The sequence below is a fragment of the Ochotona curzoniae genome, unplaced genomic scaffold (genome assembly GCF_017591425.1).
Source record: "Ochotona curzoniae isolate NIBS_2020 unplaced genomic scaffold, NIBS_Ocur_1.0 contig_1274, whole genome shotgun sequence".
NCBI classification, from domain to species: Eukaryota; Metazoa; Chordata; class Mammalia; order Lagomorpha; family Ochotonidae; genus Ochotona; species Ochotona curzoniae.
The window spans coordinates 2,892,926-3,140,260 of NW_024465023.1; the positions used below are offsets into that span (position 1 = coordinate 2,892,926).

General features: G+C 42.2%; 1 protein-coding gene across 1 annotated transcript; it reads left to right on the forward strand.

The window, feature by feature from the left end:
• The first annotated feature begins 55,089 nt into the window (after nt 1-55,089).
• CDKL5 (cyclin dependent kinase like 5) lies at nt 55,090-236,306 on the forward strand. Its single transcript, XM_040997668.1, has 18 exons — nt 55,090-55,202; nt 114,775-114,976; nt 117,136-117,170; nt 169,285-169,330; nt 182,830-182,966; nt 188,539-188,659; nt 191,326-191,385; nt 194,035-194,125; nt 197,715-197,904; nt 204,470-204,550; nt 209,502-209,653; nt 212,296-213,262; nt 216,851-216,952; nt 217,240-217,345; nt 220,920-221,043; nt 228,260-228,359; nt 233,207-233,326; nt 235,920-236,306. The coding sequence occupies exons 2-18, from the start codon at nt 114,913-114,915 to the stop codon at nt 236,304-236,306; spliced, it is 2,883 nt and encodes a 960-aa protein (XP_040853602.1). The 5' UTR covers nt 55,090-55,202; nt 114,775-114,912.
• The last annotated feature ends 11,029 nt before the right edge of the window (nt 236,307-247,335 follow it).

Sequence of the window (247,335 nt, forward strand, 5' to 3'; positions counted from 1 at the left end):
TCCATCCATTGGTTCATTCCCTAGATGGCCACTACTGCCAGGACTGCGGCAGGGCAAAGCCAGGAGCCAGGAACTTCATCCGGTCTCCCTTGTTGGTGCAGGAGCCCAAACATTTGTGCCATATTCTGCTGTTTTACCCAGGCCATTAGCAGGGAGCTGGATCGTTCGTGGAGCAGGCAGGACATGAACTGGTTAGGATGCCGGTGTGGTAGCAGCTTTATCTGCCATGTCACAACACCAGCCCCCACAACAGAATTGTTAACCTCAGCTGGTAGCCACTGTTCCAACTGGTTGAGTGACTTCTGCAACTCTGAAAAGTATAGAAGTATGTAAATTGAAAACTGATTTAATGTTTTCCTGTCGATTCAAGGGCACAGAATGGCACTGGTTTAATGACAAGCATACAGATCAACTGAAAAACAGAGTCCTGAAAAACCTGCATACATGCTCAACAGATTTTCAACAAAAGTACCAAGCTAGTTTAGAGAAAGAATGGCACCATGGCATAGTAGGCTAAGCTTCAGCTTGCATCAATAACATCCCATATGGGCACCAGTTTGAGTACCAGCTGCTCCACTTCCAATCCAGCTCCCTAATCATGGCCTGGGAAAGCAGCAGAGGATGACCAATGCCTTGGATCCCTTCAACCAGCTGGGAGACCTGGAAGACTCCTGGTTTCTAGCTTCAGATAGGCCCAACCCTGGCCATTTTAGGAGTGAAGCAGCAAATGGAAGATATCTAGATAGATAGATGGATAGATAGAAAATAGATATACATCTCCCTCTCTCTCAATAACTGCCTTTCAAATAAAAATAATACAGGGCCTAGTATAATAGCGTACTGGCTTAAGTGCTTGCCTTGCATGTGCGAGGATCCCATATGGAAACCGGTTCTAATCCTCACAGCTCCACTTCCCATCCTGCTCCCTGCTTGTGGCCTGGGAAAGCAGTCGAGGATGGACCAAAGCCTTAGGGCCCTGCACCCGTGGGAGACATCTAAGAAGCTTCTGGCTCCTAGCTTCACATTGGCTCTGCTCCAGCCACTGCGGCCACTTGAGGAGTAAATCAGTGGATGGAAGATCTTCCTGTCTCTTCTATCTGTAAATCTGACTTTTCAGTAAAAATAAACAAATCTTTAAAAATAAAATTAAAATAATAATAAAATAAATCTTTAAAAAAAAGTACTTTGAACTTATAGCTAAATGTGCAAACACATTTGTATAAATCAAACACACTTCAGCTCTAAACTTATCTTTGACAAACAGAAGCTCTGTCTTTTAACTATGATGCTGTTTTCATAAATGCTTATTATCTTAGGACTAAAAAAAAGTATAAATCTTCATTATACAGCTATCTTGTTGGTATGATTTACCATGTTAAAATTTCACATGTCTACTCAATTCACACAAGTGAATTATCAATGTCTGATTTTCTAACATAGCTATAAAACTAATCAGGAAAAAAAATAACCTGCAATGTTGCATTTACATTTAAATAGGATCCCAGGACAGGTATTTGGCCTCAGGTTAAGATGCTAGTCAGGAACTAATTGACATGGTCCATAATGTTGTAAATTGTTGTTGATGTTATGTTGGGGCTTTTAATTGATCGGGATGATATTCTGCCAGGTCTACCTTCAGACCAGAGATGGTCTCCCCAAGAAACCGTTGAATTTATCTGGACAATAAGATTCTGGACTCTATGCTTGGTATATGCTTGCAATGAAAGAATATTGACTGAATTTGAACTGTAATACTGCAACAAGGTGGAGGAATCCACCATGTGGGGAGGGTATGGGGGAATCCCACAGCCTATGAAACTGTGTCACATAATGCAATATAATTAATAAAAAAAAAAAAAAAGGAAAAAAAAAAAGCTGCCAGTCAGGATGTCCTCACTCTGTATTAGGAGGCCTGGGTTTGATTCTGGGTTCTGCTACTGGATTCCAGCTTCCTGAAACTTTGTGTCCTTGGAGGCAGCAGGTAATGGTTCAAGTACTTGGGTCTTTACTATGCCCGCAGGGCACCCTAGATTATCCCAATCCAGGTTCCTGGCTTTGGGCTTGGCCCAGCCGTGGCTATTGCAGGCATTTGAGGAAATGATCCAACACAGGGAAGAACTCTCTCTGTCTCCCCTCTCAAAATTTTAAAACAATCTTAAAATAATAGCGGCCAGCACTATGGCATAGCAGGTTCAAGCAATTGCTTGTAATACTGCCATTCCAAGTCAGAGTTGCTGATCTGAATCCTGGCTGCTCCGCTTCTGCTGGTCTAGCTTTCCTGCTAATGCACCTGGTAAAACAGCGGATGATGTCCCAAGCACTTGGGTCCCAATCACCCTCATGGGAGACTGAGACAACGTTCTTGGTTCCTGAGGAATAAATTCGCAGATGGAAGCTCTCTCTGACATTTGATTTTCCACTAAATAAATCTCTACAAAAAATTAAAAATAGCAATAAGAATCATCTCTGAATTGCAACTAATATTAATACAGAACATTTTGGTAGCAAGGTTTTATCAAATCAAGCCTTCTGGAGAAAATTAAAATGTGTAGAAAAATGACTTTAATTATACTTTAATAAAGTCTACCGCAATAAATGAGAAATTAATCTCTCCCTATGCCAAAACAAATGCAATAAGACAACTATTTTCAAGGATTTTCAAGTTATCTAAAAATTATAACCTACAAGTTAAAATAATCACTTGCAATCTTTTTTTTTAAAGATTTATTTTTATTATTTTTTATTGGAAAGGCAGATATACAGAGAGGAGAGACAGAGAGGAAGATCTTCTGTCCGATGATTCACTCCCTAAGTGAGCGCAACGGCCGATGCTATGCCAATCCGAAGCCAGGAGCCTCTTCCGGGTCTCCCACACGGGTGCAGGGGCCCAAACCTTTGGGCCGTCCTCGACTGCTTTCCCAGGCCACAGGCAGGGAGCTGGAAAGGAAGCGGGGCTGCTGGGATAGAACCGGAGCCCATATGGGATCCTGGGGCGTGCAAGGTGAGGACTTAACCACTTGCGCCACAGCGCCAGGCCCAATCACTTGAATCTTTAAATAATTTACGTGAAAGCTCTACCTGTACTTAAAAAAAAAGTCAGGAAAAGAGATAAATGAAAGACAAGTAAAAGGTTGCCAAAATTCCAGTTTACAATTACAAATTCCTAAGGTTCTAAAGCACAGCCTCAGGCTAATTGTCCACAGACCTGCTGCCATGGACATTTGTGGAAGACTGCAGTTAATGGCAGGGCATGTCAATTTACTACAGGCAGCTCATGGTGAGACATTATGACAAAAGAACTGGATCAAGTTACAGCCTGCTCCTATTATCATTAGAGTCTAGATTTATGGTTTCTAACACCAGTCCTACAAGAAATAATGGAAATGATGACAACAGCAATCCCCTTGAGACAACAGACTACAGAAAAGCAAGCAATAAACCACAATCTAAAGTGACCAGAAAACTAAACATCCCTAACAATACTTCAAACATGAGGCAGGTGTCAGCAAATTATTCATTTAAATACTTCTACAACTTCTCACAAACTCAACACCATAACAAAATCTCAAATTAGAGTTTCTAAGGAAATCTAAATCCAAAGAGCATATAAATGTACTTATTGTTAATATCTCAATTCTTTTAATGACCAAAACATTTTCATTTGAACAGATTTATGAAACTCTACAAAGTTAGCTGAAAATTAAATAAAACTGGTTACATTCCTCTTCAAATTTCAAAATAAGCATTTTTTTCCCTCAAAATAAGCATGTTTTCAAAAGAGAAAAAAAGGACAGCAGTTTCACAGCAAAGGGTGCCTCTTTCCCTCAGAGAGGGAAATGAACCAAAGAAACACACACGATTCAATGCTTAATTTCAAAATAAATAAATAATCAAAACCTTAAACCAGCTACAATTAATGAAAGACAGGAAAAGTAACCTAATGTTAACAGAAAACAAGGATTTTTGTCAATATGCCTTAAAAACTATGAGCTGTCTGCAAGGTCCATGACAAGTAAGTGTTAGCTGTCTATGTCTGGAGTTCAGCACTGGATTTACATCCTTACTGAGAAACAGAGGCTGGGAAAAATCAAATGTGCATCCTAAAGACTAGCAGCGAAGAGGACCCACCAACTTTTCCCTGAGGAAATAAACTATCCTCAGCATGTGCCCTAAAATTGCAATATATCTGTCCCTTCTAAAGTTTACAATGGCATGTTACCACAGAAGATGGGCACTTTGTTTCCGCTCTTCCTACAATTTGCTCCTATAAACTTAGGAAGGGGCAGAGCCACAGCCATAAATGCAGGTCACAGGTTGTAGCTAGTCAAATGCTCTGCACGTTCAAATGTTTCCTACTTCTTCACTAATACAAAAACTCAACAAGCTTACCCTGCATTTCCTTTTTTTTTTTTTCTTTTTAACTCTTTAAATAATTCTTCTAGCTTAGGACAAAAGATCGTGAAATTAAAATGAACAGCACCATCATCTATATTATTGTTAGAACCTCAAATCTTTCACTTTTCACACAATAAGATATCCCATCCATTATGTCAAAACCTTCCCATCATTGGGTCAAAAAGTAAAACAGAATGGTTTAGACACTTGTGTTCAATAGAAACCAGTTAATATAAAAACGTTGGGTGCTTACATTTGTATTAGACACACAAATAAGAAACAACCACAAAAGCCTTATTCATGAAAATTGAAAACAAAAGCTCACTTCAAATCATAAATGATTTCTGAAATTTTTGCAAGTTATTCCACTTTAAGAACTGCCCCATTTGCTATTATATCAGACATTGCCATAGTCTCATTTAACAGTAAATAATGAAGGTATTTTCTCTGCTTTGAGCAACCAAAGCCCAAGATGGTTAGAGACTGAAAAACATACATATCACTAAGTTATATTAGCATTGTACTATGGTATAAGTGAATTCTACCATTTTTGCCTAAGATAAACACAGCATGTTCTTTCATCTATTCATATTTCTTAGATGACAAACGAATCACGAATACTAAGGTTCCAACCCAGGGAAATGCAAACACTTTCTTAAAATCACCAATATTCACAATTTTTAAAATGTATAGGTTTTCAGTTATTGAAAGCAGCAATCACATTAAGTTCCAAGATACTATGTAGTAATTCTCAAGTATTAATAATAATACTCAGGGGTACCTGATTTTCTCATTCCAAACCACAAAACATCTCTTAGCAACGTCAGATCAATCTCCACACAATTCACGGCTCTAACATGGACAGCAGGCAGGGCTCACTTTGTTTGGCTCTGACATATCCTTAAAAACAAGAATATGACTATCTGGAGACTCCAAGAGTCTCAGAGAACAGAGCTAAGAGAACGAGGACCTTAGATTTCCTTCCACAGCTGGCATCAAGGAAAAAACAGCAGCGGACAGGGTAAGCTGGCATAAACAGACTAGAGGTAACTAATCAAACAGCAAAACATCCCTTGCATCCACCAGAGCTCCAGTTAGTAAAAGTGCAATAGTCATTTCTATGAACCCAAAGAGGGGCAGCATATCTTCAACTGAAATTTCCCTCTCCCACCAGCCCCTCTCAAGAATTCTACCTAAAATTGAGATTTGGATCTTCCTTAAATGGAGCAAGGGGCTACATCATTTTCATCTTAAAAATCTTGTATTTGCTCGGCCTTTTGCAGGCACTTTCCCATCATCAATTATTTCTCAGTGAGACAGCAAAGGATTACCCTGACCACTCCACTGATGCGGAAACAGACACTAGCAGCAAGGAGAACAGGCCGGGCAGGAACGGGGGCAATAGGAAGCATCTGGGAGGCAGGCAGCTAAGAAGGAGCAAACCCAAAAGAAAATGGGAGTCACTTCTAGCTCACAGCTAACCAGAGTACCCCTTATTTGTTATTTTTGAGATTTCCGAAACCTATTTTGAGATAACCTGCATTAAAATCAATAAAAACTAGGTACAGCCTCGACCACATAGTCATAGAAGTGAAGTTGCTTAGCATTTAAAAACATCTGCAGAGCACATAATGATTTGAATGTATAGCACTAACTCACAATCACTCAATCCTAACCAGAGCATTATTTACTTAACCAGGGAAATAAACTCTCATAAAAATGTAGAGCTTTATATAATAACAAAAAACTCACAAACTTAGTACCACATAAATCAGAAATAATTCAGCTGTATCAACAAATTTCTTTAGAGAACTATGATAAAAGTGCTGACTCTTGGATTTGCCCTTCAAATAAAAGGAATATTTGCGTTGCATCTATATCGATCTTCTTAGCCACAACCTCGTAATTCTTAGGAAGCCTTAACTACCTCCAGAAAGCAGCACACACAGCAGGCTCTGAATAAATGTACATTTAGCTGAACTGCACACTAAAGGCAGCAAAAGTAGTTTGAAAAGATGTTTGATTGACCAAATAAATCAAAGACTGACCAAATGCTTCATGGGAAAAAAACCACTAAAGCCTCTTCAAGACTAAATCCAACATTCTTTGGACACATGGTGACATCATTAACCTGTACAAATCCTCACACATAATGCATTATAGCCACATTAATTCTTTTTTCAAACTATCAATTTCAAAACAAATCGGTTTGTCTGGGGTAAGTAGGTACACACTTTTAAGCTTATAAAGTTGCATGAACATATTAAGTTTATTCAAAAGTTTCAGTCACCTTAAATAGTGTTTTTTTAATTAGAAGATTTAATGAGAAGGTTTTAATTAGATAAAACTAGAGTAGAATAAATGCCAGGCAACAGGTGAACACTCATAAGGTCACTCCTTTCTCAAAACCTCAATTTGACTAATTTCCAAAAAGCTTATTTTCACACTCCTCCATTCAAATATACAAAACCACAAATAACTTGGAAGAACATTTACTAGTCCTTACTGGATAATTAAGAAAAGCAATAGCAAGGAAGGCCAAACTATCATTGTTGTAACACATGCTCAAGCAACTGCTTTAAAGAATTAAATCAGAATCTATGAACTATTGTTGCAACACAAATATTCAACCTGGGAAGGTATGCTCCATAAATGCTTAAGTGCTACAATATCCTTCCCTCAAAGCAGAAATGGGAATAGCTGTGGAGGCATTAAAAATGCAGCAGCTTCTCAGAAACTTTGTAACTCATACCCTCATAAGCAAGACACTTAACGCCCTGCTTCATCTTCCCCGTTCCAACCATCCACATTGTAGACACACTCTAAAATCACCCCACAAGTAAATCATAAACGCTGGTTCTTCCAAGCATAGGCAAACTTTATACTGTAATCACACTTGGTAATGTATTACAAATATTTAACAACCTTAAAAAAGAAAAAAAAGAAAGAAAAAGAAACCAACAGTCTTAAACGGGAACCTGTAAGTATCAACGCCATGCAAAACATCTGGGGGAAAGGGGCGGAGCGGGAATTACAGTTCAGCCATTAAATCTACGTAAAGTTCAAAGCGCAAAATCGATCAAATTCGCCTGGATCAGCTGGGCCTCTGGCTTTTCCCACTTGGACGGCGCATCCAGGTGGAAGATGCGAGAAGGGCACAAAACCATCTCGGAATGCTTCTAACTGAAAGCAGTAGTAGTCCCTAGACTCAAGCAGCTAGCTGAACGGCGAACCCACCATCTTCTCTGCCGCCCCCGGACCCGCCGAGCCCTCCCATCTGCTTCACCCCAGTGTGAACCAGCAGCGACCCCCGCCCTAGCCAGAAGCCCCCATGACATAGAGTTGGCACCGACACCCAAGGGCACGCCTCGGGCGCATCGTTCAAGGCGGACAGTTCCTTCCCAAACTCCAAGAGTTCCCTTCCCAAGTCCCCAGACGAGGGCCGACCCTTCTCAGCCCAGCCCACGAAAAACCATCCCCGCAAGCCCATTCCTCAAATTCCCCAGGCCCCGGTGGGGCTCCACCCACCGCGGAGAGGCTAAGGTGGAGGGCGCTGTCCGCGCTGCGGAGCGGCGACGTTTGGAGGGCGCAGTCCAACGCCCGGTGACATAGAGCCCGCGGCCCGACGAAGGGGCCCTGGGGGAGTCCCCTGGAGGAGAGTGATGAAAACAGTTAAGGAGAGTCTGAGAAGGGCGCCAAGTTAGGCAGGAGAGCGCTCGCCCCGGGGCTGAGCCGCCTGGGATGGACAATCAGAGTAAAGAAGCAAAGTGAGACCAGAAGTGAGCAGGACAGTGAGGGGGCGTTCCGCGAACGGACACGCCACCGAGGGCTCCCTCGCCGCACGCCCGCCCGACGGACAATGCTCACGGCGCGGCCGCCACACTTTCGCCTCTCCGCTCTTCACAGGGCCAGAAGTCACCACCTACCCTGGTACCTTTCGGCGCCAGCAACGAAATCGGTCACAGCAGTCCCGCTAACCGGCAGCGAGCTTCACACCGCCGCCGCCGCTGCCGCCGCCGCCATTTTTGAGAAGCCGCGCGCGGAGCCGCGCATGCCCCGCAACCGCCACCGCGGCCCCGCCCCCTCCGCGCCGCTCCGCGTGCAGTGCGGCGGCCGCGGGTACCCGCTGCAACCGCCGCGGCGTGCAAGCGGGAATCGGGGCCGTTACCGCCAGCGAGCGTGAGCGCAGGCTTGGGCGGCCAGCGGTTGCACTGCGAGACGCAGCAAACCCGATTAAAAAAAAAAGTTAGCTGTTTTCTCTCACCCTCCCTTCCCCAACCAAAGAAAACCAATCACAGCCCCTGCAACCCAGGCCCTGTTGAGTCCCTAAGTGGGACCCCAGGATTCGCGTGAAGTTGCTTCCACTCCTGGAACTTACCCCCCACTTAGCCAAGGCCCTTCATTGCGCACCACCACCCACCCTGGCCACGCACCCAAAAAAAGTAGGCACTTTTCTTAGGAATTCGAGCAAGCTCGTGGAGCGCAGCACGGGAGAGGCGACTCGTTCAAAGCCACTCCTACTCCGACTGCAGCGAAGTGCTTGAAACAGCTTCCTTCCCTCATCTCCCTCCCCTCAATCCTGGGTTTTTGCCACGCATTCCTCTCCCGGCTCCAAGTTCCGGATTCAGACGTTACCCTAATTCCAGGTTTCCACTAACGGGAGCAGATTAATCCGAAGGAAGAAATCCTGTGCGCACCGAGTTGAGAGCTCTCAGTGTCATCCCTGAGAGTGATTTCTTGCGGTTCTCTCAGCCTGATCCCCCTCACCCTGGAGCCAGTCCCAGGTGAGGTCGAACCTCCAAAGAGCTTAAAACGAACCATGAACCTCCCCGCACAAAATGCAGTGAAACAAAAAGCAGAAATTTGCAGGCCCTTCCTGGCGAAGTTGGCTGTACACAGATTTAGATTTCAAACCTTGGTTAGTCCTGTTTGCAAATTGATGCAGTGTGCTACCTTACCATGCTTTCTCTCACTACAGTTCTTTACAAAGCTGAGCTAAGGTTTTGCACCTATTACATTTGTGCGCCTTTTAACTTACTGCACATAGCATGATATACTTCTTCAAAGGATTTGTTTATTTTTATTAGAAAGTCATGTATACAGAGAGAAGGAGAGAGAGAAAGAAATGTCTGCCATCTGATTCAGTCCCCAAGTGGCCACAACACCCAGTGCTGCACCAATCAGAAGCCAGGATCCAGGAGCTTCCTCCAAGTCTCCCACACAGGTGCGGGATCCCAAGGCTTTGGGCCGCCCTCAGCTGCTTTCCCAGGCCACAGGCAGGGAGCTGGATGGGAAGCAGGGCTACCACGATTAGAATTGGCACCCAAATGGGATCCTGGCATGTGCAAGGTGAGGATTTTAGTTACTAGGCTACCCAGTGTATCACTGGGCCCTTTTAGAAGATACACTTTTAGAATCTAATTTAAAAATTAACAGTCTGGGGCCAACATTATGCATCAGTGAGCTAAGCTGTCACCAGCAACACTGGCAACCGTTATGGATTCCCGTTTGCTTGACTTGGGATCCAGCTCCATAGTAACTCATCAGAAAAGCAGAAAAGGGGCCCGGCGCGATAGTGCAGTGGTTAACGTCCTCGCCTTGCACGCCCCAGGATCCCATATGGGCGCCGGTTCTATCCTGGCAGCCCAGCTTCCCATCCAGCTCCCTGCCTGTGGCCTGGAAAAGCAGGCTTTGGGACCCTGCACCCCTGTCGGATAGGCATAGCATGGGCCTGTATGGCCGCTTGGGGAGTGAATCATCGGACGGAAGATCTTCCTCTCTGTCTCTCTGCCTTTCCAATAAAAATAAAAAATAAGTCTTTTAAAAAAAGAAAAGAAAAGCAGAAAAAGCTAGTAGCCCAAATGCCTAGGCTCATGCGCCCACGTGGGTGCCGTTCCAGCCTCGAATCTTCGAGCTGGTCCTGCCCTGTCCATTGCAGTTATTTGGAGAATAAGCCATCCATGGAAGAGCTGTCTCACAATGTCTGGTTGGAGCTCCCTCTTTCCATATGTAAATATTTAAAAGGAAGAGAAAAGTCAACAACCCCCACATAAAAAAATACTGAATATATATTTTTCTATAATATAGACCTAATGGGTTGCATTAAAAAGTGCTTTAAATGTTTTTAAATCCCTTAAAAATGAAAACCTAAGTGTTAATGCACAATTCAAAGAAACTTTAATGTGAAAGTAGAAAAGTTAGATCAATGATACACAAATACCAAAGATAGATTTGGTCATATCAATTGTAAATGATATAACACATTGGTGCAAAAATATTTTTAAGGATGCAAATAGACCTTTAACATAAACAAATCAATTTTTTAAGATTTATTTATTTTTATTGCAAAGTCAGATATACAGAGAAGGAGAGACAGAAAAGAAGATCTTCCATCTAATGTTCACTCCCCAAGTAGCTGCAACTGCTGGAGATGAGCTAACCCAAAGCCAGCAGCCAAGAGCTTCTTCCAGGTCTCCCACCCTGGTGCAGGGTCCCAAGGTTTTGAACCATCCTCAACACTTTCCCAGGGCACAAGGAAGGAGCTGGATAGGAAGCAGGTCCGCCAGGATTAGAACCGGTGCCCATATGGGATGCCGGCATGTGCAAGGTGAGGACTATAGCCGCTAGGCTACCGTGCCAAGCCCAGAAACAAATAGAAGTTTAACCCAAACAAACCCTTGGCATTAGGCAACAGCAGAGCTCAAAGGATGGAATTTAATTTTTTAAGATTTCTTTTCTTTTTATTGGAAAGGAAGATTTTATAGAAAGAAAGAGAGAGAGCTCTCATCTAATGGTTCACTCCCCAGCTGGCTCCAGTAGTTGGAACTAGGTTGCTCTGAAGCTGGGAACCATGACCTAGATGGGCACAGGATCCCAAGGCTTTGGGCCATCCTCGACTGCTTTCCCAGGCCACAAACAGGGAGCAGGATGGGAAGTGGAGCAGCCAGAACATGAACCAGCACCCATATGGGAACCTGTTGCTGCAGGCAGAGGCTTAGCCTGCTCTGTCACCGCACAGTCCCAAGATTTACATTTTTTAACAGCCATTACCTTTCTAATCCTCATGCAATGGAAATACTTGAAATTCACCTCTACATCTTACATGCAAAAGATGTAGTTCATCAATTACACCTTAGTTACAGGTATGTGCCTTTGATTACATCGAAGAAACACTACTCTGATTTCTAAATTGTCTCTCACTGATGCTTCATTTACTTCCCATATTTCTATTTTTAACATGACATGACTAAAGCCCTTATCCTAAAAAATGTGGCTTGCATTATGGATATCAGAACAAGCTCTCAATGACTAGGCCCACCAACAGTCTTATAGATACTATGTAAAGTTAACCAAGCTACCAATAATAACACTGGCTACTACTTAATGGCCACCTACTCCATACTGACAACCCTGCTGGTCTCTTCAAATACAAACTTCCAATATTCACAGTATTCTTTCACAATTCCCCTGAGATAAGTACTCTCAGTCCCATTTAAAAAATGAGGACAATGAATATAGCAACAAAATAGCATTTAACTTCTGAACATATATTTGGACATTTTATAACCCTTTCACTCTTATCATTAATCATATGCTTTTATCGTGTACTATGTATATAAACTTTCAATAATTATTTACTTACCTATTCCCTACTCTTCTCCTTTGCCAAAATAAATTTGAGACTGCTTTTCAATAATCTTAATAACACATGTCAGAATAGCACTATTTCTTTTTTTAAAGATTTATTTATTTTTATTGGAAAGGCAGATATACAGAGAAGAGAGACAGAGAGGAAGATCTTCCATCTGATGGTTCACTCTCCAGGCGACTGCAATGACTGGAGCTGAGCCAATCCGAAGCCCGGAGCCCAGAGCTTCCTGGTCTCCCAGGATGCAGGTCTCCCACGCAGGTGCAGGGTCCCAAGGCTCTGGGCCATCCTCAACTGCTTTCCCAGGTCTTAAATAGGGAGCTGGATGGGAAGTGGAGCAGCTAGAATGCTAGCATAGCAGGCATAAGATTAGCTTGCTATGCCACCGCACCAGCCCCTAATATGCAGATAGGGTTTTATGAGCAGATAGGATTTCTCATGAAAGTAATGGAGAAAGCAAGAAAGTCTTGGGACCTGCGATTAAAGTAGGCTCTGCTCTTTTCTGGGACTGTAACTGACTCTTAGTGCAGTGGACTCCACAAGTGAGTGGGAAACAGCCTGATCAGACAGCACAGCACCCTCTCTGTCCCCATCTCACTCTGTGCCAGACCAGTCAACTGAAGCCAGCATCTGACATTGGAATGTGTCTGCATGATAACTGGGTACATTTATTCTTCATTCAGACAGGAAGTGCTAACTGAACTGGTTGCCTCAACCAGGTACTGCACTAGATGCCTACAGCCAGTCTGCAGACAAATAAGTGACTTATCCAAGAAACGGATTCCTGGATAAAGTTAGCACATCGCTAATTGGCACAACTAGGTATCCACTTGCTGACAAAACAGACTCTAGCATGTTTAGGTAAACAAATAAAAATAGCCCTTCATGGAAAATCCTGCACGCTTTGAATAAAGAAGACAGTGATATTGAGACAGCGAACATGAGGCTTACACTGAAAACATTTTCCTCCACTTTAAGGAGTTATTCAGTTCCTGGCTTGGGGAAATTTCCAAGGAATCCTCCTTCACGCATTCCCAGGAAGTTATCTTCCCAAAACTTGTCTCTAGGCATCCAGACACACAGAATCAGGCAGTCACATGGCTGGGAGAGCTGGCTGCAGGAGGCCCAGACTGCCCAGTGCTCTCCACGACTCTGGCTTTGCTTCTCCAGTGGTTCCAGTGGCCCAAGTGTCTGAGAAAAGAAGATGGAAATCTGCGGCTTTGTGGGAGGCTTTGTGGAAACCCACTTTATTGTTATTGTTGTTGTTATTATATAGTGTCAGCCAGGAAAGGGAAAGAAAAATAGAGCAAGCCTAAATCTGCGGACTTGCAAAGCACACTACATTCAAGGTTAAAGTCTTAAACAATCAGGTTCTTGTCCTGGCAGCACAGTTGCTAGCACAGTTTCTACAGGTAGCAGGCAAGCACTAAAGCCTCCTAAGATGTTTTTGGCAGTGCAGGATGGGCCAGCGTTCTGGCAGTCACGCGAAAAAAATTGACTCCAAATGCCTTTTAGTGTGAACAGCCTCAAGTATTTTAAATCCTTGGTAAATAGACTTGCCAACAATGGCAAATATGTTTTGCCTTCTCTGAATTAGACAGTCAGGATTATTTTGGGGATGAATTTTTTTTAATAGACGAAGTAGCCTATTTCCCTTGATTAAATGTTCATGACTTTGGAAAACTTAGCAAATGAGAAACAAACTTTAGAAGCCAAATCAAGAAGCTGAGGTAAATAAAAATTTCCTAGAAAGCGTATTATAAGACAACATGCCTTTGTGGAGGCGCCCAGTCATCACATTCACCCACAGCCTTTATTATATGACAATGCTGCTCATTTCTACATCAAAGGTTTGAGAAATCAACATGACCTACTAGACTAAAACGGTTCTACAGTGCTTTCAGCAAGTCATCATGAAAGATGCCCTAAACACAACTTTCAATGTTAGCCATTAGCCACGTGAGGCTATTTGAATTTACATGCAAATTACCTGAAAGGAAATATTAAAATTCTAGTCCCTCCATCATGCAAGCTTCATTTCAAGTGCATCAAAACTACATGTGGCTGGCATTGACTGCCATCTCAAAGAAATTTCTACTGTACCAGATGGTCTCAAATCCTTGCAACTCAAAAGGTGGATAAGCAGTTTCGGCATCATCTGGAAACTTGTTAGAAATGGAGCTCTCAGGCCCTGCACCAAACCTACTAAATCAGACTCTGTATTTGTACAACTGGCCCACACTATCTGTGTGCATATTAAAATTTGAGAGGCAGGGGTCTAAATGAGTGTTTGCTAATCTGGCATGACCATGGAAACATCTAACAAGTAAAGGCCAAGTACCACTTGGGACACCTGCATCCTGACTCCTGCTCCCTGCCAAGGCACACCCTGGGTCCCTGTCATCACGCGGGAGACCTGGCTCCTGGCCTTGGCCCTGTGTTTGGGAAAGTAGATCATAGGATAGGGAACTCTCAGTTTCATTCAGTCTCTCTCAAGTAAGTATAAGCTGAAATAAATTATTTTAAATAACTCAATGAAAACAATCACCTACCATCCTCATTACTCATGCAGTATCCAGTGGTAAACCTATTAAATTTGATTCTGTAATTCAGGAACTTGGGTACCAATACTTAACACATACCAGTTGATTCTTACTACTCGGATAGCTAATACTTAAAACAAAACAAAACTCCCAGGGTTCTGAGGGGCAGCCAAGATTAAGAACCACTGCTGTAAATGATACTGATCTCAAACTACTTCTAGTATTAAATATGGATACCAAGATTGTTAAGCATAGACAAAATAAAATGGCAATAAAAATAAATCTAATAATCTAGGCAGCTAAGACACACAGTTAAGATTCCCTCACTCTTAGTCGAGCCAGGTTTGGTTGCGACACATACCAGTACACATTAAGGAATGCCAAGGTGAGATGAGCCATACCAGATGTGGTTGCAGTGCCCAAACAGCACATGTGATAATCAGGGTGAGGAGGCAAAGCCGGCAGGGGAATGTGGGCTCCCCTGCTGGACAACTACTTCCATTGGAAAGCATGAGTCGGGAAGGGGGCAGATCAGATTAGGCAGGGCTATAACGCCTGTGGGCCTCATGTGAGCTCGATAAGGGAAGGGCCACGGTGGGCTGACTGTTCTGACCGGTGCAAGCAAAAATTAGAGTAGGTGAGGGATGGTTGGGCTTAGCTGCAGCATTAGTTGGCAGAGGCTGGTACTGGGAGCTAATTCTGTCAAGTCAAATGCCAGAACCACCTGGAGAGTGGATAATCTGGGAGTGGTGTGGCCTAGAAGGGAAATAGTGGGCACCTCCTTCGGGGTTACCACTCTCTACTGGACAGCACGAAAACCAGGACAGAGGCAGGGGTGGCTAGAGAGAAAGGCACCTGCCAATAGGTGTATGGGCTGGATAATAGGTTGGTTGGGTTGAACCAGGCTTCAATATCCAGTGACGTGTGTGAGAGCTAAATGGAATGTGGGACAGACTGGACAAGCCTGCGGTACATACTGGCATGCATGGGAACCAGGGTAGGGGGCAAAACTGGTGGGGATTATGGGGAGTCGCCCCTACTAGGCTGCAGCTCCCAATGGTTTGCGTGAGGGTCGAGTATGAAGTTGGTATGATTGAGCTGGACTACAACACCCATTGGTTCACGAGGAAGACAGGACTGGAAACAGACCCAGTAATTGCAACGACTGGATGTGCATAAGCTGATTGGTGTGATGGACGGTGTTGGACTCTGTACTAGCAAACTCACTCAAGAATCAGGTCTGGGATCATCTCAGATGAAGTTTCTTTGGAGATCCCTCCGACTGAACTGCTGATCTTAGAACCCCAACCATGAAGAGACTGTCAGCCAGTGGACTCTGAATAGGTTTCATTGCATTTGGAACTGCAAGATTGGCAGCAATCCAGAACTGGTGAACTATCAAAACTGTTTGAGCAGGACCCTCAGAGAGAGCCTCCCGTTGGGGATCTGGGATGGGTGGGAGGTTGGGTGGGGCTTTTCCCTTTGTTACTCCCCTAACCTCAGATACAGGAAAAAATGATAATAGTGTGGAAACAATGGTCTTACTCTCTTTCACCCTGTAGCCCTTGACCCTTTGTACCCTAATCAACTAAGTAAGATTATTAAAAAATAATTTTAAAAAAAGATTCCCTCACTCTTCTGGTGGGGCTCAGATCACAGGACCTGAGCCCTTGTGCCCACCTGCTGCTAGGTGGGTGCCGGATTCATGAGCTCTGGGGGTGGGGAATCTGGAGAGACTCGGGTCAACTGGCCCAGGTCTCTTGGACTGCCTGTGAAGTGGGTGCTAGATTCATGAGCCCCAGGGGCAGGGGATCCAGTGGGGCTCGGGTAGACTGGCCCAGGTCCTTTGACTTGCCTGCAAGAATATGCCCTCCTCAGTGAAAAAAGTGAAGCAATGGACACAGAACTTGATGCACATGGAGACTATGGCAGCCCATTTGCTAGCATAGCAGAAGGAGAACAGAGCAAATTGGATGAGCACTCCAGGCAAACGATGACAGCAAAAAAACTTGAATTAATGGAGACTTGAGGTTGACCCTGTCAGCCAATGGACAGTGGGAGGGTTACACCATCCTTGGATAAGCAAAATCTACAGCATTTCAGAACTATCCAAATCACTTGGGCAGAACCCTCAGAACATGCACACACTGGGACCCTGGGTGGGTATTGGGTGATAGTTCCCCATCCCTTGGTACTGGGACATTTGGGAATCTGGGTGTGGCTCCCTCCTTTATCTCTCCCCTTCCCCCCCCGAAACAAGAAGAAATAACAAATTTAGAAATAATGATTTTACCCATTTATCCCTAACCTTCAATCCTTTTCATCCTGATTAACTATGTAATTACCATGAAAAAATCAATGAGGAAATGTTAATTCTCTAATCTAAAATGAGTAAGTATAAATTAGATAATTATCTCCCTTTTAAATATTAGTAAAACTCATAAACATATCTTCACTAGTTTTTGGTTTCAAAAAAAAGATCCCCTCACTCTATTCCACAAGCTGAAACAAAAAGTATGAATCTAAGTTGTTCACTGAGTCTTTTCCCCATGTTTGTATTATATAAACAGACACAATAACTGCGTAAGTTATTTTGTTATGTTTTCTCTGTTGTTAATGTCTTGGCTTTCTGGACAAATTGATTCGTTCCTTGAGGATGAGAATGAGGTTTCCTAATTTTCTTTTTAAAATATTTCTTTAGTTAACTGGAAAAGCAGATTTTATAGAGAGGAGAAACAGAGAGAGATCTTTCGTTCACTGGTTCACTCACTCCCCAAACAGCTGCTAACAGCTGAAATTGAGCTTATCTGAAGCCAGGAGCTGCCTCCAGGTCTCCCACGTGGCTGCAGGAGTCCAAAGACTTAAGCCATTCTCCGCTACCTTCCTAGGATACAAGCAAGGGAGCTGGATCAGAACTGGAGTAGCCTGGAAATGAATCAGTTCCGATATGGGATGCTGGCACTGCAAGGTGGAGGATTAGCCTGCTGCCCTACTGCACCACTGAACCAGCCCTGAGGTTTTCTAACTTTTTAAAAAAGGTTTATTCATTTTTATTGAAAATGCAGATTTATACAGAAAAGGAGAGACAGAAAGGTCTTCCCTCACTCTCCAACTAGCTGCAATGACCAGAGCCGGGCTGATCTGAAGCCAGGTGCCAGGATGGATGGATGGATGGATGAATGGATGGATAGACAACAGGTAAACAGAGAAACACTGTAGTAGTGGAGGAAATAGGGAGAGGGACTAGTTATATAAGTAGATAAGGAGAGAGAGAGAGAGAGCAACAGAGTGGGTATAAAGGATCATGAATGAACCAATAAGAGTATTCATGAATCAAGGATTATAATTATCCAAATCCATGTATCTAAGTTCCATTAAAAGTACCTCTTGCATATCAAAGATTCTGTAGTTAAAGTGAAAAATTAAGAACCCACATACGCAGCATGAACTTTTGGACATGTTTCTGGGAAAGTGTGCACCCGTTATGTGCACGCCAGTGGAACAGAATCAAATTTCAAATGTTTTAGTGAACTTTGTTTTTCTGCTGGCTTTGCTTTTAATGACAACACTATAATAAATCCTTCTGTAAGGTAAATCATCACTGCTCTGTGCACGTAGTTGTCTCTTAATCTGCATATTTAGAGTGTTTCTCTTGTCAGCTACCCTCTGACCTCTTTGTCTACATAATAAATGTCTCTTTGACATACACAGAGGGTACTTCTCTTGTGGTCTAGGTTTGGACTCAATGTTTTTTTCCTAGGTTCTCGCCTCTGAATAAACATTGTAAGCACAAGCACTGACACGATTTGAACAAGTGGTAAGGTTTACTCCAAGGGTGAGGAATACAGGCATACAGAGGCCATGTTCGGGGGAGTGAGCCTGGAAGCAAAAGAGTAAGGGAGAGTGATTCCTACCTCTATCCTTGGGGTCTGTCCACAGAAAGCAAAAGAGCAAGAGGGTACCCGAAAGGCCAAGAGCCAGAGTGCACGAGCTGAAGTGGTAGCAAGGAAGCACCCAAACCACAGAGCAAGCCCCTCCCAGCAAGGGCATTTACAGGGGCTTGCGAGGGAAACTGTTACTCAACAACGCAACACCACCCCTCTGAGGTCCCAGGTAATGACGGGTACGTGTCCTTTGACACACAGGTGGACAAAAAGTATTACACAGGCAGAGGAGGTATGGCTACTGAACTCATGACCCTCAACCCAACTGTCCAAGACTCATACCACTTCAACAGACTCATGAAAAAAAAGGAATTAAAAGGTTAGTATACTTTGGGTGCAAAACAAATTAAAATTCATGCATAGTTTTTCATCATATGCCTTTTTAAAAAAGATTTATTTATTTATTGGAAAGTCAGATATACAGAGAGGAGGAGAGACAGAGAGGAAGATCTTCCGTCCAATGATTCATTCCTCAAGTGAGCGCAATGGCCAGTGCTATGCCAGTCCGAAGCCAGAAGCCAGGAACTTCTTCTGGGTATCCCACACAGGTGCAGGGTCCCAAAGCTTTGGGCTGTCCTCAACTGCTTTCCCAGGCCACAAGCAGGGAGCTGGATGGGAAGTGGAGCTGCCAGGATTAGAACCGGCGCCCATATGGGATCCCGGTGCGTTCAAGGCGAGGACCTTAGCCGCTAGGCCACGCCACCGGGCCCCAACATATGCCTTTTGCATGAACTTTTTGAAGACATCCTATCTCTGATTGTTCTCCAATGCTATGCACCTAAGTTCCAACCACCACACCCCCATTCTTTACTGTTTCACTCTGAAAATCTAGGCCGAATTGTCACATGTTTATCTGACACTTTTGCTGAATTACGATAGGAGGTGAACAAGATAAAGGTTAGGCCCTAGGAATTTTGCAGAGCAGAGCAAGAGATGACACACATACAGCAGAAATAATCACAGTGGCTCAGTGGCTAAATCCTCCCTTGCACGTGCCAGGATCCTATATGGGTGCCAGTTCGTGTCCCAGTTGCTCTACTTCCCATCCAGCTCCCTGCTTGTGGCCTGGGAAAACAGCAGAGGACGGCCCAAAGCCTTGGGACCCTGCACCCGCGTGGGAGACCTGGAGGAAGCTCCTGGTTTCTGGCTTCAGATTGGCTCAGCTCCAGCTGTTGTGACCACATGGGGAGTGAACCAGTGAACAGAAGATCTTTCTCTCTGTTTCTTCTTCTCTGTGAAAATCTGCCTTTCCAATATAAACAAACAAACAAACAAACAAACAGAAATTACCAAAGAAAGGAAGGTGGGACAGGAAGGAAGGAAGAATTGGTTACCAGCAGCCAATCTTTGTACTCTACGTTCCTCTATGATATTCTGCTCCCTCCCACTCCCTTACTATTGTAACTCCTTGACTCAACTGCTCATGGCATGTCTCCAGACTCCAAATCTTGCCCACACCTGTGAAATCAACTCTACCATAGGTGGCAGGAGTAGTCTAACTAGGGTAGGGCGCTAAGGTAGGGAGCATCTCTCAGACTCCAGTCGCTTGAAGGCCCACGGAATCAGCCAGCTCACCTTCATCATCATTTGACCCTTCTGTAGGGCCTTAGTTCTTATCTCCAGGATTCTTTTTTTTAAAAAAATTTATTTAGTTATTTATCTGAAAGCCAGAGATAATAGAGAGCCAGGGGCAAAGAAAGAGAGAGAATGTCCATCTACTGGTTCACTCCCCAAATGGCTGCAATGGCTAGAGCTGAGCCATTCCGAAGCCAGGAGCTGGGAGCCTGTTCCAGTCTCCCACATGAGTGCAGAGTCCAAAAGACTTCGATCATCCTCCACTGCTTTCCCAGACCATAAGCAGGAAGTTGGATCAGAAGTAGAGCAGCAACTGGTGCCCTTACGGTATGCCAGCATTGCAGGCTACTGCTTAACCCAATATATCATAATGCTGGCCCAAGGTCTGATAATTTTTACACTTTCTTTGGCCTGTTGCCCTTGTGAGAACTGGGGAAACTGTCCACAAATTACAGCAACTAAATGGCACCTTGTTCATTCTTTTTAAAAACAACTTCATCGAGGAAAATCTGACATACAAAGAACTATGCACATTTGATGGATCTGCAACATACACAAACACCTGTGATAGCATCTCATAATTCAGGTAACAGACCTGTCTGGTATGTTATAGGTGAAGTTCTGTGGGTTTTCTTCAGCTTAGTATAGAAATAAAAAGCCAGGAAGCACATGCATGTTGAAACAGAGTCTTTATTCAAAACAAAGCGATAAGAAAGCGCTCCCCCACGGAGGGGTAGGGAGTGGGAGTGGAGTTTCTGACTGGGCACTGGTTTCAAGAAAAACAGATGGCCTTTTTTAAGGTTGTTTTCCTTTCTTCTCATAATCATGAACATAGGCAGGGGTAGCGGGGGACCCACATATCTGGGCTGATAGAGAGGTGTCTTGAATGAGAGTGTTCAAGTGACTATCTTGGCCTGTCCTGGGAGCATGGCCTAGGTCTCCCAAGGTCTGGGCAGAGAAGCAAAAGGGAAACTCCCTTCACCTTGGTTGTCTTGGCAACTCCAAGGTCTTGTTTTGCCCAGCCAACCTATCTGCTATGTGCAGACAGTGAACTGTTAGATGGGATTTAGGAAATGGGCATCCCTTCCTCTTCCAAGGCCCTGGACCTGGCCTCAAATACAGTATTAACTATAGGCAACCGGTCATTCTTCTTTTTAAAAATATTTATTAGTTTATATACAAGGCAGAGCTCCATTCACTCTGCCCCTCATCCCCCAGTGCTTGCATCAGCCAGATCTGGGCCAGACCAAAGTCAGAATGCCGTCCAAGGTGCCTGCCACGTGAGTGGCAGGGACGCCACAACTTGAGCCATCACCTGGTGTATATGAGCAGGAAGCTACAATGGTCAGGATGCAGGTGTCCCAATCCAGGGTTCTCCCACTAGGCCAAGCGCCCAGCCTATGCCATTCTTTCTGGTGATACTTGCAAATGCTACAGACCTGTCGTCCTTCCAAATGCCAGCTTCCTGGAATTCTCGTGACTAACCAAGGATGCTGGCTAGTTCATCCTGGGTCCTGCATGCTGTTTCTGTGATCAATGGTAATTTCCCCTTAGACTTTGAGCCCCCTCGTGTGTCTGAATCATCTTTCTAGCTTCTCACTGCAAGCTATGTACGAATTAAGGAGGGAGCAGTCCCAGGAATCTCCTCCAAGCTAGCCAAGTTGTCATGGTCTTGCCCCTACTGAATGTTGGGCTGTGACTGCAGAGGCCAGAAAAGGTGTTGGTAACATGTTGGAAGAGTTAAGTGAGTGAAGAAGAACTTCTTTTCTGGGCAAGGGGGTGCATTTGGGAACATTTATATGTGGAGAAGCTTCAAAAGACTTTTTCAGGCAAATCACAAAGGTGAAGAAATTTGAGAAATACAGAGGAAACAGCAAATCATTCCATTTGGCAGGAGCCAAGAGCAGAGAGCTGAGTGGTTTGGATAAAATACGATGAATCCCAAGAGCGATCCTGACAACCGCTTAACAGAAGGTCATATGCACAGAGCAGGGGGGTACCCCAGAATGGAGCAGATGGACAGGGGGAGGCTTGTATCACAACCCTGGAGACTCCCAGATCCCCATCTAAGACTATCAGTATGAGCACCAAGGGCTATATCCCAACTGCCAAGGAGACCACTGAGAATTGGACTGCCCTCGTAGGCCAAGAACTCTGAGGTCATCCACTCCATTTCAGATCTCCCACAAGGGATGGAAAGATGCCCAGATCCTTCCTCACAGGAGCTAATGTGATCGAAACAACAGCCAGGAGCCCTGAGCGATCCTCAGAAACAGAAGACCAGTAAACCTCCTTTGGGACTCTTGTCTTTCTGAGAAAGACAAGATTAACCATTTCTTTCTCTCTTCCTGGCTTGCTTGGGGATTCCACCATGACACACTATGTGACTTGCAAGCCAATTTTGTGGTGTGCTGAAGTAGAGGAGAAAAATTGGAGCCAGTTCACAACTGATATGCTAACCTTCAATCTTCGAAAAAGACAATGGTGGAGACAGCAATCTGGAAGGGATGGGTTCACGGCACATTTATAAATGAGAGATAGAAAGAGGTGGATTGTCAAAATCAGAATTGGGAAACAGGAATGTCCAACCAGTGATTGCAAATTGGTTGTTACCCAGGCAATGGGGTGATTAAAGAGGAACAAAGGAAGCATTTAGATCTTTTGAGGGGTCCCTACCCCCCCCCCCCCCGCAAGGCTGAGATGCTGACGGTGGAGGAGGAACCAGTATGGAAGCATCTCTGCGGAGCCCGCAGCCGGCAGCAGCAGCGGCTTGCAAGACGCGGCAGGCCCAGCAGTAAATCGAAGAAACAAACACGCAAACAGGAAGCCGAAATAACACAGAGAGCCCCCGTCCAAGGCCAGAACGTGGCTGGTAGCTTTCACCTCCACTGCTGCAAGGCAGGCGACTTGAGGGGCGGGTTTGGATCCCGCAGTAGGTGTGTTAATGACTAGACATTGCCTTTGTGTGCACTTAAGAGGATGGGGAAAAAAGCAAACTAGATAAGGAATTGCAAGCACAAGGCTTTAGCCACCAAAGTCCAAGAAAAGCCCCAATCTACTCCCAAAATGATTGGGGCAAAATGAAGTTAAAAGGGAATGGGGGCGGTGCTCACAGGTGCATAGCTGAGAGAATAAGATGCAGATTGGAGGCTCTGAGTTCCTTCCAGATTCCACCTCCCGGCTCAGCCGGTACCCTGGGAGACAGCACCTTGTGTCATCAAATGATGACACAAGCCCTTGGGGCCCTGCCACCTGCCAGCCACCCAGGTTGCCTTCCTGAAATGCCCTTTGACTGTCAGGGAATCCCCAAAAATAATTCTAGAGCAAGGACTTAAATCCAAACACAATTAGGCAAGCAATGAAAGAAATGCACCATGTAGAAGAAATATCCCTAATTGACTTTAGATGTTGTAATCTGAATAAATGTTGGCATATGTAATAAGCAAATTTTAAAAAAAAAAAACTTATTTTGTTTGAAGAAACAAGTAAATTATAAAATATATCCTCTCCAAATGACATAGCAAATAATAACAAGCCAAAGAGAATCTCCAGAAACGGAAAATATGACAATGAAAATGAAAAACTCAGATTGGACAATGAGTGTACATAGTGAGATTTATTGGGTAGGGGCTGACTGTGGCATAGTAGGTAAAGCTGCCATATGGCATCCCATATTGCTTCCAGTTCAAGTCCCGATGCTCCATTTTCTTTCTTTCTTTCTTTTTAAAGTTATTTACTTGCTGTTGGAAAGACAAACTTTTACAGGATAAGGGGGAAGAGAGAGAAAGACTCCATTCCCTGGCTCACTCCTCAAGCAGCTGCAGTGGCCAGAGCTGATCCAAAGCCAGGAGCCAGGAATCTCCCTTGGGTCTCCCACACGGGTGCAGGGTCCCAAGGCTTGGGCCATCCTCTGCTGCCCTCCCAGGACACAAGCAAGGAGCTGAATGGAAACTGGAGCAGCCAGAACATGAACCAGCACCCACATGGGATCTGGTGTTTGCAAAGGGAGGACTAGCCAGTTGAGCTATCGTGCTGGGCCTAATTGTTCCACTTTCAATCCAACTCCCTGTTAACGCACCTGGGAAAGCAAGAGAGGATGGTCCAAGTGTTTGGGACCCTATTAACAATATTGAGACCCCAGAGAAGCTCCTGGCTCCTGGCTTCAGTCTGACGCAACTGCAAAAGTTGCAGCCATGTGGGAGTGAACTAATGGATGGAAGATTCTCTCCCTCTCCCTCTCTACCTGTAACTCTCCCTTTCAAATAAATAAATCCTTATTTTAAAAAAATTATTGGAAGCAACAGCAATTGGTAAACAACAGCCTGCAGGCAAATATGTACCCCCTGCTCATTTTCCTAAATAAAATTATATTGTAACACTCATATATGTATACTCACTCATTTACTTGTAGTCACGACTAAGTGTGTCCTACAATAACAGAGCTAAAAAGTCGTGACAGACATCATCATGTTATACTCTGAAAGGCCTGAAGTATTAAATGTTTGATTTTTTTTTTCAGAACAAAGAAATGCTTATCTATGGGCTAGAATACACATCAGAAGAATTTATCCTGAATTTATTATGGATAGACAAAAAGAGTGGAAAACGTGGAAGAAAGTTTGAGACAAGTGGAGAACTAGGTAAGAGAAACATACACTTCATTATACTAGTGAAGACTGCAGTGGAGGTATTATTTTAAAAATACTTGCTAAAAAATCACCCATTTCTATTGCATGATACCAACCCACAGATTTTAGACTTTCTGTGTCTCCTAAGCAGGATAAATAAAAAGAAATGGAAACCAGCCACATCACAGCAAAACTCAAGAAAACCAAAGACAAAGAGGAAATCTGAAAAGCAACTAAAAGAAAAAAAGATTGATCATATTAAAGGAGACCTGGCTAGACTGACATAACTTTTTGACAAACTGGATGCCAGATATTTGCATGTGCTGAGATTAAAAACAAAAACAAAACAAAACGAACAAGCAAAACCCACAAAACCCTGCCATACTTAAATCCTATTCCCACTGGAAAAATATTCTTCGAAGATTGAAGAACAAAACTGAGAACAATTCCATTGAGGAAATGGTCATGTGCAGAAAATCAGAAATTCCAGAAGGACTGCAGATGAAAACTAGGTGGATCAATCTAAACAGATACTGACTGCATGAAAAAAAAAAAATGAGGTCTTGCAGGAGAACATAGAGTTCATGGCAAAATGGGATTCTCTGGGTAGAGAAAGCAAGCTCCTCTTAGGGTTAGGCAGACAGCCGTGGTGGGGGCAATCTGGTGTTGGAGGGTGGCCTCTGGTTACTAAGCAACACAAGGGTATGCCCTGAGAGACAGGCTTTGGACAAACTAAGGAACTTAAAAAGTGAAGGCCTGGGGACTATAAATTAACTGGGTAGGAGAAGAAACTGATTGCAAGCTAAGGAGCCCAAGGCCAGGAACAGCAAGATTTGGTGGGGAGGGGGAGTGAGGCTCAGGGGATTGGCTACCCACAGATAGTGCACCTGGGACCACTGCCTGTTTAAGTGGGCAGAGTGGGAGATAAGTGGGAGATAAGAAGGTAGCAGAACTCACCACTGAATGTTTGCTTTTCTTAAAGGACCTTGGACAAACCTCCAGATCACTTTCTTTCAACAGATGTTTGTTGTTTTTTTTTTTTTTTTCCTGAGAAAAGCCTCCTCCCCGCAAGTTTCCGGGCAGTCTGCTCTCTGCTTTTTTCTGTTTTAAAAGTTCGCTCTTCTGCACAGCCACTTGGCTTCAAGTCAATACAGCTTTGCGGAAAACTGTCTTCTCATTTGCTCCCCCGCGTCAAACTTCATCATGGGTGGAAGTTCCTGGGAGTCACTGTCAGCTAAAACAATGAAAAGATGCATTTGGCGGCAGCATTTGGTCTAGTCATTAGCAGGTCAGTTGGAATGGTTACATACTGCATCGAAGTCCCTAGTGCAAGTCCTGGCTCCACTCTTGATAATAGCACCTTGAGGCACAGTTGTGAGACTCAAATAATGGGGCTCCTGTCACCCACTTGGAGATCCAGCTTCCACTGGACCAGTCCTGCCAGTTTCCTATATTTGGACAGTAAAGTGGCAGATGGCAGTGAGCTCTCCCTGCCCCACTCCCCCCCCCCAAAAGGATAAGTAAATAAAAACATTTTTAAAACACTTTAAATAAAAGAGAAGTTTTTTGTGCAAAAGACTTGTTGAAATTCATGTATTGGCCAGGCACAGTAGCCTAGTGGCTAAATCCTTGCCTTGTGTGCACAAGCATCCCATATAGGCACCAGTTCATGTCTTGGCAGCTCCACTTCCATCCAGCTCCCTGCCTGTGGCCTGGGTAAACAGCAGAGGACTGCCCAAATCCTTGGGACTCTGCACCAATGTGGGAGACCTGGAAGAGGCTCCTGGCTTCAGACCAGCTCAGCTCCAGCTGTTGGGGCCACTTGGGGACTGACCCAGCGCATGGAAAATCTTCCTCTTTGTCTCTCCTCTCTCTGACAAAATTGACTTTCTAATAAAAACAAAAAAAGAAAAATTTTTAATTAATGTGAAATAATTTCATAATATGCATTTTTCATGAACTTTTTGAAGACCTCTTGTATGCATGGAGTTTAAAAACTTTTTGTGGCAAAATAACTTTTCAGTCTCACTTATATGAACTTTTTGAAATGCTCTCACATGTACAAGTGTAAATGTATCTTCTTCCACTGCAAAAATGATTCTCACAGTTCTGATTTTAAGTATAAACCTAGTTGTGGGCCCAGCACAGTAGTCTAGCAGCTACCAGTACAGCTACAGTAGTCTAGCACGCACCAGCATCCCATATGGGCACTGGTGCTAATCCCGGCAGCCCTGCTTCCCATCCAGCTCCCTGCTTGTGGCCTGAGAAAGCAGTTGAGGACTGCCCAAAGCCTTGGGACCCTGCACCCGCGTGGGAGACCTCGAAGAAGCTCCTGGCTCCTGGCTTTGGATTGAGTCATCTATAGCCACTGTGGCACCTTGGGGAGTGAATCAATAGACAGAAGATCTTTCTCATTCCTCCTCTCTGTATATCTGACTTTCCAATAAAAACAAAATAATATAAATCTTATATATATATGTTTATATATATATATTTGGACAGTAAATATATATACGTATATATACTATGTTTATACATATATATCTGACTTTCCAATAAAAATAAAATAAATCTTAAATATATTTTTATATATGAACAGTAAATATATATATGTACATATATATAAACCATGTTTATACATATATATGTAAAAAACATAGCTGTGATTAACCTCATGAACACTCTGAGAAACACAAGTTAAAGCAACAGTGGGGCACCACTTACAAACCAACTGGATTGGCGAAAATTTTCATTTGTGGTCTTTTAAAAAATATATCAGCTATACCCACCTGACAATATCAGATTTTGATAGCAGTGTGGAGATTGGTGCCTTCAAGCACTGCTGGTGGGAGGGCAAACTAGTACAAGCTTCTTTGGAAAGCAGTTTGGCTTCTCTTAGCAAAGCTGCAGAGAAACAACCTCCAGTGCAGCCATTATGCCCCAGGCATACACCCTGGAGAAACTTGGGTGTATGTGTTGTGTGGCGAGATAAGCTTTTAAGAATGTTCTTAGTGGAACACCAGCATGCTATGTGGGCACCATTCAAGACCCAGATGCTTCAGTTCCTATTCAGTTCCTTGCTAAGGCAACAAAGAAAGCAGCAGAGGATGGCCCCAGGGTCCTGCCATCTCTGTGGGAGACTGGGAAGAAGCTCCTGGCTCCTGGCTTTGGTCTAGCTGTTCCGGCCATTTGGGGAGGCATTGGCAGCTGGAAGATCTCTCTCTTTTTCTGTATCCCTCTCTCTCCATAACTCCACCTTTCAAAAAGAATATTTATAGCAGCACAACTTATAAGATCCCCAAGTCCATCTGTATGAAGACACAAATATGTATGTCGTATGTTCCATGGAATGGACATCTGCAGCAATGAAAACACACAGCTGCACGTTCTTCTGTGGCACCGCATTGCCACGCTTATCTTTATCAGGAATTAGGACTTACTTTTGGAGGGTGAGCTTCATAATTAAGGCAAGTACGTGTGGGAGACTCTTGCATTGTTCTGGTTGGCTGACGTGGATGACAGTCAAACCAGATTGGGATTTTTTCTTTTGAATCAAAAAGCATACACTCGTTATATACTTAATGCTTCCCTATGTAGGCCATATTACATAACTTAAAAAAAAATAATTATGGGGCCTGGCATGGTAACCTAGAGGCTAACGTCCTTACCTTGCACATGCCAGGATCACATATGGCCGCCAGTTCTAATCCTGGTAGCCCCATTTCACAGCCAGCTCCCTGCTTGTGGCCTGGGAAAGCAGTTGAGGACGGCCCAAAGGCTTGGGACCCTGCACCCGCGTGGGAGACCTGGAGGGGGCTCCGGGCACCTGGCTTAAGTTCAGTTCAGCTCCAGCTGTTGCACTCACTTGGGGAGTGAATCACTGGATGAAGATCTTCCTCTCTGTCTCTCCTCCTGTCTGCCTTTCCAATAAAAATAAATCTTTGAACAAACCCTTTATTAGACTTCCTGTCTGTTCTTTTACCTCTTTTCCTATGCAGATAAACCCATTTGGGGGGCTGATAATTTGCTGCTTACAACACATCCCATATCAGCGTGCTGGGTCAAGTTCAGCTGCTCTGCTTCCCTTTCAATCCCTTGCTGATGTGCCTGGTAAGGAAGAGGAAAATGGCCCAAACACTTGGGCCCCTGCCCACGTGGCGGCACTCGGATGGGTTTCTGGCTCCTGGTCTGGGCCTGGTCTAGCCCTGTGTGTTGGAGCCGTGCAGAAAGTGGGTCAGTGAATAGAAGAGCTCTTCCTTTCTGTCACCTTGCCTTTTGACTAAATTAAAAAATACGTAAAGAGAAATACTCATTTTACAGCTTACTTTTTTACAAAATTGGGATTGTACTGTAGAATATATAAAGATGAAAGCATTTGTTCTCTTTATTAATTATTCACCCTGATCTCATGGCAGCTCTTTGAAAGCCCCTATCACACAGTGGCAGGCAGAAGATGCTGTGCCCGGCGCCGGACAGGTGCGGGCTGGAGACCTTGGAGCTCTGCAGACATTTGAAACTCACAACATCCTCCAAAACAAGAACAGGCCACACCCAGTGAGTCTCCAGGTTAACTAGGACGTAGATGGCTGCCTTAATCATTAACCCAGCAAACAGACTGGCCGCCTGGGACAGTTGGAGATCAGTGAAAAGTTAATTGAAGAAGGAAGTGAGGGCCTGGCACTGTGGCCTAGTGACTAAAGTCCTCGCCTTGCACGCCCGGGATCCCATATGGGCGCCGGTTCTAATCCTGGCAGCTCCACTTCCCATCCAGCTCCCTGCCTGTGGCCCGGGAAAGCAGTTGAGGACGGCCCAAAGCCTTGGGACCCTGCACCCGTGTGGGAGACCTGGAAGAGGTTCCTGGCTCCCGGCTTCGGATCGGTGCAGCACTGGCCATTGCGCTCACTTGGGGACGGAAGATCTTCCTCTCTATCTCTCCTCCTCTTTGTATATCTGACTTTGTAATAAAAAATAATAGTAATAAAATCAATCTTTAAAAGAAAAAAAGAAGGAAGTGGCAGAAAATTAATCTGAAGTGGCTAACTCAGGGGAATCAGAAGTTGAGCTGAGACTGGAACCCAGGCCCTCCAACACGGGGTGCTGGCATCCAAAGTGGCATTTAGTCACTAGCTCAAGCACCTTTCCTCTATCACTGCTTGCATTGGGAAAGCAGTATATTGGTATAATTATAAGACAAGCAGAAGAACAAATTCCACAAAAACAAATGCTGTGTTTTTAGAGTTTAAGCAGAGATGCTCACCTGCAAGCATCCAGACCCACGCTGTACAATCGAGACATTGAAGGGGCTGGTGCAGGACAGGGGGCGGGCCTGGGGGGGCTACTGCAGGTCACTCCAACTAGGCTGCAGCTCCCACTGGCTTGCTTGAGGGCCGAGTGTGATTTAGCCACTGAGCCATTGTGCCGGATCTACAAACTCATTAAAAAAAAAAAAATTAGGAGTCTGTATGGTAGCTCAACAGATTAAATCTCAGCCTGTGGTGCTGGCATCTCATATGGAGGTCTGCTCATAGTAAATAATAAACATGTTTATTATTTATTTTTATCGGAAAGGCAGATATTTTACAGAGAGAAGGAGAAACAGAGAAAGAGCTTCCATCCACTGGTTCACTCCCCAAGTGGCCGCAATGGCTTGAGAGGAGCTGATCTGAAGCCAGGAGTCAGGAGCTTCCTCCGGGTCTCCCACACAAGTGCAGAGTCCCCAAGGCTTTGGGCCATCCTTGATTGCTTTCCCAGGTCACAAGCAGGGAGCTGGATGGGAAGTGGAGCGGCCAGGATTAGAACTGGTACCCAAGTGGAATCCTGGCATGTGCAAGGCGAGGACTTTAGCCACTAGGCTACCATGCCGGGCCTTTTCTTTTTTAAAGATTTATTTATTTTTATTAGAAAGGCAAATTTACAGAAAGAAACAGAGACAGAAAGAAAGATCTTCCATCCAAAGAATCATTTCCCAAGTGGCCACAGCAGCTGGAGCTGAGCTGATCCAAAGCCAGGAGCCAAGAGCTTCTTCTGGGTCTCCCACATGGGTGCAGGGTCCCAACCCAAGTGACTCCACCCTCCAGCCCATACTCATGCCAGCAGGTGCCACTGCCTGTCCAACCATGCCTACCCCCAGTCCTGGTTCTCATAGTCACCAGTGGGAGTTTCGCCACATCAGAGAGGAGCCCACAACCCCTCCACTGGACCCACTCCCCGCCCCAGATCTCACATTCTCCAGGTGGTTTTGTGGCCTAGCTTAATAGGACTTGCCCCTAGCTCCAGCATTTGCCAGCTGATGCTGCGGCAAAGCCCAACCCACACTCCTTATTCTGGTTCATGCCTACACCAGTGGATACAATCGGTTACCCCAGCCTGGCTCTCCTCCTAACCCAGTTCACATGAGGGTGTTGTAACTCTGCCCAGCCTGGTCTGGGCTCTCATGCTCACCAGCATGAGTGATGGCCCAGCATCGGAGTCCCCTCTACTTCCCTACCAGGCTCATCCCCCTGTCTTGGTCTTGCATGTACTGGTGAGTGCTGTTGTGCAGTTTGGTGAGGCTTGTCTCACCTCAGCATTTGCTAGTGGATGCTGTACCCTGGACAGGCTTGGTCTGCCCCTGTTCCAGCTCATACTGGCTAGAATTTCTGCCCAACCTGGCACAGTCAGCCCGAAGTCTTGGCCCTAATGTGAACTGGCTGTTGATGTGGCCAGACCCAATCTGCCCTTCACTCCATCCTGGTCCTCAGATCTGCCCATGGGTGTTATGGACTGGCTTAGCCTGGCCTGCCCTTATACCTGAGCTTCACATTTGCTGGCAGGTACTGTAATCTGGTCTGCTCTGGGTTGCTCCTTGCTTTGGTTCTTGCAATGATTTGCAGGGACTATGCCCCAACAAAGGAGTCCCCCAGTCTCCTCTATTGGGTCCCCTCTCAGTAGCAGATCTCACACACACCGGTGGGTCCTTGGTCCAGGTTGACTTAGTCCACCTCCTGTCCTGGTAGGAATAGAAACTTTGCAAAACTGGCTCATACCCAACCAGGTTCTTATTGTTGGGTGCTACAGCCCAGCCACAACTATTCTATGCCCTGATGCAGCTCTTACACGACCCAGTGGGAGCGGAAACCTAGCCCAACCTATCCTACACTCACTCTGGCTCTCATGAGCACCAGCGGATGCTGGAGTCTAGCCTAGTATGGCACACCCCAGAGCCTGTCCACCCCATGCCAAGGGACACTGCAGCCATGTCCAGCCCAGACCACCACCATTCTGGCGCTCATGCTCACCAGTGGGAACCACAACCTAGCTGGGGCGTTCCCTAAGTCCCCAACCAGGCCTGTTTCCAGCCCCAGATCTTGAGTATGCCAGTGGTTGCTCTGATCCAGCTCTGCACAGCCCATTCCCTGTCTTAACCTTTGCCATCAGATACTGCAGCCTGGCCTGTCCCGGCCTGCACCCAGTCCCAACTCTTGCAGGTGAGTGTTACAGTCTGGCCATGCTCAGTCCACTCCCATCCACGACTCATGCAAACCAGCAGGTGTGATAACCTAACCAGGCATGCCCCACTTTGCAGCCTGGCTCTTGCACTTAGCAGTAAGCTAAGGTTGGCCTGACCCTGACCGCTCTATCCCCTTCTAAAACCACATGTGAACATGTGTGCAGATAGGTGGAATTACCCTGCCCAATCTGATCAACACCCAGGCCTGAGTTGCATGTTCATGAGCAGGAGCAACGGCCCATTAGGGAGTTGCCCTATTTCCCTCCCAGACCCACTCTGAGACCCATAGCTCACCCATGTCAGTGGGTGCTAGGCCCTTACCAGTCATAGGCTAACACCTCTGTCCTGCATAGTATGAGCAGTAGATGTTGTGGCCCTATTCTTGATATGGCCAAGATACCATATTCTTAAATGTGTCTGCAGGTGCTACAGCCTGGACCACCCCAGCTTGTACCCAACCCCAGTACCCATGAGTGTTGGTGGTTCCATGGTCATGTCTAGCTCGACCTGTCACCACCCCCAGCACCAAGCAAACCAGCTGAAATTTCAGATCACAGGAGTGGGTCCACACACCCCCACAGAATCTTTCCCCAGACCCAGTTCTCTTGTGTACTGGTTAGTGTCATGGCCCAGCCTAACATTTATTACCCATCCCCTGTTTCAACTCTCATTGGTGAGTACTGTGATCTAGCCCTGCTAGGTAGGCCCCCAGCCCTAGCTTTAGTTTGCCCCAAAGAGTGGTATTCAGCATTGGTTATTACTAACTACCCCAGTTCTACTATCCCTCTAGGGCTGCTATGACAGTCTGAATCTTAAAGGTTCATGCTTTCCCTCTCAAGATCCCACCGCTGGGTGGCTGGGTGCCAAAGGTTTTGGGCGAAGCCCATGGACCACCTAGTCTGAGCCCTGCCACCTGGGAGCTCAGAACTGGAGTTAGCTTCCCCCTTCTGGCTCCAAGCAGCTAGCAGGCTGATTGGCCCAGGTCTCCTTCCAGATTCAATCCCCGCCCCTGGGTTTAAACTGACCCACTTACTGTGAGCACATGGTGAGCCGATGGGTCCAGATCTCCCTCTGGACCCAAGCCACGACCAGAGGCAATCCACCTACCTGGCTCCAAGTTCTTGGCTAGCCCAGGGGCCTGGGCCCCCCATCCCAAGCCCTGCCTCCTGGGAGCTCAGAGCCAGGGAGCTATTAATGATCATTTGAGAATATATTCTCGTATATCTGAAACCAACAGCTTCCTCCATTAATTGTGTTGGAGTTTTCTAATAAATATTGGGTCACATGGCAAATTCATGTCCTGCCTCTTGGGCAAGCAGTGTGGTAGAGCAGAAGGACTTGGTTGGCATCAAGTACACCCGACTCCTTCTCTGACCTTGAGCGGCCAGGTGTACTGAAATATAATTTGATTTCCTGTTCAGAATAAAGTGAACATAAACCAAAAAGCAGAGCTAGCCACAAACGATAAATACTATTTGAGCTCATATGTACTTGATCACATGAACAGACATAACAAGCGCTAAGTGTTTAGCCTGATGTTGAAGACACCGACATATGATATTAGGTACCCAGGTGTGATAGCCGGCCCCAGCTGCCAGCCCCGGTAGGCAGCAGCTGTGGTTCAGGACTTGGCATTTCTGCTTGGCCCAGTCCTGGCATTTAGGGAGACTTGGGTAGTAAATGAGTGGATAGCAGATCGCTCTTATCTGTCTCTGGTTCTTTGTCTTTCAAATAATTCAAATAAGCAAGCAAAAAGAATCTTCAGGGCCTGGTGCAATGGCTCAGTGGCTAAATCCTCACCTTCCTTGTGCCGCCAGGATCCCATACAGGTGTTGGTCTGGGTCCCGGCAGCTCCGCTTCCCATCCAGCTCCCTGCCTGTGGCCTGGGAAAGCAGTGGAGGACGGCCCACAGCCTCAGGACGTTGCTCCCACGCAGGGCTCCGGCTTCGGACTGGCTCAGGCCTGGCCATTGAGGCCACTTGGGGAGTGAACAGTGGATGCAAGATCTTTATCTCCCCCTCTCTCTGTAAATGTGCCTTTCCAATAAAAATAAATAAATCTTAAAAAAATAAATAAATAAAAAGAATTTCCAGATGGTGAAAAATCATGATGTGTGATCTGATGCCTACAACGTGCTCACATTCCAGTCTCCCCGCCCGCCATGACGGTATGGACAAGCCACCTGAATGTGGGCACCCGGCCTGAGGCTTTCCCCTCGCTTCTGTCTGCTGCAGCTTCTGCTAGCTTTAAGTCTGTCCTGCAATCACTCCTTTGTCATCATGTCACACGCTCCTGTCAGTTTTAAAGGTGCTTAATTGCTGTGAAATCGGGATTTCTAAGCTCTGGCCGTTTTGACATTTGCTGCATTGTGATGTTGTCAGTAGGAAGCCATAGCAGGAAAGCTGGAAGGAGCGGCCACAGTCCGGAGCGGACCAAGCAGCTCTCCTGTGTGCAGCTGGCCCTCCCTCGGCTGCTCCGAGGTCTTCTGCTACAGCCAGCGCGCCCAGCCCGCGCCTAAGCCGGGCACTGAACCACCTGACCGTAGATCTCAGTCTGCCAAGCTGTAAACTGGGTAACCAAAACTGAAACCAAAGCCCCGAGCAGAGCAGCCATCATCAGATCTACCTTCAGAATAACAAGGAGTGTAGAGGGCCACCAAGAAGGAGTTTTTAATTAGCAGGAACTTGCAATGAATATGAAATGGAATGGAATTCACACAAGAATTCAGCCTGCAGAGAAGGTATCCAGTGGGAACTGGCGCTGGAGGAGTTGATTTTAATTACACTCCTGGAACGGAGCTTTGCACATGGGCTTTGAATAGAAGACTTAGAGGAATCTTAGTCTGCAAATTTTTCTCGCAAATTCTCAGCGACAACAGTAAGTTGATGAAGAAGCTTTTTAAAGCGGACTCTCAGAAAAGAGCTCCACAGCAGTGGGTGCCACAATGCTTACGTCATTGGCAGCAAAATAAGCCGGATTACCATTCAAACAGTATCTTTTTTCTACTCTCAAGAATCTTCAGTCCAAAATTTCCAACAAGGGGCCACGCAGTGGCAAAGTTGGTAAAGCTGTTGCCTATAGTGCCAACATCCCATATGGGAGCTGATTCTAGTCCTGGCTGTTCCACTTCCCTTCCAGCTCCCTGCCTGTGGCCTGGGAAAGCAGTCAAAGACAGCCCAAAGCCTTGGGACCCTGCACCCGCGTGGGAGACCCTGAAAGAAGTTCCTGGCTCCTGGCTTCAGATCAGCACAGCAGTGGCCACTGTGGTCACTTGGGGAATGAAACATCGGATGGAAGATCTTCCTCTCTGTCTCTCCTCCTCTCTGTATATCTGACTTTCCAACAAAAATAAATAAATGTTTAAAAAATTCTGATTGAAAGATGATGCAGAGGTCACATTTCAGATTTCAGATTTTAACCATCTGTTTGCGATTTGTGTTAGAAGCATTGTGTTGCTTGGTTTCTTAAAATTTTTGAACAATATTGAATTGGATATTAAGTGTTAAAACAAGATCCAATAAATGAATATATTCTGTAATGCTAAAAAAGAATGAAAGAAAGAAAGCAAGCAAGTAAGCAAGCAAATGCAAGGGGCTGGTGCAGTCGTGTTGAAGGGTACTTCTCTACCTGCAGCACTAACATCCTGTATAGACACCAGTTCTAGTTCTGCGCCTCCCCTGGGAAAGCACTGGAAGGTGGCCAAAGTTCTTGGGTTTCTGCACCCACGTGGGAGACCTGGAAGGAGCTCCTGGCTTCAGATGGGCACAGCTCTGGCTGTTGTGGCCACTTGGGGAGTGAATTAGCAGGTGGAAGATCTCTTTATCTCTTCTTTTCTCTGTAAACCTGCTCTCCAATAAAAATCTTTTAAAAAGAAAGATATTGCAAATGCTATGTGAATTTCTGTAGCCTCCTCAAATGAACAACAACAACAGTCAACAGTTGGTGCGATTCATCTAGTGAGAAGGACCAGTCTATTCATGCATGGTTATTTAAGCCTAATCAATGCCCTCATTATCCAGATGTGAAAACTGAGTTTTAGAGAGGGAACTTGTCCATGAGCACATCTGGCACAAAAGCTCAATCTCAGACAAGAAAGATGAGAACCAGGAACAACTGAAGATGTCTGCTAATTCCACTGGAGTACGGCAGCAGAGCGCAGGGTCTGAGTGGTGCTGGCCCTCAGGCCACCTGGCAGTGTCCTCAGGCAGCTGAGCAGTTTGCCAGGGACCTTCCCACAGCACAGCACAAAGCCCCTGGGCACTGTAGCCTGGCCCGGCCCAGGCCCCAGGCCTCCTAAGCTCAGGAAGAAAAGCCCAAACCAATGAAAAAAAATCAAAGGCAAAACTTCAGATCATGAAAATGTACAAGGAAGCTCTAAAACCCTCTTTGACTTCTCCTAGGGAACTTTTAGCCTTTTATAACGATTCTGAACTACAGAAGTTTATTAACATTATGGGCAAAGCCAATCAAGGAAGTGAATATAATCTCACTTTCCTTAAAAAAAAATATAAAATAAAATAAAAAAATAATAATGGGGGAATAACTTGCCTCTGGAGTTTACTACTTTGAGCCATTAGATGGCACTGTGGCACTACCAAAAAACCTCTACCTGCAGCTTGCAGGAAGACAGGGAACAATTTTTTTTCTTTTAGAGATAACATATTTTAAATTTCTGTTATAGTCAGAGGCTTAATGCTCCACTAAATAAAGAGCTCATCAAGTAAAAAGTAAAAAGATCCCAGGTGTTCAGCAGAGAGTTAGGCAAGAGTTAAATACAATCAAATGGGAAGATAGTTTCACTCAGACACAATACATTTCAAAATTAATTACAGATCAACAAGCACAGCTTTGTGCTTGAGCTGGGCCTACTTGAAATTTACATCTGTAAGGTCAGAAAAAAAATTAAATTATCTTCTGAGGCCCACTGCGATGACTCAGTGCCTAAATCCTTGCCTTGCATACCACCAGGATCTCATACGGGTGCCAGTTCTAATCCTGGCATCCCGGCTGCCCATCCAGCTCCCTGCTTGTGGCCTGGGACCACATGTGGGAGACCTGGAAGATGCTCAGGGCTCCTGGCTTCAGGTCAGCTCAGCTCCAGCTGTTGCATCCACTTGGGGAATGAGCTCCCAGTGGATGGAAGATCTTTCTCCCCGTTTCTCCTTCTTTCTGTAAATCTGACTTTCCAGTAAGGATAAACACATTTTCAAAAAATCTTCTGAGCCATGTAAGATAAAAGAAATTAAAAAAATAAAAAGCTTGGTGAAAAAAGAGAAAATGTTGTTTCAGTGTAAGTGCTAACTGTCCAAATGCTTCGGTAGTGGAAACATGGAGCCGGAGTCTGTGCAGTGCCCTGCGAACGTGGGGAAAAACCAAACCTGTCTCCAGGAGGGTTGTCCTGGACAAATCCCAGTCCCAGCGTGCACAGTTAAGGTCTTGCCCTCCTCAGCTGCTGAAATGTGGCGTCGGCTCAGCACTACGGGCTTCATTGAGGGTTTGTTAGTATTGCAGATTCCAGGTTCAGATTCCCAGGAACTGGGCCGCCAGGTTCGACTTTAAGCTTTTGTAAAGCTTTCCGCTAGGTAGAACTGCAGAAGTTTACCCTTCTTGGCAAACAAAGAAAAGGAAAACCGTCTGAGACAAATAGTTCCCATCCCTTTAAAGGAAACAAAACAAAATAAAACAAAAGGCTCTTGTAGAATACAGTGAATTAACTTGCTAGCGCCTGCCGCTTTCAGCCAGCAGATGGTGCTGTGAGACAACTGTATTTTCCGCAGCTGGGCCGCAGCCAGGGAAGCACACTTCAACTTTTTATTTTTATTTTTTTTAATTGAAAAGGCAGATTTACAGAGAGAAGGCGAGACAGGGACAAAGGTTTTCCGTCCTCTGGTTCACTCCTCAAGTGGCCGCAGGGCCAGAGCTGAGCCGATCTGAAGCCAGGAACCAGGAACTTCTTCTGGGTCTCCCACACAGGTGCAGGGTTCCAAGGTTTTGGGCCGTCCTCGATTGCTTTCCCAGGCCACAGGCAGGGAGCTGGATGGGAAGTGGAGCAACTGAAACAGGAACCAGCGCCCATATGGCATCCCAGCAGCAGGTGCAAGGCGAGGATTCAGCAACTAGGCTAACGCACTGGGCCCAACATTTTCCTTTTTAAAACACTCCAAGGTTAGCAGATGAGAAAGTTTTCTAGATGAGGAAAAATAAAATTAGATCTGCAGAACTCAAACCATGTTGGACATATTATTTCAGGAATACCCCTAGGAGAATTTTCAGATTTATCAAACCAAACCGAACCAACCAAACCCATGTCAGGACATTCTATTTGATTTTCCCATAAACTATAAATTATTTTTAGCATAATATATCTCATGCAATAGTTAGGAAAGACTTATGCTTTAAAAATGTGAAACTAATCTAAAATGAAAATTTAGCTGTTTACCAGTCTGTATTTCATCTGCCAAACTTATGGCTGCAGAAATCCACAGATGGAGGTAGGGGTGACCGGGTGCCTGGGTGGCTGGAAGCGGCCTTCCCCAGGGAGCAGCTCCTTCCAATGACATCACACACTTGGGCAGAGACTTTCTGCTTCTCCAGTCAAAGCAAGCAGCACAAAGCAGGAGTACCTCTGCCAGGTGCTTGAGGACTGTCGCCAGTGGGCAGGGTCCTGTCAGTCTCCTGGGTGCATGGCAGGGTGAGGAGGGACTGGGTGTATGTCTGAGAAAGACAATAGAGACCGCTGGGCATAACGGTTCTATTGTATCTCATTGCATGAACAAAGTTCCATTATTTGTCCATTTTGTCACATGATAATTTGATCAGAAGAAGCTTCATATAGCACATTGTCCAACACAAGGGGAGACCGGAGTGATGAGAGGTCGGCTAACAAGCAGTGCGAGAACTCTGGCGAATGTGGGATGGGCTGAGAGGGGTAGCTACCACTCCTGGGCACAGCCCTGCCAATCCAGGGCTCTGACCTGGAGCTCCTAGGGAACGGAGGGCCTGGCTCTCTGAGCTACAGAGAGATCTCCAAGGGGTTGCCCTATGGAATTTACTAGAAATCTGTGCTGTGGACTTCGCTGGGAAGCTTCCCTGTAGGCTTACAAGGCAGGAATTTGGATGCCAGGAACCCTTTGGCCAAGGAAAGCTCATGGAAAGTGCAATGAAAAGAAGATATTCAGGAGGCCTGAGGCCTACTTGGGGTCCTCAGGCCTTACGCTCTCTGCTGAGTCCAGTTTCCTGCCGAGCTGCAGCCCCAGAGGCACCGAGCCAGGGCTCAGCTAGCTTGGTGCCTGCTCCCTCCTGAGACACCTGCCTTCAGTCCCAGCTGCCAGCTTTCGCCTGGCCATTACAGCCATTCAGGGAGTAAACATTCACGGGGAAGGACTCCCCCCTTGCCGATCTGTCCCTCTTGTTCTGTCTCTTCACCTCTTGATTAAATTTTAAGATGAAATTTATTTTGGTTCCAAAGAAATTAAAAATCAATGCATCGGATTTTCATCGTGCGCGTTTTCCACGGAAGTTTTGAATTCCCTCCCATGCAGGGAGCTGGGCACTGCCAAGCTATGTGCTGCCACAGGATGCCCAGCAGTGACAGCCTTGCCTCCTGGGCCAATGTCACAGCCAGGCTAACGGCAACACTGAACCAGCTGGCCAGGACCAAGTGTTTCAAAAGCCTGGGCCCATTTTCAGAGCTGGCAATGCAGAAGGACTCAAGAACTAAAATGATGAACCCAAAAGCCTCCTAATACTCCAGTGGCTGCAGGGGCACTCAGCCCTCGCCGAGGCTCCCGACACCCCAACCCCACCTCCGGAAGCAGCCCCTTGCTGTGACCTGTCTGCAGTTAACTTTCTGCTCAGTTAGCTCTTCTCAGTGCAGCAAACTAGTGATTTGGGAGGACTGACCCTTACATGACAGCTACAGGGAGGCTCAACGGAGGCCAGGGACGGGCTGCAGGCCCTGGGGAGGTGATGGGGGTGCGGGTAACTGGGCCGCGCTGCTGGATGGAAGGGGATTGGGATTACACACTAGCGGAACTTGACGAAACCTAGGGCACCTGCCGTGTGGCTCAGGAAGGAGAATCTATTGGAACCTGACTCGGTTAGACCCAATGCTTGTCCACATCCGGGTCCTTCTACTCAGGCTTTTGTGTGTCAAGCAAAGAGCAGCCTTTGAAAAGGCCCCAGGGTCCCCAGAGGAGCCTAGATCTTTCTTTGCCACGCATAGGCAGTCATGGAGCATTTTTCAGCTAAGCAGTGACACGATCCAAGCAGTGATCTAGGCAGATTAGTTTGGCAATCTCACGTGGGATGGGCTGCAGGGGAGAGACCTGGAGAGGGCATGTGCCTACTGTTCGGAGGCCAAGGCCATCACTGGTAGATGTGTGGAGGCAATGGCCAGAACCCGGGAGTGAAAACAAAGATAAGGAATGGAACCAAACCGGGGTGCTGAAGATAGAGGTCAGAAATGATTATAGCCCCAAGATGAAGAAACCAGAGGAACCCAAGGCTTGGGCAAATCCTGGGGGTCGTTAAGGACACCACGCTGTATTTAGGGAGCAGGCAGGTGGGCTAGTTCACCTGTACACAGTTTGAACCTAAAATGACTTTTGGGTGGCCTGTTAAGGAGACTTGAGCTTAGTCGTTTAGGTGGCAAGTCAGAGCTGCCCAATAGAAGTCAGTGGATCGCCTGGGCTTTTGGACAGAAAAGTTGGAGCACACCCAAGGCCTTTACTTGAATAACAAAAGAATAAGAAGGTACAAGGACCAGGGAAAGGAGAAAGGGGGCCTGCCAGGGGCCCCTGCCTAGCAGCAACAGGAGCCAGGCGAGTTGCCCTGGGCCTTGGCAGCTGCTTGCCCACAGGGAGCAGCACGTCCCCAGGCGCGCCCAGAGGGCTCTGACTTTTTCTGCACCTGCCAAATCACAAGTGCTTGGCTGGACCTGGAATCCAATCAGCCAAGGGTCATTTGGCCAGCCCCTCCCCCTACCTTCCTCATCTGTCTGCAAATTCAAACGTCTTCCGCTGCAACCTCAGCACACCGTGAGCCCCACCCTGGGTTTCAACCTGGGCTCCTGGGATTACTATGTATGACTTTGAGCTAATGACGTTTGTTCCTCAGCGGATTCAACTTGTGTCTCCCAGAAGCTTAGCACAGAGAAGAACAAACTCATACTTACTGAATTGGAGGAAATTAAAAAAAAAAGTCTCTGGCACCGTGTGTCTTTCTGTGTGACTTCCCTCCTTTCATTCTGTCCTCCCTGAGAGCTTTTCATAAAACCAACGGCCATCTCAGAGCTCTAGAGGTGGCAAGGCAAGAACAGAGAAAAGCGACTGGAAATCAGAGGAGCTGCTGAAAGGGCGGCAAGATTTGCATACAACTGGCGGATGGAAGGACCAGCTGATGCAGGTTCAACTGTTGCAAATGGAAGGAACTTGGTAGGGCTGATGGGTAGAAGGCAGTGGGAAAGGTTTGAGTACCAATGCAAGGTGTTTGCTTCCTCCCTCCTTGGAGGGTCAGCAATCCTAGCTAGCAATTATTAGTAATTAATTGAGGAAACCACTATGCCAAGTGTATCATTACTTAGACTGATCCTTCCCTGGTATCGTACAAAAAGTGCATCTGACTCTACTCTTTCCGTCCAGAACTTTTATTTATGAGGACCTTTTTAAATAGTTTTTATTTTCATTTTTATTTGAAAGTATGTGTGTGAGAGAGATAGATAAATATATAGAGAGAGAGAGTCTTGCATTTGGTGATTCTTTCCCTAAGTACCTGCAATAGCCAGAGCTGGGCCAGGCTGAAGCCGGGAGCTGAGCGCTCGATCCAGTTCTCCCAAGTGGGTGAGATGCCCCTAAGCTCTCGAGCTGTCACCTGCTGCCTCCCGGCGTGTGAGTTAGCAGGAAGATAGATCAGAAGTAGAGTAAGTGGGGCTTGAACCAGAGCTTTCAAATACATTTTTTTAAATTAAAAAATGCTAAAATAAAGGGAAGTATTGTGAGTCCTGGCGTTCTCTCAGCATCTCAAGGGAAGTGTAGTTATGTAGACTGGTGACATGGTTGCTGTCTTTGATGTGCTCACTGCTGGAGGGAGATGTGGTTTGGGTTCTGCGCATGAGTGACACAGTTCTGTGGTTCAAGTGACTGAAGAACAGACATCACTCCAACTGGCTGTTGCCACTGGCCGAAATGTAAAGCAGAGCCCAAGAAGACAAAATAAACACCAGACAGAGGAGTCCCCAGACAGTGTCAGCTTGTCATCATTTTCCCCTCAAATTGTTAGACTCTCTTTTCTTCAATTTGATGTCCTCAAAGAAATCTTTTGGAACTGTATTTAACCTGCAATAGACACAAAGAACTCTGTGGGATGGTGTGTGTAACTATGGGATAGAACAAGGAACAATTATGAGGAAAGCAAGACTCAGGGCAGTGCAGGGTCTTGTGCAACTTTATCCTGCGGGGGAGGAGCAGAGGTAGTGGCCAAGCTGATGGGACCATGCGCTGTTGTGCCAGTGTCGCTCACTGTAGGTTCTCCCCCCTTAGAGCTCCACTGCTCGCAGCAAGCCTGGGGAGCCAGCGGCAGCAGGGAGCTGCGAGTGCACAGAGATGCTCCTGGCCCGCGTTGTGGCTCCTTAGCTGTACCTGACCACGGTCCGCCTGCTTCCTGCCACTTGCCTTCTTCCCTGGTCCATTCCAGCATGTGGTGCCCACGTTTATGCTGCTGAGCAAGCACTTAACATTTGAGAAATGCTTTGGCTTTCTTGCTACCTTATCTCAAGAGCCTCAAGGGTTCTGTCTGGTAACCAGTTACCTAATGCCTGGGGGCACAAGATAAGCAGCCAGCTGAGAAATGGGGACTTCACTGCTCTGACTAGGCTGCGGAGGCAGCTACCTGGGCCTGCATTGTTCTGGGAAGCTGCAGGCTAGGAAGGGCCTGTATGTGTGCATTCCTGTGCACATTATTTTGAGAAGTGAGAAGCTTCAGACCTGATCCTGGCCACTGCTGCCTGATGAAAATGAGGCTGTTTGGGGTGAATATGAAGTCATGTGTTAGTGGTGATTTAAGCTGTCTTAAAGCCCCCTCTCTCCCACCTGCAAAGCGGAGAGAATAACACCTCCCTCCAGTGTCTCCTTGAGAACTGTTGACCTCCTGAGACAGGCTGCTGTATGCAGTGATGGGTCAAAGACGGCGCCTGTTATTATATTGGTTTTGCAGTTTGCACTGAGCCCTGTATTACACTTTGCTCATGTCACCAAAAGCTCCCTTCACGAGGTCACCCAAGGAGTCCCCGTGACCAACACCAGTGGAAGCAGGTATCTGGCTGCTTTGCCGCAAGACTGCATGTAGCTAAGGTTTTTGTGTGGTCAGTAATTTCTGGGTCACCCCACTTTGGCCCCTTTCGCGTCTTCAGCAGCATGAATGAGCCTCGTTTAACAAATCACCTCTGGTGAGTGCAACCTGCCTGGTAAACCTACAATGTGTTCTATTTTCCTGCTTGGATTTGCATGAAGAAAAATATTGTGTCTCATGTTGGCTTCTCATTTCCAAATAAATTGTAAGAAACAGATAAAGGTTAATTGGAGAGCTGTACAAATAATTCAGACTCGAAAAAATGTAGCAGCTAAGGAAAAGGTGTACTATACGAGCAAAATGTTGAAGTTCTGCATTAATAAAGGATTTAGGTATCTGAAAAGCACTTAACAGAAGTTGGCCATTTACTTCTCATCTCTACTGAGAAAAGGCCAGAGGAAATCTCCAAGCTAGGGAAGCATAAATTATTTTTATGGAAGAGTTTCCTTATCTTAAAGGCAGGACCAATTTCATGCCCAAGTGTGTGCTTCTCAAACACAGTGATTCTATGCCCCAAGGGACATTCAGCGATGTCTTTACTTTGTCTGGGGCATTATGATCGTCACACCTGGGAAAAAGGTGCTACTCCCATGTGATGGTGAGAGAGGAGTTAGAGTGGGTAGTAGGCAGTTAGGGTATTCTGGGTCCCCGAGTAAAAGAGAATTTCCCCACCATGTCTTGAACTCACCAGAGCACATCTCTTCCAAGGGATAAGAGCGCTATTAGCATATCAATTCCCCACCTGAAGTATCGGCCATTACCTCTGGCCATTGTGGGAGGGCCTCAGGCCGATCTCTTTATCATTGAAAGGAGAGCAGGAAGAAGTAATACACATCTGCCCTAGGCCTGGAATGTCCGATGTCTGGTATCTCTGTGACCTTTTGTCCCAAGGCCAGGTACCTTGGAAACTAGGAATTTTCTTTGTTCATGGAGAAACATCTTTGAGGGAAACCTTTAAAAGGTGCATTCCCCACCATTAATACGGGTTTTGGGTTCTCATTTTCCTCCTGCCACTATGGCAGAGCACTAGGGTTTTTGGCTTCTTGTCCTCCTGCCACTATGGCAGAGGACTAGGGTTTTGCTTCTTTGCCTCCTGCCACTATGGCAGAGCACTAGGGTTCTTTTTACTTTTCCTCCTGCCACTATGGCAGGGGTAAGGGTCCTTTCTATCTCAAAACCCCCTCCCGTCGCTAGGACGGGAGTCTTCTCTTCTCAACTTTTCTAATAAATCTTGCTTTAAAACTAAACTGTGTCTGCATGAAAATTCTTCTTTCCTGCGAGACAAGAATTTGAGGTTGCTGCCATACTCAGAGTCAAAATTCCTGCAACAATGGGGCGGGGATGCGATGATACATCCTGCAGTGCAGGGAAACCCTTCCTATCTTTCCCTCTCCCAAGAAAACAACAGTCCAGTTCAAAATGTCATTAATGCCGAGGATGAGAAAACTTGGTACAGGTGAATTAAGTGGAATTTTCATGTACTGCCAGGAACTATTTTTTAAACATTGATTTATTTATTGTTATTGGAAAGGAAGATACAGAGAAAAGGAGAGATAAAGAGAAAGATCTTCCATCTGCGGATTTATTCCCCAAGTAGCCACAATGGCCAAAGCTGAGCTGATCTGAAGCCAGGAGCCAGGAGCTTCTTACATGTCTCCCACATGGGTGTAGGGTCCCAAGGTTTTGGGCCATCCTCAACTGCTTTCCCAGACTACAAGCAGGGAGCTGGATGGGAAGTGGGGCTACTGGGATTAGAACTGCTGCCCATATGGGATCCTGGTGCGTTCAAGGCAAGGACTTTAGCCACTAGACTACTGTGCCAGACCCAGAAGTTTATGTTTTTAAATTGTACAATTCAGTGCTTTTATTCTGTTGACAAACTTGTGCATTGATCATCACTAATTCCAGAATATTTTCATTGCCCCAAACTCCCCTAACCCCTGTATTCCCATAAAGCCATCTGCTGTCTTTTTTTGCTTTTAAAGAATTATTTATTTGAAAGGCAGAGTGACAGAATGATAGAAACAGACATGGAGAAAGATATATTCTGTCCACAGTTTCACTTCACAATATGCTTGCAGCAGCCAGGGCTGGGCCAGGAGCCAAACTCATGCAGATCTCCCAAGAGGGTTGCAGGGATTCAGGTATCTGCTCCAGCATCTGCTGCCTTCCCAGGTACATTAGCAGGAAGCTGATGGTAAGCGGAGTAGCCAGGACTCAAACCAGGCCCTCCAATATGTGATATGGGTGCCCCAAGTGGCAGCTCAACCAGCTGGGACTTAATGCCCACCCCCAGAGAGTTTTTTTTTTAAACATTTCCATCACCCTAAAAAGAAATCCCATACCCACTGGTAACAGCTGCCTGCTTCCTCCCCGTCCCTCTCCCTCAGCTCTCAGCAATTGCCAGCCTATTTTCCACCTCTGTCGATTTGGCTCTTCTGATCATTTCATGTAAATGGGAACAGACAGTATGTGGCTTTTGTGTTCGCTTCATCCCTTTAGTATGATGTGCTCAAGGTTCATCCATGTGATTGCAAGTATTAAGACTTTGCTTCTTTTTATCACCAAAAACTATTCCATCATGTGGGAATGTCATGCTTTGTTCGTCCATTCATCGGTTTATAGACATTTTGATTATTTCCAGTTTTTTACTATTATGAATAATGTCAGCAGTCTCACTGAATGGTACATTTTTACAACTGGAAGTTTTGTTTCTGCGTTATTGATTGGATCAGGGGTTACCGCATTGTTAAAATGCCAACTGCCAGGAAAGATGACACAAAAGACATTAACATTTTACACGGATTTCAATGAATTTATCCAGTGTTTTCTCAGCAAGAGATGACTGGCTGTAATTGTGCCGTGTTGTGAAAGCTGGGAAAAGGAGGAGAAAAGGGGGTGAGGGCCCTTCACCCACACTACTGCCTAGATCTTGCCTTGTGTAAATACATTAATTATGGAGAAAACTTTCAAAGTAACCCACAATAGTTTTGTTTGGAAGCTGATTAATACATAGCAAGAGGGCCTGGCACAGTAGCCTAGTGGCTAAAGTTCTTGCCTTGCATGCACTGGGATGCCAAATGGGCGCAGGTTCTAATCCCGGTGGCCTTGCTTCTTCCCATCCAGCTCCCTGCCTGTGATCTGGGAAAGCAGTTGAGGACGGCCCAAAGCCTAGGGATTCTGCACCTGTGTGGGAGACCTGGAAGAGGCTCCTGGCGCCTGGCTTCAGACCAGCCCAGCTCTGATCATTATGGCCATTTGGGGGAGTGAACCAGTGAAAGGAAGATTTCTCTCTTTCTCTGCATCTCAGACTTTCAAGTAAAATAAATAAATATTTTTTAAAAAATTAAAAAATTGAAAGTGGACTTCCATGCTAGGTACTCTGGTATGTGGACGCAGGCATTCTAAGCAGTGGTTTAGTTGGCCGAGCCACAGTGTCTGCCCCATGACTATTCTTTGATTATGTCTGAGTGTTAGAACTTGGGAGCAGCAATAATCAGCAAAGTGTAGCTTATGATGAATGGCTGTGATAAGTACAGTGTTCTACATAATAAGTACTCATTAATTTTTGTTGGGCAGACTAACTCAAAGCAACCTGGCCATTTGCTAGCAATTTTCACGAGAAAACAAAAAGGCGTCACTTGTGAGAAAAACAGAATTGGTTAGAGTGAAACAGTTTGATTATTGATAGGTATCAATTATTTTCAAAATAACTACAAAATAGACAGCGCAGCACAGTGGGTTTAAGCGCCCACATGGGACACCCACAACCCATGTCAGAGTGCTGGGGGGAGTCCTAACTGCTCTACTTCCCATCCAGCTTCCTGCTAATGCATCTTGGGAGGCAGCAGATGATGGCTGTTGAACTTGAACCAGCATTCTGATATGGGATGCTGGCATCTTACCTGGTGGCTTAACCTGCGGTGCCATAACATAACATATGCTACATTTCCTACTTGCAAGGCAAAGTGACTAATATTGTATGTTGACCAACAGAGCTGAGAAAACTGTATAATGGACACCCTTTAGAGTTCCCCTCCTAGTTTTCTAATGGCAGCAACTATTGTACTAATCTACAGTTTAATATCAAATATTAGTAAGAGGGTCAGCATTGTGCTGATGGTCGCCATGTTAGAAAATTGAAGGAGAATACTCTTTCTACTCTGTGTATGCTTTTATACAACTTTCCCAGAATTCCAAAATGTGTTATAAAAGTCTATGTAGCATCATTGTATCAGGTCTGATATTAAACCTAGACGGTGAATTGTGTGATCATTTTCTTAGGTGTAGTATGTGTGTCCTGTGAATTCATTTGCTTTCTTTACAATTTAAATGTTATGTTTTGAATTTTTTCCCATTTTTAATTAAGATCTTGAAATATGATAATGCATTAGGTGTTACACCTCAGCCTGGCTGCGTATGTTCAAAGGAAGTGCACCATCCAGGGTCATTGTAAACTGTCACAGACCTTTAAAGAGAGATTTTTATATTTATTTGTTTTTATTGCAAAGTCAGATATACAGAGAGGAGGAGAGACAGAGAGGAAAATCTTCTAGTTCACTCCCCTTGCTGCTGCAATGGCTGAAGCTAAGTCAGTCTGAAGCCAGGAGCCAGGAGCTTCTTCCTGGTCTCCCACATGGATGCAGGGTACCAAGGCTTTAGGCCATCCTCGACTGCTTTCCCAGGCCACAAGCAGGGAGCTGGATGGGAAGTGGGGCTACTGGGATTAGAACAAGTGCCCATATGGGATCCCGATGTGTCCAAAGTGAGGATTTTAGCCACTAGGCTACCACACCGGGCCCAGGACAGGCATTTTGTAACATGCTCATCAAAGCATCTCTCACCTGAGCTAAATAAGTAAGCCAGGGACTCAATAAAATGGCCAGCAGTGTACTGGTCTCCTACACTTTCATGCATGCCATCATCATATGATTCCCATAAGAAAGACATGTAATTTGGCTTTGATACCTGTGAAAGGCAGAAAGAAGTCTTTCTGGAAGACTTATTGTAACACTAAATGAACACAACATAAGGAAACTTCCAGAACATGTTAGAATTGCATAAATGCTTTCTATTGCTGCAAAACTATAGCTTAATAGTGAAGAGTGAGGCTTCTGGAGTCAGTCACCTGGGTCCTGGTAAGCTTGGGCAGGTTACTAAAACCTTATCAGGAAAATAGAGATAAAAAACACTTGTATTACCCATTTCTTCATCATAGCTATTGTCTGCTCATAGTTTCCCTGGGTCAGGAATTCAGGAGTGGCTTAGGTACACAGTTTTGTGTAGCCTCACAATCCTGAGATTATACTCAGCATGTGAGCTGGGGCTGCAGTCATTGAGGGCCATGCCGGAACTCATGGCTGCTGGCACGGGGCCTTGTTCCTCACTCCACGGCCCTTTCCATAAGGCGTCTGGATTGTGTCTTCATGTCATGCCGTTGGCTACCCCATAAAGAATGAGGGCCCAGTGTGGTAACCTAGTGGCTAAAGTCCTCGCCTTGCGCGCATCGGTATCCCACATGGGTGCTGGTTCTAACCCCGGCAGCTCCACTTCCCATCCAGCTCCCTGCCTGTGGCCTGGGAAAGCAGTGGAGGATGGCCCAGAGCCTTGTCAGAAGTGTGTGGCTAAGTGTGACCCACAGCCCAAGGGGCTTCCACTGGTTGTTAAACCGAGAACTGGTGGCTCCTTCTCCCAGCTGCCTCCTGCAACCGCCCCCTCCCCCAGACCCACCCCACGTGGTCAGGGAGTCAGGCTAAGTGAGGCAGCAGACCACACCCTCTAGGGAACTGAAGTAGAAGTGCAAGGGCCATCACACCCCCTGCTTACTTTGTGTCTTGTGCCACAAGCCTCAAAGGTTATGGTGGTGGGAAGGGGGAAAGGGCACTTAAAGTGATCAGAACATTTGAATCTTAATCTGGATTAATTGTAACAGCTGAAGAAGATCAGAAAAATTATCTAGTGTATGAAGTGACATGCAAAGCAAATCTGTCAGAAAAAAAACATGCTCTGAAATAGTAATCGGAGACAAACCAAACCACTTTCAGTTAATAGTGCATGGAATTAAGCTTGTGTAGTAACAATTAACCCTTATAAATTTTTTGCTATGGGGTGGGCCCTGTTTTAAACACTTCACAAATACTGATGTAAAGCCACGAGGCTTAGATTGTTATCTTCATCCTCTGCAGTTTGCAGAGAGGGAGGCTGAGGAGGACACTGAGCAGCTCACCCAAGAGCATCACTCCAGCTGGCACTTGAACTCCGGCAGTGTGGCTCCTGAGGTCACACCTGTAGCCACTAAGCTATCCTGCTATGGCCACAGACCATTTTCACATGGCATTCTCTTCCGCTGTGGTTTTCTGTATTGAGCCTTTTGAGGCTGATACTTCTTTCCTTCTTTAAAAAAACCATTTTAATATACAGCAGACAAAAATGTTTTAATGTACTTCTTGCCACCAAACTCCAGCAAGTCATTAAGACTGAGTTATTATTTATAGCCGCTTTGCCAATTTGGAGTGTTTGTGACTGCAGTCAGCATGGTTGTGAGATGGAGTGCAGTCAGCCATTGCTCCTTCACCTCTCCTGTGTACTCTTCCCCCCACGTCCTAAATCAGCCGGGACGTTGGACGCAGAGGAGTCCAATTAGTCTTTTTAGCTACAAGCCCAGCTCCTGTTCCTGCCCATCCCAATGAGCAGGTATTCGCTCCTGCCCACCTGTGACTCACCTATCAACTGAGAGGGGATGGTATTGCCATGTTGTGTAACCACGCCCCTCACAAGCCCCTTTAAAAGGCCCGTGAAGCGGGGGGACTCACTCTCTCCGGTCAGGTGTTTCTGTTACTCTGGCACCTGGACTCTTGGCTGACCCAGGACAGGTAATCCCCTGAGCATGGTCCCTGTGTACTGCTTTGATTGGACTTGTGATCTGTTATTTTAGTATGTTCTGTTATCACCACGCTTGGTTAATAATGACTCCTTACTGAAACCTTAGACATGTCTGGTGTGATCTCGTTCGCACCCCGGAACAGTTGTCTGCTCAGATATATAGTCCATTCGGGCAGCCAAAAAATGTTTGAAATTGTTATTGTTAAATCTTTTGGGGGTCATTTAATTCTTTATTTGAGAGAAGGAGAGGAAGGGAGAGAGAGTGAGAGAGAGAGAACAAATGCTCCCATCTGTTGGTTTACTTCCTAAATGCCCACATCAGCTGCAGCCGGGCCATACTAAACCCGGGAACCAGGAACTCAATTTGGGTGTTCACGAAGATGACAGGGTCCCAAGTACTTGAGCCATCACCTGCTGTCTCCCAGGGCCTGCATTAGTGAAAAATTGCAGTTGGGAATGGAGCTGGGACTTCAGCCCAGATAAGGGATGCCAGGGGCCCAACTGCTGCCTTAACTGCTGCCCCTTCAAAGAAATCTGAGACACTTACTAGGTGTAGGCATTTTGCCTAGTGATTAAAACACCTGCTTCCCACCATGAAGTGCTAGGGATGCTGACTTCCCTGACTGCAGCTCCTGATGCTGACTTCTTGCTAATGCAGACCCTCAGAGGTAGCAGGCACTGGCCCAGCACTCAGGTTCCTGAGCCTGCGTTGTGATGCAGCAGGCGAAGACACTGTCTTCATCCCTTCATCCCTTCTGAACACAGGTTTGAGTCCTAGCTGCTCCACTTTTGATCAGATCCTTGTTAAAGCATCTGGAAAAGACTGCAGAAGATGGCCCAAGTGCACGGATTCCTGTCACTTGGGAGACCTGGATGGATTTCCTGGCCTTGGCCTGGCCCAGTCCCAGCCATTGCAACCATCGCTAGAGTGAACCAGTAGATGGAAGGTCTCTTGCTTTCTTTGTTACTTCACCTTTCAAATAATAAATGCATCTGTTTGTTAAGATTGATTTATTTTTAATGGAAAGTTAGATATACAGAGAGGAGAGACAGAGAGGAAGATCTTGTGTCCGATGATTCACTTGCCAAGTGACCACAATAGCTGGAGCTGAGCCGATCCAAAGCCAGGAGCCAGGAGCCAGGAGCTTCTTCCTTCCAGGTCTTCCACGTGGGTGCAGGGTTCAACGCTTTGGACCATCCTCTGCTGCTTTCTCAGACCTCAAACTGGTTGCTGGATGGGAAGCGGGGATGCTGGGATTAGAACTAGTGCCTGTATGGAATCCCGGGGCGAGCAAGGTGAGATCTTTAGCCACTAGGGCCCTGAAATAGTAAATACATCTTTCAGAGAGAGACCTGAATGTATTCTGGGTTCCATACCCTTTTTCATTCTCAAAAATAACAACAGCAGCAATAAATAAGCTGTGACTGTGGTCACAGGGTGGAGGCCGACCTTTCTTATCTTTCGATACTATTCTGGTTTGACATGGTGCCTGGGGAACAGGCGCAGAGGCTTCAGAGATGAAAAGGAGACAACGGACTTCACTTTTTAAAATGACCTTTCCCCAAACATTATAAACTTTAAATGAAAACATGACAGATCTGTCCATGTGTTTAGGCTTCACGCAGGGCCGGGGAGCGAGTTCTGCTGCTCTCCCGTTGCAAACACTCCCACATTTGCACAGTGATTTGATTCTGGAGCTTTTGTCCCAGATTTCTAAGACTTATTTAGACTAACAGGCTTGTCCCACATATATCCAGGATAAAAATCTCCTATGGTGTTTACCACTGGTTTGTTTAGTATTGAGATCTATAATGACTAGCCCTTAAGGGTTGTGACATTTGTAGCGGGATGCCTCTGTGGAGTCTCATAGATACTGTGTTTTGTTTTCTTTTTTTCAACTTTCCCTTACTTCTCATATAGGCTTTGACCAAAGGCTGATTTTCCTCTTAGTTACAAAATGGCTACCAGTAGCAACCAGGGTACTCACTTCCCTGTTGGTTCAGTAGACGCGGAAAACCTCTCCTATTGTAGGAAGTTATGATCTCTCCTTTGGCCTAATTGACCTTCACATCGACTGAGATCAATTGGAGATGGGACTGAACCCCTTGATGTGGAGGATGGATACCCAAACCCAGCTGGGGAGGCTTTAGAAGCTGTTTTGGCTTCTGGAAAATGGTGAGAACCTTGCAGAGCAATTTGAAGATTGGAGCTCAAAGCTAAAGGGCTGTCAGATTTAGCAAATAAAAAGAGATGACGTCTAGCTAAATTTGAATTTCAGATAAACAGCTAATTTGTAGTATCTTTATGGTCACCTCTTTCCATAAACATCACAAATTTATAGTTGATTCAGTTCTTAAGCTTTTCTCCCAGGTCCTGATTGCACCATGACATCTAGGGTACTTTTAAAGTCTCACTAACCTTCTAGAAAAGTGCATTTTGACAAAAGGAAAAATGGTACCACTTGGTAGTAGTACCAACAAACTGATTTGATTTTATTCTAACAGACTTCACCACTACTCAAAACTAGATCAAGGTACACATTCCTGAGTGGAAGGTCACAGATGGCTATGTGGCACAACACGTTATAAAGCAGCTGCCATTGCTGCTTCATGGGGCCTACATAAAGAGATTCGGTCACTGGTTTTTCTTTACCTTGCCCTGAAGCTACACAGGCGAGCCCTTCCTCACTGGACTCAAAGGCACTGTGGCATACAGGTTTGAGAACAGACTAGGATGCCAGGAATGGTGGCTGCACGTGGGTGCCAGCTGAGGTCACAGCACTGTGAGTTGGCATCTGGAGGAGCCACAAGACTCTGCAAAGCCCTCTCCTGTTGCCTGTGACTGTATTTTCTGTCGCTGTTCATCCCCTGCTCTTACCTATCATCTTTCATAATGTGCTTCCTGAAAAGCTACAGAGAAAGCAGGCGCTTTCATTTCTCATCAAATAATCACCATGTTATAAAAAAGAAAACCCTACCAGCCTGGCACGCAGCGGCCAAACCCAGCTCATCGCTACATACATTCATTACAGAAATAGTTGAAGTGATTTCCCCCCAAGATGCTTATTTTCTATTACATTACTGCGTATTTCTTTTTTTTTTTTAAGATTTATTTTTATTTATTCATTTTTATTGGAAAGGCGGATATACAGAGAGGAGAGACAGAGAGGAAGATCTTCCGTCCGATGATTCACTCCCCAAGTGAGCGCAACAGCTGATGCTATGCCGATCCGAAGCCAGGAGCCTCTTCCGGGTCTCCCACGCGGGTGCAGGGTCCCAGAACTTTGGGCCGTCCTCGACTGCTTTCCCGGGCCACAGGCAGGGAGCTGGATGGGAAGCGGGGCTGCCGGGATAGAACCGGTGCCCATATGGGTTCCCGGGCATGCAAGGCGAGGACCTTAACCACTGCGCCATCGCGCTGGGCCCACTGCATATTTCTAATTTGGTCCCTGCAATGACCTCACACACTGCCTATTTTCTGTCCTTTTGGTAAAAACTAGAAAAGATCCGCTTTTTCCTCTTTGTCTTTTAAGTGGAGATTCTCATGCAGCTTTACAGAAATTTGTCTGCAGTGTCTTTTAAAAAGATACTTTCGAATTTTCAAAAGGTGGCATTGCACTCACATCTCCTTCATTTCATCAGGTCTTTCTCATTGGAAGCCCGGAGGGACGCGCGGTGGGTATTAGGCTCCTCACAGTTCTCCTGGTTGCGATGAGCTCATTGCTCTCATACCAGCTGGGGAGTCTTGCGTGGCAGAGCATCGGACTGAAGCAGAGCTGGGGGTTGCTTGCTGCCGCTGCTACTGCTGCAACAATCCTTTGCGTGCACCCAGCTGCTGTGTAAAGAATCCTCAGGCAGCCAGTTCTTTGCTCCTAATTTACCTAAGGGATTGCAGTTTAGTGGATGAGTGTGTGTGTGTGTGTGTGTGTGTGTGTGCAGGCTCAGCTGCAACAGTTGGGCAGCATCAGTTAGCAATGGATTTCGAGGTTATTATTTTACCAACGGCAGAGATAAAGCATCCTCCATCCTTTATTTCCAAGCTTTGTTCCTGCTCCAAATATGCTCTTCCCCTGGCCCGCTCGGTTTCCCTCGCACAAGTCCCTTGGGAGGGAAGCCACGATGCCTGTGCTGCAGGCAGGATTTCCTCCTCCCCTTTAAAATTTTATTTTATTTTATTTTGCGCAGCGACAGGCGGATTCCGGGGTCTCCTCACCCCCTCCACCCCCGCAGCCACCCCTTTCATAGTCACGATGTGCCCCCTCCGCTCTCCCGCCCCTCCCCCCGCGTCAGCTCGCTGCTCGGGCCCCGCCCCTCCCCAGTCTCTGTGTTCAGGTTGCTAGGGTCTGGTGGGGCAACCAAACGTGGCGCGCGAGGGGGCGCGGCGCGCGCGTGCCCGCGAGCACAGGCAAGTTGCTACAAGGAATTCTCGATTTTGGACTTCGAGGATCTGAGCACGAGCAGCGCGGGCGGGGCGCGCGACCTGGGCCCGAGGACGAGCAGTCGGTCCTCATTGGCTCTCTCCAGTGGTAGGCGGGGAGGAGGCGGGACTTGGCGGGACCTGAGGAGCTTTTCTATTGGTCTAAGAGGACCACTCCGGGCGGGGCAGTTAGCAAATTAGGCTGCGCGGTGGGTTCTGTGAGAGGGCGGGGCCGAAGGTTTGGATTAGTTGTTACTGCCGCTGGGGAAGGTAGAGCAGAGTCTGCCTTCTCTGGAGCTGTGGGGTCCCCGGCTGGAGGTGGGGGACTCGACGGGGTGAGTAATTGTGCTGGCACTCTCTCACAGGCCTACTTGCCTCGTGTCGGTCCCACGTCCTTCCCAATTCTCCCGAGACGAGAGGACCCACCCGGTCCCCTGGGCGGGTGAAAGAAGGGGAGGCAGCGCCCGTACCCCCAGAACTGGGCAGCCCGGCGAGGACGTCCCAGCCCGGAGTGGCCCTGCGCGGCGCCCAGCTGGGCTGCTGGGAGGGCTTCCTCGGAGGGCTGCGGCTCTACGTGGGCTCTACGTCGGAGGGAAGGGGATGCGAGAGGTGTGAAAGAGGGGAGACGGTGGAGGCCGCCCCGCGGGGTTCCCTTCAGCTGCCGGTCTGCGGCGTCCCCGCCCCGCCGCCCTCCGGCGCTACCTCCCTGGGGCTTGCGGCGAGGGAAGCCCCTGTCGCTGTCCGAGGAGGAGCCTGAGCGCCGAAACCCCCTGCCTAAGTTCGGAGGGAGCCGGGGACCAGCCCGGGGCTGCGAGCCGCGGCCCCGGCCCTTCTGACCTTGGCTGCCCGCGAGGGTGGTCGAGTGACCGGACGTCGGCCCCCGAGCTCCTGCCACCTTCCCTGAACAAGTTTCAGGCGTTGCTGTGAAGTTCACGGCTGGCAGCAAGGGAGAGAAGCAGAAATTGAGCCCTTCTCCGAGCTTTGTACCCTTTGGACCCTCATAGAGAACGAATGCTGGGATTTGGGACCGTCTCCCAGAACGAACGGGTTCTTTTGTCACTGACAGATTTTGTGCCCACGTTGGGGGGGGGGAGGATCTGAACATATTTTGATGTAAAGGCAGATAGATCTCCAGCGTTTTGTTTTTCGCTTCTCTTGACTGTTAAAGCATAGATGTCTGAAGAGGAAAAACCTGACCTTAGGATCTATGCTGAGATTAGCCGGGTACCGTGATATTTAAGTAGTTGCAAATCAGTATTCTGTTAACATGGTCTTTTTAATTGGCTGAGATTTAAGCTGGTCTTAGAAAGTACTGTTGACATGGAATAATTTCTTTCGGTGTGTCTAAATTGGGTTCGTCCGGACGTTATGCTTATGTAGTTGACATGAACAATTTTACAAATGAACACTTGAAACGGAAGACCTAAATAGGTATAGAAGGAGGTGATAATTTTTAGGTGACATCTGCTGGAATATTTCCAGTTTGTTTCTTGCTACGGGGCCAGAAAAAGACACCTTCACTGAGGCTATTCAGAATTAACATATGAATGAGATTTAGATGAAAATTTGTTTTTAATATCCTTAAGTGTTTTAAGAGATTTTATTCATAAAATGGGAACAGACCGGATTTACTTGTTCCTGTCTGTTTAGTGTTGGAGGGGCTAGTAAAATCATTTATTTAATAACTCCATTAGGGTTCATTAGTATAATTTTTTTAAAATGCTGTGTGCTGCTTTGCGGGAATATGATGATGGAGCAGCTAGCAAGTCTTTTCATTTCTTTATTGGAGTACTGTTTTAGATTGGAGCATTTTGGCCTTGCCACTGGAACAGGAGTAAGGAAGCTTGCAGCAGTATTACCAGTTTGACACCACCAGTGGGTGTTTCTGTTGACAAATGCAGAGAAGAGGACGTTTGGGAAGGAAACCTTTTTTTTTTTTCCTGGAGGGGGAGGGGGAGGGTGGGAGAGGAGGGAAAAGGAGCTAGAGAGAGAAGCTGCGGAACAGGAGCTGCTAGCCTTTCACAAGTACAAGGAGACCTAATTAGGAGAAGTGCAAAATTCTGTTTGGCTGTATTAAATAATACAACTCCAAAGGAGGCTTACTGAATAAAGTTAACTGTTTCATGATTATTGAAGAATCTTCCATATCAAGGTAGTGGGAGGATCCTCTGCTGGGGAAAGTGTCGCCCCCCCCCCACCCCGGTGGAATTGTCCTGACTGTTCAACATAATCAATGCCATGATTAATTGGTATGCATGTTAAACATGCTTTAGTGTTTTGTTTATTTGGCATATTTCCTAAGGCTGTATTTGTTAAAAACATTTTGATAAGTTAAGAAATCACAAGTAGTAACAAGTTCTTTCTCCAAGGAGGGTTCCTTTTCTCCCCTGCTTCATCTTATAATTTACTCGTGATTTAGGGATTTGTGGTAGGGATTTTTTTTTTACCCCTTCATCTCAGGGGTGAGTGATATTTTTTTTCTTTCTATTTTTTTTTTTTAACTAATGTAAGTTCACTAAATCTACCACTGCTTTCATTGTCATTCTCTTGGAGCCACTTAAATCAGTGCGGCTTCTGCTGCGTTTCCTGCCGTCTCCCATGGATGAGTAATCCAAGGTTGACTGGGAATCAGATGCGTTCAGTCCCCAGTGCGCTGCTTGGAGATCGGGCAGTTTCATTTAATGAGGTTTTACATGGTGTTTCTATTTTGAAGGTGCAGTTTGCTACATTGCAAACTGAAATTCCCAGGTGGAGACATGCTGCAAGTTTGCTTTTTTCCCCCTAGCCCTTTTTTCACCACTGTGCTCAACACTCTGAGATTCCCCATGCAGTTACATTGTTGCAAGTGATGATGGCTTCTCCTGAAGAGAGTGACCCTGCCCTTAGGATCTAGACTGCAGTTTTCCTCCGTGAGAAAATTCTGCTTTTTCTGAGAAATTGGCTGTAGGAAATGTATGAAGCAGAGAGCAGGAAAAATAAATTTTCTTCAGCATACCTTTCCCCACACCTCCCATTTTGATAACTTTGCTGGTTAGACATGAGACTGTGCTAATATAATACTTTTGCTTTTGGCAGTGTGGGAATATACATTTGCATGTAATAAACTAGTATCAAATAATGAGCAACTTAAGAGCAGAGTAATCCATTTACATGGATGTAAAGTGTAAGGGAAAGCCTTCAGGTAACCCTTAACCTTGGCGTAAGAATAGCAAATGTTGAAGTGCTGAGTTGCTTTCGAAGTCGAAAAGCCTGTCTATTCATAGTTGTATCATTTTAAATTAAAAATTTTTTTTTCCAAATCGGATAACAATATTAATTTCTTGGGTGGAAGAGAATCTCAAAGATTCGTTATCATGTGATGATGATGTTAATTGGAATGCATATTTCAATTTAGGAAAATAATGGAATTAAAATACTACTTCTAAATTTTCTGTTGGAGATTTTTCCAACTTGCTTTTAATCTTAAGCTTCGCAAGTCTTTTTCCTTCTTGTTTTGGTAAAGTATCATTTCAATGTTCTGATTTCAGTTTTTAAATTTTCAAAGTTCTTTTATTTATTGGAAAGGCAGAGAAGGAGAGTTATGTGTCTTCCATCTGCTGGTTCACCCCCACACCCCCTCTCCGCCAGTGCAGGGCCAGCATGACTGCAAGAGGCTGCGAGTTCAGTCTGGGTCTGCCCCACATTGGTAGTGGGGACACTTGTACCTGGGTCGTCGCTCTCTGCATCCCGAGTTGCTTTGAAGCAGGAAGCTGGAATCTGGAGCTATGTTGGAACTTGAACTCAGACACTCGGCTGGGGAGTGTGGATCCCTGGATTTCAAGTTCTGAGAATTGTGTTGATCCACGCATGTGTGGCATGGCAGAATTGTTCAAAGATCTGGCCTCATCTCTTCTTCAAGTTTGTGTATTTCATCATTCATCAGATACGAACCTGGCTAAGATTCTGTCGGTAGAGGTGAAAGCGGAGCTAGAGGACCCTGGACCTGAAGAGACCAGTGGTGCTTAAACCCATCAGAATGGGGAATTCACTACAAGTTAAGTATGAGGCGTAAAGGACCTAGTTCTTACATGTCTTGGAAATAGACTATCCAAAAGAAAGCAACTACCAACACTTTGGTTTAAGCTCTTAGAAACAAGTGTTTGGGCAGTAATACTCAGGGTCAGATTTTGGGTGTGGTCTCTTCAGGCAGTCTGTTCTAAAACTTACAGAGCCTCGCCGAATACCAGGTACTGTGGCTAGTAATTTCTTTTTTAAAAAGAGCAATTACTTTTTTAAAAAAAGATTTATTCATTTTTATTGCAAAGTCAGATACAGAGAGGAGGAGAGACAGGAAGATTTTCTGTCCAATGGTTCACTCCCCAAGTGGCTGCAACGGCCGGTGCTGCACTGATCTGAAGCCAGGATCCAGGAACTTCTTCCGGATCTCCCACACGGGTGCAGGGTCCCAAGGTTTTGGGCCGTCCTCGACTGCTTTCCCAGGCCACAAGCAGGGAGCTGGATGGGAAGTGGGGCTGCTGGGACTAGAACTGGTGCCCATATGGGATCCTGGGTATGTTCTAGGCGAAAACTTTAGCCGTTGGACCACCATGCTGAGTCCGGCTAGTCATTTCTTTGCATGACTAGGTGCATGTATGTGTGTTCTCACAGCATCTCTGCGAGGTAAAGTGTTTTTATTTCTTGTTAACATGTCAGAGAAATCAAATACTCGGCCCTGACTGCCCAGCTAGTGCACAGAGAAGGCAGGACTGGCTACCAAACCCGTTTGACTTGAAGCTGCACTCGTCACACCTGATCCCCTGAGGCTGCTTTGAGTACTTGCTGTATGTCTTGCCCGGGTGGTATTGGAAGTAGCAATGTTCTGGCAATCTGAACTGTTGAGACTACAGATCATCCTGTTGGCCATTAGCTCTGTGTCTCGATAAATGAAGAATGTGCATAATCCTTTATGCCCCCAATAACGTGACCATTTTTGTTGGACCGGTTGTATTTTGTGTTATCTGCACGTTGCGTTGTAACCTTTGACTGGTTTTGACTAAATTTGCTGCACTAATAAAGGCTATGAAGATAGTTGTTGAATGCAGCTTTGTGTTTTAGGTGGATTCTCTCAGTAAAATGGCAGCCATTAGCCATTTATAGACAAGCAGCTGTTCTGTAATCGTATCAACCTCAGTGAAGTGAAATCTGCAGGTGAAATTCATGGAGTCATGTTATTGTTCCTTAATATGAGGATACTTCAGAAAGTTTGTGGAAAATAGAATTAAAAAGAAGAGTTATTTCAGTGCCAAAATCTTTTGAAAATCCATATTGAAAAATAAATATATTTTCGAGAAACTTTTGCAAGACTTACCTGTATATAGAGGTTGGACTCTGATGGAAATTTGCTCAAAAGTGAAATATTTTGTTCCTTAAAACCTCCTGTAATTGATTTCTCAAACATTAGGGGGGAAAAAAATCATGTGTTGATGTTGTAGTGTAGTACGTTAAGCTTCCTCTTGCAAAGACAGCTTTCCTTCTGGGTGCAGGTTTGTGTCCTAGCTGCTCCACTTCTGATCTAGCTCTCTGCTAACGTGTTTGGGAAGGCAGCAAAGATGCCCAAGTATTTAGGTCTCTGCTACCCACATGGGAGACCCTGGTGAAGCTCTTGGCTTCTGCCTAGCCATTGTGGCCATCTCTGGAATGAACCAGTGAATGGAAGATTCTCTCTGTGCTTTTTCTCTCTCGTTAGCTGCCTTTCAAATAAATATATGTTTAAAATATTTATTTGAAAGACCGGGGTAGGGGTTGGGTAGGGGAGGAGTAGGGATCTTTTATCCTGTGGTTCGTGCCACAGCAGTCAGGGCTGGGCTAGGCCAAAACTGGGCCTCGCGTTGGGGTTTCAGGGGACATTCTCACTGCGGCCTCCCAGGGTGTACATTAGCCCACTGCTGGATGGCGTGCTGAGTCCAGGGACCCCAGGGTGGCTTGCAGGTGTCCCCAGTGTTGTGCCCAGTGCCTACCACCTTTTAGTTTTTAATAAAAGTTCCCCATGAAGAAAAGTTCATAGAGCTCTTTTATCCTCTGCGGGTTTGCTCTCTTAATGGCCTCAACAGCCGGAGTTGGGCCAATCTGAACCCAGGAGCCTGGAGCTTTTTCCATGTCTCCCATGTGGATGCAGGGCCCCAAACACTTGGGCCGCCTTTTGCTGCTTTCCCAGGAGCAGCTGGGACTCAAACTGGTGCTGATGGTGGAGTCTTGAACTGTTATGCCTTGATGCTGGCCTCCATCAGTTTCTTTTTTTAAAGTATTTTTTGACAATCTTTACATAATTAGGGTAAAAAGGTTCAAGCGCTACAGGAAGATGGGCAAGACAATTAGTTCCATATTGTTTCCTTAATATATTTCCATCAATTTCTTTTTTTTTAAAGATTTATTTTTATTATTTTTTTATTGGAAAGGCGGATATACAGAGAGGAGAGACAGAGAGGAAGATCTTGTGTCCAATGATTCATTCCCCAAGTGAGCACAACGGCCGATGCTATGCTGATCCGAAGCCAGGAGCCTCTTCCAGGTCTCCCACGCGGGTGCAGGGTCCCAAAGCTTTGGGCTGTCCTCGACTGCTTTCCCGGGCCACAGGCAGGGAGCTGGAAGGGAAGTGGGGCCGCCGGGATAGAACCGGTGCCCATGTGGGATCCCGGGTGTTCGCAAGGCGAGGACCTTAACCACTTGCGCCACCGCGCCGGGCCCTCCATCAATTTCTTATTTGTTATTTTTATAGATAGGCTGGGAAGTGATGCCAGTGTGAGAACACAGAGGCTGACAACTTGACAGTGGAGGTTGACTCCATTTTCCAGGGTGTTACCCGCTTAGTGAGTTGGTTGTGGAGGTGGGGACTGCTGTTAGGGTTGGTTATGGATTCTATTTTTGGGGTGTATGTGGTACAGGCTGCTATAGAAGTAAAGTGTTTGGAGATTGTGTCTTTTATTGCTTTTAGCTGATGAATATTTGTCAATGGAAAGTGATGCTTAAAAGAACCAGACAAGTAAATCATTAACTCTTCGTGTGGTAGATGGTGTGCGGGTTTTAGTAACAGATTAGAAAACAGTACTGGGGGTCCAGTGTGGTGGCCTTTTTTTTATTGGACTTGCTTTTGAACACGTATGGATTACCTTAAATTATTTTAGGTAAATTGTAATTTTAAACCTCAGGTTTTGATTTTGTATTTTGTCTAAAGATTAGATTCTTGGCAGTATGAGACTGTATTGTAATAATCGGGTTGAACATAGAGCCTGACGCACACAACTCCCATGAGCAAGGAAGGGGCACAGAGAAGATGGGGGTAAGTGATGGCTGAAGAACAACTTATTGATGGATTTGTCAAGTTATTCTGACATTGGATTATTACAGAGAATAGTTTCCTGATGAGTAAAATCCTTCAGAGATTACCAAAGTTGGTTCAGTTGTCACATATCCCAGAATTGAACGCAGCTCCTTTTCCTGGGTTGGCAGTTTCTTGTGGGACATATTAACTTTAATGGCTAATAATGAGTGTTGTTAAGATTGCCACTAAATTCATTTTCAACAATGGGAATGAAAACAAAGTTTGATCTTAATGATATTTGTCAGAAGTGATTATAATTGAGAAAAGCTAATTTTGTGTAAATTAGTGTTACTTCTTCTAAAATGACCTATCCTTATCTATCTGGAGGATGACTTTGTCCTTCATTAATGTAGCACATAGTGGGATGTGTATCCAGCCTTGCAACAGAGGCTGCATTGACTGATGATGGAGTAGAGGTGGGCCCTGCCCTCCCAGGGATGCTGAGAACACGCTCCATGCAGCATATAGCAAGGGAGCGCGCATACATTCTTGGGGAAGGTGGCACTTGGGGGAGACCCGGGGGAGGAGGAGGACATGTTACTGGGGAAGTGTTTTCCAGACACAAGGTGCAAATGAGCGGCAAGGAGACAGACGGACAGGCGGATGCGACAGGGCGGATTGACTGTGGAGAAGGATTAGCTGTTAAAGAACTGAAGAAGCCCACAGGGCTGGGATGGAGAGAAGCAGGGGCTAGGACAGAAATAAGCCTGCGCTTGGTCTTGAGACACCATTGATTATCCTAAGCAGTGGCGTGACCTAAAATGGTACAAAACCCAAGAGTTTTAGCATAATAGAGCTCTGATTTACCAAAAAGGTCATACTCTGCAAGGTAACATATTCTGTCTTCATCTCATGAAAATCTTTGTGGCGTCTTCTTTGACTGATTGCCATCTGTTGTTCTCTTTCCATTCTAGAAATGATCTGGAATTTTCTAAAGCCTCCTTTTATCTTAATTCTGTGAACCTCATATGTGAATGTCATTTCTATTTATAATTGAATTAAATGTGATTTTTTCCCTAACAGTTTTAACTCTCTTCCATATTTAAACGTAAAAACTCTTGGCTGTTTTTCCCCCTCAGGCATGCTTAATCTGCTCAAGGTATTTAAGGTTTCAGAAAAGTGTTTAATAAAATATTTAATGTTAAATTTATTTTTTCATTGCTTTTTTGCCAAATATATTTTCTTTTTTTAAAGATTTATTTTTATTGCAAAGTCAGATCTACAGAGAGAAGGAGAGACAGAGAAAGATTTTCCATCTGCTGTTTTACTCCCAAGTAGCTGCAATGGTCAGAGCCCAGGACATCCAACCCCAGGAGCCAGGAGCTTCTTCCAGGTCTCCCATGTATGCAGGGTCCCAAGGCTTTTGGATATCCTTGACTGCAAGGAACTGGAAGGGAAGTGGAGCAGCTGGGATTAGAACCTGCACTCAAGGGATTCCAGTGAATGCAAAGGAAGGATTTAGCCACTAGGCTATTGCCCTGGGCCCAAGAATTTAAAAAATTTGTTTGAAAGGCATTCTTATACAGTGAGAAGAAAGAGAGAGAGAGAGAAAGAGAGAGAGAAAGAGAGAGAGAGAGAAAGAAAGCTTCCATCCCCTGGTTTATCGCCTATATGACTGCAATAACTGGGACTGGGCCAGGCCGGAGGCAGGAGCCAGGAGCTTCTTCCATGTCTCCCATATGGATGGCAGGGACCCAACCACTTGGATCATCTTCCAGTGCCTTTCCCGGGCACATTAGTAGGGAGTTAGATCAGGAGTAGGGTGGCCAGGACAGGAACCAGCAGTTATATGGGATGCCAACACTGCAGGCGGTGGCTTTACTTACTATGCCATATTGCTGGCTCCAAGAATGCCTTCATATTTTATATTAAACTAGTTTTTCAAGAGTTTTATGTTCAAGTGAGCTTATATTTATGAAAGTGCTGTAAAGGTGTTATTTCTTATATCCTAGTTTGTTTTTTATTTTTACAGTAATCCTTACATGCCTAGCTCTTTTTTTAAAATTTATTTTTATTTGGACAGCAGATACAGAGGGAAGGAGAGCCAGGGATCTTTCTTTCATTGGTTCACTTCCCAAATTGCCACAAGGGCCAGAGCTGAGCTGATCGGGAGCCAGGAGCCAGGAACTACTTCTGGGTCTCCCACGCGGGAGCAGGGTCCCAAGACTTTGGGCCATCCTCTGCTACTTTCCCGGGACCACAAGCAGGGAGTTGGATGGGAATTGGAGCAGCCGGGACAAGAACCAGTGCCCATGTGGGATCCCAGTGCATGCAAGCTGAGGATTTAGCCACTTGAGCCGTTGTGCCAGGTCCACATTCCCAGCTCTTAGGGGCCCTGCTGGATTTTGGCTTGCTTGGTGACTGCGTGAGCATTCCCTCAGATCTTCCTTGGTGTAGAGTCCTTGCTTGGTGCCTGTACGGAAGGCTGTGGCTCTTTTCTTTCGTTGTAGTTACTCTGTGTATAACCACAGCTTCATCTCTTTCTTCAGATATTTCCTTTTGGATTCATGGTTTGAATTATCCTTTAATGTACTATACCTTGTCATGAATTCCTCCACTTTTTTTGAATTATACTTGTTCCCCATTTTTCCTTTGGTTGCTTTGGGGTTTGTTTTGTTTTTATTTATTTATTTATTTTGCATTGCTAACTTGAAGAGTGTGTAAATGTATTGTGTCATTATCATCTCCCTGACCCCCTCAACTTTATGTGCCCAGGGCATTTATTTTAACAGAGTTGAGATATTTCATGTTGAGAGTTTGATGTTGATTTTTAGAAAAGACACTTGGAAATATTGATTTTGTTTATTTGAAAGGCAGAGTTACAGAGACGGACAAATCTTCCATCAACTGGTTCACTTCTGGGCTGGGCCAGGCTGAAGGCAGGAGCCAGGTGCTTCTTCTGCGTTTCCCAAGTAGGTGTGGGAGCCAAGCACCTGGGCCTTTATTTGCTACTTTCCAGGTGCATTAGCAGGGAGTTGAGTCAGAAGTAGAGTGGCTGGATCTTTTCACTGGCACCTATGTTGGATGCCGGCTCTGCAGGCAGCTACTTAATATGCTGTGCCACAATACTGCCCTGATACTAATTTTTCTTTTCTTAAGATTTATTTGTTTTTACTTGAGTAATAGAGAGGGAAAGCTGGAGAAGAGAGCACTTCCATGTGCTGGTTCACTCCTCAAATGACTGTCATGGCCAGAGCTGGGATGGTCTGAAGCTGGGAGCCAGGAGCTTCTTTTAGGTCTCCCACGTGGATGCAGGGGTCCAAGGCCTTTGGCCACCCTCTGCTGCTTTCTTAGGTCATTAGCAGGCAACTGGATTGGAAGTGGAACAACCAGGACTAGATTCGGTGCCCATATGGGATGCTAGCAGCTCAGGTGGAGGCTTAACTTGATATATCACTATACCAGCCCCATTACATTTTTAAAAGAGGTTTCTCTACTATCCAGAGTTCCTGACTTTGGTTTGGAGTTGTGTGTGTTTTTTTGATTTATTTTTATTGCACAGTCAGATATACAGAAAGGAGAGACAAGAGGAAGATCTTCTGTCCGATGATTCACTCCACAAACGGCTGCAACAGTCAAAGCTGAGCCAGTCTGAAGACAGGAGCGTGGAACCTCTTCGAGGTTTTTATGCAAGTACAGGGTCCCAAGGCTTTGGGCCGTTTTTGACTGCTTTCCCAGGCCACAAGCAGGGAGCTGGATGGGAAGTGGAGCTGCCAGGATTAGAATTGGTGCCCATGTGGGATCCTGGGGTGCATCCGCTGGGCTATTACACCCGGTCCCTGGAGTTAGGTTTTTGAGTTTGTCCCTGTGTGTGAGGTTGGTAATGTCTTTTTTTGACCTTGCACTTTGGGTATCTTGTCTGCATTACTGTGTTGGCAGCTCCAAGAGAATAAGTGTCATGGTAAATGAGGTGCATGTGAAGATGCACTACCGTGTTCTGCCTTTATGTGGTTTGTGAATCAGCAGATGCAAGTGTGGGGTGCTGGGTGTTCTGTTTAGGGTCAACTTAAGGTGATGGAGGTAGGCCATAGTTTGTTAGTACTGGTGGAGGACTTTAAGGGGTCCCAGAATGTCAAGTGCAGGCAAATGTCTCAGGCAGAGGGTGTATACAAAGACAAGCCTGTAAAAACAGGTGTAAAGGGCCCAGTGCGATGGCTCAGTAGCTAAATCCTCACCTTGAATGTGCTGGGATCCCATATGGGCACCAGTTTGTGTCCCGGCTATAGTAGAGGATGGTCCAAAGCTTCAGGACGCTGTACCTCTGTGGGAAACCCAAAAGAAGCTTTGGATCGGCCACTTGGGGAGTGAACCAGAGAACAGAAGATCTGTTTCTTCATCTCTCTGTAAATCTGCCTTTCCCATAAAAATAAATAAATCTTTAAAAAAAAACAGTTGTAAAATTTGGAGAATTGCAGGAAATGATGTGCATTTATGCATCATATGCCTGGTTTTGCTGCTAGAACTGTAGCTGCATCCAGCGTCTTGTTTTTTGTCTTTTTGTGGTCTTTGTTCTATTTAATTTGAACCTGAGACTACATGAAGGAAGTATTAAAGTCTGGAGGGGTTGGCCTCAGGAAAATGGCTAAGCTGGCGGGGTTTACTTTGCCCTTGTAAGCAGTTTGGGGGCATGGAGTGTTGATCGTGGTGGCTTGGGTGACATGCATTGCTAGGCACACAGGCAGTAGGAGCTCGTTCTCTGAGGAGAGGCTGCTGGCCTTGGGGGGTCCCCGCCTCAGTGCCTGCCCTACTGTTCAGTTGCATTTGTGATATGGCAGATTGGAGAGGGGGCGAAGTTGACAGCTACAAAGGAATGACACATCTCTTTGAGTTTCTCATGATGCATTGCATAAGTTCTTTGAAATGTTGATTTCTATTCCGTGTGTGCATCTGTATTGTTCATTACGTGCCATTAGGCAAAATCATTTTTATGCAGAGATGTTGCTTATTTATTATGTGGATTCTTGCCTACTTAGATTGCTATTTATGTCTCCTAGGTGGGGAAGGGGCTGATTTAGAACAGGTTACCACATTAAGATAAAATATTTGCCTTACAAAAAAACCCTCTCTGGGGGAATAATGATTTTACTGAACAATCTGCAATACAATAACTGGTTAGATATAGGATTTTTTATATAATTTTACTTTAGTTATTTGAAAAGAAAAATTGGAGATTTTTCATCTGTTGGTTCACTGTCGGGCCATTAGTAGTGAGCTACATCAGAAGTGGAACGGCTAGAACTCAAACTTGTGCCCTTCAGGATGTTTGATTCACAGTGCCACAATACCAGCCTCAGTGGAATATGATGTAGACTTTTGGCATCTGGGGTTGCCAGTCATTTTTTTTAAGTTACTTTAAACTTATTTTTATTGGAAGGAGAGATGGAAAGATCATCCATCTGCTGGTTCATTCTCCAAGTGGCCACAACAGCTAGAGATGAGCTGATCCGAAGCCAGGAGCCAGGAGCTTCTTCTGGATCTCCCACGTGGGTGCAGGGTTCCACGGCTTTGGGCCGTGCTGTACTGCTTTCCCAGACCACAAGCAGGAAATGCCAGTGCTGGAAGCTGGAGGATTAGCTAGTTGAGCCACTGAGGTGGTTTACCAGAACAATATGAGGTCCATTTAGAGTATTAGGTTTTCTGCCCTGTCTTGCCCACTGGCATGTGCTGTTCATGTGACCCTTGTGCTGAAGCCTCAGTGTGAAGCCTGACTTCCGGGGCCATGCCCCCCCATCCCTCACCTTAGCATTGTGCTGAGCTCAGTGTGGAACTCTACCCCTTTCTCAGGACAAGGTTTTAGGATTTATTTTTATTATTTTTTATTGGAAAGGCGGATATACAGAGAGGAGAGACAGAGAGGAAGATCTTCCGTCCAGTGATTCACTCCCCAAGTGAGTGCAACGGGCCGATACTATGCCGATCCGAAGCCAGGAGCCTCTTCTGGGTCTCCCACGCGGGTGCAGGTTCCCAAAGCTTTGGGCCGTCCTCGACTGCTTTCCCAGGCCACAGGCAGGGAGCTGGAAGGGAAGTGGGGCTGCCGGGATTAGAACCGGCGCCCATATGAGATCCCGGGCGTGCAAGGCGAGGACCTTAACCACTTGCGCCACTGCGCCAGGCCCGCTGCTGGGGTTTTCAAGGGAAGAAATAATACATGGTTCTTTAGTGCTGGGGACTGTCAGATACTGCCCTGTATGGTGGGTGTGACCCAGCACAGTGCATCACAATGGACACTGCCTCCCTGAGTGCCCTGTGGGGGTTGGTAGAGGAAGATCTGTTACAAGGTTGCTGTCTTCCCAATGGTTCCCCCACCTCCACCTCCTTGCCTTCAGCAAGCCACACCAGCTTTCACCAATTGGTCAGCGTGCCTACCTGAAGCCTTCCTTTTGGGGTCTAGTCGCAGTCTATCAGAAGTGAGCATGTAGCTGTATGCTGTGTCCCTGCTGGTACTGTCTCTCCTTACTGTTTAAGCCACCTTTGCTTTCGGGTTGAATGTGGAATTAGCCCAGCTCTTGTTCGTATGGAGGGCAGCTTTGTGTTTTCCAGATTTTATTCTAGGTTTGAAATCAGAACTTTGGACACTTAATTAAATTTACTAAACATGTAAGTTAAAACTTATGTTTCCTATCCTAGATAAACAAAATGATTTCCCTCTTAAACTTCAATCCCTCCTCCATCTTAATCTTATTTATAAATGGCTTTTGTCTTGTTTAGGCTATCTTACATTTATAGAAGAGTAAATATCAATAAGATTTAAAAATTGTTTTTCTTCACCATTCTTCATTTACTCCAAAGTCTTTACAAAGGAGCAGCTTTCTCCTGAAGGGCCACTTACTAGTGAGCGTGGTGCTCGGAGTCTCTTCACGTTGCTGTTTCTTTTGAGTGATGGCTGAGCTGGGTAAGGGCTCGTGAGTCTCCCTCTACACTTTGATAATATACTCTCTGTGTTTCTGCAAGTCATGTTATTTACGAGAAATCTGTAGTTTAATTGTAATTTATTTTAAGGTAAGTGATTTGTTTTCATTTGGACTAGCTTTAACATGTTGTGGGTTGTGGTGGTAGTGGTCCTGTGGATTAAGCTGTTGCCTTGTGACACGAATATCCCACATGCATGCCCGTTTGAGTGCACTTCCTGCTGAAGTGCCTTGGGAAGAACCAGAAGATGGCCTCTTTGGGCCATAGTCACCCATATGGGAGACCTGGGTGGAGCTCCTGGCTCCTGGCTCTGGCTTGGCCCAGCCCCAGCTGTTTCAGCTGTTTGGGGAGTGAATTAGCAGATGGAAGCACTCTTTTTTTTTTTTCTTAAGATTTATTTTATTTTCATTGCAAAGTCAGATACACAGAGAGGAGGTAAGACAGAGAGGAAGATCTTCTGTCCGATGTGGCCACTTCCCAAGTGGTTGCAATGGCCAGAGCTGTGCCAATCTGAAGCCAGGAGCCAGGAACTTCCTCCAGGTCTCCCACACATGTGCAGGGTCCCAAGACTTTGGGCCATCCTCGACTGCTTTCCCAGGCCACAGGCAGGGAGCAGGGTGGGAAGTGGAGCCACTGGGATTAGAACAGGCACCCACATAGGATCACTGCGCGATCAAGGCGAGTACTCCAGCCACTAGGCCACCGCGCTGGGCCTGATGGAAGCACTCTTTATGTCTGTCCCTCTTGCTGTGCAACTCTGCCTTTCAAATAAATCTTTACTTTTTAAAGATTTATTTATTTTTATTGGAAAGTCAGATATATATATATATAGAAGAGGAGAGACGGAGAAAAAAATTGCTCATCCTCTGACTCACTCCCCAAGCGGCCGCAACGGCTGGAGCTGAGCCCATCTGAAGCCAGGAGCCTGGAGCTTCTTCTGGCTCTCCCACACGGGTACAGGGTCCCAAGGCTTTGGGCCGTCCTCGACTGCTTCCCCAGGCCACAGGCAGGGAGCTGGATGGGAAGTGGAGCAGCAGGGACATGAAACTATCCCATATCGCATCCTGGCATGAGCAAATTGAAGACTTTAGCCACTAGGCTTCCACGCCAGGCTCCTTTTTGCTGCTTTTGGTCTGCAGTTTCTTTGATATGTGTGCATTTGGCGTTATTTTCAAAATTAATTTAATTAAAAATTTATTGGAAAAAAGAGAAGCAAACTGGTAGAGGTGTTATTCACTAGTTCATTCTTTGAAAGTGTGAAGCAGTAGTGGCTGGGCATGTGTTTATTCTGGGAGCTGGGGACTCGGTCCAGGAGTCTCACATGGATGTCCGGGACCCACACACTGGAGCTGTCTGCTGCCGCTGCCCGAGGTTGTGCATTAGCAGGAGCTCCATCACAGGCAGTAGTTGGGACTCAGGTCTGACAGCAGCATACAGGAGGCAGGCGTCCTGGTGCTGACTTCACTGCTTTGCCGGGTACCTGCCCCTTGTGCTTCTCTTTTCTTCTCTTTTCTTTTCTTTTCTTTTCTTTCTTTTTTTCTTCCTTCCTTCCTTTCTTTCTTTCTTTCTTTCTTTCTTTCTTTCTTTCTTTCTTCTTTTTTCTTTCTTTCTTCTTTTTTTTAAAATGATAATTCATATTTATTGACAGGCAGAATTAGTGAGAGCCAGATAGAGAGAGAGAGATCTGAAATGCACTGGTTCATTCCCCAAGTGGCCACAGCAGCTGCTGCTGGGCCAGGCTGAAGCCAGGGGCAGCAGCTTCCTCCAGCTCTTCCATGTGGATGAAAGGGACCCAAACACTTCAGCATGTTTTCCCAGGTGTGTTATCAGGTTGATGGATCAGAGGTGGAGCAACTAGGACAGGAACCTGTACCTGTATGGGATGCTGGTATCACAGGTGAGACTTCGTCTGCTGCCTTACAGTGCTGGCTCACTTCCCCCTTATTTTCAAATCAAAGATTTATTTATTTATTTTAAAAGCCCTATTTACAGAGAGAAAGAGAGAGAAAAAGATATTCCATCCTCTGGTTCAATATCCAAGTGGCCGCAATGACCAGAGCTGAGCCATTCTGAAGCCAGGAGCCAGGAGCTTCTTCTGGGTTTCCCATATAGGTACAGGGTCCAAAGGCTTTAGGCTATCTCACAGGCCACAAGCAGGGAGCTGGATGGGAAGTAGAGCAGGTGGGACACGAACTGGCACCCGTATGGGATCTTGGCACATACAAGACGAATATTTAACCATTAGGACATCACACCAGGCCCAAGGTTTATTTACTTATTGTAATGATAGAGTTATAGAGAGAAAGGGAAAGACAGATCTGTCTGCTGTTTCACTTCCCAAGTGGCTACAGTAGCCAGGGTTGTGCCATACCAAAGTCTGGAGCCAGGGAATCCATCTGGCTCTCTCCCATAGCTGTAGGTGTCTAAACAGTTGTGCCAGCTTCTGTTGCTTTCCCAGGGGACTTAACAGGGTTCTCGGTCAGAAGTGGAGTAATTAGAACTTGAACTGGCACCTATATAGGATTTGCCACTGTAAGCAACGGCTTAACCTGCTGCACTAGGTTGCCAGCCCCATTTTACATGCATTTGGCATATTCTAAGTTGCAGAAAAAATCTTAGCTGATATCTTGTAAAATATTATTTCCTTTTTCTGGAAAAAGGAGTATAGGCTTAAGCCTATATTGGAGTTATTCATTTTATCCTTCGTGTTAAATTTTATTTTAATATTGGGACTGGTGTGGTGGCTTAGAAAATCTAATCCTCTGCCTGTGGTGCTGGCATCCCATATGGACTCTGCTACAAATCCCAGATGCTGTACTTCCCATTCAGCTCCCTGCTTGTGGCCTAGGAAAGCAACAGAGGATGGCCTAAAGCCTTGGGACCCTGCACTCTCATAAGAGACCCAGAAGAAGCTCCTGGCTTCTGTCTTCGGATTGGCTCAGCTCTGGCTATTGCTGCCATTTGAGGAGTGAACCAGTTCTTCTGTCTCTCCTTTTTTCTCTATAAATCTTGCTTTCAGATAAAAATAGAAATCTTGAACCCCTCCAAATAATTTTAACCTCTTATGGGTAATCTGCCATCTGTGTTCCTATTCCCTTTGTTTTCAGCACTGTCTAGTCTGCTAATGCATTTGAGAGTTTTACTAAAAACATTTGACCATATGTGTGTATATCTATGTATGTATATATATTTAATTGGAACATTTTATTTTATTTATTGAAAGGTGAGAGAGAGAGAAAGAAACTGGAAACTGAGTTTCGATGTCCGATATAGGTGAGATGCCTCCTGCTGTGTTAGCGGGAAGCTGCAGTCTGGAGCAGAGCCTGAGTACGACCTGCTCACTAGGGTGCAGCTGTCTGCAGTGGCATCTTGAGCTGCTGTACCAAAAGCTGACAACAGGATCGTGTATTTAATAATTTTTTTCAAATCATTTTTTGAGTGTAAAGGGCATTTTCTTTTCTATGAACGTTTTCAATCATATGTAAATATTAAAATAATGTGTGAGTGTTCTTTGGTTTATGGTCTTAGCTTTGGTAGTTTTTTTTTTTTTTAAATAAAGATTTGTCTTGGAAAAATGGAGTGGCAAGATGAGGGAAAGGGGGTGGGGAAAAAAGCACAGCGGAAAGTGAGAGGGCCTGGCGCTATAGTTAAGTGACTGAAGCCCTCGCCTTGCACACCTGGGATCGCATAAGTGTGTGCCAGTTCGTATCCTGTCTGACCCATTTCTCTTCCACCTCCCTGCTTGTGGCCTGGGAATACAGTTGAGGATGGCCCAAAGCCTTGGGACCCTGCACCTGCATGGGAGACCCAGAAGAAGCTCCTGGCTTTGGATTGGCTCAGCTCTAGCTGTTATGGCTACTTGGGGAATGGGTGCAGGGTCCCAAGGACTTAGCCGTCCTCTGCTGCTTTCCCAGGCCACAAGCAGAGAGCTGCATGGAAAGTGGGGCCATCGGGATACGAACCTGCACCCATATGGAGCACTGGTGCTTGTAGGCAGAGGATTTATTTTTTAGTGGCGTCATTGCACTGGACTGAAGAAATTTCTTAGTTAAAAAAATGAATTAATTTCCCAGTTAGCCCCAGAAGTCTGTTTTTTTTTTCTGTTATGCAATCTTTATGAACATTTTTGGACTGTAATCAGCACATAGGAGATGATTTTTGTCACATGGTGCATTTTGACAGTTTTGGCAAGAAGAGAGCGTGGTGGTTTTCAACTTAAGCTGGTTGTGAGTCCTTTTTCTGCTTCTATAACGCAGTGCCATGGACAGGATGAAATACAAGTGCAATGTGTTCAGCTTTTTCTGGAGGCTGGCGGCAGCATCACCCAAGGGCCTTCATGCTCCAGTATCCAGTGGCGGAAGAACAAGCGAGTATGCTGGAGATGGAGAGGAAGTTGGGCCGGATTCATCCTTTTCATCAGGAGCCCACTCCCATGACAGTAGCATTCATTGATCCTTGAGCACTGAGTGGTTACGACTTAGCCATCTGTTGGAGATCCCACTTCTGAATACTTAGGCAATGCAGTTACATTTTCAGCATGAGTTCTAGAAGGGGACAGGTGAGCCATAGCAGTGTCTTTCTTAGTGGGACCTGCTAGGCTCTGTTAGTTGTTACAGTGCCTAACCACTGTGTTCTAAACTGCCACTAAATTACCACCACTCCACTGAGAACCTGGAGTCTTCTGGCAGATTTTCATCTTTTGGCTTTGTCTGCAAATTTCCCAGTCCTCCCATTCCCAGAGCTGTGCTTTGTTCCTATCTCCTAGGATGAGATGTTTCTGTTGCTTTTGGAGCCAATTCCTGGCCAGGAGCTATTGGCTTTGCTTCCCCTGCTTTGCCAGACTTTTCCGTCATAGTTATCCCCCCCGCCCCTTTTCCCCTTCTCCTTCCCAGTCATTCTCAATTGAAATGGGGAAAGGGGATTTTGCCCCCTTGGGATATCTTCGTTTTCTCACAGGGGTGGTGGTGGTGGGGATCATGATGTTGGCATCTGGTGGCCAGAGATGTTGGCAAATGTGCGCATGCTAGCTCTCCCCAACAAAGAAGTACCTATTATGTGTCTGTGTTTCTGAGGCTGAATTACCTTCCTGCAGCCTTGAGTCTCACTTTCAAGTGATTCTGTTTTTTTTTTTTAAATGTTTATTTTTTTGGGCCTGGCGCAGTGGCGCAAGTGGTTAAGGTCCTCGCCTTGCACGCCCGGGATCCCATATGGGCGCCGGTTCTATCCCGGCAGCCCCACTTCCCGTCCAGCTCCCTGCCTGTGGCCCGGGAAAGCAGTCGAGGACGGCCCAAAGCTTTGGGACTCTGCGCCTGTGTGGGAGACCCGGAAGAGTCTCCTGGCTTCGGATTGGCATAGCATCGGCCGTTGTGCTCACTTGGGGAGTGAATCACTGGACGGAAGATCTTCCTCTCTGTCTCTCCTCTCTGTATATCGCCTTTCCAATAAAAAATAATTTAAAAAATGTTAATTTTTATTGAAAGGCAGATTTTACAGAGAGGAGAGATAGAAAGATCTTCCATCTGCTGGTTCACTCTCCAAGTGGCCACAATGACCAGAGCTGTGCCAGTCTGAAGCCAGGAGCCAGAAACTTCCTCCAGGTCTCCCATGCAGGTTCAGGGTCCCAAAGCTTTGGGCCGTCCTCAGCTGCTTTCCCAGGCTACAAGTAGGGAGCTGGATGGGAAGTGGAACAACCAGGATTAGAACCGGCACCCATATGGGATGTCTGTGCACAAAGACGGGGATTTAGCACTTAGGCCATTGTACTGTACCTGGTTGTTAATTTTTTTTTCCATCCTACAAAACCGTCCCTGAAGTACAGGTCTTCTAATATTTTTCTTCCCTGAACTTCAGAAAAAGTGATCTGTCCCTTTTTTCTCTTTTCCTTTTCCTTTTTTTTTAATTAAAGGACTTATCTGTTTGAAAGGCAAAGTTACAAAGAAAGACAACGAGAACGAGTTCTTCCTTTTGCTGGTTCACTCCCCCAAATAGCTTCTGTGGCTAGAGCTGGCCCAGGCTGAAGCCGTGAGCTTCGTCTGAGTTCCCTGCATTGGTCCAGGGACCCTGCTTTCCTAGGCATGTTAGCAGGGAATTGAGTTGGAAGTGGGATGATTGAGACTTGAGCTGGTACCCACATGGGATATTGGCGTTGCTGGCAGTGGCTTTATACATTATGCCATGATTCTGATCCCCTCTCTTTTACTTCTTGGAAACCTATTCTCCTTCATTTCTTAAATTTCTGCTGTTGCTGTCTGCCTTCCCATCCCCATCACTGCTGAAATGACTTTTTGCAAGTATACTGTTTTTGCCTGTAACCCCTTTATATGCTGCAATTAGTGGATCCATTTCATCCTAATTTTACTTGACATTTCTGTTGCACCTGACAGTGTTTATTACTGTCTCCTTGAAACTGTATTTCCTTGTCGTCATTACTGTGCACATCCTCGTGTTCTGTTTCTCTGTCTCCCTCTTGCGCTCTTCTGGGCCTGACTTCTTGTGCAAGGGTTATCAGAGGTCATTGTTTTCTGAAAGTATCTGTGTTAAGCATGGGAGTTTTAGTTCCTATATAGTTTTATATAGATGGTTTTCTAAATTTCTGAATTCTCTCTGGACTTTCTCCTATTAAGCTTTAGATGCATTCTTAACCTGCTAGAAATCTGCACCTGAATATTCCATGGATACCTTATTCTCAGCAAGTTCCTCAAACTTACTCTGCATTTTTATTTAAAAAGAAAAAAAAAACTTTGTTCCTGGTTCCATCATCCACTCAGATTCTCAAGATAGGTCATTGGGTCTTGTCCAACTCAGATGTATCATCTACAGTTGCCAGTGTAGTAGAAAATGTGATTTCGGTCAAGTCTCTGGTCCTGGTGCTCGGGTGGAGGTAAGAGAAAGCCAGGAGAGAGTGACCTGCCCGTGTTGTGCTCAGCAAGCTTTCTTTGGCTTGGTCTCTGCTTTCCTACTTCTCCAACCTCCTGTCATTTCCAATCTGCCTCACTATTCTGTGGCATGTGGACCTCCCTATAAAATTCTGGGTCAAACACTCCTTTGCTTGAATCACAAAATATTGTTGTAGAGTATGGCTCCCTTGTGTTCCGAGCGCCGAGACTGCATGTTCCTGCTGGAGGCTGCAGTGAGTCGGCATCTTGCCTCACTTCTCTGGCCTCAGTGTTCCTGAGGAACATTCTTTGAATTGTCATTTTCGAAAGTCAGGCCTGGGCAGATGCTGGTTAGGCTGGCTGACATGGAAGGATATGAGCAGAAGTGTTTCACAGCTTTTTGTCTATGTAGCTTTCTGCTGGCTGTTTGTTTTCTCAGTCTTTACTACCTCCAGTTGTATCAGCTTTCAGAATATCTTCTAGAGAAAGGCATCTTTTTAAGAATACATGTTTTGCCTGCTGAAAGTTGGAAATTGTGAGTTCTTTTGTTTTCTGTTATCCATTCAATCATGTTTTTTTCTTTAAGATTTATTTTATTTAGGGCCCGGCGGTGTGGCCTAGCGGCTATAAAGTCCTCGCCTTGAACGTGCTGGGATCCCATATGGGCGCCAGTTCTAATCCTGGCAGCTCCACTTCCCATCCAGCTCCCTGCTTGTGGCTTGGGAAAGCAGTCAACGATGGCGCAAAGCCTTGGGACCCTGCACCTGCGTGGGAGAGCCAGAAGGAGTTCTTGGTTCCTGGCTTCGGACTGGCATAGTATCGGCTGTTGCGGCTCACTTGGGGAGTGAATCATCGGATGGAAGATCTTCCCCTCTGTCTCTCCTCCTCTCTGTATATCTGACTTTGTAATAAAAAATAAATACATCTTTTTTAAAAAAAAGATTTGTTTTATTTAAAAGGAGAAAAGAGATTTTCCACCTGCTGCTCACTCTCCAAATGGCCACAATGGGTGAGACTGAAGCCAGGAGCCCGGAACTGGATCCAGGTCTTCTACATGGATGGTAAGGGCCTAAGGACTTGGACTTATGTTGCTTTCCCAGGCACAGTAGCAGGCAAGTAGATGAGAAGCAGAGGAACCAGAACGCAAATTGGGCTTTGGTGGGAAATCAGTGTACAGGCAGCAGATGAACTCCCTGCACCATAAGGCCAGCCCCCTCCATTGTGTGTTGCTTTATTTTTTTTAAAGATTTATTTATTTTTATTGCAAAGTCAGATATACACACGGGAGGAGACACAGGAAGATCTTCCATCGGATGATTCAATCCCCAAGTGACCACAATGGCCGGAGCTGTTCCAATCTGGAGCCAGGAGCCTCTTTTGGGTCTCCCACGTGGATACGGGGTTTCAAGGCTTTGGGCCATCCTTGACTGCTTTCCCAGGCCACAAGCAAGAAGCTGGATGGAAAGCGGGGCTGCCAGATATGAACCAGCACCCATATGGGATCCCAGTATGTGCGTGGCAAGGACCTTAGCTGCTAGGCTACTGCTCTGGGCCCGCACAAGTTACTTAATTCACTTTGACAAAATGAGCTTTTTGGTAGTAAAGGACCAGAAAGGTTTTGTTTGTTTGTTTGTTTCTCTCTCTCTCTATTAGAAAGGTAAATCAGATGTATGGAGACAAGGAGAGACAGAAAGATCTTCCATCTGCTGGTTCACTTCCCAAATGGCTGTAATGGAGCCAGGAGCTGATCTGGAGCCAGTAGCCAGGAGCTTCTTCTGGGTCTCCCATGCCGGTGCAGGGTCCCAAGGCTTTGTACCATTCTCCACTGCTTTCTCAGATCACAAGCAGGGAAGTGGAGCAACCAGGGCACGAACTGGCACCCATATTTGATCCCAGCACTTTGAGGTGGAGGATCAGCAAGTTGGAAAATTGTGCTGGGCCTATAAAGGATTCAGGCATGATTTAGTAAATGAATATAAGTGCGAATGTTGGCAACAGTGCTTACTACACAGTGCTGTGCGTTCTAGTTGCTATTGTATTTATTTTAATGTGTTTGAAAATCTTGTGTGCCACTACAAGGTTTTGAAATTTGAAATATTTTGTTCTGTTGGAGGTTTTTTCTCTCCCATCATCTTTTAGGATTTTAAGGTCCATGGAGGACAAAGTTTGATCTGTTCTAGCATCTAGTATAATGAGTAGCACAGAATACCTGGTAAATATTTGTAGGATGACTGAGTAAGCGATGGGTATGCCTTTCCCTCTAATTTGGGTTTGCTGATATTCTGGTGCATTTGCGTTTTCTTACTGCCATGCATCTTGTGATAACTTTCGCACATTTGCAGACTAAAATTCCAGTTTAGTCCCAGTTTGTTAATTTTGCATTGAAAATCTGGTGTCTTATCATATCCCAGTTTAAGTTTGTTATTTTTTAGAATGTGTTGTTTTGACAAGATACCCTTCTTTCAGTGTTTGAATTGAAATGTGCAGTTGTCAGGGTGGTGACTTCACTAGGCTGTGGTGCTGGCACTCGGTGAACACGAAAGCAAGTGGAAAATGTTTCAATATCATTGACAACATTTACATTATTCCTTAAATATCTGTTTGCTCACATAATTTGATGGAAGTCGAGCCAGTTCTCTAGACCTAGAGCACATCCTGTCATCTCTGTAAAACACAACCTCTCCTTTGAACATTTCCAGTTCGTGCAGTTGGGTTGGTAATCGTGAATCTGAGTGGTCCCATCTCACCTGTTATCTTGGTGGTCTTACGTAAAAGCCAGCACACGTTTATTGGACATGCTTATGTTTTCTTAGTATCGGTGTGACATTTTCATGTACCTATTTCAGGGTTGACAACTGGACTGGATCAGAAGACATTTGAAGGAAAATATTGCGTATGACATGATGCCGTAAATGTTTCCAGTATACGTAATAAGGTGTGCCAGTGGGTGATAGTTGATGTGTCATTAGTTTTTTTTTTTTTTTTTTTTTTTTTAAAGATTTATTTTTATTATTTTTTATTGGAAAGGCGGATATACAGAGAGGAGAGACAGAGAGGAAGATCTTCCGTCCGATGATTCACTCCCCAAGTGAGCCGCAACGGGCCGATACTATGCCGATCCGAAGCCAGGAGCCTCCTCCGGGTCTCCCACGCGGGTGCAGGGTCCCAAAGCCTTGGGCCGTCCTCAACTGCTTTCCCAGGCCACAGGCAGGGAGCTGGAAGGGAAGCGGGGCTGCCGGGATTAGAACCGGTGCCCATATGGGATCCCGGGCGTGCAAGGCGAGGACTTAACCACTTGCGCCACCGCGCCGGGCCCGATGTGTCATTAGTTTTAAAATTGCATCCAAAGCATCATCTTTTTCTTTTTAGAACCACACTTGTAGTTGTTTGTGATAATTGGAATCTTGTTAAAGATTGGTCTATGTATATTTTTCTTTCTTATTCAGTCTTTAGTTGTTTCAATTTATTGCCTACTTATTTCCCCTTCATAAAGGTAGAAATTGCTTAGTCTTGGATGTGTGCTTTGTAATTGGTATAGATTATTTTGGAAAACCTACCATTTCACATGCGTATCATCTTGCTAAGATCTGTCCCTGCAGTGATGTATTGACGTTTGGGGCATCAGGATCAAAACAACAAAATAAGAGTTTATGTCATCCATAATGAATTTGGGTCTTAAAAATAGTTTGAGGGCCTGGTGTTGTAGCCTAGTGGCTAAGGTCTTCACCTTGCACGCACTAGGATCCCATATGGGCGCTGCTTCATATCTGGCGGCCCTGCTTCCCATCCAGCTCCCTGCCTGTGGCCTGGGAAAGCAGTCGAGGATGAGCCAAAGCCTTGAGATCCTGTACCTGCGTGGGAGACGCGGATGGAAGATGCTGGCTCCTGACTTTGAATTGCCCTCGCTCCAGCCATCGCAGCCACTTGGGATGTGAAACAGTGGATGGACGATCTTTTTCTATATCTTTCCTTCTCTCTGCAAATCTGACTTTGCAGTAAATGATACATGATAAATCTTAAAAAACAAAATTGGTAAACCTCTAGGTAATTAAATAAGAATACATATGTTACATAAGCCTTGTCATATTTTTATTTGTTGATTATTTTTGGCCAGTGTTTTGATGAAGGTCCATGGCTTTTTTAAGCTTGTTGGAGCTCACTGTTGGTCATTTTTCTGTAAACCATACTCACAAGCCATCTTCTTTGTGTAGTAAATCCAGTTTTGATTTCTTGAAAGTACGGCAACATTTCAGGAGCCTGTGGAGCCATCTAGTGCAGAATGATAAGCTTTTACAGTTTTCTCCTGCCTTTTAGCATTATCTAACCCATATCTAATTTGACAGCCACATTTTGAAAGCGACTCACCACCTTTGTTGAATCTTGCCAAAACGTTGACAAAATTTTTACAGAAACGACAAATCTCTTTTAATTGGTTTGCATACTGTTTAATTGAAAAACATAAGGATTATTAGAAGAGAAATTGGCAGTTCTGGGGAATTGCAATTGACTTTTGAATGCATAACATACACTTCTGTATACGGGACAGAAGCGGGAAATTGCGCTGTGGGCATCTACCAGTCTTCTTCCGAGGTGATGGGGAGCTGCTGTTAGGTCCGTTAGATCTGATAGATCCGCGGGAGGCCCACGTTGCTGGAGTGCACAGTGCATATGGTTGTTGGTAATGTGTTTCATACTTTTCAAAAGGTCTGAATAACATCGTTTCCTTCTTGCAATGCAACTGGAGATAACATATTCAGCATGCCTGCGGAAAAATCATTCTTTTCAAGTAAGATCTCTGAGAAGCCTTTTGTCCAGGTGGCTTTCCCGCTTAGCCCTTGCATGGGTAGCTTCTTCCTCTTCTGGACACTTACCTTATGCATACTGCTTAATTAACCCAATCACTGTCTGTGAGCTCCTGTACATATAAACATACGTAATGTAGGATCCGCAGATAGTGGAGCTGAAGAAGTTCTGGCCACTTAAATACAGGTCACAATCTAATCTTGCTGAGAGATAGCTGTCACTGATGGGCCACAGAAAAATAAGCTGCCATTATATGTACATTTCGTCTAGAATTTTTTTTTTTTTGGTATAGTTATGTATTGTATTCCATATGTCCGTGATATTGTGCTGTGTCTCCAAAGTTCTAAGTTTAGTAATCCTTGGTTCTTTTCTGTGGACGTGGTATATGATAGTACAGTGGGATTATATGGGGAGGAGAGGTTACTTAGAGCTTGGAGAAATGCAAGAGGATTTGAGAGTAGACAGGACCTGAAGTGCAACTGGGCTTGAGAACAACAGCTTTTGGCAGGTATTTACTGCTTTACAGTATTTGATAGCCTGGCTCTCTTCCAAATTCTCCCCCCCCCCCTTCTTTTTCTTTCATGTATTCCTAATCTTTCTACTTTCATTTCTAGCCTTCTTCCCCTGCATTCTTTGTTTTCTTCAATAATATGCCTATGGCATTGTCCTCCTTATTCTTTGTCTAATGTAGTGCCTTATTGTTTTAACCCAAAATAGGTGTTTCAGGAAAAATAAGCTTGTTTCTTCTATATATCCACAACAGTTCAGCATCCTTTATAGTAGCATCTATCATAATTTTTGTACTGTGCTTATGTGTGTGTGTGAAACATTCTTTCCTGAACCATGACTTCTCTCGGGCAATTTGCATCTTTGTAGTTTCCTGAGAATCTAGTATGTAGTTTTCTAATAGGCACCACACACTGCTCTCTTTTTTTTTTTTTTAAAGATTTATTTTTATTATTTTTTCATTGGAAAGGCGGATATACAGAGAGGAGAGACAGAGAGGAAGATCTTCCGTCCGATGATTCACTCCCCAAGTGAGCGCAACGGGCCGATACTATGCCGATCCGAAGCCAGGAGCCTCTTCCGGGTCTCCCACACGGGTGCAGGTTCCCAAAGCCTTGGGCCGTCCTCGACTGCTTTCCCAGGCCACAAGCAGGGAGCTGGAAGGGAAGCGGGGCTGCCGGGATTAGAACCGGCGCCCATATGGGATCCCCGGGGTGCAAGGCGAGGACCTTTAACCACTTGCGCCACCGCGCCGGGCCCCACACACTGCTCTCTTAAATTTAGCTTCTTTCCCCAAAGTTAACATCTCTTCCAGATTTCCGTTTTTCTCTTCAGGGTACCAGAGTTTTCATTTCAGTTTGACATTCTGGTCAGCAAGTTTTGCTTCTCCATCTTCAGAATGTTGTTTGTGGGAAGTAGCAATGAAGCCACCTGCATCCCATATCACAGGCCTTGGGTTCAGCACCTGCCCCTGATTCCTGGACCCAGCTTCCTGTTAATTTGCCCCTTGGGTGGATGAGAGGCAGTGATGTTGGACCAAGTAATTGGGATCTTGCTAGGTTTCCCGGAGACCTGGACTCACTTCCTGGCTTTGGCCTCTAAGGCCCAGCCATGGGCTGTTTTGGGCATTTAGGAAGTGAACCAGCAGATGAGAGCACCTCCCCTACCCCCAATCCTGTGGCTGTCACTGTCTCTCAAAGAAATAGGAGAATTGAAAGAGTCGTGTTACTTGTAGTCACACCATTTTTTGACTATTGCTGTCATTGTGTGCCAGTTAATGAGCCACGTACTATTTAGTGCATGTTACATTTTAAGTCCACGGTAGGTGGTAGGAATACAAATACTACATCCCTTGATCTTGGAGTATCAGTGAGGTGGGGATAAAGACTTTCCTTTTCAAAGTTTTATTTATTTTTATTTGAAAGGCAGATTTTACAGAGACAGAGAGACAGAGATAGACAGAGATACAGAGAGACTCCTCCATTGGCTGGTTCACTTCCCAAAGTTGCCATGGCTAGAGCTGAGCTTATCTGAAGCCAGGAGCCAGGAGCTTTTTCTGTCTTTCCCACACAGATGCAGGGTCCCAAGGCTTTGGGCCATCCCTCCACTGCTTTCTCAGGCCACAAGCAGGGAGCTGGATAGGAAGTGGAGCAACTGGGATATGAATTGGCACCCATATGGGATGCTGGCACTGTAGGATTAGCTGGCTATGCCAGTGTGTTGGCCCCAAGAGAGACTTACTTTGGTACTTAGCTGAGCATCTATTTTTTTTTTTTTAGCACTTCTTGTGTGTTGTGTATTGCGTTCGCATAAACATAATAGAGTCCTCCACGAGCTGCTCATTTTCATGGAGGTGAGGTCTAGAAATGCTACTGAATTTGCGTGGTTCTCGCCTCTACTCCCAAAAAAGTCTGTTTGCTTATGTTTTTAATAGCGGGGAGAGAAATTTCTTCCATCCATTGGTTCAGTCTTCAAATGCCTTCAACAGGAAAAGTGAGCCAGGCCAAACCAGTTGCTGAAAAATCCATGTGGGTGGCAAGGACTCAGTGCCTGAGCTCTCTGTAACCTCCTAGGGTGCGCATCAACAGGCAGCTGGAGCAGGAAATTGGATAGCCTGGAATTGGGATTCTGATATGGGATTTGGGTGTATCTCATGGCAGCTGAATCTGTGGCACAGTGCCTGCCCCTGGATTTTCTTCCCCACATTTTAGCATTGCTGAAATCCAGGTGACCCTAAACCCTGACATGTATTTTAATGTTTTTTTTAATTTCTTATTCATGAACTCTTATTGATGCTTACAACTAATGGAATCTTGCAATTTTGGAGCTCTAGTGTATATCAATCTTAAGTGTTATGGTTGAAGTTTGCATAAAGTTGCACTGTCACATATGATAGCTTCTAGCCATGCATAGCTGCTGAGATAAATAACAAATTAGTATTAATATAAATTATTCAAACATTAAATTGACTCAATTTAAGTTTGAAAGAATTCTTTCATCAGCCACAGTTTAAGTACCTAGTAGTCACATTTGAATAGTGGTGACTGTATTAGACAGTAAAGAGCAGTTTAATCCTCGCAGAATATTCTCATAGATAGCAATGGTGTGGAATGTGGTTTCACAAGTTTCCTCAGTCTCTTTATTGTTTCCATTTTATTGTGTGGTGCAACTCTATCCATTCTGTTGTTAATAATTGTCTAGGTAATTTCTTGGTTTTGGCTTAAACCACTATGAATGTGTTTGAATGTGTTTGAGTGTGCAGGCACTGTTCATTTTTCTTGGGTAAATGCCTAGGAGTAGAGTTGCTAATACATAATGCCAGTTTTCCAAGGAACTATACCAATTAATGGTGCTTTGTTTTTGGATACCATAAAAGATTAAAGTATCTTGTATGCATTTTTACTGTCTCAGTGACTTAGTTAAGTCCTTAATCTCTATATGTCACAGTCACTTGGGGTAAATTACAAATAAATCTGCAAATAATGTGACCTACCTTGTCATTCAAATGCCCCTCAAAGAGTATAGCGACTAAATGTTCTAGCCCTCTCTCTATTGACAGTGTTGATTAACTGTCAAGCTGGCCAAGTGTCTGGGCTGTGGAGGTAGCCCAGACCATATGCTTGGGTGTTGGGAGGGGATGGTGAAACAGATGACTGTGGAAGAATTCCCCAGGGCCAGGGAATGTTGTCTACAGGCAGGAGAATTCATCTTCCAGTGATAATGAGCTCAGTTGAAGAAAATTAGACACTTGGGACTGGCATTGTGGTGCAGTAGATTTAACTGCTGCCTGTGCCCTGGCATCCCATATGAGCACCAGTTGGAGTCTGGCTGCATTGCTTGTGATCCAGATCCGTGATTATGACTTGGGAAAGCAACAGAAGGTGACTCAAGTGATTGGACCCCTGCCATGTATGAGGGGGATTCCAATGAAGCCTGGTTCCTGATATCTGGTTGGCCCAATTGCAACAGTAGTGGCCATTTGGGGAGTGAACTGGCAGATGGAAGATCTCTATCTTTCTCTGTCTCTCTTTCTCTCCTTTCTGTAACTCTGCCTTTCAGTTAAAATACATAAATCTTAAAGAAATTTGTGGAAAAGTGAGTGGAAAGATAAGTTTAAAAAGAAAAAGAAATTGAAATACTTGGGAAGGGAAAAGAAAGCAAGAATCCCTTGAAATCCCACTTTCCAAAAGTAAGAAAAACATTTTTCAATTTAAATATAAGTATGCATTTGTTGTTTTAAGCTCAGTTTTGTATGCATGGAATTGTACAACCAAAAATGTCTTGAGGAAATTGATTTTGAAAACATGTCAATGCGTCACGCGTGAGAGAGTATACCCCAGGTCAGTGCTTGTTTGGAAACTGGCGGATTTTGTATCTGGGCAACAGAATGTTTATGCAAGCAGCTAATTGGTAAAGATTGCAATTTCATGTCGTATGGTCATAAAAACATCCTGTCTGCATCAGTTGTTACAGAGGAAATGTGGGGTGAAGAAGTCCAAGATGCCTGCTGTGCCAACTGTTAGGCTGGGGTGAAGAACTCCAGCTGCATTTAAGAAGAAAAAAGTTAAGGGCTTAGTGTGGTGGCCTAGTGGCTAAAATCCTCACTCTGAACGTGCCAGGATCCCATATGGGTGTAGGTTCTAATCTCAGCAGCCCCACTTCCCATCCAGTTCCCTGCTTGTGGCCTGGGAAGGCAGTGGAGGACGGCCCAAAGCCTTGGGACCCTGTACCCGTGTGGGAGACCTGGAAGGAGATCCTGATTCCTGGCTTTGGATTGGTGCAGCTTTGGCTGTTGTGGTCACTTGGGGAGTGAATCATGGGATCTCATATTGGTCAATACCATGTTTGGAACTTTCCCTGTTTATATTTATGTTAAAAATTTGATCTGAAAGGTAAAGTAACAGATCAATATTTCATTTGCTGGTTCATGTCCCAAATATCCACAACTGGGTCTAGGCCAAGTGCCCAGAATTCTACGTGGAAGTCTCCCATGTGGGTGATAGGGACCCAAATACTTGAGCCATCTGCTGTTTCTTCCCAGGGTGCACATCAGCAGGAAGGTGGATTAGGCACAGAGCAGCTGGGAGTCAAGCTTCCCAATATGGGTTGTGGGTACCCCAAGCAGTGGACCTAATCATTTGAGCCAGTTGCCCTCCCCTGTTAATTTTAATGCAGTCCAGTTTGCCTTTCCCTTTATAGCCGGTCTTTGCTTTATCTACAGAGATATTTTTCTGTATTATCTTCTATAAGTTTTATTGTTTAAAATTTTACGTTTATATTTATATTCCGTCCAAGTAATGTTTATATATGGCTCAGGTTGAAGATCAAGTTTAATTTTTGTTTTTCTTTCCAGATATCCAGATTACACTACAATTTATTTTAAAAAAATCTGATCTCTACCGTAATTAACTATGTAAAGATTGTCAAAATATAATAAAAAAATCTGATCTCTAGTATCAATTTTGTTGCACAACAAGCATATATCTCAAACATGAACTATTTCTTGTTTGCCTTTGTCCTGTCTTTCCTGTGCCTCTCTAATATTACTGTTTTAGCATCCTGAGATCTCTAAGAATCTTTATTTTTCTACAGGGTGTCTTTTTTTTTGTTTTGCCTTGTCAGTTTGCATTTCTGTATACAAGTTCAGATTGGCCTGTTGAGTTGTGTAGTGGCTAAAGCTTCCAAGTGCAATGCCAACATTCCATATGGACCCTGGTTAGTCACAGCTGCTCTGCCTTTGATCCAGCCCCCTGCTAATGTGCCTGGGAGAGCAGTGAAGAATGGACCCAAGTACTTGGGCCCCTGCATCCCAATTCACGTGGAAAACCTAGGAGAAGCGCCTGGCTTCTGGCTTTAAGTGGGCCCAGCTCTGGGTGTTGTGGCCGTTTGGGCAGTGAATCAATAGATGTATGATCTCACTTTCTGTAATTCTGCCTTTCTAATAATTAAATACATTTAAATAAATAAGCAAACTTAGGGTTGATTTGAGTCTCTAGATCAATTTGGATACAATTGACATCTTTATGTTAAATGTAAAGAACATAATATGTTCTTACTTTTTCAGTCGGCTTTAAGGATCTTTTTAAAATGGGTTTGTGGGCCCGGCGCGGTGGTGCAAGTGGTTAAGTTCTCGCCTTGCACGCCCGGGATCCCATATGGGCGCCGGTTCTAATCCCGGCAGCCCCGCTTCCCTTCCAGCTCCCTGCCTGTGGCCTGGGAAAGCAGTCGAGGACGGCCCAAGGCTTTGGGACCCTGCACCCGTGTGGGAGGCCCGGAAGAGGCTCCTGGCTTCGGATCGGCATAGTATCGGCCCGTTGCACTCACTTGGGGAGTGAATCATCGGACGGAGGATCTTCCTCTCTGTCTCTCCTCTCTGTATATCCGCCTTTCCAATGAAAAAATAATAAAAAAAATAAAAAAAAAATAAAATGGGTTTGTATGTAGAAGTTCTTAAACATTTTTATTTTTAGAAATTTAATATTTGTGATATTAAAGTGATACTATAATATTTCTAAATTTATTGCTGGTATATAGAAATGCTATTGATCTTTTAATATAACTTATATGTCTCATAGCTTTGATAGATTCATTTTTTCACAGTTTATTTCTGGATTACTTTGGATTTTCTGCATGTGAGATCTGACTACTGATAGTTTTTTCCCTCATTCCCAGCCCTCACTTTTGTACAGCTTTCTGTCTGTGTTGGATCGATTTGTCTGAATTTTCTAGTCAGCATTGTTGGAAGCAGAAATTCTTCCTAAATGAAAAATTAAAAGCACATCCCCATTCTCATTTCTGAGTATCTTTGAGTTTAAACCCAATTATCTAGATGTCTGAACAGCCACAAGACCCTGTGGAAGCTAATGGTATGTTTGAGACAATGTCATAAATGTTCCTGAGGCTGTATTAACAGGTCTTAGGAAATCTTTATTTTAAATGCTTCCAATTTATTTTTGATGATGAGCACTTTTAATGTGTATCTTAAGAACTTGATCTGACGCATATCAGTAGCTTACATATTCCTCTTAAGTACTGGTGCTGTCACTAGTGAGACTATACATCACCTCTGATGAGCTCTTTTTTCCTTTTTTTAAATTTATTTTTTATTATTTTTTTATTGGAAAGGCGGATATACAGAGAGGAGAGACAGAGAGGAAGATCTTCCGTCCAATGATTCACTCCCCAAGTGAGCGCAATGGCCGATGCTATGCCGATCCGAAGCCAAGAGACTCTTCCGGGTCTCCCACATGGGCGCAGGTTCCCAAAGCTTTGGGCCGTCCTTGACTGCTTTCCTGGGCCACAGGCAGGGAGCTAGAAGGGAAGCAGGGCTGCCGGGATTAGAACCGGCGCCCATATGGGATCCCGGGTGTGCGCAAGGCGAGGACCTTAACCACTGCGCCACCGCGCTGGGCCCAAGCTCTTTTTTCCTAATTATCATTCTTGTCAGCCTCCTGCACAGTGTAGTCCCAGGAGCCCTCCACATTTTCAGAGGGCATTGGCTTGTTTAGGTAATGCTGTGAGATGCCAGCACAGCATCGCATGGGTAGAGAGATGCTATGTGCGCATCAGTGTGGGCAAGTGTCAGGTAATGCTTTACAGAGGAAAATTAAAAGCCACTACTAGTTGTGTGAGTTGCTGCTGAGGACGCTGGGGATTGTCATGGGTTGTCCTCTCCGGATGTCGTGGGTGCTTCTGTGAGCTGGAGGAGTCCGTGGACTGCTGTAGTCAAGGATGCCATCTGATACTGTGGAGCCTCAGGAAGAGGGTTGCACCTTACAACAGCCTGGGGCTGTTCCCTGACCATCCGGTTTTGTGACATTTCAGCTATGACCTGACAGAGCTGGGGAGATGAACCCACAAAAGGCAATTGTAATGAGCAAGGGCTCTGTAGATTATTTCAGGGGTCATAGGGTTGGAAAAACTAATTAGTGTTACAGAAGTAAAACATCCTCCCCCCTTTTGTCTCATTGTGTGTTATGCACAAGTTAGTGCTTTACACACCATAGGTGCTTGGTTAATGTCAGTCCTTTGTGTTTACTCATTAAAACTTCAAAAAACTTAGAGTTGATTACAAGTACTTAAATTCAGAAGTGTTCAGATTTTTTTTTAATTTTTAGGTACCTTTACCCAAAGTTGAGAAAAATCTTTTTCTAATTTTGGAGCATGATATATTTGAATTCAATTTGCAGTTCTTCATTTTGAAAAAAATAATTAACAGCTTTAATTATGCTCAGCATATGAATGGGATGTAAGACTAAGTTTAAAAATTGTGATCTTAATTCAAAATATGCTGATACTGTAAATAAAATTTGTCTTAATAAATGTACACTCTATGATAAAGTAAAGGATTGTATAGGAAGACATATAAAGTGTGGCTTATTGCTTTGCCTGGTGGTATTTTACTGAATTATTTCATTAGTTGTATGTGCCTCTCTTAAGAATTTATGTGGGTGTCTGAAGAAATTCTTCCCACCTAAAATATAAATTCGGTACCATTTTGTGGTAAGGATTTAGTGGTGGGCCCAGAGTAAGCACAGATTCTGGCATTTAGACTTTTGCATATTTTTATGGAATATTGCCATCCTGTGAAATGGTTGGGAGAAATTTTTCTAGAGGGGATAATTTGAAATACATTAGACTACCCATGCTTTCAGATACAAATAAGCTTTAAAAAGTTGAAAAAATGTGTATTTTGAAAAATTTGTATACAAATTTTGAAATTTTTGTGCCAAAGTAGAAATTTTTAAATTATTTTCCACAAACTTTTTGAAGTGCACTTATAAATTATGAGGTGAGTTTTTTTTTTTTATAAAACCAGAATTCACAGGCAGGTGTCATGAACCCATATAGTTCAGGTACTGGGTGTTCTGTTCCCAGTCCAACTCCCTGCTAATGGCCTGCGAAAGCAGTAGGGGATAGGCCAAGCATTTGGGCTCCTGGCTTTGGCCTAATGAGTCCTGACCATTATAGCCATTTGGGGAGTAAAACAGCAGATAGAAGATCTCTAACTCTGCCTTTCAAATAAAATAAAGTAGAATCTTTTTTTTTTTAACACTTCGACAGTGTTTTTAATATATTTATAATAAATTTTTTTTGGTAATGTTTACATAGTTGAGCATGCATGCCTATGTGGGCTGCTGGGCAGGATAGGGAGGGTTGAGGAATGGAGCAAAGTGGGTGAGACGACTGTTTCCAATCTCCTTTTGTTCATGTATCTGGGGAAAATGGGGAGAGGACTGCTCCCAGCAGCCAACCACATCACTGCCTTGGGCTGGGAGACAGCCACCTGCTATCCCAGGATTCCCAATGTGGAGCAGATCTTGAGGGCACTGTTAAAGTAGTTTTCATAGTTCTGAGATGTTGCTGATTTTGTTGCTCCAAGAATGAGGCAGTCCTTCTAAGGTCCATTGGCTGGCAGTCAACCTTAGAGTCTTGATTTGCCGGATACTTGCTGTCAAAGCTTGGCTGGGAAAACGCTCCAGGTTGTTCTGTGCTTCATGGTGCAGATGTCCTCTGCAAACCTCAGTGAATCGGTTGCCATGTCCCCCAAGTTCATCTGGGCATGTTGTCCACTGCACAGGCTTCAGCAACCAAGGAGACCAGTTCTGACACATGCACTCCATGGACGGACCACAGATACTGTAATTGCCCTTGTCGATGGAGTTTTGAATCCAGTGGCCCAGACCTTGTCTGCCGGATTGCCCATGCCCCCCACATATCTTTAAAAAAAAAAAAGGCAACTATGACTATGTAGTTACAACAAAATTTGGCATTAACCAGACCCAGAATGTTTGCCAGCTATTAGTTGCTTTTCTTCCAGCAGTGTAACACTTGCCTAGGTATAATTAACTAAAAGTAGAATCTTGGAAGAAAACTTTTTAAACTTGAAAGGCAGAGAGTGAGATCTTCCATCTTCTAGTTCATTCCGCAAATGGTTGAAGCGGCCAGGCCCAACTCCAGCTGTGTCTCTCACAGCAGGGCCCAAGCACTTGGGCTATTCTGTTGCCTTTTCAGATGCATTAACAGGGAGCTGCACTGTGAGTGGAGCAGTTGGAATTCCAACAGGTACTCATGGAATGCTGACCTTGTAGGTGGCAGCCTAACGCACCGCACTGTGACACTGGAGCCAAGAAGGTTATTCTAATGACTACTTCATGTATTTCGTACTTTTATGATTAGAATTCATGGACTCATTTTAGAGAAGACTTTCTTTTGAAAAGATTTCTTTAACAAGACTAATTTTTAGTCCATTTATTTCTCTTAGCGTGTCTGCAAGTGGCAAACTGATTAAAACAACATTTAAAAAAGTGAAAGAATAACACATTATTTTTTTTTAAAGATTTATTTTTTATTGGAAAGTGAGATATACAGAGAGGAGAGAGACAGAGGGGAAGATCTTCCATCCGTTGATTCACTCACTAAGCAGCTGCAATGGCTGGAGGCGCGCTGATCCGAAGCCAGGAGCCAGGAGCCTCTTCCGGATATCCCACGCGGGTACAGGGTCCCAAGACTGGGCCATCTTAGATTGCTTTCCCAGGCCACCTGTAGGGAGCTGGATGGAAAGTGGGGCTGCCGGGATTAGAACTGGCACCCATATGGGATCCCGGTGTGTGCAAGGGGAGGACTTGAGCCGCTAGGCTACTGCACAGGGCCCCACTTTAATCTGGGTGAACACTACAAGCTGGATTACTTAATATGCATGTGTGTTTTTTATGTGCTATATGTAAGGAATGATTAAAGGAAAAGTAGTGGAATAGACTTTAGATTTCACCTCAGAAAAACAACATTTATTACATACGGAAGTAAGTGGACAGAATCAACTTGATTTGTTTGGGAAAAAATCTGCTTGGTACTAACAGGAAAGTGGCTTTCATTTTATCAGTACAGCTGGATTATAAATACATTGCTGAATTTTGTGTATATTAATAGGGATTCAGTTGAACAAGTGGAACCACTGAGTTTGTTGTGGGGATAAGGAATTTTCTATAACAATCAGGCTGTAGGAGAGCCTAGGGGAAGGAAGTATTTGGAATTGGATGAATCAGAAGCAGTAGTCCCAGTGAACTTCCAGAACCAGTGATGCAGCTTCAACAGTAGATCTTTTTGGGGGTTGTTCACTCCGGCAGTTCCTGGAAGCGGCAGCCCGAGTGGAAATGTGAGAGGCTGTTTGGGAGGCAGCTGCTGGCAGTTTGTACTGCTGAGGCTAGGGGGTCGCAGCCCTCCTGTTGTGTATCTGGAACCACACATAGGTTACAGGGACCAGAGTGGGGCAAGGAGCAGATGGAAAGCGCCCGGCACCTCTACATAAGACCTTTTGGGAGTTTGGCTGTCTCAGTGTACTCGTATACTGCACAAAGAGAATTCTGGGAAATGGGTCCCAGCTTGACTGGTTTCTTAGTAGCCGACTACTAGGATCCAATACACTGAATTTATTTGAGCGTCTCTTTTGACCTCTCTCATCAGATGATGGGAATGTTCTAATACTGAGCTTCAAAATTTCCATGTCCTTTTAACTAGTTACTGAGGAAGTATTCATATGCTACTGGAACATTTAAGGTGCTATGCTCTGAATAACTTCCTTCTTTTTCCTTTTAATGGAAACATTCACCTTTTCCTGGCTTCTCTGTCCACATTCTATTACTGCTAGGCCTCACCTCTTGTGGAACTCGTGGAAGTACATAAGTTAGAAAAACAAAGCATCTTAGCATTAACATCTGCACTAATTCAGCCAAACAGTGAACAGAGGGTGAGAAGTACATTGGGGCAATGTTCAGGGGCTACCTGTCCTCTGAATCTGTCGGCAGGAAGCCAGAGAGCAATCAGGAGGCCCAGCACAGTAACCTAGTGGCTAAATCCACTCCTCACAACTGCCAGGATCCCATATGCGCACTGGTTCTAATCCCGGCTGCTTCACTTCCCATCCAGTTCCTTGCCTGTAGCTTGGGAAAGCAGTCAAGGACAGCCCAAAGCCTTGGGACCTTGCACCCACGTCGGAAGCCCAGAAGAAGCTCCTGGCTCCTGGCTTTGGATTATCTCAGCTGCAGCCATTGCGGCCATTTGGGGAGTAAACTAGCAGATGGAAGATCTTTGTCTCTGTCCTTCTCTCTGAAAATCTGCCTTTCTAATAAAAATAATAAATAAATCTTAAAAAAAAAAACCAAACAATTCAGAGTGCAATCAGGTATTGGGAGGCCAAGAATCAGTGCAAGAGCGATGGAAGCAGCAAACCAAGAGAGCCCCTCTCTGTCATGGGCCTTTTTGTGATGAATGTGGTTACACAACAGTGCAGTGCTGTTCCTCTTTGGTTTCAGGTGATAGGTGAGCCTCACCGGTGGGCAGAAAGCAGTACATGGGTGGGTTGGCCACGGCTTCCAAGCTCCTGACCCTGGACTAACTGGCTAAGACCACAACAATCCCAATTTTGGAGAGGAAGATGGGTGTAATATTTAAATATGAACAACATATAGTCTTTTGTGGATCTGAGTTGGGAAAAAGCCAAAAACACAAAACCTGTGTCCTGGAGCTTCAAGCTCTCCTAAAGTATTACTGCCACGCTCTAGTAGTGGTGAGAAAAAGGTGGCCTTTTCCTCTTTGAAGGCTTCTAGGCTCTTTGAAATACAGAGCCTCGGAATTGTCTCAGCTAGGTTGGTAAATGCAGCTAGCCGAATAAGTGCTCTGCTCTTCTCAGACTCCCACAGCCTTGTTTGTGCTTTAAGTCAGCCTGCTCTCTTGTGCAGTGCATGTTATTGCATAAATGCCTGTTCGTTTTGTTTTTTTGCATGATCTGATGATGTAGGGTAGTGGGGACATGGTGAAATTTGGAAAGCATTGAAAATAGCCTTTGCTTATTTTCTTCTGTAGTCCATAATAGTGAGGTGTTTGTATCTTTCCTGTTTAATTTTTCTTTGTTACTTTCCAGGATTGAAGAATCTCTTCTAATTTCTTTAAGAACATTAACTGCTTGTAACAGAAATATTCTAAAGTGTTGCATGTGCCTCTTATATTATCTTAGGATATTTAATATAGTCTAAGTTACATTCTAGTATCTGTTAATTTTTAGTATGGTAATTGATTTTTTTTTCTTTCTAATTTCTAATAGGTGTTTGTCATCTAGGTACATATTGAGGTCCCAGTCTCCTATGTAGTTAGATGTGGCAACAAGATTACGTCTGTTAATGGCAATATTGGGTGTTTCTTTACTTTTTGCTCTCCCTGGACCCATCCTACTTTTCCTCCTCCTCTGCAGAGGCAATATGATGAGAACTGAAAGAGATCCCTTGGACTGTGAGATGCAAAGTGTCATAATCAGACTTTTACAGGAGAGAAAAATAAACACTGTTTATTTGAATGATTGTTATTTTAGGTCTCTGTTAGAGCAGCTGATTACTTAATTGAAAGGCACTTCAAAAAGTTCATAGAAACAGGAATTGAAAGATAAGTTCATTTTGATGCAAAAATCTTGGAAATCCATGCATAATTTTTTCCATAGTTCACACTTCTTATGAACTTTTTGAAGACCCTTGGCATATAAGTTAGTGTGATGTAATATGGCTAGGTAGGAATAGAAACTTGCTCAACAAAACAAAAGCAGTATGAAAATGTACTCGAGCTATTTCCTGCAGCTAGTTGCAGGAAATAGGCAGTTGCTTCTCTCTCCTGCGTCAGAATTGCTACACTCCAAGTGCTCAGCCTTCTTCCCAGTTGCATGTGATATGTTAATGCTGCCTCAGAATAGCAACCCAGGTTGCTAATGAGCTCTCCATAGCAAATTGCTATCTGGTATTCCAAGTCAGAATTCCTGTGTCCCAAAAAGGAGAATAAGGTATGTCTCAGTTTGGCCAGGGGTTTCTCTCTAGTCCTGTATGTTATGACCAGGGACAGTGCCACATGATATGTAGGGCTGGCATCTGGAAGTGCAGGTAGTTCATATTATTTTTAGAATGGCTAGAGTAGAAACGATTAGCACTTTGTCTAGATAAACTCAATTTTGTAATGTAATGTTGGCTTCCTATTCAGGTGGCTTCATAAATGTTGTAACATTTGAAAAGCTAAAAAATTTGAAATAATGTAGGAGTCCTGCTACTTGTAGGCCAGATCATAAGCCCTAAAATAAAATGCTGATATTACTCAGGAATATACAGTAATATCAGGAAATTTTGTTAATCATATGTTATGCAGTTAGAAAACCATATTTGTTACTAGACAAGATAGGAATGATACAAATAAAAGGAATAAGGGTTTGCTCCCTTTATATTATTTGGCTGATTGTATATGTTTTGTTTGATACTTCACTCTGGAACAATTTGGATAAAGTTGGCAATGAAATATCCTTCTGCTCTAAATTCGTTTTCCAGATTATGGATTGTTGCTTGGGCTTTGTCCTTGTGGCTCTAGGTCACAGATTGACTGGGATTAGAAATGTTTAGTAGCATGTGTAGATGTCATTTTCTGGGAAATGGCTAGTATTATTATGTATTTTTCTTTAAATACAGATCAAAACTGAATTAATATGACAGGTGCTTTTGGATATTTTGATGTAAAAAGAAAATTAAACCTACCTAGATTATTTATTTATTTAAGATTTATTTTATTTTTATTGGAAAGTAAGATTAACAGAGAAGGAGAGACAGAGGGAAAGATCTTCCATTCGCCGGTTCACTCCAAGTGGCGGCAACAGCCAGAGCTGAGCTGATCTGATCTGAAGCCAGGAGCCTCTTCCGGGACTCCCATGCGGGTACAGGGTCCCAAGGCTATGGGCTGTCCTTGACTGCTTTCCCAGGGCACAAGCAGGGAGCTGGATGGGAAGTGAAGCAGGCAGGATACGAACCAGTGCTCATATAGGATCCCAAGCATGCAAGGCAAGGACTTCAGCCACTAGGCTACCACGCTGGGCCCCCTAGATCTTTTACTTAGTATGTACCTTGTAGGTATTTAAAGACTGTTTACAGGTCCAGTATCCATAACCCCAAAATTGGAAATAAAAAATGATTTGTCATTGGAAGCTACTTACACATGTATAATGCTCATATGATAGATTTCTTTTTTTTTTGTTTTCCATAATGAATGTACCAACTTATGTTCCCACCAAGAGTGTATGAGAGTTAACCTTCCTCTGCATTCTTGCCAGCATTTGTTACTTTAAAAAAAATTTATTTTAAATACACACACATAGTTCTCCCTTCCCCTAGGTAACAACCATGCTGGTCTAGGCCAAAACCAGGGCTGGGAACTCAGTGCAGGTCTTCCAGGTGTGTGGCAAGGACCCAACTTCCTGAGCCCTCACCTGCTCCCAGTGCGCACAGTAGCAGCGAAGCTGGAAGCAGGGCCAGGACTCAAATCCAAGACTCAGATCAGGTGTAGGTATGCTAAATGGAGTTTTCATTGTGGTATTAAACATGTGCCCTATTTTTTTGATAAGGGAATTTAAACTCTAATGAAAAAAGTATCTATTGAAAAATGATCAGATTTTGTTTCCTTTATAGTGTCAGTATAAATTTTGCCCACTTTTTTATAGGCCTTTCTGGAAGTGATCATTTGCTGCTTACTATGGTAACAGAAAAATTATCAGGATTTGCTATGTGTTAATATTTCCATCACTTTTGTCACTATCTTAATTAAGATCCATATCCTTTTTCACTAGGTCCGTTTTGCCTGTTCCCCAGTTTCTACCTCCTGCCAATCATTCCTCATTCCCTTTCCCCAATTGTGCTTTTTGATTGAGATGTTTAGTGGTATTATTATTGTCCTGAGAAATCTTCTAATATTTAGGGATCAAAATATATACTTGTAGGATAATAATCAAGGCCTAGGGTCCTCTTGGTTAGTAGATTCTCACACTTTGATTTTGATTTGATTTTGATGGCCTGAACAATTTTAAAGAACATTGGTTGGGCATTTTCTAGAATGTTCCTCCATTGGATTTTGTCTGGTATTTTTCTTGGGATTAGAATGAGCTTTATAGAGTTTTTGGAGGAAGACCTCATGGGTAAAGGTGCAGTTTGCTTGTCAATGTTGACATTAACCTTGGAACTCCTGGCTGAGGCAGTTTTTGTCAGGGTTCTCCATTGTAAAACTACACTTCTCCTTTCTATGATATTTTCCTTTGGGAGAAAGTACAGTTCACATTTAAGGATTTGGAGTTATAATCCATCTTATTAAGGGTAGAGTATATGCATTTATTCTTTAGAAATTCTTGTGCATAAGATACCTGTCTACTTGGTCCCATTTACTACTTCTTTTTTATATATCTTTGTGGACTTGTGTGTATCTTATTCTGTGAGTAACAATCCAGGTCCAGTACTGCTGTATAATTTTGTTGCTCACAATGTCCCTGTTATGGTCATTGGGAGCTCTTTTGTTTGGCCCCTGTGCTACTTCACATGTTCTGTGTTTTTTGTTTGTTTTAAAATAAAAACAAAAACATGGCCTTTGGTCACTGTAAGATGCTTTAAGCTCATCTTGCACATTTTTGTCTCAGCCCTAGATTCAGCTATTTTATAACAAAACAGCTATGGTTCCTTTGACTGGAGGATAGTATTAGGAACCAGGATCTGGTTGCTAGGTGGCTGCTTATGAATTTTTCATTTTGATTATTTGCTTTTCCATTCCAGAATTTCCATTTGGCTCCATTTCCTGTATTCTGTCTTCCTTGCTTAGGGTAGTGCTATTGCCCTCTGTGTGAGGGCTGAGTGGAGGCAGGGAGCCCATGTTCTCAGCTGTGCTTGCCTAGAGTAGAGTTTTCTGCAGTCTGGGTCCTGGAGGCAAGGGAATATGACATGCCAGCAACAGGGAGCTGGGTTGGGAGGATGCTTTCCTTGGTTATATCAACTGCAAATAGAGTCCTGGGTCAGGGGGCAGGGCAGGGTAAGGAAGTGGGGCATGACTGAAATGCCACAGATTTGGTGTTCTTAGCGATATCAGTTGATTTTTAAAAATGCATGTTTTTGCATTTACCATATATCCTTAAAGCAATTGCTGGCGGTCGTGAATAGTTGTTTTGCATTTTCTCACCTAGGAGAGGGTCCACATCAAGATTCTCATGCTGTCATTTTGGAAGTACTTCCCTTTGGTTTAATTTTGTTGAAATAAAGTATCACTCACAGGGATACTGTTTAGAAAACATTTCTCACCATTCTGAGTGGTACTCTTTATTGCCTCATTGTGTTTGCTGGATCCTTTGGTAGTGATTGATAACATGTCTTTCTCTAGCTAACCCCGTCTCTCTGTATTTTATCCTTTGAGAATGAAACCGCTTTTTATTTTCCAGAGCTTAGGCAGAATGCTTTCATCTGTAGGCCTCTTAACTGAACATTTTGTGTGTGAATTGTTTCTGTGGATTTTTTTTCTTTGCCCAACCCCCAAACCTCTTATGGCTGGAGGTTATTGAAGTACATTTGCTTTTCATCCAAGTCAAATGCTTTGATTTCTTCCAAAGCAAATTCCTCAGCAGTTCAGCCTACAGATAGATGCTCTTTGATTTGTCAATCCTTGTATTTTTCTTGGCATAATGGAAGATGTTTAATTTCATACAGTTAGGGATATCTTTACTCTTATGACTTTAAATGATCAGCGATGGTGATGGTATGATCAAATTTCAAAAGTGGTTCTGGATTTAGCATAGTTCTAAATAGTTTGGACTGCATAGAAATTTTCTGTTGGTATTACTCAACCTAATTAAATAGTGGTGCCTTGCAAATAATTTAATTGTCATTAGAACTTGCAACCCCCAATTTTTGCTTTTCTTAAAATGCTTTATTTTCCTTAGTAAAAATATTGCCCTTAAATGTACCAATGATATTTCATGAATCTATTAATGCTTTTGGGTCTTGACATAAATTACTTGTCTCATTTGTAGACTCTCGTAAAGTACAGACTCATAATTAAGATGATAAATCCTGGTTTCTAGGGGTATTAACCTTCTTATCTCTATCATTGATTGTTACATTAATGTTATTATTTAATTAGTACTATTAGTTCTTTATTATGTGTCTGCTATGCATTAGAGGCTTTATTTATATAACCTCTATTCTTACCCATTAGCTTATTGAGTAGACAGCATCAGTTCCTCAGAGTGGGGAGAAAATAGGTTTACAGGGGTTAAATAATATGTGCATATGGTTGCATAAGTAGTGAGGGATGGAAAATTTGTCAGTATTCTGACAAGTGGAAAGAGAAATCTAGGTAGCGGAAGGCTTTGTACCAACAAGTAGTACACTGGGTCTGCTTATTCATCATGTTACTTGGTCTTGAATCATTGATAGTTTTCATTTTCTAAAGAGAACATCAAAGTGCAGAAAATAAAAATGTCACTTTTGATTTTTAAAATTACTAGAGTATTTTAGCCTGAATAATTGAAAATAGGCAACAGACAATATTTTGATTTGGGGGAGGTATTTCGTTTAATGATTAAGAGGCTGGTTGAAACGCCAGTGTCCCACATCAAGTGCCTAGGTTTAATGCCTGCCTCCAGCTTCTAGCCCTAGCTTCCTGCTAGTGCCGACAGCAGTGACGGCCAAATGGTTGTGTTCCTGCCACCTATGTGGGAGACCTGGTGGACTAAGACATGCAATTCCTAATCTTGGCGTCAGCCCAGCCCTTGCTATTAATGGTATGTGAGAAGTGAACCAATGAAGGGGAGCCCTTCATCGGCCAGTCGGTCAGTAGGTCTGCCTGACCCTGTCTCTCTGTGCCTATCAAATTAGTAAGAACCAAAAAAGTTGTATTTGGAGTGTGCATAGTTTCTTTAAAGTATTAAATTCTGTGTCTCTAATTATATAAATGGGGTTGTTTTGAGGGAAATGATAAGAAACAGGCTCCCAGGGCACCAGAAAGCTTTCTTCTTTTCCCACCCATTCTGTTGGGAATGGGGACAGAGGGTCCCTTAGCAGGTAGGCCAGTGCAGGGCTCCTGTTCAAAAGCTGGTGGGGGAGAGCAGAGGTAAGCCAGTTCCTCTTTGTTTAATGAAAGCATGGAGTTTATTCTAGTTTTCAGATTCTGTGTTTCCTCAGAAAAGAAGATTGTGGTTTGTATTTCAAAGGACTTTGTCATTTATATGAAATTAAAAATACACACAGTTAAATTAGCCAGCTGGTTCTATAGAACTCTAAGGTAACATGTAGTATGGAGAATCTACATACAGGTATTGAGAGTAGTATTGTTTACAAATTCAATCTCTTACTATTGTAAATATGTGTAGTCAATTATTTATGATATGTTGCAATTTATATGACTTATGTTCTGTATTGTCCCTATTTTTGTACTCATTAAGACATCATTATTATGTTTATATTGTGAGGCATAAAACTTACATATTAAATAATAAGATCCTCCATGTTTGTCATATTTTCCATATGTTCCTTCTGTATTGTCAGTTTAGTTAGCAGCACTTTGATACACTCCGTAGTCAAGGCAGAAATTTTAGAATTATCTAGACTTCTTCATTTCTCATTCATTAACTATTTTAAATCGTCAGTTTTTGGAATAGAACTCCTAAATAGCTCAGATCTGCCTGCTCTTTGAAATTTTCATCATTATGTGCCTGACCTCGGTCAACTAGCAATTTTCTGACTGGTGTCTCTAATTCTAACCCTCTTGCTGCTTATCTATAGTGATTTCTCTGAGATACACTTCTGATGAAATACTCAACTAAAGACTTCTTTTGATTTCCTGTTGCTCATGGTTCAAGACTAACTTCTTGTATGGCAGTTTAACTTTCAAATATAGAACGGAATTTCAAATAGGAGTTTCCAGTGATTGTGAGCCAGGCACCACCCCATCTACAAAATAGTATGGAGTGATTTTGATATGCAGAACAGATGTAGGAATAAGGTACATGTAATGGATTGCTCATCTCAAGGTTATTTTCCTTATTTGTGTAGGTGAAATCTTGTTGGCTTACTGAAATTTGGCTATCCCCTCTCTCCTGATTCCCCAGAAGCTCAGACCTTACAAGTAAATATCTTAGGTTTTGGTTTGGTGATAGGGAGCCTTAGCTTGAGAAACTATTGGGAGCCCACTGCCTTTCTTTGGAAGCATAATTTAGGTGGATTTGAAAAGACAGAGCAACTCGAGTGTCTGAAGCAGAATGAGGAGGTGGGAATTCTGCTTGCTTCCTCCTATGGAAAAGCCCCTTGAATGTAAAAACAAATAATCAGCTTATGGGAGAACCCAGCCTCCTTAGCCTGAGGTATTTTGGCCTGAGGTTTTGCACATGTATTTCAGCGAGTGTTTTTCACCATTTGGTTTTATCAGTTAAACTTCTTTTCTTGTCTCAAGGAAATGTCAATCTTCTATATCTTCCCATCGGGAAGCAAAAAGTCTTTGTTTACCTCAGAATGATCAGTTTTAAGTTAAAACCTGTAACATGAGTTATACTTGAATTTAAAATGTTTGAACCAGGTGTATGCTGAATTGTCTTTTTAATTGTCTAATTTTACTTTCTGATGAAAAAAATTAAATTCTGCTTAAGTGGTAATTAACTTCAGTGTCACATGGCTGTAACTTGATAATGAAATTCTGGAATTAAATCCTTTCCCATTAGCTAAAATCTTTTGTTTTCTAGTATGGTAGGTAACATTCTCCACCACAGTACTGATTCATTTTAAAGCACTGAAGTTATACTATGATTATTGTGTATTACCATTTGTTTAAAAGAAAATTCATGACATACATGGATGATTGGTGTCTTTTAGTCAAGGTACCTTACCCTCATTTGTGGTGGAATCTGTCATTCTGATTTATCTTTACTGCACCCCCCCCCAAATAGGTACTTGATGAATATTTTGTGAATAAACTATAAATTAATTAATGGTGGAAGATCTCTTCTCATGCACTGTTTTATTCTCTTCTCTCCAGATATCACTTACCTACATCTTTTTTTCCTAATTCCTAACCAAATTAAACCTAAGCTAACCCAAATATTTTGGAGCACAAGAAAAATAGAAAAGTGGATTTTCTTGTTTCTTCTCTGTCTTAAGTTGTGCAATGGAATGTGAGCAAGAGTTGGGGTTAGGCTAGAGGCTGCATCTGTGAGCAGCAGGCATGCCAGGATGCATTCCCAGTGAAGATTTGTTGCACCGAAGCAGGATCGCGCTTAGACTCAGTGCTGTGATGGCTCAGCTTTTAGGACTTCTTCATTTTACAGTTGAGTGAACTAAGGCTCAGAGAGGTAAATGTGTTTGTACATTTCCATTGAGGAAGACTTTTCTAAAATTAGAAATGTGAGAGGTTGGAATGAGCTATTTTCTTTAAGTATTAAGTTTCATATCAGTTTGTTCAAATTGAAGAAAGTCTGGAGGATTAGCATATTGAACCCAGGAAAAAATTAGATTACCATACAGGTAGGAGTCTGTGGGGGAGAGAAGAAAAGAATAGCATGAGGATTGAGACTTCAAGACTAGGCCCTATTAGCCTAGGCAATACAGTTATATTTTTAATATAATGTACTTAATTTTAAGAGTGGGAAATTTTGACCTTGAGATCACTTTCCAGCTGCACCACTTTTGAAAAATGAAATGATTTGAGCTGTTTTGATTTGGTAGGATGATGAAACTAAGTGAAAAATTTCTGCTAGTTGTCCTTCCCACATTTGAAGGCTGTTTAATTCTATTATGAAATACTTGAGACAATGAGAATTCTGGTCAGGGAAAACAAGCAAAAGCACCTTTAGAAGGTGGCTAGGCCAACAGTGAAATTATAAAACCTAAAAAATTGAGATGAAGTGCAACGAAACTTAGAATATATTTGAAGAGACATAAAGTGGGCATAAGTTAGAAAGGTTTTTTTTTCTCCCTACATCCAGGAAGATGATTAAAATTTTATAAAATCTGCTGTGTAGTTAGTGGGCAGAGACTTTGCCTTTGGAATCCTGTTTTGTAGTTAAAGTTGTCAATTCATGGAGTTTCCTGTAATCATCACAACAAATGCAATTAAAAAATATTTGAAGGGCAAAGGGAGACAGTGAGAGATCTTCCATCCACTGTTTAAATGCCTACAACTCCCGAGGCCAGGAGCCAGGAATTCAATCTGGGTTTCCCAGATGGGTGTTAGGGCCTTCCGTACTTGAACTATCCATCATCTGCTCCCTCCCAGGGTGTACATTTGGCAGGAAGATTGAGCTGCTAGCCGGGCCTGGAGAGAAACCTAGGCACTGGAATAGGAGAGATTCAGGCATTGCATGCGGTGCCTCAGCCACTGCACCAAACTTCCACTTCTACCTTTGTTACCGTGCACTACAAAGACCACTATTGGCTATCACTCCTATGGGATGGTATAGTATTAGGAGATACATAGTTAGTTATTGACCATTCCTGATAGGGAGCTCCTAAAACCATTAGAATCTGCTGTGCAGTTAAGAGGGCTGTCTTTTTTTTTGTGCTGATGCATGGCTGCAATAGATTGCCTTAGAGTGGGGGCCACTCAGCAGAAAATCTGAGGCTTGATTAGAGGGGTGGAACTTTCAGCCTCACCCTTGAGCTGCAAGAGGCTGCGTTCTGTCACCAGTAGTTGGTGCTTTGGTAATGAAATCGTCTTAAAAATTTGAACTTAAAAAAATTATTTATTTGAAAGGCAGAGTGACATTTGATTGATCTTTCATCCTCTGATTCACTCCCCAAATGGCTGTGACAGCCAGTGAGCCACTGAACTAGACTGAAGCCAGGTGCTAGGACTGGATGACAGGGACCCAAGTACCTGGGTCATTCCTCCAGTGGAGTAGGAGTGGAGCGCCTAGGATTTGAATTGGCACTCTAATATGGAATCTGCCAACTTAACCTATTGTATTACAATACAATGGCATTTTTCATAACTTCTGGGTTGATAACCACATAGAGGTGCCGGGACTGTGGCATGTCTTGAAAAGGCCTGAAAAGTGTGCATCACGTTCCTTACCCCCGAATTATTTGTCCTGCATATCCTTTCCATTTGGCTCTTCCTGACATGTGTATCCTTTGTAGAATGCTGCTAACCATTCTTTGAGTTTTGAATCATTCTAGGGAATACTGAATTTGAGATCAGAGTTGTGAGAACTCCCAGCTTTGTAACTGTGTGGGTCAAAAGTCCCAGTGGCCTAGAGACCTCAGACGTGTGGAGTGAAAGTCATTGCGAGTAGCCCTGAAACCTGTGGTTTGAACTCTAGGGACACCCAGTTAGCATCAGAGAATCAGAGACTTGGGGTTGGAAATGACACCACACACATTTGCTGTCAGGTGAGGGGATCTTAGAACCCTTCAGGTAGGCACACAGCCATCTCCAGCTTACTTATGGAAACAAACCAAAGTTTCCAGACACTGCTCGGCTCCTCGGCTCCTCGGTATCCTGCTGGAGGAGGGAGAGCTGTCATTCTTAAGTGCTCTTCAGCACATTGGGGCTGTTACTTCTATTGTAATCTCCTTGAGGGAAAGAACCTTTGTTTCCTTTTAACACATCTCATCTCTATTAGTCATGTGCTCAGCTCTCTTTTGAAATTAATTGAATACTTTCATCAGTTAATGCCCTTGGTGAAATTGATATAATTTTGGCTGTTCTTTCTTTGGTCAAGTAATTTTACTTTTAAAGTTAGCAGCAAAAACAGCTGAGGAAATGCAAGATTTCTAGTTTGATTTCCTTCAGTCTCGTCTATATTTTAAATAGGATACAAATATCTCTATAAATAAAAATAACCTCCTCCCAGTCTAGTTGGAAAATATCCCAGACTTCCTGTCTGTCCCTTGCAAAGTTGCTGCTGTCTTGTCATTATTACTATTTGATCTTTTTCCCTTTAGCATAAATGACCTGCATAGGAATAGCATAATTGCCAGCTGATTGGCCAGCAGTATTTCATTTATTCTGGTTTTGCTGTTTTTTCTGAACCCTGCTGGAAGGTAATCACTCCATTCTGTCTCTTGTTCTATTGTGATGAAGGTAATCACGTCATTCCTTCCCTTGTTACAAAGTGATTTTATTCATTTACTCTGGAAACTCCCCTTAGTATATGATTTGGAATCATGAAAGGAGGCAGAGAGTGGGTTACTCATATCTACACACACATACCACACACACACACATTTTAAAGATTTATTTATTTTTATTGGAAAGGCAAATTTACAGAGAGAAGAAACAGACAGATAGGTTCCATCACTGGTTTACTCCCTAAGTGGCTGCAACAGCTGGAAGTGAGCCAATGCAAAGCCAGGAGCCAGGAGCTGCTTCTGGGTGCAGGGCCCCAAGGCTTTGGGCTGTCCTCTACTGCTTTCCCAGGCCACAGGCAGGGAGCTGGATGGGAAGTGGAGCAGCCAGGATGTGAACTGATGTCCAGTGGGATGCATCACTTTCAGGCAGAGTATTAGTCAGTTGAGCCATCATGCTGGCCCCATAGGTATATATTTTCTGTTGGTCCTTTATGGTTGACAGTTATTAACTTAGGATTCTGATGCTCATTTTTATGTTTCAAGTGTTTTTGCAATGAAATTATGTGCCCTGAGAGTTAGAGGAGAACCACAGTGTTCTCTCAACAGAGGAACTTCATTTGTTAGAGAGAGGGGGAGAGAGAGGGAAGAGAGAACACTGCTGTTTCACTAATACAAATGCTCTGCATGACCTGCTGGGACTGAGCTGAGGCTGTAGGTGGGAATTGGGAATTCAGTGTGGGTATCTTACATGGATAGCAGAGGCCCAGTTACTTGAGCCATTATTGTTGCTTCTCAGGCTTTCCAGAAACTAAAGTCAGGAGCTAAAGTTGCATAGCACACCAGGCATTCTAGTGTGGAGATGCCAAATGCCTGAGGAATTTTATTTGTTTTAGCTGAGGATCATGGGTTGTCAAAGTGAACTGTAGGATCCGGCGTGGTAGCCTAGTGGCTTAAAGTCCTCACCTTGTACGTGCCAGGATCCCATATGGGTGCCGGTTCTAATCTCAGCAGCCCTGCTTCCCATCCAGCTCCCTACTTATGGCCCTGGAACAGTCTAGGACGGTCCAAAGCCTTGGGACTCTGCACCTTTTGGGTGTGAGAGACCCAAAAGAGGCTCCTGACTCCTGGCTTCTGATTGGCTCAGCTCTAGCTGTTGCTATCACTTGGGAAGTAAATCATTGGACAGAAGATCTTCCTCTCTGTCTCTCCTCCTATCTGTATCTCTGACTTTGCAGTAAAAATAAAGCTTTTTTTGTAAAGGTGAAATCCTTCTCAAGATTTAAAAACAAAAACAAAACAAAATAAAACAAAATCAAAGTGAACTGTACATCTTGTGTTTTGCACCTGTGAGGGAAGCCTAGGTGTCAGAATCGCATGCGGTTTTCAGACTGTAACTGCTAGGAGCTGGGAACAGGGATCTGGAGACCTGAGAAGGCCAGCCATCCAAATGTGACCTATGGTGAAGGTTAAGCCCATGGCCTCATTGTTGAGAAGCATGTGTTGCGCATGAGGAGAGCTGGGTTTGATAGCTAGCTTCACCTCTTGACTTCTTATTAATGGGCATCCTGGGGGGCGGCAGTGAATCAGGGCCCTGCTGGCCCCCCCACCCCCCAGGGGAGACCTGGGTTGGGTTCCAGACTCAGGACTGTTGCAGAGGTTTGTGGAGTGAACTGTTTGAGAGCTGTTTTTCAAAAGAAGTCCTTTCCTTTACTGTTTAGACTGCAAACACATTTTGAAATCTTCCAAGTCATTTACAGTGTTTGAAATTGCTTGATTATTTAATCCCTGTTGTGTACTTTTATGCTTTCCAATAAATGAATTTTCAGTTTTAAAAGCAACTCCTGCCCCCCCCCACCCCACCTCAGCTGATAGGTAAAGCCACGTACTCAAGCCCTGGTACAGTGGCCTAGCAGCTAAAGTCTTCACTTTGCATGCGCTGGGATCCCACATGGGTGCTAGTTTGAATCCCAGCAGCCCCGCTTCCCATTCAGCTTCCTGCTTGTAGCCTGGGAAAGCAATTGAGGATGGCCCAAAGCCTTGGGGCCCTGCACTCGTGTGTGGGAGACCCAGAAGATGTTCCTGGCTCCTGGCTTCAGATCAGCTCACTTGGGGAGTGAATCAATGGATGGAAGCTCTTTCTTTATGTTTTACCTCCTCTCTGTATATCTGATTTTCCAATAAAAATAAATCTTAAAAAAAAATTAACTGCAATGTTAGCATCCCATGTAGGTTCTAGTTCATGTCCTGATTGTTCTACTCCTGAACCAGTTTCCTGTTAATGGCTTGGGAAGAACAGCAGAGGATGACCCGGGTACTTGGACCCTTGAAACCTATATAGAAGATCTGGATAAAGCTCCTGTCTCCTGGCTTTGGCCTGCTCAGTCCTGGCCATTATAGCCATTTGAAAGTGAACCAGAAGATGGATTCACTCCCTTTCCCCTTCTCTGGTTCCCTGAAATAGAAACATCTTAGAAGCAATTCTCCATCCCTTTTAAAGATCTATTTGTTTTCATTGGAAAGGCAGATTCATAGAGAGAAGAGACAGAGAGAAAGATCTTTCATGTGCTGGTTCACTCTTTGAATGACTGCAGTGACCAGAATTGAGCCAATCTGAAGCCAGGAGGCGCAGTTTCTTCTGGGTCTCAATATGCATGTAGGGTCTCAAGTCTTTGGGCCATCCTCTACTGCTTTGCTAGGCCACAAACTAGGAAGCTGGATGCACATCTCTTTTTACAATATAATATCAGGAGAACCACATTTTACAAAGCAGATCTAAGTGGTATTTAATGAGAGTAAATTTAAGGCAAATTTTCAATTTATTGGAAAATCAGTGATACTATTACTCAAGTTTGTGAAATGTTGTATTAGATTATATATATTTTATTTGTCTCTAGGTTAAAATAATTGAATGGATGCATCATAATTCGTTTAACCAGGCCCCATTGGTATATATTTAGGCTGTTTCCCTTCTTTTGAAAACAGTGCTGCATTGAATTGTTTGTGTTGTACACGTTGTATGTGTGTGCTTCTGAGGATAAATTTCTAGAAATGTAATCACTGTCAGAAGACTGTATTGGTTTTTACTTTGAAAGACATCCAGTTGGCTTTCAAAAAGCTCTGTCAATGTGCATTCTCACCAACAGTGTGTGAGTTGATCGAATTCCTTCCTGCTTCCATCAATACATGATATGTTACTTTTGATTGTTGCTAATCTGAAAAATTGTTCTCTCTGTGGTTTTACTTTTCAATTTTAATTGTATGTATAGTTGAGTGACTGTGTGTCCTCTTTGCCTGTTTTGAAAATTCAGTTTCTGTCCTTCCTCTTGAATAGGCACCTTTTATGTATATTATGATATTAACTCTGACATACAAATTGGAGATTTCCTTTCCTATATATTACTGTTATAGTTTTCCTTGGCTTTTTGTAAGCCTTTGCATTTCTGTGCGTATCTCTTTCTTTTGAAGATTTATTATGTATTTATTCATTTGAAAGGCAGACTTACAGAGAGAGGAGGAGAGACAGGGAGAGAGATCTTCCATCTGCTGGTTCAAATGACTGCAATAGTCAGAGCTGGGTTGACCATAAGCCAGGAGCCAAGAGGTGGAGAATTAACCAGTTGAGCCAGTGGCCCCTCAGCAGTCTTGCCTTAAAAACTGTAAAGCATTTCAGCATGAAATTTGAGTCAGACTTCATTTCCGTACATAATCTGAAGTTTATTTATTTATTTTTTTAGTTTAGTCGAGAGTGATAATAGGCATTTTCTGACTGATACAAATTTAGCAGAAGTTAAAGTGGTCTTCAGCTTATCTAAATTGATTTTAAATACAGTTATTTAGAATTTGGAGTTCAAAATATACTGCCTCATAGAAATTATATTAAAGTTGATTGATAAATTTTCATGAAAGTGCCGCAAAAACCTTTTTAACCAGTAGGTGTCTTACATTACTCAGTAGTAGTATGAACTCAGATGCTGAAGGAGGCCTGGGAATTGGTTAGAGGCCTGGGAATTGGTATCTCCTATCATGTAGTTGGTAGGAGATATACTGAATTGGTGCTGGATTTCCTACGTTGTGGGAAAATTTGAAAGATCCAGGCAAGTTTAAACATGTTCAATAGTTTGAAATTTTTATGCTCGTAGTGGTGTGTAATTCATGATTGTCAAGTATCTGATTTAATACTTGGAATGGAATTATAAAGGGTGGATTGATAAATCAAATTACTCTCCACTACTGGGAGGACAGAGCAAATCGAAAATCCGATTAATTATGGGTCAGATGGTTCCTTCAAGAAAGAAAACAAAGTGTGAGTGCATTATCTCCTCATTTGTATTCAGCATGGAGAGGTCTTGATAAGAGGGTAATTAATTAGAGTGTTTTTCACAAGCCTGTGCTTTCCATTGAAATGGTTTGCTTCCATACATGAATCTTAAGTTTTAAGATGCTTTCAAACCATTCTGGACTCTGTTGTTATGCAGGAGTTTAGTCATGTACCAAATTTATTCTTATGCAATTTTCACTGACAAAATGGTTCCCCCATTTGTGTGTATAAAAACAGCACCAGAAACAAAAGCAAAACTCATGATTCAACTGATTTTGTACTCTCTTTGGAAAGAAAGAAAAAAAAAAAAAAGACCTGTTGAGTAAAAGATTACAATTTCAGCATCAGGGGAGACATGCAAAGACCACGCAGCTTTTAAATTCAATCCTAATGATGTGTGAAATAAATTATAAGCCTTGGGCCCTGCGCAGTAGCTTCGTGGCTAAAGTCCTTGCCTTGCATGTGCTGGGATCCCATATGGGCACTGGTTCTAATCCTGGCGGCCCCACTTCCCATCTAGCTCCCTGCGTGTGGCCCGGGAAAGCAGTCGAGGACAGCCCAAAGCCTTGGGCTGCATGGGAGACCCAGAAGAAGCTGCTGGCTCCTGGCTTTGGATTGGCTCAGCTCCGGCCATTGTAGCCACTTGGGGAGTGAACATTGGGCAGAAGATTCTCCTGTCTCTCCTCTCTGTGTATCTGCCTTTCCAATAAATATAACTAAATCTTTAAAAAAACAAACCAAACAAAAAATTATGCCTTATATTCCTGTCAGTTCTTTTAGGTACTTGCTTACTTGACAATGCAGGCATGATTGCTTAATTCTAGATGTATTTCTTAGAGTGAGACAAATACACTTTAAAATGTATTTTGTTATTTGTTTATGAAGTTAATGGCTAGTAATGACAAGCTCAAATGACTTTTAAGGAGGATGCCTTAGAGTACATCCAGTTTAATATAAGACTCACTTCTACCAGGGACAAACTACTTTTTGCCATGCTTTCCTGCCACTGGTAGTCTCCTCTTTGTCCACTCTGCTTCAGATATACAGGCCTTCTTTGTTCCTTAAATTTGTCCAGCTCTGTGAGACTCTGCTCACTGCCTTGGATGTTGCTCTACCTGAAACAGGTCTCTGTAATGCTGCCTCCTTGTACATGTCTTTCTCAAACCACCCATTGGAAGACCTCCCCTCCACAGCACTGTGCGTTGTTTCTTTATAATGCTTGTCCTTATCTGCGATCTTCATGTTTGTTTATTGCCTGTTTCACTTTAGCTCCATGAGAGTAGATTCCAAGTCTGTGTTGTTCACCATTGAATCCTGAGGCATCTACAGTAGTGGCAGACCTATTGACAAATGTGATAAATAGAAGGATGAGTGAAAAAGAAAACCAATGATAGTTCATTACTGTATAGATGCTACTGACTTGAAATCTGTCTCCTTTTCATTTCTTCCTCTGATCTTAGTCATGCCTCCTGAAATAAATCACCTGCTCACCTTCCTGTCTTCTCAGATCCTTCAGCCATTGGGATGTCAGTCATCTCTCAGGGTGAACTCAGTTCTGTCACCTGCTGTTCCTCACCTGGAATGGCTTCAAAAGGGTCATCAGTGTCCACTGTAACTGTCACTTAAAGAGTTTTTGGCTTTGTTATGGTACTTGGCACTATATATGGTGTGATTGGCGCCTTGCAGAGAGAAAGAACGGTTACTTTTTTTGTTTATAGTAATATTTTGTGAATTATTCTTATCTTTGACCTCTGTAAATGTCCAATGATATATTTATATGTGATGTTACTAGAATACACATTTAAAAATATTTATTTGGAAGACAGATTTTATAGAAAGAAGAAACAGACGTCTTCCATGTACTGGTACATTTCCAAAATGACCACAACAGCTGAAATTGATCCGAAGCCAGTAGCCTGGAGTCAGAGGATTCTTTTGGGTCTCCCACGTGGGTGCAAAGTTCCAAGGACTTGGGTCTCGTCCACTTTTCCTAGGGCACAATCAGGTAGCTGAATCTGAGCGAACATTTGGGACATGAAACAGCACCCTTGTGGGATGCTGGTGCTGCTGGCAGTGGATTAGTTAACTATACCACTTTGTTGATCCCAGACTTTACATTCTTGAAAACTTGTTTTAGGGGTCAGCACAGTGGCTTATCAAACTAATCTGCTGCGTGCAGTGGTAATGTCCCATATGGGCACTGATTTGTGTCCTGGCTGCTCCACTTCTGATCCAGCTCATGGTTAATGGGCTAGGGAAGCCATGGAGGATGGTTCAAACCCTTGTGTTCCTTGTGCCCGTGTGGGAGACCCAGAGAAAGCTCCTAGCTTTGTATCTGTTCAGCTCTGGTCATGTGGCTGGCTCTTTCTCCCCTTATCTCTGTAAATCTGCCTTTTAAATAAAAATAAATATCTTTAAAAAAAAACTTCTTAATATAGACTATAATGGCATACATAGAAATTTATAAAACAAGTATGAGGGCACATCAAAAAGTTTGTGAGAAAATGGAATTGAACAATGAATTTGTTTTGTAAATAGTTTTTTGTAAAAATTCTTTAAATACATGCATAGATTTTCTACAATATGCATTTTCCATGAACTTCATAAATGTTACTTCTTTGATAGAGAGACAGAGAGAGAAAAAGAAACAGAGCAAGAACTCCCATAGAACTCCGATCCACTGGTTCATTCCTCAGATGTTTACAACTGTGGGGCTAGGGCAGGGCCGGAGCTAGGAGCCAGGATCTCAATCTGGGTCTTCCATGTATGTGGTCTGCATTAACAGGAAGCTGGATTCAGGAGCCAGGACTAACCATTGAACACTAGGCACTGCAGTGTGGGATGTGGCCAAGTGCCCAAGCTCTGTGAACTTGTCAAAGACCTTTAAATGCATAGATTTTAAAATTCATTGCACTAAAATAAGTTTATCTTTTAATTATATTTTCCCTAGACCTTTGAAGTGTCCTGGTGTAATGAATAATTATAAGTGAATGTCTGTTTAACTATCACTCAAGTCAAGAAATAGAAATAGTGTCCCAGAAAGCCTGTGCTACATCTCAATCTTAACCTCTCCCTGTAGATAATTAATACTCCAGTTTTTACAATAAACAGTTATTTGGTAACTTTCTTATGGATTTACCACTTACATTTACATGTTTTTGTAGCTTATAGTTTTCATTCTGCTTGTTTTAAGACCATATGTAAATGAAACGATGCAATTATATTCTCTGTTTAACAAATTGCTGTTAAGCTTAGCCACTTAAAACGAAATACATTTGGGCCCATTGTGGTAGCCTAGTGGCTGAAGTCTTCCCTTCCCTTGCATGTGCCAGGATCCCTTGTGGGTGCTGGTTCATATCCTGGCTGCTCCACTTCCCATCCAGCACCCTACTTGTGGCCTGGGAAATCAGTCGAGGATGGCCTAAAGCCTTGGGACACTACACCTACTTGGGAGACCCAGACGAATCTCCTGACTTCAAATCGGCTCAGTTCTGGCTGTTGCAGCTGCTTGAGAAGTGAACCAGTGGATGGAAGATCTTTCTCTGTCTCTCCTTCTTTTTGTAAATATGCCTTTCCAATAAAAAAAAAATATGCAAAATGCACAGTTCTGTGGGAACAGCAGTCTGACCTGGAGAGGGGTGCTTATTGTGAAAGTTCAAACTGCTAGGGATACTTACAGCCTGTACTGGAGCGTCTGGCTCCATGAATGATTCACACTTCTTGCTCTAGCAGGCAATACTCAAGTGCTTGCATCTGTGTCAGCCTTGTAGAAGGCCTGGGTTGAGTTTCAGGCTTCCGCATTCAGTCTGACATAGCCCCCAGCTGTTGCAGACATTTGGAGAATGAATCAATGTTGGAACATCTCTCTCTGACTTTCACATAAACTAATAAATAAAATAAATAATTATTTTATAAAAGAAAAAGGAAGTCTGAACAGGAATGTCTGTTCTATGCTTAGGACATCATAATGCTGAAATCATCCATTAGCTCAGCTAGATTATCTTTTTTTTTCTTATTGATGACGTCTTGTTGATGTCCATGTTGGATTCTTAGACCTAACTCTGCTTTTTTGATCCCTTTGTTGTTTGTATGCTTTATATTTAATGAATTTCCACTCTCTCTCTGTCTCTTTTATAAAGAGATTTGCAGAGTTATACACACACACACAGAGGGAGGGAGACAAGGGGAGAGAGAGAGAAAGAGATTTCCTATGCTGGTTCACTCACCAAATGGCCACAACAGCCAGAGCTGGGTGAGGCTAGAACCAGGTGCTAAGAACTCCATCCTGGTCTCCTGCATAGGTGGCAGGGTCCAAGTAGTTAGACCATCTGCTGCTGCTTTCCCAGGTACATGAGCAAGAGCTAGATTGGAAGTGGAGCATCTGAGACTTGAACCTGCATTCCTACTTGTATGGGCTGCTAACATTGCAAGTTGAGGTTTAACTTGCTATACCACAGCAGTGGCCCCTAGTGCTATTTAAAAAAAATTATTTTTATATAGTCATGATACTATTATCAAAATCAGAGTTATTGATACAATATCTAATCTGTGGATAATTTTAACAGTAACATATTTATGTATCTATTTATTTATTTTTATTTGAAAGTCAGATTTACAGAGGAGAAAGATTTTCAGTTCTGCTGGTTCATTCATCAACTGGCTGCAATAGCTGGAGCTGAGTCAGTCTAAAGCCAGGAGCCAGGAACCTCTTCCGAGTCTCCCATGCAGGTGCAGGGTCCCAAGGCTTTGGCCTGTCTTCTACTGCTTTCTTAAGCCACAAACAGGGAGCTGGATGGGAAGTGGAGCAGCTAGGATCAGATTCTGCATCCATATGGGATCCTGGCACATGCAAAGCAAAGACTTAACGACTAGGCTACTTTGCAGGATCCAGATATTTAAATTTTTTTATATCCTCCATTTCTTTTTTTTTTTTTTTTCGGAATCCCTTGTATTGTGTTTAACTATCATTTCTCAGTTTTATTGATCTGATACTGTTGCTCAGCATTTTAAAAGATGATTTGTTTTTTTATGGGAAAAAGAGAAATACAGAGTGACTCAGCTGAGCTGTCTGTAAGCCAGTCGCCAGACCCCCTCAGGATCTCCCACATGGGTGCAGTGGCCCAAGGACTTGAGCCACACTGCTTTCCTAGTTTGTCAGGGTGTGGTCACTTGGTAGGCCTGTAGTGCACAGAGCTAGGGAATAAATATCTGCTGAGTAGGCATACTTAGACATACATACATTTGTATCTATTTGTGTGGATCAGTGTATTAAATACTGAGATTATATTATAAACTTCACTCTATAATTCCCTTCTGTGAGAATAAGGAACCAAGAGCTCCTTATCTCCAATAAGTATATTGGTGTTTACTTACTCGCTCAATCCTGGAAGCTGCACAGGTCAGCTTTATACCACTGTGTAAAAGCAAGTAGCTAAACAGAGCACAGTATTTGTTTATATTTCTTTTCTTTTTTTTTTTTTTTTTTGTAGTTTGAGGAAGGTAGGTGGTTAAAAGCTGTATTTGAAAGTTAAGTGGAGTTCATTCTTCATCCTTCAGTTCATTTCAAGTAGAGTAAGTTTCATTTGTTTATATTCATTCCGTTTTGGATTCTTCTTTTCCAGTTACTTTTTTCTTGGGGGTGGGGAACACATGAAGCATGAGCATGGGTTTAAAAGAACTATATGTAAAGGTAAGATAGGTTATTAGAATACTGCAATGTAACACTTATGGTTGTGATTGTGTTTGTTCTTTCAGAGGATCATTTAATACTTCACTGCTAGAACAAATATGTGAAAGTTCCTGCCAACCATTCAGAATTCCTTTAGAAATTGTTCTGTCTGCACAATTTGGTGCCATGTTGTGTGGCTTCTATCAAAAGAGGAGTTTGTCTTCATGAAGATTCCTAACATTGGTAATGTGATGAATAAATTTGAGATCCTTGGGGTTGTAGGTGAAGGTAAGTTGACACCTCTTCATTCCTTGAATTTTTGGGCATTGCACCATTAATACCTACTGCAATAAATGCTTCTAATTTAGTTCTCCTTAATCTAACCTGTAGCAACTGAGATATGCATCAAAGTAAAATATTATTAAAAATTACTGTTAGACTATATGGATTTTACTTGCCAGCTAAGTTAAAGTTTAAGAAATCAAGGATTTCTCTACACTGCATTAGTTGCATTCTTTTTCTTAGCAGACATGGTTTCTTTAGGCTTTCTTTGGTTATGTTTTATTTTTATATTAGCTAGGCTTATTTTTGAATAGCCTAACATTTATTTGTATTGTTTTACTTAATATGTGGTAAATTAATGAATAAACAACTTCTGTTTCTTAAGAGAACACAAAACTGCAGATTATAAATTTTGAGGCATGTAGTTTAGTCCTATTTTAATATCTCCAAAATGAGAATAAGTCCTTTAATCAGCAGGATGTCATGGGTTCATTGTCAGCAGCTGTTATTTCTTTCATAGCATACAAAAGAATTCTTAAAACTAGTAGTATCGTTGATTTGGTGGTATATGGCAAATCATTTTTCAAAAGATCACTTTCAGAAACATTTCTTCCTGATTTTTCCTTCTAACCAATTTTTCTTGATGTAAAATAAGTTTGTAGAGATAAAATTTGTAGAGATAAAAGATTCTGGTAACAAGGGTAGGTAATTATAATTTGGTTTAATCGCATTCATGTCTTTGGACCAAATGTTATAAAACTTAATGTTTCATAATTTTCAAATGAAATTTGAAAATTTACCTATGTGAATGGCAAAGATATTTAAGATTTTGCTATTAAATTAACATCTTGTTAGGAATTGACTCAGGTTGAACAAAGTTTTTGGGTGTTAACAGTTTGGCGGTTACTTAAAAATAAAAGATAGGTATACTTTGTGAAATTTGGAAGGTGATACAGTTATCTCATAATTTACATTTTCTAGGGACTTTTGAGAGACCTCATATTTGAAGTTGTAATCAGAACTGTCATGGTTATATATCTTTTTCCTTGTAAATCACGTCAGATCTTGATTAGATTTAAAAAAATGCATGTGTATGAAGTGTATAAAAAAGTCTCTCCAGCAGACTCTAAATTCCTGCTGCCTATAGACGGTGCTGGCCTGAGCAATTGAGGATTGCTTGGTTCTCTGGGGATTGGGAAGGGAAGCTGGATGGTTATAATGATTAATTCCATCCTAACTATGATAAGATTCATAAGGCTCTGCTAAAGTGAGGGAGACTTGTGTGGGCAACACCTTTTCTCATTTTGTCTCCATGAAATCTCTTTTGAATTTGCATGTAGGCTTTGCCTGTCTGCTGTCTGTGTTCTTGATGCTAAAAAATTCGGTGGCCATATAGTATATTTTTATTGTCTGAATTAGATTGTTCAGTTTAACTGGAATCTCAGGTTCCTAGGTGTTTTGTTGTCAGCTCTGTGTACTCCCTCCATGGAAGTAGTGTTTCTCCTAGCTAAATAGGGTAGGCATCCCAAAAGCTAGTGACGAATATCATGGAAATACACCTGAGTAAGTGGTAGTTCTTGGCTTCTGTCCCCTTGCCCTGAGTCTTGATTTATGGCAGAAAAGTAGTGACTCATGTTAGTTATGGATTGAAATGCTAAGACTTGTACAGTTTTGCTGCTCTGAGGAGATGTTTCAGTACACTGGGAGGGAGCTACATGTCTCGTTGGACAGATAGCATATTTGGTAGGCGCTGCACTTGAACTTATTGTTAGAAAGTCATTGGTGTTTAAGTTACTTACAGTCTTTGAATTAATTTTCGTTTACTTTCAGTTCTTAGGACTATAGCTTTTCTCCAAAAATGTTTTAAGTCTGAATTTAAAATGTGTCAAGTGAGATTTTCCTTGGAAAGGAAAACATTTAAAAATACTGGTTTGGAGAAATGCTTTTTCTGCACACTTGATTTGTTAAACAATGTATAATGAAACATCCATGCCCTATATTTGTATGGCTCATTATTATTGCAAAATCACTATTAAATATTGTCATTTTAGAAATTGCTATTATAACCTGTACCAAGAATCACTGTGAATATAGTGGAAGTTTGATTGCTTCAAGAGCCATAGTTTGTATTGCTGTCCCTGACTGTTTGCTTCTGTTTATTATAGGAGCGTATGGAGTTGTGCTTAAATGCAGACATAAGGTAAGGAAATGGGTTTTTAGAAGAAAATATCCATGTATATTTAAACTGTTTTGAAATGGATACAGTGCTCTGTGGGCATATAATTAAAACTGTCTTGCTATAATGATAATGCTTAATGAAGCAGAATTTATAAGTGAACCCAGAAAAAACAATGACTACTTTTGGATAAACTTGATCATGCTTAAGTTGGCATTAGCTCTTTGCAGTCACGCACTGTTTTTCAACTAGTCTGTGTATAGATAAAAAGTGGCCTGAAGGGGAGAGAAGAAAACATGGCAGGATGAGAAGAAGGAAATGAGGTAGGGAGAAATTGAGTTCACATGTAAGAACTTAAGCAAGAAGACATTTTGTTCCTTATTTTTTCACGTAGGCCCTATAACTTAGATTGCTTGATGGAGTTGATTTCTAATTTTGAAGGATATTAGATACGTGTTTGGCTATGCATTAGGGCTTGTGATAATTACATATGATTATGATTACTGGCTCTAGTTGATCACGTTTGAGCAATCCTGAAGTCAACAAGAAGTTTGGCTTTTTGCTGTAGATTCTGTGACTATGATGATAATAACAAAGTATTTAAGGAAGGTATTTTGATGTTTCCATTCTTGTTGCTCAGTGGTGAGCATGTTTTACTCCAAGACTGAATTTAAGATAGCAAGTATTGAAACTGTAACAATTACAAACATAAGGTTAAATATTTCCATTGTGATATGCCTAACCTGCATAGTAATATTTAGACTTGCTTTATTTTGCATATAATTTATTGAGGTCAAGTTTTTGTTTTCATATGAGTTTTAAAATATTTTTCATTTTTGTTATTTTAATTTTATTTTTAAAGCATTTATTTTATTTGAAAGTCAGAGTTACGTAGGAGAAGGAAAGACAGAGATATCTTCCATCTACTGATTCACTTCCCAAATGAGTGCAACAGCCATAACTAAGCTGATCTGAAGCTGGGAGATAGAAGCTTCTTCCAGGTCTCCCAGCAGGTGCTGGAACCCAAGGCCTTGGACTGTCATCCACTGCTTTCCTTGGCCATAAGCCGAGAGCTGGATTGAAAGTGGAGCAGCTGGGACTTGAACCGGCACCCATATGGGATGCTAGTGCAGTAAGGTGGAGGATTAGCCTACTATGCCTTGGGTCCAGACCCTGTGATATTTTGTAGTGATATAATTTGTCTAGATGAAGTTACAAATATAGCCTAAAAGATTTCATTTATTTGAAATTTGTAAAAACAATTGGCTAATTAGCCAATTTGAGGGAAAAAGCAAGCACAAGAGCTTCTTTCCCTCCCACTTTTTACTCCCCAAATGCTCAAAATGCAGAATCTGGATCAAAGCATAGGTAGGAATTGAAAACTCAATCCTAATCTCTTGGTATGAGTGACAAGGACCCAAGTGCTTCAGCCATCATCTGTTGGTCCCAAGAATGTGTGTTGGTAGGCGGCTAGAGTCAGCAGCAGAGCTGAGACTTCAGCTTAGATACCCCAATTCCAAATGTGGACATCTTAACTGCTATTCCTAATTTTTTTTCTACTTGACACATACTAATGGGTACTGTGTGATGTTTGAATACCTGTATACAATGTGTAATGATCAAATCCTAAAGAATTTAATTTAACCTGTTGAATCTATCACCCTTTTTTAGTAATATGTGTGTGTGATGTCATTTTATGTTTGCTTTTTATTTCCTATTACACTAAACACTACCCACCCTTTGAATGTAATGTTCTACGATAATATAATTTTGAATTTTAAATTACAAGCCACTTTTTGCCCTTTCTATTTTTGAAATTATTTGCATTATCTTGTGTTGATAATAGTTACCTGAAAATCTCTGCCAGTAAATCCTTAGAAATGGTTTGACTACTATTGGTTCTTGATTAAGAATGATTATTAATTTATAATAATAAATCAAAATAAATTTAATGCAAGAACAGCTTATTTAGAAGTATTATTATGGTTTGAAATTAAATGGAAAAAATCCCTGATGAATGCTGTGCTTTTTTTTTTGCACTCAAACTGAGTGCAAAGCAGGATTTATTCAGGAAAAAAGAGGGCTCCTGCCATGGTGACAGGAGGGGGCTCCATGTGTCTTGAGGAAAAAACCCCAGACCTCCTTCCATAGTGACAAGAGGAAGGGAAAAGAACCTGAGTTAAAGGTGAAGATGGTGTCTTTTAAACCTTCATTTCAAAGGAATTTCTCCAAAAACAAAGGAAACATTCTGGTTTCCATGGTACCTGGCTGAGACACAAAGCTCAGAAAGGTGTTCTACGCTAACTTCCTCAGTCCCTTTCTGATGATAAACTGATCATTCAAGTACTACCCCCCTCCCACAATGGTCCAGAGATGGAATTGGGCAGGTGCTTTAGTTTGGGAGTTGATATGTTAATTTTGCCCTTGTCTCTTGGGAGAAATATTCTTTGGTGAATTTAAGACATGGGGGAGAAATAAAATTTTTATATTTTAGAAAAAAAAAACTAGGGACCAGAAAACCTTAGCTGCCTACTGTCCCATCTGACTCCTCACACCTCCCTCTTTCCTGCCAGAAGAAGAAATCCTAACTGCTGTTAGGGGTGATGGGGTGACAATTACCGTAGTTACTTCGTGCTGAAAGGGGCGTTGTTGAGTAACAGCAGCAGTAGGGGTTCCTTCAGGGGGTGAGCTAGAGGTCCCCAATAGAACACAGAAGTCATAAAAGGTGCCTGGCATGTTGTTTTGGGTCCTAGTGTTCCTTCATGTTGAAGTCCATCCATGTCTTTCTCAGGAAGACATTGAGCCTAGGAAAAAAAGCACAACACTGAAAACATTTCATTACAAGACTCATCTGGATCATAGTGTAGATGGCAAAAGATTTAAACTAGTTGTGAGTTACTATAACCCAGTAGTTTATAGTATTCTAGCAAGAATTTTCCAAAATTTGCACCTTAGGGCAAAGGCAAGTAATTAGCTAGTTCTATAGTTCTAACAAGCCATGTATTGACAATTGTAGAACAGAAGAGTTTTAAGTAGAGGAGAAATTCCCAGTAATTTAGTAAATGAGGAAGACATCAACCCGGTCTCAGATCAGTGAGGATGTCCTACCCCAGTGAAACCTAGCATGAACTGAAGGGTGAGATGGCAAACATGCTCTGTCGGGAGCCTGGTCAGTGGTGCAGGCTGAGCAGTTACAGGCCAGTTAACTTTTCCCTAGAAAGGCTTTTTTTCTGAGCTTCTGGGTTAGTCTCTATCTGTCACCTGAGATAATTTGGGGCTCCTGAGATGCTCTGATGGTCACTGTAGGGGAGGGAAGAGGGGCAAAGCTAGCTAGGACAGAGAAGGCAGTGTCCAGAAGGAAACTGAGTCTTCCTTCCACTGTGGGAACTGGCTGGGGCTCTTGGGTGCTGTTTCAAGGTGTCACTTGAGCCTGTGGAGTTTCCTAGGCTGACCTGAAGTACTTTGCCTGTAAGAACAGTCAAATCTCCAGTGACCTTCTTGGTAGATGGGACATGCCTCTGGGTGTCCTTTTAGATAATCCTTGGAAAAGTGTTCATTGCTTCTGCAGTGAAAAGCATTTGGGAAGCCTCCAGGGGTATTGGTGGAACCAGGAGTATACATTTCTCTTATCCTGCTCTCCCATGGGATCCCCTCCTGGTCTCTGTGGTATAAGACCATGGAAACCACCTTTAAGAGATTGCCGGGGTACTTTCAGGTCCCATTGTAACTTTCTAAAGTTTTTTCCTAATGTCCAGGGCAGCTAAGAATCTGTTATCTATACATCACCTTATACTCTACACAGGATCTAATGGAATATACTTCAAGTGTTCCTCAAACATGTTAAGAAGGTGGGAGAGTGTCTCTGTGGCCCTAATCTCAGGGATTTATTCAAATCAAAAAGATTTAGCTTAGCAATTCTCATTGAATGCTATGCTTTTAATAAGCTACCTTGAATTATAGTAACCTTCTAAAGCTTCATTTTTTTTTCACTTTTGTGGATATTATTTAGAGGAAATAAGCGTAGTTTCCAGGTTAAATTTGACTCTTTCATGAAACACTCTTTTATAACGTGACTCCATGTCTACAACATACCAAATAGAATTCTCAGTTTTTAATTTATATCTTGGTTTTAAAAAGCTAGGTTTTCTGAGGTATGTGCTTGCATACACACATGAAGGTACAGAAAAAATCTGGAATATGGACTTAAAAGTTATTTGTTTTGGTACAAAAATTTTGAAATCCCTTCAGTTCTTTTGTAATGCATTTTTTTTAAAGATTTATTTTTATTATTTTTTTTATTGGAAAGGCAGATATACAGAGAGGAGAGACAGAGAGGAAGATCTTCCGTCTGATGATTCACTCCCCAAGTGAGCGCAACGGCCGATACTATGCCAATCTGAAGCCAGGAGCCTCTTCCGGGTCTCCCACACGGGTGCAGGGGCCCAAACCTTTGGGCCGTCCTCGACTGCTTTCCCGGGCCACAGGCAGGGAGCTAGAAGGGAAGCGGGGCTGCCGGGATTAGAACCGGCGCCCATATGGGATCCCGGGCGTGCAAGGCGAGGACCTTTAACCACTTGCGCCACTGCGCTGGGCCCATGTAATGCATTTTTTAAAGATTTATTTATGTTTATTACAAAGTCAGATATACAGAGAGGAGGAGAGACAGAGAGGAAGATCTTCCGTCCGATGACCCTAAGTGACCACAATGGCCAGTGCAACGGCCAGTGCTTCACCAATCCGAAGCAGGGATCCAGGAACCTCTTCTGGGTCTCCCACATGGGTGCAGGGTCCCAAAGGTTTGGGCCATCCTCAACTGCTTTCCCAGGCCACAGGCAGGGAGTTGGATGGGAAATGGTGCTGCCGGGATTAGAACCGGCGCCCATATGGGATCCTGGGGTGCGTTCAAGGCGAGGACTTTAGCCACTAGGCCATGGTGCTCGGCCACGTCGCCGGGCCCATGTAATGCATCTTTCTCATGGACTTTTGACAACCCCTGATATGCCTGAATTTCAAAAAAAAATTTATGCCAAATAAATGTCTTTTAATTCGATATTTCATTAACTTTTTGAAATGAACTTTTTGAAGTATTTCATGTGTGTGTGGTATATTAATATCTCATATATATTATATATTATAGACAATGCAAGATCCCAGATATTTTCTCCCAGTCTGTATTTTATTTCAACCTGTGGCCAATTTGTTTACCTTATCTATGTTTTCCTTCTGCCTTTTATGTAAAAAAAAAAAATGAGGTTTATTAGTCTAACATATTCATCTTTGCCTTTGCTTATTTGTTAAAATATGTTCCATATAACCTGATTTTTGTAACATATTGTTAAGTGCCAGCAAGATAAGCCTAGAGCAAAAATGGATGAGAATAGTTACTTCTGTTCATAGGAAATCTGCTGTAAATGTGAACTCTGACTCCTGGTGGATATGTGGAGGGCGCTTGGCATTAGAAGACAGAAAACTCTCATTTTCTTTCCCTTACATGGATTATGGTTGGTTTGAAGAGATAGAATAAGAATATATAGTTACAAAAATAACCTGTAATGTTGCTGCAAATAAAATGGCATCTAAAGCATTGCTTTTTTTTTTTAAGATTTAATTATTTATTGGAAAGTCAGATATACAGAGAGGAGAGACAGAGAGGAAGATCTTCCATCCGATGAGTCACTCACCAAGTGAGCGCAACTACCGGTGCTGTGCCGGTCCGAAGCCAGGAACCCGGAACCTCTTCTGGGTCTCCCACGTGGGTGCAGGGTCCCAAAGCTCTGGGCCATCCTCGACTGCTTTCCCAGGCCACAAGCAGAAAGCTGGATGGGAAGTGGAGCTGCTGGGATAGAACCGGCGCCCATATGGAATTCCGGAGCATTCAAGTTGAGGACTTTAGATGCTAGGCCATGGCACTGGGCACAGCATTGCTTTTGTTGCCCTTCACTAGATGAGGGCCCCACAGAGTAGCTCTCTAAGTGTTATTCAGGAATTTAAAAAGGTATTACTAGATGGAAAAATAAAGTGTAAATTATTGCCCTACTCAGAGTACTATTATCTCCTTTTAGAATCTTGCAGCTGTTGCTAGTCATTTGTAGTAGTATATCCTTTTCTTAGCTAAAATCCAACATTAAAATCTACACCCCATAGTCCAAAATTAGAGAATTTAAAGACTCTGGTAAGATTAACATTTTAGCATCAAATACTTAATGTGTTAAAAGTGAATATAGTACTTCCTATTATAATATAGTATGTAAAAAGTCATACCATTATATTTTGCATGCCTTTAAAAATATAGTGAAATGTTTATAAAAATGTCTAAGTTGGGTTTGTGATTACTTATGCATAGATCTGTGTCATGACTTATGTATAAATTGGATATCATTTTGAATAAGTTCAGAGTGTGTGTGTGTATGTACTTAATTCTCTGTGTATCCTATATTAAGTAAATATGAAATAAAGTTACTTATTTTAATCTGTATTAGGAGCTTAGAGATCTCATTAATAGTAGGTAGATCTTGTCTAAAAAGATTGGAGACCCTAATTTACTAAAAAAATTTTTACTAAAAATTCTGCCCAATTAAAAAAATATATGTATATATTCAGTATATGAAAACTTTTACCAGTGAATATTGAGTTTTTGTTTGTAACTCTTCCTAATATATGCATGTTTAGAAGGCATTCTGGGTTGGAGTTTTGCCTGCATATATTCATTATTGGTGTTTTTAGCTTTCATTTAAAGTGCCTATTCCTGTGAAGCATTTCACAGCACAGGTTTTCTTAGTAGAACCCCAGAAAATTCATGCTGACAAGGTTTGGAGACTTGAGTGCAGTTGAAATAGGGTGATTTGTTTGGAACTTGTGGAAGGGAAGCCTGTGTAGCCTCATGCAGGTTGGAGATTAAAGCTTATTGGACATAGGACAGGCAAATGCTGATCCATGTAATTCTTTTCCTGTGGCTGGAGTTTAGAAAAGTTTTTGTTTGTTTTGAAATCGTAGGTGTCAGACATCCACTGTTGAGATAGCTAATTGCCCAAGGCTTGAACAATGCACTGGTTGAAGTATAGCCTGTAAGTGTTCAATAAATGATCACAGTGCCTTAAGTCAAGGAACTGAGAATGAAGGGTGTATTGGGAAGCTGTTGCAGAGTGACCAAAAAAAGCCCAAGTCTTGTATGTGCTAAAACTGGAGAAGCACTGGTATTAATTGTCTGACTGGAAAAATTTTTTTAAAAAGATTTACTTATTTTTCTTGGAAAGTCAGGTATACAGAGAGGAGGAGAGACAGAGAGGAAGATCTTCCATACGATGATTCACTCCCCAAGTGACCGCAATGGCTGGTGCTGAGCCGATCCAAGGCCAGGAGCCAGGAAATTCCTCCAGGTCTCCTACACGGATGCAGGGTCCCAAGGCTTTAGGAAATCCTCATCTGCCTTTCCAGCCCACAAGCAGGGAGCTGGATAGGAACTTGAGCTGCCGGGATTAGAACTGGTGCTCATATGGGATCCTTCCTCGTTCAAGGTGAGGGCTTTAGCTGCTAGGCCACCGCGCTGGGCCTGAGACTGGAAACTTTTAAAGGGTGTATAACTTTGGAGGGAAAAGTAATGAGTTCTGCTTTAATAATAATGAATAAAAATGCCAGTAGATTATAAAACCTGATGCTAAAAAATATCACATACTTAACTTCTGCCGTATGCCAGACACTCTTGTGGATGTTTTCATCCTCACAACAGCACTCATACTCTACAGATGAGGGAACTGAGTCGTAGCATGAGTGTGTAACAGGACCAAGTTCATGCAGCTCATTAGCACTAGTACTAAGCTTTGCTGTAGCTTTAGAAAGAGTGTGAGTTTGAGCTGTGAGATAACATGTACCTTCTGAGAGGGAGCACAGAGCAGAAGGAAGGGGAGTTTAAAATGCTGAGACTAAAAGGAGGCTGGCCAACCTCTTGAAAGTAAGGAAGAGAGTTGTTTTTTTGTTTTTGTTTTTTTATTTGTTTGTTTTTTAAGGCCAATATTCACCAACAGTGTAAGAATGCGTGAAATGAAAGATCTGGGATGAGGCAGATTGAGAGGTGAGCAGCAGGGTCATTGTTGAATGACTTCTGTAACTGGAATGGCACAATGGGTGCCAGATTGGAAGAGCTAAGGAAGAGAGGGGAGTTAGAGAAAACCTCGATTTGCCGTTTTTCTCTTTTGAGAATTGAGGAATAGAGTTTAGGAACACTAAAACAGAGCTAATCAGATCTGGACTACCTATTTCTCCCAAGTAAAAAGCATTCTTGCCTGCGTATCTGTTACTGTTTGTCACAATTGATGGTATTACACTTAATTTTACTAAGTTTCAGATGTTGAGTTAATGATTCTTTTTTCTTTTTCTTATTAATTGAACTTTTCCACCAAGTGCTGTATTAGAATTTTTTGCATTTCTTTTTTTTTTTTTTTAAAGCTAGGCTATTTTAAGAAGATACTTGGAGAACAGTCAATGAACTCCCAGCAGTTTAACATTATTACTTGTATTATTTGATGATATAGTTGCCTTGGACAAATGGCTCACATCTAAAGCCATAATAAATGTTTTTGTAAAACAAATTTTAGTTTTTGGATTTGCATGTGAATTGAGTTTTTGAAATGAAAGTTAATAAGTACATGAGAAATTGAGTATATGTAGTTAGCTATATTATTTGCTTCCTCATTTCTTTGTTCCTTTATCAAAATGAGGATTTTTTTAAAGATTTATTTGTTTTATTGGAAAGGCAGATATACAGAGAGAAGGAGAGACAAGAGGAAGCTCTTCCATCCAATGATTCAATACCCAAGCAGTGGCAGTGGCTGGAGCTGAGCTGATCTGAAGCCAGAGTCTCCTCTGGGTCTCCCACGCAGGTGCAGTGTCCCAAGGCTTTGGGCCATCCTCGATTGCTTTCCCAGGCCACAAGCAGGGAGCTGGATGGGGAGCGGGGCTACCTGAGACACAAACCGACAGCCCTATGGGGTGCTGGCGCATGTAAGGCAAGGACTTTAGCTGCTAATCTACCATACTGGCCCCAAAATGAGGATTCTTTCTGTGTGCAATTTCTAGCGTTTGAAGACAATTATAGAGAAGCTTAAAGTTTTTAATAAAGTTGATAAGCTGGAAATATGTATTATTTCACTACAGTTGTTTAAATGAGGGCTTGTAAATGACATTGTTAGTACAAATGAGAAAAATGAATGAGATGCCAATGTTAAACTGGACTGAAAGTCAGAAGCAAAGATAGGAGGGATCATTAATGAGTTAGAAAAAGGTCTGCCAACTCCTCTTAAAAGACCCTCTCATAGGGTCATTGTTGCTGCATGGGTCTGTTTTCCACTGATGCTTACTGCTGAGTCAGTCATTAAGTGTAGAACTGACTGTAGGACACTGCAAAAGACTCACCAAAACATTGCTGCAATTCTAGTATCTTAATATTTTATGTTTTGGATTGTGCTGGTTTGTGATTGTAAGAAGAAGTACCAGTGTTTATGCGGCCATTAACAATAAAAGGAAGAATGGCTTATGTGTCATTTTCTAGGCAGCTCTGACTACTTTAGAAATCCAGAAAAAGTTGGGACTTTGCAGATTTCTTGGTTGCATTTCTCTTTGTCATCCTTACCTGAATTTAGTGTCCTCCTTTTTGTTTTGGTAAAGGGGAGATGGGATGAATGCTGTTAGCTCTATTAGCACTGTGGTAGTCAGTACTAGCTCAGTCAAGTCAGAAGACTGCCTCATTCTTCCTTTATACGTTGTTTCAAGAATTTATATGTTGTTTTAAGAGAGATGAAAATCTTCCATCTGTGTGTGCTTGTTCCCCAAATGGCCACAACAGCTGGGGGCTGGGATAAGCCAGATCCAGGAGGTGGGAGCTTCATCTGGGTCTCCCATGTGTGGAGGCCCAAACATTTGGGCCATCTTCTGCTGCTTTCCCAGGCATGTTAGCAGGGAGCTGGATCAGAAATGGAGCAGCTGGGACTTGAACCATTGTCTATATGGGATGCTGGCATCATAGGCAACAGTTTAGGCTGCTGAGCCACAACACTGCCTTATAGTGCTTCAGTTTTTAAACCATCGTTTCTTCCCTCTTGTCTACAGCGTGAGTTGTGTGGGATATTCTCCCAGTGTTCCACATTGAGATCCTCAAATCATTTTTGATCTCTGCAAGAATCTTTGCTAGCTTGTGACAGCTCTCCACTGTGTCCTTTGGTTTTTTAAGTTAGTGTTGTTCATTCAAAACCTCTAGGTTGACTTTAAAGTCTGTTTTGTGCTTACTTTAAAGCATAAATAGGTGAAAGAAAATGACATTCTTTACCTTCTTAAGATGATTAATTTTCTAAATCTCTGATAAATGCCAGTACTTAAGTGATTTATACTCTAGCTTTTTAATGCCACTTTAAGAGCTTAGGAGCAGAAGTCAGAGTGGATCACTTTTCTAATTACCCCTGAAAAGTATATTCACTGATGGTATCAAAAAGTACTCATTTGTAAATGCCTGTATAGTGGATAGTCTTAAGCAAGTTAACCATAATTATCTGTCTTTTGTGGAAGACAGTGACTGGAAATTAGTGCACAATTATTCCTATATCAAAAGAAATCCAGCTCTGAAATAGTGTATAGTTTTTTTTTTTTTAATTTTTATCGGAAAAGCAAATTTACCGGGGGGGGGAGAGGCAGAAAAGATCTTCCATTTGCTGCTTCACTCCCCAAGTAACCGCAATGGCTGGAGCTGAACCAGTTCGAAGCCAGGAGCCAGGATCTTTTCCTGGGTCTCCCATGTAGATGCAGGGTGCTAAGACTTTAGGTCATCCTCTGCTGCTTTCCCAGGTCACAAGCAGGAAGCTGGAAGGGAAGTGGAGCAGCTGGGATATGAACCCATATGTGATCTTTGCGCATGTAAGGTGAGGACTTTAGCTACTAGGCTACTGTGCTATGCCCAATAACATATAATTTGAAGCCAGAGCTCATATTCTATGTTTTTGAAGTTTAATATTAATAGTTCTATATTTAGAAGTTACTTTAATTTGTTAAAGCACTGAAGTTTCAATTTTAAAAATGAAAACATTTTAGCTACCTCATTTACTTAAAGCAATATGTTGTATACATGAAATTATGAAGTAAATTTCAACCAAATATCTGTTTAAGAAAAGTCAGTTGAATACCTACAAAATATGGCGTGCTTCACCATGCACTAGTTCTAGGGAAATCAGTATAAAGTCTTTCTTCTTCTTAAAGAATTTAGTATGGATAAATGGGTAAATGTAAGGTTATATTTTCTACTGTCAGGAGGTCTTAAAATTGAGCTGAGGGGAAGTAAATTGGAGAGAGTTTGGTAGTTGAAATCACAGTGTGAGGGCCCGGTGTGGTGACCTAGCAGCTAAAGTCCTCGCCTTGCACACGCCGGGATCCCATATGGCCGCTGCTTCTAATCCCAGCTGCCCCGCTTCCCATCCAGCTCCCTGCCTGTGGCCTGGGAAAGCAGTCGAGGACGGCCCAAAGCTTTGGGACCCTGCACCTGCGTGGGAGACCTGAAGGAAGCTCCTGGCTCCTGGCTTCGGATTGGCTCAGCGCTGGCTGTTACAGTCACTTGGGAAGTGAATCATCGTATGGAAGATCTTCCTCTCTGTCTCTTCTCTCTGTGTATCTGACTTTGCAATAAAAACAAAATAAATCTTAAAAACAATCAGTGTGAAATCCCGCCCCCTTTTTTTTCAATAAATTCACCAGTGAGGTCTGCTGTGAAGAAGCTACTCAGATCTGGAGTTGGTCAGCTGCAGCCTGTGGGCTGAATGTGGCCTTAACTCCTATTCTAGTTTGAAACACAGGAACACTCATTTGTTTTCATAGTTTCTGTTTATGCTTTTTTGATGTGGTGACACAGGCTGTAACAAACTTTGACCCATGAAGCCTGAAATACTAATTATCTATACTTTTAGAGAAAATGTTCGCTGATTTATGAAGCTTAGCAAGCTCCAACAAGGATAATAATATGATGGAGAGAGTATGTTTGTCTCTTCGTCCTTCCCTGAAGAATAGGTTAATGCTATAGACTTGGGTAAATTCTTTTAAATGCTGAGGAGGAAATTTGTGTTAGTTATCTCTTCCATGTGTCAACTGTCAGAAGAAAGAAGTGGAATTTGCTGGGGACTGGGTAGAGAGACACATACTCTCTGTTCCCTCTTTCCCCTAAGTCTGACCTAAACAGTTCTCTTGAACAATGAACAAAAAGAAGAAAATAGTTTTCATTGAGACTGTGAGAAAAAAATTCTTCAGCTTAATAAAAGGGTATCCTCACAAATATGAAGAATAAAATTCTTTTGAGAAAAACATTTGAGATATTGTTCCGAAATGATTCAAGTGATTTGAATAAGTAGTGGTAATGCATTTCAAGTGCTTCTTCTAGGTATTATACTAGCTGCTTTATTTTCATTTTTAAATCCTCATATCTGTAGCCGAAGAAATTACTGAAACAAGTGGCAAGAGATCATTTTATATCTAAAAGCATGCACTTTCTAACCATTGCTTATTCTGCCATTTTTGCATTTTTCCAGTTATGTGTTTCGTACATATTCCTTATTCCTGGCATGCCTTTTATTCTTTTATTTTTGTTAAAGGCAGATTTACAGAGAAGGAGAAATAGAAAAAGATCTTCCATCCACTGGTATACTCTTAAAATGGCTACACTTTTTTGAGCTGAGCTGATCCACTGCCAGGATCTTCTTCCAGGTCTCTCATGCATTTGCAGGCTTCCAAGGACTTGGGCCTGCCTTCATTACTTTCTGACGGTAGAAGCAGGAAGCTGAATGGGAGGTGGAGCATCTGGGATATGAACTAGTGCTCATATGGGACCCCAGAGCTCTGCAAGGGGAGGACTAGTCAAGTGAACCATTGCGTGGGAGCCCGTGTGTTTTTGTTCTTGAAACTGTCTGTAGCAGTACAACGTTTACATTTTTATTAAGCCTTCTTAATTTTTTCATGGGCCATTTTTTTTAATCTAGTGCTGACCACTAAGGTCAAGGTCACTCTAGGTTTTCTGGGTTATTGGCTGGAGATTCTGTTTTTTACGTGGATCTGTGGTCTGATTCGTTTTGAGTTAGTTTTTGTGCAAGTTGTAAGGCAGCGTTTACTGGGGAGACTGCTTCCTCCATTGGGTTGCCTTTGTCGCAAGTCAGGTGGCTGCATTTGTGTGGAATGTACTGCAGTGATGCTACATGTTTTATTCTTCACCAATACCATGCTGTCTGTCAGTATAGCTGTATGGTAAATCTTATAGTTTGGGAGAATCACTCATCTGACTTTGTTGTTTTTCTGTGTTGAGTTGGCTCTTTGGAATCTTTTGCCTCTCCATATGTTGTTTAAAATGAGTTTATCATTGTTCACAAAGCTGCTTTGTGAGGTTTTGACTGGGATTGCATTGATCAAGGTGAGAAGACTTTACATCTTAATATGGAGTCTTCCAATTCATGAATACAGAATACTGCTTCCTTTATTTGGATTGGTAAAAATTTCTTTCAACAACCTTATGTAGTTTTTCATGTAGAGAATCTTCAAATATGTTGTCGGCCTTATGGAGAAGTCCTTTTATGGGATCACTAATGTAAATGATGTACTGTTTCTGATGTCAAATTCTAGTTTTTCATTGCTGGTATGAAGGGACTTATTTGACTTTTATGCTGAGCTTGTTTCCTGTGACCTTGCTGTAGTTGTTTACTAGTATGAGTTTTATTTCTCCTTTCCAATCTGTACTTTCTGCTTCCTTTTGTTGTCTAATTATGTTAGTTATAACTTTCAGTACACTTTGAATACAAATGGTAAGAGGAGATAGCCTTGTCCTCATCCTTGGGTGTAAATCATACCATTTGTAACTGGTAAGTACAAGTTAGTTGTAGTTGTGTATGTATGTTATTCATCAGGTTGAGGAAGTCCTGTTTCTAAATTACCAAGAGGTTTTGTTTCTTGTTTTTTTAATCACAGTGTATATTGGAGTTTCTCAAAAAATGTTTTTTTTTTTCATTCAGTGGATTTTTATGGAACCTGTACTATATGCCATTATTCTAGATGCTAGTACAAAACAAAGTCTTTGCTATTGGGAGCTCATGTTCCAGTGTGGGGAACAGAAAGTAAGCAAACATCAAGAATAGGTCATATATTGGAAGATGATAAATGCTGCAGAAGAAATAGAGTAAGGGGCATGAGGCATGTAGGGAGGGCATGTGAACGGCTTCCAGTGGGCAGTCATTGAATGACAGTCAAGTTTGACCAAAAGCTGTCTGAGGGTAGAGTGTTCTAGGCAGAATTGACAACCTATATGGAGGCCTTGTAGTAGGAGAAGCTGAGTCCAGCAGTAAGCAGGATGAGGATAGGACAGACAGTCAAAGAAAAAATAGCACATGAAGCAGGACCGAGGAGTCCCTGGAAAGTTTTCATCAGAGCATCTAGTGTTTCCTAGTAGGATCAGGCTGATGTGAACAGATGCTGATTGGCAATGATGGAGCCCAGACAGGAGTCTAGTGCAGAATTCAGCCACTATGAGATGATGGTGCTTTGAGCCACTGTTACAGCAGAGTGGGTTCTTGGTTGATCATAAAGGAAAGAGGAGTCTGGAACCACAGCGAGGCTTGTGTAAGCACAGGGGAAGATATTGCCATCAACCTAGATGGTCAGACTTCGGGAGGAGCAGGTCCTGCTTTTGTTGTGATGCTGGAACCAGGATCTGGAGGCAGCAGGAAGCAGCAGGAGGCAGCAGGAGGCAGTGGGAGGCAGCAGGAGTTCAGCTGATGTTGTCTAGGAGGCGTGCCCGTGGGAAATGTCAGCTAGGTGGCCCACTCTGCAAGTATGACGTTGCTGAGAGAAGCCTGAACAGCAGGTACATGGGTGTTGGCAGCACACAGCTGGTATTTCAAGCCAGAAGGTAAACACATACATACTTTCAAATGGAACGAGTCCTACAAAGAACGAGGTGGAAAGGGAGACCCAAGTTGTTGGGTGGGGAGGTATTTTATGAAAGTAGACTGGAGAAGTTCTTTCTGGGGAAGGGCTGCATGCTTCCACTTAGAGGAAGGGAGAAGGGGGGAGGGAGTGAGAACGCATGCTGGGCGTCTGGCAGTGCACTGGTCCTGAGGGCCTCCCAGCCAGAGCAAAGGCCCTCGGGCTGGCAGAGCTGGCTGTGTTGAGAGAGATGGGCCTGAGTCTTCCTGTCCTGTGCAGTTACAGGACAGCTGATGGCAACAGTGATCCAAAGGACGTTGACAGTTGTTCCCCAAAGCCACACACATTGGGTAACTATGTAGCTCCAGTACTTCAGAGCCAGTCTTGTTAACTGGTGAACTTGGACAACCCAGAGTCACGCTTTTATGATGACAGGGGCTGCTTGCATGGGCTGCCTCACCAGCGTCACTCTGAGGCAACAGCCTTTCTTTGCAGTTCCCTAGGGCAGGTGGTTTCCTCCACTACAGGTCAAACAGTGGGAAGGTTGGAGCTTTTCACATTGCACAAACAAGGCTGATCAACATTATGGTGACTTGGATTTCCAGCATTTCCTTTTACTTCTCGAAGTGTTGTGTAAGCCTGTGTTGCTCATCTGTCCTTGCATTTGTCTGCTTGTTTTCCACCAGAGCCCTTAACATATTAATCATAGGTATTTGAAATTTTCTATCTTATAATTCCCACATCTGTGCCATAGCTGAGTCTGATTCTGATGTTTATTTTGCTTGTTGAGACTTTTGTTGCTATTTTGTCAGTGTGGTAATTTAAAAATAAGCAGAGAGAAAGAGAGGGACAGAGATCTCGCTGCTGCTGGCTTATTCCCCAGATACCTGCAACAGCTGAAGTTAGACCATAAGAAGCCAAGTGTCTGGGATTCGATCCGAGTCTTCCATGTGAGTGGCAGGCACAAAATTACTTGAATTATTACCTGCTACTTCATAGGGTCTATGTTAGCAGGAAGCTGGAATTGGGAGTGGAGCCAGGACTTGAACCTGGGCACTCTGATATGGGATGTGGGTGTCCCAAGCAGCTTCTTGCCTACCAGGCCAATGCTTAGCCTGCAATTTTTTAAAAGCTATATATGATGTATTAGGCAACAGGAAGTGAAATAAATAGACCTTTGATACAAAGTTTGATGTTATTCTATGAGCTGGGTTATCTTTAATATTCAGATATTAGCGACTTCAGTTTTCTTGAGTGCCTTTATTTTTCCTTCGTGTTGTCTTTGGGTTTCCCTAAAAACCTTTTTTTTTTAAACTTTTTATTATTATTGCTATCATTTTATGATACATTTCCATATTCCCTTATCTCCTCCCCAATTCCCTCCCCCCACCACCTAGTTCCTCTATATCATTACTAACATATAGTTCTTCATACTCAGTTATATATCCATCATTGCAGGCATGGACAATGGCAGAGTCCAGAATCCTATTGTCAAGATATAAATAACAGTTTCATTGTAAGTCCATCTTTGTCTGGAAGCAGAAATGCATACCACACTGCATCCTCACATCTGGATGTTAGTCTCCATTTCACAGCTACAGTACATCCCCTTAAATGAAAAGTCATAATATAAAATCAACAATAGAAAGAAAAATAGAAATTTACAATGCCATGAGGTTAAATGACATGTTACTAGATATGACAGTCTCCATTACACAGCTACTATACATCCCCTTAAATGAAAAGCCACAAAACAAAATCAACATCAGGGAGAAAAAAGAAATTAACACCACCAAGAAATTAAACAACATGCTATTAAATGACTAACATGTAGCTGAAGAAATGAAAATCAAGAACCTTCTTGAAGAAAATGATGCCACTGCATGATGTACGAGTCATTGAATGATTTAATCAGAAGAAAGTGTTTTGAAGAGATGAAACCAGCAGAAAACAACAAAACTCATGCGATATAGATTCCGCTGATCTTTGTTGAAGTGTGTCTCCTACAGAGAGTAAATAGATGGGTTTTGTTTTTTAATCCAGTCTACTAATCTATGTTTGATTGAGCTTAAGCCATTTACATTCAGAGTTAAATATACATGGGTGGTACTTTGGTCCTGTCATTTTAGGAATGGGTTGTTCATTGGTTTAGTCTTCAGTTTAGTCTTCATTTTACTAGGATGTTCTTCCCATTTGCCTTTGGTTTTGGTAGGTGGTATTCCTCTTCTCTGTCAAGAGAACATCTTGAAGTGTCATTTGTAGGGCAGGTTTGGAAGAGGCAAATTCTTTTAGTTTTCTTTACTCTGGAAGAATTTTATTTTATTTTCAAAGACAAAAGAAAGTTTTGTGGGGTATGTTATCCTAGGTCGACAATTTTTTTCTTTTAGAATCTGGAATATGTCACTCCATTCTCTTCTTGCCTGTAGAGTTTCCTGTGAGAGAGCTCCTGTGAGTTTAATTGGCATTCCTTTATATGTCAATTGATTTTTTTCATGTGCACATTTAAGGATCTTTTCCTTATGTTCAATTGAAGAGAGCTTGATGATCATATGTCGTGGTGAAGATCGTTTTTGATCAAGCCTGTTGGGAATTCTGTGCCCCTCCTGGAACTTGTTTCCCAATTCTTTCTCCAGATTAGGGAAAATTTCCTTGATTATTTCATTAAATACATTTGCAAACTCAGCTTCTCTTTCTGCACCTTCTGGGACTCCCATAACTCTTAGATTTGGCCTCTTAATAGTGTCTTTCAATTCTTGAATACTTTTTTTGGCCTGATCCAGCTCTGCTTCCAGCTTTTTGTTTGCCTCTCCCTGGTGACAGGAAATATCTTCCAATTCTGAGATTCTTTCTTCTGCTTGCTTCATTCTATTTTGGAGACTCTCCACTGTACTTTTAATTTGCTCTACTGTGTTCTTAATTTCTGATATACCTGCCTTGATTTGCTTTACTGCTTCCTTAAATTCTTTGAACTCTTGCATGAGCTTCTCATTTTTTATCAGATTCTTTAAAATGAGTCTTATGGATTCTGTGTCCCCCATTTTCTCGATGTCTTCCTCAGTAGACCCTGAGGTTGGCAAAGGGTTTTGCTCCTTTGCAGGGGAGTTTTCGGTAATATTTATTGTGCCTTTGTCTCTTCTTTTGCTCTTGATCATTGTACTTCTGCTTAGCAGAGTCTTCTCCTTGGGGCAGGTTTCTAAGCTCTGACACCACAGGTCTACAATGCAATTTTACTTATTGTGGTTGGTATACAACTTTTTGCTTGCAGCCACTTGTGCCACAACCTCCAGTGAGTTGCAGGTCTGGGTTCTTATGTCAGATTTCCACCGTGGTCTCCGCAGCCCCAGCTCTTGGCTCACCCTTCTCCACCTCCTGTGATAGCATGCTGAGGCTGCACCATTGTCTCTGCAACCTTTCTCCCACTTCCGGTTGCAGCACGTCCCAGGGATAGAGAGACACCAGGTGTCCTATCTGGTTAGGTTGTTGGTGGTGCTAATCTTGTCGGAACCTGTTGGACGCTAGGTCTGGGTGCCACACAGACCTATTTTGACCCTTACAATGCCACAGTCGGTATTATTTTCCTGCGGGACCTCAGCGAGTACTCCCAAGCTCAGCACATGCCCAGTTCATTGTTCTCCCCTGCAGTCCCAAAGCTATTGCCACAGTGCGCAAAATGGCACCTGATGTATCATTACTAGAGTTCTTGATCTGCTGGCCATCAGGTCTGAGGGCTACCCAGACCTGTCTTGGGTGGAACGTGTAGAATGCCTCATCGTTGCAGTTCACCAAATCAGAAATGAGCTCACTCCCAGTTCAGCACATGCTCCGTCCTTTCCTTTGCCCTTTCCTCTTTATGCAAAATGGCACCCAATTCAGCTCTATGGGGCTGACTGGGCTATGAAATCCACTCTGATCTGGCACTGCCTGTCTGAGATCTGCTGCTCTGTCTCTGCTCCTGGTCAAATCAAACGGACAAGCAGGACGGACAAGCTCCCAGTGGAAGGCCCTTCCCACCTGGTTGCTGGTGGAGTTCAGATCGCCGTGCTGGAGTATCGGTTACTGCAACACCACACTGCTGTGCCCACTGCTTTCCTGTGTCTGTCAGTCTCCAGGTGCCCCTCTGCTGTTGTTCTGTCCTTTCCTATTTCCTGAAATATGTCCTCTCTGCTTCATCCTGATTAAATGTTTCTCCATCCATTTAAACGTGTCCTTACCCTATTCTGCCATCTTTTTTTTTAAAGATTTATTTTTATTATTTTTTTTTTATTGGAAAGGTGGATATACAGAGAGGAGAGACAGAGAGGAAGATCTTCCGTCCAATGATCCACTCCCCAAGTGAGCGCAACGGCCGGTGCTATGCTGATCCGAAGCCAGAGGCCTCTTCCGGGTCTCCCATGCGGGTGCAGGGTCCCAAAGCTTTGGGCCATCCTCGACTGCTTTCCCAGGCCACAGGCAGGGAGCTGGAAGGGAAGCAGGGCTGCCGGGATAGAACCGGCTCCCATATGGGATCCTGGGGTGTGCACAAGGCGAGGACCTTAACCACTTGCGCCACCGCGCTGGGCCCTATTCTGCCATCTTGATTCTCTTCCCTAAAAACTTTTTAAAATTAAGTCGGTGTCTTGCAACTCTTTCTCTGCAGTCCTCTGCTCTTATGGAGAGCTGTTAAAGATTTTGAAGAATGGAAAATATGGTATGTTTTTAGTGTTTGTTGGATCTAAATCTTTGGTTACAACCTTTAAAAATGTCTCCTGTCCTCCCCCTACCTCTGACCCCAAACCCCATTTTCCCTACTACTGTTCAAGTGAAACTGGAAGGCTGTTTTTAGTAAGTCCTCCTCGCCTAGGACGTGTGAGCCTCTAGGGAGTTTCCCCTTGGCCACATTGCAAGGCAATTACTCTCCCCTTCTTCTCCACAAAGTAAGAAGAGGCTTCTTGGGACAATCTTACTCCTGGGGGTATTTCGAAATGATTGCATTCCTTCCCCTTTTATCAAAAGAGGGTTTTTTTTTCTTGGCTCTTTCCAGTGAGATCCTAGTGCGAGTGCACTGCGGAGGACTTGCTTTCTGGATGGGTCGCTAGGCGTTCCCTTTCATCTTCTCATTTTAGTTTCCTTGCCAGTGTGCGACTGCTGCTCCTTGCGCCTCGGGGAAGCTGCTGGTAGATGTGCTTCCTGGAGTTGCTGCTCTGACTTCAGGAGGCCAGTTTGCCCTGTGACCTCAATTCATGCATGGGTCTAAGGGGAAAAAAAGATGATTTAAATTGTAGGCTTTTGTTGTTGTTGTTGTAAGGTTGAGGATGATGGGTGTTCAAGTATTTTAATGTCAGACTGAAGCTGGAGTCCTATGTTTATATTTAAAAGCCAAAATATCTTGTCCAGTTTAAAAATAAAGTTCAGCAAGAGGCTTTTCACTTTCCTGTGATCCATTTGCTTAGCTGAGATGACTCATTCTCAGTTATTTCCATCCGTTTGAATCTTAGATCTCTGCATTTTCATGTGCTTTAGTAAGAACTCTTTCAGAACAAAATATTTCGAGAACTTAGGAACTTTAAGTAGTTCTTGAAAATCGCCAATAACTTCAACTTTACCACAGTGTTTACATCTAATAATTATCCCCCATACTACAATTTTTTTCTGAAGATTTATTTATTTTTACTGTAAAGGCAGATTTACGTAAAGAAGGAGAGACAGAGAAAGATCTTCCATACACTGGTTCACTCCCCAAGTGGCCACAATGGCTGGAACTGAGCCAATCAGAAGCCGATCTGAAGCCAGGAGCCTCTTCCTGGTCTCCCATGTGAGTGCAGGGTCCCAAGGCTTTGGGCCGTCCTCGACTGCTTTCCCGGGCCACAGGCAGGGAGCTGGATGGGAAGTGGAGCAGCCAGGATACGAAGCTGTGCCCATATAGGATCTTGGTGTGTACAGGTGAGGACTTTAGCCACTAGGCTATCACACTGGGCTCCAGTTTTTCCTTTGTTTTTTTAAAATCAGATATCTTATATAAAGCATACTAAAGTAATCCTAAGGAGTCTTGTCTACTTATCATCTCAGCCCACTTGTTTTTGAAAAAGGAACTCGATTTTCTTGGTGTTTTGGTTGTCTCTAGAGGCCAGGAAGAGTTTAAATTTGAAAAACTGGGAATAAATGCAGAACCCTGATGCTGCCAATGGTTTATTTTCAGTTAACCTTGAAAAATGTATTAATTATAAACTGTGGATCATGGTGACTAACTGAATAGTATTATATCAGAATCTGTGAGATAGAGGCTAACACATTGTTTAGGCAGCCACTCTGTGTACTTTATTTTATTGGAAAGTCAGATATACAGAGAGGAGGAGAGACAGAGAGCAAGATCTTCCGTCCAATGATTCACTCCCCAAGTGAGCGCAATGGCCAATGCTATGCCAGTCCGAAGCAGGGATCCAGGAACTTCTTCCGGGCATCCCACATGGGTGCAGGTTCCCAAAGCTTTGGGCCGTCCTCGACTGCTTTCCCAGGCCACAAGCAGGGAGCTGGATGGGAAGCGGGGCCGCTGGGATTAGAACTGGCGCCCATATGGGATCCCGGCGCATGCAAGGTGAGGACTTTAACCACTGCGCTATCACGCTGGGCCCTACTCTGTGTACTTTAAAGCCTTATAAAGTGATCACTTCCTAAACATTTTCCTTCATATAGGCCTCTGCTCTTATCTTGGATAGCAGTTATAGCTAACCTTGGGCTGTTATGACAGTGTAAATTTTATGAAACTTGCCCCTTTCAGTTTTATTTTTCTTACTGAATCTGCTCTGGGGAACATCCAATAAACAAAGAAACAAATCAGCTGTGTGGTACTGAAATCAGCGTATTCATTGGCAAATTCATATTTTTATCTCAAGAAATATTTTTCTCTAAACATTTAAAATTAGTATTTTTTGAGGATTGAAGTTTTTTATAGATATGGAGAATTAAAACCATGGTTTAAGATACTGCATAAAGTTTGTTTTGAAATGGTTTGCTGTACTGAAAGGGTTGGTTGAAATAATTTTTGCCGTATAATGACTTAGCTGTGGCTCACTCTGAGGAAAGATATTTGTTTAGCATGCTGTGAATTAGACAGAAGCTGTTCACTGTGCATTTGTTGGGAAGACCAGAATCTCCTTTTCCGCCGTCGGGTTCTCTGCTGCTGCCAAGTGGATACCTGGGGTAGCTCGCTCTAGCTCTGGTCTCAGACCATGCCACCAGTTCCTTTGTCCACTGCCTGGTAGCTGCCTTTTATTTACTTGAGCACCTGTGAATTCTACTCCTTCAGTTCTGTGTACCTGCTGCTTCCTTCACTTGGCAACGCTTTGCTCACTCCTTGCTTGGCTGTTTAGTCTGGGCTGGGTTTCCTGATGCTCTATTGGGGCCTCGTATTTATTTTCTTGCTGACACTTGTTTAAATTTGCAGTTGTGTACTCACTTGCCTTTGCCCTACATCCTAAGATACGCATCCCTGCCTCCTGCTTCCCCCACATGCCAACCAGTATTTTTGAAATGAGGATACACTTTAACATTGGATACCTTGATTCCTTTCTGAGTGGTGAGTAAAAAAAAAATGGTTCATCTTATTATTAGTTATATCTTAGATTTAATAACATATTGCACTTTTAATTTGGTTCTTCATTTCCTTCCCCAAGTTGATTGTGAGTTCCACAAATAAAGGAATAATGTTTTACTCACCAGTAGGAACCAGTGCCCAGCATAGTACCTGGCACTTTGTAGGCGCTGAATAAATAATGGTTGAATGAATGTAATTATCTGTTTGGCAGATGTTGGCCTCAGTTCTTCTGAGGATGAATCAGTTGATATATGAGTATGAATTGTTAATTCCGTTTCTGTCTTTGAGTCGCTATTTTTGGAGATTACTTTATTCTGGAATTGAAGGAGACCTTTAGATTCGTCTATTTCGTTCCAGCATTTATGTAACTCGTCCCGTTATAGATCTGTGTATGTTCTTCCTTAGGAGTACTTGTTCACATTTAGGAAAATGAGTCCCCGTGAGCTTTCACCTGTTATCAGCAATTTTCCATCATTAGGGGAAGGAGTAAGAAAGTACCAAATAGCAGGAGATTTTAGCTAGTTTGACTCCCTGCACTTACCGTTTAGTTTTGTTTCATTTTCCAAGGAGCACAGTTACTTGGAGTGCTCATTTCCTTCAAACGAAAGAAAGGCAGATGGGCAAGATGAGTAACTGGGGCCCCTTAGGCCAACTCCTGGACAAAGTTCCACAGATGTAGGACAGGTGTGGTCCTCAGCTCTTCTAATTTTCCAGTTCCTGCTCCTGGACCTCAGTTGAGTCAGCTTAGAAGAAACAGGTTTCCTTTCGTTGTTGAGAGCCTGTTTTGGAAATGTCTGCTCTGACCAGTCTTCCCGATGTCTATGATGTTCTTTTGGGTCCTGCAGACCATGTCTATGTCTATGCGCATACTCATGTAGCTGATGTGTGTAGTATGTGTGTTTTGAAAGAAGAAAAGTGGAACAAGTGAGAGCCGGAATTCAAGAGTTGTCAAATAGATGGCATTTATATGGACATGCGCTTGCTGGAAATTGGAATAAAGAAGTTGAAATATGGTGTTGAGGATACTGTAAGGCGAAAGAAAATGCAAAGAGTTGCAAACCTGTACACCCACAGTGTCTTTTTCAGATCTCTCTTTGATGCAGCCATCTTGTTGGTCCGGTGGAATTTCTATGGATTTCATTTTAGTGTGGTTACACTGGGGACCAAGATCCTTGCACACAATTGGAAGGCTGCCTCTGTTCTCATTGCATACAGAAAAGCATCTTCATCATCTTTGTTTTGGTGTGTCCTTGGTGGATCTTACCTTGAACAACGAGTTATTCTTTACCTTATTTAAGAGGAATAAGGGGAGTTAAATAAGGGGAGTGATCCTATGATGCTGCAGATGACCTGCAGCCCTCTTTATAGCTCCTCACCCCTTGTTTCTGCCATAGTTCGTTCTGTAACAAGCTGATTTCTGGAGAATTCTTGCTGCATTACCACAGGCTAAGGAAGTAAGCAAAACTGTGCAAGTTACAGTACATAGTTAAGTTGAATGGGTAGACAGAAAGTGTCACCTCTTACACTTACAACTTTTTGACTTCCCAGCTGATAAGTAAAGTGTGGCTGCTGCGTAGTTGCCACTACAAACCAGCAGCCATCCCACAGAGCTAGCAGCAGCTTGATGACCTAGAGATTGAGATGCACGCTTGAAAGCAGCAGGATTTTGCTCTGCTCTTAAAGAGAAGACAGGTGCATTGGAATGTATGACTTTGTTCCAGTGGAGGTGTGTTTCTTAACAACACTCACTTCTCGTGAGACTTAGCAAACAGATGTTAGACTGCCAGGATTCTTTTGGAGGGTGTCTGGAATAGAAGGGTGGAGAGAGAGGGAAATTAAAGAATGTCTGTTGGTATTTCCTGATAAAAGTTTTGTTAGGTAGTATTTTTAAAAAGGGCCTTTTCGCTCCCATAATCCTCTAGAGTGGTTCAGTAAATGTGAAAGAGATGTTTTCTGTATATCAATACAAGTGGATGTAGAATAAGCTCATAGATTTAAAAATATATATAGTGTTCAAATTTGAGCCTTTCTCATAAATTTTGTGGTGTGTGCCAGTATGTTTACATTACATAATTCCTGCTGTGGAAATAAAGTACAATATTTTTCCCTTGAAATTCCTCTCTTTCCCATATGTCCTATTGTGGGTACTGGTTTTTTATGTTACGAGTGGTTGGCTTTTCTTTTTTCTCTTTTGTAGATTATAGCAGTGGTGCTACTGCTGACATAAATGTTTTCCTTTTTCTGAAATGTAATCATTGATGCTTGAAAAACAGCATCTTAGTACTGTCAACAACACTCATTAATGTGAGACATTTAAATGCTTAGAGCTGGACTATTAAATGTGCTTGCATGAATTTGGCAGTAACTGATTTTTCTTGGCTTTGTTCTGTTTCATACACATTAATTCAGATCTTGTATTATGCTGCAAGTTTGGCAGCCTATCTTTTGGGGTGAATGGCATTTTTGATGTTTGCACTAACATGTTATGTAGAAAGCAGGAGAGATCGAAAGAGGTTTGAGTAGTTCCCATGTAACTAATTTGCTTGATATGTATAAAAGAATCCTAAAAATTTTTTCTAATGCCTTTATTGAAGCTAATACAGATGTTTGATGAAACTGTTGAACGTTGTGATTTCATTCTGTATGACAACTGTGTAAATAACTTTTATACAGAAGAAAACATGAATTTGCTTAATGCTTGTTCTTAAACCGTTGTGTTCAGATTTATTGTATGCAGTGCAGACCTAGTCTACTCAGTGAACTTTTTGAGAGACACCTGTGTGTCTGCCTCTTCTGAGAGCTGCCTGCTCTCATCCTTTCTAGTCTTTTGAACTCTTCATTGGTACATCTTTTTTTTTAAAGGTTTATTTTTATTGGAAAGGCGTATATACAGAGAGGAGAGACAGAGAGGAAGATCTTCCGTCCGATGATTCACTCCCCAAGTGAGCGCAATGGCCGATGCTGCACCGATCCGAAGCCAGGAGCCTCTTCCGGGTCTCCCACGCGGGTGCAGGTTCCCAAAGCTTTGGGCCGTCCTCGACTGCTTTCCCGGGCCACAGGCAGGGAGCTGGAAGGGAAGCAGGGCTGCCGGGATTAGAACTGGCGCCCATATGGGATCCTGGGGCGTGCAAGTGAGGACCTTAACCACTTGTGCCACCGCACCGGGCCCATTGGTACATCTTTAAAAAGGTCCTAGAATAAGAATCATACAAGTGGAATTAGAGCAACTACAATATAAAAGGTTTTCAGTTATTAGCTTCTTTGTTTATGTGTAGCAGGGTGACATAAACAACCCTTTCAGAAGTGCCAAAAAAAAAAAAGGTAGCTTAGTTTTTGTTGTTGTTTATTTGTTTTCTTTTAACTTATCTACTGTTCACCAGAAGCTTCTACTCAGGGTTCTGGGGGAAAAAGAAAAGGACAAGTTAAACCTTAAACCCAGTAATTCGTACAGCATTTTGCTTAAGCACTTTAAACAGTCTCAACTGGAAAACACAGTCTCTTGGTTAAATGAACAGTCTTTCAGATTTCTTTGTTGCAAACCCTTCTGTAAGAATGAGGAATAATCCATTACTTGCCAATGGGATGTATGTGCGTATTGGATTTACATTTTACATTTATATCTGTGACCCATTTGAAGTTCGTTTTTGTAGAATGTATGAAATATAGGCTGAAGGCCATTTCCTCACCCCCTATGAGCACAGAAGTTGCTGCCCAGTTGCCTCCATACAATTTTGTGAAAAGTCTTTTGAAGTAAAAAATAATTTGGTCAGTTTTGTGTAGCTCCATTTCTTGGTTGTGTGTTCCTATTTTAATTTCTGGAAGAGATTATATAAGATCGCTGTTAATTATTTAAGTGTTTGGTAGAATTCTCCAGTGAACCTATCTGAGCCTGCGTATTTCTTTTATTGGAGACTATAATTACATATTTGCTTTATTTACTAATTATGTGACTATTTGTTTAGTTGATCTTTCTTGAGTTTTGTTACTTAATTTTTAGAGAATTGGCATTAAGTTATTAAGTTTGTGAATGTGAAGTTTGTGGTATTCTTTTTCCTTTAATGGCTTCAGCATCAGTAGGGAATCTTCTCTAATTCAGAAATGGATTTTTTTGTCTTCTTTTTATCTTTTTAGAGGCTTGTCAGTTCTGTTGAACTTTTGAAGGAATCACTTTTCTGCTTTATTGATTTTCTCAGTTGTTACATATTTTAGATTCCTGCTTTTATCTTTTGTTCCTTCTTGATTTTCATTTGTTTTCTTTTTCTAGTCTTAAGAGAATTAATTTGTTGATTAGCATTTAATGCTGTGAATTTACTTTCACTACTGCTTTACCTGCATTCTATATATTTTTGATATGTTGTATTTTCATTTCATGAAGTTCTATGGAATTAAATTTCCTTTGCACTATTACTATGTCCTGTGGACTATTTAGAAATGCTTTGTTTGATTTTCAAATGTTTAGAAATCCTTTTGTTTTTATCTTGTTGGTATTTAATTGGATTCCATTTTGTCAGAGAAAGTATTGTATATGATTTCAGTTCTTTAAAAGTTATTAAACTTTTGTGTCCTAGGATGTATTTTATTTTGGTGAATATGCTCTTAAACGTAGTCTGCTGTTGTTGGGTGTTGTATTTTATATAGACAAGAGAGACCTTGTTGATTTAGTTTTCTTAATTTCTGTAATCTTTCGGAATTTGTAGGATTCCGTGATGATATATTTATACACACACACACATATAATATATTAGTTTGTATTGTGTTCTTAGTCACTGGTAACAGATGTTACAATATGAATATGTAACTTACCACATTCTTAATTTTTGATGTTTTGACACTCAAGTATAAAAAACCTCATTTCAAGTCCATCCACATTTTTAAATGAATGTCAAATATTTCCTGAGTATACATTAAGCAGCACATCACATCAAGTATTATAATTTCTAATTTTTGCTAAAATCATCAAATATGATTTATAAATCTCGTAAGAATACTTTTGTATTTCCCCTCTTTTTCTTTTGCAACTTATTCTAATAGTCTTGTTTTCCAAGACCCTTTGTTTGTCACTTAATTATTCTTTAAGGGTAGGCTTAGTGGCAACTCTGATATTTTTTTAAAGATTTACTTATTTTTATTGGAAAGGCAGATATACAGAGAGAAGGAGAAACAGAGACAAAGATCTTCCATCTGCTGATTCACTCCCCAAGTGGCCACATTGGCCAGAGCTGAGCTAATCTTAAACCAGGAGTTTCCTCTGGGTCTCCCACGCAAGTGCAGGGTATCAAGGCTCTGGGCTGTCTTGGACTGTTTTCCCAGGGCACAGGCAGAGAGCTGGATGGGAAGTGGGGCCACAGGGATTAGAACCAGTGCCTATATGGGATCCTGGAACGTTCAAGGTGAGCAGTTTAGCCACTAGGCTACTGTGCCAGGCTTGTTTTCTGTATTTTGAGAATCTTTATTTTTCATTTGTTCTTGAAGGATGTTTTTCCCTGGTAGAGAATTCTTGATTGATGGGTTTTTTTTATTCTTTTAGCACTTAAAGATTGTTGTGCCACTTCTTTTGGCCTTTGGTTTCTGATGAGCGTATATTGACATTCACGTTTTTCTATCTCGTAGGGTGAAATTACATGTTTTGTTGTTTTTGTTTTAAATTTTCAGAGGTTTTGAGTATGATGCATTTTAGCAGAGATGTTTTTGTTTATTTTACTTAGGTCTTGCTCAGTTTCTTGAGTTAGTAGGTGTTTCTTTTGCTAAGTGTGGAATTTTCAGTCATTTTTTTTTTTAAATTTTTAAATCTCCTGTTTTCTGAATATTAGGTGTTTTGGTATAGCTCTGCGTGTCCCTGAGGCTGTTGCCTTTTCCCTAATCTGTTTATCTTTGTTAAGATTGGATGCTACCTTCTGTTTCTTTGTTTAGAGTGTCTATTTTTTCCCATGTGGTTCAAGTGTATTTGTCATTGCTTGTTGAATGATTTGAATGATGGCAGCTTCAAAATCCTTGTGAGGTAAGTCTGATATCTGTGTGTGTTCTCAGTAGAACCATGTTTTTAGTCTTCTGCATGTGGAGATTTTTCTGCCTCTTTAGAATAAGAAATCATTTTCTGTGGAACCTGGACGTTTTGGTTGTTATGACATTGGAATCTAGAGCTTATTTAACTTGCTCTGCAGCTGAATTTCTTGGTACCATTCTGGCAGGAGGGTGGGACCTATTATAAGGTGGGCTGGAAATTCAGTGTTCTCCTTCTTCCTGCAGTAACAACCACAAGGATGGAGCTTTTTAGTACTTCTTGGTGGAGGTGGGAATTACAGCTCTCCTCCTAGTTCTCTGTTGGCCACAGTGGCAGGGAAAGGCAACAGTGCCTTGCGTGACCTTCATTGATAGCATCGTGATAGGGAGGTTTGGACATGCTCTTGGGTTAATTTTTGCTGATATTGCTGAGTCACAGCTTTCACTATTTCATTTGGCTAGAGTAGAGTGGTTATTGTTCAAAAGTTTTCTCTCTTGCTGGAATGTTCCTTGCTTGGTCCTTTAGCTATAGAAAGCAGGTATTGGAGCATTTTTCTGTGTACCCCTGAACATTTCCAGTTACTTGTTGTGATTTTTGCCAGGGTTGCTTTAAAATCCTTGTTAGATAGATAGTTCCAACTTCTGCTCAACTCAGTATTGATGTCTCTTACTTGTCTTTCCTTTGTGAAGTTGTGGCTTCCATGGTTCTTGAGGTTTTGTTTTTTTTTAATGATGCCATGGTCATTTTGGGTATTAAGAGACTCTTGGTCCTAATTATATATTTAAAAAAAGAGACAGGAGCTGCCCTGTTGAGGTGTGAGCAGTAGAGCATGTGGGCTGAATAAGTTTACACATTCTTTTTCTCACATGACCCCATGGAGACCTTCTCTATGCAAGTGGATCACTAATTTGCATTCCTCCTGCCTCTGCTAGAGATTGCAGATGGCACCCTAGTATGAGGGCCAGAGTGCTGTGCCTGATGGGAAATGGAAGAACAGCTCAGCTCCAGTGTGCCGATAGGGAAAATGGAACTCTACTCCTGTTTTCTGCACATGTACAATGGTGGTGCCGTTGTTCCACTGTTTACCTGGAGTAGGGCCAGTATTGCCACAAAGGTGTTCTGTTGTTAGCCCACTCTATAACTTGTTTTGCCGAGGGAACGGGCTTTTTATTAGCTTATTGGTGGTTCTAGGTCACAGTTTCCTTTTGGGGAATATGGGAGACAATTAGGAAACTTGGGAGCTCACTGCACTGTTGTTTCTCAAATCCCCAAATCCCTAGGTAGTCTGCTCTTTGTTCCATATTGTCTTCCTATGCTTGTTTTTGTGTTATGTTCAAGGGTTGTTAGTTTTCAGGAGGATGTGGGAGTAAAAATCTTCATCTTAGCTAGAGCCAGGTGTGTGTGTGTGTGTGTGTGTGTGTGTGTGTGTGTGTGTGTGTATGTAACTAGCTTTGAGTATGATGACATCAATTCATTCATTGATTATATTATGTATCAGGCACTGAGATTGACCCTTGTGACTGTAGATAGGACTAAAGCATAGTTCTTACTTATCGGATTCAAAGACTTGTGGGATAAGGTTAGCTTGTCTCATGATGCCTAAGTGGAAAACAGTTTTTTGTTTTAGAAATAAAATTGAATGTAGCCACATACTTTCCCGCTTGTGCTACTGTTAGAGTTCTTTCCTCTGGCCTTAGCTAGTATAAAGCTTCTTTTCGCTTATGAGGTACTTGGCATATGTGGCAGGGGCCTAGTGCTTACTGATTTGTTGTTATCTTGATTACTGTTCTTTGTTTGGGTTACCATCAAATCCTTTGCCAGAGGGCAGTGCTTTCCTGGTGCCAGATCTCCAGGTCATGATTTGGTGGTCAGGTGGAAAGAATCACTGTGTGGACCACCACTGTCAGGCACTCCTTTGTCTCTTGTTAAAGCCAAAGTCCCCTTATCTTCCCAGACCAGTAAGAACTCCAGCTTTCCTTGACATCAATCTTTTTTGGAAGGGGAATATGGCTCTACTGCCTGAGCGAGCCTGTGCTTTGTTAGGAAAGTGACTGTTAGTGTTCTCCAGAGAACAGGAGAAGCCAGAACTCAGGGATACAACCTGCATTTTTTGAGTTCTTTTGAAAATTTGCTTTTGATGACTTGGGCATGCCCCAAACCAGAGCATTTTGATAATGTATTTTCCTAAGGAAGAACTGTAAGAACTGTAGGCAGGTAGTATTTAAGTAACTTGTTGAGACCACACTGGTAGCAGGTGGTCAAACCAGAATTCAGATCCAGGCAGCCTGGCTCCAGAGTTGAGGTTCTTACCTTCTTTTGGAGGTGTGTCAGCTTTTGAGTTTTACTTTAATTATTACTTGTTTGATATCAAGATTGGTATTTGAAAGAGATTCTTCTGCATTTGTAAAAGACTTTACATAATTAATTATTACTGAAGAATGCTTTTAAATAGGAGTAATTTTTATTTCTTATTAAGTCATGTAAATAGATTTACCAAGAGGAATATAAAAAATAATAACCAGTACCCAGTTAATATTTTTGAATGCTTGGAGTATAGTAGTCAGATTTTTTTTGTTAATATCCATATGTGACAAATAATTTTTTTATTCAGTTGTTGAAGGCTCAATGGAAAAATGTGTAATTTAAAAAAAATTTTTTACAGATTCATTTTAATATTGATTACATGAGTGAGTGGGTTGCAGATTCATGCGGGCCTCCAATCAGGGTGGAGAGGGTTGGGATTGGGGGAAGGTGGGTAAGACAAATGTTTCAGTCTTTCTTCTGTGTCATGGCATGGAGTTGGGTGGGGTTGGGTATGGAGAAGTGGGAATACATTGTTCTTTGCTATTTGACTACATCAGGACTTGGGGATGGTTGTTTGGTGTTGCTTTGGAGACACCTAGTGGGGAAGAATGTACTGAGGGTTACCTAAGTGGTCTTGATTATTTTGACAAGTTCTTTCTTAGACTAGAGGTGAGAAACTCTAAGGTCTGCTGGCTGCTCACCTCTAGTGCAGTGTGTTCACAGACCTAGGTGTTTGCTACAAAGCCTGGCCTGGAGTGTTGTTCAGCCTGTCCTGCTTTCCATCTTCTGATGAGGTACTCACATCCTCTGTTGACTTAGATGAGTTGGCTCTCTTGTTTTGTTTTGTGCACAGTTGGGTATATTTCTATGCTTGTGTGGGAATCAGCAACTGAGGTGAAGGGCTTAGTAGAAAAGTTAACCAGCTTATTTCTGATTATGTATATCTTTTATATGTCACATTTTCTTTACACATTTGTGATAATTTCTGTTGCTTCAGAGGCCTTTTTGTTCAAAACAGGCAGTAGAATAACTTGAAGGACATGATTCACATATCATTATATGAATATTATCCATGGAAGTATATTTAAATTCGACTTTAGAAATAGAGTGTACAGTAATTACAATGTAGCCAAGGTCGTCTGTTCAGAAAGCATTCATACTGCCCTTTAACTTTGCCTTTTCAGTGAAAATCTTTAAATTTTTCCATTCATTTGAAATATGGAATCAAATTTTAATTACATATGTATTCTGTGTACTTAGTATAATTTTATAGTTTGTACTATTTTGTGGAATAGAAGTTTCCTACTGTATTTTGTTAGAGAATAATGCGTAATTTCTCTTAAAATCATCTATTAGTTTCCATTGTTTCTATGCCATTGGATCTTCATTTATAGAGGCATTTAGCCACTCTTTGGTTTATTTTAAGCAGACGTTTCTTCAAATTCATACTGATTTTGCATCCATTGCCATTTGAATACCTTTTGTTGATGTAAAAAGATTGTTAGTTCTAGCTCATGAGAAACTATAGGAGTGAGCTTTGAAACTTCAAATTAACTTATGCAATAGATATGTAGAGGGCTAAAGTAAGAATGTGGGAGGAGTGTAATAAGTCCTGCTGGATGTTTGGGATAAGGGATGAGAAGGGAAGTGGTTAGTGATTGTGGAAAGCCTATATTCCAGAATTTATATACATAATTTTTTGGTGGGATATCAGAAATACACACACACACACACATGCAATTGATTCATTTCAAAGCTCTGCTGCTTGGTATCTAAACAGCTGAGTATATTTTGAATATCTGTTATTTGCAAAACTGATAACTTTGCTGAGACCTTTAGAGACTTTCATTCAAAAAGAAATTTCTTTTTTTTTAATTGCAAAGTCAGATATACAGAGAGGAGAAGAGACAGAGAGGGAAATCTTTCGTTTGTTAATTCACCTATGATCTAAACTGGTCCTTATATGTGATGCTGGTGACATAAACAACAGCTTAACACACTGTACCACTACTCTGGCTCCTCAAAGGCAATTTTTAAGAATATTCTTAAAAAAATGTATTTGAGGGCCCGGAGGCGTGGCCTAGCAGCTAAAGTCCTCGCCTTGAATGCGCCGGGATCCCATATGGGCGCCGGTTCTAATCCCGGTAGCTCCACTTCCTATCCAGCTCCCTGCCTGTGGCCTGGGAAAGCAGTCGAGGATGGCCCAAAGCTTTGGGACCCTGCACCCGTGTGGAAGACCCGGAAGAAGTTCCTGGCTCCCGGCTTCGGATCGGCATAGCATTGGCCATTGCGCTCACTTGGGGAGTGAATCATGGGATGGAAGATCTTCCTCTCTGTCTCTCCTCCTCTCTGTATATCTGACTTTCCAATAAATAAAATAAATCATTTAAAAAAATGTATTTGAGGGCCTTGCACGGTAGCATAGAGGCTGAAGTCCTCTCCTTGAATGCACAGAGATCCCATATGGGCACTGGTTGTAATCAGTGTGACCCCGCTTCCCATCCAGCTCCCTGCCTGTGGCCCGGGAAAGCAGTCGAGGACGGCCCAAAGCCTTTGGACCCTGCACATGCGTGGGAGATCCGGAAGAGGCTCTTGGCTCCTGACTCTGGATCTGGCTGTTGTGGTCACTTGGAGAATGCACTATTGGACAGAAGATCTTCCTCTCTGTCTCTCCTTTTCTCTGTATATTTGACTTTGCAATAAAAATAAATAAAATCTTTTTAAAAATGTATTTGAGAGGGGCAGAGATGGGGTGGGTCCATCCCATTTCCTGGTTTATCCCTCAGGAGCAGGAGCTCTTTCCAGTTCTCATGCATGTGGCAGAGACCCAGCTACTTAAGCAATCACTTTTTGATTCCCAAGATGCACACTAGCAGGAATCTGGAGTCTGAAGCGAAGTCAGACATTGAACCCACACTCTTTGATATGCCCTAGGTGGCAGTTCAATAACTGCAACAAGGACGTGTCCCTGTAAGAGAACTTTAACTAGACTGTTAACTAGAAGGCTTCACTAGGTTCTTGACATCAAGTAACGAATACCCAAATTTGCTTCAGGCGTTCAGTGTTCTTGGCTAGTTGCAACAGTGACACAGGGATCTTTAAGAGTTTCCCTTCCTCCTCAGCTTTGCTTTGGTGCTTAGGATGGACTATTTAGATGGGCGAGTTTCCTTATTTGTGTGATTATGGTAAACAGTCCTTCTTGCAGGCCTGAGAGAATATGGTACATTTCAATTCAGGGGCATTTCGTTACGTATCTGTCATATGTAAGATAATGAGACCAGCACTGTGGCATAGGGAGTAAATCCACCAGCAGCAGTGCCAGCATCTCATATGGGCACTAGTTTGAGTGTTGTCTGCTGCACTTCTGATCTAGTTTGTGCTAATATACCTGGGAAGGCAGCAGAAGAGAACCCAAGTGTTTTTACCTCTGCACCCTCATGGGAGACCCGAAAGAAGCTCTTGGCTCTTGGCTCAAACTGGCCCACTTCTCTCCTTTGTGATCATTTGGCGAGTGAACCAACAGTTGGAAGCTTCCTGTTGTGGCTGCTTGGGGAGTCAGTCAGCGGATGGAAAATCTTCCTTTCTGTCTCTCCTCCTCTCTGTATATCTGACTTTCCAGTAAAAGCAAAAAATAAAATATTTTTAAAAGTCAAAATGTCTAACATAATGCTTTGAGATTTGGGCTCACTTAGTGGCTGATATTTAAGTGCACAAATACAAGAACAAAAGAACAAAAATACGTTAACACTCGCACATTACTAGCTGACCAACGCAAACAGACCTGCACACTCACTGCACCTTCTAACTCAGTAAGTACTTCTAACATGGACTATAGCTGTTGTAGTGTGTCATCTGAAGGGACACTAACTGCCAACATCAACTGTCAAAAGGAAGGCACTAGTTCACACTTAGAGAAGGTACATCTATACACATCCGGGGTGAGTGTTTAACCTAGTCATAAAAATAAACATAAAGATAATATGAAGATATAGATATAAAGGTAATATAAATATACACTATGTTCATTGTACTGATGAGGAAATTAATAAATTATTTAAGAAGTAACACCTAGTCGGCCATTAGGTGATTCCCCAAGTCTCATTAGTGAGGAACAGCAGTTTTACATGACCTCATGGTTTGTTTCTGGAATTTTACATTAATATTTTCAGACCATGCTTGAGATCAGGTAACTGAGACATCAGAAAGTGAAATCAGATAAGGGGACACTATTATTGTTCCTCAACAAAGTTGATTTAAAATGCATCATGTAAAAACTGTTTGCCTCAGAGTTACAGATAATATGAATGTACCATACCATGTTCACTGTACTGATGAGGAAATTAATAAAATCTTTAAGAAGTAGCATATAATCATCGAGATGGGAAAAAGGAACAATTTTTGCTAATCCTTTGGCAGAGTTAATAGCCAATGTTTTCAACAGAAGGGGAGTAGCACATTAATTTCTAGAATAATATAACTCCATATTTGTAGAAAATACCAAATTTGAGATACATTTGATTTTTATATAATTCATGCTTTCATATATTATATGACCCCCCCCAGCCACCTTGTCTACACCAAATTCAAACTGCAATGTCAGCAAATGAATGATAATTTAAGATTACACAGTGATAATGCCCATCAGATATTGTTTGGTTTAGTATGTTAACCATCTTGTCTACACTGCAGTTACCATAAAAACTGTATTTTATTTTGCCTTTATTCTATAATTAAAAGATAATGAAAAAATGAAAATTCTATTTCTGTTGATCAAGTCAGTTGAGTCCAAGATAGTATTAATTAGGCATGTCAAATACAGCAACTGGGAACCTCAATTGGGCAATCACTGGATTTCAGCCTGCATTTTTCCATGACTCTGCTCTCTGTCATTTCTTTCAAGCAGATGCTTGGTTGTTCAGATTTTTCACTGCTTCTTTTTAAAGATTTATTTATTTTTATTGGAAAGCCAGATTTACAGAGAGGAGAGGCAAAGATCTTCCATTTGCTGTTTCACTCCCCAAGTGGCTGCAATTGCTGGAGCTGAGCCAATTTGAAGCCAGAGCCAGACAGAGCCTGGAGCCTCTTCCAGGTCTCCCACACAGGTTCTGGGACCCAAGGCTTTGAACTGTCCTATGCTGCTTTCCCAGGCCACAAAGCAGGGACCTGGATGGGAAGTGGAATAGCCAGCACACAAACCAGTGTCCATATAGGATCCTGCTGGATGCAAGGCAAAGATTTAGCTACTGCTGTTAAAACAGATGAATGGAGGTGGGTGAAACTATACAGATGTTCGCTGTGGTAAGGACAGGAGCTCTCAGGTCTCCAAGACAGGGTTCATTTAGGGTTGGACCTTGGGCTAATGTGGCTGTTGAACCACATGGGTATTTCAGACTCAGGTACTCTCCTGGCTCAGAGCCCAGGGGCTGGCCCGGTTGTTTTTGGCTGCTTCTCAGCTTTAATTGTACTGAAGACATCTAAGACTCCAGAATCTCGTTTCCACAGATATAGCTGCCAACAACGGTGCTCCTAATCAGCCTGCCTTTCAGCACAGCTTCGCAGCTGACAGGTGCCCTGGCTCGCAACCAGCGACCCCGGCCGGTGTGTAGTAACTTTGGGAATCCTGAGAAGGCACTCAGAAGCTAAATGACGCCCAGGGGCCTGTGCTCCAGCTAACCACAAATGGCTACATTTTCCTTTGCTGTCACTGTTTCCACTGTGATAAGGAAACCTTACAAAGCAGTTTCATCCCTGAGTTTCAAGAATGGAATGAGACATAAGCTTCCTTCACCTTTTGCTTTATCCTGTGAGAATTTCAGCACTTAAGATGGTGGTGACTTTGGAGCCTGTCAGCATAGAAGACAGGTGTACCTGACCACTCGCCTCTTCTCACTCTGCCTTCTCACATGCCTTTGGTACTAAATGGGCTTTCATTTCTACTTCAATTTTCGAAGGAATAGGCCCTTGCAAAGTAGCACTCCTGTTCTCTTTCTTGGGGCCGTGGTGAAAGAAAAGTGCCAGGAGAAAAACCCAATTTATTGAGGAAATATATCAGCAAGTATTCTGAAAATTATTATTCCTATATTTGAGGGTGGGGAGAAGGCTGTGAAAAATACATATAAAGGTTTGTGTATAGTGATAGAAGAAAAAACAAGATATAAGTTTATAGACTAATAATCAGCGTAAAAATAAGTGGTTCAAAGAGAAAATTTTGTTCTGATTTACTGACATAGCTTCCTACACATTCCTTTATCAAAGTGCTACTGACTGTGTTGAAATTTCTTGTGACTAACTTTTCCAGTAAATCATGTAGGTATAGGATGAATCTCTTAACAAAAATGCTTGAAATCAAGAGTGTTTCAGATTTCTGAATATTTGTATAAATAGTACCAGCTAAATGTCTCTAACCGCAAATCCAAAACATGATCACTGCTACCACTTAACACAATATATTTAATTTTTGCAGCAATTTGTAGATAAACAATGTTGAGACAGCTAACAGTAGCATGGCTACTACAGAGCAAGTTGCTCCTAGCTTCTAGGGAGCCCTAATAAAAACCAGGCCTGGGGCCACATACTCAAGTCTAGTGTGAACGTTTTACAGACAATAGAGTAAAATGTTTACAAATCATGAGTAAGAAAAGAATGTCTAGAGGCCAAGGTTGTTGTATTGCAAGTTAAGCTGTTGCCTGTAGCTCTGGTCTGCCACTTGGCCATGGGTTTGAGCTCTAACTACTCCACTTTTGATCTAGCTCCCTGGTAATGTACCTGGAAAAGCAGAAGAAGATGCTCCAAATGCTTGGGCTCCTGCCACCTAAGTGAAAGACATGAAGGTCCAAGCTCGTGGCTTCCCTTAAACTCTAGCCATTGGGGCCTTTCAGGGGGTAAAGCAGGAGACAGAAAATCATTGGTCTGATCTTTGTCTCTCTTCTCCCTCTATCACTGGGCAACTCTGCCTTTCTATTAGCCACATTTAAAAAAATTTATTTTGATTGGAAAGGCAGATCAAATTTATGGAAAGAATGAGAGATGGAGAGAAAGATCTTCCATCTACTCATTCACTCCTCAAATGGCTGCAGTGGCTGGAGCTGAACCGATCTGAAGCCAGGAGCCAGGAACTTTGTCCAGGTCTTCCACGCAGGTGCAGGGTGCAGGGTCCCAAGGCCCTGGGCCATCCTCAACTGCTTTCCCAGGCCACAAGCAGGGAGCTGGATGGGAAATAAAGCAGCCAGGATATACAGCAGCATCCATATGGGATCCTGGTGTGTGCAGGGCCAGGATTTAGCCACTGAGCCCTCATGCGGGGCCCATCAACTAAATTAATCTTTAGAAAAGAAAGAATGTCTGGTTTTACTTGGCTTTTTCATCAACACACTGGTGAATGGTGCATGCACATATACAAAATGTATATTGATTTATGGCAAATACTGTATCACTGTAATTTTACATTTTCCTGTAAAATAAGGGAATGAGAAGACTGAAAACTGGTAAACAAAGGCAATACATATTAATTTTTACAATTTGTGAGAAATGCCATATGGTTGGATTTTAAGACAGAAGTATGCTTAATAGAAGTCTGACCTCCAAAAGAAACAAACTAAGTTCTGTATAGTCTGTTCAGGCTACCTGGACACTTGGTCCTCAGGCGCATCATCAGTAAAGACGTTGTCAAGATGGGAAGGCTTGTGCTATGGCAAGAGAACCTTGATACTCCATTCAGACAAGTAGGTGGGATTAGCTCTGCAGATTCTGCTCACACTTCCAACAGCTATGTTCCCACAGAAGCCAGCACAATGAGACAAGCAAAATTCAAAGGAAGCCTCCAGGTCACTGCTGTTGGCCAGGAACAGTTTTTTTCCCTGTAGAAACTCATTTTTAAAGTATCTAACATAGTAAAAAAAAAATTTAAACCCTTATAAATTATTATGTATGGGGGAGGGATGATAAAATGCCAGGTTTATGCTTTCACTACAGAAAAATAAACATATCAAATGTTAATGAGCAATTCTAAATATTCTTGAAAGAGCCATGTATAGTTTGCCTTTAAATCATAGCATTTCTTCTTTTTTTAAAGAATTTTTATTATTATTATTTGAAAGGCAGATATACAGAGAGAAGGAAAAACAGAGAAAAATCTTCAGTCCACTGGTTCACTTCCCCAAGGGGCTGCAATAGCCAAAGCTGAGCTGATCTGAAGCCAGGAGCTCCTTCCGGGTCTCCCACACAGGTGCAGGGTCCCAAGGCTTTGGGCCATCCTTGACTGCTTTCTCAGCCACAGGCAGGAAGCTGGATGGGAAGTGGAGCAGCCAGGATTAGAACTGCCATCCCTTCAGGATCCCAGCATGTGCAAGGAGAGGACTTTAGCTGCTAGGCTGCCACGCCAGGCCCTTAAAATATTTGAGAACATAAGGCATAAGAACGCCCCCAGTTGCTAGGTCATTCTGAAATGCTGACAATGATGGGGAGAACCTGGGAGCTGGGGACTGAATGCAGGTCACCTGTACTGAAGAGGAGTGGGGCAAGAACTCAAAAACTGAGTCATCAATGCTGCCTCTCAGGAAGCTGGAGCCAGGAGCTGGTGCTGAGTGTCAAATCTAGGTACTGCTCAGTTTGTGACAGTAAAAATGTGTCAAAATGTTACATAGCAATTTCAGGATAGCAGTCACTGTAGGAAGAGGAAATGGGAATGAATGAAGCATTTCAGAAGGCAAGAGACATCAGAAGCAAACAAACCAAAAATATTAGCAACTGTTAAATCAAAAAGCAGTGTCTCTTTCATATATTTGCATGACTGGTTTTTTTTTTTAACTCCTGTAACATATGTAACGTTTGTTGTACTTTTTTGCTCGTGTCATACATTTTTTAACTTACTGTCATGTATAATCACGCACCAGGCTGTAAGTGCCTAGGTGCATGAGGCAGCTTTGTTAACTCCTCTGAGACATAGCATGCAACAGAGAATCCTACATAAAACAAGCGCCCAGTAGGCATTTGTCAGTTGATTGATTTGCTTCTTTTCTTCAATAAAATTTGCACAAAATGCTTGCAAAGGCAGAGTAGCGTGGAGATGCTTGAGAAATAGCATTTAAATATCCATTGTCTTGGGTTTAAAATCTTAGCTGTACTATGTCTTAAGCTGTGTGATCTTGGGGGCAGATTGTGGTACTTCATTAAAACTCAGTATATGAGCATGGTAAGCTTTTCCTCAGAGTGAAGATTTGAAGATTAAATGAGATAATCCACAACAAGTACTTTACCTAGGATGAAGTACTTAAAATAATAAGCTTGGGAGCAGGTATTTAGCCTGTCAACTACAACTACGATGCCTGTGTCTTACATTGGTGTGCCCATGTTTGGTTCCTGGCTCCAGATCATTTCCAGCTTACTTAATGGGCAGCAGTAAAGGTTCAAGTTTGCAGGCTCCTGATATCCATGGCTGTTGCTGACATTTAGGAGTGAACAAATGGATGAAACCTCTTTGTCCCTTAGACTGAAACACAAAAAACAAACTCCTTAGAATAAAGCTTTTTCAGATGCTGCATCAGTCTACAAAGCCATACTCTCTGTGTTTATAGGCTTGTTTTTCTGGCTACAAAGGGCATTTCATTGTGTGAAAGCAGTGAGACAGTTGGGATATTTGCATATAAAATGTGGACAGACATTTTAAATACTTAACTTACTGTTTGGCTAAAGAAAGAAAAGAATTTCTTTTAGGGAAGGATTTCCTCACAGAGTAGAGAATAAATGATAGAGTTGACTTTGACATGCTTTAATCTAGGAATAGTAGAACAAAACAGAATCAATGGACATTTTAAATAACTTAGTAAGTTTTATGACTGCTAATGCCAATTAGTTGCTTTGCCAAAGTCTTACTGAAGGGACAGTTAATGAGGCGACAACCTGGATTTGAGGGCATTTGCCAGTCAGTAGCAGGAGTGAGCTGTAAGTCTGTCCAATATGCTTGTTTAGGCTTTGAGGCTTGGGTTTGGAGGGTCATGATCTTGAAAATAAATACTGGATGACTTGTAACAGTCTAGAGATTTTTGTATTTATTACTCATAACAGTTTTCACTCTTTATCTGATTTAGGTGTTTTCTTTTCAGCTGAGGGAATTTATTCTGGGAAATGTTGTTGACTCATGGAGATAGCAGTGCAATCCAGGAACCGTTATCTAAAATCTACCTAGTCTTTCTTTTTGCACTCCAAAGAATGTGTTTCCAGTTTGGAGGTAGAATTAAGGATGAGATATGGAATTGTCATTATTGCATTACTGATATATTTTATCACATTCTCAATTTTTTGCTTAAAATGTCAGGTTGCAACTACATTGAAGCAAGTAGAAAATTATGCCTATCTTGCTAACTACAGCTGGTGACATTCTGTTGCAGACGTTATGGGGGCAATCGTATCTTTTTGTGACTAAATTGAATTTAAAACAGTTTTCCAGAATTATTTTTCATATATTTTTCTTCTTTATACTTACATGCAGCACTTCAGTGTAGTGGGAGAAAAAGTAATAAAGCTTAGTGTATCACCTCCTACCTTTCCATTTAGTAGCATGAATATATATTTTTAGATGCATTTATTTTTATTGGAAAGGCATATTTATAGAGAGGAGACGACACAGAGATCTTCTGTCCACTCGTTCACTCCCCAGGTGGTCACAACGGTCAGAGCTGAGCATATCTATAGCCAGGTGCAGGGTCCCAAGGCTCTGGGTCGTCCTCAGCTGCTTTCCCAGGCAAAAATCAGGGAGCTGGAAGGGAAGTGGAGTAGCTGGAACATGAACTGACACCCATATGGGATCCTGGCACATGCAAGGTGAGGACTTTAGCCACTAGGCGTTGTGCTGGCCCTCACCATGAATGTATTTTAAAGCAAAGAGAGAAAGGTGTAGCAGTCCATAAATTAAGAAACGAAAAAACAAGGATTATTGGCAGAGCCTAGGAGGAATCTATTTCATTAACCAGAATGGATTGAAAAGTTATTTATTCTACTTCATGAATCCAGTTGGGCAAAATATCCAAAGGAAATAGGAAAAGATTTGAGTCTGTGCCCCGAAGTGCTAAAAAACGGGCATCCCACCCAGTCTTCTGTCCTCTGACCCTGCCAGGGCTGGAGATCTTAGTTTCCCATGGCTCATATTAGTATCTGTATGTATATCACATATTTTCAAAGACTAAAACACCCCAAACACACAAAGATAATTAAATTTACTTAAGACTAAATAAAATTGCAGTTTGCAAAAAAACAGATTCAGGCAGCTTTAAAAATATGTTCCCAAGTTTTATAAAATGGTGGCTGCATTTAAGGGTGAAATTGTGGTGGTTACATCGTTTAGTTGTTGTGATTGATATGAGAAGAAGTCAGACTGTTTTAGAAGAAAATTGGATGTTGTCTCAACTGCTAGGTCATTTAGGGGAAGTAGGAGCTTTTACAGATATCTACCAGAAACTAGCAAATTGTTCTTTGGCCCAATCCAAACCACAACATGCATCAAAAAAGGTTTTGCAGGACATGTCTGAAACCTGATTTGACAGTTCCCCCAGCCCAGACTCCGTGTTCTGGGCCGTGAACCGGTACTACTCCATTTGGATTTGCTGCTTTTGCAACAGTAAAGCAAGAGATAACAAAGGATTGAAAGAAGCATTCACTGTCCTCGGATTTGTAGTCCCTCACAGAGAAATGTGGCATCTGGGGAGTGGTGGCAGCAGGTTGTGCTAGGTGGGAAACTGCAAGTCACATGGGCCTCTCCAGCACACTGCAGACCCAGCCCAAGCAAGCAGTGTCAGGTTAGGCAACTTCAGGGAGAAGAATGTAGGCTAGGCAGCTAGGCTTTTGACATGGAACTCACAGTATGTCAATCTTTATTTCAAATGAATGTGACTGAAAATAAAATCCAAGTATCCTTTTTGTTGTTAGATGCAAGTTTTAGTGGGTTTCTTTCCATATTTGTAATGATGAGTTTACGAAAGAGGGTTGGGGAAGAGAAAATATGAAAACCATGAGTTTTTTTTTTTTAAGTTAATCTTTGGAAGCAATATGTAGTTCTGAAAATTGATTCTCGTAAAATTGTTTTGTCTTCATCTGCTTAGTCTCCTGAAAGAGAATGAGGAAGATATAATCTCTACAGAGAGATAACAAACTAAAACAAAGCAAGATAAATAAATAAAATAAACTGAAATAAATTTAAAAAGCAGAGCTCTGTTAAATAGAAAAGGAAGATAACGAAACCTGGAATAGAGAAAGAGCAAAATTGATGTAGTAGCTTTGAAGAATTCAGCATTACATGTTCATGAATTGATAATTGAACAACTACTACCTGCTTTCAGTTCTATGCACTGATGATGCAGATATGAAAAAAATCATGCATTTGTAAAATTTGTTTCTGGTATAGGAGAAATTTGCAGTACATATATTTGAAGGGTCTTCAGAAAGTACATGGAAGTGCCTATTATGTAAAAGTTATGTATGTATTTCAAATTTTTTACCAAAATAAACTTATAGTCATTTATTATAACATGTTTGAAAAGGGTTTATTATGGAAATATAAATCAAATCTAGAATGAGATGATCTGGCACCCCAGTTAGATTGGCTCTAATGAAAAATATAAAAATAAATATTGATGAGGATGTGGAGAAAAGGGAACTTTTATATGCTTACTGGAATGTAAATCAGTATAGCTATTATGGAATATAGTATGGAAGTTTCTTTAAAACCCTAAAAACAGATTTACTACATGATCAAGCTATCCTATCAAATCAATGTAATTGAGATGGAATCAATCTAGATGTTTATCAGCCATTGATAAATAAGGAGAGTGTGGTATATGTGCATTTTGGAATAGTGTTAAGCCATAAAAATCCTATCTTTTGCAGCAAGATGGATGGAACTTGGGGATATTAAGTGAGTTAAGTGAAACACAGAAACACGTGTTTTCTCAAATATGGGAGCTAGAAAAAAAGTCCACCTGAATATAGAGTAGTGGTTACTAGAGGCTTGGAAAAATGGGACTTGAGGTAGAAACAGGAAGGCTGGATATTGGCTATCAAGATAAGTTAAAAGGGAGTGAGTTCTGATGCTCGACAACACAGTGGAGTTAATATAGTTCATAATGATGTATCAAGTCTTGAAAATATTTTATCCATTTATTTGAAATTCACTTGCAGGGGCATGTGCTAGCATAAGATGGGGTGGATCGGGGTGGCATGGAAATCCATCAGTTTGTCTGCTGCTGCAAATGGCTCGCGTTTAAATGACTGCAATGGCTGGGGCTTGGCAAGACTGAATCCAGGAGTCAGCAGCTTGGTCCTTCCTCTGCTGCTTTCCCATGCCATTAGCAGGGACCTGGATCAGAAGTGGAGCAGCAGTTGAGACACCCACTGACACCTATATGGGATGCTAGTGTCATAGGCAGCCGTGGCCCAATCTGCTATACGACAACAATGGCCCTGATCCATCTGTGTTATTGTTGCTGTTTTTTTTTTTTTTAAGATTGATTTATTTGAATCATGGCAGAGGATAGAGGATAGAACAAATTGGTCAGCTACCACAGCCAAGTGTTGACAGCAAATATGTGGGTGAATGGAGACTCTAAGGTGGACTATGTCAGCCAGTGGACCTTGAAAGGATTTCCTTCATCCTTGAATTGATGAAATTGACAGTATTTCAGAACTATTGAAACCATTTAAGCAGAACCCTTGGAGTATGCTCCTTATCAGGGACCCTGGGTTGATACTGGGCAGCTGTTTCCCATCCCCAGATCTGAGGAAACAATGATCTCACCCACTTTCCCCTAATCTTCAACTGTTCTCACCCTATTCAACTATGTAAGCATCATAAAAATGAAATTTTAAATTAATTTTTAAAAAGATTTATTTGAATGAGTTAATAGAGGAAAATAGAGTGCATCTGTTGATAGACTCCCCAAATCCCACAACAGTCAGAGCTGGGCCAGGCCAAAGCCAGGAGCCTTGAACTTCCTCAGGTTCCCCATTGGGTGCAGGGCACCAAGCACTTACTTACGCCATCCTCTGCTGCCTTCCCAGGCATTAGCAGAGAGTTGGGTCAAAAGTGGAATGACTGGGATCAGAGCCCACGTGGGATGCTGGAACTGCAGGTCATGGTGGCTTAACCCATTACACCACAATGCAAACCCCTAACAGACAAGAGGAAATCAAAGATTCTAAACAATAAAGTAACAGTAGGAGATGGAAATGTTAGTTATCCTGATTTGATGCAGTACACCTTACATATACTTAGTGAAATGCCACACTGTGCCCTATAATTATTTATCAATTAGGAGTGTGTTTTTGGTGTAGTAGTTAAGGTGTAAGTAGTTAAGCACCTGCATCCCATATGAGAGTGCTGAGTTGGAGTCCCAGTTCTGCTCCAGTCCTGCTAATGAATATCCTGGTAAGGCAGTGAATAGTGACTGAAGTACTTTGGTCGCTACTACCCATGTGGGAGAGCTGGGTGGGATTCCTAGCTCCAGATCAGCCCAGCCCTGGCTGTTGCAGTGGGGGGAGCATCCCTCAGCTTTTCAAATGCAATTGAAAAAATTTTCACAGAAATATGTGCAATTTTGTAAAATAAGGCAATTTTAAAATGTGTTAGCAGATGGAAGTGCCAACTTATGGAAATTGGTCAACACATGTTATAAATGTAGATATTGAATTGTTATATTGTACCCCATAAATATATATATAATTAAGATAATTTAAAAATTTAGATTATGGTTTTAAAAATTACTTAATGAGAGTGGGCGTTGTTAAGTGGCCTTGGGACACTTACTCATACATCAAAGTCGCGCCTTCAATTCAGAGCCAGCTTCCTGCTAATGTGTATCATGGGAGGCAATAGCTTATGGCTCAAGGACTTGAATCCCTGCTACCCAACCGCGTGGGTGGAGTTCCTGCCTCTTGGTGTCAACCTGGCCCAACCCTGACAGCTGTAGACATTTAGGAAGTGAAACAGCAGATAGAAGATAAATCCACCTCTCTCACTCTGCCTTTCAAATTAAAACATTTTAGAGAAATTGTTTATGAAATAAAAGCAGCATGCAATAAGGTATATAATATATCCTAAGCGTCTGTAATCCTAAAATCTGAAAGCTTTTTTTTTTAGCATCAATGGTAGCTCTGCAAGTGTTTTGAATTTTGGTTTTTCAGATTAGGGATGTTCAAATAGAAAAGCCCATCTAAATTTTTCAAAAGCAAAAAATTACTCTAAAATCAAAAATACTTCTAGCTCCAATTTTTTTTTTTAATAATAAATTTGTTTTATTTTTGATGGTTTTTACATAGTAGAGAGGGATACATACTCACATGAACATTCAACAGGGGTGGGGAGGGTCGAGGAATGGGGAAAGCAGATGAGACAACTGCCTCCAATCTCGTTTTTCCTTCTGCATCTGGGGAAAGTAGAGAGAGAAGGGGAGAGGGCTGCTCCCAGCAGCTCTACCACATCAGTACCCGGGAACAAGGGACTGACACCTGATGTTATCCCAGGGTCCCCCGTGTGGAGCATGTTCTGAGGGTACTGCTTAGGTTTTGGTTAGAGTTCTGAGATGCTGTGTTTTCATTGTCCAAAGTTGAGGAAATCCTTCCAAGGTCCATTGGCTGACCTAGTCCACTTTAGAGTCTTCATTCACCCAGAACTCCCTGTCAAAGTTTGTTCAGGAGAGCTGTCCTATTTATTCTGTCCTATGTCCTCTACTATGATATTAGACCTCCTCTGCAGAACTCAGTGAGCTAGCTGTCATGTCTCCCCCTGAGCATCTGGGCATGCCATCCATTGCACAGGCCTCAGCAACCATGGAGATCCAGTTTGCCACATGCTCTCCACGGTCTGGGCACAGACACCAATTTTCTCTGTGCTTGGAGTTCTGAGTCCAGTGACCTAGTTGGGGCCAGGGTTGTCCTCAAAGAAACCTTACCAGAGGTGACCCCGACCTGACCTGTGTGTGCCTGCAAGTGCGGGGCCTGGCTTAGTCTGTCACCCACATCAGCCTATACACACAATGGTGGTTGCAGTCATCTGGTCAGCTGTGTCCCCAGCCCCATCTCATACACAAACCAATGGATGTTGCAGCCAAGCATAACCCTGTCAACTATACACTTGGCCCTCATGCATACCAGTGGGAAATGCAGCCCATTGGGAACAACCCCAAATAACCCCCAGCCCCAGTTCCTGCCCATGCTAGTATATGCAGCAGACTGGTCCAGTCTGTCTCATATCCCATTCAGCTCTCATACCCATCAATGGATATTGGAGCCTAGCTCAACCCAACCGATCCCACTATCCAGTCTGCACTCATGCTAGCTGGTGCCACTGCCTGTCTAGCCAGCCTGCCACCTGCCCTGGTTTTTATGCTCGCAAGTGGGAGTTGCAGCTCATCAGAGTGGTGCCCACAATTTCCCTTATAGGCCAACTCCCAGCTCCAGATCTTGCAGGTAGTTTTATGGTCTAGTCAGACAGGACTGGCCCCTAGTCCAGGCACCTGCTTGCAGATGCTGATGCAAAGCCCAACAGCCTGCACTTACTCTGGCTCAGGCATGCACCAGTGGATATGATCTCTTAACCCAGCTTGGCTCTCTCCCAACCCAGCTCATATGCAGGGCAGTGGGCTTTGTAGCCCTGACCAGCCTTGTCTTTCCCTAATTCCAGGTTTCATGCTCATGAGCAAGTGGCCCAGCAGGAGAGTCCTTGCAGCTTACCCCCATCCTGGGTCTTACATGTGTTGGTGGAAGCTGTGATCCAGTCTGGAATGGCTTTTCTCACCTCAACATCCCTCAGCAAGTGCTGCAACCTGGTTCGACCTGGTCTACTCCTAGTTCCAGCTTATGCTGGTGGGTGCTGCAGTCTAGTCTATCCCAGCCAGCCCCCAGTCCCAGCCCTAATGTGAGCTGGCTGGTGTTGCAGCCCAACCTGGCCTATCCTACACTTTGTACTGGTTCTCACATCTGTCAGTGGGTGATATGAACTGGCCCAACTTGGCCTGTCCCCAGACTTGACCCAAACACGTGCCAGCCAATACTGTAACCTAGCTTGGTCTGGGCTGCTCCCAGCCTTGCTTCTTGTGCTCACCTGCAGGGACTGTGTCTGACAGGAAACTTCCCCAAGCTCCTCTATCAGGTCAACTCCCAGTGGCAGATCACATGCACACAGGTGAGTCCCTGGCTCATCCTGACTTGGCCCACCTCCTGTCCTGGCAGGAACAGCAGCCTTGCTCAACTGGCCCACACCCATTTACTGTTGGGTTTTGTAGCCCAGCCTTGCCTTTCTACACCTAGACCCAGCTCTCACATGGTTCAGCAGGTGCAGACACCTAGCCCAGCCTGTCTTACATGTACCCTGTCTCTTGTGAGCACCAATGGGTGCTGAAGCCTAGCCCAGTCTGGTATACCCCAGTCCACACCCATGCCAAGGGATGCTGCAGCCTTTTCCAGCCCAGTTTGTTGCCCCATTCCAGCTCTCATGCCTCACTAGTGAGAACCACAGCCCAGCAGGGGTGTCGCCTTAACTCTCTGAGCAAGCTAGCTCCCAGTCACAGCTCTTGTACATGCTAGTGTTTGCTCTGACCAAGCCTTGCATAACCCATCACCTGGCCTGGCCTGGCCTGGCCCACCCCCAGTGCCAACTCTGACTGGCGGGTTCTGTAACCTAGCCCTACCCAGCCTACCCCCGCCCTGCCTTCCTCCATCCTGGCTCATGGAAACTGGTAGGTGTGATAGCCTAGCGTAACTTGGCATGGCCCACACCCTATCCTGGCTCCTGCACATTCCAGTGTGCTATAGTTTGGCCTTGTTCTGCCAGTCTGCCCTCTACAGAGCTAATCCACACACCTGCTAGCCAGTGAAGCAGCCATTCCCAGCCTGACCAAACCCAGCCCTGAATCCCATACTCACCAATGGTAGCAATGGCCCACCAGGAGAGTTCCCCAAGTTTCCCCACCAGGCCTACTCCTAGACCCAGATGTCATGTGTGTCAGAGGATGTTAGCCCCTTACCTGGCACAGTTTGTGCCCCAGTTTCAGCCTTTTAGTGTGCTCGTGGATGATGTGGCTCTGTTTGCTGCACAACCAAATCTTGGGTGTACTTGCAGGTACTCCAGCCTAGACCAGTCTGGCCTGACCCCAACCCCAGTAACCATGAGTATTGTTGAGTTACATGATCATGCCTAGCTCAGCCTGTCATCATCCCAGCTCTTAAGTAAACCAGCTGGTTTGGCAGTCCCACAAAGTTGAGCCCACTATCACCCATGGAATCTGCTCCCTACCAGATTTTCTTGTGAGCTGGTTTGTATCATGGCCCAGCCTGACGTGGTCCACATCCTGCCTCGACGCTCACTGGTGATTATTGTGCTTGAGCCCTGCCAGTCATGTCCCCCAGTCATGGCTTTTGTGTGCACTGGTAGGTGGTGGTTGATAACAGTTCCAGCTCAGGTCTCCCACCTGGGTGAGTGTATTGGTTTGACCCCAAAATGTCCTCCCATTTCCCTCCTCTATACTATCGGGTCTCAGCCCTCTTGTTTATCTGTTAAGTGTAGTAGCCAGGTTGGTAGAAGTCCCCCAGAAGTCACTCCTCACCTTTCACATTCTTCCTCAGCAGTCCTCCCTCCCACACATCTCTTGACCCACCTCCCTGGGCTATCCACAGCCCACCATGCCCGCAGATTCCCAAGCCCACTCTTGCGGTGACGTGCCATGCCAGCCTGGATCCCTGCTTGCCCACCCAGGGCCCACGCACATTTGTGTGCCAGTCCCAGACCCTGTCTGCTGGTGTGCCTGCACCTGCCCCCCACCCCATGCCTTCAAGAAAAATAGAATAGGCAACTATATTTTGAACACTTGTGTAGTTTGCAGAAATTTGGCATTAACCAGGCCTAGGATGCCCTACAGCTGTTAGTTGCTTTTCTCCTAGCAGTGCAACACTTGCCTAGGTACAGTGCAACCTAGGCAGTTGTCTACAGCTGGGTTCTAACAATTTTGAATGACAGACACTCAACCTATATTACAATTAAAAATAGAGAAAAACTTACAGGAAAAAATATATTGAAATGTTAGCAAAGATTAGGGCAATCTTTTTGATATCTTTTTAATAGTCATTTTTATTCCCTTTATAGTCTTTTTATATTTTCTATAGTTACTTTGCATTATTTTTTATACGCAGTTTTAGTATAACTGAAATGTTAAATTCTTTCCAGCATCTTCTACCCTTAATTGCATGTTTTCTACTCAATGTCAAATATGTTTTATGTTGAAAACATCATTTGTTTGGATTCCTTGCTTAATTTAATACTATGCATAAACCATGTATGTGTGTGGGAAGGGGGTGTAAATGAGGAAAAATGTTTGACTCTACTCCTCAAAGTCTATTATGCTACCAGCTCTTTTGTACTGTGAGCTAAAAGCAAGAGATTCTTTGTAGTTAGTTCTATAGGTAGCTAGCTAGAAGCATTTACAAAGGTACAAGAAGATGAAACTTGTATATTAGGAGAGTAACAGGCAGAATAGTCACCATGGTACTCCTTGTGCTAATACCAGAGTTGGTGATTTCCCACATTACTTGGTGTTAATAATAATCTTTTCAATAATAGTTACATCAGAAAGAATGAATGTCTTTCAGCTTTCAGGTCCATGAATGTACAAAGGAATTGTAGCCCAAAAGTTTTCTATACGTTGTATAGTTCTGTCCATTGCTGCACATTGTGTACATGTGTTGGAATGCCACGTGGTACCCTGGAAACATGAGCCATTATCACATGCTAGACAAAAATATATATATATAATTAAAAAATGAGAAAAGAACCCACAATAATCTAGAAGTGTCATTTTCCCCAATAGCTTCTAACATTTCCTGATAATGTTATCTGCTATAGCACAGGCATGAAAGCTGAGAAACAACAATGCTTTTATTTGCAAATATAGGCCTAGCTTTGTCTTAAAACACAATGATGAAAATGGTCTCTGTCTCTCCTTCCTTGATTCTCCACATCCCTGCCTTCTTTCCATGATTCCTCTTGCTTTTGAAAAGGGCTTCGGAGAAGAGCTCATATGCTTAATAAGTTAATGATAAGAACCTTGTTGGTTATTTACTGCTGTTGTGTATAGTTTTAAAGTCTGTTATGATGCAGATGCAACATTTTATTAAATGATTGGACCTGAAAGTGTACCTACTTAAAGAAGGGCAGGCTTGGGTCATTCAGAAGGCTTTCTATCTGATGGATGAGTTTTGAAGGTTCTGTATTAATTACCCCCCCCCCAAGAATTTTATAGCCCTTTACTAGACACAAGTTGCCTAGCCTGGTAGTACTAAGTTCTTAGCATTTCCATTTTCTTTCCAACCCTTACTTTCTTTTCCCTCCACCAACCAAGAAGGGGAGGGGGGAATGGTCATTTTTGCTTTAAAATAGAATCCTTCCCCAAAACTAATTTTATTAATTCAGGTGATATCAATGGAGGCAGAAGGAATGTTATGATTGATTGGTGACAGAATTTTATCTCACCTTGGATTTGGCAGTAACCATGAATATCAAAGGGGTCACCAACCTAGGTAGTGTTCGTTAGGAAGAGGTAAGTGAAATGACTTGGGAAAGGTCAAGTTTCCACAAGCACTAGGAAGTATTGTTAGAGATCCTTTCTTGGTCTTTAAAACTCAGTTAAGTTGTTGATGTTGTGTTGGGGCTTTCAATTGATTGGGATGATATTCTGCCAGCTCTACCTTCAGACCTGAGATAGTTTCCCCAAGAAACCATTGAATTTATCTGGACAATAAGATGCTTGACTCTGTGCTTGGTATATGTTTGCAAAGAAAGAATCTTGACTGAACTTAAACTGTAATACTGCAACAAAGTGGAGGAATCCACCATGGCTGAGGAGGGCACAGGCAGGGATTGGGGGAATCCCAGAGCCTATGAAACTGTATCATATAATGCAATGTAATTAATAATAATAACAAAAACTCAGTGAATATGAGTGTCTGGATTGCAAGGGGCAGGATAGGAGCTAGCCGGCCTGGCACTTGAGAGCCGCTTAGGGACACTGTGGGTTCTGACTTAGGCACACCATGTTGCAGTTGTTGCTTTTGGCCTTTACCCTCTCCCTTTTTCTTTCCTTGATGATCTCTGCAGGATGGTAAGAAAGAGAATTTTTGAAAAAGAAGTGAGGAGCTGGGGAGTTCACTGATCTATTCTTTTACATTCTAGAATCTTGTTAGTTTGGTCAAGAATATGTCCCCCCACCCCCCCGCAATCCCCCTCCCACAGGCAGTTTGGGTCCCCAGTTGGAGAAATATTACAGAATGACTTTCCTTTTGTCTCTTTTCTTTTGCAGGAAACACATGAAATTGTCGCAATTAAGAAATTCAAGGACAGTGAAGGTATATATATATATATAACTTCTTTCTGTTAAGTTTTTGAAAAATGGGTTGTGAAAAAGGTAGAATCTGTGTTATTAGACCCTGTCTGTTTTTTGAGATTGTAAAGTTAGTGTCATAAATCCAGTACACTGTGCTTACTGTCATGCTTTGCTTTGAAACCAAGAAATATTCCTTCTGTGTGAATCTTTACAAATTTCGTTTTAGAAAATTCATTTTGTATCTTAAGAGATTATCAGTATTAGAAATCTTGCTCCAAAGGCTGTGTGGAAACCCTGTTGGCTGTGCTATTTTCAAATATAAACAAAATGAAAAAAGAGAATGATTTGAAGCAGATACTTCTGTGGTCCTCGCAAGAGTGTTGAGTGAAAGGTTGCAGTATTGGTTGCTGTACTCTCCAACCCTAGTCAGAGTGAGAAGTACAAGGACAAGAGATAGTCAGTGTGGAGGAGGGAGTGGTTTTATATTTAGATTAACTCACTGGGAGAATAAAAGCTTTCCAAGAGGAAGTATCATACTTGGTGGCCTGGGTCACACCTGCCCCAGACCATTTTATTTATTTTACTTATTTTAAAGATTTATTTATTTTTTATTGCAAAGTCAGATATATACAGAGAGGAGGAGACAGAGAGAAGTATCTTCTGGCCGATGATTCACTCACCAAGTGACCACAACAGCCGGTGCTGAGCCGATCTGAAGCCAGGAGTCAGATCCTCTTCTGGTTCTCCCACGTTGGTGCAAGTCCCAAGGCTTTGGGCCATCCTCAACTGCTTTCTCAGGCTACAAGCAGGGAGCTGGATGGGAAGTGGAGCAGCCGGGACATGAACTGGTGCCCATATAGGATGCTGACTCTTGGAAGTGGATTAGCCAGTTGAGCCCATGTGCTGACCTGATTCATTATGTTTAAATCCATACTATTGACCATTCAAGGATAGCCAAAAGATGAAATTAATCATGAAAATTTGTATGACATTTATGCAATTGTAAGCAACATTTTTTCCTTCAGTTTTGGACAGAGATCCATGGTAGAATTGTTACATCGAACCCAGTGTTCATGCATATGCTGTTCAGTATGTACCTGAAGCAAAAGTGTGTTGGAAACTGCTTTATTGTAGTTGCAGGAGGTTTGCGGTTTCCATTCTTTCCTGGTCATGTAAATTCACATAAATTTCTCTTATGGCATCAGATATGTTAATTTCAGTATAAATGAGTTATAGCCTGATATTTAAAGATAGTGGTGCAGGTGCAGGAGATGGCAGCATAGCTTCAGTCTTCAGGTCTAATCAGAAGTATGAAAACACCAGTGGTGACCTAGCTTGTTCAGCACATTTTTACTAAGAAGTGTAAGACACCACCCTACACATTGATGAACAGTTTCGTCACCCTGACCTCAGAGCTTAGCGCATATAAAGTAACACAAAGGTCTTGCTTCCAAAAATGTCCCAGGATAGATAGTTTCAATAGTATTTGATGCATCCCAGCTCTGATCTGCTGGCTATATGGAGCACATGCAGATCAGCTGGGAACTTGAACAGCCATTATGTGGGTGGCCTTAGAAAAACAGCTTTTCATTTATTCTTGGTGAAGACAAGGGAGTTGGGCAGGAAGCATTCTTCAAAGGGTATATGAGATCTAAAAGCAAGCAGTAGCCCTAGGCCAACCCACCCTGAGACCATTGGAAATCAGCTCTTTGAGCAGAGACTTTGGACTGAAGACAGGTATCAAGGAGGCAGTGTTGATCTCCTAAATAGAGTGATGCTTACAGTAGATCCAAGCACTGCTTTCGCTGTATGCAGACTTGGAGGGCATGTCAGCAAGCATCAGTCACCAGCAGAAACAGTAGTTGTCATCAGAGGTATATAAAAAGAACAATCTAGGCCATGTATGCCGTTGCTTTTCTTAAAAAAAAAAAAAAAGCCCACTACCTTACTCTTTATTATTTATATTTTGTGCATACCAATTCTTAGCTTGAATCCTATGTTTTTTTTTTTAACCTGTGTTATGATGCCTTCAGTGTGGTAATCAACAAAATATCTGTTGACTTTTACTGAACTCTGAGCCAGGTACTACAGGTACTATCAGAACTATGAAAACACTTCAGGTGTGGATACTTTCAAAAAACTTATAACCTATCCATCGAATTAATGCTTATAAGTCAATCATGATGAAACAAGGCAGAGAACAGTTAACTGGCCATGTGAAACTTGTATAATTTTGAGGAGAGATTGTTTCTAGCTGTGGCATCCAGGAGTTGCTGAATAGCCTAGACATGGAAGCTCCTTGATCCGCCTGTAATTCATTGATCTGACAAAACATTAATCCATACTACATTCATTTCTGCCAGACCATTATTGTTCAGCATCCCTTATAAGAATGCAGCTGTATCACCTAGCCCACTGCAACAGTGTATACTTGTGAACACCTATAGATGCCAGAACCCTTCTATGCTAGAATCTGCAGACATATGCAAGTATTCCTATACTGCATAGTTCTAGTCCTATCATAGACTCACTTGTCTGCTTTTTCTAGTTCTCCCTATGAGATCAAGTGCTTTCTTAAGGCTTTACCTTTTCCCTATCGACAGAGCATCTTGTTTAAAGAAAAAGGATACATGTGTGGTGAACAACACATAGTTATTGGGTGAAGCTGTGTAAACCATTTAATTCTAAGTCAACCTACCTCAATTTTCAGTGAGATTATAATATTTAAAAAAACCAAAGACTGATATTTATTCTGAGGCATAAAGATACCAGTTAGGAATCCTGTGTCCCCCATTGGAATGCCTGGATTCAATTTTATCTCCAGCTCCTGACTTAAACCTGCTGTCTCTGGGAGCAGTGCTGATGACTAAATGTGGATTGAGTTCCTGGCTCCAAGCTCTAGCCCCAGCCATCGTGGGCTTTGGGTGAGTGAAGTAGGAAGGAGCTGCAGTCTCTCCAAGAAACAAAAAATCTTAATGAAGTGTATCATGATAATATTGTGACCTAATTTAGTTCAAGGGTTCTTTATTACCCCAGGATAATAAATCGATATTAAAATAGGAGCCAAAACTTAAAAATAAACATAATATTGGAACTTCGAGTTAGAAAAATGAAGCAAAAATAATGGAAATAAGTTTTTCTTATAGAACACAATTTAGGGTATAATAGAAACTCTGGTATATCTTAGATAAAAAAAACAAGTATTAATCTATTTGGGAAGAAGAGCAACTTAAAAAAAACTATTTTAAAGGCAAGAGACAGCTTGAGGGAGAAACAAAGATCTTCCATCCATTCATTGACTTTCCAGATGGCCCCAAGGCTAGAGTTGTGCTGATCTGAACCCAAGAGCTTCTTCTGGGTTTCCCACACAGGTGTTGGGACATGAGCACTTCTGTCATCTTCCACTGCTTCCCCAGGCACATTAACAGAGGGCTGCATTAGAAGTGGAGCAGGTGGGACATGACCTGCTATACTACAACACCAGCCCCAGAAGAGCAATTTTTTTTCAAGAGTTATTTATCTTTATTGGAAAATCTAAGATTACAGAGAAAGAGACACAGAGGAAGATCTTCTATTTACTGACTCCAATGGCTGGAGCTAAACCAATTTGAAGCCCGGAGCCTGGCACTTCTTCTGCATCTCCCACACAGGTGCAGGGTCCCAAGGATTTGGGCTATCTTCTGCTGCTTTCCCAGGTCACCAACAGGGAGCTGGGAAAGAAGTGGAACAGCTAGGATAGAAATCAGCACCCATATAGGATCCTGATGTATGCAAGGCGAGGATTTAGCCACTGAGCTATTGTGCTGGGCCTAGAAGAGCAATTTTTTTTTAATTGATTACATTGCATTATGTGATACAGTTTTATAGGCACTGAGATTCCCCCCCCCCCCAGTGGATTCCTCCACCTTGTTGCATTACCACAGTTCAAATTCAGTTGAGATTTTTTCATTGCAAGCATCTACCAAGCATAAAGTCCAGCATTTTATTGTCCAGATAAAGTTCAACGGTTTCTTGGGGAGACCATCTCTGGTCTGAAAGCAGAACTGGCAGAATATCATCCCGTCCAATGAAAAGCCACAACACAACATCAACAACAATTTATAACATTATGGAGTTAATTGACATGGTATTGAGTAACCAATATGTTAAAAGAGGAAAAAAAAAAAAGAATGGAAGTTCTGAACCACATCCTGTGACTTTTACATTGACATTTCAATTAGTTTATATACAACCGGGTTCTATACACCTTAAAATGGCTATAGATTACTATTCAGCTGTCTCATGTCTGTTTTAATTTTAGTATTTAGCAGTTTATAGCAGTGAAGCATGATTTTGCTGAACCTGGCTGTTTTTCGGGTAGTCTAACTCTATAACTCTAACAAGACATATGTCAACTCTTGAGGTGAACAGTTTTAGGAGGGGTGTGCAGAGAAATCTTCAATACCCTAGTGAGGAGTAACTAATCTTTGTGTCCCACCCAGTGAGTTATAAGTGCATCCCCACTGCCCGTTTCCTGTTTCTAAGCTTTCCTTGTTGTTCTCTATCTATTCTAGTTTGTTTGTTTGTTTTGGGGGGTTTCTGGAGCAATCCTGATGGTCATTACGAGAGAGGGTGGGCACCCAAAGTCAGAACCAGGCAAGGACCAGAAAAAGCTCCTCTCACTAGTCCCAAAGGAAGTTTACTGTTCTGTTTCTGTGGACCGCTCAGTGCTCAGTGCTCAGTGCTCCTGGTTGTTGTTCCGTAGAAGAGCGATTTTTATAGTGAAATTGTAGGATAGGTGAATGAATGATGTCCACAATAGAAAGAAGTTCATTAAAAAGATACACACATTTCTTTGTCAGTTTTCTTACATATACATTATTTCTGTATTTTTTTTTCAGTATTTTTCCTCCCAGATTGGTAACTGATATTGTGTCATTTGTTAGGGTCTTTGTGATTCTTTCTGGTGGGGATAAACTTCCTGGTGTGACATAGCAGATTAAAGCTGCCCCCCTGTGATACCAGCCTCCCATATTGGTGCTGGCTTGTGTCCTGGCTCCTCCTCTTCATCCTAGGTACCTGCTAATGTATCTGGAAAAACAGCAGAAGATGGTTCAAGTTATTGGACCCCTGCACCCTGTGGGAGACCTGGCAGATGCTCCTGGCTCCTGGTTTTGGCTTGACCCAGCCCTGGCCATTTCAACCATCTGGGAACTGAGTAGTAAATAGAGGATCTCTCTCTCTCTCTCCCTCCCTCCCTCCCTCCTTCTCTCTCTGTGTCTTTCTCTGTCTATAACTCTTTTTAAATTTTTAAATTTAAAATTTTAAATAAATCTTAAAACCTGTTAAAGGGAAGCATGTCATATATTTTTTAAAGATTTATTAATTTTTACTAGAAAGTCAGATTTACAGAGAGGAGAGCCAGAGATAAGGATCTTCCTCCACTGGTTCACTTCCCACATAGCTGCAATGCCTGGAGTTGAGCCGATCCAAAGGCAGGGTCTTTTTCTGGGTCTCCCATGCCGGTGCAGGGTCCTAAGGCTTTAGGTTGTCCTCTGCTGCTTTCCCAGGCCACAAGCAGGGAGCTGGATGGGATAGAGAGATACCAACTGGTGCCTGTATAGGATCCTGGCGCATGCAAAGCAAGGACTTTACCCACTAGGCTACCACGCTGGGCCCCACATAACAGATTTTTATATTGGATCACTTAATTTCATCTTGTTTTGATGACTTTTGCTTGTTTCATTTCATTGTAAATTTGAAGTATCAGATAATGAATTACATTTAAAAATCTTTATTTATATGAAAGCCAGAGTGACAGAAAGATAGGAGAGATGGGCAGAATGGGGAGAGGGGTATCTTCCCCTTGCTGGTGCATTCCTAAAATGCTTACAGTAGCTGAGGATTGACCAAAGCCAGGAGATAGGATGTCTAGCTGGGTGTCTCAGGTGGGTAGCAGGAAGGTTAGTCCCAAGTACCTGCTACCTCTCAGGGTGCATATTATAAGGAAGCTGGGTGAAAAGTGAAGGCGGGACACAAACCAAGCACTCTTATCTACCATCTACCATGCCACAGTACCTGCCTCTCAGATAATTGTTTTTGGATCAGGATTGAAACTATTGTAAATTTGCCTAGTAATATTAAGTTTCCACAAGGAACATTAAATAATAAATATACAAACCATCAGAAGTCATTGAATCAATTATGCTTATTCAGATTTTTGTAGAGAGAAAAAAATGACCACAAACTATAAAGGTATCCGGGGTTAGTTAATATTTTTAGGACTATGTATAAGTATAAACTTAGCCTACTTCTCTTACTCTTCCTGGAACAGCAGGGTTGTACAATGAGATTTGACATTTAGATTATCATCTCTCAGTGTTGAATCATTTACATGCAGATATGTGTATAAATGCTTGCTGTCTTCAAATTAAAAAAAAAGATTCATTTATGTAAAAGGCAGTTATGGAGTTGAGGGGGGAGAGAGGAAAAAAAAAAAGAATATTTATGTACTGGTTCACTCCCCAAATGACCACAACAACAGGGCTGGACCAAGCTGAATCCAAGATCCAGAAGCTGCTTCCGGGTCTCCCACATTGGTAGCAGGGACCCAAGTTCTTGGGCCACCATCCACTGCTTTCGCAGGCACATTAGTAGGGAGCTGGATCAGAAGTGGAGCAGCTGGGACTCAAACCAGCATTCAAATTAGATGCTGGTGTTGCAGGCAGAAGTTTAATTTACATGTACCTGTCTTCATATTGTAGAAAATTTTTATTGTTTTTTGAAAGGTGGAAAGAGAGATACAAGTCTCTTATCCACTGCCTCACTCCCTAAATGCCCACAATAACAAAAAGCGGGAACTGGGAACTTAATGTGGGTCTCCCACGCAGGCTGACAGGAAGCCAATTACTTGCCATCACCTGCTGCCTCCCAGGGTGTCCATTAGCATGAAACTGGAATCTGGAGTAGGGATGGTAGGAGAGAGTGCATCCCAAGTGGCATTTTAACTAGTGTTGCCATAGCCTAGGCCCCCCATTCCCCCCTCCCCTTCTCTTTCTTCAGTTCATTAACTCATATGAGATCACTAACTACACGATTTTGGGCCAGCAAGAATTAATAGTATAATCTGCTCATCCTTTAAGAGAGCCTGGGGTCTAGAGTTTGATAGACATTTGGAGCTTCCCTTTGCATCTTTGGACTTGGAGTCTCTGCTTGAATACGCTTGTCACTGGGCCTCAGTATGTGGCCAAGAGTGGTGCAGCAGTCCATGTGTAAAATGGAATTTAGGTTGTCTCTCTGGTTTTATATCAAATAAATTTGCTTGCATTTCCTGTCCTGCTGTTGCTTATATTTTTTGTAGATAACTATTTTTATCTTGGAATGAACGTTTTCTTAATTATTTGAATATGTTTAGCTATTTCTTCTCAATTTACTTCACTCTTATTTTTGCTGAGACACTAGAATGCTCTACTCTCTGGATGTGGGGTCTCTGGTCTCCTCTTTTATACAACACAAAAGTTCATCGTCTTGATTCCTTTAATTTGAGTGTCGGATTCCTCTGTAAGAAAACCTTTGATTAAACCAGGAAGTCGATGAGCTGAGCATTCTAGTTGGTTGTGATTTTGCCACACTTGCCCCAAGTGACTCTCAGACTTTAGGAATTCTTAGATTTGGTGGCCATTTTGTGTCTTTCATGATTTCATAAATGTCCCCTTCACTTTCCCTTGCCCCTTGTCTCTGAGGATTGAAATCTCTTCTCCCACCCCGCCTTTATTTATATAACAGTAGCACAGCCTTCAAGCCCTCAGGCCACATTGATTTTCCTGCTGCTGCTGTTCCTGCTTCAAGCAGGACAGCCGGTCTCAAATACGGTACCCCCATGGTTTTGTATAAAGATGAATTGACTTTTTTAGTATATCCACTTAAAAGTCCATTTGGAGGGGCTCTTTCGCTATACAAAAATGGCAGGTTTGTGATTTTATAAAGTAGGTTACAGCTATTCCTGGATTTCTGTTCCAAGCTCACAGTTCTTTAAAAATTGAGTTATAATAGCGTTTCAATGCATCTTTAGATGTTTTCCCTCTTTTTATCACTTATCTTTACATTTTTCTGGTTCCTATGATCGTTCTTCTTAAATATTGTTATTTTACTTTAATGGATCTCTTGATGTTTAGCTGTAGTTGCTTTGCTGATAAACTTAGAAGTAGGTTGGGTTTTTGTTTCTTTTTTGCTTAGCATTCCTTTTCTGCCCTGCCATTTACTCCTCTGGATGGTATGTATGTGCATGTATCTGCACAGGACTTCGTCACAGTTGCTTCTACATTCAGGTTAACCCCTCAGTGATAACTGAAGACAAAGCCAGTGTGCATACAAGCAGCTAGCACATGGAAGTTTTCTCTCTAAGATTATTCATTTATTTGAAAGCATTACAGGTAGGGGGAAGGGATAGAGACCAAGAACTCTTCCATCTGCTGATTGAATCCCCAGTTAGTCATGATGGCCAGTGCTGGATCAGGCTGAAGCCAGGAACCAGGAGCTTCTTCCAGGAGGTCTCCCATGTGGGTGGCAGTGACCCAAACCCGCAGACCATCTTCTGCTTTTCCTAGGCCATTAGCTGGGAGCTGAATTGGAAGCTGAGTAGCTGGGACACAAAGCTGCACACATTTAGAATGCCAGTGTTGCAGGTGGTGGCTTTACCACAACACAGATCCCAGAAATACTGACCCTTAGAGCTCGAAGAGAATTCAAGAATTACAATATAAGCTGACCTCCAATTTACAGATGACAACCTGAAGGTCCAAAGTTGCACAAGTGGTATGTGGTTGACTGAGACTGTCTCTTCCACTCACACTTTTCATCACTTACTTTGCATTTTTCTGGCTTCTATGATCTTAAAAATTTATTTTCATGGTTCTCTTGATATTTAGCTGTAGTTGCCTTGTTTGGCCACTTGGCTAACAGTAGCAAAATCTAGACTTGAACCTGGGTGTTGCAACACTGTTTCCCGAGTGCTATTTCCCTGTGTTCTGCTCAGGTTATGAGGCAGAATGTGAAAGTTATCTTTCTGAGATTTGGTTTCATTTATATATTGGAGATGCTGAGCTGAGCTGAAGAATCCAGACATCATCTTACACCTAGGAGGTAGTGATTTTTTGAACTCTCTGAGCGGGCTATGCTACTAAATGACTTTGAAAAAACTCATTGAAGTGCTTTGCCGTTTTTTGAACCTCTGCGGATAAAACCTGTGGAAGTGGAGTGTGTGTTTCCTTCTCCCATCATTTAATTGTTTACTGCTGCAGTTTTCATCATAAAGTGCATGGCAGTTCAGGATATATACTTAGAGAAACAAAAATATCTGATGTACCAAGTAATAAAGAATGCACATTTTGCTTGCACTTAAATTAATAGCTTCACTTCCTGCCTGTTCCCATTCATTACAATTTTGATACTTGTTGCTTATTCCAACTTTTTGACACCTGTGAGTGGCATAAGTGAGTGACGTGATTTCCTGGAAGCTGTGGAAATGAGGTGGTTTGGGCTCTACATGCTTGGTGATTTTGTGTGCCTCTTTCTGAGAGTTTATTGTTTTCTCTCTATAACCATTATTAAGTGGAGTTGGTATAAAGTTGAATAATGTATACTGCAACAGAATACAACACTGTCTTAAGTTTTAGGCTGATAAAATTGTATGAAAAGAAATAATAGATTATTAGGTTTAGAAAGGGCTATATGATTGGGAAGAAGTAGGGAGGGGTACTTTTGAAATTTTACTGGTGGGAAATCACCTAGCTTGCCCAGAGTAACATGGTTACTTGGTTAAAAAGCTGAGTTAGAAATCCAGGTCTTACTGATTATATTTCCCATGGTCCTTCTGCCAAAGGTATTCTGATCCATCCATTCTGGCTTTATTAGCAAGGTCTCATGTTGATGATAATGGCAGTCATCCTTTTTAAAAGGTACTTTGGTATTGCCATGTATTCACCAATCATGTGACAAGGGAAGAGCCATTGGCTGTATTTACTTCATGACAGCATTTATGAGCTTAGGGGTGTTGTTAATGATCATAAATGTATATATATTCCTGACCCCAGGGCACTACTGGTTTTCTGGATCCTGGATCTTTCATAATGTCATGTTGGAGAAGACACAGGATTATGAATGGGGAAGAGTGGGAGAAGATAAATCCCGTTTGCCTTAGTGCCCCATAAGTGGCCCATTCAGAGACCTCAAGAGAGAAGACAAAGTGCTGTACTCAAACTAACAGGGTGAAGTGCCTGTTGTTTTGCCATTCTGTGGTTGCTTCCCCTAGGGAGATCTAGCTATGTATAAGCAAAGATTGTCTTGGGATTCCAGATGATGATCACTGCGTGCCAGCTGTGAGCCCACACGCTCAGGTGTATATTGTTGAACAGAACTCAGTGCTGTCTTTCTGGAGTGTTTGGTTTAGCGGTGGCAACTGCACAAATGGTAAACCACTGAGCAAATCAGTCAAGGGCACTTCAAAAAATGTATGGAAAGGTGGAATTCAGAGATAAGCTTACTTTGGTGTGAACATATTGTGAAATACCTGCATGCTTTTTCTATACAAGCATTCTCCATAGACTTTGTATATCCTCACCAATGAAGAAAAATGGTGAGGAGGGCTGTGATAGGGAATGATAGGGCTGGTGCTTGTTTCAGTGGGCTGTGCAGATGTGATGAGGAGTGATATTTAAACTAGAAACTGACAGGGGCTAGTCTGTAAGGAGTCTGGGCAGTAGACCAACTATTCTAGGCTAAAAGAACAAGTGCAAAGGCCCTGAAGCAGAAAAATCAAGGTTTGGGAGCTGAAGGAGTAAGATGAGATTGAGGGTGGAAAGGCAGATAGGGGACCAGGTCCTTAGTAGTCAGTGTATTTGTCTCATGGTAAATTATTCATTATATTATTTGCCTCTTAGGATCTGCATGCCAGGGCCCAGCGCAGTAGCCTGGCAGCTAAAGTCCTCCCCTTGCATGCACCAGGATCCCACATGGGTGCCAGTTCATATCCCGGGAGCCCCGCTTCCCATCCAACTCCCTGCTTGTGACCTGAGAAAGCAGTGAAGAACTGCCCAGAGCTTTGGGATCTTGTACCCATGTGGAAGACCCAGAAGAGCCTCCGGGCTCCTGGCTTTGGGTAGGCTCAGCTCTGACCATTGTGGCTGCTTGGGGAGTGAATCATCAGATGGAAGCTCTTCCTCTTTGTCTCTCCTCCTCTCTGTATATCTGCCTTTCCAATAAAAAAAAAAATCTTAAAAAAAAGATCTGCATGTCATTCTCAGTTTCAGTTTGATTGCCCCAGCCGGAGTAGTCCAGGGGCTGTGAGAGCCCAGGGCAGCTGCTTCACGAGGTTCTGGTATTGCTAGGCTTTAGTATTGGGCATCCTGAGCGTTCTCATACTCAGGGGACATCACATCTTTGATTCAGCCCAGCTAGCATAGCAGTTGGTCCTTTGTCTCCTCACAGGCCACTAAGCCACTTTGGGGAGGTCCCCTGACCATGGGTCACCCATTCCCACTATTGCCAGGTGGCATCCACTGTCATGCACTATGAGAGGACTCAGCTCCCAGCTGACCTGGTATGGTTCTGAGCTGGCTTACAGCTTTTGATGCTGTTGAGCTTTCTGCTGATTCTTGTTGTCTGCTATTTCAACATATCCCCCCCCTGCCCCAGTGTTCCAGCTGAAGTAGGAGCCGACTGCACCAGTTCCTGATGGGGTGTTGACTTTGGGTTCCCTTGTTACAGATCCTCCAGTGCCAAAGCCCCTGCTTGTAATACAAAGCCCCTGCTTGTATTACGGCCTCTTTAAAATGCTTGAATGCCAGTTGGGAGATAGGAGACTCGGCATAGGAAGTGCCACGCGTAGACCTTGCATGGTGCTTGGATCCTCCCCTCCCTTAGCCACCATCCTCCTCCCGTTCAGCTTGTGTCCTCCAACGTGCTTCTACTTAGGCTACATTTCTTCGTGGAAGGGACATTAGTTTTTTTAGCCCTGTGGTCAAACCTGGGGTCCTACAATTTCAACTTGCAGGCTAGGATTCTGGCCCTGATCCACAATCTTGGGGGAAAAAAACATCTTTTTTGATTTTATAGCTTTGGATTTTAAGATGGGAGTATGCAGGTTATGTAGTGCCCTGTAATCAAGTGGTATTTTTGTGGCGTAACATAGTACTAATCAATCATATAGGGTGACAGAAACAAATACTATCAATGATTTTATGTCAGTTCTTTCTTTTTGTTGTTTCTAAGTGAGTTTGTCACAAACAGAAAAACATTTCAACAACATTGTATTTATACAGGGCTGAGCCCAAAACATTCAGATACTAATTTGAACTGAAATATTATTGTTGCTACTTTCCTGCTAATGAATCTCTTGGAGTTAACGTGGTTTCTGTCCTTGCGTGTCCGTGGAGGTTCCCATGAAGTTGGTGGCATGGAGCAGGGTTTATGGGTTTCCCCGATTTGGAGTGGACAGGTGGGCATGCCACAGGAAGACAACAGGAGGCCACAGCAGCTGCTGTGCAGAGAGGATCAGAGAAGTGGCTGCAGCTTGGCCAGCAGCTGCCTTGTGGATGCCTGGTGCACGACCTCTGCTCACTGAGCTGACTCACCTGCAGCCCTGGAAAGCCCAGCCACCACAGATGCTGGCTGCGGAGCAGCTGCCCTGCACAATGAGAGGGTTCTTTCCTTACTGCAGCTTTAATTTCCTTCTCCCCTAATATTGAGTGTTATAGTGAGAGTGAAGTCACCTGTTTTATCTGTAAGTCTAGGCTTTATATAGGTGCACATATACCAGAGTTTTGGAAAAATGGAAATACATTGGTGCAAAAAATTATTTGAAACCTATGCCCAATTCTTTTGTAATTTCAAAAAATTTCAGAAAAAATTTCCATGAACTTTTTAAAAAAGATTTATTCATTTTTATTGCAAAATTAGATATATATAGAGAGAGGAGGAGAGACAGACAGGAAGATGTTCCATCTACTGGTTCACTCCCCAAGTGACCACAATGGCTGGTACTGCACCGATCTGAAGCCAGGAGCCAGGAGCTCTTCAGGGTCTCCTATATGGGTGCAGGGTCCCAAGGCTTTGGACTGTCCTCCACTGCTTTCCCAGGCCACAAGCAGGGAGTTGGATGGGAAGCGGGGCTGCTGGGATATGAACCAGCACCCATGTGGGATCCTGGTGCAGTCAAGGTGAGGATTTTAAGCCACTAGGCTCCCGCACCGGGCCCCCATGAACTTTTTGACGAGCCTCTCCCCCATACACTTTTGCAATAAGAGTATAAAAAGTACAAGCAAAGAATAAGGTTTGTGCTGGGCTAGGAAGCATTTTTCTCTTGAAGTCTTTCACTCTGGCTGCCCTGCACCACAGAGTAGGTTTTTCAGTGTTCCTCCACAGGCTTGTTGTGTGGAGTACTCCAAGTGGAAGGTGAAAGCGGGCTTCTTGCATCGTGCTTGACATTCTTTGAACAGTAGTTAGAAAACTTGAATTTTACCCTCTTCACCATTGTTTACCTTCCAGAAAATGAAGAAGTCAAGGAGACGACTTTACGAGAGCTTAAAATGCTTCGGACTCTCAAGCAGGAGAACATTGTGGAGCTGAAGGAAGCCTTTCGTCGCAGGGGGAAGTTGTACTTGGTGTTTGAATATGTTGAAAAAGTAAGTCATTCATGGCCAATATGGAGTTTTGTCTGCCATTTCTGACACTATTGAAAAGTATTTTTTATCTGTATCACTTGCCCAGTGTGTTTATAATCTGAGGATGTTAATGAAATTATTGTTCATGATCATGAGAAAACACAATGCATTTCAGGATTTTGTGCAATTCTGATTGTACAGAGAGACCATCTTGAAATTTTAAGCAGTATGCAGATTTACCCTGCAAAGTATTAGACTCTGTGCACCAGGTAATTTTTTTACTTGCTTTCCTGTGATTAAACCTACATAAGGTTTCTGAAATAGAAGCAGGTACTTTAACAGCATGATCAGAGACCATACCAACACAAACCGGTGGCGGTGGGGGGCTCGGTGAGCTCCTGAAGCAGCCTTCGGTGAACTGCAAGCACTCATTTTTTGTGAGGAGGTGAGATGTGCAGGACCATAAGTTGAGGCTTGGGGTGGTAGAAGGAGCGTCTACAAGGAAGGAATGGGAAGCATGGGAGAAAGCGAGGAAAATGTTGTTCCAGCTGTCTGCATTTTTAAAGCACCAAGACTTTAAAACACAGTGGTTTCAATTTATAAGCGACAGTTTTCATGCTGTAACCTTAGGGCAAATGGATGTGTGTGGCAGTAATCAATAGCTGTGTGCCTATGACTTTCTGGGAGAGCAGCTGGTTGTAATCTAGAAGGTGAACAAAAAAGCACCTTAGAAATAGAAGAAAGTGCAGCCAGACTGAGCCTGTTAGAAGTTTCCTTGATAAGTAAATAGGTGGTTTGTGTGGATTTTCTGTACTATTATCTAACAAAGACTGGAACTGGACAGGGTTTGTGTTTGCTTTAGGTTCCCTGGAGTTTGCTGGGCTATAAATGACACAGTACTGCTGCCATTGCTGTCACCTATTGGAAAGCAATGTTGCCAAAACGACTGAGCAGTCGCTTTGGCTTCAACTCCAATCTGCCTTCGAGATTATTTTTCACAGGTTTTTAAAAATATATAATAATTTCATTGCTAGCACAACTTGAAAAACTTACCAAGCTTACTATTCTAAACCATTGCTTTTGTGGTTCTTTCCAGAACTTGTTTTACATTTAAAAAAGAGAGAGAGAGAGATTTACTTATTTACTTATTTGTTTGAAGCGTTTTGTGATCCCAGGGCAGGGGGTAGGAGGTGGTGGGTGGTGGGATTTTTCTATCCTTTAGCTCTTTTTTTTCTGTGTCAATTTAGGTGTTCCTCTGAAATACCTTCCTCACCAAATACAACAACAAAATTATATATATACATATATATAAAGTTACAGGAAAAGGATTTTAGTACTAAGATTCTGGGGGAGAATCAAATACTCTTTATTTCTTAGTTGTTACAGATAATCATGCAGTTTGTAATTTTCACTGCCAAATAAAATTTGATAGATCTATTTCCGTTTATTTTTATTTTTGTTCTGTTCATGGTGATTGCTCATGGTGAATAACAATCTAGCATATGAAGCAGAAGAAGCATCTCTGTATCTGCTTCCTCACTGGGAGAAACAGGAGTTCTGCTGCTCAGTGGCTACCCATAGCACCAGTCCTCTGACACACACTCCCCCATTCTCAACCTGCGAATCTGTCCTTGTGCCTGTAGGGCTTAGGTAAGAAGTAACCATCACACCTGTCCATCAATGGCAGGGCCATATGAATGGCAGTGAGTCAGAGAAAGGCAAAGAAGGTGCTTCAAGCAGTTGGCAACAGAGGCCCAGGGTCACAGTGGATTAGTCAAATAGAGGTTTCTTACAAAGTAGTTCTATAGGATCGGTCTAGCAGCTTGGCTGTCACAGGAGGACCAGGCCGCTTCTGCCTGTCCTTCACCATCCTTGAGATCTTTGGCTCTTGTCCTTAAAGTCAGTACTGTATGCAAGGCACAGGGTAAATACTCATTTAATGTTGGACAACTAGGTCACACTAGATTCCTCTAGACTAAGGAAAGAATAGCCAGTAGGAAGCTGTAGCTCTACCGCTAAGGAATTTACAGGTAGCATATGAGAGAACAAACACCACATTTTCTATTTTTCCTATATAATCCTATATTACAAAGCCCTTGAATTCCTAGTACACAATTGTGATAACCTGTGTTAACTGAAAACTGCAGTTCAAATGAAGAATCATAGAAAGGGTGTATACATATATTGCTATGTGAAAGCCATATACAGTTGGCTGTCCATATCCCTGGGTCAAACAAATGTAAATCATGCAGTATATATTTGTCTACAATGGTTGTATCCATTTTTTGTTTTGCTTTGTTTTTTGTACAACAGTGATTGGGTCTGTTCTAAACACGTGCAAACTTTTTTTCTATTTATTCTCTAAAAAATATAATACAAACAACTCTTTAGTTAACATTTACACTGTATTAAGTATTGTATGTGAACCAGAGGTGGTTTGAAGTACAGGAGAGAGGATAATGCTAGGTTACATATGAATGCCATTCCATTTTGCATAATGGACTTACACAACTGCGGGTTCTGATATCCATAGAATGGAGGTTCTGGCACCAGTCCCTGCGGGTCTCATGGAAGGACTGCATCTTCATTACTGCTCTTCAGAAGTCAGGGCATGGTCTTTTGCATGTTGCTCTTCTGACTGAATGTTTGCTGGTCTTTCATACCTCTTTCAGACCCATGACGCATGTTTAAAATGAAACCAAAGCTTGAAGACACTTGCAAAGCAATCTCAATGCAGGGTCCTTCCATATTTATGCTTGTGCACACCAGGTCCTATCCCTTGCTAGTGTTTATAGTTGCCTCACTCATATTTGATTATATGGTAATAGTTGAGTGGTTTTCCTTTATTAAATTTTTCCAAAGAATTTTTTAAAGATTTATTTATTTTTATTACAAAGTTAGATTTACAGAGAGGAGGAAAGACAGACAGATCTTCCATCTGCTGGTTTACTCCCCAAGTGAACCGCAACAGTCGAAGCTGAGCCAATCAGAAGCCAGGAGTCAGGAGCTTCTCTGGGTCTCCCATGTGGGTGCAGGGTCCTCGATTGCTTTCCTAGGCCATAGGAAGGGAGCTGGGAGGGAAGTGGAGCAGCCACGCCATAGACTGGCACTCATATGGGATTCCGGGTGTGCAAGGGGAGGACTTAGTCACTAGGGTACTGCACCCAGGTCCTCCAAAACGTTTTTGGAACTTTGTTTTCTTGTAAACAGCAGATTGTGGTTTTTTTAAGTTTCATTGGTTTACATATTGAATATACTAACATAACAAATATATCTATTATAAATAGATATAGAAATAATACTTATAGGTATATGACTTGACCGGTTGTATGAATTGTGAGGCTATATTAGAGCAGTGTTTTCCATCTCTTACCCTCATACTTCTTTACATTCTGAAAAAAAAAATTTGAAGATTTATTTATTTTTATTACAAAGTCAGATATACAGAGAGCTGGAGAGATAGAGAGGAAGATCTTCCCTCCGACGATTCACTCCCCAAGTGACCGCAACGGCCGGTGCTGTGCTGATCCGAAGACAGGAGCCTGGAACTTCTTCCAGGTCTCCCACATGGGTGCAGGGTCCCAAGGGTTTGGGCCGTCTTCGAACTGCTTTCCCAGGCCACAAGCAGGGAACCTGATGGGAAGCGGGGCCTCCAGGATTAGAACCGGTGCCCATATGGCATCCTGGCATGTTCGAGGCGAGGACTTCAGCCTCTAGGCCACGTCGCCAGGCCCACATTCTGAAAATTATTGAAAATCCTGAATTATTTTTATTTATGTGGGTCTTATCAATGTTTCTCGTTAGAAGTCAAAACTGAGCAATATGAAAATACTCTTTTTATAATAACAGTAAACGGGTTACAAGTTAACATAAATAAGTTTGTGCATCAGTCAATCTTTCAAGTAAAAAAAGTGCCCAGTTCAGCTTGTATCTCTTGTGTCTTAATCACTCAAATGCTTTGCCAAGACAGTCATGGTACAGATGGCAGACATGCAGTGAAGCATCTTCTGTACCTTCCTCATTTTATCATTTAGATTCTTAAAAAGACATATAGTCAAGAATCAAAGTTTAGTTATATATAACTGCTTTGTTAGGGACATCTGCCTTTAACTAAAATGAGACTTAAATATATGTATGTGTATATGTGTGTGTGTGTGTGTGTGTGTGTTTACTTACTTGAAAGAGTTACAGAGAAATAGGGAAGGGGAGAGTGAAGGAGGGAGAATGAGAATAAATGAATGAAGGAGTGAGTGAAGCATCTACCTGCTGGTTTACTCTACAGCGTTGCAGCAGCCTGGGATTGGGCCGGGACCCTGTGTGGTGCTAGGGGCCTATGCACTTCGGCTACCTTGAGCTGCTTTCTCTGGCACATAAGAGGGAAGTAGAAGTGAACTGGAATTAGAAGTGGAGCAGCTGGGTCTCAAAGGAGCATTTGTATGGGATGATCACTTCACAGGCAGTGAGTTAACTGGCTGTACCACAATGTCAATGCTACCATGTTCCTCCCCTCCACCCCCCGTTTTTTTTTAACTGCCGGGGTTAATTGGCTTACATGATCTAGTAGCCTTGTTTATTCATTGTTAATTGGTACCATGAGTGTAAATGCCAACATAGTAAAAGACAAACCTGTGAGGGTTTTTACAAGCATAGTTTTGGTACCATGGGCACGCTGTGAAGTCTGAGGACTCCCCCCGCCCCTCATCCCCCAAGATTCACAGGCTACACTTTGAGAATTTAATGAGCTATGATTGTGCTGTGGGCTTCACTTGTACTTTAAGGAGAAAATTGAAAATATTTGCTTAATGTAAAAATTCAATGGAAAATGACTAAGTAGAGTTTCTACCTAACACAAAAATTTTGAATGAGTTTTAAAATAATCTGTGACTCCAAACTAAGGTTTTTGAATATTGAGTTGTTTGGGATCTTTGAGTTTTTATTCCAACATTATTTTCTAGCTTGTTTTAATTTTTGTACTAACTATATTGATCACTTTTGGTCTGTTTAAAAAATATTTCCCAGTTCTCACAAAAATATTTTCTTTTAAATTTTTTTAAAATTTTCTTTTTAATATTTTTTGCATAATTGAAGGATATATGTGCATATGAACCTCCAGTTAGGATGGAGAGGGTCAGGTAGTGAGGAAGGTGAGTGGACTAATGTTCCAGTTTTTCTTTTCTCGTCACAGAAATATTTTCAAGGCTTGGCCCTGTGGTCTTAAAGATGCGCAGGTCGCTGTGTTAAAAGTGCTGTTTTCCTCCTTCATGCATTGCATCATCATACTTATGTTTTGTATTACTTCTTCCTTCAAATGAGTCAAAAATGATTCTTGAAAGGCTTAAGGGTTTGTGAGAAGTATAGTTTCTTTTTGAGGCAGCATTGAGGAATTGTAAAAATGGAATTACTCAAATGAAAAGGTAGATCTAATGCAGTATCCTGATTGAACATGAAAAAAGTTTTAATTGGTAAGCACAACCATTTTTAAAAATGTATGCTGTGTTTTGGATGAATTATCATCCATGATACTTTAACAATAGTGCATGATTCACGGGCATACCTCATTTTGAAGATTAATGTCTGTCAATTTAATTTTTAGAATATGCTTGAGTTGTTGGAAGAAATGCCAAATGGAGTTCCACCTGAAAAAGTAAAAAGTTACATCTATCAACTAATCAAAGCTATTCACTGGTGCCATAAGAATGATATTGTTCATAGAGGTGAGTACGGGCTTTTTTTTTTTTAAAAAAAAAAAAGATTTATATTTTTATTATTTTTTCATTGGAAAGGCAGATATACAGAGAGGAAAGACAGAGAGGAAGATCTTCCGTCCGATGATTCACTCCCCAAGTGAGCGCAACGGCCGATGCTATGCCAATCCGAAGCCAGGAGCCTCTTCTGGGTCTCCCACGCGGGTGCAGGTTCCCAAAGCCTTGGGCCATCCTCGACTGCTTTCCCGGGCCACAGGCAGGGAGCTGGAAGGGAAGCGGGGCTGCTGGGATTAGAACCGGCGCCCATATGGGATCCCGGGCATGCAAGGCGAGGACCTTAACCATTGTGCCATCGCGCCAGGCCCGAGTACGGTCTTTTTGAATGGAAAATATTAGTATAATATTAAAAAGTTAAAATATTTCATATGTTAAGAATATGTTTTAAAAAGAATATTTTCATAAGCACTGACATTTCACTTTAAGTTAACTATATTTTGGAAGTACAGTATGTTAGAATCTCTTTCTGTACCACCAAAAAGATGGGTTCCAAATGTGCAATGTCTGTGTTTGTCGAAGCAGATCCACTGTCAGCTTTGGACACACACAGTGATACAGGCGAGCCGAACAGATCTGAACTTTGGTCCTTCTGGTAGACCAGGTTAATGTAACAACCTGGAAGCAGGCATTATAGGTACCGTGACTCTGACCCCTCACTGGCACCTACCTCTTGTTCCTCTTACACCAACAAACAGTCTCTAGTGCTAATCTGTACCTCCTGATTTTCCCTACCTGCTAGTGGAAAGTAAACATTGTGTGCAAATTGCAGGCATGATCAGTCTTGTGTAAAGGCCATGCTTATATTCCCATAAGCTGTTTTATTTTATCATTTAATGCCGTGAAGTGAGTAGTTCATAGCAATCAAAGGAAATTCCTTGCTCAGCGTTATCTTTACATTTATCTTCACTTGACAGTCTCTGCTGCATTGCAGAGTTTTACAAAAGTAGGTACAAATTGACATAAAAATGAAGCTGAAAGTTGTTTATTAGAAAATGTTGCAGATGCTTCTTGTGTTTGAATTACCAGATGCACAAATGCTGCATTTTTATTTATGCGAATGCGCAAGGATATCCCATTGAAAATAGTTTGGCTTTTAAAGGTATCTTAGAGGTCATGCAAAGAATGCCAATCTGGAAAAGTTTACATTTCTCTTGCACTTGCCTCTCATGGCAGTTTTATCAAAATTATTGGTGGCATGGATAAGTCTCTAAGTAAACTGAGTAGTGTTCAGGATACTGATTCTAATGACAGTCAATATTCTAGTTTGAGAATGTTACTGAGGAACTGAATGATATAAATGTCCATTATGCTATTGTGTTTTGTTTAAACATATAGTAAATAGTGGTTCCCATTAGCAGTAGAAACTATAATTTTTAAAGATTTATTTTTTTATTATTTTTTTTATTGGAAAGGTGGATATACAGAGAGGAGAGACAGAGAGGAAGATCTTCTGTCCAATGATTCACTCCCCAAGTGAGCGCAATGGCCGATGCTATGCCAATCCGAACCCAGGAGCCTCTTCCGGGTCTCCCACGTGGGTGCAGGGTCCCAAAGCTTTGGGCCATCCTCGACTGATTTCCCAGGCCACAGGCAGGGAGCTGGAAGGGAAGCAGGGCTGCTGGGATTAGAACCGGCGCCCATATGGGATCCTGGGCGTGCAAGGCGAGGACCTTAACCATTGTGCCATTGCGCTGGGCCCGAAACTATAATTTAAAAAATCTACACATGTAACTGCTTCTGCCATTTGCACCTGTACCATGTGATAGATGGTAGGTTCTACACTGTGAAAACAGCATTGCGAAGTGCTTCTCCAGAGGCGACTCTACCTACATTTTCTCAGAGTTTCTACCCCTTAACTCATATCACATCTTCAAAAGACCTATGGAGAAAAACTGGAAGTCTGGACTCATCCAGTAATCATAGCTTCAATATTTTATGTTGATAATCAAGGCAGAGGGCCCGGCTTGAGTCCTACTTGCTCTACTTCCATTCCAGCTCCCTGCTCATGTGCCTGGGAAAATAGTGGTAGATAACAACTGCTTGGGCCCTGTACCCGTGTTCCCGCAGATGGAGCTCCCGGCTTTGGCCTGGCCCATGTCTGGGCTTGTGGAATCAGCAGTTGGAAGACTTTTCTCTAGCTCGGACTTTAAAATAAAATGTAAAAATCTTCAAGAAAGAGGAAAAATATTTAAACCATGACAGAAAATATATATTGTTTTCTTCCAGTAAATGGCACCTTGCATCTTACTTTTATACTTACTTTAAATGTAATAGGGATATACATATTTTATAAATGCTAAAAATTGCATTAATTAGTATTTTGGAAAGTAAAAATACTTTCTTGTGATGGATTTGCCTAGACTCAGTCATGTTTACGTTCCTTTCAGAAATTTAATTAATATCTTCAAGGGGAAATTATTTTTAGATGCAGTCTTTGTGTTTCTCAAAAAAAACTAATTGAAACTTTTATGAATCAACATAAAAATGGTATTGTTTTTCGCTGCAGTAGTTTCTATTTAAATTACTCTAGATATTTCTAATTAGATGCAGTAATTTAGAAATGTCAGTTGCAGAATGTATAGAACCTTTTTGCTAATGTCTTTTAATCTATATTCCAGATATAAAGCCAGAAAACCTTTTAATCAGCCACAATGATGTTCTGAAACTCTGTGACTTTGGTAAGTTGAAAAGAAAGTCGAGTCTTCATACTTCTTCAATTCATGTGAATATAATCCATAGGTAACTTGCAAAAGCATATTAAAGTGATTTTTGTGTTTTGACTTACATTAGCAGGGGAGCATTCAGTCTAGTGGGTCAGCTTCTGCAGAGTACCCCTCCCCATCAACCCAAGTCAAATTACACAATATGTATTTCAGAAGTTCATGAAAACATCTATTATGAAAAACTACACATGTATAAGTGTTAAACATTCATATCAACTTAGTTGTGTGTGGAAATTGATATTGCATTTGTGATTGAAGAATTCTGTTTATGGAATGCTCATTTTGGGGCTGGCATGATGGCTCAACTGGTTAATTACTTCTCTTTCTGTCTACAAGTCGCAGCATCCCATATGGGTGCCAGATTGTGTCCGGCTGCTCCACTTCTGATCTAACTTCATGCTAATGTCCTGGAAAAGTGGTGGAGGGTGGCCTAAAAGCCTTAGGTCACTGAACCCACTTGAGAGACCTAGGAGAAGCTCCTGGCTTTGGATTGGTTCAGCTCTGGTCATTGCAGCCATTTTGGCAGTGAATCAGCGGATGGAAGATCTTTGTTTCTGCTTCTCTCTGTAATCTGCTTTTCCAATTAAAATATATCATTTCTTTAAAGATTCATTTATTTTTATTTGAAAGATTTGCAGAGAAAGGGAAAGATCTTCCGTCTGCTGGTTCACTCCCCATGTAGCCACAATAGCCAGAGCTGTGCTAATCCGGAGCCAGGAGCCAGGAACTTCCTCCAGGTCTCCCGCGTGGGTGCAGGGTCCCAAGGCTTTGGGCCGTCCTCTACTGCTTTCCCAGGCCACAATCAAGGAGCTGGATGGAAAGTGGAGCAGCTAGACTAAGAACTGTCAACCATATGGGATCCTGGCACATGTAAGGCGAGGACTTTAGTCACTAGGCTATCCCACCAGGCCCCATAAATGGTTTTTTTTTTGTTGTTAATTCCCATTTTTTTTTCAGTGTGACAATTAGAAACATGTCACTGTTTTCTCTGAATATTTCCAAAGAATCTGAGTGTTGTGAACTTGCTTAAGAAAAAAATGTTTTATAGGACTTACTCTTTTATGCTCTATGAAAAATATTATAAGGAATCTTTATCCTAAATTTTTAACAATTTAGAATTAAAGTGAAATATGAAACAGTATATCTAAAATGTTTTGATGTTGGCAGTTTTAGCATTTTGTAGCATTATGGGTTTCAGGTACAGTAGATCTATTTGTGGCTTACTGTCCATAATTATGATTACCCTTCAATACTGAGACTTTATACACCTCATGTAACATTTACTGTGTACACATGCGTCTGTGGGTTGCTCAGCTATTGTAGCTTGAAAGTTACTGATATTTGTGGAGCAAGTTATAAGCAGAAAAGAAATGCTTGTGGAATAGCCAATAAAAGAATAATCCTAGTCTAGTATTATTTCTTTTTTTTATTAATTACATTGCATTATGTGACACAGTTTCATAGGCTCTAGGATTCCCCCATAGTATTATTTCTTTTTTTTTTATTGTTAGTAACATTGTATTATGTGAAACAGTTTTATAGGTACTGGGATTCCCCCCACCCCTCCCGCAACCCTACAACCATTGGTGGATTCCTCAACCTTGCTGCATAACCACAGTTCAAGTCCAGTTGAGATTCCTTCGTTGCAAGCATATTCCCAGCATAGAGTCCAGCATCCTATTGTCTAGACAAGCCCAGTGGCCGCTTGGGGCGACCCTCCCTGGTCTGAGGGCAGAGCTAGCAGAGTAAAGTCCCGGTCAGTTAAAAGCCCCAACAAAACATCAGCAACAATATACAGTGTCTTGGAATTAATTGACATAATATTGAGTAGACAGTATGTTAGAAATAATGCAAGTTCAATTTTTCAATACACATGGATTGAGACAGTATCAACGACAGGTTCAAAAACAAACAGACAAACAAAAGGAAAAAAAAGAAAAATTATACAGGTTAGATTAAAGCAAACGTGTGGTATCTAACCTTTTGGGATTCGCTCATTTCCCTTAGCATTATACGGTTCCTTCGTCTACATGCATAGTATTATTTCTTAAAGACTGAAATGGCCAGGAACCCCCTAGTGGCAGCACTGCATGTGGAATTCTGTGTCTTGTATGGTTCCATAGGGGCTTCCTGATTGTTCTGCCTGCTAGAACATGCAACTCCTGTGTGTGGCTTGAAAAACCCCATTCAAAAATAATATTAATTTTTAAAATATAATTTACACATATACACACTTATATGTACATATATGTGTGGTGTGTGTGTGTGTGTGTACTTTGTTAGGTCTGACATATTTAGTGACCATCTGTTATACTAGTTGAACTTTGACTTAAGATTTGCATTTGTTGGGAGAGGTGATTTCAGTATGCTTTGGATTTTTATAAAGGCATGAGGTGACTTTGAAACCATGAATTTCTTTAGCTTAAGGGAGAGACTGTTTATAGTGATTGTTAATTGACATGAGCACTCTACAAACTTTTCAAAGTAACAAGGACACTATTAATGAAGGGCTTGTTCAGTACCAGCCATTATGTCCTTTGGTGTTCTTTTAAAGTATGAACTAGCAGTGAAATATTTGCTAAGATGAAATTATTGCTCTTTCAGGCTTTGCTCGAAATCTATCAGAAGGAAACAATGCGAACTATACAGAGTATGTGGCCACCAGGTGGTATCGGTCCCCAGAACTCCTGCTTGGGTGAGTTACCTTGTCGAGGTAGACTGACTTCTGTAACTCTGCTGATCCTTTGCCACTAGTTTTGAGGTCCTCTGTGGAAACTAGTAACTGTAGTGAATTAAACATGTCAATTGTGTATTCAGTGTAACAAAGCACCTAAAACCTTTATGGTGTGAAACAAACACCTTTTATTTGCTTATGATTTTGTCAGTAATTTGAGTTTAGCTGGGTGGTTCTTCTACTTGTCTCTTGGTTTTGCTCATGTAGCTATAATCATCCGACAAAGCATCTGGGTGCTGATTCATTCAGTTAGGAAACCTCAACTAGGACAGAGGACAAACCATTTTCTAGTAGAGTAGTCCAAGTTTCTTTGTACAGTAGCAATAGAACGCCATACAAGAAGGCAAGTCTGAAGCTTTAAAAAGGGCTTTTCGGTCCTCTGCATAGCTTTTGCCTCATTTGACAAACAATGTTACATTACCAAAACCCCAGTTCAGGGTATAGAGAAATAAATCCCACTTCTAGATGGAAGAAATGACAATACCACATTTGTAAAAGTGGCATATGGATGGAAATGGGAAGAATTAGTGCAGCTATCTTTGCTAATAATCTTCCACATTAAAAATGTGAATATGCACAGGAGTTTGACGTTCTGACTTATTTATTCAGTTATTCAGTAAATACTTATCAAGTATTTCCTATGTCTAGCCACTTTACTAGACACATAGGGTTGATATTGAACCAATTGCAGTTTTCTCCCAAATTTGTAAATCGCATTTGATAATGAATGGCTATTCAGTCTAACACCACATTGATGATTTTCTCATTAGCATCTGTATTCATCTACTTTGTCTCTATCATTCCACTATTAATGTCCTTTCATTCGATTTTAACAACAGAAAAGAATATTTTGATAAGGTTCCTCTTTCCTTCTTAATACACTTTACCATTTGAGTCTAAAAAGAAATCTTAGTCTTAATCCTGTTCTCCATCACTTAACAAGTGTCTCCCTATGCTAGTTGTAGCATTGTGTTATTTTGTCTGAATTTCCTTCTTTAAACACCCAAGAAAAAGGAGACATACTCTACAAAATAAATTAGACATGGTGGTAATATCAACCAAAGTTAACACATTATAGATTTCATTTCTTTCCCTTGGCGTTCCATACATGCAACAAGGAGAAATGAGAAATTTAATTTATGAAAGATACATTTTATGTAATGGCAATATACATTACTGGATTTCTTCTGAGGATCATGACTTTAAATTCCTCTCATATTAACTCTTCGTTTTCCCAGTGTCTACCAACCATTTGTTGTTAATTTTTGATTCATTGCTGACTTCAGGCCTGTAGAAATCATTGTTAGTTTGTAAGAGATTTACTAGGTTTTTTTTTTTTAATCAAAATCTTACTTTATCCTGAGAAATAATTGATAGGTAGTCCCTTTATTGAGTTGTTCATTTGTGTGGGCAGAGTTTAGAATTTCTGCTAATTTTTAGTCTTCGGTTTAGGATTGATTTTCTGTTTCTTCTGTGAGTCTTTCTGGACGCATTGAGGTACATAGGCCATTTTCTTTTGGGTGGATTGGAATTTGATTTTACTGGATACTATTAGGCAACAAGGAATGAATATGAAATACATTATTCTTAGAACCTAATCTGAGCACCCAGAATAGTGGAGAAGACTCTATTGCCTTGTTTATGAGCTCTCCCCAAGGAGTTCTTCCTAAGGACAGCTTTATAGTCCATCTTCGGAGGGTGTTTGCTATTTAATAATACCTACAGGAAAACTGAGGTTATGCTTAGAGATGTGTGTTTTAGAGATGTGAGATTATGTTTAGAGATGTGTCAAAAGTAAATAGAGACAATGCAACTAATTTGAGCAAGTTGAATAGTACTAGCTGATATCAAGTCTAGCGTAAGAACCGTATTACTTGTCCAAAAATTCCTTTGAAATCTAACTTGATCTTTGATTATATGATAAGAGTTTACATTTTGGGGAGTGTTATAATGCTGTGGATTAAGCTGTTGCTTGCAACCCCAGTGTCCTTTGTAAGAATGCTGGTTTAAGTTCTAGCTGTTTTGCTTTTAATCCAGCTTCCTGTTATTGCTCTGGAAGGGCAATGGAAAGTGGCCCAGATACTTGGGCCTCTGCCATCCTTGGCGGAGACCAGCATATAGTTCCAGGCTTCTGGCCCAGACCTAGCTGTTGGAATTATTTGGGAAGTGAAATAGTAGATGAAAGACCTCTCTTCCTCTCTCTGTGTCTCTGCCTTTCAAATACGCGAATCTTTTTTTTTTAAAGATTTTAGAGATAATTTATACTTTAATACATTTCCAAGGTTTTGTCCTTGGCATTCAAAATAGTTCCAGCTGTATAAATTATTCAAATCAGAGGAAAGAAGAATAGCATGTAGTAGGAATGTGGGGGTTTGTGGTTTTCTCCATCTAGCACTGTGGAACAATTTTCTTTTTCTCAAATAGCTATCAAAGAAAGTTCTATATCCTTCCCAACAAGTTGTCAAAAGTAGATGAGATTTCCTTATATTGGTCCTTACGTTTCTGTGGGAAATAAATTAGATAAATGAAATATTGATTTATTGTTACAACGATTTATTATCCTAGAAGCAAAGCATTCTTTAAAATGTGGACAGTACGTTAGTTTGAAATGTTTGTATTAGTACTGTATCATGGCATGCTAGAATTTCATTTCATACTGCTTTTCAAATATTTTATTTCCCACTTCTTAAAGTTTGGAGTATTTATATTTGAAATCATATATATATATATATATATGATTTCCTTATCTGCTATAAATCATTTGACTTAAGGTGGTAGATAGTAGGGTGTAAGTATAAAGCTGCTTTGAGGTTACCTAGATTTTTTTAGGTGTATCCTCCATTTGTTGACAGTAGCAACACTCCTGAAGCCCTCTGGTGAGCTTGGACCCTAGGAGAGAGCTATAAACCCATAGGTAAACTGAGATCTGAGGAAAATTTTTGAGCTATCATAAAGCCTGTGCGCATATAGTGTCCAAATCTATTCAAGTAAATAATATAGTAGGGCTTGGTACAGTCTTAACTATTGGAAACTGTGATGCTAAATAATCAAATGTTAAATAATGGCATTTATTGGCTAAGAAGACCAAGTCAGTAGTACAATTTAATAGACTGAACTTAGAAAAATAGGTATGATGGAACTTTTTGACATTTAGAGAGCTAAATTAGGATTACATACAAAATACATTTCTTGGGAGCATTTTATTTCCTAAGTGAAGTGTTATTCATCAGACATGTTTTATATTAAGGTTTATTAAACCATTCATGTTCAAGATCTACCCAGATATGAATAGATTTCAAATTAGTGCCTACTAAGTTGTTGCTAAACTGCAGGCTTTATTAACCTAAGTTTATTCAGTTGTGTTCTGAATTTTCCCTTGAACATCCACAGTTCCTTATTTTTAGCCTAACTATTTCACATCACACTTTTTCATTCCTTAAGTGTAAATACACAATTTATGCCTTTGATTATGGATGTATTCAAGATAATTAGGAAAGTATTAAATCGTTATTTCTTCACTCACCTAGATAATCTCTCCTTTGCTTTTCAGAGCTCCCTATGGAAAATCTGTGGACATGTGGTCAGTTGGCTGTATTCTTGGTGAGCTTAGTGATGGACAGCCTTTATTTCCTGGAGAAAGTGAAATTGACCAACTTTTTACTATACAGAAGGTGCTAGGACCTCTTCCTTCTGAACAGATGAAGCTCTTCTACAGCAATCCTCGCTTCCATGGGCTCCGGGTAAGAAGTTTAGCTAAAGCGCACAATGGAATTAGTAGGATAGCATTTACTTAAATCATTGTGCATTTCACAATGGAATACTAAGCTGTCCTTTGATTGCTATTCCCTTTCTCATTACAGTATTTATAATCCTCCACCATAATAATATTTTGAGTCTTATGTAATACTTGTGAATTTTTTAAATGGTGAAAATTTGAAAGTAAGATCTGCTCATTTTTTTTTAATTGGCAAATTTTCACTTAGAATCTTTCTAAGTATCTGCATTATTCTAAACCTTGATTATCTTACACTGTTTCTTTGTCCAAAATATTAAGCTTCTTCAAAAGATACAAAATGTTTAAACAGCGGATTCTTAGTTGAGCAGAGACGTTTGTGGTGATTGAAGAAAGGCCACAAGTGTTTGCATTTCATGGATTTAAAGATTCTTGTTCTAGCACGGAGTTTTGACCATCAACAATAAAATACCAGATCTTTTCAAACTGTTGTATTGTCTTGCGGTCTTGCCTAGACTATTTCAGTTTGTGTGTAAAACTTGTTTGTGGGAATATGCTAAAAAAACATCTTAGAAAGTATAGGCTTCCTCCAGATGAGAAACATCCAGTTTATCAAGTGACCAATAGCGTTACTGCCAGGTTTCCTCTCTCTTCCATCTGCCCATCTCTACTCATTTCCTTACCCCCACCCAGCAACCTTTTGAGTTCTCTAGCACTCTTTTGCGCCAATTAGTGACCATAATCTCACTGCCACTTCCTTTTTCCTAAGTGCATAATTCTCAAGCTTTATTATCTTGCCATTTTCAGTTTCCTGTGACTTTCTGGACCTCAGTTAGCTTCCCTCTCGAGAACGCCACTATTCACACATGGGTGCCCAGCGAACTCCCAGCTTTTGGTAGGCCCAGTGAATGTGAAAGAAATTAATGAACAAAGGCATACACACAGTTTTTCTTTCTTTTCTTTTCTCTTCTTTTTCTTTCTTTCTTTTCCTTTCTTTTCTTTCTTTTCTTTATTCTCTGTCTCTTCCAAATCTGAGTTGCCTCAGTAACATTTTTCTCATTTTTGCTGTTGGACCAAAAAATACCCAAATCAAAACATTCATTAGCGTGCAAGTAGCATATGTGGTTCAACAGATTAATTGCACTGAAAATAGATGGTAAATGGACTTGCTCTAGTGTAGCAGAAAGGAAACATCCGTAATTTTCAGAAATGGTGTTAATCATACTAACTGAATTTGTTTCATTGAGAATTAATCCAAATGCTTGCCATAGCCCATGGGACTTCGCATAATTCAGGCCCTTTGCGATCTCTGACAGTTTCTCATACCTGTCTTCATTCGTTGCTCTCTTGGCACACCTGTTTATTTTTTGACTTCCATAGGCAGCCAGCCTTCTTTTTGCCTGGTTAAAAAGGCTGTACAGCAGGACCTCTGAAAAAAATATAAACAAATTTGACATGGTTACCTGGTTTTAATAACTTACAAACTGAAGAATTAAGATTTTATTTATGAAATAATTAGAAAACAGTGCAATTTGTAAGAAAGGAATATAAAGCACTGAATTCTTTATTGTATCCTATGGCTTCTAATATATCTTATTTTGGTTTGGATCATGAACATATCAATAAATACCCTGAGAAGATTTAGGAGTACTTGACATTTGAATTGCATATTGAAGAATGAGTAGCAGCTGGCTTAGAGAGGTCTCCGGAAGGGTGGCTCCTCCTCATCTGTCTGTGGTCCTGTTCAGTCTTCTCACTTAACAATGTCGTGTAAAATTCTACACATCCTGTGATGACACTGCTTAGAGGTATCCCTTATAGAAATTGCTGCTTCCATGACACATTGATTTTTTTTGTACACCTTACTATTTTTGCATTTTCATCTGAAAGTGTTTGGTGTTTTAATTAAATTTAATCTCATTGGAGGCTTAATGACATCTTTTGAGAGGAAAGTTTTCTTTCATTATATCACTTTAGAATATCTGGGACATACAGTGAAGCGCACACATCTGCTGTGAACCATGGACTCACTGGTAAAGAGTTCGATGAGAATTTGCATTGACTGTGTAGAGTTGGAAACCCCACAAAATGTTACCCTGATGACAAACAATTGGTAACATCTAGTAGAGGACATGGGCTCCAGAGTTACATTGCTGCCCTTCAAAGCCTGGCCTGTGTTTGCTACTCGAATGACCTTAGGAAGTCACTGCCCCACCTCGGACTTCTGTTTCTTCATATGTAATGTGATGATGGGTTTATTGTAAAGACAAACTTCACAACATTTTAAGTGAAATGCCCAGACCTCATGCCCAGCACACACTGAGTGTGCTCAGTAAAGAGGTACCCTCATTGGGCTGTCCTGGCTGGGTAATGAAGAAAGGAGGGAAGACTACTGATTGCTCTTCTTGTTTGTTGAATTCTCTTTAATTGTAATGATAATTTTCATTTAAAAGCCTATCAGTTTCTTAAAGTCAATAGTTTGATCATTTTAAATTCATGTAACATTTATAATGCTTCTTTTCAAATTTTTTTTAAATTTTTTATTGTGGAAAATCACTTCTCAGGACTGGTACTGTGTTACAGCAGGTTAAGCTGCTGCCTGTGGTACCAGCATCCTATGTGAGGACCAGTTGGAGTCCTGGCTGTTCACATCCCATCCAGCTCCCTGACAGTGCACATGGAAAAGCAGCAGAAGATGGCCGACGTGCTTGGGCCCCTGCCACTCGCACGGGGGCCTGGGGTGGAGTTCTAGGTTCCTGGCTTCAGCATGACTCCGCCCCAGCCATCACAGCTGTCTTGCTCCTGCTCTCTGCCTTTCAAATAAATAAATCTTTTTTTTAAAATATCACTTCTAGAATAAGAAAAGAAGGTACTTGATAGCAAAAGGTAGACCTTATTAACAGAATATTAAGTAAAATACACTAGTATAGGGTCTTTTATCACAGTATGGCAGGTTCTCTCTTTGGACTGCTATGTTTCAGTAGCATCCAAAAGAATCTCTGCACCGGGCCCGGCGCAATGGCGCAGTGGTTAAGGTCCTCGCCTTGCACGCCCGGGATCCCATATGGGCGCCGGTTCTAATCCCAGCGGCCCCCGCTTCCCATCCAGCTCCCTGCCTGTGGCCCGGGAAAGCAGTCAAGGACGGCCCAAAGCTTTGGGACCCTGCACCCGCGCGGGAGACCTGGGACTCTGCTGCATGTACCCCTCAGGCTCAGGTCAAAATCCCCCTAACAGTGGCCAGCAATACTCAACCTGCCTTGCTAGCTTGCTCTTCAGCTGCTCGCTCCCCCAGCCAATAGGCAACCACCACCCACATCCCCTCCCCCTTTCACCACTCTTCTCTCTGACTCTGTCATGTCTCTTTTTTTTTAAGACTTATTATTTTTTGGGCCTGGCACAATGGCACAGTGGTTAGGGTCCTCGCCTTGCACGCTCAGGATCCCATATGGGCGCCGGTTCTAATCCCTGCAGCTCCACTTCCGTCCAGCTCCCTGCCTGTGGCCCGGGAAAGCAGTCAAGGACGGCCCAAAGCTTTGGGACCCTGCACCCACGTGGGAGACCCGGAAGAGGCTCCTGGCTTCGGATCGGCATAGCATTGGCAGTTGCGCTCACTTGGGGAGTGAATCATTGGACGGAAGATCTTCCTCTCTGTCTCTCCTCTCTGTATATCCACCTTTCCAATAAAAATAATAATAAAAATTAATCTTAAAAAAAAAAAAAAACCTCTGCACCTCCCTGAGGTGAGGCAGTCAAACTTAAAAACTGTGGGTGTGGGTTTAGGCCTGAGTGCATGTGCCAGTTCTGCTACTTTGGGGTTATATAACTTGCCCCAAACCAGTTATTGAACTTTGTGATCGTCAGCTTCCTCATCTCTAAAATAAGCATGATAATGCCTAAAATAGTTCGCAGGGCGTTACTTCCCTCAGAATTCAGTTTTAGGTTTTGCGTGTGCGTCTTTGTTAAGTTCATGTTTTTCTTTTTACTTCCTGTCTCCTGAAGGTACTGTCCTACTTTTCTCCATCTTCACATGTTTCTTTTCTTCCAAAACCCTGTTAAAATATTGCCTGTGGGTTCTTTTCTTCTGCAACTGCAGCCCACCCTGATCTTTGCTTTCTCTGGGCCTCAGTCAGCATGCAGGGCTGCAGAACTAGCACTGCTTGCTTCCCAGCCGGGCAGCAGATGCCCCAGGTGCCAGATTTAGGAGGCCCTGGCGTTCCGGCTCCTGCTGTACAGAGCACTGCATGGCGATGATGTCATAATCACTCCTTGAAGACTTTCTTCAAATTTAACTACACAAATAGTTTCCCATCCACTTAGTTAGCATATTTAGGAATTTCATTAACTTGAAATGCTCTGAGGCAGTAGGATGGGACTCAGCCAGTCATCTGACCCAGTGCTTTACCATTCCCCGAGAAAGACTGCAGAATGCAAGTTAGTAGAGGAAAGGAGCAGAGCGGCTAAATAAATGGGGCCTCTCCTCCTCATTTTGTTAGTCCAAGAGCCTTTGTTTGCCTTGTATGCCAGCTTTAAAAAGGCAGGATTTTAAACCAAGGCATTAAGAGCAATACGAGAATGTCTAAAGTTGCTGTTTCTCCTTCTGTGGCTTTGCAGGTATCAGCATCTTACTGCCTTTTCATCTTTTTTACATCCCTGTCTTTAGCAGTAATTGTGTTATTGTGAAGAACAGTATAAGAGTTTTGTGTGATGTCTTATAATATCCCTTCTGCTAGTTACCCAATTACTGTCATTAATTAAGGAGCTGCTATATAAGCAGACAAATCCTGTGTAAACTGTAATAGAACTGACTTGTATAAGCAGACAGTGCACTATAAATTGTATAGTCTCTAATTTTTACAATAGACTTTGTTGTATATGCCTACATTTAAATATTGTCTTCTGCCTGTGGGCATTTTCCTGCTCTTTATCATCTGAACCTAAAGTACATAGATACCAAAATTAGTATATAAATATGAAAAAGTTCATGGAAAAAGTTAAAAAAAAAAAAAACCAAGCTCCTTTAAAAAAAAAAGGAAAAGATAGACTTTATTGTTTGTATTTGAAAGAGTTACAGAGAGAGGGAGAGATGAAGGTCTTCCATCCACTGGTTCACTCAGAGCAGAGATGATCAAGAGCCAGGAGCTAGGAGCTTCTTCTGGGTCTCCCCTATGGGTGCAGTGGCCCATGGACCTGAGCTGTCCTCCACTGCTTTCCTAGGTCAAAAGCAGGCAACTGGATCAGAAGTGGAGCAGCTTGACATGAACCAACACCCATATGACATGCTGCTGTTTAGAGGTGGAGGATTAGCCTGCTACATACACCATGACACTGGCACCTCAAGCTACTTTTGTGCCAGCCATTTAGTCCATCCCTCAGGAACTGAGGGCCATGGGGATTCAACCATGACAGTGCACTTTGGGTTTTTTTGTTTGTTTTTGAAGAAAAATGGTTGTTCTTTGTTTTAAGACTATGAAACAAAAAGAAGGCAGAAGGGCCGCATCAGGACTCTGCAGTGACTGACTGTGGATTTCCTGTGAAAACTCCCCAGATTACTCTTGTCTGATGAGCGGCATGAGCAGGGGCATGGTCATATTGGAGAGGAACTTTGAGCTTTTCTAGGTGGTTTCCTACTAAAGGTTTGGCAAGCTTTCTCAAAACACTCCCATGTTCAGAAGTCAGCAGGCAGAATGCCTTGAGCAGTCCCCAGATGTTGCTGCTATGGCCTTTGCTTTTGGCTGCTCAGCTTCTGTTGTGACTCTATCGCCTTCACCTTTCGGCAGCCACAGCTGGTGTTGGGTTCTTTTAGGACTGGAGTGGGAAAGCCACATGTCAGCTCCAGCTTCAATTCTTTGGAAAAAAAAAAAAAGATTCAATGTCCTAATACCACTTTCCACTTTTCTTAAAATTTCCATGGAGAGCTGTCTGAAAGTGATCTGAGTGTGACAACTTCGGTACCTACTGAGCACAAAATTCGCTCCACTTTAATTTTTTCCGCCAGCATTTTGTAAGCTGAGCCAATTGAGATGTCTGTGGTGTTGGCAGTTGCCTGCCATGAATATGTCAGTCCTTGCAGAATAATGTGGATGGTCTGCTTAAAGCTGTGGACTCCATCTTCATCATTTCATCTCTTCGTTGAGAATGTTTCTAAACTGCTGGTTTCTTGGCAGCATTGTCTCTATATGCTTTTTGTAAAGCATCAGTGATTTCCCTATTCTTCACCCAAGCTTCACCATCTATTTGATGTTTGTTCTTGCTTCAATGTTAGCAGAATTCGTGTTGTTCTGAAAATGCCTCTTTTCAAACTGGTGTCTTAGCCTTTTTAGTATCTCAAAATAGATCCTGTTGAAACATGTTGTAAGGAATTAGCACAAGTTTTATTTTGGTGCGAAAAGAAAATTAAAATCTCTGTACAGTTTTTTTTTTCATATTAGGCATTTTTTACGAACTTTAAAATACCCTTCATAGAATGTGACTTGGGTTGACACTGGGGGAGGTAACTTTTACTCCCTTCTGTGGCACATATACATGTAACCTATCATCCAGATACTAACGTTCCTGTCATGTTGTTGTTACAGTTTCCAGCTGTTAACCATCCTCAGTCATTGGAGAGAAGATATCTTGGCATTTTAAATAGTGTTTTGCTTGACCTAATGAAGGTAGGAGAAGTTGATGTTTGTATAAAGCCTCCTTTAGTTTAAGGACTCTGTTGTATATGAATTACATGTTTTTAAAGTGAATGTGTGATGTTGACGAATAGGGGACTGTGTTGTCTGAAAGGCATTTTGGTAAAATTACAAGTGGATTTAATATATCGTAGTCCCTAATTTACTTTCCTAAAATAGGATAATAAAAATTGCTTAGTTGCACAGGGACAGGTTCTAATGAAATCTTAGAATGAGTGTTGAAAGAATGTAGAATCCTGTGATTTTTTTTTCAACTGATATTTAAGACACCCACTAGTTTATGCACACTTGATCAGTGAACCAGTTCTTTGCTGTTTATAATTTGGCCTCTTCTTTCCCAGATTCCTCTTTTTGGCTCCTTTTTAGCTATGTCAGAGTCACTGCAATCATTTTGTGGCCTCTGTCCCTTTTGTGGCACCCTGTCCAGATGTCCCCCTGCTTAGGACTTCTTAAAAACAGCCTCAATTCCTTTATTCTAGCATTTCTTCCCCAGCAGGCAGTGAGTCCCTTGAGAGAGAACTGTCTTTCTCACTTCAGTTGCACTGTAGCCAGCCAGTGCATGAGCAAGTTCTTATTGTTTGATAGTAGAACTTAAAAAAACTGTTGTTAATAGATCAATTTTATTGTTTGTTCATGCAGTCAGCTGTCAAAATCCGTGGATGTTGTACTGTGCCTAGCGCCTTTAAAGGGCATACTTAGCACAGTTGGAAATGGCTGAGCAGCATTCTCAAAATTTTGCTAGGCTTTAAACTATGTTAAGCTGTGTTCCAGGGGACATAGTGTAAATAGGTGTGTGGGCAGAGGTGGGAGAGGTGGGTGTGACTTTGGGGAAAAGTCCACATACCTTATAATCTTTTGTAGAGATTCACAATATTCATTAATCTATGAAGACTCTCAGAAATCTCAGTAAAGCAGCATTTTGTCTCTTCCAATATTTGCCAGATTTAATTGCTGAATGCTGTTTGTTTTTTGTTTTTTTATAAAACCCTAAAGCACTAACATTCTTCTGAACACAGATTGAGAAGTGCTATTAAAAATAAAAAGTCAAAGCTTTCACTGTAATTAGGCATAAATTATCGCTTAAGTTGGTTGAGTTTTGTCAGTATGCTCTTTAACATGCTTACTGCTTATTGATAAGGACCTTAACAATTTAGTAATTTTAAAAATATAAAAAGAATGAAGTTGAAAATGGAAATAAATGCATGTTTTCTGCTTTTTGTTTTCTTTTAGTTAAAAATAATTGAACATTTTTGTTAGACCATTGCCAAGTGTAATTACTAAGCATCAGTGTGGTATCTGATTAAAAGCTTACACTGATAAGAAGCTACCACAGTTAAAAGTAGAACAATATTCTGAAACTTTCTGTACTTCTGACAGATTGGAAGCTAAACATTCTAGTTCCTGTTTATTTAATATATTTACTGTCATGTCTCTGAAAAGGTACTCAAATTATGTCTACTTCTCAGTTAAGTTTTATGATGTAAACATGTTTATAATACAGAAGATTGTTAACACTCCAGATACCTCCTTAGGATTCCTGCCAGGCTTTGTAGTCCTGACCCAAGAAACCACAATTCTGACATTTGTCACCAGCAATTAATACTGCCTTGTGGAGCCTGGCGTGGTAGCTTACTGGCTAAATCTTCACCTTACATGCACTGGGATCCCATATGGGCACCAGTTCATATCCCAGCTGCTCCACTTCCCATCTAGCTCCTTGCTTGTGGCCTGGGAAAGCAGATGGAGGACAGCCCAAAGCCTTGGGACCTTGCACCCGCATGGGAGACCTGGAAGTAGCTCCTGGCTCCTGGCTTCGGATCAGCTCAGCTCAGACCAGTGTGGCCACTTGCAGAGTGAGCCAGCACATGGAAGATCTTTTTCTCTGTCTCTCCTTCTCTCCGTATTTGCTTTTTCAATATAAATAAATCTTTAAAAAATATTGGCTTGTTATTATTGATTATTACATAAATAAAATCATCCTTTTTTGGTGTTTTTGAAGATTAATTTGAAACATCAGAAATGTCCTTTCATGAGAAAAATATTTTGTCTTTCTCTATAGCTGTCTTGATCATTTTGGCCCTATATTGCTAACCTTAAATTGCCATCCTGTCTTATATCTAATTATAAACCATTTTAGTAAGCATATAAATTATGGAATTAATTTACAGCTCTAATAGTTTTAATTTTTTTAACTTTTGTTCATTTGAGAGACAGCAAGAGCTCTCTGCTGCCTCATTCCCTAGTGCCCATAATGCCTGGGGATAAGCCAAAAGGAAGTTCAATGCAGATCCCCCCCATGGGTGTCAGGGACACAACTACTAGAGTTATTATCTCCTGCTTCACAGAGTAGACAGTAGCAGGAAGCTGGAGTGTGATTGAAGCCTTGAGACAATGTGAGGCACAGTCAAAGAGATACTATGGTGCCCCAACTGGCATCTTAACTGCTAGGACATATGCCAATGACAGGCTTTATTTAAAAAAAATAAATAAACAAATAATTATTAGGTTGTTCCCCTGGACCATGTTACTGAATTTTAGAAACTGTTAACTGAGTAAAATTTCTCTTGCTAATCTCATCCTTCAAGTAATTAGAAAAACAATGCTATAAGCATAAATGTATTTCTTTGTATGTGCTGTAGTGTCTACTGTTGACATCTAATTGCACTAATGCAGTTATTTATCTTCTAGTCATATAAACTTCTAATTTAAGAGACTACTCAAAGGCCAGCTTTCCTTTTTTTAAACTGGTATCTTATAGTTGAATGAATTTTGATGTTAGCTTTAACTGTCAGAACAAAATCGTGTATACCTTCACAGTTTTGTTTTATATTAATGAGTTATGATCATTTCAGAGTTGAATCAAAATCAGCATGAATATATATCCATTACCTGTAATCAGTAACTTGGATTTTAATTAGCAGCATCTTTTCACACAAATAACATGTCAATATATCATAGAATCAGAGTTAAATTTTCTGTGGAGCTAGTTGAAAGTGTTAAATTAAGGTCTTGCTTAAATTGAGGTCTTGCTATGGGAGCAGATCTGAGATTGCTCTTGCTGTTTAACACAGCACAAAGAGTAACAAAGGGAAGAACCAGTTGAAATGAGCTAGAGAGGGATTTATTACCACTGCAATTTTGTTTTTCTTCCTTCCTCTAAGGAAGCATGGCAATCCTTTAAAGATAAAATTTCATTGTGGTTTATTGTGTTGTGTCAGACTATGTAGATCGTTTCCTTAAGTATTTACTTGATTTAATTAATTTTAATGAAGATCCACCCTTTAAAATCTTGTCCAGTTACTAAAGATAGATCATATTGTAAGAAAAGGTTTTAGTTGTAGAGAATCTAATATGTAGAACATAAAACAAAGGGTAGGTATCTTAATGAATAAACAATTATATATTAGATGCAGAAGTAGAAAGATTTAAAAAACATAAAATATTAAGACTCACTAATAATCAAGGATGTGAGTTAAAACTATTTCCAGATACTGTTTTTTTAAATATCTAATTTAGAAGTATTAAAAAGAATAAAAATGTTGCTGTCTGCTAAGAGTGCCAAGGTATTATTAGAGTCACCCTTTTAGAGGTGAATATGATCTGATATGGCCTTCCAAGGCCGGTAAATTGGAGACACAACGAAAAGAAACCTTAAAATTTTGCATCCCTCCCAATTCCATCATTAGGATTTTTAAAAAGGATGTATTATTTCTTTTTAATGGAAAGGCAGAATTACAGAGAGGAGAGACAGAGATCTTCCATCCATTGGCTCACTCCCCAAGTGGCCGCAATGACCAGAGCTGAACCAGTCTGAAGCTAGGAGCCAGGAGCTTCTTCCGGGTCTCCCACGTGGGTGCAGGCTTACAAGGCTTTGGGCCGTCCTCCACTGCTTTCCCAGGCCACAAACAGGGAGCTAGATGGGAAGTGGAGCACCGCGATATGAATCTGCACCCATATGAAATCCCAGTGCATGCAAGGCGAGGATCTAGCCACTGAGCCATCATGCCATCTCCATCTTTAGGATTTCATACTGTGAAAGCAGTCATGGATAAGTGCAAATAATTCATGTGTTCAGCACAGCATTAATTATAATAGTAAAAACTGGCTGGCATCCAATGTATTTCTTGCAGTAGAAGATATATACATATATATATGTGTATATATATATATATATATATATATATATGAAACCTTTTTTTTAAAAAAAACATGCTGTAAGGTTGTTTGTTGGTGCATTATTTATAATGGCAATAGTAAACAATTAAATATTAAATACATAATGTATAGTTAATAAACAACCTGAATATTTGTTATTACAGAATTGCTAAAAGCAAATAAATATATCGATGGAGTTAAAACTCTTTCCCAATTTGGAATGATCTTTTAAAGTTGGTGTTTCAATTGGAACAAAAATGAAGTGTAGGTGATGGTATGCTGATGTTTGGACAGAATACAAGGAGCAGTTGGGGCTATGTATAAAATATCTATGGAAGGATGAACATGAAACTGGTAACCTGGGCTACTTCCAGATAAGTAGTTAAATAGCTGAGGGATGGGAGGAAGATGAAGAATGTCTATTTTCATGTGAAAATAGACTTAGTAAAATATTTTAAATGTTTACTTATGTAAAAATGTCTTTGATCCTTAAGTGCAAAGTGTAGGATACAGAATTTATGTATGTAACATGAGTCAGATTTTATAATAGATAATATGTCTCTGATATTCACAAAAGGGCTGAATGGGTTTATACTGAGAACACTGCAAATGGTGAGAGACTGTAAGAGACTTCAGTCCTGTTGCTTGTCTGAACTGTGTCTGTTAGATGTGGCATAATCATGTATTTCTTTTAAAAAAATAAGGTAATTATTAGAGCTTACATTTGACTTTCTAATGTCCTTTCCATTCCTAAACTTTATTTCCTAAGAATTTACTGCAATTGGACCCAGCTGACAGATACTTGACAGAACAGTGTTTGAATCACCCTACATTTCAGACCCAGAGACTTCTGGATCGTTCCCCTTCAAGGTCAGCAAAAAGAAAACCTTACCATGTGGAAAGCAGCACGTTGTCTAATAGGTAAATATTCCCTTTTAAGGAAATACAGATGCAGTGTTGGTCTTAGAAGTAGGTGGAGGAGGTGGCTGCTAAAATGATGCAATTATAGAAAAGGAAAACCCTCTTTATTCAAAAATATCTTCCTTATGCTTATTACATGATTCAGAACCACAATTAAAGAGCTGTGTGGGTCTTAAAGACTTTGTTATCATTACTAAGTGTGTTATGGAAACGTATGCATCCGTTGGGAAAGAGAGCATTGGTTTAGCATCTAAAGGGCTTTTCCACATTAAGAGCTGGAAGATTCTGTGTAAATGAGACCCAGGAGTGATGGCTTCAAGGAGGATGGGTAGGGAGCAGGGAGAATCGCAGAGGGTAAATAGAATGCCACAAAGAAGTGGAGGGGAAGGTACCTGGGACAGTCTTTCCAACTGCCAAATCCATCTGGCTCTATAGAAGGGTCTTGCTTTTGTTGCTCTTATGTTTTAGTCATTGGGCTCAGAAATCTTTTCCTGGGAACTAGAACATAGAAATAGTAAAGTTAGTTATTGAAAGTGATACTTTCAAAATAAGATTTTTCAATGTAGTCTTTTGCAAACCTGTTTCTGATACACATGGGATTCCACTATACAATGATGATCTTTGCAGACCTCATGTTCCTTATTTTGTAGGCTGCAGCACTCATAAGAAGATGATGCCATGGGCAGGATCTCTCCGCCTGCATCTCCCGAGTAGTTCAACTTATCTGGGGTTGTTAGATTACGGAAAATAGGAAATCATTTTTCTCATCATGGAACAGAAATAGCAAATAATTATTCCTAATATGAGACGTAATCAGAATTTTGCAAACACAAGATCTGGTACTTTTTAGGTTAGCTGTGTGTGCTAACTACCCTCTAGATATGAAAGAGAGAGGGTGGGGAAAAGAGAATTCCAAGAGCCCAAGGAGAGTTGGTGCTGGGCAGAGAGAACCCACAACTCATCCTGTGGAAAGTAGTCTTTGCAGGAACCCAGCTGGGACTTGAGTGCTGAAAATAGGAGAGAAGTGGGTAAGATTATCTTCTAGCCTCATCCTGCAAGTTGGGAGCTAGGCTGTGATCCGAATTCTTCAGCATTGTGGTCCAGAACCAGAGAAGGGTGGAGAACGGATTGGGGGTTGGACACATGGAGACTAACCAATGTATGTAAATCTATTTATGAGAGAGACTGATATTATTTTTCTAAATAGCTGAGATATTTTAGCATCAAAAATTTATGATAACTCTTAATGGTTTAAATCTTGACCCCTTAAAATGGATATGGGGATTGTCCTTTGTTGATCTGGAGATAGACTGCTCACCTCATTTACCACAAAGTCAAACTTAATGTTCCTTTCTTTGTAATTTTTTCCTAGGTGTGGAACTTAACCGTTTAGTTAGCTCATACTTAAGTATTCTTACTTAATTCTGTGGTTTTTGTGATCTTGCTGGGAGAGATTAGCAAGTGCTTGTAGAGATATACAAGGTTTCGTAGGCTTAATATAAGAAATTTTTTTTCTCTCTCAGGTGCTTCTTGGCAGAGATCAGCATCTGAAAGCTGCGATAGGAAAAGTGCCCTTATGTTTGATGCTTGGGCCAGCAGATCCTCGTAGGGAAAATAGAAGGTCCAGTTTCATGGACTACCATTCTATATGTAACCGAAATGGGATTTCCTTCCAATTAGTGTCTGATGGGAGCAAAACTTTTCCAAATCAAGACATCTTTAGCAAGAGCTGTATTTACAGCAAAATTTAATGAGGAAAGAGGGAATCATGTAAATCATTATTCATATTTAAACATTCTAACCTATGTCAAGCTACTATCTCGTCCTTTGAATAGAGAAGAACAAACTGACCTTGCTATAGTGTCAATTTGAGCTTTCAAATAGAGAAAAAAACTTTGCCTCTGCATTCATCTTCTGTATTTGAAACCAAGAAGGAAATGAAGCTTTGATTTCTAAAGAAATCCTCATTTAGCATAATGAGGTGTGAAATGAAAAAGAGAATAAACTGTTTTTTGGCAAGAAAGTAACTCTTTCGAATCCTGTGATGCAGTATAGGGTTTCTGTTTAGTGTGCAAGTAGATGATCCAAGGAGTTTGAAGTAATTGCTACATCTCCCAGGTCTAAATATTACTCATCAAGTTTCCCAACAAATCTCCTTGGGAAGTTTACATTTCTCCTTTTGAGTGTTTTTTTTTTTATTTTTTAATATAAGTTTCTGGAATTCTCATTTTTTGAGCCACACGTTTTTCAAATAATAAAGTTCAGAGAACACCGCATCCTCTCAAAGGCTAACCAAAGAGTTTGCCCATAAGCTCAACTCTGTTCTTAGCAGGCATTCTGAGAAAAACACTCATGCATACCAACGTAATGAGAGATGTTTCACCATAGTATCTGTTCCAAACTGTTGACACTAAGTTAGCGAAGTATTTATGAACACCAACATAACTTCTTCAGGGCCAATGCTTTGTGGCAGGGACTTGCTCTAAGGAATGTGCTTGTTATTGGTCTTTGGTAGTAGGTATGCGTTTTTGAAAGCTGATACTTTTACCCTTTGAGATATTTCAAGTATATGCTGCTTTTTCTTTTTTAACATGTGTCTGCTGTTGAGGGAAACTGATGCATTTCTTTTGTTTGAAAACCAGAAATCAAGGCAGCAAAACTACTCCTCTACAGTCTCACCACCGATCTAACAGCAAGGACATCCAGAATCTCAGCGTGGTTCTGCCCCGAGCTGACGAAGGCCTCCCTGCCAATGAAAGCTTCCTAAATGGAAACCTTGCTGGGGCTACCCTTAGTCCAATGCACAGCAAAAGCTACCAAGCAGGCACTCAGCCGGGGCCAGCCAGCAAAGATCTCACTAACAACAACATCCCACATCTTCTGAGCCCAAAAGATGCCAAGTCCAAAACAGAATTTGACTTTAACATTGATCCAAAGCCTTCAGAAGGCCCAGGCACCAAGTACCTCAAGTCCAGTAGTCGTTCTCAGCAAAACCGACACTCCTTTATGGAAAGCACCCAGAGCAAAGCCGGGACACTGCAGCCCAGTGAGAAGCAGAGCCGTCACAGCTATATCGACACCATACCCCAGTCCTCTAGGAGTCCCTCCTATCGAACCAAGGCCAAAAGCCATGGGGCACTGAGTGACTCCAAGTCCGTGAGCAACCTTTCTGAAACCAGGGCTCAGATTGCTGAGTCCAGTACCAGTAGGTACTTCCCATCCAGCTGCTTGGACTTGAACTCTCCCACCAGCCCAACTCCCGCCAGGCACGGTGACACAAGAACTTTGCTTAGCCCTTCGGGGAGAAATAACCGTAGTGAGGGCACACTGGACTCCCGCCGAACCACCACCAGGCATTCAAAAACAATGGAGGAGCTGAAGCTGCCGGAGCATGTGGACAGCAGCCATTCGCATTCACTCTCTGCACCTCACGAATCCTTTTCTTATGGGCTGGGCTATACCAGCCCCTTCTCCTCTCAGCAGCGTCCTCATAGACACTCCATGTACGTGACCCGGGACAAAGTGAGAGCCAAAGGCTTGGATGGAAGCTTGAGCATTGGGCAGGGGATGGCCGCCAGAGCCAACAGCTTGCAACTCTTATCACCGCAGGTACAGCTTAGCACTTTGGCGGGATCTGCTGGCTCCCCCTGGGAAGGTGGTACAGAGTGCGAATTGGGCCACTCTGCAGGTTTCCCTGTGGCATCCTTCATGGAGTGCAGTTAGGGAAGCAGTCATTAGAGTGCTTTCTGCTTTAAAAAAGTGCAGTTATTAAACTGAATTGCTGAGTGCTCAAGAGAGCTTAAAAGTTTATTTTTAGTAATTTTTTTTCCTTTGTAGAATGATCCTTTCTGGCATTTTTTATTGAGAGACTTATTTTGTTTTATTACTGTGTTCATAAATATATGAGTTCGTTTTTAGTTTTCACAAAATCCGGTGTTCCATGGATTTTCTGTAATCTCCAAACTGTATTTCCTAACTCAGACCTTGTTGTTAATGCCTTATTTTGTATCTTAACTGAATTTAATTATTTACAAGTTTTTAATTTATGCAGAACTATAGATAAGTTTAACTTCAGGCCAGGCTAAGTGTTAATTTTCTGTCTTTTGGGTTGTTTTTGAAATTTTGTGACAATAAGTTTAGCTTACAGCAACCTGCTTGGAAGAAGTAACATTCATCCAGTAGAACATAGCTTAGTCGTGTTTTCGTGGTTGTGGGTGAAGGCCTATGCCTAGCACTGGTGCAGCATGTGCATCTAGCATGCTTTGCATATTCTGCTGCGATGGTGGTAGAGGCTGTAGAATATTCCTCCACCTAGAGTTCTCAGGTATTCAAAAGGGTCTGAGATAGGCCTCTTGCCCTTGAGAAACTTAGCATCTCTCAGGGAAGATTACATTCTATGTGGCAAATAATTCAGACCTAACTTCATGTGCCATTGGCCATAAATAGGACATGAGAATGAGGAGAGGTCACGGCGAACAGGAGCAATCAGGAATGACTGTAAGGGCACCTGGGCTGCAGGCTGTGGGCTCAGAGGTCCGGGCAAGCTCTGGCAGGCAGGCAAGCGGATGTGTGTTCAGGCATGGCCGGAGAGGCCCTGTTTTTCTGGAGCTAATGGGCTCGTGTAGGACATGGCCAACGGATTAGTCATTGTGCTGTGAGACCCGTGGCAGTCGCTGTGCCGTTCAGGAAGCAGTGGTGGAGGATACTCAGAGGAGATCGTGTCTGAACCGAAGCTTTCTAGAGGGTTAGGATTTACTCAGGTAAGGAAAGTGATGGTGACATCAAAAAAGACCCTTGAAGGGAGGGAAGAAACGGGCATTGCAGGGAGGATGTGGGGACATGAAATAGCAGAGTGTGTTTTGCAGATTGCTGGAGTGAAAATGCAAGCTCTGGAGTGGCTTCTCAAGTAATCAAGGCATGATGTGAGGGGAGGGTGTTGTGGATTAAACAAATGTCAATGTAAACACAAAGTGGGTCGGAAAGCATACCTCCCTGAAGGTTCCTGATCTCTGATCTCAAAAGCTAAAAATGTCAGGCCTGATTAGGACTGGTATGGGAGAAGTAGAGACAGTAGGATTTGTGACTTGAAGGACTGAATGGAGGAAAAAGAAAAATTGGACACTTTTTCCTATGAGTTGGTTTTCAGAATTCAAGAGAACATTTTGAAGTTACCTCATTCAAGCCCTGCATTTCCCAGATGAGCATGCTGGGGCTAAGAGTGAGGCTAGGTGAAGGTAGAACTGGGCTGTAAGGCAGCCTGCAGGTGCTGCAGCCTGGCCCTGCTGGCGTGTCGAGGTTGAGGGCACCCCAGGCCTCCAGGCAGAGGTGTGCTCTCAGAGGTGGGAAGGCCCATCCAGCACCAGGGCAGAGTGGAGAGGGCCAGAGATGCCTACCTGAGACAAGTATGGGCGAGTCAGGGGGCTCCCTGGCAGTCATTGCAGGGAGGAGAGACCCTGTAGAGCCTAGAAGGATCTCTGGAACCTGGCAGCTGTCAGGGACAGGAGGTGGAGGTCAACGCTAGCTAGGCATGCTGTCAAAGAGAAGATGTAAGAAAAACTAAAGGCTGTTGAACTCAGAAAAAGGACAAATGTCTAGCTCTCTTCTGAGAATTCCAGAAAAAGGACTTTTGTGAGCATGGTGATCATAAGCTAATTAGAAGCAATTACTGTGGGCTGGGAAGACATCTAACCATTAACTAAATGTGAAGTCCAGTGCAGTAGGGAGAATGCTGACCTGTAAGAAAATGCAAGCTCAAAAGTTCAAAGAGAATGACAGGCTTCGAAACCTCTGAGCAAATCAGAGAAATTGGTCTTACACAAAGTATTGTGGCTGCCTTCAAAGGCACAGGTTAGATGGAAATAACTTGTTTATTAAAAATACTTTTAAAAATTTTGTTTAAAAGGCAGAGAGTCAGAGGGAGAGAGAGAGCGCCAGAGATCTTTTATCTTCTGATTTATTCTGCAAATGCCTGCAACAGCCAAGGCTGGGCCAGGCCAAAGTGAGGAGTCAGGAGCTCAATTCAGGTCTCCTTGTGGGTGGTGGGGACCCAGGTCCTTGAGCCACCACCTGCTGCCTTCTAGGATGGGCACTAGCAAGAAAGTGAAATTGGAATGCTGTAAGTGGATTTGGGCACCCCAAAAGGGTGAACAATTTGGACAATTTGTTTAGTAGAATACTTTGATTGAGGCCTTTGTGAGCATCGCAGATGGTGAAAGTCAAATGAAGTGTTGGCAGAAGAAAGCCTGCACTATACGAATCCTTGCTCAGCATCTTCAGAGTACATTTGAGAAGTGAGGGAAGAAAGACGGGATAGTATTTTTAATTTAAAAAAATATCCTTGATAAATCACATAGGCTTAGGAATAGTCTATGTGTAACATATGGATGCACATAGCCACTGACTCTTCTTGATGTCTTGTTCCTTAATCTCTTTCTCTAGCGATGGGAAGATCCCCATTTCCCCCATTCAGGGAGCATCACTGTTGGCTAGGTGCCATTGTCAACTTGTGAGTGACTTGCTTAAGCGAGCTGGGTAGCTGCAATGAGCAGATGAGCACTCTCCCCATTATGGCTCAGAAAATTCATCTCTTAGCCTAAAGAGGCTTGAAGACTTAAGCACATGAACTAAAATACTTGGCACATTTTCAGACAAAATGATCAGGAGGACTTAGCCCATTCTTTGGTACACTTAAACATTTATTTTCAGCTTCAGCTGCAGCATTACGTCCTTCACAAAAATGCTATTGTGTCTGCACATTCCATTTGGGGAAACTTCACCCGCCATCAGCTAGAAAGATTTGGGATTAGCCAATATCCTCCATAATCAGAGTACTGCCCTGAACCATGGTCATCTAGGTATTAGGAAGATGGCTTTTCTTGTTTTTAATAAGTCGAACTTGTTTTTAATTAATTGAACTATTTTCAGACTGATTTCCCCTGATTGCCTTAAGTTCAGTGAGAACTTTACTTTTCATAGCTATGAAATTTGTTTGACTTAATTTTATATTCCTCCGATGTTTCATTCTTTATGGGACAATGTATATTTTAATCAGTCTTTATGAAATAATTTGTATTTTAGCCTGCTGCCTTTTTTAAAATTTTAGCTGGTTCAGGTGCCACTTACACCAAATAAAAGCCATGATGATTTTGTTGACAAGAGCAGGATACTGTTCTAAGTTCTTTTAAATTTGACTTGCAGCCTGGAGAGCAGCTCCCTCCAGAGATGACTGTAACCAGGCCTTCTGTCAAAGAATCCTCCAGAGAAGGCACGTCTTCATTCCACACACGGCAGAAGTCTGAGGTGGGAAGGTTTCTGCATTGCTACAGTTTGTGTTAAGACATGTCCTTAAAGACTGTTCATCTTGTATCATTATAGCCTAGCTTGTAAGCTTTATTCATGCCCAGTCTTCCCGAAATAAGTTGCACTGGCTTGTAAAGTAAGCTGGTTTTGCCGTGGCCGGATATTCAGGTTTCTTTTTAAAAAAGATTCACCAGTGGATGATAGATTGATTAGGCCCGTTCTTACTTTGCAGGCCATATTGTCTTTGGTCTGTGGTTTGACTTACATAAAATTGTTTCCTGGCGCAGGGTGGAGTGTATCATGATCCACACTCTGATGATGGCACAGCCCCCAAAGAAAATCGGCACCTGTACAATGACCCTGTTCCCAGAAGAGTTGGTAGCTTTTACAGAGGTAAGATCACTGCCCCCACACTCACCAGGGGCCTCTCCTTTCTTTCCATTTGTCCCCTTGCCTGAGCCCTCCACTGCCTCATTGCCCTGGCTTCAGATCAGCAACATTGTTACCCATATGGTGGCCTTCCCACAGTTGCCCAATGTTTGACACCACTGTCATTGCTGTGGTCCTCCTGGCATCCTTTAAACTAGGGTGCCCGGTCCCCAAGGTCCCCATCAGAGCAGTCGCAGGGATGGTTCTTCTGAAGCTCTGGTCTCATCATACCACTCATTGATTCTGTAAAGTCTTAGAGCACATGCTATATTCGCCCATATGCTTGGCATTATTGTAGCCTGGAACATGGCAATGATCAAGACAGCCAAAGATCCCCACCCTCGCAGAGCTTATATTCTCTGCGGGGAGAGATGCTGAGTCAATGTAATCATTCTAGAAATCAAAGATGATAGAAGTGCTACAGGGGGATAAATAAAGCATACAAACCCCATGAGCCTACACTGTGTCGCTCTAGCCCTCACCCGTTGAGAATCCATTGCTGGCTTTCCATTGGCATCAGGACAAAACTGGAATTTGCCAAGATGACATCTGGTCCTGACCATCCTGTCCAGCTGATACCCATCCTTCCCTCCACACAGGTTGTGCCCTCCTCTGACCGGAAATGTTTTTCCCTCTTCCAGGACAGCTTCTCTCTGTTCATTTCTTTAAGGCACGCTCCTGTGGCCTTCCCCAGCCAGCCCAGACTGAGAGGAACCTTTCCTGCTCTGAGCTGCCATGGTACCTGGCCTGTGCCCCTTGTAAAGCACTGACCTTGTCACACTTATTCTTTGCATGTTCCTCTCCAGGTTGTGAGGCCCTCAAACGCACGGATTTCTCTTCACCTTCTCCTCTTTGCCCTCTTGTTGGCTAGCTCACTGCCTCGTGTCATTGCACAAAGCTGTTACTTGGTAGTTGAATGAAAAAAATCTCATGTGTTTGCCCAGCCTGAAAAACACACTTTAATATTTAGCAGATGACCACAGCTGGTGCTTTGGGGGTTGTATGAGCTTTAGAGACACTGCTTGAGAAATAACTGTATAGTAGACCCTAAAGCCCTTAGGAACCCCAAGACCCTGGGGGGAATTGGATAGCAAGCCCACAGGACAAGAGGAAGGCTGTGGTGGCTTGATGAGGAGGCTCCATTTTGAAAAGCTTCTGTAGTCACCTGTGCCCCTGTGGTATGACTTCTCACTAGTTCTGTCGTTTAAAGATAGCTGAAAAGGGTCCTGAATGGAGGGGGACTGGGGAATACCTAAAAGATTGCTTGATCATTTTAATTCTGAACCTGAGCTAACTCCAAGAAGTGTGACTCAAGACTGATGTACATTAACCAATCAGAACATTCTCACCCTCCCAGCCCAACCTGTGGGGAAAGCATACGGCTTGGAATGTGCTTTGTAATGCATTCATTTATTTATTTCAGATACTATGATTATGGGGCTGAACTTTTAATTTATGTTTAAGTCAATTAACATAAAATGCTTGTAGTATACACTATAAACATTTTCTTCTATCAGCTATGGTTTTCTTGTAAAATGTGCTATACATTTGGTATTCCTGTAGATGTCTGGGGAATATATTTTAATATAAAATGCTAGTAGAGTTTTAAATTAATTAGTCTTAAACCTCTGGAAACACAGTTTTATTTTGATTGCAAGTGATTTGTACTAGGTAATGGCAGAGAAACAGCCCATTGGTCTACCTCGTAATCCACTTCAGGATTTGGCAGGTAGAATATTTTAATTTTTAAGAATTCACAAATAGTGGTCAGCACTGTTGTGCAGTGGGTAAAGCTGCCTCGTACAACACCAGCATGCCATGTAAATGCCGACTGAGTCCTGGCTGCTTCATTCCAGTACATCTCCCAATGTGGGAAAACCCAGATGAAGTTTCAGGGTCCTGGGTTTGGCCTGACTTCAGTAGCCATTTGAGAGTGAACCGGCAAATAGAAGCTCTCTCTCTTTACTCTGCCTTTCAGATAAATAAATAAATAAACCTTTTTAAAAATCCTCAGAAATGGTTTAACTAGATAAAAAAATATCTGGGGCCCAGTACAGTAGCCTAGTGGCTAAAATCCTTGCCTTGCTTGTGCCAGGATCCCATATGGGCACTGGTGGATACAAACCAGTGCCCATATGGAATCTGTTTCCCATCCAGCTGTCTACTTGTGGCCTGAGAAAGCAGTAGAGGACAGCCCATAGCCTTGGCGCCAGGTACCCACGTGGGAGACTCAAAGGAAACTCCTGGCTTTTGATTGGCTGAGCTCCAGCCATTGCGGTCACTTGGGGAGTGAATCAACAGATAGAAGATCTTCTCTGTCTCTCCTTCTTTCTATATATCTGCCTTTCCAATAACAATAAATCTTAAAAATAAAAATCTGGAGACATCTACTGTTTCAGTACCAGTAAGTCTCAGAGGACAATTAAGTGGCATCATTGAAATGCCATATTTTCATCCTACTGATCAAAAATCAAGTGAATTAGTTTCATTTATCGTGATATATAGTACTATTCTTTCTATGATGAAATTTAGAATATGCCCTGATTTATAACCAGGCATAGAAATTGATAGAAAATGTTAGTGGCCACCCACTCCTTAAGCAGAGTTTTTACTTCTGTACAACATAGTTTACTTTTCTGTTTATTTTGTTTTTGAGATTTATGAATTTATTTTTTATTTGATGGTGGAGTGATAGAGGTAGGGAGAAAGGGAGGGAGGGAGGGAGCGAGAGAGAGAAAGAGAGAGATTGGTCGATCTTGCATCCTCTGGTTCACTCCCCAAATGGCCACATTGGTCAGGACTGGGTTGACCAACGGGAACCAAGAACTTCATTCAGGTCTCCCACATAGGCAGGCAGCAGGGACCCAAGTATTTGGCTCATGTTTGCTGTCTTACCTATGTACATCAGCAGGAAGTGGAACAGCTGGGACTCAAGGGGGGAGGGTGCTCCAGTACAGGATGCAGGTATTGAAAGCAGTGGCTTAACCTATTGTGCCACACCTCCAGCCCCTCTATTTGTTTTTGAAACAAGACTTCAAAGGAATAGTTGTTGGGGGCAAATCACCAGATTTCTTTGTAATTTTATTTACAACATTTTTTGAGTGATGCTGTCTTTCAAGCATTAGTGCTTTAAACTGGGGCTTGTACCTTCCAGCACCCATATTATTGAAAATTATTTCAGGCTAAGAATAGATTTTGCTTGGTTGCATCTACAAGAAAGCCTTCAAAAAATGTCAGAAGAGTGGCAGGTGTGGCAGCCAGGGCAATGACATTCATCCTTTATGTTCTCCGGTTTATCAGCTGACAACTCAGGTAGATGTTTAAATACCTGTTATCTGGAGTTAGCTGACCCTCCCAAGTTAATGTAGAGCAGTAGGAAAGAATGTTGCCTAGAATGCCTCCACTCTCAGCAAGCACAGAAGTAATAGCAAAGACAGATGAGCACTTGAGCTATCTGTACTAGAGAAAAACCAGTGGAATAATACAAGAACTGCTTTGACCTAAATTATACAAGAGGGACTTATTTTTCTTCATTCAGTGCCATCACCACGCCCAGACAATTCTTTTCATGAAAATAATGTGTCAACCAGAGTCTCTTCCCTACCATCTGAGAGCAGTTCTGGAACCAACCATTCAAAAAGACAAACAGCATTTGATCCATGGTGAGTATTTTGGTTTCATTTTACTCGTCTTTTTTCCAGCTTTAGATTTGAGAGTTCAAGGAATTTGTACCCAAGCTTCTGAGTGCTCCTTCTCCTGTTAAGCTTTCTTTTCTCAAGAGCAATAGTTAGGTCAGAAAATGTGACTTCACATTTTTGCAAACCTTTTTAAGAATAACATTTATATTAAATGTTGTATAAAATTCTTAAAAACCCTCCTGGATCAGTAAATATCAGATAAGTCTTCCCTTTCAGTTTTTGAGCATAAATAATGGCTTTTGAGGTATACTTTTATTGAGCTTGACCTCCACATAGACATGTTGCCTAGCATTTTATATGCGTTGTCTCAGTCAGTTTTCATATTTGAAATAGGGGTTACTTCTATTCCACAAATGAGGAAACTGAGACCTAGAAAAGTCAAGGGGTTTGTTTGGTGCTGCATAGCCTGTAATGTGGAGGAAGGACCCAGGACTCAGATCCAAATGTGTTTGGACTCCAATGCCACCTAGAATTTACCTCAATGCCATAAAAGCATAATGGTGGTTAGAGGAATAAAGGATGTGGGAGGTTATCCTTTCACCTTTCTATGTGTCAAGTTTTATGTAGCGTATGAAGACTTTTCTACCTGTACTACTACTGTGACTACCTACCACCTGTCATCTAGACATGAGAGTTGTCTATGTGCAGTTCATAAAACTTGACTAAGTTCTCCATCAAGAGAATGAAATGAAATATCATCAAATGTAGACTAATACTACCCTGTTCGTGTCCTTCCCTGTGTTTGTTGCCAGGACTTTGTGTTAGTGACCTTTATAGGGTTAGATTGAGGTTTTAGTGTTATTGTGCCCTATTGTGAAAATTAATTCTTAAAAACAGCAATAAAAATGACATTTCAAAAACTATAAACATGCTTGTTCTATATATGCATACTTTGTATCCAATACCTTTTTAAAAAATGATTTGAAGGCAGAGTTAAGGAGAGAGAAAAAGAATCTTCCATCTCTTAGTTCATTCCCCAAATGGCTACAATGATCAGGATAAAGTTAGGCTGAAGCCAAGAGCCAGGAGCTTCATCCCGGTCTCTCACATGGGTAGCAGGATCCAAGGACTTGGGCCATTTTCCCATTTCATTCTAAGACACATTAAAAAGGAGCTGTATCAAAAGTGGAGCAGCCAGGACTAGAACTTGGCCTATATGGGATCCCAGCATTGCTTCATCCACTGTGCCACAATGCCAGCCCTGGTCTGTTATCTTGCCCCCCAATACTATTTGTGTTGACAGACCCAGCGTGGTGGCCTAGCAGCTAAAAGTCTCCACCTTGAATGTGCTGGGATCCCATATGGGTGCCAGTTCTAATCCCGGTGGCCCTGCTTCCCATCCAGCTCCCGGCTTGTGGCCTGGGAAAGCGGTTAAGGAGAGCCCAAAGCTTTGGGACCCTCCACCCACGTGGGAAACCTGGAGGGAGCTCCTTGGCTCCTGGCTTCAGATCAGCTCAGCTCCAACAGTTGCAGCACTTGAGAAGTGAACCAACAGTTGGAAGATATTCCTCTCTGTCTGTCCTCCTCTCTGTATATCTGACTTTGCAATAAAAATAAATCTTTTTAAAATATAGTGTTGACATTAACGATTAACGATTCGAACTCTGAAATGCAGTATCATGATTAACACCAACTGTTAGCCATTTTATCAGTTCCCCTGGTTTCCTCATTAACTTCCTTCATAGGGTTCATATGACAATTGAAATAATACGCAAAACACACCCAGGACAGGGCATGGCACTGCAAGCCCTCATTAATGGTAGTTGGCAGTGCTGTTTGCGTTCAGCCCAGATGTTGAGAGATGCCAGCCTCCCACATTGCAGTACCCGGATTTGATCCCCACCTCCATGTCCTGAATCCCAGTTTCCCTGCTAATGCAGACCATGGGAGCTGATAGTGACAGTCCAAATTATTATTGGATCCTTGCCACCCACATGGCAGACCTGGATTAAATTGATTGCTGGACTAAGTCTCAGTTCTGTCATGTTGTAGGCATTTGGGGCATGAGCCTGTAGATGGGAACTCACTCCCTGTCTGCCTATCAGATAAATCAGTTGATAAAAATGTTAGTGGCTGCTGTTGGTATTTATGTTATCTCACTTCAGTACAACTAGTCCCTCCATTTGACTTTACTGGCAAACTGTGGCCTGCTCGTCCTCCTGGTGACTATTTCATCCCCCCAGCATGTACCTATGCATTAACCCAACAGCATAGCTGTAGTTCCTCTTAGCTACCAGTGTCGACTCTTTTCAGGTGTGACTTAAACAAACCCTGGAAGTAGTGTCTAAACGTGACAATACAGACAGACAGAAGGGGTTGGGTTTCTCATGGTCATTGCATAAGGAGGTGATGATTTAAAAGGCTAGCAGTTACAAACTAACATAGCCCTGTGAAAATCAGGTAGATAAGAGCAAAAATCAAATCCATATGTGGCCAAGCATTATTAGTAACATACTATTTCTGTCTTTTTAATAATCATTTTCAGTAGAATTTGTTTACTCATGAGTATGTGTAGAAACCTCAAAACAGCTGTTTTAAAAAGCATCAGAGGTGCAATCGGGATGTTGAACTTCATCCCAGTCTTTATCAGATTGTCCTTATTCTAGTATTGCTGCGATGAGGCTTGAGAAAGTTACAGGACTGTCAATGATGAATTGATCCTAATCTTTTGTACATACTACCTCTGATGATAATTCTATAACACTTCTTCAGGTATGACATTGATTTTGTCTAGGCCATTAATTAAACTTGACACACCTGGATTTTTGTATAAGATCTCATATTGGTTGTTCATAGTCTATATATGAGAAATGCACATTTGATAACTCTTACAAAAGCGCAAAAGACCCTTGCTATGGTGACATGAGTTGCCATTTCTAAATTAGCATGTAACCTGAGGAAACTCTGCTTCTCGTTGATGGCAGGAAGAGAATATTTATACATTGTGCACTGTTCTAGCAATGGAAAAAATCAAACTACTGTGTCATATTTTAAAATGCTAAGTAGATATTATAGTATAGTACCCAGAGCTGTTATTTTGGCCACCTCAACTATCTCATCTAAGAGTCCACTTAAGGACTGGGAGATATACCAAAAATACCTCAGCAATGAAAATAGACGTATTGAGTCACATTTATCATCTTTATGGTAGAATGACACTTCCACCCTCACTCAGATTCTGTCTGTTCTTTTATGCTCAGTTCTAGCATTTGGCACTGAGGTTGTGAGGACAAAAAAAAAAAAATAGTGCCAACTAAGAATACAATGTACAGAGGGAGAATGAGCCCAGGAAGGAGCAGAGTGGCAGGTGTTTCTGTCTTCTCAATCCTATGGCGGGAAAATCATACACATCACAGATACGCATGTAGAGTATATAGTTATAGAATAAAAGGCTTTCATTTTGCTTAAAAAAACAAAGTAAATAAACCATTTAGAAAAGCTTTAAAATTGATGCTTATGCAGTAAACTGAATTAATTTGAAATCCCCATAGTTCCAGTGTCTGAAGAATTGCTGTAGTAACTCGCTTGCAAAGTTCAGCTTTCTTCTTACAAAGTGATGACTATATTGGTGTCTGTCAGTGCTTGCTCCCATAACTTAAGAATTACTGCATAAAATTATCTGTTGACTCTATTCTCATACACTGGCTAACTAACCTAGTTGCATTACCAGAGGAGGGTTGGTAGCGGCCTAAGTATCGTAGAATAAGGCCCCCCATCTCTTCAACTCACCTTCCACTGCACTTCCAGTGGATTATGCTACTTAAGTCCCAGCCTTGCAAGTCTAATCTCACTGCCTATTTTGTCCCTAGCCATCAAATTTCTGGATCCTATACTGCCCCCCTTTCTGTGAGTGGGTTAAGTGTATGTTTGAATATTCTTTGTCTCCAGCACCTGACACTGGGACTGGCACTTGTAAAGCACTCAGCCCAAGTTGATTGACTCTAAGCGTGAATTCATTCCTGTATTGAGTCTTTGGAATTCCGCCTTTCTCTTTGGCCTTCTTGAAGTACCTGTTGTATTAGATGAGAGTGTTCTGAGTGGGAAGGTGCCAATTTACACCCCTCGTGGCCTGCCCCTTCCCGTCCCGCCCCCCCCAACTGTTCGGATCCAGCTGCTGTCCCAGATCATGGGCCAGTAGACTGATCGAGTGGTCATTCTTTAAGCTTCCAGTCCTGAGATTTATGCAAATCACCTAGTTTGCCCTTCCCCAGTGTAACTTCTTTTTTGCTTGCTCAGCACACAGCTGATGGCAGTACCAGGTGAGGGTGCAAGTGCAGGAGCCAGCACATGAGGCAGGCAGAATGACCCCCACACTCCTGTTTAGTGCAGTGCTGTTTATCTGTGCTTGAAGCCCCTTCTTCAATCCTTTATCCACCCCACAGCTTTTCAAGTTCCATCCCTCTGCCTCATCCATTTGCACACCTTTCTCCATTCTAGTTCTTTGTTAATTCTCTGGGCATGAGTATTTCTGTGTAGCTTCTCCCTTGCTTTGTTTTTTCTGTTTGTGTGTCTCCCTTGCTTTACTCTCTCTACCTCACTTGCCTTTGTCCTTTGCAATGAAGCCATACCCACTTGACTCCTAGCTTCACTGCTCTTGCTCAAGGGTAATCCATTACCTTTTTTCTTTTGGCCTCTATGATCTTTTCCTGCTGGATCTTAGCCCCTCCGTTTATGCTCAGTTGCAGCTTAAAAATATTTTCTTACCACCCTTCTTGCCCTACTAAGGTTCTAATGTGCTCAGTGCCTCTGAAGAGAGCAATCTGAGAGGCCCATCAACCCTGTGTTTGGGGGGACCCCAGCACTACATCACCCACACTGCAAACACTGAACTGATTTTCCTGCTCCTTTTCTTTTTCATCTTATTCTCTGCTTCATTCTGAGTAGACTTTCCTCTTCCCACACAAAATCCAGCATACCTCCAAGGACTGGCGACTCAAGGCTTCACTTGCTGTGGTGCCACATTAGCATTCTCACAGCAATGCGTCCACCTCAGAGATATGCTGGGCTGGCAGAAAGCACTCTTACCCTCAACACACCTTTGGCCTTTTACTCGCTAATTGGGCTACTGTGTTTCCTAGGTTATATGCAAGTGCCGTTATGGAAGGGTGTTAGCTGGATCCTAATGTAGAATCTTCCACTTCTGAACATTACAGAATGTTGATAGTATTACTGGTTGTACTAGATACTCTCTGAGGCTCCTTTCCATCTAAGGAGTTGTGCTTTTGTGGTTCCAGTGAATCCCTACAATTCTACTGTGGGCCCTAGCACCCACAGTGAACGCTGTGGCCTAATGCTTCATTTATTACAGTCCATCTTTAGGTCCCATACAAGAGGTTTTTCATCTTCTTAGTCCCCAAAATACCTGCCCTAAGAAACTTTGACCAGATTCTTTGGCCTGGTCTATCATGGGCACAGCAGTGTTTTTCCCAACAGTTGAATATTGTGTGTGAAGAATTCTTAACTTTTTATCATGATATTCTCACCCATTCCATCATGTTTGTTTGAAATGTTCTGACTTTTAAAATTGTGTGGTGTTCTGAGTTCCAGCATTAGTTACTTCATTGACTGTTGAATTGTAAACCTTGTACTTCCTTTCTCAGTGATGTTTAAGTTGAAAGTTACAATGAGTTTCAGGAACACTTGGACCTGTAGTGCATGTCCTTACTTCCGTGATGGTCTCCCAAGAACAAGAAATGAGTGTTGCTCCTTCAGTTAGTCAAGGCTTTGACTTCCTGTTTTCTGTTCTCTGCCTCATCTCTCCTCCTCTCCCAGCTTTCCTTTGCTTTTTGGTTTTCAAAATGGATTTGATGTGATTTATAAAACCTTTTTATTGTATTTGTAGTAGATGTTTGTTACTGAAAGTTAAAAGAAAATCATGAATCAGTAATTCTTCCTACCAACTTACAGCTATTAAGACTTTATTTTCCACCTTTTAAAAAATGTACACACACATACCTATACATGTATGTACCTGTGTATGTATCTGTATGTACCGTGTTTTATAAAGTTGGGCTCATCCCCATGTAGAAAATTCTGAATCTTGGCTCTTTTCACCTAATAATATTGTAGTTGGAATATTCTTTCATATCAATGAGTGTGCTTTAAAGATGTGATGTAGTTTTAATATTTTCTATCATATGGGTCTGAAAAAAAGTTTGTATATTTTCCACCTTTATACATATTTAATCAAGTAAAGGCAGGATGCCGCTTCACTCATATTTTCCTAGATATTCTAGTAACTTCATTACTATTAAAATCTTCTGAAGCCATAAATCTGAATTGGATCACTTTTAACATTTTGACCACTTGATTTTAGGAAATAGCTAATCAATGAAATCCATTCACTTGAGAAAATGGCTTTCTACTTTTTTTTCCTCAAGAGTAACAGCAACTGAGTTGCTTTTTAAAATTTAGGTCAAATGAAATAATATAGATGTCCCTTTAACACCGGAAGTGCCCAGCTTGATAGAGCCCGGTCCTTTTTTCTGTCTTTTAATGTCTTCTTTTTTATGAAGATGTCTGGTGGTGTTGGCAGTGCTCAGCTCACTGACAGTATTTTCCTTTTGAAATTGTTTGTTCTTTTTTTCCATGAGTGCCTTGTGTGAAATCATTCAGGCTGTCCGCACTTCTAAACTTTTAATTTCATTTTAATGAATAGATAAAAGGCTTAATAAATAGGAGTTTTCCAGTTTCAGATAATTTTTACTTGTAGTTATGATGTTTCCCTAGCAGCACTGATTTTTAGGTTCAATATTTTGGCAGGCCACTAGTAATAATCATACGGAGCTGGTTTCAAAGAGGGTAAATAGAAAAATGAAGGTATGGAAACTATCTTCTCTTTCTCTCAGAGGGTTACTGAAAAAGCATCCTTTAAGCCATGCACTTTTCCGAATACCAGGTTCTGAGGTTTGCAACAGCAGGGGAAAATGGTCCTGCAGCACAGTTACAGATCATTTGCAGTAATGCGCAAATTGCTAGTTTGGGCGAGCCAGTGCCAAAGGATAATCATTAAGCACAGTTGATTAAATTCATTTCCTCCTGTGCTGTTTTAGAGGCTCTTTACCTGTGCGGTTGGCTCCCAAGGGCTACCTGCTCCTGCTGTCGGGCCTTTCCGGTCTTTCTCACGATGGCAGGAAAGTGATTGAAAAGAGCAATGTGATCAAAATGTCTTCTCCTTTAGGAAAAGTCCTGAAAACATTAGTCATTCTGAGCAACTCAAGGAGAAGGAGAAGCAAGGCTTTTTCAGGTCAATGAAGAAGAAAAAGAAGAAATCTCAAGCAGTAAGTACATTACTGTGTTCTGTATGTGATGGGTGTGGTTCTGTGTTGTTCTGTGGGGTCTAACATCCTACACATGACAATCAAAGTGAATCCTCCTATTGAGATTTGACATGCATAGGTTGTATATGTCTCTGAAGTTCTGTACAACTGTGCTCCTCTTACAGTCTTTTCTACATTCAGCAGAAAATTTCCAGGAATAGAAGAAATTTCATTTGGATAAGAACACTTTAAGCTCTTTAAATAAACTTTGTGTAGATTTATGCTCATATAAAAACCTATGAAGATACAGGATTTGTTTCTGTGGAGGCTTAAGGTTACATAAAAAGTTGGGAAATGGTCTTGGTTTACATTGAAATCTTGAAATGCAAAAGTAATCACTGTTCCTACTTAGTTTCAGTTGTATGAACACAGAGAAGATTGTGTCAGACATTTCAGGGCTGGCTTTAGGAAAACACACCTTCCCTGTGATTGCACTGGGAGAAGCCCTGGGCCTTGTTTCTTGGGAGCCTTCTGCCTGAACACAGGGCAGACCATGTGCCTCCCTTCACTGAGCCACCCCAGCAAGGACTCTGCTGCTAGTGACGTGAGCTAACGGTCACTTCCTTGGCTTTCTGACACCTTCCGGATGAGGCAAGGTTGAGTTGGCCATTTTACATGTGTGTTTCTAGTTGCACTTCATACATGATTTACTCTAATCTATTTGAAGAGGAAAAAGCCGTAACCAAAATGGCCCGTTCAGATGCAGTTCACTGATTTCATCTGTAATGAAATTTCATTACAGATATGAATATGAATTTCCATAATGAATTTCATCTGGACTCTGTTTCTGAGGCTCCTTAGTAACATTCTGAGTGGTTAGTAACAATGAGGGGCAAGATAGTGACAAAGTCTAGAATAACCCAAAGTGGGGATTTTTATCTTACACATGTTCTAGCAATGCTAACCTTTCCAGATTACCTTTCAAGATAATTCTTTCATTTTCTTGTTTACTAAATTTATAGATTCTATTATGAAATATCAGCTCATTATAGAAAAATTTAAAGTATTTGTTTTTAATCTTAACATCCTATCACAACTAGTATTGGGATTTGAGTATGTTTCCTTCTACCCTTTAAGCCTGTGCATGTGTTTGTGGAAAGAAGATGGGTTTCTCTTTGGGGGGAAGAACATTCTTTGAGTTTAAGTAATGATTCCCATGCAATTTTGTATTTTAGCTTTTAACAGTCATATATATATATTACTATACAACCTTTATAGTCTTCAATTTATGGCTGCATGATCTTAAAATAGTCCTTTAAAAAAAACTGAAGCTCAGTTAAAATGTGAAATCAAAGTGCCATTACGTTAAATATGACTACATTTGTTGCTTAGAGTTGCTGAACAAATCTTTGTAGACATGAATTAATCTAGGAAAGCTTAAAGTATTTAGGATGCTAATAATACAAAGCAGTAGAATGTATTTCTCCATTTGCTCCTGACCACTGTTATTTTTATTTCAAGGTTTCTATTCTTAACCACAGGTCTACAGCCATTATGAGGTGGTCAAGTGTTAGAAAGTAGTAAGAGTAAAGGAATTGAGAGTGTTTCTGTATTACAGGCTTAGGTTTTGGTGTCTGTCTGCCTTCAGCCAACATTAGCCATAAAGCCACCAACTCACCATGGCATGAGTATAGTATATGAGCGTATGATTTGGTTCCAGTTCTGTGTAAATGTTACAGATTAGAACACATAAGGAAAGTGCTGTTCCATAACATCCTTTCCACTTGATGTTTTTATTAAGTTTTCATCAGTTTCATCTTTATGTGCAAACGAACAGGCCATAATGTCTTAATTCTTCCAACCCCCCAAAATTGCTTGCACTTTTGCTTTTTTTCCTTTCATTAAAAGAAAACCAGAAGAACTTTGGGATCTAGAGTCAGATTTGCAGAATGCTCAGAACAGCCTGTGTTCTTCATGCGTTTAAATATAATTAATTAATTTTCATTTTTTAGAACTTGCCAAAAATTTTTTAAAAACATTGTTTTTTTAACATTTATTTTTATTGAAAAGTCAGATTTACAGAGAGGAGATACAGAAAGATCTTCTGTCTACTGGCTCACTCCCCAAGTGGCTGCAACAGCTGGAGCTGAGCCAATCTGAAGCCAGGAGCCAAGAACTTCTTCTGGGTGTCCCATGTGGTTGCAGGGTCCCAAGGCTTTGGGCCATCCTCGACTGCTTTCCCAGGACACAAGCCGGGAGCTAGATAGCAAGTACAACAGCTGGGACATAAACCATATGGGCTCCTGGCTCATGCAAGGCGAGGATCTAGCCACTAGGCTATTGTACCAGGTCCAAACTTTGAAAGATTTAAGACATTGTAGCCTTTGTATAAAATAAACAAAAATTGGAATCTGATACCCACTGAGCAAAGAGAAGTGTGACATTTTAAAGTGGAGGTGGATCCTGTATGTTGTTTAATTGCTTTGCTTTACCAGGACAGGAATTTGCATCCAAGCAAATTTTGAGCTTTCAAAAGTCACACAGTCCAGTGGGAGAGCTAGTGCTGTTTCCCTGAGTACCGAGCCCCTGCGAAGTCTGTGCTGTAGAGAGGCTCCAGGAACTCATTTCTCAACTCTGGAGCAGTGGCAGCTGGATTTCTTCCTGGGGTTCTTGCCATCAGAACAGGAAAATCGTGGGGGATTTTACTCAAATGTCGTTATGCACACATCCGTAGATGAGCTCAGTACCTTCATACACATTCTAGTTCCCTGCCTATTGAAATATCCAAAGCAGGGAAAGTCATGCCCCAAAATAATTCCATATTGTAAAGGTGCCTGCTTTGACTGGAGCAGATTTGGAAGCTGCCTTAGGAAATCTGGCTTCAGCTGCATACTCAGAGTTACATAAGCCCTCAGAGCATATGGTGACTTTGCCAACTTGGTAATTATATCCTTGTTAGTATCTCAACTTGCAATGATGCTTCAGTTTAAAGATTGAACTTTCTGTTTCTTGACTTTCAAAACCAGTGTTTTGAGTTGTGCAGGGTATTTTCCACTGGGTAAATATATCTAGAAATGTGGAACAAGGCTTCTCACTCAATGTTGATCTCCCACAAGGTATATACCTCTTCCAAGTGATGTTTCTTGGTTTGAAAGTTGACCAAGCTTAAAAGGGTTTGCAATATCTTTTTTTCTTTTTTCACAATGGACAAATTACCTGGTAGATTTTATTTTAATTGCTAAAGTTCTCTGTAGTAATTAGGAAAAGATTCAAGTTCTTCAATAGCTCCCTGTACACAGTTCTTTATAGTCATCTTGTTTCGGATACTAAGTAGACTCTTAGGTGTTGTGCCATGCGTGTAGATCTGAGGTGCCCCTGCTGTAGGTAGCGACCATGACCATTTATACCATTCCATCCAGGTAAGAGATGACACGGAACCTTTGTGGGTATACCACACAGAGCTGTTTTTGTTGACTGTTAATATTTGATCATTTGAAGGCTTCCAAGAGCTAGTAGTTTCAATAAGAGCATTTTTTTTTTTTGCAATTAGTTTATTTCTATCTTATATTGCAGACAGATTCCACCAACGGGGAGAATCCAAGCATCAAGAAATCCCTCTTCCCTCTTTTTAATTCAAAGAATCATTTAAAGCATAGTTCTTCTTTGAAAAAGCTTCCTGTAGTCACTCCACCCATGGTACCCGTTTTTTCATATGGTAGCCCTGAAAACTGCGCCAGTAAACTTGTTTTACTGATGACACAGCATGTCTTATTTTCATGGGGTCATATTCTCTTTATGCTAGTTAAGTACCTGAGCCAGTTCCATAAATTCACTGAGATTTAAATCCTTCAACATTATGGACTTTCAGAATCACTTAAAAGATGATGAAGCATAAAATCTGTTAAACTAGTCAAAGGCTAGTTTGGACTGTCTGATTATCCAAATTGTCGACAGAGAGCATTCATAAAAGCCCATATTTCCTGTAAATCAACATTTACAGTTAATAAATGTCTTTGCATTTGGCTCACAAAGTTTAATACTTGGTTAGCAGTTTGGCCTTTTTTTAAAAAAAACAAAAACAAATTGAATTGACCAGCTTGCAGGCTCCGTTAAACAAACAAACAAATAAAAAAGCTCTTATTAGTTGTTGACTTGCTCCTTCCTTGCCTGGCTCTGACTTTTGCTGGCCACTAAGTGTGAAGCCATGGCTTTTGCGTGGCATTTGCCATTCCTTCCTTTGTTCACCAGAATAGGTGAATGAACCAACTGCATTCATTTGGAATTTGTGGTGCAAATTTCGAGCATTCTCCTAGTACATAACAGCAGACCCGGATTTACCAGATTTGGGAATATGATTCAAACCATACTTCCCTACTTTGCTTTCCTTGCAATCCTACTAGAGCCTTTGGTACCGCCAGATATGGTGTTTGGATCATTTTCCCAGGAGGAAAATACATTTTTGTTTTATTGAACTGGTTCATAACCTAACTGCAATATGGAATGAGGATACGACAGCAATTCCTGGTACCACCCAATTTAACTGCTCTCTCTTACAGCGACCAAAACTAACAGCATGGGAATGCTTTGAGGGTTGAGGTTTTTAACGAAGTTGCATGACACCTGCCAATTTTTCCTCATGCAGGGAAAATTATTAAGAGGGCAGCAAACTTGAACTAGCATTACCTGCATCCTGAACATGCAGAGAGTTTTGGTCTCCTTTTATACCAGACTTTATTATTTGTTTGAGTTTTGGTTTGGTTGGATTTGCTCTTTGGTTTGGGTCTTTTGGGTGTGGTTGCATATCTTGATTGGATTTACACTGGGCTTCTTGGTATGCTTTTTAAACCTCTATCCCTGTGTTCCTCTAGGTGCCCAATTCAGATGGTCCTGATCTTCTGACATTACAGAAAGCCATTCACTCTGCTAGCACTACAAGCAGCAGACCCAAGGAGTGGCGTCCAGAGAAGATCTCAGATCTACAACCCCAAGTGAGTGGGCCCAGTACCTCTCTCAGACTCTCTGTGGGGGCTTTTTTTTGTCAGCAGGCTGTATAATGGGATGATGGAGGGCTGGCTGTCCTAAAGGGAGGTCTGGGGCTGCTACTGGGGCTGACAGCAATGTTACAAGAACAAGAGCTCTCCTAAATGGACACTCACTGTTAGCCAAATACATCTTGGAGCCAGGATGAATCTTGCTTCTGTGACCCCTGTCCTGGGAGAAAAAACAAACCAGCAAGCTTCCATTAAGCTTCACTTAGCTGGTGAGGGGTGGGGTAAGGGGAAGGAGAAGACATAGTCCAGCGCTCAAATACTGTACACTGCAGGAGAGAGAGAAGATTTCTGAGGAGCTGCACCTCTTGATAAAAAGTGAGTCGTGCCATAAAGTGTTTGGGGAGATCAGCAGAGATGGTGGGAAGATGAAGTTTGTGGTGAAGGTGGTAGCAAACGAATTGGACCATGAAAGACAGATATGGTAAGCTGTATTGAAAGAAACTTTTAGCTTCTGAAATTCCTACTATTTTGGATAGAAAACACTCAGGCAGTAGTATTAGGAGTAAGATATTAGACAATATTGTAACAGTTGCATTTAGCTGCCACATGAAGGAATAAGCATAACTTGAATCAGTAAAATTCTCCCACCTTGAGGTTTATATCTGTTAAACTATTTTGGTTGGAAATGTTTTTAATACTGTGGGGTTTTTTCCAATTATCACATAGGAGCATAGTAGCATAATTGCCTTGTTTTAATCATATTCAGTGTCTTAAAATCTGTTAGGCCCATGTTTTGTAATTTCTGACATCCCTCATGAATTTTGTAGTCTGTAGAGTACTTGTACCTATAATTACCATAGGTGCCTGTGGTTGTGAAGATGGGGTCTACCTTTCTTAGATTTTCTATTTACTATCAGCTGTTTCTGAAGACTGCTGACAGGAATTCGTCAAATGGCCCTTCTCTATGCCCAGCCGTCGGTAGTTTCTTATAATCTGAGGAACAAGGGGAGCATAGAAAACCACATATCCAAGCCAAGGACGCGACTCTCTGTAAGCACCTGATGCTGTAGTCCTAACTCAAACAAAACAAAATAAACAAAGAAAGTGAAAAGGAACTTTGGCTTATAGAACATCCTTTGTGAAACAATTTCCTTATTCGAGAAGCTCCTTTTTAAAGTAACCTCATCTTCCAGCTGAGTCTGCATTATCACAATCATTCCATTAGTCCATGCCTTTAGTCAGGACTGTAAAAGGCACCAGGAGTCTCATTGTGGTAGCATACCAAACAAACATAGGAAGAAACAAAAACGATTTTAAAAAATGAAGAAGCTTTGGAACATGTAGAGTGCCATGTGACCCCCTGCGGACTCAGCGATTTCTTGGGAAGCTTGAAGTAGTAATGAAGGCTACTTCCCTAGGAGCAATTTCCATGTGGGTCAGTTCTCAAGCTATTCACCTTGAGGTTCAACGCTGTTCCTTCAATTTGTAAGTGTTCTTTCAGATCTTCAACACTTCCTTCAGATCTTGCCAAGCCTTTAAATGCATGCTGCTTACACTATAACACTCGGAAGAAAGGGCTGTAGCTAAGTGGCAGCACCAAGTGCCTTGCATGACTCTTCTCATAGTGATCTTTACACGCCCTGAGGTAGAAGAAGAGGACTGAGAAGGAAATGAACCACCTCTCACCACTGAGAAACTGAAAGCTCAGGAGTTGCCTGAGAATAGTGAGGCGCAAACCACCTGGCATCACTGGCCCTTCTGCCTGAAGCCAGCAGCCCTCTGCTGTGCAGCCCCCTGTGGGGCCTTTGGCCAAAAGCCACAATGGAAAGACATGCTGGCAGGTAGTACCACTATGGACCCTATTAAGAATTGAAGGCCTTTTGTGAATGCAGTATCATTAAAGTTCTGAAGGATCTTTGCTTGTCTCTCTGCACTTTGTATTCTTAATGCTGAAACCACACGTTGGCACCCTACCTCCCACCTCCCACCTACCCCAGAAATAAAATTAACAAAGTGCAAGTGCAACAGGGAATGCTGAAATTTTGTAATATCAGCAGAAAGGGAAAATTGGAGAAACAAGAATTTTAAAAGGCTGTACAATTTTTAGCTGAGTTCATTTCTACCTATTCAAAACATTCCATCTGTTTCAGCTTCTCTTGCAGCTAGATATGCTCAGATGCCTATCTTCTAGCCAATAAAATCTAACTGGAAGCATTATTTGGAGCTTTGGGGAAGTCTTCTAAAAAGGGGAAAACATATCCTGCTGACTGTTCCTCCTACCTGCTGGTTGAAATGTGAGATACTGTGAGAAAGATAGAATGTAGCCAATTAGAAGGAGCCTAGGGTTTGGATCAGCATCATGCCAGCCCTAGGTGTCTTCTCTAGGTGTATTGCTGCTTTTGTGAAAGAAAAGGATTCTGATTTGGTTGGAAAAAAAACCCTAAGAACAGATACAGCTGGTCTAACCTCTCATCCGACATGCTGTCTTCCCTGGCTCCATCCATTCGTCTCAGATCCAGGCTCCATTTGTTGCCAGTGTTGTGGTATACTCTAAATTAAATCCTGCATACGTTCTCATCCTTTCTTTCAGAGCCAGCCACTAAAATCACTGCGCAAGCTGTTACATCTCTCTTCAGCCTCCAATCACCCGGCTTCCTCAGACCCCCGCTTCCAGCCCTTAACAGCTCAACAAGCCAAAAATTCTTTCTCAGAAATTCGGATTCATCCCCTGAGCCAGGCTTCTGGTGGGAGTAGCAACATCCGACAGGAGCCCACACCCAAGGGCAGGCCAACTCTCCAACTGCCGGGTCAGATGGATCCTGGTTGGCACGTGTCTGCTGTGACCAGAGGTGCCACAGAGGGACCTTCCTACTCTGAACAGCTGGGTGCCAAGAGTGGGCCAAATGGGCACCCTTACAACAGAACAAATCGCTCCCGAATGCCAAACCTGAACGATTTAAAAGAGACAGCCTTGTAATTTGTGCTGGAGTTGGGGGGGTGGGGGTGGTGAGGCCACAAGGTAGTTGAGAGGGTAGGGGTGGGGTGGGGGTGGGCTGGGGAATGAGCTGGGTGATGAGCCAGCGTTTTCAGCTTTATGAAGGCGTGTGCAATATTGTGTGTGGGGGGCCGTCTGGCTCCTCACGGTCGCAAATGCTAGTCAGGGATCTAAGAGCCACGGGAGTTGCTGAAGAAGCACCGCTCCCCACAGGTCTTGTGTGAGAATGGATCGAGTGTGCCATTGAGGAAGCAGAAGTTTCTGCCAGTGGCTCCCCCTTGTCCCCGCTGTCGTGCAATCTCTGTGGAAGTTGGGGAAGCCAGGATGCGTCCTGGCGCTGCAAAGGGAAAAAAAGTGTTGACCGATGCCCTTACCACCTATTTTTTTTCTGCCTAGACTAAGTGTGGGGTTTATTGTTATCCAAGAATATCCCTTTGAAGGGTTAGCAGATAAACTGTATGTCTTAAATTGTTTTCTAAACTTCCATATTTGATAGGATTTATAACATTTATTTATAATTAATATTGTACTGTTATAATCATACCTTTTCTGTTATAATGTAAAGTTATTTTGAGCTGTTTGAAACATTGTGAAGCAGTGGGACAGCTACAGTAGTTTCTATCAAAACTAAACAATAACATTTATATATTGCATCAGGAGTATTTTATTCTATATATGAATATATAGTAAATGTCTGTTTTATAAATATATTCCTTTAAAGAAAAGTATCGTTACGACACTATCTGCCATATTTTTATACATTTGTGATATGAAGTGAGTATTATACTTCTAATAAAGGGAGTCGATCTGTGGCTACATGTGACTAACAAGATGAACCTTGCCCAGCTTTTAGGCCCCAGCAGTAGCCTTTAGACATGGTCCCTGGTAGCAGATGAAATGCAGCGTCTCTTTCCACGTCTGCAGGGGAAGACAGCCGGATAGGCCAGTGAGAATTCCATCAGGCCTCATGTCCGACCTCACACATTTGGCTCGTGTTTGTGTCCAGGGATGTCATTGCTTATACATGACAATAGACTGAAGCTTTATTTGTGGGTCTTTGTAGAGAACGTTCTTTTCCACTTAGCAGTAGTCAAGAGTGCAGACCAAAGATTTGCCAGTGAACAGTCTTTGTTGTGAGGTTGTACAAGGTACCTGTTACAGATCTTACAAACCAGCTCTGTGCTCCTGAGTCTGGTCCACTGGCCTGGAGACATTTGGCTGGTAGGGTATGTGGCATTTCTGCTCCAAACTGCTTTATTTGTTATTGCTGTTTCCAGTGTATTTAAAAGGCTCCTGAAGCAATTCCAAATGTGAAAGAAAATCACTATATCCATTTCTTCCTCCTGGAAATGTCCATTTATAGCAAGGTCTTCACACGTACCTACATACTTGCCCCTTTCTCCCTCTCCTCCTCTCTCATTGAACAGGACCTGTCTTTCACCCATCCAATCTGTCTCAATTCCCAAGCTGCTCCGATTCTGATGCGGCCTGTGGCCCACGGGTGACGCAGCCCTGGGTTTCTGGGCCTCCTTGACAACAGTCATCTCCACACTATCACCTGTCATTAGTAGTGGATTTTTAGAATTAGTCTCTTAGCAATAAGACTTTTAAAGTTCCCTCCCACCCCTCATAGAGGTAACTTGTCAGTATTTATTACTTGTTCCAGAATTCTGAGTATCAGTCCCTGAATCAAAAGTCAGCTGTAACTTAAATGTGCTGACTTACTGTTAACTCTTCCCAAAACTTCAAGAAACATAGCTCTGCTGATTAAGATTATAAGGAAAAAGGTCTTAATTTCTTCGAAGCTTAAATTGTGTGCATATTGCATTTTTATATAAATACTATACTGATGTGTATTGATTATATAGAGAGGCCATTTTAAGGTGCTTTTATTTAATTTTAATAAGTGAAATAGAACTAAACCTCAACTGGGTACTATTGAAGCAATTTGATTCAAATCAATAGTTCTGCATGCTATTTAGCTCTTTTCTATCTTGTTTCTTTCGCCAGTTCAGTACTGTTTGGGTAGCTCTGGATTCTGGCTTTTCCCAGGCAGCTGCTAGGTTATAGAAGTGAGGCGGACCCTCGGCAGTTTTGGCCTGGATGCTGATGATTCTGAGAAGGTGTATATTTTTGTTCTTTTTCGTACTAGATCTCTACCTTGTATTCCCTCCTTGCAAACCAGAAAATACAATTTTGTCTCTGGAAAGACTTCTCACTGTGCTATGTGCTTAGGAACTGCACAGTCCCATTGCCACATTGTGGCAATTGAGGCTCATTGTCACCTAGGGGCTGGTTTCCCATGTTGTCATCCTTGCTAACACTGGGATCTCAGATATTTGCAGAACATTTATATTCGTGATGGTTCTTCAAAGAAGGGCTAAAATAATTGCCTTCTACCTAGAACAAAGTCAACCTGATGAGTCCGTACATACTTTTCACACATTCCCAGATTTGAGCCAGAAATTATCTATAATGTTTGCAACTAGTGTTTTTGAGATAGCTGTTTATCCTCTTCTCAGCTTTTGTCCTTTCTGACTTATTGATTCTCAGCAAGCTGTATGTGAACTACAATCTGCATTTATAGCATGTAAGTCTCTTCCTGCTTGCAGAAGGCTCGATCAAGCTCTGTCTCAGATCTGGTGGGCCCTCTCTCAGCTTTTTAACTGTTTCCCCGTCTGGTTGATGAAGAATTGCTGACCTCACTGAGATCACCACCATGGTAGGGAAGACTTGAATCATAGTACAAAAATGCACATTTACTTTAGGAAGGGGGATTTATGACATCCATTTGCTATTGTGCATCGTCACTTCTTCCCAAAGGTTGAAAAAGTTGAAGGAAGGATGAGGAATTACTTTATTTCATGGCAGCATCACTGATCTCCTTTTGCGAAGAAATTCTTCTTTACTGTTTTTACTTCCCTGCTGCCCTCGTTTCTCCTCTCTGGAACTTGAATTGAACCTCTCTCCAGCGCCCAAGACCAAAAGGGCGTGTTCTGTGTGAAGGCGTCCAAGGAAGCTGTCTCCACAGCAGCGGTTCTCAACCCAGGACATTCTGGCCCTTGGGGTACACTTTACAATGTCTGCCACCGTTTGGTTGTCATATCTTGAGGGTGGTGGTATGGCACTGGCATCTGGTGGGTAAAAGCCAAGGATGCTGCTAAACATCCTACAAGACACAACACATCCCCCTCCAACAAAGAGCAATGTAGCTCAGGGCTCACTGGTGCTGAGAATGAGACACCCCACGGCCCACTGTCATGACCCACCAGTCAGCAGGAACTAGGCTCCAAACCTTGTTCTTTCCAGGCTACAGGTAAGGATTCGTTCAACTTCCCATTCTCTTAGAGAATATTCTGCCACAATTCTTGACTCCTTAGAATCCATCCTATCGTTTGTTTCCATTGTCTTGGGCCTGCTAAAAGGTACATAGTTTGGGAGGAGACCAGAGTGACTTTATAGATGTTTAAGAATTTAAATTCTAGGTAGGCATCCTTAGAAAAGCTCTCATCGATCTCTGAGGCTTATATTTAGAAGCAAGCAACAGCCTGGCAGATTGGCTTAATTTTTACCAACTGCTCTAAGGCAACCATGGCTTTTAGCTGTGTCTCTCAAAGGAAAATATCTTTTTTAAAAATCCAATTCATTTAATAATTCTTTACAAATATTAGCATATGGCAGACTGATTAGAAGCAAAAAAAAAAAAACCACTTTATTGCTGGTTGTGATGTGGCTGTTGTAGAAGTATTTGTGCTGTATGCTTTGGTTAAATCTGTTTTAGAACCTGCTTTAAGGTATCACCATATACACCTGTGCTTTAATTCTAACCTCAGAGCTACAATGGTCAGTCTGTAGTCATGCTGTGTATTATAAAATATGTTGTGATTGTAGAGTCAGCCATTTTAGCATGTTCCTAATCTGAAAATTAGTGGACTACACTCGGAAATGCTAGCCCATTTTCCCTTCCCCCAGCACCTGTTAGTTGATATCATAGGATCCCCACTTCTTAACTAGTTTTTAGAGTAAATAAGGGGAAAAAAGCCATTTATTTTATTCTAGCCATGTATTGAGAATGACTCATAAGTGTGCAACTTATTTGTAAAGGCCAGAGGCTTACTTGTCAGGTGTATAGATAAATGTGTCCATTTCTGTTCACCTAGCTCCTGGTGGGGACCAGTCTCTTTCAGCAAGGGCCAAAGCTCCTTGGCATTTGTTGCCAGAGCTCAGTAAATCTGCATTGTCTCCCCTGGACACAGCATGTTTCCAGAGAGCATTGCTTTTAAGTGTAGAAGTTCATTGCTTCCTGAATGATAGAGGTCTTAAGATCCACAGCAACATGGTGTGATAGACATGGCCCACATCAGAAAATAGCGAAAAGATCCTTGCCTCCTCCAGTTCGTCGCTAATGAAGTGTGTAGGCAGAGCAAGCTTGTTTATGGTTTCAAAAGAATCCGGCTGTCTTGGAAGGGGCTGCAGAAGAAACAGTACAGCTGTTAGGCAGCAGCCTGTCACTAGTGCCCATAGGCAGACTGCCACAAGAAGGCCCTCCCAGAGACTCCAGTGGTCAGATTAGCAGAAAGAAGAAACAATTCCTTGTGAATGCTTGTGATTTCTGCCTTTGGCTTCTTGACCATGTGAGACACAGAACAGGTCTGGCTTGGGGCATGCAAAAATTATGTCTTGGAAGCTGTAAAAAACTACGGGAGAAAGTTAAGTCCCTCAATGTGTGGTTGCCCCTAAGTAAAGGGGCTAGGAAACTCTCGGCCTGCTGCCCCTGTGATTTTCATTTTTTTAATTGAATGTACTATATACCAAGATGTTTACTGCGTGGGTCTACCCTTCCCATAGTGCTTTGTTAATTCATTGACATCAGGCCTTTCTGCTTGCTCTGTGGCCACTGACTCTCCTTTCTGTATATTTACTGTAGGCTCTTAAGTATACTCATCACCTGCCTTGCAGGCTCATTCACCAACAGTTTACACCAACATTTAAGGGACATTTGTCTCATATTTCGCTAGAAAAATGTAATTGTCAACACACTGGATTTGTAGGGCCAGCAGAATGGCAGCCATGAAAATGGTTTCGCTTCTAAGGCCCTGCATTTCTCACCAGGTGAAGCTCTCTAAACCCCCTCTGATCCTCTTTTGGAATCTGAAAATCGGTCTCTGTGTTGTATGCAGATTAGAAGTTGCCTTGTTTGCCACTCTTCCAAGCGGAGTGTCAGGGAGAAAGAGGCCTTATCTGTCGCTCCATCCCTTCTGTGTTAACAGACTGCGAGGACTTCCTCAGGACTTTGGTTGGGGATTTTGTTTTCCCAAATGACTGATCTGATTCATTTCAGGCATAGACAAACTTGTTCTAGTGTTCTGCTTCACGTCAAAGCAGAAGAAACCCAGGAATAGAAAAGGTAGATGCCTTGACTTTTGTCCCTGTGTGGGACTCAAGTGTTTATTGCCAGAATTGTCAAAAGCTGCAGTTCAGACTCAGAGTTTCATGAAAACAAGTGATGCTTTTTCTCCTGGAGAATTTCTAAGTTCTCCACCATGGCTTAGATTTTCCAAAAATGGAAAGCCAAGCTTGCAGAAAATCCGTTTGCACCAGAGATGTACGATTGACTCCAGTGGGCAGTCTGTTTCCTTCTCCTTGTTTACTCTTTGGTCACCGATGGAGTTAGGCCAGAGGGGTGATGCGGTGATTGAAAGTAAATTCTCACTGTAAACTTGGAGCAATTAACAGTAACAGTAAAACCAAACGAAGTAGATACCCCAGATTCCTATCTCCAAGAATTGCTTTGTGCTGTGTTAAATTCAGGTAGTTACTCTGTATATACTTAAATGACTATTAGAGCTTCTTCAATCTCTAGTACATTTAATAAAGGACGTGTTGGGGAAGGTGCAGGACAGGGTGACGTTGCGGCCCTGTTCATTCTGAAAAACAGAACTAGGGATAAGCCAGAGTGATGTAACATCCAATTTGTGGTAGATAAAGAATCAGTGAAATTCTTAATTGCACAGACTTTATAATCCATTATATAAAGTGTAACTCCATACTTTTTACTGTGGCAAGGATGTGATGTGATTGTTAACCTTTTTAATTTTTGAATTCAAACTGAATTTAAAAGTGTTGAATACTTCAATTCCTCACAAGCTAATTATGAACCATTTGTAAAGTGTTTCTATAACTCTTTGTATCATGTGTTGGTACATCTTATCAAGTTTTTTCTGGCATGTATTCCATTCTAAACTTCTGTAAAATTTCTATTGTTGCTGTAAATATTATACAAATATCTACTCCGTGGTAACCTTCATTATCAGCATGAAATGGTTCATTTTTACTGAGCACAATGTATTTTTGAATGGATCTTCCCCAATGTCTTTAATAAAATGCAGATTTTGCACTGACTGATGTGACTGCCAGGCCTGTCCCAATCTTGAGCACTGTGGTCCTTTTGCTTTGAGCTGCAAGCAGCTCCATTTGAGTCCTTTGTAAAAGAGAACACATTCAAATTCAAATAATGGGTAAAGGGCCTTTGAAGTTGTAATTAAAGGGACAGAAATGAATGTAATGCAAGGCAAATCCTGTTAATGATGCTGGTATTTTTTTTTTTTCTATTTATAAAGCTTTTTCCCCCTTACTGCATTTGGGAAACTTTGGTTTCTTTTGCACTTGAATGTTGTCTGTTGCCTGTGCACCTTTGGTAGTTGGAAGAGAGTGGGAAGAGTTGCCAGCCTCATGCCTGGTGCTATGGAGAAAGCAAAGATGAACAGTTCATTTGAGATTTGCTTCTTCTGGGGAAGGGGCTATAAATTTTCTCTGTACAGATACAGATGATAAGGGGTGGGGGCGTGGGGGAGTCTCTGAGCCAGAGGATCTTGGTTGGCCCTCCACAACTTGGCTATTGTGCAAAAGCAATATAGATAATATGTGAGTGACTTAAGTGTGGTTTTGCTTAGATAGGACTTTATTTACAAGAACAGGCATGGCTTACTAACCCTTTTAGGCCCCTACTTTTGTTATTTGAGAAGTAAATTGATGAGAAGACTAAGTAAATGGTCAGTGTGGGAGTAGGGGGAATTTAAGTTACATGGACTCTTACATGTGAAGTATTCTCCAGTTTTCTTTATCTTTCTACAAAAATGTTTGGAACCTGAAACATGGTGCTTTGCATTCTTAAAAGCACTGTGTCAACCAGTTCCTCACTCGAGTGCCTCCTTAAGTGATACAGCAACTTAAAGTCATTTATAGCTATGATTTTGGCTACGCTTTGGTCATGACCAAATCAAGGTGTCTGGGGTTTACTTTTATTGTAGAAGACATTACTTTTAATGTAGAAAACATTAATAGTATTTGCTGTGGCCAGGAACAGTGCCAACTGTTGTACTTTTGTTATTACATTTGCTTTTTCACAACAACCCAATGGAGTGGATGCTGTGTATCATCGCCATTTTACAGACAAGGTGGCAGGCTCACCTACTTTATGTAAATTTGCCCCAAGTCACTTAGTTCAAGGCTGATTTTAAAGCTGAACAGGTACATGGTAAAGCCCGTCATCCCTTTAAACACTACTGAGTGACATGGTTGCTACATCTCCAAGTCATTTCATTGACTGTCACGAAGTGGTAGTAGTCACACTGAATTGATTTGAAAGTGGGATATCTCATTGCAATAAGTCACTGGAGGTCCAGGAATGGCAGTAAAATGATGAAATCTAGAGTCAGATCACCTGAGTGGTGTTCTGGCTGCACCCCTTGGATCTAGTACGACTTAAAGCAATGGAGATAGTCATAGTACCTGATTCATAGGGTTGTTGTGAAGATTTAATGGGATGATGACCTGCAAAACACTTTATAAAACTTCAATAAATAGTAGCTAATAATACCTTATTGCTACTGTTTGTGACTCAGTTGGCAATCCCAGTGAAGTTGGGAAGGAGTGTTACTGAATCTTAAAGTCCAAGTACAGAAAACTCAATGGGTGGTCACTAAGCAGTTCAGGTGCCTATCTTCTATTTGATGTCAGAATCCAGCTATGCTTGAGATCACAGAGGAAGCAACAGCCCTTACAAGCTATTTGTCAGCTAGCCTCAGCGAGCACCCAAGTGAACAAAGAGAGGCTCTGTCACCATCTGTTTGAAGGCTGTTTTAAGGGTGCAATTTTACAGGCTCTGAGAGTGGATTCATAGCAGTATCTCTATTTTGAAATACCTTTGCTTTGTCCAGGTCACCTCCTCCCGTAGTGAGTACCAGAATCAGCTCAGATATTTTTTTTTTTTTCTGAATGTTGGCTTAATGCTACTATTTTGTTGATAACCTTTCATTTCATTATTTTAAAATCTGCAAAATGTTGTATGTGTTTTACCATGACTAAAAACAAAAATCACTTCAAGTGTACACCACATTCTAGCATTTCTCAAAATAAACGTAAACATGTTAAAATAAGGTAAGAGTGAGTTTTTGCTACATTACAGGTCTTTTTTTAAATATGCGCTTAACAGCAAGGTTCCCATCAGGTTTCAGATTTCCTCAGTAAAAGGCTTGCTTTTTATGCATTCTGTCATGAATTGAATGAAGTAAATAATCAGTATGTTGTCACAAGCAAAAATTTACAGATAAATGTTTTGTGTATCTCTGTGTCTCGTTGATTTAATTTTGAGATATTGAGCAATTTCCAACGTGATATCCCAGCTGGCTTCTTTGTAGAAATTGACAAGCTGTTCCTAAAATTCATATGGAAATTCAAGGGAACCAGGATAGCCAAAAACAATTTTGAAGAACGAAGTTGGAAGACTCATATGTCTTCATTTCAAACCTCACTACAGGCTATAATAATGAAGACAGTAAGGAAATAAAATTGTCAGTTCACGAGTAAACCATCACGTTTATGGCCATTTGATTTTGACAGTGGTACCAAGATCATTCAGTGGGAAAGAAAAACCTGAAAACAAATGGTGCTGGGATAACATGCAAAAGAATGAGGTTATACCACTCCTTTCCCCCAATCTCATGCCATGTGTGAAAGTGACACAAGATGGATCGAATATTCTAGTATTAAATGTAGAACTATAGAATTCTTAGAAGAAAACACAAGCATAATGATACGTGACTTTGATGTTTTGCAATGGTTTCTCAGATAATGATACCAAAAGTACAAGCAACTGAAGATAAAAAGAAGTTGACTTCATCAAATAAAAATTATGCTTCAAAGGATTTCAACAAGAAAAGGTGGAAAACAACCACAGAATGGGAGAAAGTCTATTGACATATTAAATACTGGACAAGGGAAATATATCTGGAATGTACACTTACAACTCGATAGGTTACAAGCTGACTTTTACATGTGTGATGAATTTGATTAGATTTTTTCAAAGATGTAAATAGCCAATATACACATGAAAAGGTGCTCATCATCATCAGTATTATGGAATTACAAATCAAAACAATGGATACCACTTCACACATATGAGGATGCTCATAATAAAGATGAACTGAGAAGCTAAAACCCTCATTCATTGCTGGTAGGAATGTATAATGGTACAGCCTTTTGGAAAAATAGTGCCTCAAAAGTTTAAGCAGTTTCCATGTGAGCCAGCAGTTGCACTCCTAGGTGTACACTCAAGATAAATCAAAATGTCCATACAAAAACTGTATACACCAGTTTTCATAACAGCATTGTTGACATTAGCCAAAAAGTGGCAACAACTGAAATGTCCATCAGTAGATGAAAGGATAAATAAGGTGGCCTAATTACACACTGGAATGAGAATCAGCAATGAAAAGGGGTGAAGTACTAGGACATATGAGAGTGTTGAACTTAAAGAACTCTGCTGGGGGTGGGTGTTTGGCCTAGCAGTTAAGGGACTGCTTGGATTCAGTTCTTGACCCTGTCTCCTAGTTCCCACCTTCATACCGTGCACACTCTGGGAAGCAGCAGGCTCAGGTCATTGGGCCCCTGCACACATGTGAGAGATGTGGATTAAATGGCTGGGTCTGCGCATCTGGGCAGCCAACTTGTGGATGGGATGTCCATCTGTGTCTGCTTCTCAAACAAGCACAGGAGTGGAAACCATTGTAAGTAAAAGAAGCTAATCCTGAAATAATCATGTTGTATGATTTCCATTTATATGAAACATCCAGAATAAGCAAGTGTCTATAGCAACAGGCAATGGATTAGTGATTGCCTAGAGCTGGGGTGGGCAGATGGGTTAGTGGGTGATGGCTTTTGGATGTGGGCTTTCTTTTAGGAGTGATGAAAATATTCTACAGTTGATTGTGATAATGGTTGCATAACTGACTATACTAAATTTTGGTGAATTGTATACTTTAAATTGAGTGAAAATTATATGGTTATGTGACCTTTATCTCAGTAAAACTGTTACAAACTTTCCAACAATTATTTGGAGAACCTTCACCCTTGCCTCATACTCTTTTATGACTTTTTTCAAACTTAATTGCGTTTGTATTTAATATGCCAGTTGTGGGACGGTCCCTAACTCTGAGGCTGCTGCTATTCTCTGATAATTTGCATCGAGATGAAAGTTAATTTGATTTTCCACCTAAGTGTCTCACTTCAGGCAGTTTGCCCCAAATGGATTTGTCCATATGTCTCTAAAGCCAAGGATGGGTGGTGCAGCCCTCCAGTCCTGAAATGGTAGTGTTTATATTTGGGGGCAGATCTGGGCAGGAGAAACTGTTTCTCCAGTTTAGAGTACACATCGTGGAGAATAGCAAGATGCTGCAGCCACTACGTAGCTGTTGTATGTGCTAGGATAACAGGGCCTTTGGGAAGGTATCTGCTCCCAGAGAAGGTGGATGTGACACCCAGGATCTTATTAGTGACTGACTGTTCATTTGCATTGGCATTTGCAAAGTCCTCCGAGAAGTGAGCTGCTTGCAGTGGCTGCACTGCATCCAAGGCCTGCTACTGTTGGGATTCCTCAGTCTGTCCAGAGCATCTGCATCTTGTGCTCCCCTCACCATCAGCTCTGACTGCCATGCACCTCCCTGCCCATCTG

Excerpts from the sequence above, each read along its gene's own strand:
- CDKL5 (XM_040997668.1), top strand. The coding sequence starts at position 114,913 with ATGAAGATTCCTAACATTGGTAATGTGATGAATAAATTTGAGATCCTT. Across the intron at positions 191,386-194,034 it reads TCTGAAACTCTGTGACTTTG|GCTTTGCTCGAAATCTATCA; the intron begins GTAAGTTGAAAA and ends TTGCTCTTTCAG. Across the intron at positions 221,044-228,259 it reads CAAACAGCATTTGATCCATG|GAAAAGTCCTGAAAACATTA; the intron begins GTGAGTATTTTG and ends CTTCTCCTTTAG.